General features: G+C 40.2%; 3 protein-coding genes across 6 annotated transcripts in view; all 3 read right to left on the reverse strand.

Moving 5' to 3' along the window:
* Nucleotides 1-52221: 52221 nt before the first annotated feature.
* On the reverse strand, nucleotides 52222-115505 carry DICER1 (dicer 1, ribonuclease III). 3 transcript variants are annotated; one of them, XM_027673908.1, is made up of 30 exons: nucleotides 115395-115505; nucleotides 97903-97968; nucleotides 96902-97002; nucleotides 92549-92701; nucleotides 90247-90439; nucleotides 89185-89347; nucleotides 88642-88772; nucleotides 87423-87557; nucleotides 86474-86634; nucleotides 84996-85164; nucleotides 82525-82997; nucleotides 78745-78877; nucleotides 77597-77839; nucleotides 77347-77501; nucleotides 75836-75968; nucleotides 75302-75377; nucleotides 74032-74171; nucleotides 71559-71738; nucleotides 70529-70742; nucleotides 70294-70447; nucleotides 68629-68811; nucleotides 68208-68313; nucleotides 67942-68117; nucleotides 66877-67660; nucleotides 65327-65482; nucleotides 62502-63384; nucleotides 60198-60466; nucleotides 57494-57656; nucleotides 57325-57400; nucleotides 52222-57032 (listed from the first exon to the last, which is right to left on the reverse strand). In XM_027673908.1, exons 5-30 carry the CDS (start codon nucleotides 90388-90390, stop codon nucleotides 56867-56869), a joined length of 5766 nt encoding a protein of 1921 aa, XP_027529709.1. In that variant the 5' UTR covers nucleotides 90391-90439; nucleotides 92549-92701; nucleotides 96902-97002; nucleotides 97903-97968; nucleotides 115395-115505; the 3' UTR covers nucleotides 52222-56866. The 3 variants fall into 3 exon arrangements, with proteins under 3 accessions (XP_027529709.1, XP_027529707.1, XP_027529708.1); XM_027673906.1 differs by lacking the exon at nucleotides 115395-115505 and adding an exon at nucleotides 115162-115320; XM_027673907.1 differs by lacking the exons at nucleotides 92549-92701; nucleotides 115395-115505 and adding an exon at nucleotides 115162-115320.
* Nucleotides 115506-129292: 13787 nt separating this feature from the next.
* CLMN (calmin) lies at nucleotides 129293-198752 on the reverse strand. The gene is made up of 13 exons (XM_027673909.1): nucleotides 198600-198752; nucleotides 148803-148864; nucleotides 146184-146279; nucleotides 144615-144698; nucleotides 141947-142039; nucleotides 140487-140674; nucleotides 138522-138715; nucleotides 137467-137549; nucleotides 134979-136292; nucleotides 133784-133962; nucleotides 132368-132428; nucleotides 131251-131312; nucleotides 129293-129750 (listed from the first exon to the last, which is right to left on the reverse strand). The coding sequence occupies exons 1-13, from the start codon at nucleotides 198679-198681 to the stop codon at nucleotides 129597-129599; spliced, it is 2652 nt and encodes an 883-aa protein (XP_027529710.1). The 5' UTR covers nucleotides 198682-198752; the 3' UTR covers nucleotides 129293-129596.
* Nucleotides 198753-243139: 44387 nt separating this feature from the next.
* Nucleotides 243140-288358, reverse strand: part of SYNE3 (spectrin repeat containing nuclear envelope family member 3) — a 59779-nt gene continuing 14560 nt past the window's right edge. For both annotated transcript variants that reach the window (XM_027673912.1, XM_027673910.1), the window contains exons 2-18: nucleotides 280584-280741; nucleotides 277439-277611; nucleotides 276701-277010; nucleotides 271483-271644; nucleotides 270364-270708; nucleotides 269074-269210; nucleotides 266986-267133; nucleotides 266043-266225; nucleotides 265644-265787; nucleotides 264510-264644; nucleotides 263364-263525; nucleotides 262467-262630; nucleotides 261393-261516; nucleotides 261069-261224; nucleotides 260242-260391; nucleotides 258950-258988; nucleotides 243140-246526 (exon numbers count right to left, since the gene is read on the reverse strand). In XM_027673912.1, coding sequence (XP_027529713.1) covers nucleotides 246329-246526; nucleotides 258950-258988; nucleotides 260242-260391; nucleotides 261069-261224; nucleotides 261393-261516; nucleotides 262467-262630; nucleotides 263364-263525; nucleotides 264510-264644; nucleotides 265644-265787; nucleotides 266043-266225; nucleotides 266986-267133; nucleotides 269074-269210; nucleotides 270364-270708; nucleotides 271483-271644; nucleotides 276701-277010; nucleotides 277439-277611; nucleotides 280584-280727 — 2874 coding nt within the window. In that variant the 5' untranslated portion in view covers nucleotides 280728-280741 and the 3' untranslated portion in view covers nucleotides 243140-246328. The remainder of the gene's footprint in view (nucleotides 246527-258949; nucleotides 258989-260241; nucleotides 260392-261068; nucleotides 261225-261392; nucleotides 261517-262466; nucleotides 262631-263363; nucleotides 263526-264509; nucleotides 264645-265643; nucleotides 265788-266042; nucleotides 266226-266985; nucleotides 267134-269073; nucleotides 269211-270363; nucleotides 270709-271482; nucleotides 271645-276700; nucleotides 277011-277438; nucleotides 277612-280583; nucleotides 280742-288358) is intronic.

Genomic DNA, 288358 nt, shown 5'->3' on the forward strand with positions numbered 1-288358 from the left:
CTACTTTAAACTAGCAGAAGTCACTCTGCCTTAGCAGGGGTCACTTGCAAAGTCAGCTGCCAAATCTGTTCTATTGCAACCTGTTGGAGAATGCAAACAACTCCAATTATTTACTGAGAACAGCCTGTCTCTGGCCTCAGAAGTTGATTTAACCCCAGAGCCAGTTAATTAAAAGTTAAAATCAGCTATAGTCTCAGGTACTGCTCAGATGCCCTTCACCAGGTACTGTGCCTCTGTTACCACATTTTACCCTTTTCTCTTGCCCTTTGCTCAGGGAACTCACAATGTGGTCCCCAAGGACAATGTTGGGGTAGTGGCCTGTCCAGGAGCTATGTCACAGACCACATACAAAATCCTGCTCTCCAGAAAAGCATTTGTCTGTGTAGCTCTGCACAGGGGTAGAGTTTGAGTGGGGACATCTCTGCCATGATCCAGAGCAGGGAGCTGGCCCCTTACCTGCCCTTGATCACCTGTGGGAAGAGCTGGATGTAGCCAGTGTCCTTTGGTAACCCAGCACAGGGACACATCTTAGACCACTTAGGGTTTTTTGTTAATTCTTTTATAAAGTGATCCCACCGGGTGTGAGGCCTCAACCTCATCATCTATGAAAAGGGAATGACAAACTGTGCGTATTTCATTATGTAATGTGAGATCCACAGGTGAAAAGAAACCTAGCTGGAGTCACTGCAGCAGCACACCTTTGGGAAAATCTGGAAATTTATTAATTATCATTCTATCAGTAGCTGTGATTACTATTTGCTCCATTTCTGACATCCTCAGAAATTCACAGTATTCATTTATTCATTCATTCATTCAAATTCCCACTTCCTTGTTTTATTTTGTGTATTAGTCTATAGGCTAGATGCCAGTTTAAAGAGTTCAGGACCAAAATGACCCAAAATTTGCTTTTATTTGAGAGCACGGATAAAACTTCTAAGAAAAGGAAGAAAGCTAGTGATGCAATTCACAGCAACTTGTGGAACCTCCCACACCTACAGATGTTAAATCCAGAACATTTATTTGATTACATCTTTGTTAATCACACTGGCTGGTTCGGTATTGCTTATTTTAAGCAGGTTTTGACTGAGAAGAGGAAGTCAGAAAATTATCTGTTCAGCAAACACGCTCTTTTATTTATTTATCATCTTTGTCTGAGATGGCCAGTCCAGCTTAGAACAATTGAAAATTAAAGTCAATGGAGAAAATGAAAGGTTTCATATGCATACCAGAAAGGAAACTTATTTTCAGAATGAGATCCGGACAGTTATCTCATGTGAACATGGCCTCATGAATTTGGCAGCTTTGTTGGCTTCCACCCTTCAGTAGAGTTTGAACTCTTCGGTGGATCAGTGGCTTAATTTCTGACTTGCTTTTCTCTGTAACGGTGAGGGAGAAACCTTAAAAATTTTGTAGGATTTTGCAAGCATCATTCATCAGACTTATAAAGGGTCGGAAATTACTGTATTGCTGTCGGTTTTTTCCAGTTAAGGTCTGTCCTTTGTCTAGTTTGCTTCAGATTATTTTTTTTATTTCCATTCTTTTTTTTCTGTGAACGGAGTGAGGAATTGCTTAGGGTCCCTGTGAATTCAAAGAGAAGGGCACTTTCACCCCAGAGACACACTCTTAGCTAGATTTCACAACAGCTGAAACCCTCAGGGCCAACACCTCTTAGTTGAATATGTCCATTCAAAACATCGGTCATGTCACTGGCTTTAGTCAGAAGATTTCAGATATGCACAGGTTTTAGCCGGCAAGTGGGCCCCCAGGGTTACTGCACACATTGCTCCCCCAGTGATGCTGGGTTTTTCTGCTGGTACAAATCTTTCAGATTTAATGAGAAGCAATTTTGGGACACTATGGCATGGGTTCAGACACACCTCACTTTTCCCACAAAATCCGGCAAAGAGAAAGGCCTCATGATGCTATCTTTCCACCTTTGCAGAAGCTTAGAAAAATTGGTATTTTTCCCTATGATAAATGGCAGCTTTCCTGCGAACACCCTAAAATTTTGGTTGGTATTGCCTCTCACAGGCATGCCAGTTGGGAAAACAAGGAAAGCCTCTCACAGCTCTTGTGTGATGTTAGGTCAGTGGGATACCACTGTCTCTCCTGCCAGCTCTGCTACACCACATCGGCTACTCACACCCTTGCAGGGCATCATGGATATAAGTCTTCACACCCCCAGCCACTGAGGGTCATCATTTTAATCAAGGGAGTGGAGAATCTTACGCGAAGATGCTTCCACTAAACTGGATATTCAACAGTGTCCTGGGAAAGAGCCTGACACCAAGCTACAGGCAGTGCTGGGGCATGGGGAGACCTCATCACTTTCTACAACTACCTGAAAGGAGGTTGTAGCCAGGTGGGAGTTGGTCTCTTCTCCCAGGCTGCTATCAGTAAGACAAGAGGTCATGGTCTTAAGCTGTGCCAGGGGAGGTTTAGGTTAGATATTAGGAAGAAATTCTTTACAGAGAGGGTAATCAGACGTTGGAATGGGCTGCCCAGGGAAGTGGTGGATTCTCCGTCCCTGGAGGTTTTTAAGATAAGACTGGATGTGGCACTTAGTGCCATGGTGTAGTAACCATGGCGGTAGTGGATCAAGGGTTGGACTTAATGATCTCAGAGGTCTTTTCCAACCCGGTTGATTCTATGATTCTATGAATACAGCCTGTTCTCCTCTTAAAGTATTTGAGGACAAAAACAAAGGAGGAAGTCCATCAGGGTGGAGGAAGCTCTGATTTTTATTTTCCATTATAGCTTTCATTTGTGACAGAGATTTGGACAAACTCAGTGCTTTCTGAGCAGCAACAGTCATAGTCAGAGAAAAGATATTGTGAAAACTCTGTAAAATTGAAAAATGCATTCTCTCATAACAAAGTATGAACTAAGGGCTTGCCAGGGTCTCAGTATAATTAACAGAATTTCGTGAAATAAAAGAAAAACAGTAAGAAAGGGAGTTTGATCAAGAAAAGAGATCTTCAGAAATCTGTATTTCTAAGTTATGCTAGACAGTTACAGAAGGTTTTGGAAGTCTTAAAGGCTTCTTTCACAAAAAGGGTTTGGATTGGCATTTCCTTCAAATAGCCTCCTCTCTCAACCAAATGAAGTTTTAAAGAGTGTCTTCAATTATGACAGTTATTGTTATGAAGGCCGGACGCGTTTCCTGTTAAAAATTGCAGGAAAGTAATTTATAGGTTTCAGTTTGGACTCAATGGCTGTATCTGCAAAATATCTTAAAAGTAGGTCAGAGCTGGCTGAGTTCAGTGACTGCCTGGAGCCAAGGCTGGTGCAAGGCTGGTAGCAGAGAGATGTTCTGACACAACCTGTGCCTCAAGCTCCATGCTTGGCACAGTGATATCCCACCTCTCACTCCAGGCTGACCACAAAGCCCAGGGTCCTTTCTCAAGGGCTCAAACATCTCCTGCTCCCAGGAATATCCATTTTGTAGACAACATGACTTAAAGATGCCTCCCTTCATCCTTGTTCAGTCCTGTTTTTTCTCTGGGAGGGAAAGCAGGAGCTTTCACATTAATTGTGGGACTCAAACTCAGAACATCCAACGCACTAGTCCTATTGAAGTGAACTAGAATTATTTACTTGTGCAGAGATTAAATCTCTTGAGAAGCTGTAGAAAAATAGAGTCATGGTCTTGAAAAATACTAGAAACATCCAGACTCCTTAAGCACAGCCCTTTTCAGTAATTAATTTGCTATAGATGTAGCTAGCTGATTTAAAGAGTCAGATTTACTCTAATTAAAGCATTTACTTCTATGTCTGCAGAAGGAAAATTTACTGCCTCAGGAAAACATAAATGTCAAAGGTGTGCTTGAATATACAGAGTACGGTAGATAGAAAGAAGACGATGTTTTCACAGGTCATGTGCTTAAAGGTCAGTAGGGTTAAAGAGTACTTTTTTTGTTGTTTTAAAGCTGTCATACATGAAGAAGGAGCTGTACAGCTGAAGGGAAAATGGCAAGAAGGAATGTGGTCTCAAGTCCATGGGAAGAACAGCAGCCACTCAAAAGGAGTGCACGCATACAAACAATAGCTGAATTTGCCCCAAGACCCATAAAGAAGACTTTTATATAATATTGCTGCAGTGCCAGAACTTCTGCTTTTCTGTTCTAATGACCATTGGCAGTTTTGGTTTTTTTAGACAACAGTAACCATGGGTACTCTTCTCTTCACAGACTCGCAATGTCTAACATCGCTATACTTGTATGAAAAATTGCTACATCCAAACCAATTTTTATTCAGGCAGAATTCCATCCTCCAGAAGACTAAGCCAGGAATGTTTCACCTGTACACGCACAAGTGCAATGGGAACATTGGGGAGGAATTATTGAAAGAAATTGAAACCAACTCTTGCTTCCAGAAGTTCCTGTTGGAACCAAGGGAGTAGTATCAGTGCCTAGCTGTAGGTATTGAGTGCCACCCTGGACCCCGAGGGTGCCTGGGACGTTAGCACAAGGCCAGCAGTAGTGACAGGGCTCCTGCAAGAAGTTCATGCCCTTATGGAGGGGTGGCTGAAAATCACCTACATTTCAGGACCTGAATGTCTCCCTAAGTAACTGTAAGAATGGGAGATTTTAAAGCAGAAATTAGTACAGGGCTTATGGAATTTGGGCTACCATAGACAGAAACATGAATGGGACAATGACTACCAGATTTTGTGTGTTCTGGAGACTAGATCCCACATTCCCACCAACAATGCTGGCAGGACTGAAATCCTGCTCTGTATTCCCTGTAACTTCAGGTTTTATCCTAAAACACTCTAGGCTGCTGCTGGATGTTGTCAGTTTTGAGGCTGCTCACTCAGCACCTCACAAGAGGTGCTGCAGGATGAGGCCATTAGCCTGTATTTACATTGCCTGGTAATGCCATCAAACATTCTACTTCTAGTCATTAGCAATCCATTCCTCCTGCCTTTCCTCTCCCTGAGGAAGTGCTCACAGAACACGTCTCATGGATTTCTGTTTTTTCATTATTGTTGTAGTCTCCCCGGTTTATCTTTCTCTTTCATTAAACAGCAAACCGCAGATACAGTTTCAGCCTAACAATCTGTTTGCAAGAAACTAACCATTCAGGAACAGGAGCACATCCTTCACACATTCTTCAAAAATTCACTTAACGTGATTCATTGCTTTATTCTTTGCTTGAAGCATGTTTCACTTACATTAATAATATTTTACCTTTCACTTATAAATTCAAACACAAAAGTAGTTGCAGTTCTCCAAATGATCATATACACAAAATATTACAACTCTATTGCTTTCCAAAGGTCACTTTCTCTTCTTTCCCTTAATTAGGATTCAAGATTTCCAACAACAGGCTGTTGCATCAGCTCTTTTATGTTTACTAATTCACATCTCTGCTTTTTCACTTTGTGAAGAGGGAAAAGGAAATGGTTTTAAGTAGTATAAGTACACTTTTTTTTTTCTAAACAAAATAAGAAAAGGAAGTTCAAAATATGGGAGAAACAGAAGCAATTGGTGGTCTGATTCAGTACAAATTTATACACTGAGGCCATTAGTTTTTGAAAAGTTTATCAGTCAGTCCCCATAAGGGCCACATTGGAGTGAAGTGGTATCAGCATCTGATGTGCTGTGTCCCATGTGCCTGGGTATGCAAGTCAGAGTCCCTTTTTAATAAAGTTCCAGCCATGAAATGGATCTTCTCACACCTAAAATGTCAATATCAATATCTTAACCTTTAAGTCAGTTTTTAATGTTCTTGCAGGAGCAGTCCTCATTTTGTGACTGATTAAAATAAAGGGTAGCATTTCATTATGAAAATATACCTGATTTGTTAGATAATACCTGAAAGGAAGTAATTTTCGTCAGGAGTGAAAAAGGTGTGTTAAATCAACCAATGTGTCTGAGAGGACAACAATAAACATAGAGAGCAGTGTTAGTTTCTGTAACGTGATTTTGCTATACCTGAGCATAAAAATCTCTCATAACAGGAACTATGTCCCACAACAAGAACATTCCCAGGGCGGCAGAGAGAAAGTTCTTGCAAAAAACGTCTGTTAAAAAAAAGATAAAATTCTAAAGTGGGGGAAAGAGCAAGCAGTCCACACACAATGTAATATCTTACCATTAAGAAATTTTCTTGATGAAATTTGTATTTTTCTGACTTCATGTGTATGTATGTTCCTGGAATTCCCTCTAACCTGGTTGTGCTACAAGGAATGGGAGCTTTTGCTTTGCCTATGTACCTGAACCTCAGGGTCTGTCTCTGTTGGAAATAGTCTGCATCCATGAGCCGATGACTCCATTCCTCCCATGTCTTAAACAGCCATTTGCAAGATACTTGAATTTTCCTGCTGCATCCCTGTGCTTCCCAGCTGGACCACAGACCCTGCTGTAACACCGCTGCCACATACAAGGACAATAGTGTCTAGAAAGTGGGACCTGGACCTTGTCAACAGTTCAAGGCACAGTAGCACTTTATATTCCAGCCTTGCAGATGCTGGTACCCACAAAAAACAAAGTTCTTGCAGATGAGGTGGCTGGGTAAAATTTCTTAAGCCAGATGCCGGTGCTTTGCTTGAGAATCATTAAGCACCTTCTTGGGCAGTGCAGTGGCATTTTGGCCCTGGCTGTCCCTTCCAGCCCCATGTCTTGAGGTTTAAGGCCCACTGTGGAGATGATTCAGTGAAGCTGTATCAAAACCATGGCATCTTGCAGCCAGAGTAAACCAGACCTGTCTTAAATTTAGCTTCATATACTAGCCAAAAACTCTGATGTGAGTCACAGCTCTGAGTCACCTCCTCATTAATTCCTAGATACAGGTTTTAGCTGCTTTAAACCTTCCAGACACTTTAACATCTCCTCTTTTGAAGTCCTTCCAGTTTCTCTAGATCTTTTTTGCTAATGGGGTGCCCAGCAGTGAATGTAATTTTGCTTCCCTATATATTTTCTAAATCCTAGCTCTTAAAGCATTAGGGGTTTATGTGTGCATATATATTCTATTATATATTATAGTATATCATATTATATATAATGTGAAGAATTTGCCTTCATATCAGTGATACCAATTTTATTGGGAGAGAAATATTAGCAGGATTTGATTTTGAGTGACCAGATGTTTTTTCTTTAAAGTTATTTCTTTCTTATTGGTGTCCCAGTGAATGACTAAAATGTAAAGTAAGTTAAGATTTAACAAAACACTGGGATGATTCATACAAGCATAAAATTATATTGGTACAATTTTTTCTGAAGTCTCTTCAGAATGGTTTGAGTTTACTGGACAGATTTCAGGTTGCTATCACAAAAGTGCAAAAACAGAATGAACCTTCTCAAGGCCCAGATATCAGGCATCTCAAAGCTGCCAATGTCATTTCTCCTATCAAAATCCACTTGCTGCCAAGTTTGGATGGAGAACGAACAACAGCAATGGTCACAGCACAAGCTGAGTTTTCAAATCTGTGCAAACACTTTACTCCAGGTCAGTGATATTAACAATAGACTTTCAACTGATTTCAGTGGGAATTTGCCCTTATATACACAGACGAGAAGTGTATATATCAGCAGATACCCCTTAACTGTGATAATTAACATGCTTTGACTCAGCAGAGGTTTGTGCCCTGGTAAGAAAGCTGTACCAAGATGTGTAATCTAGGTGGAAAGGCTTAAGCAGAGTTATTTCAGAGAGTTAAAGGAAAACAGAACAGTTATACATGAGACATGAACCTCTAATTCAATTCTGAAATCTACCACAGACTCCTTGGTGATACTGGGCAACCTGCTTAGCCTGTTCCCAAATTATCCATCAAAATGGAAGTCTTCCTCACATTTTCTTAAGAAGAGAGACATAGGACCCAGTGTTTGCCCACTGTGACTTTCTTGATTATGGTAATGACCATAATTGATTTCAGTGTCTTTGTTTCTGGAATAGTTTTTAGCACTGTTTGTTTTTGTTGGGGTTTTTTTGTTTGATTTGGGGTTTTGTTTTTGTTGGTTTGGTTTTTGGTTTTTTTTAAATATTTGTGCTTGCCTGGACACAAAACTTTCCAGGATTGAACTTTTTTCTACCAAGATGACAGCAAAGACCCCTTGTTTGTAGCTCACTTCCAGCTGAAAGGAAGGGGATCCACACCTCCTTAGGTGGGAAAAAAATAGGAGAAAAATGCCAGTGAAAACATTTTGGGTGTGGAGAAGCAGCTGGAAAGCAGACACTGCCCCTGTGCTCCATTCACAGACAGCCAGAACTGGCATCATGCCATGTCACCCAAGTGAGCATGCAGCTGGTAGCCTGGAGATGGTATCAGCTGTACTTTGGGGGTACCATGCAGTGAATGGTGAATTGAAACCATTCACCACTGCACAGACCTGCAGAAGTTTCCCTGTGATGCCCAATACACTCAAATAAAGAACAACTTGCTATAACCTTGGTATATGCACCTGGAAAAGGATTTTAAAAACTTAACAATGTGTTTTAAAATAGTAGTATTTCATTCTCCAATTAGCTGAAAAGAAAATTCTCTGCCATCCCACACTTTATGATATAGCCCACCTTAAAGACATATGCTAATTTTGCACTGGTATAAATGACAGCAGAAAGTAATTAAAAAAAAAAACAACCCAAAAAAACCCCACAAAAAAAAACCCCAAAAAACCCCCCACCTCACTGTACCAGGCTGAAAACAGACAAAACTCCATCCTTACATTAAACAACTATGACTGTGAGAGGATTCAAATAATCTCCCCAGCCCAATAACGTCCTGCATGGAGTGAGTTGTTTAGATTGAAAATCTTTGTCTCTCCTAGAGATAACAGTTGCTACTAATAACCTCTAGGAGATCAGTTGGTGCTGAGCTACCTACGTTTTTTGAATGTAGAATCTGAAAGATTTAAACAACCATATTTAAAAGTCCTGCTTCCCTTTGTAGGCTACACAGTTACATACTATTGCAACCCACTCTGAAACTACTAAGCTAAAGGCAAGAAATAGGAAAACATGAGTACTTTTGAATAGTGAGAATTTGCACAGGGAATCAAAGAGGTTTCAAGTTCACTTGGTGCAGATGTTTCTATAATTGAGACACACTAGAAAAATGCATTAATGCACAAATCAGTCTTGCCTACAGTTATCTGAACCATAAAAAAATGTCCATAGTCAGGATATACTTTCCTATTAAATCCTATAGGATATTTTAAAAAAATAACATAGGTCCTTTTTCTACTATTAAACTCTTCAGAATTTTTCCTTAGGGGAGTCCACTGGGAACACACATGAACCTAAAATCTGTTGACCAATTCACCCCATAACCTTTTTTTATGCACTTGCCCACAGATATTAAGGACCTGAATTTTAATGAGGCCAGCTAAGTGCAGCTGGTGACCTTAAAGATTTACTCACGTCCCATTTAAACCAGTAAGACTTCCTTTGAAACTGGCTCGAGATCCCTTTACTGTATGTGCCCAGCCAGTCTTCCAAACCGAGTGCAAATTCATGCACGAAAAGGCAGGAACTGCACCTACACATTTGCTGCTGATGCAAAATACACAACCTCACAGGTAGAGGGAGAACATGGAGCCTCATAGGATTTTGACTTCTTAAAACTGTAATGCTTGAAGCATTCAAAGGAAAGAAAATGTCTTGGACAGATGTGAGGCAACTTGCAAAGAATAATTTTTCTAATCCTCCACTTTAAGGGTCCCACACATGTAAAAACAACTGGTATGTTCTTCTCAGCAGTAAACTGTTAGCTCCCTATCCACAACCAGCAAAGACCAGCTGCACCCTGCTGTAACATCCTTCAAGTTGTCTTTTATGGAATTTTAAACCCCCAGGAGTCATTCCTACCTGTAGGTTGCTCCTCTGTTTGCTCCCTGAGAACCCTTCAGGCACACAGCCTCCTGCTGTTATGCTAAATTTAATAAGGATCTCCCATCCTCAAATCCAGAGGTCAATTAAGATTATCAGGTGTTGGTTCCCAAACACACCTATTTACCCTGCATCACTCCTCTAAACTAACAGCAAGCACCACTTTTTTTACTTTCCGTCAAGACTTACCATGATTGCCTTGATGGATCAAAATAATGATACAAACAAGAAGGAAATTGTGTTTCTCTTTATCTCAGCCCAGCAGGAGGCAGATGGATAAGTATGAATAACAAATTACCTTGCAGTGGATTCCACTAATCAGACCCAGGGCTGGGCTGGTTTAGTGTGAAACAGTTCTTAGCCTTTTGCAGTGCTAGTTCAGGCTTTGGGCAGAGGACCCTACACCCTAATTAAGAACCTGAAACAAATTGAAAACAGCTGTGAATAATTAGACAATTTAAGTGCTGTTAAGAAGGAATAATTTTTGTAGCCATCGTAATAAATCTTATGCTGTCCGAACCCATACGTTTTACGTGAACTTTTTTCTGCTGGTGGGTTAGTGCATTACTCATAAAAGAAACAGTATCCCTTTTGTTTTGATTGGGCCTGCTTAATAACAAAAGAGCATATCACTATAAGTGGAAGTGTGATGACAGAGAGAATAGCCCTTACTTTCCTTAATTTTCAATCGTTGTGGTTCAGATCCTACTGTCAGATTCCTGGCATGTGAGTTTGGTGGTAAAAAAAGAATTCTTGATTTCCACTGTAAATAATATCTGAGCTCAAGCTACTTAACATTTTTTAGATTTCTTTGGAAAAATAAATGTCAGGAAAATACTTTAAAATTTAACAACTGACCCTTTAGCTTTATGTAGCAGATAAGTTCTTGAAATATTAACTAAGACTTAGGGAAATCTATTTTTCTCTGAAACTTCCCACCTTTTTCTTTAATCTTCCCACTTGTCTGGAACTCAGTTAAAGTGTTTCACAGAAAGTAATTTACAGAAGGAGAGCTTTCACCCTGCACTGCCAAACTATTCAGGGCCTGATTCAGCAACACATAATTGGCTTTATTACAAATTAGTTCTTTGAACACCTAAATTTATATTTAATTTTATGTTATGTATGGCTTTTCTGAGGGCAGTGTATCTGCCCACACACTTAATGGTAACACCATTCTTAAGTCTTTGTAGGATCCAGCCTTGGCTTGGATAATGGTATTACTTGCAGACAGGATATGGAAGGAACTGGATTATTTAGAAGCATGCTTTGGCTTTATTGCTATCTTAAAATAGCATACATTCCTCTGTCATTTTGATGGACTTATATCACATAATTCCAATCTGGACACAAATTCTGAACACCTAGTTTTTTTGAGGATTCATGTGGTCTTGTTTTGTTTTTCTTCTATTTCCAGAGAAAAGAAAACAGAGCTCACTGTGCCAGCCATGTGTTCACAGTATTTTCAACCCATCCAGCAGAAATGCAGCTGCAAGGAAATACCTGATGCAAACTACTTGGTTCTGCACTCCGATGGCCTACATTTTACTAGAAAGAAAGGAAAGAAAGCACCATGCAAAGCCTCAGAAAATGAACCTTATGAAAGTGGTGCAAGTGGGAGTAAGAGCTGAAACCTATCTTTTCCCTGGCTCATACGGTGGCAGGTAGCTCAGCCCTTGCTGCACACCATCCTGCTGTAGGTCCTATGACACCTCTTGCTCTTCTGCATCTGCCTGCACATGAGATCTGTGGCAGTGGCTCCTGTACTTGAAGCTTTCCCCATCCTTCACACTATGTAGCCAAGGCCCTAGCAGGGCGGGGTGGGGGGGGGCATTTCTTCAATTCTTAATTACCCTTTGTGTGGCTTAGGCCCAAAGTACCAGTGATGTATGATCTCATCAGGATGTTGCCATGGGATGACTTCTTACCAAGATTTCAATGACGTCACTTCTGTTCTTACATTGCCATTTGGGTATTCTGCATGTGGAACCAGTGGGTATGAGGAGCTGAGATTTAAATTTCAGACGTTGTATCACCCTGAATTCATATAGGACTTATGAATCTGCTTTGTACTAAAATATATTTTCAGAAGTTGTTGTGAAAAAGCCAGGATGTCACAAAAGAAGGTCAACAGTTCTTTCCTATGCTTTCTGTGCAGAACCAGGGTAAACATTTCTATCACTGAAGTTATTTACAACATTCAAATTAATTTAAAAAAAAAAGAGAAATAATATTTTAGGTTCTAATCATAGTTTAAAAATAGTAGCACTATAAATATACATCCCTACTTTTCCACCCTTCACTTGCAAGTGCATGTACAAATTTCTTTTTTCAAGAACAAAGACTGAATATCTTCCCCAGAAAAGAGATGCACTGATGAGGATGGACTTCATAGATTGCCCAGGCATGAAGCAGGAGCAGAGGAAATGTCAGCAGAGACACATGTATGTATTCATAGGTGCTTCTCCTCTTTTGTCTCTGACTGCTGCCCTCTTTGGAGAACTAGTGACTAATGAAGACACCCAGAGGTTTTCTAATTTTGGCCTAGGATACAGCTAGAGTTTATAGTGGTCAAAAGAACAATTTGATGTTTCAGCAATACATCATTCGGCAACGCTGAGTTCAAGAAGCATTTGGACAATGCTCTCAGGCACAAAGTGTGATTCTTAGGATGTCCTGCGCAGAACCAGGAGTTGGACTCGATGATCCTGATGGGTTCCTTCCAACTTAGCATATTTTTTGGTTCTATGATAACTAGTTTAGGCACAAGTCATTGGTCACATCCATGCCTGGGGCTTGCTATTACCACCAGGGATGAGTTCTGGGTGGGTCAGGGCAAGTCTTTGGAGGCGAACAGCCAGATAGAGAGGGAAGCAGGTGGAAATTAAAACCAGCTCCTTCGGTTCTTGATGGAGTTGAGGTAAGGGACGTGCAGTTTTGGTCAACAAAGGAAAAGCCTGCGTTTCTGCCCACCAGCAGCCACCTCTGGCCCTCAGCTTCTTGTTCCATAAAATGGGGCTAATACTGCCTTACACTTGTACATGGCTGCAAGGCTTAATCGATGGAAGTTTATAAGGTGCTTTAGGAGCCTTGACTGCAAGTTGCTGCAGACTTGCTAACTACATTATTTCAAAATAAAATAAACACATTTTATACAATTGAAAGGAAAAAGGAAAAAAAATTCACCACCCTTCCTCCCCTCCAAGTTAACTTCTCAGGACTTCTCCAGTAAGAGTTATAATGCACTCCTTACTCAAGGTTTCATGAATAGACATAGCTGGTTGGCCAAGAGATTTTTTTACCCTGGTGTTTATAATTCCAATTGGTGTAAAATTTCCTGATGGTTAACACATCCCGTTACAGACACTTTTGAATGAATGACTCATTCGCAAATAATTGACTAGCTTTGTAATTTGGGAAGTAAAAATCACATTTATGAGTCCCCGGGGGAAGAGCCTATAATGTTGTGCATAAAAAGTAGATAAATCATAAAACCTGATTTTTTTTTTTCTTTTGTAAAAGCTTCCATTAGCCTTTGTGAGCACATTAAAGCAGTGCCCTCTAAATGTGTGCAGCTGCTTTAAATCACTGGTGCACTTTAAAATCAAGTCTTTTTATATCATGATGTTAAAATTACATGTTGGTTACTGTAATTCTGTCTTGTTTTTTGTGGGACATCCTTGGATCAGATCTGCTTCTGGGAAGACCTCTCCCTTTGCACTAAGTTTTCTAATCCCTGTAAGCAGAAGCCTAAGCGTTTTGCAGCCAGTGTAAATGGTGTTTATCAGGTAAACAAGGCAGACAAATAGAAAGGACCAGTCTCAGTGCCAGTGCAAATAGGACCCCATCCTCACTTGGCAAATGCATGCATTTTAGGCCAAGGTTTCAAATAAATGTGCAATGTGATTCTAATGGGATTTGACAAGGGTATTTGATGGCTGCAAGGCAAATCTATTATTATCTACAGAATATCTAGTTACAAATGTAACCCCCCAAAGGTGGCACTGAAACAACATAATATTTAAACTCCTGAATGAAATGGCTATGCCACTTGCCTTGCCTTTGCAGTCTGAAAGTCCCATATACCTTTATGCTAGCAAGGCCTTTTCCCACATTTTCAGAGTACTGTAAATTAGTTTAGTATGCTTGAAAGAACCTGTAATTGTAACTGCTCTTGTTGACACATCAGCTTGATGCCACACAGAGCACGAATAGGACCATATCCTTTGGTTTTGCAGCTACAGTGCATTTCAAGTGCTTGACAGGTCCAGCGCTAAGATGTTCTGAATTAGATTTGAATTACAACCGCTAAATGCCCTTGTCAAAGCTTGTTATGCCTGAAACTAGCCATATACATTTAACTGACTATTCCTATGGAAGATATACTGCTTAAACAAAGACATACTCCAAAGTTTCATACAGAATTGTCAAAATATAATTGAGTTAAAAAAACAACTAAAGCATAAGAAGAGCAATCTTTACTGCCTTTTCCCCCCTTTTCCTTCTTTGAAATAAATCCAAAGGACAATTTAGTGGAATCTTAGTATAAAATAAAAAGAGCATATGCAGTTCCCGCAGAGACATTGAAATTTATACAAATACCAGATTCATCCATACATTGATCCTAGTGTCAGAAAAAGCCATAGCAGAACTTTAGGATCTTACCCTGTGAAAAACATTTCGTATCACATTGCTGGCATTGGAGAGCATCTGGTGCTTCAGGAAGAAAACGAACTAAAGGTAGCACACAGATGAGAATAAGGACCAAGCCTTGAATTCTAGAGGATCCTAAATTCATGCTTCATCAAATATGAAGCACAGTATTTTATATATGTACACTTGTGTATGGAAGCACATACCTCAATGCCCATATGCAGTATACAATGCACACATGCAACGTTTATACAATTTAGTCGCACATAATAGAAAGTTCCTTCTAATCTGCAGATGCTTCCATGATCACATACTGATTGTACAAGGCCATAATCATACCTTCTTAGGCTAGAAAAGAGCAAATGAAGAGCTGAAAGCTGAAAGAAAAGAGCAAGGACCTCCTGCTGACTAGCTATCTGTCTCAAGCCCTTTTTGAGCACAAGAAGCAAGACAGATTTGCTTAACCTAAACCCAGAAAGCTCAGAGGCATGGAAGAGAAGTGGGCTATTGCATCTGTCGAATACAGGCCAAACATGGGCATACTTGTGTACGTGAGTTGTCATCATCAGCTTCTCTTCCAAATTCTCCTGCGCAAATGAAACAAAACATCTTGGGTAAAGATCTGTTGCTTCATCACAGATTTCCTGGTTGAATTTGAAGGTAACATAATTTTCATAATTCTGGAAGTTTTCTAGACTGAAGGTCAGGTCTACACTATGATGTGCTCCCAGGTTTGCATTTCCTGACCTAACTGGAGACAGCCCATGGTGCCCTTGCTTACTCCTTCTCCCTTTCTTACAATGAGTACTGTGAGCACAGGAGATTTCAGAGAGGCATTACCCACTTGGGAGCCAGTGCACAGCAGAGGCATATGTTCAGAAGGACTCCGTGTCCTCCCACCCACAGGAGATCTGGATGTAGACTCAACATCAGTCCTTCATTTCCAAAATAAGGGTAAAGGTCCTTCCTCTGTGTGTCTACAAGCTGCAAGCTTGTAGCTTCTATGGGGAAGAGACTATCCATCTCTGTGAAGTACATAAAACACCCAGCACAATGGCATGCCATTTCATCTGGGGCCTCTAGAAGGTACTGTAAGACAAACAGAGAATAATCCTGCCTTGCAATGGCTAAGGGCTAGACAAAGACCAGGGCAGCTGCAGCAGGGCTGTGGTCCCATCTCCGGTGGTGTGGCAGTGCAAATAGATTGGAAGCACATACCCAAGGTTTCCTCTGTCTGAAGCTGCCCTGGGCATTACCTCAAAACATGAATTCTCCAGCAGCAACAACGACTAAAAGATTTCTAACCCCATTCCAAGAGCAAAATGCGGCCTGAACTGGTCAAAACCTGCTGACAGCCTTAAACAGCATGAGAAACCTGTTTCTTGATGGCAGTTGGTTATTTTAAAACTGAGCTGAAAGATTAATGGTGAGATTTTAAAAAAATGTAGGCTCTCAATGACAGGAACTGACAATTTGCTCATGCAATTTCCCATCGCTCTGTGTGCAATAGGGAGAAATGGGTGGGCAAAATGACACACGGCCGTTCTGTGCCTACACTTTTTCTGGAAACCTTAGCCTTGAAAAGGCAATAAGCAAATAAGCAGAGCGTTTATATGAAAGGCAGAAAGACTTAGGCTGAGAGATACATTGATATTCTTTGTTAATTTTTTTATTCAATTAAAAGGCACATGCTGATTATTTTTAGCAGTGTCCCCTTGATACAATTCAGATGTAAATCACATTTCTGTAGTCAGCTGCTGCTGTTTAAGCAGAAATATTTTGACACTATAATTATAGGGTTGAAACTATGCTTTACATTAGTGTATAAAACACTCATTAAATTAAAATTCTTCCATGAAATCATGAAAATAAACAGTCTGTCTGAACTAGCATCAACAAATTCACAGGATGCTTCTGCGTTTTCTCAGGGCTGGCCTTCAAGTGACTGTGTTACAAGGCCCTTATTTAACTGTGAAGTGTTAAAGGTTCACATTCTTTTGAAGGTCCTATTCTGCTTATTTTTAAAATTATTACTTTAATTGTTTTTACAACTTGTAAGATTTTAAAGCTATTAAGCCTCAAAGTTGTGGGAAAAATTAAAATGGTGATTATTATAACTTGCATAAGTCTGTGAGATGGCAATGGTACTGCATTTTTTTTCAAGAGTGGATTAAATAAAAGGGGTCCATGGCACCATATGTGGCATGGCACACTGGTCTATTATGGCTGAAAAGCAGGATACACAATGCATACATAGCACCTTGTGGGATGGAAAAAACCCCAAAAACTCAGCGTGATAATGTGTTAGGGGATCCCTCTTGTCCTCTCTTTTGCTCCTCACTATCTTCTTGCCTTTTGTTCCTCTCCTATCCATCATGAACCTGATAGTTCTGCAGATGATAAGTCCAACTGTCTGTGCCTCAAAGCAGGCAGAAGTTTTTGGCAGGAGGTGCCAGAAGAAGAGCATCCCAGTGATCCACGTTGCAGGAATGGGAAAGAGGACACGTCTTAGCCCTACTAACACAGGGATTAATTTCTTAAATCTGTTTGCTTTTCTCCCCAAGGATGAGAAGCTGCTCCTCGTCAAACTTCCAGGTATCCCAAACAGAGGTCACTGTCCACAGAAAGAGGCCTGATGGTCACCTTAGAGGGACCCCCTGATGGGCAATGGCATTAGTCCTGGTTCCTCCACCACCCACCACGGGCTTGAGCCAATCTTGCTGGGTGGGACCGTAGTCAAGACTCCCAAGCCTCTCCCAGCATTCCCTGTGCACGTTAGAAAATCTGCATATGTTGGCACACTAATCCCTATAAGCCCTGATTGGGTTTTGTTTGTTTCCTGTTCATCTGTGCAGTATCACCGGTCTTTACAATGCACTGAGCAAGTTGTGGCTGTGCTGGGCTTGGGAGCGAATGGCACAGGATCTTCAAGATGCAGATGATGTAATCACAGTGGTCTGAAACATTTTTGCTACATCTATATTCCACTGAAATCCACAATTATGGTTGACTTTTCTTTGATTGAAGATATTCCAGAAAGATGGACTGCAATGGTAATTGCACCATTTTATCTTAAGATACGAATCTGAGACTGATCCCTCTGGTCTTATGAAATTACAGTCAACATGTTATTTTCTCCATTTGTGCATGAAACGTATATGCTACAGTGGTTGCTGCAATGTATATTTAGCCTTAACTTGTCAGAAACATCAGTTAAAAAATATTCAAATCCTTCAACCATTTTATTAATCAGGATTATGCACAAGAAAGTCTGTTTCATAGTGCAAGGTTTAGTACACATTGTATTCAATAGTAAATATATTTTTTTAAATGCTATAGTTGTTTTCTTTCAGCAGCCACATGGATTTTTTTTTTTGTCCAGTATTACTAGCATTATGGTTATCCCTCCTCTACCACAGGATGACATATTACACATTGCATAGGAATAACCTTCTTTTCAGAGCCCAGATGCTATAGTCCGGTGAGTTCAATTAAAGCAAGAAAAATGTTTTATCACTGGAAAACATTAGTATTTTATTCTAGCTTCATATTATCATGAAACCTGTGGGGTATGTTCAGTGCGGTTTTGAGAAATCCCACAAATAACTGAGCAGAAGTTACCCTTTTATTTTTGTTCCAGATCATTCCACAAAATACCTTTAGTTCTCAAATTAAATAACTGACAAACATAATTTTTCTACTTAATATGTTTATTGAGATTATTTGTTTTTAACTCTTGGTCACTAAATTTTCATGTCTAAACAGAATACCATGAGAATTCCTTCAGATTTTTAAGCAGTTCATAGAGAAAGTATAAAAGCCCAGAAGAAGAGAAACATTTCTTGGTTAATACAGGCTCCTTCAGAAGGAGAAAGAGTTTTTTAAAATCCAAATATTTTTTCTCTTGAAAAAAAAATCAGTGTAAAAATTATTTCTAGTAAGCTATTAAAAATATCCAACATCAAATTTCTTGAACATGTTACGTGTTACTGCCTCTGTTTGGATTACCACAAGATAGGTGTTAATGAACACTTCTATGTGGTTACAGTTACAGTATACTTTCTATATTCTACAGTGTCTGCTCAGCACTCATTTTTCCTGAACATATCACTGTTAGCAAAGTTGCTCTCTACAATAGTCAAGGAGAACAAATACAGCTGAAGTGAACTCAGAACTTGATTTAAGAAAAATATTTTTCTAGAAAATCTTTGCTGGGACTATCTCTTATTGAAGACATTACATACATAAAATTTAGTGACAAGTAAGTGATGACACATTCTTGTAAGTGTGAGTGTAAACTCTGAGGGCAGAGTGACTTAAAAACAGTACCTAGTGATGGCAACATAAACAGACATAGTAAACACTTGCCATGACCAATGCCCAAATAAATTACTCTGCAGTATATATGTTTATACAAATAGTCATTTTGGTGAATTTAAGGCACTTCAGATATTTACCTTACATTTCAGAGCTGTATGACTGCCCATTGATGTCAGAGAATATAACTGCCTGGTCCTACCTCTTCTTGGCACAGCTTTTGGAATATTTTGAGTAATCTAAGTGGAGGCCACAAACACAACTCTATAGTCTTCATTTCCCAATAGTGATTCTGCCTTCCCATTTCCCCTCTGTGACTGGATCAGCTCTAGGGATACTCAGGCAAGACAGACCTACTCATGGTTGAAGAAGACCAGTCACTGACCACAAGAACTAAATACCCACCCCCCCATGTTTCAAGAAAAGCAGTTTGACACCCATTCTGCATTCAGTTTCATCTACCTCCTATAGCTTCCTCTCCCTCAGAAACAATTCCATTTCTCCTACCCACTGGTAGGCTGGTCCATTGGTGGCCTCTCACTTAACCAATGATGATGGAGACATTTGAATTCCTCAGTGCCCAAGATCAACAGCTGACACAACCATGACTACAAACTTCATCTTCTTGCCCATTCCTACCTCACCTATGGAAATCCAGGATCTTCCAACTTCCTCAGCTTTCCCATGGCCAGGAGGCATCAACATAGTCCAAACCATAAGGAAATATTAGCGCTTCCCCTATTTTCTACATATCCTTCCACATTTCCTTATATTCTCCAGGAAGAAGTTTGCTCTTCTCTACCTTCTCACATACAGGAGTTGAAAGAGTAAAACAGGGACTAAGGCCCTGTCCTTCTTAACATCCTAAATGATGACACCTGCTGTGGAGAGGCTCAGCCACCTGGGTCACCACCATCAGCTGGCTCTGCCGGCAGCTAACTCAAGCAACATATAGCTAAAGCTGGCAGGATGAGGAGTTATGACCAATGAACTGTTCATTGTCTTGGTAAAGTGTATTTCTGTAGGGAATACAGTTTGGGGGTTTTTTTTAAGTTGAGGAAGTTGCACCCTAAGTCCTCCAGTGGTACAGCCTTCATCCCAGCTGGAAGGCCTTGGTAGGAGGGAGAAGTGGAGGTGGCAGACAGAAAATCTTCAGAAAATGGGAATGTATCACACACACACACACACTCTCCCCGCCATGGTGACAGACTGTTTGTTAACAGAGGACCAGATCACTGACTGTCGGTTTTACAAATGGCAGCAGACTTCAACTTAAAGCTCACATTTTTCCTGAAAACTGGAGAGGTGCCTCAGGCTCCTCTTCTTCAGAGACTCAGGAAATATTTGGAGGGCAAAGAGGGAGACCAGCCCCCTTTTTGTGCCCAGGACTTCTCCTGGATTTGCTCCAGGGTGACTTGAAGGCCAATTTCCATGCTAAACCTTGACCCAACAAAAGTGCAAGGGTTTCCTGCAACACCCAGTGGAGAGCGAAGCTTGAGACAGAGATACAGTGTTGTACTGCTCCTCTCTCTTGATAATCAACTGTGAGACAGAAATAAACAACTCAAATGTTGGCTAACACACTCTCAAGTGCCACTGTGTACCCAAGAGGTTTGGGAGGTGCTGGGCTCCACGCCTGCTAGCTGCTTGCAGGGAAGGTGCCAGACAGTCACTCCTAAGTGTGAGGGGTGAAGTCTCCCGGGTAGCACCCACAAAGGGACATCTGGCTGCCCTTCTGCCAGCAGGCCTTTGGCAACTGGGCACAATGGCCATCATCATCTCAATTGACTGTCCAATAATGAGGTTAGAGCATTCACATTCACTGACAAAAATTTAGGTAGAAACATTACTTAGCCTTCCTAGCAGCTAGAAGCCCTTCCCTCCACCACCTCCCCCTCCCTCCCTCCCTCCCTCACATCTCCCCAGGCACGCTTGCAGCCTCTGATCACTTTATTGATTCCAGGGGGACAACATTACTTGTTCTTTGCATAGATCTCTCTGCATTCCCTTACCTCTCTCTTTCTTCCCATCCCCAACTCCTGAATATGTTAGTCGTATTAAATAAGCAGCACATCAAATGGTTTTGAAGCTTCCTCTGGCAAAACCATAAGATCTGCACTGGTAAAATATATATATACTTCTGTCCCAGACTCCCAATCTGTTTCCTTTAAATCCAATAAAATTTATATCATAGGGCTTAAGGGCAGAGGGCTTCATACAATTGAAACTGATTCAGTAAATGCAAAACATAAAAATAAAGTATTGGTATTTGGTATTCCTATATTTCAATATTGCTTTGATATTCCACTATGAAACTTAAACTGGGTTGGGGTTTTATGCATTCTTTATCCCCCCTCTTTTGTTCCCCCACTTTTTCCTTTGAATTTCATCTCTTTAATCACTGGACCATGGATCAGAAATACTTGCAACTTGTTTGTGGATGGCCGGAGTCTAAAGCAACAGCTTGTTTAGAGAGTTATTTCACCATCTGTTCTTGCTTTTTGCATTAGATGGCTGGTTTTACATAGAGATTCATTTTATCGTGCTCTCGTTCTCTGTGTAGTGCATCATCTTGTTTCATTTACATACTCACACAATTGCTCACTTATCTTTCTTTTGTGCACAGTACCTACTTGTACAGTGATACACTGAGAATGCATGTACCTCAACAAGCAGTATTCTCCACTGACTTTCACCGATACCACATGTAACTCATTGGAGCCAGAGTAGGGATTTCTTAAAATTGTATAATAGATCCAAAGTTCTGATGGCTGAAAGGGGCTGTTAAGATCATCCAGTCTGACTTTTGATATAACAAAGGCAGTAAAACAACAAAGGCCAAGAAGCAATTCCTGAACCAAACCAAAACCCTTTGGTTGAGCTGGAAAATTTAACAGAGATATCCAGTTTGGGCAATCCACTACAGCCTCGGAGAAGTTGTTCCAGCAGTCAGAGGTAGCTGGCTTCTTTTTATGAAGAAAACATCATTGCCTTGTAAAGTTTCCCTTTGCAGCCACTGATTTGTATTTCCTTTGCACTGATAAAATCAAGACCTATCTGATATCCAAAATCATTTCTCCATAAGAGATTTTGGGTGTGCAGGTGGCCTCCAGAACAGAGGGCATGCACTCAGGCTACCCCTCTGAGCAGCAGTGAGCTGTTGGAGCTGTTCCTCTTTCATCTGCAACCATGCCCCAGTTTCTGTCTGACAAAGTAAATATGTTTAATTTCTTTCAATTTTTGCTACAAAGCAGGTTTTGAAGACCTGGTAAGCTCATACATTTGTGAACATTTCTCAGTCATAGTCCTCTAACAGACTGGCAAGAAATGGTGTCGTAAAGTACTCTCAATGCTGGGCTGAGGAAGCTTCTCCAGCATCAAAGTGAATCACTTGATTCCTGCCTGTATCACAGTAACTCATGAGCTCTGCTGTCTGAAAGCAAGGACAGATGACCATGTGCATAGGTCACATGCTTCTGATTACTTCAAAACCTTCACCTTGCTAGGAAGATGCAGATTAGACTTCACACAACACATAAAGTTGATCCCACCAAAGCAGAGAAAGTTGGAATTGCTAAGTTTTTGCATTTTCTGTTTACTGTGAGTCTAAAATACATTTAATTCACAAGACTGTGTAATTAATGTTTATTTTCCTATCATCACCTGCATTCAGTGATTCAGGCATCTCCCTAAGGCTTCCCCAAGCAATTTCAAACAGCCATTTTAAATACATATATACATACATTAGAAAAATCCTTTCTTTCCTCCAAAACCCAGGATTTTATACCAATATGATAATTTCTTGACATGTACTCCTTTCAATATTTAATGTGATATAGTGACACCATTTCCATATGTAAAACTACCATAAACTGAAAGGCTGACAACTCAAAGCCTGAAAAGTGAGGTGTTGAAGCCTTGCACTTCTGGGAGGATGAATGGAGCTGGAGCATGGAAGGGTCAACCAGGACTTATCCTGGCCCTGAACTAACCAAGGGATTAGGCGTTAAAATCTGAATGGTTTTAGCTTTAGAAAAACTAATTCTGATACAATTGTTTATTTATTACTTAGTAAAATTTTCCACCCAAAAAGTGGTATTTGTCAATGAGCTTTTTTCAGAACATCTAGACTTTATTTTCTCAAGAAAATCTTTGTAAGGGTAAGATTTGTACTGTTCACTGCTACAAGAGAAAAAATAATTGGGAAACTTTATCACTTTATTTTTCTGTTTTCTGACTAATTCTTATTTGAGGATAATCCCTTTATGCTCCTGGTTTATTTAATGTTATGAACTATTCTTGAAGTCACCAAGAATAGCACCTGGACTATGATTTTCTCTTATGAAGGTGAAAGGTTGTGTGTCACCTTTCTTGTCCTAGTTGGTGGCTGACGGGATTTTTCAGGGTGTTATGTGATATACAGTTAATCTCAGAAATTCATTTTTTCATGTATACACAGACATTTTACAGTGGGGGTCTGAAAGGGACAGACTGCCACTTTAAGTCATATCATGCCTGTTTCCTAGTGCAAATTGCTTAACACATCCACCTATTTTAAGACAGCAAGAAATCAGTTTGACAAGCATTCATTATTCTGAAATCACATATCAAAGAGAGTAATATTTGCAGAAGTACCACAACTTTTAAGGGAGAAGAACTTATATGAGGTATAACCTTACTGTGCAGTGGGTAAAAGAAGCATTAATAGGAAAACCCTAAGTGGAAACAGTTGACAAAATAAATTAAAGCACAGCTCTCCCCTGAAAAGTGACTAAAAATGGCATCCCAGGGTCCCATGTTTATTATGTGTTACCAACTCCAGATCAGATTTGCTCAGTGTACAAATAAGGGGTGAAATTCTATCTGGGCTGAATTCAACTGGAGCTTTGCAGATTACTTCAATGGGGCCAGGATTTCATTTTAAGAAAACTTTTTTTTCCCTTTTTGAGCAGTCTGTGGAGATTTGACTTGGAAGATCACAAGGCTGGTTGAAATGTGAAACAGAAAAATCCTAAGGAATTTCAAAATTGTTTCCATTTTGTATGGTTGAAAACAGGCCAGTTTTTCACTTCTGTGTTTTATAGCTGAAGATTTTGCATATGATGTTGTTAATCAATCTTCTTATCAAAGATATCACTGACATGTTTATTAACCATTCTTTTCTGCCAAAAACACAGAATTTGGAAAAATGAAAGATCTAAATGATCACACCAGCATTGATCTTGATATGCTTTGTCAATAAAAATATCAACAGGAAGAAGCCAAACCATGATGTGAAAAAGTCTATTTTTCTCTAATGATCTTTGTCTCGAGAAAGAGTCAGGTTTTCAAAGAGAAGGGAAGAGAACAGCTTTACGAAAATGGAGACTTGCTTTCCCCGGTGTTTTGTGTGCATGGACTGGGTTTACGGGTGCCTAGGGTAACTTCTCAATCTGCAGCCCATGAAGGCCAGTGGCTGCTTGCCCTGGGTGCTTTCATATGTTGGAGAAGCCTGTGGAGAAGGATAACCCTCCATGCTCCCATTCTCTCTGGCAGTGTTGGGGCTGGAGAGCAGGCTGGGTAAGGAAGTTTGTTCTGCCATTTCCCATGCTGTACTCTTTCTATGGTTAAAAAGAGACTCCAGACTCCAGAGCTGTCAATCTGGCACTTTTCACTAGCACTTGAAAAAATTTCAAAATCTATTAAAAAAAACTAGATCCCAAACCTGCTGTATGTGAACAGACAACAGCAAGGGCTTTGATTGTAGGTGAGGCTGGCTGGAGAGAGTCAGTGCTGTGCGGATATTACATTTTATTCTTGATAGTGCAGGACCTCGCTGTGCTTCTGTCATGTTTAAGCTGTCTGTTTCCATCAGGGAAAGGTCTTAGAAGCACAAAACACATGGGCAGCTTTTCAGCCCTGTTTCAAATTTCTGCAACACAATAAATCCGTTTGTTTTTATTTCTTCTTTCTGTAAACATTTCTCCATCTAACATAGTAACTGCTGTTTATACAATGCAGTAAAAGTGCAGGTCAGAGCACAATAAGATTATAGTCTTACTTCAATATGTCCAATCCGTAATAAAATAAAACCTTACAAAATATCCAGAGGAACAGTTTGGGGTTCTCTTCGTATTAATGTATGTCGTATGGGAGGGTTGTATTGGGGCATAATATTTTCCACAGCTGTCAGGACTTATTTAAAAAGCAATATCCTTTTTCTGGGATTTTATTTAGGTTCTGTTTATACCATGTGTAGGATTGTTAATCCCATGATGTATGACTCAGTGGTGTATGATTACTTGAAGGTAATATGTACAAAATGAGCTAAATATTTTGGGATAGATCCTTGGGATTGAACGCACTGGGCTCACAATGGGGGGGAGTGATAAGGAGGGAACAGAAAGGTAACTGCAAACTGCATTTTTGTCATGTGCTCAGCCCAAAGGCAAACAACATGGGTCCCGTTCCAATGCATTCCCCTGTGCTCCCTTCCACAGGGAGGCATGGGATAGAGGCTCAGATGCTTTGAAGGTCTTGAATAGTTTTTCACAATTCCTTGTGCTATACCTCTCTGTGAAGTAAGGGGCATTTATCCCTCTGCCCTGGCTCTGTTCCATTCACTGGGGCATGCCTGAAGAGGCAGAAATCCTAAAAGGCCAGCTACATCAGCTTTCATGGGTGATTGAACCATGAAGGCTGATACAGCATTCTGAGGGGTATTTGACAAGAAATATGAAACATATAATATGTCTTCAGACTTTAACAACATGAAACATGGGTTCATTTCGTGGATTCTGTGAATATACTGAGTTGTGTTTTCCATCAGCTGTGAGTCCTTCAACATGGAAAACAGAGGCATACCTAAATTCACAGAGCTAAACTTGTCCCAAGTGTAACTTCATTGGCCTTACATCAGGAATGTGTTTGGCCCAGTGACTCAACAGGTACTTATTTTTGCCATTTAGTCAGGTTCTTTCCAAGTGAATGGAAATGAAAGGACACATTAAAAGGCCGTAAAGTAACCTTCCTATTATGTTGTAATTTTCTCTTAGTTATTCAGTATGTTTGGTAACCAGCTTATTTGGTTAGAGAATTTGCAGATACACCAAATTCTGTGTTCTCAGACTCTGGGTGCTCCTGGAAATAGATGAAACATGAAGAGATAAGAGGCTTGTTAAGGTGCCAACAGGCCAGAGCCTTGTAAGTACTTGAGTGCCTAGAGAAGGAGACAGACTTCTAAGAGGATTGTTTTAAAGTGCCCCTATGCCTCACTCCCCCAAGTTATGTGAGGGTAACTAAGAAGGGAAGGAAGAACTCAAACACCTGAGTAAGATGCAAGGTCAGGAATATTTAACAGCTGAGATCCAGCCAAGTGTTTTTGCCATTTTAATGCATATTATGGTCAGGTTTTGAAGGGTATAAAGCAGGACAAGTCTTTCTTGAAGCACAGTTCCTGAAAAGGACCTTAGTTGCTCGGTGCATCAGCAGGGGACATCAATGCGAAACCTTGAAACCTCTGAGACCTTAGCCCATCCCAGCCCTGTGGTTACCTTGAGTGATGTTTTTGAACCCTGGGCACACCTCTGCTCTTACACAGTTCACAACTGCATGAAACCACTAGGAGTAACGTGCCTTGCTGTAAGTTGCTGTACAGTGGTGTACAGGCAGGTGAAGAACAAAGAGGCAACAGCAAAATAGGGATAGAGAAGATGGCCCCTGTGGCAGAAATGTCTTGCTTTACATGAGGCTTAGGCGACCACCCAGAGAGATGCCTTATGTGGGGCTGGAAGGCACAGTCCCCTGCAGTTTTGCTCATGGGCACTGCTGGGTTTGGTGCACAGATTGACACAGGGGGAGACAGAGAGAATCCAGATGGGAAACAGCTCATGAACATTGTGAAATACTGGAGGAGTGCCCTCATAGGATAGCATGGGACCAGGATACTCAGCTGTGTTACCTCAGCATGAAGAAGCTGGGAAGAATATGGCCTGTTTCAGAGAAACTAGGGGGCATTGAGACACTTTCATCTCTTAAAGCCAGATTCAGAACTATTTACGTTTCCCTAGATAGAGATATGAAACCTGACTAGAGGGGAAGGTTGGAAGACATTCAATGTAGCACACTGTAGTAGGCTGCATTTGTACACTCCCCAGACGAAAACTAATGTTCAAACTTTGCTCTTATCATGGAATCATATATTAATTTGGGTTATAAGGGACCTTTGAGATCCACAGGTTCCAACCCCCCTGCCGTGGGCAGGGACACCTTCCACTAGACCAGGTTGCTCAAAGCACCATCCAACCTGGCCTTGAACACTTCCAGGGATGGGGTATCCACAGCTTCTCTAGGCAACTTGTTCCAATGCCTCACCATCCTCCCAGTAAAGAACTTCTTCCTAATATCTGATTTAAATCTACCTTCTTTCAGTTTTCTGTTCAAGCTCAAAGAAGCCATATGGGTAGCTCTGCACCATAGTTGAGGGCAGGAGCTGAGGGGAAATTGTGGAGAGCCATGGGAAGAACTGGGGAGATAACTAGGACAGTGGGTAGGGTGGTGAAAGCACTCACCAGGCTGAACTTCAGTGATACAGTCAGTCATTTCGCTACAACATCACTGCACACCCTTACAGGCAGTGCTCCACTAGCAGTGCAAACAGCAACCTCGGTTACAGCTGAGCACTGACTGCTTTGATGGAAAACAGCTCTTAATGGGATGAATTGGAAAACTGCAATTTCCCTCAAAACTGTCAGTATGAGGTTTACGCAGCAGGGAAATGGCTCTTAAGGAGAGCAGCAGGGCTTTTCTCACACAGGATGTTGAACACCACAGGATAATATATGAGATGTTACTGAAGCACCTGTAGGTGAGAACCCACCCAGCCCACACTGTGTTGGCCACTGGCAATCCGGACGGCATCTGCTGGCTGCTGACACAGCCTCCTCTTCCTTCTTATTCTCAGATGTCACGCTGCATTAAAAAAAAAAAAAGAAGTGAAATGGGAAGCAAAATTACTTTCCCCGTGTCAAGGTGTTTGCCAGAAAATAACAGGGAGGCAATGTGGCTCCAGAGAGAGGGCAATAGGCAGTGGGATGCATCCTTCCTGTGCAGGAACAGCAATGAAGCCTCGCAAAATCAGGACAGTGACCTAAAAATAATACATGTGTTTGATTTATTCAAAAATGCAGGGCAACTGCTGCCTGCTCTCCTGTTCTTCAATCTGAATAGTGATTTTGCTTCCAATTCTTAAGTTTTCTGTGTCACCCTGAGATCTAAAAATTTGCATTGCTCCATTTGGAAGTTAAGGGGTATTGTTTGTTTAGGCTTTCTTTTTTTCCTCTCCCTACCAACAAAGTGGAGCATTATGCAACATACTGGATATCATGATATAGGGTAGTTTTTTGCATAGTGTCTCTGTTAATGTACAGTCACAGTCAGAAAAAAATTGAGAAATCTTATGCAGACCTCATAATCTGACATACTTATCCTTTTTATCATTTCTATGGGCCAAATCCTGAAGATATTTATTAGCTAAGGGTAAAATCCTTGATTATTCTTCAGTGCAGATAAAAGACTTTATCTCAGAGCAGGACCTTCTGCTGGATCACAGAATCATAGAATCATAAAATCAACCGGGTTGGAAAAGACCTCTGAGATCATCAAGTCCAACTCTTGATCCACTACCACCGTGGTTACTACACCATGGCACTAAGTGCCACATCCAGTCTTATCTTAAAAACCTCCAGGGACGGAGAATCCACCACTTCCCTGGGCAGCCCATTCCAGTGCCTGATTACTCTCTCTGTAAAGAATTTCTTCCTAATAGCTAACCTAAACCTCCCCTGGCACAGCTTAAGACCATGCCCTCTTGTCTTACTGATAGCAGCCTGGGAGAAGAGACCAACTCCCACCTGGCTACAACCTCCTGTCAGGTAGTTGTAGAGAGTGATGAGGTCTCCCCTGAGCCTCCTCTTCTCCAGACTAAACAACCCCAGCTCCCTCAGCCTCTCCTCATAGGACTTGTGCTCAAGTCCCTTCACCAGCCTGGTTGCTCTTCTCTGGACCTGCTCCAGCACCTCAATATCCTTCCTGAACTGAGTGGCCCAAAACTGGACACAGCACTCCAGGTGTGGCCTCACCTTATAGTGGTTGTAATCCCTCTGGTAGATGGGGTGCAACCAGGAGACCCTCCAGACAGATCTTCCTCTTGACTGTCCTCTACCTGACTGCCTGGGTCCAGGGCCTCATACCTGTCCTTTTAGGGTACCCGGGGAGGTGATGGGGGGCGGGAGGGGATTCTTTTACCTCTCCGATCAGGGACCTGTTTCCACTCCCCCCCATCTACTTGGTTTGCTCCAACTGCCTGATGGCAGGAGGGGCAGGGCTTCACTGTCTCCTGCTGGATTTCTTTTGGGGGCGAAAGGGTGCGACTCCACCAGCCAATTTCCCTTTCACTTTCCCTAATGCTTCTTAGCCTCTCTACCTCTTCCTTGAGCTCTGCCACTAAGCACAGCAAATCATTCACCTGCTCGCATCGTACAAAGACACCACTCACACTGTCAGGCCTTCCTTTTGGTTAAGAGAAAAGAAAATTACACAATGTTCTCCAGGCAAACATTGTCTTGCTCTGCCCATGCTCCAAGCAGGCCAGAAGCAATGGGGTTTTGTTAGCACAGTGTGGTATCTGTGCTAATCACCATTTCAAATAATTAATAGACCTACATTAACCATAATTTCTGGTCAAGACAGGCCATAGCAGAGAAAACTTGTGGTTGTTCAGAGGGAGGTTAAAGCCATTCAGAAAACGGGCAGAGCAGGCTCAGATGTAGACAAGCTCTACAAGTGGCTTGCAGATGCTGCTGGTTTAAGTAGGTGAAGGATGCAGGATTTTGTGCTGCAATTTAACATTTTTTACACACGAAAGAGGCTGAAGACCTTCTGAAGCTATAAAGGTGCCTGGTGAAATCCATAGAAATCAATGGAAGTTTTGTCTAACCTTTCTGTGGGTGCTATTTGATGATGAAGGTAAGGCCAGAGTAATATCTGGTGTTGCTAACTCTTGTGGTTAGCTCTTTGGAGTTCCCCCACCACCCAAACACATGCTTTCTACAAAGAAACCCAGCACTTCCTCATGTCCCACATTCCCCTTCCCACTATTCCATGGAGATGACTGACCTTTGAAGAGGAACTTGCCTGGAGAGCTGGCATTTGTACACTGACATTGTGACCGTGTTTTAGGCCCAGTGAGAAGATGTAGTTTCCAATTTTCTGTGTTGTGTAGCACAGAAAGCAAATTAAACTCCCATGTTTGTATTTTGGAGGCAAAGGGTTCCATGGTGTGTCTGGCATCCAAGGGCAGGGGCTTTCCTCTAATTCCCATTATTTGTGACAAGCTCTGGTTGCATGTAAATAACTCCTACACATCATAATGCTATTATCCAGTAGTGTCTTTTTCTTGCCTTTCAATATCATTGTCAAGTTTATTTACATGGTCCCTTGCTCTTCAGTTAACACCCTTCTAGACATACTATTTTCTTGCTCTATAATTATCTATCCATTGTAAAGCTGAATTGGCAGACACTATATTGTAATTCTAGCACTTTTAGCCTAATTGGGGATAACCACATCAAGAGAAGATAGTCAGTGACAAATGAGCATTTTTTTCCCTGAAAATTAATAGATAGCTGCTGCTTCAATCACTTTTTTGACAGCTTAACATTTTTATATCTTTTTGAATATATATTTCTACAAGGAGAAAGCTATTACCAAAATAGCACACAAGCATATCCTGTCCACAAATCTGTATTTTTTTATCATAGGAGATCTTTACAACTCAAGACAGTGTGGGCAACTTTCTGCATTAATTTCAGTAGGTGTGTCCAGCAAGACTGTAGCCTCTCCACCTGGTGAAGCAGGACCAAGAACTGCTAGATGGCCTGTGGGCCACTAAAGGCGACATGAAATATCTTAATGGACAAACCAGAGAAACCACAGACTTCTGGGCTCAGGAGAAACATATGATAGCAGCAGTGTAAAAATCTGGCCCTGCTGTCCCTGGGATTAAAGGGGTTTTTTTTACGCTTTCATCTCATTAATGACATATGGGCCTTAGAAGTCATACAAGTCTTGTGAAATATTAAATGTGCAATGCCTTGTGGTGACAAATATACAGTGCTGAACGGAGGGTAACAGGGGCCACGTCCCCTGCTAGATCTGTCCAGGCACACATGTGGCATCCCAGGGGAGAGGCTGTCACCATGCAGGCTGCCCACACCACACTGCCCCATTGGGCATTTGGCCTTCCTTTTCTGTGTCTTTCTTATTAATTCTTTTAGCCAAAGAGATCAGCTTTCGTGAGAAGCAGCTTATTTTGTAGTCTCTTTGTGGGGGTTGATGTGAGCACAGCACCCAGTGCTGGGAGATGCCAGTGCAAATGTTCACCCTGACCAACCCAGTACCCAAGCCACCTCAGATCCCCGTGGGCTGTCAGAAGAGACTTCAGATCCTCCAGAAACTTTTTGTGACACCACGAGGGCCACTGGGATGCAAGGAACATCCTGACCCTCAATAGTCTCCCTTCTCACCTCAGACCAGCTTCAAAACCCCTTTGGTCTGTGGGAACCCAAAGTGTTTTCAATGAGCCACTCTCCCATTTCACTCATGTTGGGCATGCACAAGAATAAAGGACTCAAATCTTTCATAGGCTTTTAGTCTAAGTGTTTCAACCATACCTCTCTTAAATATGTTGCTTGTTCCACCTCCAAATTTCTGCATAATCCATCCATCCAATACACCCTATACCAAATATTTTGCCTTGTCATCTCCTTGTAAATAGAGAGTGTCAAATACACAGTCAGCTCATTGGATACAGCTAGGGAAATAGTTTAGTCTTCCCAGTGGAGTAATTAAAGAAATCATCCCAACTAGCTGGTCAGCTCTAGTCACACACCTAATCAGCCCGGTTGGAAGCTGAAGGCTTGTGATACACACGCACCGGAAGGGGAAGGACATACAGGACATGTAGTCATATGTGGAGAATTCATGTTTTTGGCACCTGTGTTCTCAAGGATTCAATGGCAGGAATCAGTCTGAGAAAAGTGGTCCTAAATACTTGAAAGCTCTTAAAAGGCCTGTGATGGTACCTCCTGCTAACTGCTTCAGGGAAGGCAAACCCGTGAGTTCAGCTGTGATTGTGTACATTGTTTCCCCAGCTGATAAAATTGCTATCATACTTTGGGCAGTAACACTACAGCTGCAGTCACAAGCAAGGAGTCTTGCCTACCCAAACAAGAAGAAAGTTATCCATGAAGCTACTTTTTGGCAAGTATTTGCATAGTATTGTTCAAAAACTACTGTTCACCGTTGTATCCCACCACATGCCTGTTACAAACTCTGAGCAAAAAGGATCTGATAACCCAAAGATTGGAGATTCCTCTTTTCCTCATTTTCTTGAAGTTTCTTTTTGTCCTGCTTAGATTTGTGTTGCATGTCAAAAAAAACAAACTTTCCAAAACAAAATATTCTGTTGTGACAATACTCTAACTGAATAACAAGTCTGGAATTTAATTAAAATCTCTTATTTCAGTCCTTCTATGTACAAGCTAGCAATTCTTGAACTTTTTGTGAACTAAAAGTCTTTTTGAGGAGCCTGGCAGTTTGGCAGAGGAAAGAATGGAGATCAGTAAACTTGAGAAGTGTATTGGCATCATGGTTCTTGCTGCTTCTTCAATTCTTTAAGGGGAGACAAGAAAAGAAACTTGACTGACTGACAGACAACATTAATTTTTGCTGTGTCCTTGTGGCAATGCAGAAATCATTGCTTATCTTTTTTTTTTTTATTATTATTACTATTTAGTCCTAGGATTTTAATGGGCTTTCTTATTTTTCTTCTTCATCTCCACAGGGAAGAGTATTTTTTTCCATTTTATTTTCATTTGCCTCACAAAAGGAACTCTTCATATAAGAAAGAGGAAACTACAACAAAACTGTTCATCCTAATGTATTTCAAGCATGGTTCCATGTTTATAGGTGAGACTTAGCTGTGCTTCTTTTATGTGCTTTAATTAAGTCAAAATGCAAAATCCCACCATATCCAATAGAAACCTTTGGCATGGAATTGTGACTGGAGTCATCAAGGGAAACAAGGAATTTAGTGGAATGAGGTATTCAGTGCACTAATTAGTGTCCAACAGCTGCACTAGAAGTTGGAAAAATGTAATTTTGAGCCTGTGTCTGAAAGGACATGAAATGCTCTTTCCTTTGTGCTCAGCCACACATACCTGTCCCTTGCTGTGTTCACAGCAGGACTCGGAGAGGTGAGGTCAGTTGGATGAGGGAACTGATCTGGCTGACAACTAACCCTAAGGACAAGAAAAACCAATACAACCAATGCATCTCTGGAATGATGAGGAGAGGACAGCTGGCTGTAACACTACACCCAGGTAAATGGAAAATAACATGTAAAATATCTGATCTAGGATTATTTAATGCTGTGCATCAGAATATTGTGTTAGCATAGAATAAATTCACTACAGAGTTCTGTCTCAGCTCACTAGAAAATTTGTATGTTTAAATTCTCAAACTCAAACACAAACATGTTTCTTCGAAGAGTGAAGTCTGCTTGGAATTCATAAAAGGCGTTCTTGTATTATGGGCTTTAATATTTACTTTAACCTTCTGAAGAACTGGAAGAAAATGTTCATTTATCAAACAATTTGGTGCATTTCAGCAGGAGAGGGTGCTTCCATAGGGGTGTCTGTCTGCTGCTGTTAGGATGAGAAAGGCAGCAGGTCTCAAAGCCCAGGTAGTTTTGTCTGTTTATACCAGAGGTCTCAATTAGGTCAGAGTACCTTGTTTGCCAAAATAGGCTACAGTAAGACTTCCAAGCTGACATTACTTAAACACTGTAACAGAAAGAACAACTGTCTGACTTGTGAACTGAAATGAGGCTTTTGATAACTGCAGAACTACAATACATCCTATTCTTCAGTGACATTCAGATTGGCCACGACATAAAACATCAGCATCACTGATTAGATATCTGCCAGAGAAAGGCAAGCAAACCTCAGGAGAAGACATTTTTCAGTCAGTGGGGCTCATAACTCTCCCCATGGAAGCTGCTCCATTACAAACAGCACTGTTTCCTCTACTAAAGGTATAGTGGAAACATCTCATTTTTATTTAGCTGATCAGACAACCATCTTTGCAAACCGTAGTGTGGTATAAAACATTCAGGATGAGGTCTTTAAGAAGTTATACATTTTCTTGGACAGTTTTTAATTTTAGACCTCTGAGTCTTATTACTGTCCAGTCAAAGCTTGCTAGCACATTGAGAGTGCCAGTTTCTTTAGGGTTTGAAGTGACAGCTACATGAACTGTGACATTTTAAAAGCATGATGTCTGCTAGGCATGTCTCAAAAGTTGTATGTGTTTGTTAAGTCCATAAATCTGCATGCTCACTTGTTGCATTACACTTTTAAATTCCAACTTTTGCTTCTTTTTGCCAAAAAAAATGTATATGCCAGTGTTTAATATTTCACTGCAAATTTATTATAACTGGAAGAACTCATGTAGTGTAACACTCTCAGACAGAGGGGGTGTCTATACTGCAACCTGGAGGTGTGACTGAGACTTGAGCAGACAGCAGAGCAGCTTTCGTCTGGCTTGCTGGGTACTGATAACGATGCAGTCATGGCAGTAGAGGGCTGAAATAACCCATGGAGATCTGTGCACCTCTCCATCGTCTCCAAGCACTCTGAGGCTGCTAGTTTCAAGCTAGGTTGGAGAGCTGTCATGAACTGCAATCCCTTTGGGTTTCTACGTGCAGATAGACAAATGGAAAAGGATATGGACAATGGAATATATGGATATAGGCAAATGGAAAAAGATACTTTTCCATTAATATTCAAAATGTATTAAAAGATTTTTTTATAATAGCCAGTGGCTATTATGGCTGTCAGATGAATGAGTCTGGAATTTCAAAAAAAGGGCAGAAACCAAAATTCTTACCCACTTTTCCTTAGACCAAGGGTCTTCAAGGATAAGGATGAGTTCCTCTTGGAGATTAATAAATGGCTGAAATAAAAGGTATTAAAAAATCCTTGTGAATGTGAACAGAAAAAATGTCCCCCAAGGACTGTGAGAACCAAAACAAATGCAACTTCTGGCCAAGAAGTTCCCAAGCCACAGGCTGGTATAATATGGAAAATATGTATGGAAAATATGTACAGAAAATATCACAGTATAACACCTGGTTCTTTCCCTAAGCCTCCAAAAGCCACTGTCAAACAGTCAGGGCTGTGGGCAAGATACATTTCTGGTCTGATTCAATATAGTTTCATTCTTGTGAAAAATCTAGAAAAAACATTTTTCATTTCCCCACTAAAGAAAATACCCACAAGGAGTTGTCTGAAGGAGTTGTTCCTGGAGTTGTGCTCCTTGAGCAGGCTCAAAAACTGCTTAGAAAATAGAACTGGGTCTCATTCTGGTTTGTCCTCTGAAAGTATCAGCTCTGGGTTTCACAGCAGTCTAAAGAGCAAACATGATCCTGGGGTCAGGGGAACACAATCACAGTGCTCATTTTCCAGTGGGTAAATGCACAGTGTCCCTACATCGTGAATCCCTGATGCTGTTTTGGCTACTCAGTCTCTAGCAGGATGCATCAGAATTCAAAAGGCAAAGGCAATAAGAATATTGGAGAAAAGTCCATGGAGGGCAGTAAAAGTCAAGGATGTTTTGAACTTTCATACATGGAAGCAATCAGTGGAAAAAGTACTTTGACTGAAAAGAAATTACGAAAGTGTATTGGGGTGGCTAAGATGAGGAAATAGAGTAGAAATGTGCAAAATCACAAATGCTACAGAGAAAGTAGATAGCAAAAGCTTCAATTTCTTGCAAGGTAAAGGAGAAAAGGAAGTCAAACCTACAGCCTTGGGAACAGGGTGCAAAACAAAAATATGTGGTAGGGATGTAACCTCAAGCTCCAGGAGCCCACAAGATATGAAGCGCCACAATCAGATCATTTACCAGGAAGGACAACTTCACTTACTCCATTGCTCATGTCCTTTCCTCAGGCACCTACAGACCACTGCAAAGGTCCATCCTGGGCAGGATGGCCTTTCAATCTTCTCTGTTCTGACATTTCTATGTAGTTCACTCCCTAAACAGAATGGCTTCCTCCATATATATTTTTTCATTTCTAGTGAACAACTTTCCAGTGAGATGAAGTGACAATGAACCATTCAAATAATGGTGATCTACAAGAGTGACAGATCTGGGATCAAATAAGATATATTCTTTTTTACATTGTTTGAACAAGCAGTTATTTTCTGGAGCACAGTAGGAACCAGGGTGGGTGCTGCTCTATTAGCTCTAGAGTACATCTGCAATATTGTATATTTAATAGGAAACATGCTTCACAGAGTGGATCAGACCAGTACTCTACTGTCTTCTTCAGTAGCTATTCCCAGAGGCTTCACAGGAAGGTACAAGACATCCCATAACAGACCACTGGGAAATAATTTATTCATAAGAAAACCATTTCCTTAACTCATTTTGGTTAATGATGTCCTCCCTACTTTGAAGGCCGATACCTTTTCCACTTTGGACCTCTTATTATTCATATAAATTCCTAACCCTGCAGAGTGGTTGGCCTCAGTAATACTTCCTGGCAGAAAGTTCCACAGGTTAATTATGTGTTAATTATTTCCCATGTTCCCTTTAAAATACCTGCATCCAAGTCAAAGAAAATCCTCACCTCCTTTTCGTTTCAGTAGACTCAGGGGCTCTCAAGCCTTGGCAGTTGGGGGTGGCATTGACAAGGTGGTAAGGAATCCAGCTATACATGTAGTTTACATTAAATGGAGCTACTCCAGCTGCCCTCATTTTTGATAGAGATCTGAGCACTGTAGAGATTTAAGGTTCCCCACAGTGATCCATCACAACTCTAGACACAAACAGAGCTGCGTTCTGGGATGTGCAGCTCCCTGTGGAGCATTCTTCCACGCAAACAAAGAAGGCATTGTGTGCATGGTTTTGTGTGCGTGTGTGTAGTGGGTGGGGAAGGTGGTGAGTGGGGAGAGAGCCTCAGCACACAGACTGATACTTGCAGAAGTATTGAGTAAACTACTTCTATCCGACCCCAAAGTAAATTGCTAAACACTTGTTTGTGTCTGACATGAACACGATGAGCTGGTGCTTTGATCCATGTCCTCGCACAGGTTCAGCTTCACACCACACCTACTTCGACCCGCTGTCAGTCATTCCCAGCTCTCTCCCTCACCCACCCATTGTCACCCATTTCCAATGTGTCTTTTGTGGCCATAGGGCCATATACAGACACAATGGCTCAGTAAGTAACCTGAGCACCAGGTCAGGAGCTGGTCCTAGTGATGCTCCCATTGCTGGTGTGACAGGAGAGGCAGGTTAGGAACACACAGCTGGTGGTCTCACAGCAGTTTGCAACCAGAGGCAGGGGAGACTGGTGTCAGCCTGTGCTTCCCCCACCTCCAGCAGCCCTGCCTTCTCCCTCCTGTTGATGCCAGTGCTCCCAAAGTTATGGAGTAGGTCAGATGAGGAACCTGATCCAGCTTAAAGCTAATGTGACCTTAAAACAGTAAAATACCCAAAGACAGGCTGTGATGAAAATAGTTCCCTCGCCTCGATCACTGTGCAGGCTGCAAACACTGCTGCTGGGGTGGCAGGGGTGGGAATATGCTGTTGTGAGGGCAGCAAAGCAAGGTTGGATGTCAATCTACACAGTGGTTAGATTACAAAGACTGAAAAATCATAATTTTTCACCTCTTAGTCCTTACATTTGGGAAACTCTAAACATGCTTCTGACACAGCTAGCAGCCTTGGGTTTGCACAGCATGCTGTGCACAGATGCTGGTCTGTCAGTGAGGCCGAGCGCTCCCAATACAGGCTGTGTTGATCCCATGTGCCCTTCCCAGCACAGGGGCAGGATGTGAAGAGGAATGTGAGATCCAGCAGGAGGCCAGATAAGGGAACCTTGCAAAGAAAATGAAAACAAGCAGCACAAGGGGGTTTAGGGACATGAAATCAGAAGTGGACGAGGTGAGGGAGAAGCAGATTTGCTTTCCAGAGTACACAAACTTTATCACAAGAGCTCTGATACGTTGTGTGTTCACTGGGCCTCTCCCTCTGGGGACAGTAGCTGCTAGGACATGGTGGGAGGTGACATTTGATAGACTGGAGCCTCTCACCCAGGTCTGAGAGACCAGACAAACACAATGGCCCCACTAGACAGGATGGACATTTTTTTGCAGACCAGAACACCAAAGCTATTATAGCTGTGCTTAATGTCACCAGGGTTTCGGTCTTATCTTAATGGATAGGAAGGCCCTATTTTTAGAATCAGTCAAGAATCTAAGAAGATCAGCTCAAACAACAGTTTCCTTCAGCATTCAGATTACATTGCTCTGACTTCAAGGAAATAGAATAAACCCAGAGACCACAATTTCAAAATAGAAACACACAAACAGGGATATTTTAGGATATAATTTTCACAGGTCATGGAGTGCCCGATGGATGTGCCTGAATGTGTGCTAGCATCAGAACTGCTGGCTCCTGATCCAATAGCCATTTCCTTCCATATTTTCAGATGCAGAATATTTTTTCCATAGTGATACATTAAGGAGAACAGCACAGGGACAAGGACTGTTGGCTGTGCACCTACTGGAGCTTTCCTAGGTAAAGACGCAAGGACAAATTCACTCATTCAAGTTTTAAAGACAAAGTCTGAAAACCTGGCCTTTATTCTTTCCCTCTGTAAATGTTGGGTTTTCCTATCAAGCTAAAAATTATGGCAACTAAATACTTCGGGGAGAACAGTCATTAAGAACAGTATAAGCACTTCTGCTACACTTTGGCATTAGCAGTGACTGCACTGTTTTCTTTAGAAGCTTCTGAGTGGCAGGAAAGTGGATATAAAAAAGAAGAAATAGTTAGAAATTGTACAATATTCAAGCAGACTGTAATAATGTTAAATTCCATTTTAAAGCTCCTAAACTACTTTAAAAACAACAAAAAAGGGACTGATTTACAACCTGCTTCACAGCTGAAGGGTGGAGTCCAGTAGGATTATTTGCCTTTGGATATGCTAGTAAAATAACAAACCTATATTAATCCAGTCTTGAACATAACTGCCAACATTTTGAGTCTGTCCATCTGTTAACAGTATAGCAAAACAGTCAAAACAGACTTTATTTTTAAAAGGAATAAAAAGATGAAGGCACCACTAAGACAGAAGTCAGTTATTCATTATAATGCTTTTTGCAGCAGAGCTTCACTTCAGAAGCTGGAGAGCTGGTGGTTTTCTCTGCTTTGTCGTCAGATGGCTTGACATGCAAGTTACAGATAAGCAAGTCATGTACACATACATGTACTGTGTGTATATATATAGATATGTACTAAAGATTGAATTAGTAAACCTTTTTGCTTGGGGAAGAAGCATGAGGTATAGATACATGTTTCAGTGCACAAACAAAATCATATTTTGTTCTTGGTTCATGGGCACCCTGGTAGAATAAGGTCACCAGTTATGTACCCTTTTTTGACCAGCTTACCCCAATGTCATCAGCTAATGGGCATTAAGCAGGAAAGCAAGTACCTTCAAAGCTATTGAACTGAATAAGCATGTTTGAATTGAAATATTACATAGTGGGGCACAATCATGATTGGCCAGCAAAAGGGAGGAGAGTTACCTAATACCAGCAGCTCTCATGTTATTCTGCCCTGTAGGAAGAGATGAACTGCCAGAGCTATGTGACTGTGAGCAACGGAATGGCTCAGCAACGTCTCTCTGCAAAATTCAGCTGATCAGACCATGGTGCTAACAGGCTTGCTCAAAATTGCTAACAGATTGACGATTATTCACATCACACAGACTATTACAGGGGCTGAGTCGAGATGTCTCTTATGGAAACCATTACAGAGCAAACCATTGGGCCCTATCTTCTCTGTGTAAATGAACTGAGCTTGACTGACTCAGATGAGGTTCTCCTTTTAACACGAGCAAAGAATGTGACCTTCCTGCTTCAAACCCTCCAAATGTGCCAAAACTGTCACCTTTGAGGGCTGAGTGATCAAGGTTTGCTCTTTGCATCCAAAATGGTTCCTTCAGCAAGTCCTTCAAAATAGGTAAAACAAAATAAATTGAAATATTCTAACCCATAGTTAAAAGAAAATTAAATAATAAAAAAACAGACTTAACAAGAGAAAGGATTGTGCTTGATTCTTAGTGCCAAACTCTTCCTCAGTGAGAAGTTTAACTTTGGTCTATTTGGCACGTAGTTGCAGACAGAATGGTGGAGACTCAGCCTGCCCCAACACCAGTACCTGGCAGCTCACACAAGACACACAATAGGAGGAAAACACCTTTCTGTGACACACTGAGATCTGGAAGAACCACGTTGCTTATTGCCCTCACCATCGCTAGTAATTTGTGACTAAATTTTAGTCACCCAAAGATGACAGTAACAGCTTTTCACTGTGCAGATTACTCTGAAAATAAGTGAAGAAACCTTCCCTTCACAATGTAACTTCAAAGAAAAAAAGCAGAAGTCTAAGGGCATAAGCACATGTAATTATAAAATAAAACCATTTTTTATAACAAACTGCTGACCAACACATCTGTTCCAAAAGGACTTTTTGGACATTCCTCATTGTCCATAGGTACATTTTGGGTTGAAGATGACTGCTATGACTATGCTTTTGTTTTGCTTCATTGTACAGAGAAGAAGCCCTCCACCTCAACACCATTCTTCAGTTAGCTTTCTGCTGGTACATCCCCGTTAAATTCAGGATGACACTGACACCTCAGCTAGCTATCTCAGTCAGCTTCAAAATGACAGTTCTCATTTTAATGACAAAAGTTTATAATTACATGATAATTATCTGTGACTTGGGCTTCTGCACCCAGTCCTCATGTAAAGCAAAATGCACATGATTATACTGAAGCCAATGGGTCTGCTGGATCAATGGGCCTAGGCCAAAGGTATGAGGTTCAACAAGACCAATTGCCAAGTCCTGCATTCAGTCACAACAACCCCACGCAATGCTACAGGCTGGGGGCAGAGTGGCTGGAAAGCTGCCCAGTGAAAAAGGACCTGGGGATGCTGGTTGACAGGAGGTGAACATGAGCCGTGGCCCAGGTGGCCAAGGCATCCTGGCTTGTATCAGAAATAGTGTGGCCAGTGATTGTTCCCCTGTACTCAGCACAGGGGAAGGCCACACCTTGAGACCTCTGTTCAGTTTTGGGCCCCTCGCTACAAGAAAGACACTGAGATGCTGGAGCAAGTCCAGAGAAGGGCAACAAAGCCGCGAAGGGTCTAGAGAATAAGTCCTATGAAGAGTGTTTGAAGGGGTAGGGGTTGTCTAGTCTGGAGAAAAAGAGGCTCGGGGGAAATCTTATTGCTCTCTACAACTATCTGAAAGGAGGTTGTAGCCAGGTGGGTATCGATCTCTTCTCCCAGGCAACTAGTGACAGGACGAGAGGATATAGCCTCAAACTGCACCACGGGAGGTTCAGGTTGGACATCAGGAAGAATTCGTTCCCTGAAAGGGTTGCCAAGAATTGGCACAGGCTGCCCAGGGACATGGTGGAGTCACCATCCCTGGAAGTGTTTGAGAAATGACTGGACATGGCTCTTAGTGCTTATGGTCTAGTTGACAAGGTGGTGATTGGTCAAAGATTGAACTTCATGATCTTGGAGGTCTTTTCAAACTAAATGATTCTGTGATTCTGTGACTCTCACCATCAGCATCAAAGGACCAGGATTTCAATCCATACCCTAGTTTATTTCACATCTCTGTCTGAGCAAATTACTTAGCAAGCCATTTTACTATTTATTGCTTTTGGGAGAGTTACTTATTTCCCTCTGGCTCTGTTTTCTCCTCTGACAGGGATAACACTCAGAGCTTGATAAACTGTAATTAGCAAGTTTCAAACGCACTTCAAGATCTTGAGATAACAGCACACTACAGGTGCACAATGTGTTTATTTTTAACATTTCAGGCCAGTGGTCCCTGACCTAGGAGCTGCAAAGCTATAGCTTACAAAGTTCGGTTGCAAGTTCATTGGAAATACAAATGGCAAGTTAGTGCTCACAATTAGAAACTGTGACTTGAATCCAGAAGTGGTTTTGAGACTGAGGTCATGAACCTGGTAGTGAATCCAGAAGAAAGGTCCCTCCATTTTACTAGTTCCAGAACAGCTTAAAATAGCAGGCTTTGTCCTGATAAATATGTTTCCACTCAAGGCTGCAATGCAAAGTCTCACAGACCTGCTTTTCTGTTGAGCTCTCCCTCAAGAACAACAACAGAAAGTTCTGCCTACGCCAGTGATCTACTCAATTAGATTTTACTTCAATATGTGTTAAGAGATTGGAACAAGATTTTACACAAATGTTTACCCCCCCAGAAAGCCTTAGCAGACTCAAACCTATATTTCCCATGGGTATACATCATCTGAATAATAATAATAATAATAAAAAGTCTCTGGGACATACTGTGAATATCAGTTTGGCTACCAGCTTTATTACATGGAAAACTTCCCGGCAGGTGGTTGTAATCCTTCTAGAAAAGATCAGGGCTGGATCAGCAGCGCCTTGGGGAGTTAGGTGCCCATCTCTTATTGGATTTACACTGTGATAATCTAAGCACAAAACCATTGTTTCTTAGGTTACTTCATTAAAAAGCTGACATTTTGGTTCATGAAGCCATGTCTAATCTAAGCACTTAGCTTGCAGTCTGTTGATTTTCTGGGTTTTTCAATGGTAAAAGACCATTGTCTTCAGATTTTACAAAGCTTACTGGTTCTTCCTGGGCATTGGACTCTGTCCTAAAAGCATATTTAATTTTTCAGGAACATTATGTTCTAGAAAATGTTTTTCGTAGGGCAATAAAAAAAATAAACAAATTCCCCCCCCCAAAGGGTTTTGATTTGTCAAATATAATTTATGCCCACATAAGATTCATTCCTTAAAATAAATACTGAAACCTCAGAGAGAGCCCTTGTTTGGGTTTGCAAAGGGAAAAAGTGCCATGTAAATGGGAGTGGCGGTTCGCTGCAGCCCGAGCCCCACTGGTACCCTCAGAGAGCAGAGCAGCAGACCGGGGTTTTTACTGGCCTCTGTTGTGTCTGTTGAACTGTTGCTCCGTCTTTAGTGAAATCTCAAGCAACAGAAATCCTCTATTAAAACCACCTGCGCGGCTTTGTCAGCCGAGCTCCGTGCTGTCAAATGACTTAGCTTCTTAAGCCAATACAAGTCATTAAGAAGAAGGTGAATTAGAGATTTAGACGTTGCCGATAGTAACTATCTCTGATCAATTGATATCTTCCTCTGATAAAGCAGCGCTCCCCGGCCGACCCCCTTCTCTGCCTCATCCATGCAGACCCCGACCACTGGATCTAATTACGGGTGAGGAACACCAGGCCCTCGTCAGCGCTGAAAGGCCATCAGTAGGCCTATCCATTAATAACTCTCCTGTGCGCTGTACATTGTAATTGTCAGACTGCAATTTACAGTAATCCTCCAATGCAAAAACTTAAATAGCTGCAGCTGATTTGAAATTCATACAACCAGTTGAAAGAGAGAAAAACAAGATGCACGGGTTAAAAGGCCAAATTGTGCAAGTGTGTGCGCTGAGTGACAGACATTTTAGTACTAGCCTGGGACTATATTTTAAAAGGTCACTGAAAACTTTTGGCTTGGGCCCTCTGACAAACAATGAACTTTCCATATATTTATTTGCCATCTCTTTGTTTTTACAGCAAGCAGAATAAATGAGTTAAATGACGTTGTGCGGGTCTGCACATTGTCAGCACAGGTTATAAGTCATTATTAAACTCCATCAAATCAGACCAAACCCAGTCTAGGCAATGAGACTAAAAGTTATTTGCATTCCTTCTGTCATAAAAAATCATATCCCCTTACCCAAGACTTTCGTTTCTTTATTAAATGCAGCCACAAGAGTATTTCAGGTCTGGCAATGTGAGCTCAGGAAAATCTACTCTGTATAACTCAGTGTAACAGCTTAGAACCGATTCCACTAAAATGTCCCAGTTGAGTGTATCTGGGCACTCAATCAAGACACACATATTACTTTTAAATAAGATTAGCCTTTATATTTTGCTGCTTAAGTTAAAACTTTTCATGTCATTCTCTCATTTTATGTAAACTCCAACATAATTCTGTTTTAGAGAATACTTCAAACAAATTAAAATCCTCAACTTGAATGTGTCTAGAAAAACTTGCCTAATAGCATAGCAAGCTGTTTGGTGACACTAAAACACTTTTAAATAAGATGAATTTTCCCTGCGTTGCCCTGGCTTTGTAATTACTGCTGCTGAACAGAATACGCCTTTGGTTACAATGGCAAAAGCAGCGGCTTGTGCTCTGAAACTTATTTGACAAATAACTTACAAGTGACCTGCAACATCTGTTTAAAAAATCGTCCTTTCGTATCTGCCTCGAGTTCAGCATTAATTATGAAATGCAAACATATCATCTGGGGCCAAGGGCAGCTTTTACACATACAGGAGGCACGGTGTGGGGAGGGGGGAGGGCTGCAGGCGCCTTCCTTATGCCAGTCAAGGGGAAAGAAAATATTTAAGTAAGACTCCATCCCAGCTACCAGCCTGTAGTGTCGTGCTAGTGAGATCCAGTGACACACAATGATGGGCCTGATCCAGTGGTGCTGAGCTCCTGGGTGCTCAGAAAGGCATGAGCCATGGTGAGACAGGACTTGGAGAGGTGTGCAGTGATGACCAGGACCCTCAGCCGCCCTGGACATCAGCTGGAGCAGTGGGACCACAGCACCTCCAAGACCTGGCCACGAGCTTTGCTCATCTGGAAGGTGCTAGCAATGGCTACAGAAGCATGTAAGTCATGTCAACTCCTCTGGAGCTGCAAACACCTACTTGGCAAGCAAAGGACTCTACACTTCAAAGAACACCAACAAAAGGTTTTCATAAACCTAATGACAATCTGGTTTACACTCACAAAATCCTATCATGATGGAGAAGATGTTCTTCAGTCTCTAAGTTTAAAGCTCTCCTCAGCCTTACCTCTCAATAGTTTACTACTGTGCTGCTTGGTGTAATATCAGCTCAGGTAGAGATTTAGCTCACAGTACAAAAGCAGATGGAAGAGTGAAATATAGCACTTTTCTTCATAGACAGGAAAATTTTTTTTATAAGTCTTTTTTATGTGGAAGTCAGTAAAAAATAAAAATAAGAAATTCCGACCGTATGTAATCCTGAATTACATTATTTTGGATCTGATTTAAAAGCTATACAACAAGGTTTCATTCAAATAACATGTGCAGTACAGATATCCCTTCACATCAATAAATATAAATAGTGTAACTATTGAATATAAACTTTTAGAGAACTATTTCATTATTGCAATCAAAATAGGCTGCTTCTAAGCTACGTGGAAGCACTTGTAAAATACAGTTGAACAATACCAAAAATATTGATTTCTGCAGCTTTAAAAGACATTTGCTTGTAAGAGATCAAAGGGAGATCTAAAAGTTAACTTGTGCAGGTCTCTTTTCTCTCTGCTGCTTTTTTCATTTACCTTCTTATACATGAACTTAATCAGCAACCAAGCTCAGCCACCAAGTGATAATATTTCTGCAGTTAATTGTGGCATATTGGAGTCTAGTAAGGAATATTATTAAACTGTCCTATAATTCATATTTTGTGTGAAAAACTGGGACTTGAAAAACACCTGCCCAAACAATTCATAAACACACTGCACAGCAAATACCTATGGTAATTCACTGGATTTACAACCGTCATATTATATTAAACATACAGTATCAAAATTTATCACCTATTACACAGATTCCTGTTTTAATAATATCTTGTTCTTGTACAATTGCACCTTCTCTCCCAAAGGGTCCCAAAGCACTTTAAAATCATACATACAGGAATTGCTTCATTCACTGTGGAAATACAGCTGCCTCTGGGGTGGAGTGAGGGTTAGGGGAGGAGAGGAATTGTGCACAGCCATTATAAACACTGACAGTCGAGAGAGATGGTTGGGGACGGGGACCAGAGAAACTTATACCAAAGTCTCAGGAGCATCGTATAAAAGGCATAATCACAGTTGCAGGCGAGGGAGGTGCACAGGCAGCTGTGGCAGAACATAGCACAATTCGGAGCATTCCTGACCTAACCATCACTGGTGAGCAGTCCCGACCGCAGGGCCAGCCTGCAGCCTTCAGCTCCCACCCTCAGGCAGTGGGTCACAAAAAGGGATGAACCTCCCTGTGGGGCAGCCACTGAGGGAGTTGAGCTGAAGGCTTGAAGGCCCTCTCTGCAGTATCCCCACACTGCATTGCCCAGATTCCCCAAAGATAATCCCAGCTGTGTTTCCAAGAAAATGGGAGCTCACTGGCTAGATACCTCTATATCTGGGCAACTGGGTGAAATTGTACAAAAATAATGCAATATTAGAAAAAATCAGGCAGATGCATGTATTCTTTCTAGGCCATTGACCAAGTCAGAACTTGGCTGTCAAAGATTGCTTTTAACTACAGCACTGAAAAATGTTTGTGCTCCTCAGTTGACTCCAATTGCAGCTTCATCTGCTTCCTCATACTTGCCATAAGTGCCAAAGTAGTCTCTTGTGCCTTCATGTCAGCCTCAAATCTCTTCAGCCTCATCTCATCCAGGACCTTTTCAGAACCTCTTTGATCACGGCAAGCAATCAACTTCTTAACATTAGGTTGGATTTAGCTTTACAAGAAAATCAGTCAAAAGCTTAAAACTGTCCTCCAAAAATCACCACCAACAGGCTTACTCCTGCCTATTAGACTGCAGCCAGAGAACCAATCTAACCTGCTTCTCTTCAGTTTGAGGCATATCCTGGTGAAGTCTCAGGGCAGAGATGTTTTTTCAAAAAAGCCAGAAGATCATGCCAATGTGGTGATGAGGAAATGTAGCTCCAATGTGGGGTTGAGGAAGTGTAAGCAATTATGACAAGATGAAAAACAGGAGAGGATTTTAAGCTGAGTGATGTCAGAAGGCCACAACTACAGTCTTACCTCTAACAGCAAAACCAGTTTCCCACCTACAAAACACAACTCTACAATGTCTGCTGCCTGTGGTGTGGCTGGTTCAGAAACTGTACCTTTACTGTTGGCACAGTGAACAGACCACAGCTCTTCTCACCACAAACTCACTTTGGATGCAAGGCACAGCTTTCACTACTGCAGTTAAGACACTGAACCCTCACAGTCGAGTCACAAACTCTTCAGGATTTGTTTTAGACATCAGAGGACTAAGTTCAGGGACACTTGAAGCTTAAAGTTTGTTGGAAGTGGCAAAAATTGCTCAGTGATTTCTGCAGTACCCAGTGGCCAAGGTCAACCTCTGCTTATTGCAAGGTTCTGCTTCAGTTGGTCTCTTCTTCCCCATCCCTTCCTCAAGTCCCACTGCCACCCTAAAATTTGATGTCGGAATATGCAAACTCCGGTTCTGCCTGTTTCCACCACTGCCCAGTCCTCCCTCGCGCTGCTCACCCCTTTCTGGGGAGCTGATTTATGTGCTGGATTGCCCAGGTCTGTTCCCTTTCGTCTGTATATTTGAAGTGTCTCTGAATCTTGGCATTTCTTCCAAAATATTTCCAGTCTACAACTTTCTCTATTTGTTGATAGATTTCAGGTGTTTATGCAGGTCCCCCATCACTCCTTGCCTCAACCACTGCAGTTTCTTGGATTTCCTGACACACATCCACGCACCATATCCTATACAAAAAGCAGCTGCTTTATATCTAGCATAGACTATGTACTCACGTCTACTTTAGTTCCTACAGCCCATATGCCACAAGGCTCTGCTGCGTTTATTTAGCTGCTGCATTAAGTAACCCTTCACCTTAGCTAACCTGCCAATACACCAACATTACTTTGCAACAAACCTTCCACAGAGGTTGCTGTATGGTTATTTTACAGTAATTCAGCAGCTTGCAACTTTAAGTAAAATAAGGAGTTCCCTTGCAGTGTGCCTGCACAAGGATATGTGTTTGATTCAGTCCTGCAAGGTGGATGGGGAAGGTCTGACTTGCCCTTCTCCTCTGCCTTGCTGTACCTGCTGAGGAGAGTGGTATTCTTTGGGAATTCAGCCTTCCACGGCAGGCAGTGCTCAGTGCTCCACACAGGAACCCTTCTGGCTCACAGATTCTACAGAAAGGCCAACTTTTTAAAGCCCAGCAAAGGTCCAGAAAACAATGGTTCCTAAATCTTCCATAGTTCACTTTCCATCTCCACCACTGGCAATTTCAACACCATTGTTGAGGCAGCATCCCAGGAACTTTTGCCCTTGTTTTAAGCGAGGTTTTTGCTGGCACAGCCCCGCACAGCAGCCAGTTGGCCAGACAGGGAGTACAGCTGCCTATGCCATGCTTGTTTGTATAATGAGATCTCTTTTGCCTGGAGCACATCTACTATGTAAAGCTGGGAAAAAGGTGATGAGTGTTGCTGGCAGGAACATAATGCCCTGCTATTCTAGCTAGAATCACCCTGAAAGCAATAATTTCTTAACTTAAAATTGGTGCTGCAAAATGGTATTAATTGCTATAATTGTGTGAGAATAGGCTAGATCTTAAAACAGGCAGAGAAGCTGCGGATGTCCAGTCCCCGAAATTGTTGAAGGCCAGTCTGGATGGGGCTTTGAGCAACCTGTTCTAATGGAAGGTGTTCCTGACCATTGTGGGACAGGGTGGCAGTAGGTGATCTTTAAGATCCCTTTCATTCCAAGCCATTGTATGACTCAATAATCCTAACTATCAAGCTACTGAGGCTCTACTGGATTCAGGGATGGTTTCATTCAGACACCTGGGTCTTGTCTAAAGTCCGGTGACTGGAGAATGAAAACACAACAGCAAAAATTACTGATTTAAGTGGCTGCAGTATAAAAACATGGAATCAGGTGCCTATGCTCAGCAAGATCTGTGTTCACTGCCCCTTTTTTGCTAATGATGGTAGTTGTGAGACAGGCAATGCATACAACCATAGCGCTGCTCCTCTCTCTACATTGCTGTATAAATAAGAAACTAAGTAAAGTTAAAAACCTTACCCTAAAAATGATGCCAAAGTGCCATTCAACTACTTCAGTAAAAACTGCTTTTTTAAAGGAATATATAATTGAGGACTGATCTGGTGATCCTGTGTCCCCCTGTGGAACTCAGTGCTTCAGTTAGGTAAGTCCACAACTTAGCCCCAGTTTATTGCAAATGCCAGAACAGCTGCAGAGTTCATACTTCCCTGCTTCAGATCAAGTGGCAGTAGAGGGGATCGTCCTCACTTTGGCAAAAGATGAGAGTGACTCTGCAATAACTTGTGATTCCCTGGCCATCCTGTAGCCTGATGAAATCTCCTCTTCTCCTTGTTCCATCATCTCCCCTGGAAGAACATTTCCAGCTTCAGGCTACCATATGGGATCGCATGTGGGATCCATGTCATCAGCTGAGTGCCAGCCCCAGGCTGAGGAGGAATGGGTCTCTTCCTTGTTCAGCTCACCTCATTCTGAAAGGATGATCTAAGGGCAGGAAAATGAAATGGTGCCCTGCAGCTACTGATGTGACTCCACTGACAGCAAAGAAATGGTGGGAGTTAGCCCAGGTCCTGCTGTCTGCAGAATGCACACCTGAATCATCATAGAATCATGGAGTTATTTAGGTTGGAAAAGACCTCTAAGATAATTGAGTCCAACTATTAAACCAGCACCACCACATCCCCAAGTGCCACATCCACATGCCTTCTGAACATTTCCAGGGATGGTGATTCCACCACTTCCCTGAGCAGCCTGTTCCAATGCCTGACCGCTCTTTCAGTAAGGAAATTTTTGCTAAGATCCAATCTAAGCTTCCTCTTGCACAACTCAAGGCCATTTCCTCTAGTAGTCCTGTCGCTTGTTACTTGAGAAGAGACCGACCCCCCACCTGGCTACAACCTCTTCAGGAAGTTGTAGAGAGCAATGAGGTCCTCCCTTAGCCTCCTTTTCTCCAGGCTAAACACCCCTCAGCTGCTCCTCATAAGACTTGTGCTCCAGACCCTTTACCAGCCCTGTTGCCCTTCTCTGGACATGCTCCAGCACCTCAATGTCTGTCTTATAGTCAGCTGAAGTATCCAAGATGCCAATAAAAGCCCTGATGAAGACTGCCTGTGTTCCTCCCCTCTAAATTTTGCCCATGTGGCAAAAGAAAAGAATAAGCAGCTGGATATTCACTGCAGTAGGTGGGTTATCTCAGAAGTAGGCAGCTGGTCAATGTGCCACACTTTATTTAAGAGCCTGAAAGAAGCAGAACAGCAGAGGCTGCCTTTGCACATCACTGTTTCTCACTTTTTGCTTGACATCTGGAATTTACATCTATGTCTGAAGGACTTTTGTGTTAAGTTCAAATGCATACAACCTACAGAGCCCAAGTGGATGTCTTCCCAGTGACTTCAGAGAGCTGGACAGGAACTCAAAACTACAGGAAATTTTCAAGTTAACAGAAGAAAATTACTTCAATTCAAAAATAAGCATAAGACTTCCAATAAAATATATATAAAAAGTAATGTTGAAACAATAGTGTAAGTCAGGTAAGTGGAGATGGTTAAGCAGCAAAGTAAATGATACTGTTTCCGTAAAACTGGGAAGGTCCTTGGTTATTTTGCTTACCAAAATGAAATTACTGTTCACATTCTACATTAGGAAAGACCCAATCACAACTACGAGGAAAATAAAACCTGCTTACATGTCAGTACTGCCTGTGTCCACTGACATGGAGATTTCCTCTAAGGAATAGATCCTGCACCTGGACTCTGGCAGCAGCACTGAGGAAAGCCCAGACAAGCCCCAAACCTGCTCCTCTGTTTCTGGACCTGAAGTTATGATTAACTTTGTTACTTCCTCTTTTCAGGGCAAGCGTATTCAAAAACTTATTCTCTTCATTTTTCAAACTCCTTTTTCTGTATAGTTTTCCTTAAGAAGAATAGCAGCTAACCAAACCCATCTTCATTCTATTGAGGCAATTATGGAACACATTCTTGTAGTAAGGAGATGAGAAACCACTACCTGTAGACTCTTCCTCAGATAGACAGTTCCTATAGGGTGAACACTGAGGTTTGTCAGAAGGACTAAAGGCAGCTACCCTGAAAATTTGTATCTTGATGTTATAGCCTTACTAAAGTTAATTATTCCTCTTTGCAAAGTCAAGACTGATGTTTCCTTGGGGGTCAGGAAGAACTCAAGTCATTGCTACATTCCTAAATTAAAAAAAAAAGGATATTTTACACTATACAGTTTCAACACCATTACTATTAAGCTGTATTCAAAATCTACAGTAAGGAGGTGATGCTCCCACACTGGCAAAAAATGTGGTCACCCGCCTTTGAAGAAGAACCTTTACTGATTTGACACTTTGACTTTCTGGAGAACTCTGGCTGCTTCACAGTACTACCCAGCAAGGGATGGAGCACTTCCTTGCACTCAAGTTGAGATGGCCACCCCTTATCTCATTTTGCCACAGTGAACAGGATATGATGGCATCTTCAACTAATTTTCATTATTATTTTCAGACCTATTCGCCTGCAGAAAATTTGGGGAAAGAAAGTTTTCTGATCTGACTCACTTGATAGAACTGGGGGGATGGGGGCTGTGTTGTCATCCCCTGCTATGGCTTACTAGCCTATATGTTGGAGCCTGAAGGGCCTTACCCCTAAAGGACCCTCCTCTAAGTCCCAGAAAAAGGTATCACTGTGTCCACCAGCAGCTCAGCAGGCTTTTCTCTATAACCTAAGGCAAAATGTGTAGTAAGAGCTAACCACTGCACATGTCAAGCTACTGACTGCTACACTGTGAAGTTTTCAGAAAGGAAAACTCCCGATCTTTGTCTGGCAGGTCTGCCTTGTCTCCACAGATACATGACACTGGTGTGCCAGTCAGAACACTCTAAAAACACACTTTCAATATCCAGGGTAAGTGAAATATTAATGGAAAACAAACAAAAATAATTAAAATCGATGTCATTATTGCCGAGACTATTAGCTAATATGAACATGTTATTCTTAAAACATGTGCCGATTGTGCAAACCTGTGTTACTGAACCCTTGTGCTCTGGGGCCTCCCAGCTCCCACAGACATTTTGCAGGTATAATGGTCAACACAGAGATCAAATCGTACCACGTACACCATAATTTTTAACCTGAGTGTCCCTTAAGAGTCTTCATATAGCTATGAAGACAGTTCATCCATCAGGGAAAGGAGACAAGCAGACTTGTCTTTAAGCAAGGTCAAGAAATACTGTTTTCACAAATGTTTTCAAAATTTTTTTTTTATTTAGACTGAAAAGCAATTTTTTTGTAAACTCTAAAAGATTTATGGAGAGATTAAGAGGAATTAAAAATAAAAGCAAAACAACAATACAAGGTGAACAGACCATAACTTTATTGGAGATATACTCAGCTACAATTATTACAAAAAACTATTAAAGGTAATTGTGATCCATAAGGTGCAGATTGCAAACTTCTGCAGCATGATTACAGTATGAATGAATTACATTTTATGTCCCTTAAAGACAGCTGCAGCATGTGATGGTAAATATTTTATTGTCCATCAAATTATATTTGTTATTCATTCTACTTGATTTTAACCATCTTTTCAGTCAAACTATTTACAATAAAAATGCCTGCAATTTCCAATTATTGTTCACAAACATTTTTCTCTCCAACTTGCTGCTGCAGTAAATTCTGAGTGCATCTACAAAGCAATTAAAGTAGTCTGTGGTTGCCATTCAAATAAAAGAGGGAAAAAACCCAAGGACTTTATTGGATAAAATTTATTTTTAAGAAATGTAGTTAGCTTTGACAGAAATTAATTTTAACTGCTAGTGGAGTATACTACAATGACCTCTAGATACTTGCTAACATAATTCAGATTTACAGTTGATATTTAGATTACATTTCATGGTCATGAACTGTAGTGTTTTAAGTTTAAAACCTAATATAAAAGTAAAGAAATTAACTTGAAAATTTGAGCAATTGGAAAAGGATCAATGTCAGTAATTCAGTACCAAAAATCAAAATGCTTCTTGCTTCTCTCATGTAATAAATACAGAGATTTCCACGAGAATGTTTTCATGAAGAACCCATCCAAAACACATAAACCCAGAATATTGTCAGGCAGAGGCAAGTGCAGTATCACAGCAGACCATGATGCCATTTGTCCTTTGTGCTGCTGTGACTGGGATACAAAGATTTCACTTTCTATACAGATAAATGCATAGAGTCTGTAGCATATGTTATGTCATATGCAGTAACATAAAAACCCCCACATTTTCCAGTTGACGGTTCTATATTTGCTTACAAGGAGGAAAACCCAAACTCTGCAACATACATACAAGCACAAGATTTTCATGTGTGTAAAAGAATGCAGTTCCATTGATTAAACTGATACCACATCAATTTGCACCAGCTGAGGATCCAGTGCCTCACTGCTGGGCCACTATTATATTCCTCCCCAGCACCAAAACTAGTTCTTGTCCAAGTTCTGTACTTAGCAGTCACAACATACTATTGTGTAATGAGACTTAGAAATAGTAGGCTTTTTTTCTGTATGGACTTTAGCAGCATCAAGCTGAACAAACACTTCAGAAGTCGCTACTGGGCACTCAGTATTCAGACTGAGCACAGATTTAGTTGAGGTTGACCAAGTTACTAGGGGCTGTCTTTTCCCAAAAACTACATTATATGTGTAATATGTTGGTTTGTTCAGAGATAATTACTGGAGTGTCAGTCAGAGGTCATTCTAATTTTAATTACTTCACATAACAGTAAAATGATGCAGTAGAAAAATAATAGCTTTAAAATACAATCAAGAGTTGTTACACATCTTAGTTGTATTTTTCCACATACAGTAAAAATGCCACAGACGTTACAAAATGACCTATATAAGTTGTGCAAGTAAATGACACATTGCAGGCATTAAAACTATCTTTTTCAAATTCAGTAAATCAGAACAGCAGCAAGGCCAAACCACATTTTTCCTCTCTGTTAAGCATTTTTTCCTTGAAATGAGGTAAAGCATGGTACCAAGTGCAATGCTTATTTGTGCTACATGAACAGAACAGCGCAAAAAAAAGCCATAAAAATAAAAACGCAGCATAGTTAGGAGGACTGTTTAAAGTACAGTATAACAGGACTTAGATTAAAAAAACCAAGGTTCATGCCAATTAACCCCCACACTATGTATGATAAGCCTGTGTGGTTGCTTTTGAAGATGGGCTGCAACAGTCCACTTACACTTGTGCTTATAGCATGTCAAGTGACTTCTATCCCAACCTTCAAATGATCAGATTTAGGTCTTTAATAGCATACACTGTCCAGTATCAAATTCATATCAACTGCAGGGTAAAACACACAGATGCATAACATGGAAACTAATGTGGATTTTCTGTCTCAAAAGGATAAAAAATATTTCAATGAGGTCACACTGGAAAAAATTGTGGCATTTAAAACGCATTTAAAAACGCATCAGCAGCAGAAACTATAGTCAGCCACTACACATTTCAGATTTCCAATTCATAGGCTTTATCTAGTAACAAAGTGATCATTAAACTATTCTGAAACACAGAGTAAGTTCAGTTAATTTTCTTTGCATCCAAGCACTCTGTAAGCACTTTACTGCTAACAATTACCTGAAACCCCTGAGAATCTATAACCTTGTAACAATCAGTAAGAAACTTTGGGTGTTCAAAGACTAACATAAATTTTAATTTTTCATAATGCAATTAAAACTCCTTAAGACTTTCTAGATGGTCTGATTTAGTATTGGTGATTGATGTCTGGCCAGAAACACAGAATTGTTAACATCACTAATCATGTATTTTCTCTAAGAAACTTCAGTCCTACCAGAAAGAGAGAGCTATAGCTTAAATCAGTGACTTTTTTTCAAAAAAGTTTTTAAACAGCTAACACAAAGCAATTTGCGTTTGAAAATTTAGAATGCATGTTTTTATTGTTCCATATAATTTACACTTGCAGGTCTTTTATCCTTGTTATATTTTCATGACTGAAGTACCAAACAAATGCTAGAATTTTTTATAAGCTACTATTTTAATTATTGGTCTGACTACTATAACAAGCCGCTTTCAAATACAAGAATGGTCCTTGTCACAGAATGAAAAATTACTGAGATAGAAAATATACGAACTTTTGAAACCTGTATTTCAGAAAAGCTTAATGTCTGCCCCTTGTCACTAAGGCATTTATTTTATTTTTTTGTTAAGAAAGCAAGAGCTGACAGTTTTTGTTTTGTTTTAGTGTGCATTTGTGAGGAAAGGAATATGGTTTAAAAGCAGGAAATACAGTATTTATTTGTAATTTAATACATAAGACACAGCATCAAGTTCAAACTATTGTGCTGGAAAACGTTAAAACACCTTGCTCTGCTTTCTCAAACTTCAAGCATAATTAACAGGGCAAAATTGCAGCAAACCTCTACTGATACTGGTGGGAATAAGAGACCCACAGCTTTTTTAAAAGGTAAATTAAGAGGTATTATAGTTACAGTGCAAAAAATTAAAATTTCAAGCATAATATATAAACATAGCACCAAAACAGAAAAAAAACAATGCATGCAAAAACAAAAAGGAAAAGAAAAGAAAAAAAGAACTGAGGTATTTAAGTGAAGAGTGCCTACGAAAATCTAATTAAAGAAGTATAGGCAAAGCCTAAAAAATAAAAGTATGATTTCCCCCCCGTAGTCCCAGTAGACCAAAACACCAATGAGCTAGTTTCTCTAAATTAAGGACCTAAATCACAGATGTATCAAAAGTACGGCAGTTATATCTCAAACATCAACTTTCATGTTATTTAACAGCACAGCTTTGGTAGATGAAATACGCATGCAACTCTGAAAAGTACAGTAAGAAATTTACGTGGAAATATCTCTAAGTGTAAAGGTGCTCTGTTTGTTAAATACGTAACCAATTGACTATAAAATCTGCAGCATATCTTAGGTGTGATATGTCTAAGGTTATTTTGTTAGAGTGACAGTTTGCACTGTGCAATTATTTGTTGCTGTTTCCAGTATTGGAACTATCTAGCTTGCAGGTTTGTGTAAAACTGGAATTTTAGCCAAAGACCATATTTTGTTTATGGTATAAAAAAAACTGTAGACTAACCACCTCCTCAGAATTGTTAAAAATAACCTAATTACATATATATGAATATAATTTCTATTATAATCCTGTAATAAGTCACAGCTATAGTAATGAGTTGTACTGTAAATATAGAGCTGTATCATTGTAAAATGCATAACAAAATGAAGGGAATGTAAAACAGTTTGTTCCAAAAGAGATCAGAAAATAAAGATTATTAATGAGGGTTTATTTATTTTTAAGGCAAGAACCTTTTTTTATGCAAGACTGTGTGGCATAAGGAAACTGTAGTTTCACTCTATCAGTATGCCAGCCATTTCAATTAAAATCTGTCCCTAACAAATAAGTGCAATAATGATTGGGAATGCCATCTTAATGTAAAAAGATGACATGTAGAGGAAAAAAAAAAAAAAAGGAAAATAAAAAGGAGAATACTGGCACACTTAATCTTTCTTATACCCAATCATCCAGTACAGTTTATCAACTGCTTTATGACTGGCACTAGTGCACAGATTGAAGAATTTCAAGATTACTATATATAAATCTAGCAACTGCATTAGGCATAAGCTCCCTCGCCTTCTAACACTAAGCAAAGCTGTACTGACAATAAAAGTAAACCAAAAAGACCTGACAACAATTATTCTGAACACTTGCTAAATGTCATCATTAAAGCACTCTCGTGATTAAACAAAGCAGAAGTGAGGAAAGAAGACAAGATTGTGTTTGCGCAAAAAACTATAACTACAATTAGTTCCAAAATTTTATACATGTTAAATGTTTTGTTATCTATTCTGTTATCAAACTTTAAATTCTGTCTTCCAATTTGTTCCTCTCAACATCAACATTTTTTAAGTTTGCTTTAATTGTATGTGATTTTTTTCCCCCCATTTCATTTAGTTTTAAGAGGAGTCTCAGCTGTTTGGGACCTGAGGTTGATTTGCTTTGAGGCTTCGTAGTGCTCTTCTCGCAGCTGCAGATTTGGCAATCCTGTAGCTTCTGCCAACACCTTTAAACTTTCCCTTTCCTACAACTTCCACTGTAACTCTGACCTTTCCATCGTAAGTTCTTTCTGCAGGACTGCAAAAATATACACAAGAATTACTTACTGCCTAAGGCAAGTTAATGTGAAATAAGAGACCTACATTCTCTTTTCTACAGAAGTTAAAGCAGTAAAGTTAAACAGAAATCACTACATTTCTCAAAAAGCTATGCAAGGAAAAAAACCCAAACAGTGGACGCAATTATCATGTTAGATACTTAGTGCAAAAGAAATTACAAGTACTTAATTGACATTTAAAAATTATTAATAGCTTATGAAGCACAGCTTAGAAACATCTGTCAGAGTGTACCAAAGAAAGTATATTCTTACCTAAATTTGGCTGTCTCCGGCTCCATCTCCAGCAATTCTCGCACTGGGGAACGGGGCACATTAGCAGAAAATTTTTCTATTTGGAAAAAAAAGTGGAAAAAAATTAGCTCTGTTCTTTTCGTAGCAGATGGCACTTAGGAATTAATATTTTTTTGAAAGCTGGTAATACCTATTAATGGCCTCATCATTGGATAGTACACTTGCCAAACCATTTCCAAAGACATTCCACTATCCATATAAATGGCACCAGCAAGGGACTCAAATATATCCCCCATGGCCTTTGGTACTTCAATGTCTTCCTCTTTTTCTTCATCTTCTTCTGATCTTCTGAGCTGTTTGCAATTAAAAAAAGACAAGGGTGGGAAGGGAGAGAGAAGGAGAGGGGAAAAGAGAGAAATGATTGTTTTACTTACAGTAAAACAAACATCTTCAGAAATGTATATCCTGTGCTGCTTCCTTTGTTTTTGACTGACAACTTTCCACTATGAAATTGTTTTTTTTATTCCCCAATGAAACCAAGGTGCTAGATATATCATTTTTCAAACGTGAAAAAAAAAATCCCAAACAGCATTGTGTACAGAGGACTTGGAGAATAATTCTGTACGATTTCACCATGGGTCTGCTTTTTCCAATAAGAAACAGACTCGGCTCCATCAGTTAATATTAGAAATCTACTCCTAACAAAGGAGGAGTTCACACATCATACATCTCCAAAAAAAAGACTTTTTAAATCTGTAAGTCCAATCTCTGGATGAAAGCTTCATGTACCTTTCCTTACCTTATTTACCCCTAAAGACAAGCATGAAACAGGCACCAGTAAAATAAGCCATTAATAACTGAAAACCAGCAACACCAGACTGAGCTAACAGGCACACTTAGTTATTTAATGTAGCAGACAGGGTTTTCTTCTATGCTACCAATTTAAGACAGCAGTCAATTCTCATTAGCAAAACTAAACATTCAGCGTATGTCTTAAAGGTCCTGAGCTAATCTAATCCTTTACTAAAATACCTCAAAAACATGTAATATACATTCACCTAACTACAAACAAAGTTACGCTCCTCTGCCTAAAGAGAAGTAAGTTTCTGTCAGTCCTCTCCCCCAGCAGCTACCCTCTCACTCCACTTGGTCACTATTTGGGGTTTAAAATCTGATTTAGTCCTCTTAAAAGAGACCATAATGCTTCATAAACATGTTCCACCCAGTATTTCTACCTAAAATAAATCAAGCAAGTAGTCAGACCTGATGCATACAACAGTGCAAACGGGAATTTTGATGGTAAAAAATAAATTCAACTGTTTTGAATAGTGTATTTTATACCAAGAGCAAACTGTAACACTTCTGAATTATACTGAAATAACAGAAGGAGAGAGAAACTAAGAGCTATAAGGCAAGGGACAACAGATGTTTCAGGAGTGAGATCTGAAAATAAGAAAAGCAGATGATGTGGAGACACACATGGAAACCACTCTAGCTGGCATGAACTGTAGAAACAAAGACTCTTGCATTAACTCATGAAATAAGAGTTTCAGTAATTCAGTGCCAGACCAAGATAGGGAGCAGGCATAGGGAGAATGAAACAAGGATTTTATTTGAAACAGCTACCACACAATTTGGTTGCAACTTTGGTGCAAGCTTCTAGGAAATCTTTTTGCACACAAGCAAAAACTAAGCAAAAACAAAGCTAAAAATAAGTTTTTAGCCTTTTCACTCATACTGTGTAGAAAACAAGACAAGTAACAATTCGATCCTCTAATGTAAAGTAATTTATATTATCCAAATTTCAGTGACAAATTTCTTAGTCAATGCTTAATGAATCTTTCCCATAAAACATGGTTTTCACTCCGCAACAGAGTGCAACGGCTAGAAACACACACATGTGACTGAAGTATTTTAATTCCCAAGCTTTTAAATTGTCTATCAGAAACAAAATTACTAAAAGCAAAGTACTGACGTATTGCTGGAGTAAATGCTAACTTAGTTCTGGAGTATTCTCAGACAAGAGCCTTTTTTAAGAGATTGGTTAGAGTTGCAGAAGACAAACTATTATGGATAACACTTCTGAAGAAAAGATAAAGTCCATCTCTTCCAGATCCTGATTAGAATTTGATCCACCAGGCCTTCGCTCTTGTATTTTCTAAGCAGCTTATATAAATTAATTAGTTTTAGTAGATTCTCCAGAAAATAGAGGTTCATTATCATCAGTTTTCCTGCACAGCACAAGATATGACCTTCGTTTGCAGGTCTTCAGTGAAACTATTTTTCAAGTGGCTTACTCAAAAGATGCATATAATGTTTCCCTGTCTAGCAGATACGAAGCCTTTAGGATCACGTCAAACATACTTGCGTACAGTGCAGTAACACTTGCTCCAGTAGAAACCATCAGAAGAAAATAGCAGAAATCTCTTGTCAATGCACTACATTTAATAATCCCAGCACCGTGCCAAGGTAGTATTTTTCATGGTGGTGCATGGATATCCTACCTCAAGTCAGCATTATGTAACTTAGCAACCCTTCATCACAATTTTATGTTATAGTAGTGCTTCCAATCAGTTCGGGAAGGAAGCAAGCTAAGTGTGCATGTGTGTCGCATGTTGTTCTAACAAAACAAAAACAAAACAATGACTAAAATCAAGTGTCACAGAAAAGCCTAGAGGCAAACTGCTTTCAAATTAATTAATTTCTGAAAGTTCTAATTGATTTTCTACTTTCTGAAAAGACTATTTTACTTTCCATATTGCATCCTTTATTACTGGGAGCCTGCTTCTTGGCTGCTGTGTTCATAAAACATTACAAAAATGTGCATCACGCTAAGAAATCCAGTGACATGCTTCAAATCAGATACTGAACACATTTCTTCTACTTCCACTAACCTCAGAATCCATTCCTTGCATTTCATTCTTTTCCATTTGAAACTGCACAAAGTCATCAATAACATGAAACAGTTCAGGAGAGACAGCTTTGAAGTACTTGTGGTAGTCATACTTTACAGCTAATGATGCAAAAATGGTATTATTGACTAGAGCAGATCGTAGGTCAGTAAGAACTCCTGGAGAGTGTTGCCGTGGGTCTTCATAAAGGTGCTTGGTTATGAGGTAGTCCAAAATTGCATCTCCCAGGAATTCTAAGCGCTGGTAACAATCTTAAAGCATTGGAAATAAAAGAATGTACAACACCACAATTAAGTTTAACACACACATTCTTTCCAGGCCTTTCTGGATAAGAGGTTTGGTACACTGCCATGTAAATTCCACAAACTAACGAATGCTCAGAGAAGATAATCTATTTTTTAAAACAGGTACCTTTGCATTTAAAGAGATTGCTAATGAATCACTAAAAAAACAAACCAGGAAAAAACATAAATTATATCAATAATAAAGCTAATTTTGAACAATTGTTAATTTTTGCCAGGCTAACAAAACACTTGTGCTTATAATCAATTAATGCTTTTACTCAAGATCATCACACTGTGCTGAGAAAGAGTAAAATTAAGAGGTTCCACCAGCAGGCTGATCTGAAAACTACTAACAATTAAAACCAAAAAAATTAATACAAAATGCAATGAATTAAAAAGCAGGGGGAACATAAAATCTGAGATTTTTCATCTAATTTGCCACACACTAGAAACCTTCAACAAAGATTCCTGTTTCAAATAGTTCTTTTAAACTGGACATTAAAATTGCCAAGCCTTTGCTTTTTTGAAAATTGACAGTGGCCATGGGAACAGAGAGCTATCAACATCTATTTTTAGAATATAAACAAAAGCAAAAACCCTCTTGAATGCAAATAGGCATAGGTAGGTAGAGAAGGAAGGAAGACACAACTACTGCAGAAGTTAACATGAGAGTGGAATGGCTAGTTCTAAGCAGCTAAGCTGCTTTTTTATTCGCTGAACATAAGAAAGAGACTGTCACATCTTAAGCTACTCCTTAAGAAAAAAAGTTACAGGTAACAGCAATTCACACTTGTCTTACTTGGTAGATAAGAAATGAAATCAAAAGTTTCTGCTACTAACAACATAATTTTAAGAAGTCACTATGTCTCAACGTTTCTGTTAGCCTATGTGTATATACGTACATATATCTATATATAAATAATCATCTACCTTCTATCTGAAAGGTTTTGTGAAATATTTGTAAAAAGTAAATATATATGTGGGTAACATTACCTAGAATGAAAAACCAAAGGAACATTTCAGTGTTCTGTCAGAACTGTTTATCAATGTAGTAACATTTCAAAATGACTTATTTCTTTAATTAAAGCAGAGGTTTTTCACTCCTTGGAATAAGAGACCAATTCACTATGAAGAAAAATTTCAGACTGCTGACTGCAGAGGACTTTGCCAATCACTACAAATAGGGTTGGAATCTTGCTGTGTTTTGCTTTTGATTGCATATTATTGTAGGAAAATATGCAAAGTTTTAGAATGGACAAATATTACATTAATTAGTATAAGCAAAGGCCATTAAAGATTACACAAATACAAATTTCTACTGATGTAAAATCTTTCATGAGATCATGTACAGAAATATTATGTAGTTAATCTGAAATTATTATTTAGTCAGATTTAGCCAATTACTTCAAACTTTGACTTTAAATATTTACTCAATAAAATGCCTACATTTAAATTAAGCCTTCAAATTCACAACTTCAAAGGGAAGTCTCCATATTCTGCAATCCTATAGATCATGCAGCTACTAAAAACTGTATAGTCTACAATTAATCTTTGGAAGTACAAAGTATAATATTCTTGGAATACAATTGTGGAACAGATTTGCTAAATATGACTGCTATTTCCTGAAGTACGTGACAACTTTGCAGAGTTCTACAAGAACTTGTTTCTGTTAAATGAGGATTTAAAGTCACTCATACAGCTAGTGATACAGCATTGGTGATAAATGCTGCTCTTTCTTGGAACTTGGTGAGGCTTCAGTAAATACATTCTGTCTGCATCAAGTCAAAATATGAATAATGATTGGGATACAGACTCAGCAAGTATCCCCCTCTAAATACTGGGCAAAATACTATTTTCTAAGATTTTGTATTCAGAGACTATTGGCTTCTTAATGTAACATGTGATGTCTAAAAATAGAATATATATGGGAGCACAACATATACTACTTCTCTTGCATTTACAATATGGAGAAAAACTATATAGGTTCTTCAAGATAACTTACCAGTAATGGTATTATAATGGTAGGAGGCATGAGTAAATGCCTGAAGAAGGTAAGCCTTGTTCTTAAAACTGTAATTTATTTTCTTCTCAAAGTTTTCAAAACCAGAAATAAGGTGATTAAGGGTTTTTTCAGCATCTGGGTGATCAAACATACACCTCGGTGGAATCTTCAAACAGCCATACTCCAGGTCTTTACACAGAGAAGGCTCTGAATTAGCTACAGAAGCAGAAACAGAGTTTGGTGAAATATTTTTCTGCTCACTGTTACAGTTCTCTCTCGTAGCACATAAAGTGCCTTCCCAATCAGTCTTTTTAATTACAGGGAGCACCTTCAGCCCCAATGAACACAGGAAAAGCTGAGCAGCTCTTTCACCACAGCTGGTCAGATAGCAGCCCAGCAGGGCTTCCACACAGTCTGCAATGCTCTTGTCAGCAATACACTGCTCCGTATGCAAGTCATATGAGATTGACTGTTTTCCTGCATCAACACCACAGTTTTCTTCTGAGGGATTCCAGAAGCCCACTACAAAATCATCCTCTTCAACAGCCTTGCTAGGATCCAGATAGCACATAGCATCCCAAGAGCTATAGTCAAAATCATCAAAATCTGATGAACACTGAACATTACCCAGGGATGACTTTTTGGGTGCTTTCCATTCATAGTTTGAATCAGTGGTTGAAAAGTGTGAGAGCGAAATTTTCTTCACAAAAGCCCCTGATCCCATTAACATATTATCAATGAATTTTATATGCTCCTGATCATACTCCAGAAAATCATCTTCGAAGTCTGTTTCTTCCTTGGGCGACCTCCACATTAGGTCTTCATTCTCTTCATCATCATTATAATCATCAAGTTTACCATTAGCCAACATGTTTTCCTTTGTCTATGAAAGAACACAAAATATACATGAAGAGGGAAAGGAGATAGTTTTATTCCAGAAAGATCAAAAGACTAGGATTTGAGAAGCGTCTGCTAAAAATAAGGCTGATTTTTATGTTCCTAATTCCATTGTCTGATCAGATGCACAATACAACATTTAATTAACACTAGTTATATAATACTTAAAGTAAGATTATTTTAGCCAGTCTCAACAGGAGTGAGTGCTGATTTTTTCTTGTTACATACCACCTGTCATATCTGTCACTGAAATAAAAATAACTCTCTGAATGAGACAAGTATATATGGACACTCCAAAATAGGTTTCGGTGTCTGTTTTTGCAAAGATTTAACAAATTATAAAATTAAAATTTTATTATAATTTCATTAGCAATTTTCTTAAAATAAAATTCTAATTAGCGGGACAGCTACATGAATTATCCTAACATTCTCTGTATATTTGTTCTTGAATATAAAAAAAAATAAAATTCTAAGTGATGAGAATGAACAGTGGGTAAAGAAGCCAGGAAGCAATTCTGATCCTTGACTTTTTTATCATTAGCATTTAAAAAAGAAATCAACGGTGAACCCCAGAAGAAAGAACTTTTTCTTAAATAATACACGTAAGTGCTTTTTTCATACTTTTTTGGAATCAGCCATTTGATAAAAAGAACAAAGATCCTTTCCGTTAATAAAGCTTGATAACACTAAAACTACTAACATTTGACTAAGATGTTTTAGTAATAATTGATCGCAATGATATGAGATCTCTAGTTCCACTTACAGACCATCATCTCATGGATGGAGAACAAAATTTACATTCAAGAAAGCAAAATACCTACTTGGCACAAACCCTTCCACTATGTGGTTGCATCACTGTCTGCATTTTGGTCTGAAATTGTGTGTTTTATTTACAAATAAACAGTGACTATTACAAGGTAGAGGCCACTGAAAAGTTGCGGAGAACTGAAACCTTTTAAAAACCAACAATTAGCTCCAGTCCCAAATGTACTATCTCATTTGCCAGAAAGATAAAGCAGGAAATGAAATCTTGGCACAATACAGAACCACAATAATCAGGTTGTTTTATTCTGCAATAAACATTTATTTGCACGGTACATCCACCTAACAGTCCTCTCATGTGCCCTCTGGTGGTACTACAATCCGAGTGTGGTCTTCAGAAAAAGAAAGAAGTCCCTCCACCTCCTTCCCCTGAATCCCAAACCAGTCTCAAACACTTCAAGATCATGTTACTGACTGCTGTGATCACTGGTATTTCTTAACATCCACTTCTACTCTAACCATGCAATGCATTTAGTCAGAAAATAATGTGAACCTTTTCTCATTAAGACTCATCATTCTGAAGCTTTTGGTGATAAGACAGGGGGGTCTAAGCCAGCACGGTATATCAGATGAGAAGCAGCTCTCAGTCATACCCATGGTGTAGCTACCAGCAATCAATACTGAACATTTTCTCAAGCCAGTTCTACTCTTCGTTCTGCCTCAGCACTATGAAAAACACTAACTCCTTTTCATATAAAGGTGAACTCATTATTTATTAAAAAGCAGACAGAGTTCTGCCTAAACATATAGCAAAAGCAGTGATGATAACACTTTATCATTTAAAATTTGCAACAGACTTTGGAAAAACTCCTGAGAGCAGGCTAACTATAAGCAGGAAAGTTTTTCTTCTCTGTTTCTCTGTTAATATCTACACTCATTATTGGATGACGTGCAATAAAATTTCCTTACTTCAGGTTCAGAATTCGTTTTCCTCTCATTTTCTCTAACTGGCAGAGAAGTTTTAGAAAGAAAAAAAAGATAAGCATTTACCTTTTTTTGGCTGAAAACACAGCAAAGTATCTGGGGGGGTGGGTGGGAGAAGGAAGGGGTGAGAGGATACAGACATGTGAACAATTACTCCTCAACACAGTTAAATGAAGTCTTACCATTTCATCTTTCTCCCACTTATCAGTGTTGCTCTTGTCCTGGTTTACTATGTAACCAGGAGGAAGCCAATTGACCGGGGGATCAAAAATCGACACCACCATGCGACTGGGCAGTCCCTTCTTTTTTCCAAGGCGATATAAGTTACAGTTGCTGACCTTTAAGAAAAACATTCTCATAAACCTCTGGACATATATTTACATAAAAATACATTAAAATGCAAAAGGAGCAAAACAATGTTATGTGTCAAGCCAGATCTTGTACCATTATACATTTTCTCTAGTTCTCAAAAGGGAGTTCAGCTTTCCTAATATAGTATAGCCAACTCAAAACAAGATATACATCTTGCTTTTCATATTTCTTTGAGGCCAAGCATATCAGGTGTGACAACTTCAGTTAAAGAAATCTAACAGATTATATTCTAATTGCAAAACAAACTTACTGCTCTTCTGAAATAACAGTAAATAGAACCTGTACAAGTGTCATTAATTACCAGTGTAGTAATCAACATTCAGACTAGACCTGGAATGAAAAATTATTATTTATGGGTACACTGACCTAAACCTTGGCAGTAGAAAGTGTTAAAACTGTTCTGTACAACAAATCTTATTAAGTCATAATCCAGATGTTATTTTAATAGCCTCTAAAATGATTTTAGATATTTTAAAGGGAAGGGAAAAATGCATTCTCACAGACACAAACATGCTTCCTTTCCCTTTTTAACTATCAACTTCCGATCTTTTTTTCTCCTTTCAAACACATTTTCCATGTTTTAGAATCTTGAAATTTGAATGTGAATAATGAATCACTTCTTTTATTTGAACAGTGCAACTTATTTCACTTCCACAGAGATGCATTTTATTAGAGGTACACAATCAAAGCCTTACTATTTAATTCAAGTTATCACATTATGTGGGGGGAAAAAACAAAATGAACAAAAGCTTTCACATGATTGCTTATTCCAGTAGCAGTAGAACTGAAGACTCTGCTCCCTACCATTTACATTTACCCTAAAATACTTTCAAAAGTTTTGATGCAACAGTTTTGCAAGATTTTTTTGTTGTTTCCTTTTTAAGTGTGTCTGTAAGATCATGCTAAAAATTTTCCAGGAAAGGAACTTATTGAGGAAACAAAGGAAAGGCCAAGTACAGCTATAACCTAAGGCTCTGTGTTGTAACTCAATGCTTCATTCAAGCATTCCTGTTAAGAGTTTCTACTCAATACAGCGCTAATGTTCAGTGCACCAAATGTCCTCACTAACCCAGAACTTTTAGTTCTATTCAATCCTGCCCTTTCTTAGGTTCATAATCACCTGATTTAGACTTCAGACTGAACTGCAGAAAACAGTTTCAATCAAGCACAGTTACAACAACACTAAGCCCCCAGTAAGTCCTGTATTTTTATTCCTAATATGCATGCTACTTGATGTACAATCAGCAAAGCTGTGGAATTAAATCAACCTGTTCCCATTCAATCTTCTGGCAAAAATTTCATATATATGGCTTGTTACAGTATGCCTTTGGTATAATAACACTGGATTGTTACTACTCACTTTTTTGCTTCTCATATATGACAGCCGTCCCTCGTGAGCATCAGGGTAAGTGCAAAACAAGTATGTAGTGATGGCATGCTTTAAAAATGAATCACCAAGCATTTCTAGTCGCTCCAGGTTAAATCCATCACTAGCATTTGAAAGAGTCAAAGCTTGAAGAATGAGACCAGGATTAGGACCGAGAGTTTTTGAGGAGTACCCAGTGGAAGGGCTCTTTTCAGAATCTGCTCTGTCTTTTGAAAGATTATTAGCTTTTGAAGTACTGGTGGTCACTGCCATTTTGGGGCATCCATCTGAGGTAGATCTGTTAGCATTTCCATCAAGGTATTTATTACTCAGTAGAGTACATTCATTGCTGGGCTTGGGCTGGTTCTCACTGTTGTATAAATTCTGAATGGGATATGAGGTAGTTGGTTGTACAGGTATTTCCTGCCTGCAGTAATTCAGCTGATTTCCTTGGCAAAAGTCTCTGTTAACTAAATCACAATTGCCATTGGCAAGATTTTTATTATAAGAAACACCATTAATTGCTGCAAGTTCTGCCGAGACATCAATTTGGAGTTTACTGGGTGACTCATTGAGCAATGTTCTGTAACTCACAGACATTTGGTCATGGTTTTCTGCAGAAGAGGTTCTATTAGCACCTTGATGTGCAGCATTTTCAGGGACTACAATTGTGCTGTGCTTACAGTAATTTTCATTCTCTACTACTGAGGAGTTAGGAAGAGAGATGAAGGATTTGCTGTCAATAGATTTTTTCCATCCGAAGTCCAAGTTAGGATATCTGTAAAAATATATGCGGGGTTTGTTAACAAAAAAAATGTTATCACAAGACAAGAAGACTCTACATGCACATACATGTTTAAAAACAGTAACAGCCTTCTGAAAAGAATTGTGATTGCAGCATGTAACTTCACTATTCAAAATCAATATTTTTCAACTATGTTTTACTGAGAAGTGACAGGAGTTAAGCAAAGGGTATCAGTTTTATAAATCACACAATAATAGTTAAGTTTCCACCTTGTTTTCCAATGAATTCAGATATCATATCGAAAAAATACATGCCTGAAATCTGCAGGAAGTGATTTAACCCCTACACCAGCATCAGTGGCTGTTTGAGCTCTTAGTTCCTCTGCTGTCAAAAGGCAGTGCAGGCGGTAAAGTATGCTGGGGAGGCAAACTGCTTTTCTCCACAATGATGCTGGAATAGGATGTATAGCACAAAGCTCAGGAACCAGTATCTGGGGAGAGGGGAAAAAAAAGAATTTTCTTTGTAAAGTTGTCAGATCACTATTAAATGAGTCCTTTAATATTAGATACTTCTATTTTACCTGCTTGTTCTGCAAACTTTCCCACTTTGCCTTCCTCTTCTCAGCACTGCTTAGTGGAAGTGCTTTTCCCTTCTGATTCAAATGGCGAGGAGTCAAAAGATTAAGTCTAAAAACCATGTGAAAATACTGTGATGTAAGTACATAATTAATGAACAGAACTTACTAGCCTAAACTTTCTAAAGTGATGACTTTTCTTAGTATTCAACTTCAATGAGCTGTGAAGTGACAGCACAGTTATATCTGGGAAAAATGGACTTGAGTTATAATTGTTGTTACATAAGTTAGGTAGGTCTCAAGAAAAAGAAAATCGGTAATTATTTTGGAGGACACAAGCCCTCAGTTTTATCTTGTAATTTAAGGGATTAAAAAAAAGCATTTTACTGTCAGACTACAAACATCAGACAAATATGACTGTTGTTACCTCGAAGATGTGTGGTCCACATCCAGCAGTGGCTGGTTGAGATTGGTTAGGTCAAGATTATACTTTGTTTTATAATATTCAGCAAAAGTTTCATATTCAGGGGAAGGGAATTTACTGAGTGGAGTAAGATCAGTGTATACATCAGCTACATAGAATCGATGAGGCTGATCAAAATTTCGATACCTAAAAAAAAAAATAAAATATTTTGGCATTACGGTAAAGCTTTTGCTAAGTTCCTCGTGTTCTAATGTGGTCAGGAGTTATAGTTAAGTAGTTCACTTGAGATTTTTGGTTGGTGGCTTTCTTTTTTGTTGTAGAAATCATTTGTTTAGCTAACTCAAATATTAAATGAGATGTGCTCTATGATAAGGACAAATAAAGTCAGTCTATAATCTGCAAAATTCCCTCTACAGATAAACATTTAAATTAAATAGAGGATCTATGTCTTCAACACGCAATAGAAAAATCAAGCTCTCGACAACCGTAATGCTACAATTTCTTAATTCCAAACACCTACCAATTAAACTTGATAATCTGGCTTTTTATTATCCAGTCTCCTATGTGGTATTTTACATCAGTACAAACAGAGTTCCTCTGCATACAAAGATTGTACTGCCTCACATCTAAACTGTAATTTTTAACCAAGTCACCCTCCAAAAAAAGTTAAAATACAAAACTTCAAATATGTAGCAAGGTAAGTTCACAAGCCCTTCAAGGACAATGCAGTTCTTGTAATACAGAAGACTGAAATTAGAGCTAGAATGCTGCAACACCTTTACTGTAGCTACTGATGCTCATTGGAAACTATGGTCATAAACATGCACAGGAAAATAATGATGAAAAATCATGAAATCAATATTCAATAATTAGATTTGCATAGTAGGTGATTTCATACTTTGACCTGGTGCATCTATCATTTTAAGTTTCTATGCAAATATCTAAATAGATATCTCCAAATAAAATTTATGCACTATTAATGAACCTTTTCAGCTTCTTGGGGGGGGGATTAAAAAAAAAAAAAAAAAGCCTGACACAGGTGAGGTCAAAACAAAGTACTTACATTTATCTTCTACATATATTTAACAAGTCCTGTTGTTTACAATATACTAGGTACAACACAAGCCAGTCAGTCCACAGGGAGTAATTAAGCCTCCACAGAGCCTACCAATTCTAGAGAACCTTTGCATATCCAGTATGTAAAATGAATACCACTCAATATAAAGATTCTATTAACTGGTCTTTACACTCGTAATTTTCCCATCTACCAGCAGCATACCTTCCTTTAGCAGGTCTTAGGTGTGAATAAGCAGTAACCAGAGAACGGGACTCCCACTCAATCTTCCAAACTAAAATTGGTTTCAGTAGGCCAGCTCTCGATGAAGATGCAATGTTTTATCAGAATACTACGTAAGTTTTGTGGTGAGCTCTACTATTTCTAATAAAAAGGTAATGAGTTTTGGGAGACCTAAACACTTAAATCCTACTATATAAGATTAACTACTCATTAAAAAAAAACAACTTTAAGTTGTTTGAGACGCAGCCAGATACCTTCAAATTAATAGCATACAGTTCACAAAAAGCAATTCTGCCGCAGATACTAACATTCCCTTATTACAAGTGTTTGTATAAATACAATAAGTACATACCTAAATATAGAGTACTCACCGTGGAATGATAACTGCATCCTGGTAATCTTCTAACTTGAAAATAAAAGGCATTTCTTTTGTATACTGTGTACTGGGAATGCCTGTACGTGCCTCAGATTTCTCAATGTCTTCCATAAACTTAAAGTCAATGTCCAAAGTGCTGGAGTCATCAACTTAAAAAGGAAAATGCGCAACTCAGTTTTCCAGGCTGAACTTTTCTGAGAAGTTATAAATTACAAAATTTTTGTTCTTACCAACATTTAGAGGTAGAACACAATAGGCTGAATCAGCTTCTGTGGGTTTGAACTCTAGTGCAGGTTTCTCAAGACGAAGAATATGTGAAAAAATGTACTGGTGGAGCCTTGTTATCAGCTCAAGCATTTGCAGAGACAGGGTAAAACCAGATTTCTTAAGCTCAATAGATATTGTAACCTCTCCAGAGCGAGTATACACAGGAAAGTGAGGAATCTAAAGAAACAAAACCGAAAGAAATCACAAAAGACAATTCAGAGCAGGATTCCTCTACAGAGTACTGGCTGTTTAGTTCAGACGCTGAGGTAATGCTTGCCTGACCCCACAGCAAACTGGATCAAATTGGATCAGAATTTTGAACTGTGATGACCTTCAATTACAAATGAGATTCTGAAAGCTTAAAGAATGACTGATTTGGTTCTTTAAATAGTTCTCCTTGTGCTTTACAGCTCTTCTCTTTATAAAAGATAGGTAGAAAAGCAAGTATTTTCTGTTATGAAGGAAGAAATGTTTTCTTATGTGGACAACAAAAAATACAATTTGAAAAAATCTTCTTCAACTGAGTCTCTCCAACAGAAAACGTCTACTAAAAATTTTCCGAAGCAAGAGGTGTCAATTTCAATTAACATGGCTGACTTTTTCTGCTGCTGCTGCAGACCAGGAATGCTGAGGAGTTGTTACCATAGCTTTTGTATAGATAAGGTAGTGCGGTGTAGGTCATGTCTGTAGCCGAAATGTCAACTCCTGTCATACCTCATACAAAGAAGGAGGGACATTTTGGATTTGCAAGTGCAAAATCCTAAAAAATAAATTTGTAAACCAAAAGTTTGGCCAAAATAGAACAGACAGTTCTATCCATAAATACAAAAAGTGGAGACTTGAGTGGATGGATACTGTTGTTTATTTTCTTGAGGCTGCCAGATACAAACAGTACTCATGGTCATTTCCAACTCTTCAGTCTTGGGGGGGGAGCAAGTGGAAAGCAACAGGTTGTAAGGTATGTAGAATAAGGAAAGGAAATAGTTTCCTTACTTGAGGTATAGGTTTGGCTGTCAATATGCCAAAACATCTTGTTGTATCCTCAGGAGGATATAGCTTTCGTCTCCTGAAGTTGAGCTCATCAGGTAGAGGAGTTGTTAACACCATTCCTATTACATACAGGTAACAGGGCTGATCAGGTTTGGGATAACTATCCCTCAAACACTCTGGAATCTAAAAATCAAAAAAAGAAAAAACATTAAGACAATAAAAATCGGTGAAGTTCACCTAAATACTATTCTTTGAACAAGGTGTCACATGTTTATTTGGAAAGGCATTGCTAAAAATAAGGAATTAAAAAAAAATAATCTGGGCTTCAGTAGTGTTTTTCTCTTAAGCAAAAGTGTTTGGTCAGCAGCCTGGTATGGCAGCCACGAAATCTGTCGAAATACTTGCATCAAGGGAACATGATGCTCCCAGATCTCCCTATAAGCCAAGAGGCAACTTCTACTACATCCCTGATCTTACTTTGTTATCCACCCTGTCTTAAAAATGCCAGTTTAACTGTAGAACACAGGCAGCATTTAAATACATAAATACCATAAATACAACTGAAGTGTTGATGCCAATGTCTGTATTTAACCAGTAACTCTGTGTCCAAGCTTTTTGGACCTTAACAGTGGGAGGGGGGGGGAAGCAAAAGGAAAATGTGCACACACAGAAAAAACCAAAATCTACATCCCAGTAATTCAATTTTCACATAAAGCTTCATTGCAGCTTCATTAACACAGATTCTTCTTCCAGCAGAACTGAAAAGTATCAAAAATGTTTTTCATACGCTTGGGACAAACAAACAAAATTCAAGGGACTGCCCCTTTGCCCAGGCACATTATATGAGTTCTCATAACAATTCTAGTTTGCAGATGTGAACACTCATAACAGCCACAAGCACTTTTAACTCTGTTGTTTGTATTTGTCACAGACATTAAGAAACCATGCTTTATGTTCGGTAGGAGTTCATTACTTTGCAGGTCTCAAAACTGATCCTCCTGTTTGTCTAAAACTAAACTGCAATACATGTAGTCCTGGATTTTAAAGTTACACTGCAGTAAAACTATGGCCTTTACTTAATGGAAAATTACTCATAAGTTTAATAACTACATTAAGCCCAAGAGGATCTTGGAGACCTTAAGCATTTGCCAAAGCTTCTTTTCCAGATGTGAAAAGCTGGGACAAAAGCAAGGAAAAATATTCTTAGATTCCCTATTAAAAAAAAAAACAAAACTGAGAAAGAATGATGCATCACTATACAAATCAACTCCTCTGAACGAGAGAGAATAATCTTGCATTTTGAGTCACCCCTAATCACTAGTGAGGCAAGAGGACAGAGAAAAGTACTTGTAATAGCCTACCAAGAAACACTGTGCAAAGATGCAAAGTGTTTGTGGAGTCTTGCAAGAAAGGTTTTCTCATCTGTCATTCCCTCTGTGATGCCATGGTATCCTTCCCAAAACTTTCCTAGTAACTGATTACTGGAACTACTAATAAAATTGGGGCATGTGGGAGATGGCAAGAATGGAATTACTGAAGGGCTATCACCACAACTGAGGCTGCACATGAAGGTACAACACAGCACTACAGCCCACTAATGTGGGTGTCCATGTTGACATTCCTCCATATGACAAAGACTATCAGTTTCTCCGTGAAATGCAGATTATCAGATTCTGAATAAGGTACCTGTCCTATTCGAAGGACCTTAGACAGAACCTGTAACAATTGCAGGGGAAGAAGGAAGGTTCCAGAGTAGTTGCAAAATACTCTGACACAGCTTGTTTCCTCTATTTTCCCTTACTTTTAAAGTATTTGAAATTCCCATACACATACCATCTAAGAAATCCAACTCTACAAACTGATGTGGTTGAAGCCTGTTACAACAGAACTGTGGATAAGTTACTTAATGCAGCACTGTAGTATACCCTTTAGCATATTAAGTATAATATTTAGAACTATTTTAAAAATGAAAAAATAGTAAAAGTATAGTTATTAGGTATACTAAGATTTAAACCAGAAGCTATGAAATTCTATGTTCAATCGGTAAACTTCCCAAATTAAACCAGGTATCTAAAAAAAACCCCACATTTTTCTGTGTTTAGCCCCGTGCATCTCTTTGTCTAGAAAGCCAGTAATTCCTCCTTTGCTCTAGTGCATTTACCAGAGAAGGTAAATATTTTACAGATTATTAATGCAGGACAATTTTCCTCACAGTTATTTTCATACCAGGTTAATACAGTCAACCAGCCCTACAGAAAGTGTATGCTCCTTGAACTCACACGCATGCTTCCAAAACATGCGGTACCATAAATTCAGGTAACAGTGCAATTTTACACAGAATTTAAACTACAAAATAGTTTCAATATAAATGCAAGACGTTGTAAAAAATACTTATACAATTAAGAGTTAGCAATTCTGCCTCATCAGTACATAAGGCATTTGATCAGAAGTGTGGACAGCAGTGAGTGATACTAACAGCTTTAGGATAGCACTGTCTTCGTTTTGTAGAGCCTGGCCTTCCTGGAACACTGGTTTCTTCTTCATCGTGTAAATCAAGTTCCTCCTCATATTTAACCGTTTCTTTACCAACTGGCATCAAATGATCATCCAGTTCACCTAATTATTACAAAAGAGTGTGAAGAAATAGCATTATGAACAATCAAATCTTGGTTCCTTCACATCCTACACATCAGATGAGATTCCTCATGAAAACACCTCACATAAGTTTTTAAAATACACAGACTCCTGCAAGGCTCCAAAAGCAGAACTTTGGGGAAAGAGTGATAAAGACTGAATTTTGGGACAAAAAACTCATTTACAGCAAAACTCACTGAAATTAAAAAACTGAATTCTATAATGAAAATATCAAAAACCAATGAATTCTTTTTGGCCATAAAAGGCAATCCTTGACTGAAATACTAATTTAAAAATCACTCACGTGGAGTTATGCCAAGAAAGAGGGAACAATTATATTTCTCCGTCATTCTAAAAAGTGAATTACTACTGTTGAATATGCTCTCTCAACACTGGGTTGAGCCATTAGGGTGTTATTCTTGGATACATTTATCGGTATGAATTCAGTGATCAAAGGGTTTAATTCAGAAATAAAATACAAATACCAGACCTACAAATTTTTTTACTTAAAAGATACATAAATACTCCTGTACTTCATAAAAAAAACTCATAACATGGAATTCTCTTCAAAATGTTACACAACGAAAAACATGCTCCATTATACTTAACTAGAGACAAGAGAGCTGAAGTAGTCCCTCAATGTACTTTTTTCGGAACATGACTTATGATACAGTAAACAATAAATTTAGGGTTGTGTATTATATCTTTTAATTTGTCACAATTCACTTTAAAAGGCAAGTTATCTTTTGGTTGCAGGATATAGTTTCTGACCTATAATCAATATCTTCTAGAGAACAAGACTCTTTTCCCTTTTAATAATATATTAAATTTGCCATATTCAATGGCAAAATCTGTGTCTCTTGTTCTAATCTTGTTTTTGCTGTTTAAGACAAAATAGGTTATATAACAAGATTTCCCTGGAAAATTTAACTTTAGCTTATAAGATCTAAGCTAAATTGTTAAGTACATGATCATACTACAAAACAAGGCAAGTGAAAGAAAGCTACAATACATGTCTACAGCAGAAATGCATATATATATCATCTACACCATATGTAATTTCTCAACTATAAAATATACTTTACCAAAGAGGTTGCTTTTTCAGTTCTTACCAATTTTGTGCAGTTTTTCACAGCAAATAAGAGCTACAACTCTCTCAGCCAGTCTTGCACAACTCATTGGAGGACCCTATAAACATTTAAATACTTCATCAAAACTTTGGTTGATTAGCACACTACTTACCATACTTGTTTCATTAGTTTCACACAAGCATATTGGGTAAGCAAAGTTTTTTTAAAAATTGCACTGATGACAGTTTTATGAAGATATTCAGGATTACATTGTTTTTCCACAAAAACCAAAATTACAAGAACTCAACATACTATTGATCAAAAACAATACATGACAAATGTGTGAAACAACAAGGCCCTGGAAGAATATCTAAATATTTTTGCCTTTGGCATAAACAGTAACTGATGGAAAATGGATTATAACAGAAATAAACAGTGACCTAAATACAGTTACAGAGCACAATACAGAAAAAATTTTCATTAACAACTATGATACTAATTCTAGAAACAGCACAGACCAGTTCTTAGACCAATATATTTGCTTATTTCCATGCTTTTTCTTCCCCAAATACCTACAACAATTGAAGCTCGAAGAGGTGAGTTGATTGGCAGGTAGAGAGTAGAGTAAAACGTATGGTCAGGTAGTTCCCGGGTTTTACACTTGGGAGCTAGGTGTGTAAATGGATCACTTGGTAATCTAGCGCAGTACCTAAGTTGACAAAACATTTTACAGATCATCAAAACCTGCAAATTGAAGTCTAAACACATTTCAGTGGAACCTTGCCTTACTGGTGTGGGCGCTACAGAAGGTGATTTCAGGCCATACTGGCCACTGCAAAGGTACACTGCTGACAAATACTCAACTAACTACTGAGCAGAAGACCTCCAAGTCCTTTAATATATACCAGGTCTCCATAGCAAGGTCATTCTAGGGTTGTAATGATGCACAAGTCTATCTCATCTCAGGTCCCAGGTTTTGCATTGTCTCCTGATTTTTCTATTGCCTTATTCCTCCTATTTGTCATGGTTTTCCCTCTGAATGGTAGCCTTTCCTCCCTTGTACTCACTTCCCTCTCTCCCAACTTAGTATTAAATGCAAACACGCTGATGTTAAACCATGCTGAACCTCTGAACAGTAGAGGAGTAATGCCACATATAACCAGCTACCAGACAGCCTATGAACCACCTACTATCTACCATTCACCCTTCAAATCTGACTGCTTTTGACAGGCTGTATTTACCAGGCAGTCAATCAAAATGGACTGCATCTCAAGAATTTAGCTACTGAGGCACTTTGGCAATTGCATTAGAAGCTTTACTTAAGTAAATGACATTCAGGGCTTCTCAGAGTCAACCACTTCATCACACTGGAGATAAGAAGTCTGGTTGGTCAAAAACTGCCTCCAGCAAAGCTTGGTTGGTTTCTTTACATGCCTAGAAACTGCTGTGATGAGGACTTGGTCCATATTATTGCATATGACTACAGTTATATTGACCAGTCCATAGCTCCCTGGATCTTCTTACTTGACCTTTTTTTGAAGTATTAATAATATCTACGTCTTCCTGTCACTAAGAACCTCCTCTAATTGTCTTGGTCTTAAAAACTTGACACTTGACCAGCTTCCCTGGAAGCATACCAACCTGTCTTGTGGACTTTTATTATGTTCAGCTTTATTACTGTGATTTGGTTTTTAAAGATGACAACAGACTGCTAAGACAAATGTGAATATTAGAATTAGAAGATTTAACTACAGTTTCAACAGTTCTTTTATTTATTTATTTTCAAAACTAGCTTGACAAGCAAAAAAACCAATCTTACTACCCATTTTGAAACTATGTTTTCAGGGAAGCTTTTATCAGGAATCATTATCACTACAGTTATTATCAGTGCTAGAACCTCTGGTAGGATAAAGATAAAAATAGCAAATAACACCTTCAAATTGCTGTGACCACTTTCTTTGAGAGAGCATATCAAGATGCCTAAGAGGAAAAGTGTAAAATGCCTCAGCCTACGCTTCCATGTTGTGAGACAGACAAAGAAACTTTTTATTCAAAGACATGAAGTAAAAATTAAATATGCCTCTTACCTATTTATGTGTCCAATAGCAGTGTTAATAGTAACTCTTGGACTGTTTTCATCTGGCCTCAATACGTAGGGTGGAAATACATCATCATCATCAACAATGGGTTCAGTTTCAGTTTCATTGGTATCAACAGATTTTGAGCATTTGTTTCTGAGGATCTTAACATTTCAAGAACAGAACATGAGAAATTTTTCCCTTAAAAAATTACTATGAAACATTTAACCAGACCAGGCCCATTCATCTGCCCTCATACCTTCTCAATTGCTTTATATGTCTTAAGATCTTCTTCAAAACTTTTGATTTTGTCTGTATCTGCTAACATAATGTAATTGGAAATTGGTGCTCTGGCTCTTCCTTTTGACTGCACATAGGAGCGGTACTCTGTGGGCAAATCAAAACGCACTACCAAGTTGCATTTTGGTATGTCAACACCCTCTTCTACAATACTAGTAGCAATAAGTAGGTTGGTTTCATGTGCTCGAAATTTTCTAAGAACCTGCAAAAGTAATGAAGATAGATTTGAGAAATTAGTCCAAGATCTGTTTCCATCATGAGATTCAACAAAAGGCAATAAGAAAAAGGTGGGTTGGTCAGACACTCTGAAAATATTTCTAAATATGCAAATGCAAAACTATTACAAAAATCTTTTCAGAAATACAACAAGACTATTTATCAGAACCAGGAATCAAATCTGATATGTGGAATCATATGAGTCTAAGAAGCTAATATAGCCACTAGCAATGGAGAGGATCCCCTCCTATTTATTTACAATTTTTCCGTTGTGGTATAAAAGGAAAAAAAAAAAGCTGCTTTCAGGACAGCATCTTTTCCCAAACATTCTGAGGCTGAAGCATCTTTGGGGATAGAGCATATTCTAGAGCTGACACTTCTGATATTTATACTATATATGAAATAATACTAAGGAGGACATAGCAGCTGGGATGAGCTTTAATGATTTAAAGATCGTGTGGTTTATTAATATTTATATCATTTAATCATTTACCAAATTCACTTTTATAAAAGATAAATATTAAAACCAGCTTAACTATTGCAATATGTCACCAACTTTTATTTTCTTTATAGTATTACTATATTACCATTACACAAATGTGGAAAAATTAGATCTGACTAGACATAAACATGATTTTACATGAAGTTTTAATTTCCATTTGTGTAACATGACATACCAACATTTCTAAACATGTTACTTTTTTTATGAACAACATCTGTATCTCCAATACGTGTGCATATTTGTTAAACCAAAGATATTCCCCGAACTTCCAATGACTTTGCCCCAGACTCCGCCTGTTGGCTTTTTTTGTTTTTTAAAGACACACACACAAAAAAAAAATAAGGTTCTGAAGGTATTGCTAATTTAATTTTTTTTTTTCTTGAAGTTACCTCTTCCTGTTTTCTAAATTCTACTTCCATCTGCTTGTTACGAGGCTGGTTCTTGCCAATGCCATGTCCAGTTATAAAATTGCTACTGATGTAAGCCAGTTCTGGATCTTGCTTGCCAGCTTCTTTTATCAACCTAAAAATATTACACGTGTTTTTAGAAGTCACACAACCCAGAAAATGGAAGAAAATCTTTAGTATTTAAGACCTATATTAAAAGAAAAAGTGGAAGCATGACAATTAAGCCACGCTAACACAAACTTACTGCAGTCTTCTCAAAAAGCCCTGTAAGGTTAACACAAGACAGACTGCATACCTATACAGCATGAGTGGCCCTGCATCACACATTTCAGACCTATCACAGCAAAACCAGACATTTTTAAACCAATCTATTACTCTAAGGCTCCCTGTTGCTAAAGCACCCTACTTACAATTGCTTTTGTTTATCTCTTTTTCTGTTAACTGTGCTTGATTTTAGAAGCAGACCTGTAACTGCTTCCTCAAAAAAGTATGTTTTCTCAGTATAAGATATTAAATTTTAGGTTAAAACATAATATTGCAATTCTACTTAATATATCCTGTTCAAGTACACTGGTGACAAAATATTGACCTGTTTTTCTAAAGAGCAATGCTCAGCCTACCCAGTGAAAAATTCACTAATTGTGAAAATAACCCAAACAGAGGACTTAATCCAATACTTTAAAAGGAATACTGAACAGGAATGTGAGGAGCATCCATGCTGTCAATTTATTTCCTTTCAGTTTATTCTTTAGGTTACAGAAGCAGGAAAGACTGCCTTCTGCAGTGTTCTGATTTCAAAGACAAGGTAGAAGATTGCTCGTACAAATAATACGCTAAATCTAGAATGAAACATTTATGGATTTAAAACCAAATTACCATGTGCAATCAAACTAAGTACACTGTAGCAACATTAGTTAATCAGTTTTCAGGATGGACAGAATCTGTGACTTCTCAACTGTAACAGGCTTTTGAGCAGCAGACCCAAATAAAAATATAAAAAAAATTAGATCCCTTTTATGTCTCACTATAGCCATCCCAGTACTACTTTGCTCAACAGCACATGCATCGTGCCCATTGTCAGGTGCTCCTCACAGCCAAAGAACAGCCTGCCTCTGTACACCTCCAACAGCAATTCCAACCTTTCCCAGATAAAACCCTAGCAGTTCTGTCTCATAAATAAGTAGATGGGTGCTGTGCCAGTCCCCAGCTACATGCCTACCATCTGCCCAGCAAGCTGCTGCCAAATCAGATGGAAAATGGCAAAGTTCTCCCTGCTGTTTCTACTCTTGAAAAACTACTGAAGTCTTGCTCCCTTTCCTGGTCCCTATTTCTAACAAAATCTATGGGAACATAAAACACCTTGAAGACTTCCTTCCTTTGCAATCTGTTAAAACTGGAATGGAAAGGGAATACAGGCAAGAAGATGGAAAAGTGGCAAATAGCTTGCCATCCTTCTGGAAATAGACTATAAGGATCATCCTGTGCTAAAATGCAAATGTGATTTGTTAGTTCAAGGCTAAATAGAGTTACATTTCTCTATGCAGTCTCTAGGCTCTTGAGACAGACATACTAAGAAAGTACGGTTTAATAACTGGCCAGAAATCCTGGGTTCTTAATATTTCTTTTTTCATATAGTATTTCTGTCAGGTCATACAGATTGATTACCTGCTAAGCATCTCAAACATTCTTACTTAATTTCATTTGTTATAGAAATGGACAATTAAAAACATCTGAATAAACATTTCACTGTGCACATCTTTGGCAAGTTCCTGAGAAACATTCAAGACTTCAACCTTGAGATTAAGTAAGTATTTGTGGTAGGTAACAGGAACTGTTCTTCAAACAGATACAAGAACTTCTGCTTTCCAACCTCTCCCTAAGGGAGTTGAGAGGTACTGCAATGCATATGCAAGGAAACTGGGTTTTAGAAAATGTCTTCTCTTCTGAAAAGGAGCTTATAGGCACCAGAATTCAACTGTATACACCAAATTAAACAATAAGTGAGCCGCTCCATTAGTTGAGTGTAATAATAATCAAAGACCCAGAAAGTACAAACACATGCCATGAATCTTGTCTTTCCTCAGTCATCATGGACTTAATAAAATGGTATTCTAATCTCTAAATACTACCATAATAAATACATTTTAAGAAAAGTTCTATTTCTAACTTGGTTCCATTGAACAATCCATATTGGATTACTGGAAGCTGAAGTAGTTGTGATACACTAATTCAAACACTCATGACTGTCTCATTCTTTCTCCTGTATATTAAGTATCATCAGCAGAGGCCCTGAACTAAATCCACTCTGCTCAAATGAGCCTATAATGAGGTTCTCCACTGAAGGCTTCTAGTCTTAATTCCAACAGCTCAGGTCTGATGGTCAACCATGTATTCTGAGATCATGTATTACATGAGGTAAAGGAGCATTTTGAGAGTCTGGTAGCTAGCTTTGGGAAGGGGACAAAAAGTTACATACAGTTTTATATTTTGCAGCCAATAACCTCAACCCAAGGTGAGGTTAAAAATGCCAGAATTTGATTACCTATTTCATCTAGACACCATATTCTGTCAGGTTCAACAGCAGTTATGATATTGTATAGTGTATAAATCACTGTCTACAAGAACGTACAGTGGAAAAACAGTATGATTTAAAGCATATTCATAACTTAACAGAGAAGAATAACGTTTCCCCAGTTCTGTTCATTCCCTGCAGGGCAATGAAATACTCATTTCAGTTCAGCAAAAATGTTATCAGATTCTGTTAATGTTATTTCTTCAGGAGTTATTAACAGAATATGTTCATTTCACTGAACAGCTTAGTTTGCCTCATATTTGCAGATGTATGTGAACATATTTGAAAATGCAAAAAAAGGCAAAGAGAAAAGATGAAGTTGAGAAAAAGCACATAGGCAAGTTGGCACATGAAAGAGTATGTTATTCAAACTACTGACTTGGGCAAAAATGTATCAACACAGGGGTCAGATTCAGAGGTATCCAGAATGCAATGAACACCTTGCACAGGATATTTATTACACTATCTGAGAAACCTACTGAAAAACAAAATCAGGACAGATAAATAAATCATGTAATTCATAGTTTGTGGCAAACAGCATTTAACAATTAAGTGTTATATATAACTAACATGAAGCACATTCAGGAATACGAACCGATAAGGAACTAGAGTATTGCAAATTGGCAAATACTCGCAGGTTTTTATTTTTCTTGGTGGAGACTGCAAGAAAGCACTTAGTATTTGATTGAATAGGCATTTTACAAACACCAACTCTGAAAGCAGTACTGGTAAATCTTGAGAGATATTTGTGCAAGGGTGAATTTGGTTTTCTGTAGACTTGGATCATATAATAGTGTGATTTAGTAGGGTAACAGTAAAACTTCCAGAAGTATTGCACTCAGTAAGCTAGAGAAGTTTCCAACATCCATTGCAAATATAAATTTAAAGACTGATTAAGACAGAACAGTATATGCCTATTTTACAGGTTCAGTACAGTATTTCACATTTTGCCTTCTAAAGGAAAGAAATTACGAACTCAGGTTTGAAACAAGCCCTTGAGTACAATTTTCAAAGACACATGCTCTTCCCATCCACTCCACCTGCTTTACATAGATCCAGAATGATCTCCAACTTTATAAACAGAGTTCTGAAAACACAAGATAATCCCCTACATATTCATGATATTATCCTGGCAGCTGAGTCTGCAATTTTTCTTCAGAAAATTTTTTTTTTAAAATAAAAAGCTTTACCTATTTAGAACAACCGCTGTGTATCTTCTTTCCACAAAAATAATTCCACATAAAATATTAGTAAAGGGAGATGGGAAATTAGTCTCTGGCTTCTCTTTCTCCTCAATTTCTTCATCCTCATCATCATCTTCAGAATCACTCCAAGATACATAATTATCCTGGTTCCTATTGTTATACCATTCAACACTTTCAAACTGCTGCCGTTCATATGGTTTGTATTTGCGCAAGATTTCAAGCAGCTTTATTACTTTTGGGGTCACAAATTTCAGGTCAAGTGAGGCAGGCGAGAAGTGCTCTTCACAGAGTGCATGTATTTTCCTTAGGAAAGTGTCTGTAAACAATAAAAATTTCCTGTGCAGCTCCTCTTGTTCATGTTTGATATACTTCTGCAGCTCTCTCACCATCATCCCAGCTACCTTATCTGCACACCAGGGTCCCAGAACAACCAACACAGCTCGACAGTCTGACAATATCTACAACAAATGAATTCAAATATCAGTTCAAAGAGTACATTCATGAACTATTCATTTAAGACTAGGGGCGTTTTTCTCTTACAGCATAATCTTTGTAAGAATTATGACAATTGTTTTGTTATAAAAATATGCAGAAGTCTGCTTTTGTTATTTACATGACCTTGGGAACTTTGGTGTTTCTAATGGAGCAAGTTCCCCCTTCCTCTTAAATTACCATCAATCAACTTCAAACTCTGCACATTTCTGAATCTGAAGAAAACCCCAAGCTTAGTCAATATTTTGCAATTTTGTGGAACTGTAATTTGAAATTTACCCTAGGATAATTATACTAATAAGAAGAATACTTCTTGAGGCAGCTAGATAAACAAAGCAGAAATTCTTATCCTTTATATATAACATAGAACTTATAAAATAAACACTTTACTGGGCATTTTTACTTTACTTATTACTGATAGCTGGCAGGGTTTCAAAAGTACATAACCAGAAAGTTGTACAGTGGCCTTAGGGTAGCCTTAGCAAGTCTACTCTTTCAAAGGAAAAACAAAACACAGTGGTTTGTGTGAGAGCGGAATAGGAAAAAGAGATAACTATACCCTATTCAGAGAAAACAGCATAGGCACTTGAGTACTACCATCTTAGCTGACGGTCTTTTAAAACAACTCATTTGGATGTCCTATATTACAACAGAAGAACTAAAATTCAGCTGTAACAGTCAGGATAATAGTTGCTGCTTTAATTTTCCTTTCTTCCTCCCTTCAGTGAGGAAGCAAAGAACTAGCTATCATCTTTACATTATCCTCTGTGAAGTCTGTTAGCTGTAGGACTTAAAGGCAAAATTATCTAAACTAATTGCAACTACATATAGAGGCTGGATAGTCTCCAGTGCCAAGACAAAAAGCACCTCAGGCTGAAACTCATTTGTTTTTCCTAATATGGATGCCCCCATCTTCTAGGAGAGCTTCTGGATCAGAAAACAAGCACAGAGGGTTACAAGCTTTAGAAATCTATCAGCTCTCCTGGACTCTGCAAGTCATGGAGACTGCTCTCAGCCAGCATTCCTTATATATTTTAGCCTAGTACATTTTAAGTTTAGCACAAAAGTAATCAGGACTTGCATTTCCCATGCAGCTGTGCTAGGCTGCCTTACGTACCATCTTTCTCTCTGGCTTAAATAGTATTTTACGGACCAGCATCAAAGTCCTCAGTGTCCAAGAATGCTAAAGGAAACTGCAATACTTTGGGCTGAAGAAAAAAATACATTCTCCACCTTTCTCATGGACTATTATGGGAATGTGACTCACTAGTGACTTCTTGTTCAAAGACTTATACACCTACATAGTTGTAACTTGGGAGGCAATTCCAAACCACAAAGCCCAAGTGGGGGAAAAAAACCATGTGTGGACCCCAGGCATGACAGGTCCCTGCTCAATACACCACACCTTCTGGATTATACTCTGCCATCTGGCATGACACAGAAAAAGTCAGGGGCAAGCTTGAGATTCAAATTCCATCCCAGAGGTGTGGCACTAGTCCAGTGTTGTTCTAAGATAAACTGCAGACACTGTACATCTATGGCTGGAATTTTTGCCTGAATTCTTCCTATCAACTCTTAATACAACTGGGTGCAGTCCAAATACTTCCTTAGGCATTATTTCCTCTTCTATACTCAATTATTCAAAGGTCAAAGGAGATTGTGAAGATGTCAAATTCTTGACTTCAGAGATGAGGACCCACAACATCAGGGTGCAGAATTGTTTCAGTGCATTAAGCAAATCTGAATCTCAAATCAGATGAAGTTCTAATCAATGGCTAACATTCAAGCCCCACTCACTTATGAAAAGACCTGCACTGTTGACGAATCCAACAATCAGAAGTCTTTTGGCTCAGACAGTCTAGGATGTCTGGGTTAGGAGGGTTCAGTAATGTAACATACATGGCAAAGAAAACAGCTGTAAGATTCCTATTCCCCAGGTTTCTCACATAGCTTGATATCCTTACCTGCTTAGAAATTAAGGTAGAATCTCTTTCTTTTGAATGTACAGATATGTTGCAGTCATTTAGAAAAGCAAGTGCTTCATCCAATTCCTTTAATAATCTTCCATACAACCCACTTTTGTCAGTATATGGTCCACAGTCTACAACAATCTCACATGGCTGAGAAGCATATCTTAATGAAGGCAAAGAACAAGTTAAATAAACATAGCTTCTGAAAGTCACAGCTTTTTCACTCTCTTAAGGTTATACATCAAATACAACCTCAACATGACATGTATTCAAGAGCATTTCTTTCCCCACCATGAATTACTAATGATTAGTAGTTATACAGCTAAATACTTTAGTAGAAAAAAACCCTCCACCACCCCAAATATTGAACTACTTCATTCTAAAATACTGTTCGTCCTAATACACTCCTAAAAAGGAGGTTAATATTGCCATCCTCATTTCAAATATTGCAAAATTCAAGGCAAAATAAACTGAATTTCCTTGACCACCATCTTAATTTGTTTTTCCAAAGTGTACTGTCTTCATATGCAAAACAAAACCAATCCACATACTGTAAATTTATGTCTATATATCTATGTTTACATAAGTAAAATATTCTTGAATAGCAGTGAAATGTCCTTAAAAGCTAATGGTTCACATAAGTTCAGAAAAATGCATTTAAAACATTTACACACGCACATCTGTTCCAGAACATGAAATAACCACTTTAAAAACTTTGTCTGAAACTCATCAATGCAGTACAGCTGGTGCAAGAAAACAAGATACACAGAAATCACTTCACCCTAATTTTCCCCTACAAAAAGTCATTACACTAACACCACCTTTATTTTAAACAACATTCACAGGATTCTAGATTCTGTAACTCACTTCCTCTGCTACTTAAGTATTTACCACTTCCTCTCATCTCTCTCTGTCTTTCATCAGCCTTTAAAATCCAGGCTACTCATTGGGGGGGGGGGGGGGGGGGGGGAAGAAAAAAAAAAGGAAAAAAAGGCAACTTCTCCACATTAAGAACATATTGTACTGTGGGTGTTGCAACATTTTTCTAAAAAGAAACATTATGGCATACACTGGACATGAACCAGTTACACTCGAAACATAAGGGTGCACTTTGCAAGTTCAGAAATGTTTAATGGAATGTGAATTTTTAAGGGTGGTGGTGTGTTGGGGTTTTTTTGGTTGCTTTGGGTTGGTTTTTTTTTCCTTGAGGTTCTTTTCAGTTGTTTTGATGTCTTTTTTGACCTTTTTTCTGGTTTTGGTTTTTTAACAACTACAGAAAATCTCTGAATATCAAGGCCAATCAGCCTTTGTACTCAAAAAGCCATTGAACATTCCACCTCTGCCCTAAATAGAAGCAGCAGCATCACATACACACAAACTTTTCTAAAATTTAAAAGAGTAAATATTGCTATTGGTTTATTCCAAAATGAATATGCAAGTATCAATTTAACAGCTGTAATTATAGAACACACCTATCTAAGACCACCAAATCAGTTGCAGTTTCAGCATTGCTCTTTAAAATTTTCTCCAGTTTCTGGATCTTCTCCTCTAACTCAGCAGGATCACATTTCCCATTTAAAATGGAAGCTGTTAATCCCAAAATTCGTGGACATGATGGATAATCCTCACAGATCTGTGAAGTAAAATCAAATTAAATTCTTTAGGACAGTTATCCTGAAAACCTACTATCAAGGTAGCAAACTGTAAACTTAAGATGCTTAGGCTAGAAATTTTTATTTCAATAGCAGGTGTTGCAAAAGGAACCAAACACTGAATTAATATTTTCACTTCTACTGACTGGAAGTTAAACTAAAAATTGAATAACATTTAACAGCCATCATATTTAAAGGTAAATATTCACAATGTAGAAAAAATATAAACCGTTAGCATTATACAAAATATTTTTGTGACACAATATATATCATACTTTCACACCATATAAAAAGGCACATGCACTTGAAGAGAGATTTGAAAATACATTTATTATGTCTTACACTTATAAGCCAAATACCACGTGGAGCCAAAAATTTTCTGGAAAGAGTCCTAGAAACATCTCTAGAAATCAGTATTTTAAAAATAATAAAAACTGATTAGTACATACCATTCTCAAACTCAAATATCTTATCAATGAATTTTAAAAATTCCCCTAATTCCATAAATTTAACTTCTCTGCCAATGTCAGATTTTTCTTTAATGGCCGCTATAAAATACAGTAAATACATTATTTTTCTATCTTTTAATACCACTGAAGTCTTAATTCATTGCAGTAATTTCACAGTACCAGAACATGCTAACATACGGTTCCACTAATATTTTTCCTTGGTAGAAACAGTTGCCTTAAATGGTTCCCAATTCCCCAGCCCTCCCACCGACTTCTCCTTCTCAAGCAAGTATTAAAACATTCAAGCAATGGAAGCCCACCTTCATAATTTCACGGTATGGATGATCCTGGATTGCAAGATGGCACTCATCAAACACCAGAAGATTAATATTTGACAGGGATAAATACTCATTTCTCAGAACAGTCAAAGCAACATGACATGTCATAACCAGAACCTAGATTGAAAGGAAAAAAACATGTGTCAGTACGAGAAAAGTATCTTAGACGAAGGTGAAGGAGGAAAGCCTTCGGCAGGTCTTGTTAGACAACATTAGCAAATATCAACCCCTGCTCATCTACCTACACCAGGTAAGGACAAAAGAGAATGAAACATTCTCTATAGGAGAGATTAATCTGTCTGAAGGGGTTTGTATATATAGATAAAGATTATATATATATTCACATGCCTAGAAAAAAACCAATACAACAGACAATATCAACATCAGCAGCCAGACTACACAGAACAAATATCATTAAATTCATAAGTTAGTGTCCCTTATGTGTCCCATCATCATGTCTCTGGTAAGAATGATAGTTCTTCATAAGTCTCCAACCATTTGCAGCTGTAACAAAACCAGGATGTTATCACAATTCTTCTAAAAGAAAAACTTATTTCTTGTACACTGACACAGATAAAAATCTTGATAAAATTATGCACTAGTTTTACACTAACTTTGAACTCCACTTTCTCCTGTCAGAGTTACTCAGACATATTTCATACACCACTATTAACTGCCAGAGAGAAAAATCCAGAAATTAGAAATATTTGCATTCCTGCAAGATATGTAGGTCACCTTAAAAAAAAAAAAAGAAAAAAAGAACCGCCAAGGAAATTGTTACATTAAAGCTAATGAATTTCCATCTATAAAGACAAGTATACAGAAATAGTGCACTTAAAAAAGCAGTAACAAAATGTCAATGTTCTGCGTCCCCAGAAAACATTCAATTTTATCATATATTTAACCTAATATTTAACAAAATTTTAATGGCATTTAAGGTATAACATGCATACTCCAAATATCTTCTTTAATCATCATCATGAACTACAAGTCCAGGAGACTGAAAACAAAAGACTAAAAGGACAGCTTTTTAAAAGCAACCTCATAACACCTACATGTTTTGTCTCATAATTAATACAAAAATAATACCAATATGCTGCATTTCTTTTAGAAAAAACTGAACATATAATTGGAAGAAATCAATTCTGACCCAGCCTAACCCACTGTACATTTAGCTTATAGTTTATACTTAATACATTACCTGATGCTTAGAGAATTCCTGACTCCACTTCTCTTTTGTCCATGATTCAGTTATCTCTAAACTTGAATACTCTCCCACTTTAAGGTCTGAATGTGTCCTGACAGCTGACACTTGTTGAGCAACTTGATTTGCTTAAGAAAAAAAAATAAATCTCATTCACATAAAGGTCTTTCCATACATTGGTTTTCAAGATGTGTGTCATATTACCTAGCACCATGTTTTATAGCGGGATCTTTAGCTTAGACTAATGTTAAACCAGGTCTACATGGCAACTGCCTTTATGCAAAACCACATCAAGGAAACAGATAGGTAACTAAATTGCACTTCAGATTCAATGTCTTAATTTTAAAATAGCAAACAAAACATGTAATATACATTAAAAGTTTATATCAAAGAGATTATAAACAAAAGATTAAAGGTATCACATCCTGGCTGTTGAAAGAATTTATGCAAAATTTTCTCCCAGCTTTGCTATCAAACAACATCTGTTCCAGAATATTCCATGGAAATACTAGCAGTGTGTTTAGGAACTTTTTGTCTTACCAGAGTTGACCAAGAACACAGTTCTTTTTCCATTTTTGTTGAAATCTCCCCTGATCTGATAGGACAGCTCTTTAGTGAGTAGTACTGCAATAAAAGTCTTCCCTGAGCCAGTGTTTAAGCAGACTATTGTATTATGATCCAAAGCTGCTTCAAGCAGTTCAACCTAGGTTTAAAAAATAATAATGTCCTTACTTGCAGCAATGCAGTGAAAAAGCTGACAAAAAATAACACAAGTGATAAATAAACTATAGACAAGTCAATAGTATCTCGATCTTGAGATCTTTACACTGCCACAGAATTAACATTTCTCTTTCATAACAATGTACTGTTACAATCTTTAAAAAATATTAACACACTATATATAGTCCAGTTTCTAAATCTAAAATCCTTCAGTGCCACAATTTGTTCTCAGGTAGCTTTCTAACTATATCTTTTTAATAGATGATTCTGCTACTAGATACATTGTGTGAAGAAGCTACAGCTTTTCAATCTAATTGCATATACCAATACAGCCAAATAAGTAAGTACACTAGCTCAAGGTGATTGAAGCTCCTCAGTAATACTAACAAAATGCCGGCTTTTGGGCACCCCTGCAGTGAAACTCTAGAACTCAGAAACAGTTTATCTTAAAGTGAAAAACAAGGTAACCTGAAGAGGTTTCTGACTTTACAGAGTTGCTTTGACCTGTCTGTAAACCAAAAATCAAAATTTACTACATAGAAGACATAAGATAGGGGGAAGGAGACATGATGTGTGCATACAGTTGAGAGTCACAGTTTACTCTATTTGTCCATAACGGCGTTCTGCAGAGAGCAGGAGAATACTCAGCTTAAATGTTGTTCTGCTCATTAAAGAAAACTGAGAAGAGGGAATGGGAATATAACAAATGTAGAGTGAAGTCAAACTAAAGAATTAACTCCCAACACATGGAGTTGAGAGAGACATGCTTAGGCAGTGTGCAACACTGCACAGTTTCCACCTGCTCTGGCTCTTTTTCCATTAAATTAATGGATTTAATTGTACTTTTTTCTAATATTACTCTATTAGTACTATCACTAGTACCTGATATTTTCTTGGCGTGTAAATGTTATCATGAATTGCTTCTTGTTGCCATGGTAGTCCAAAAAATGGACCCATTGGGGAGGAAGCAGGGGTCATGAGCTGCAGTCCCGCCATGCTGAGGGATTGCAAAGCAGGGCTTTTCATTCATTCATCCAGTGTTTCTTTCATTGCATTTTTGTTCCAGCACAGCCTACTATGAGAAGAAAAAGAAGCAGCATTAGATACAGTTGCAACCCCAAAAAAGAATAGAAAATTTATTTTAAGAAAAAGACATTACTTGATTTTACTAACCGAAGTTGTTCTTCTCATATGATTTTCAGCAGAAAACACTGATTTTAAGTTTACAGGCACTCTTCCACTTGAAGATGTGTGTTTAACAAAGTACCACAGAAATTCAAAAGTAGCTGTACTTTACAGGGCAAAGTTCATTCCAGGCATTTGGATTTACACACATACATTTTAATATAAAGTTCCATTTATGTTCTCACAATCTCATTTAAAATATCTTGAAGAAAAAATTTTGAAAAGTAAAGCTGTCTTAGCTTTACTTCAGGAAAGAAAAACATTGATTTTTTACAGCATAGGCATAAGTATCAGATTTTCCATTTTTCTTTCCAATCAAAAAGTCCCTGTGACCAGTTAAAGCCTTTACATGCACGCAAACACTAATTTTATTCTAACTGGCAGGAAAAGAACAGAAACTACACAAGAACTTCAGTATTTCAAATCAACACATTCTGATAAGGTTATCTTTTTAAGGAACTGGCAGAAGCATTATAAATAATTGCTGATGACTCCGATAAGGACTAATGGAGACCTGGATCCATATCAGGTTAACCACCAATTTCCTGAAAGATACTCTAATTGATAAACAAACAAAGCATTCAGAACTTCATGGCAATTATGCACTGGAAAACACTTTCCTACTAAGGCTATGAAGTCGTCATCACCAGAGGGGCTTAAAAACATTTGCTACTTGTTAGGAATGATCAAGGTAAAAAGCAAGAGATAGTTTTGTCTCGTTTCTTTCCAAAGTGTCATAGAAAGCCCAGAAGGACACTGTGGTTAAGCTGAATTAACATTATACATCAAGTTTCATTATAAAGAATTATTTATCTTTTGAAAACAAACATTCAGTAGCAAAAGCTACTTACTGAAAAAGGTAAATGTAACTTCTTAGGGGTTTTTTTTCAGTTGCTTTGGAATCAATCTCCAAACTCATGCAAACCTTTTCATTTACTTTTTCAGTCCTGTAACCTAAGCTACCATTTCAGTCTGAATATTTCATATTACCTAAACAGATAAAATCAATCAATATGATATTGCTTTATTTAGCTGCAAACAGAAAACAACACAGCCTACGCACATCATAAAATAAGTAATATGTCATTTATTCATTTCAGTTGTAATACAAAAAAAAGACTCCTGCAGATTTTCAGATTGTTTCTATACATTTCAAAAAATGCATACATGCGCACACAGGTTCTGTTCTAACAATTCACCGAGTAACTTTATAGAGTGTTCTAATCTGGCACAACTAAAGATGTTCCGGTTCATTCCCTCTTTGGAACTAGTGGTTTCATGGCTGTTCCTCCACTGGGACTCCAAAGTTCTGGGTCATGGGAGACAACAGGCAGGACAGATACATTATCACAGAAGAGTTTATTTGTTATATGGTTTCATGTAGCAATCTGATCATCCCTGACATTCTGATCTACTGAGCATTCTCACACCAAGTGTACTTGATGTTAATCAATGTGTGACTGATCAGTTTAAATCAGTCACGTGGCAAGGACAGTAGCATGACACACAATCTTCCTCAGCCACTAGTAGAAAGCACTGAGAAATTCTGGGCACTGCTAACCTTTAGTGAAGCTTTTGTATGAATTGACAGGTTAGGTGCATGAGAGCAGGGAAGAAGGGAGAAAATGTAGGGAAAGGTGTGTCATCTCCAACACCTCCTTCTCCAAGCTTATAGACAAAGCTCTCCTTTAATATATCCAGCTTCTCTTTTCATATTCCAATGAGTTTAGCACTAGTTGATAACACATTCAAAAAAATCCTTAGAATCACAGAATGGTTTGGGTTGGAAGGGAACTTTAAGATCATCTAGTACCAACCCCTCTCTTGTGCTTACCATGATTACAATATTTCATTGAAATGGTCTCAAGCATGCTTCTCTACTTACATACAGCAACTTGTGAAAAAAACCCTAATGTTTGATTTGTTTAAAAAGAGGCCTCATCAGTGATCATAATAATTTCTAGAAGGGACCAGAGGAAAAAAAAAAAAACCAACAAACCTTTTCCATAGTAAAAGCTGAAGCTGTTTCCTCAATCATTCTTCTATGTAAGCCCAGTCACTTCAGTTTTATAAATCACTTTAGATGAGCAGCACCTCTTCTTTGTTTACTGTTCCACCTATGTTGTGTTTCTTTTTCAAATGGTAACTACAACTTTGAGAACATATAAAACAGCTCTATAACATCACCAGGAGGGAATTAAGAGAAGAAAACCAACCTTATTTTGAAAGGCTGCTAATAAAAAACAACATAGGATCCAATATGACAAATAATTCTATCTCCTTTGCTACACATTTCATAACAGTGATACCAGGTTAGCTACCCTGCTGCAAGAAGCAAGGGAATTTAGACTTACCTACAGTTTCAGCTTGATCTGGAAAAGCTGTGAAACAACATATACTCTAAACTACAATTTTGGTTTCTGTGTACCTTCATGAAAGACCTGCCCCAAAGTACAGTCATGTCACTGAGATCAAAAAGCATTCTCAAAAAAACTTTTGAAGTGCAAAGGAAGAAGTATATGCACATTTTTAACTTGAAAAGTACACACAACCAAAGCAGCATTGCGTGCCACTGTAACCATAGCAGAGTTGAGCTCGCATGAGGCTGAACACACTTGAAATATCATATAGTGGGAGGGAATTTGAGCTAATTCAGGTAAAGAGAAAAAGTTATCCTCCCTAAACCATCACTGTTACTTTCTGCTGTAATAAAGTTTCCTGCTCCTGGCCTTCATTTCTATGATTTGTATTGGAAGTATATAAGATCTGACAAGATCAATGTCAACATTATTATGGGAGTAAGCCAATAATTGTATCATTCTAAGTTTCTATTTCAATAGCAAGGAAAAATATCAAGTTCTTCAATAAAAGAAAAATACTACAGGACCATCTACAAATAAAAAGCAAAAAAACACATCTACTTGAAGAACAGATTTTAAATTGAAAACATCTGAGATGTAAGTACATGTGTTCCGAATCTGTGGACAGAAACCGACTGAACATGAGCTAACTGAAACTAGCTAACAGTGAGGCAGAAAAAAAAACCAAACTAGTCCTGCTCAGCCAGCTTTGAGTAATAAATATACTTGCTATGATGTTCCATCTTTGTCCACTACATTATTTTGAAAATTAATAGAATAAGAAACTGTAAGAACTTGCTGAAGCTGAATTTGGAGGGAGAAACACCTGAAACAAATCTTGCTTCCTGGGGCTTTAGACTAGTTATAGGAGCTTTAGACAGTTACAGAAGCTTGATAAGGCAGCAGAGTGCCCCAGCTTATCTGTTCTACTAAAATAACAGTGAAAAGTCCAGCTTTACGACCATCAATCTTGACAGTTTTAAGAGCAGAATTAACAACCTGATGTCCTTACTTTAATGCACATTTATGTGAACAGATAGTGAACTGCAAAGCTAGAACTAACCCCTTTAAAGAACTTTATTTCAGGAGGGTTCAAGGTTGGGAATGAACAGTCAATAACATGTAACAGCAGTTTCTTCCAGCCTTCAATAATTCTAGAACTGTATGTGTAGGTTTTTCAGCCACGTGACTGTATCCAAGTTGAAGCCATCCTTGGTGCACAAAAAATTCAAGGTTTGCTGCACTAAGGAATACAAGCCACACCAGCCAGGGCTCTCACTTGGAATAAGACATCCTGGATCTAGTTCTGCTCAGAGGACAGTTTAAAACATTTATGGAATGACACTGAAGTAGACAGAGAAGAGACCAGAGTCGCAGGGATGCATCTTTCAAGTTTTTACCACCATTTGCATGCATAGTTTGTGTTATATTCATACCAAGTTAAGAACTTCCTACTGCCATATGCAACGTATTTAATTTGCTTTCTACACTGATTCATTAATTTGTGCCCAATATAATTCTCATGACACAGAAATTATTTCCAATGCTTTAGGTTTTCATCTTTTCCAGGAATGTCTAAATTATTCTCTAAAAACACTCTCAGCATCAGCCAAAAAAGCCTCAAGAGGTAAAAATAATTCACTTATTCTAAAGGAAATAAACCCACAACTATAAAAAAAATTAATAGAATCATATTCTCTTATATGAACATCTAAAAAGTCTGAAAGCAGTTTCTTAAGAGCAATTTCTACATTCAAGTGCTACGTGAAACATTAACTTGCTGAATTTTCTAACAAATGGAATTCTTACTTGGGTAAGGGAGAACCAAGTAGAAAGAAAAATGCAAAATATTACAAATATAAAATACATAGTACAAAATTAATGTAAATGTTCGATTACAAAATGTAAATAATGTCACTGAGTGTGTTCCACATCAACTTACACTGTAAGAAGTCAGTGGCAAGAATTGTTTTTGCCCAGGTGAGGGTGAACATGCAGATTTCTACGCTGTCTGGTTTTTAAACCTCCTTTTAAAAGTACGCTTTTTAAAAGGATTTGACTTTTGCTGTGATATTCCAAAAACATTACAAAAGTATATTTTTTGAACATTACACCTGTCATTTCAGTTCTCTTATGAGAACTTAGAAATCCCAAACCAAAATCCCCCAGTTTTATTTGGAAAAAAAAAGCCCAAAACTCAAACATCAAATAACTGTCAAATAATATTATTCAATAAGATGAACCAGAAATTTCTTACATTATGCTGTCCTTAACACAGAAAACAGCTGTAGAAAACACTCCTTATCTCTTATCCTTCAAAGATCTTTATCATGTGCATCATCTGACAGCAATTTTTATACTTGGTCTTAGAATATTCTTAAATGAAAAAAAAAAAGTATTTCAGATTTATTCCCTATCAAGAAGGACAAACAAAGCTCAAATGTAAGCATTCTTATAAGGACCATCTTCCCTGGTTTCACTACCTCAATCATCAATATTCATTGTGAAAGTTTATTTTGAACTAGAAGAATTTTATTTGTTCTATTTTTCTGGTACAGAACTGTCTAACAACACAAGCAGAACACTGGCCTCTAATAGCCTACCCAAGGCATACCAAAGCAGTAAAGTCTGCTTTCTGATGTTCAGGAAAGTTTCATTAAAGTGCTTATTAATAAAGATTACACTGAGGCTCTACATTTGGATGAGCTGCTTCTGAAGCATTTCTACAAGCAATACAACAGTTAACAGCTGGAATTCCTGGCACGCTCCTCCTAAACGCCTGTTTACAGGAGAGAAACGGAATATAACATGACACTTTGCAGACTCAGAAAACTGCACAACCCCTTAAGTCCTTCATCTAGTGTTCAGTCACCAGTATGACCAAACCTGGATTTGATGCAAAAGCCCAATAAACACTTTCTGTTGCAATTAGTCTGGCTCTACCAACAAGACACTGTTCACACAACAGTTGTGCTGCTACACTGGAACAGTCTCTATGGCAAAAGAATTACAAGAATTACAGCACTATTTATCAGCATAACACACACGGGCTGGAGGGCATTTACCAGTAAAGCAGTGCAAAGGGAAAACAAAAATCAGGGCCGTAGTGACACCAGTGCATGAGGCATTGAGAATAAACATTTTCCTTTAAAGAATACAGACATGCAGCCAGATTCTGGAACAAACTTTCATTTTTTAAAACACTGCGTACAAAGCCCTGTGCAACAATCCTAACTATGCAGTTGCCTAATCAGTGGTGTTGAACCAGTGCAGACTCCTCTTCTTTTGCCTCCTTAACACAGAGGACAAAACATAAAACATGAACTAAAACATGAGTAAAGTACCTAAAACATGAGGCAAAGTGAGGAATAGCTAGAACAAGAAACTAGATACATTTCTGTCTACCCTACATTTTCAAACCACAGGTCCATTTTTCTGCTGTGTAGCTTTAATTGGAAAGCCTCTTTTCATATTTTTGACAAATTCATAATTCTAACTGAAGCATACTTTTGAAACTAAGACATTAACAATTTGTCATTTCCTTTCCTCACCATCTCCCTTCTATCTCCTACTGAGAACAACATATAAATCCAATTATAACTCTAACCTTTTGTATCACCCCTCTTCTCACCCTTTTTTTTTTTTTAAGTGATTGTATTCACCAACACAACCATGTTGGAATATAAAATCCATAAGAAATACTTAAACACCCAGACATCTTTTTAAAAAACTGAACAGATTTCTAATCATATTCAGCTTCAGAAGAAATATCACAGCATGTGTTTCATGACAAACACCTTTATCTATGCTACTGGATAAAATAAAGTAGCTACTTTCATTATTCTTTCCAAGGAAATTCACAGTAAATTTCTGTAACCTCACACAGAAGTTACGTTACTCTATGGTTCTGAAGTAGCTTTAAACATAAAAGAGAACAGAGTGCAGTGATACATCAAAACCTGCTTCTTCCACACTACAAAGCACAGTCTTACCGTTTTAATTTCCGCAGTCTCTGTGTTTATGCTTCCTGAACTGCATTTTGACATCATGATATCAGCTTGTAGATTAATCACATAATTTGCAAGCTTCGGCTCTTAAAAACAACAACAACAAAGAACTATGAACTATAAAAATTATTTGAAAAGGGAACTACAACAGCAGGGTTAATTGTGGTAATTCAGTTGTTTACAAACATTTAAATGTATTGAGCCTACACTACAACTGGCTGACAGAAATGAACTATTTAAGTTCACCTTGAACATGAATTGTTTTAGTTTACTATTAAAAACTAAAATTTAAAAAAGGGTGATATAGAAGATAATTTTTGGTAGCTTAAATGTGCATGTACTTCCCCAATCCTATTTACAGGTTACTACTATTAATAACAGGTTCATGTGAGAAATACAGTAGTAGAGTCTTCAATATAATTTTACTATAGTCTGTAAAATTGTACTGCTTTTTCCATGCACATGCACTTTGATTTCACTTGAGCTAAACATTAAAAAAATTAAATCAGAATTCAAACTTCTTTAAATTATTTCAATTTGTAGCTGCAAGTAGTACAGCCAACTCAGGAAAAAGTAACAACCATTTCTTCCTATTACATTAGCATGTGTTTATTTAGTAAAAGTAAAAATCTTGTGCATTTAAGATAGTGATTTAGACATAAAACTCTGAAAGACAGTCATTCATGACAATGAATTTCTAGATACATTAGTCAAATATATTTTTACATGTAATATAAAAATATAACTTAAAGCAAAAATACCATATATATGCAGATCCAAAGTGTTCTTAAAAATCTAAAATAAAAAACTTATGCAATATATACACCTAAAAGTATGAGTTTCCCTAGACCTGAAGAGAAAATTTTTAAATCAATACTGAAAACTTTAATGCAAAATGGACCTTGATGAAAATTTCTACTCCAATCAGTTCCACAAAGTTAACAAGGAGGACACTCCCAAGATTACTTCAATATGTTCATTTTTACCTCAAATGCTGATGCTGAGCTTTTCCAGAGTCTCCAAGGCTGTAATTTCGTTTCACCCTAGGTAACCTAAAAGGCAATATAAAGAGAGCATTTTAACATGAACCGCCATAAAAATCAATTGTGCCATGTGGTAGTCTGCTTTCTTGCATTTTAATATTTAGCTCTGTAGCAAGAGCACATGGTCCTTCAAAATCTAATTATCATATGTCCTTTTCTGGCTAGGGATACAGACAGTGTCTGAAAGATCAGCCTTAAGTGCTCAGGAGATATTTGCATGCTTTGTTTTATCTGCTAAAGTAATTGCTAGCTGAGGCCAAACAGATTTACAGCTTTCCTCCCCTGTGCTCCCCCTACATATTTCACCCAACACAGTAAAGAAATCTACAAGAAAATTATCATTCAACACATTTAAAAGAAAATTCTGAATAAAGTATGTTTTTCCAGAAAACAAAATACACAGTTATTGTTTTATTTTACAACAAGAATACAAAAGGAGTGCAGCACAGAAAATCTGATGAATACTGCATTCATGTATAAAATAGACCTACAAAAATTTTATTCCCAGGGCTACATTTTAAATTCTTGTTTGCAGCATACATAAATATATCCTTTTTTCATGACAAAATACAGCAAATTGCTGCTAGGATGCAGTAAGTAGAACTTAGATTTATTATAACATGTTCCTGTTACGCCTAGGTTATTCATTTATTCACTGCCTCTAAACATGAACGAAAATATGTATTCCATTCAACCAGAAAATAACCTAATAACAGAAAACTGTCACATCCACGGTAAAAATACAGAAATATACTCCACACTATGTATATTTGCAAGAAAAGCTAAAAGGAACAATATAGCATTTGGCTACCCCGACATAAAGCAAACACGAACAGCAAAAAAGGTTCAACCCTTGCCAGTAAAGCCAATGCCATGTGTGGCTTCACAGAGCAAATTTACTTTACTGCCTAATCGCAGATGGCAAACACAAAGCACCCAGATCAGTAGGTAAGATCTGGAAAACCAAAACGTATGTAATTCTCCACCAACCCAAACCGCTTCCTTTGGCACATCAAAGCCGAGAGCCAGAAGACCGCGGCTTTAATCAATCGATCGGCAGGCAGGAATTACAGTGGGCCCTTTGAATGCCAACCTAAAACCAGACAGGCCGCATTCCTGAGATGCAGTCAAGGTCTAGTACAAAACAGCGAGCGTGTATCGCATTAGCATCTAAATGGCCTTGGTGCACCCGCTCAGACAAAGCCTGGTGCGGTGTGGCCGATCCTTCCCGCTGCCGGCCGCGGGCACCTGCCGCCAGGATGGCCCTGGGGACAGCGGCACAGCCCGGGGCTGCCCAGCACTGAACATCCCACACGCTGGAGCCCCAGCCGGCAAGGCTGTTTTTACCACATTAAAAAAAAAAATTTATATAAAAAATTTTGCTCTGTAGTGTCCGGGCATCTTGTTAAAAACAAGCAAAAGGGACAAAAAGGAAAAATGAATTACATAATTACATTTTAGAAACTTAATATTTAGCAATGTCAATGTATTCTATCAAACAGCAATGTTACCCTTCTTTTTTTAATGTTACATTTTCTTTTAAGAGCTCAACATTCACATATTTTTTCAACGAGTAGAACGTGAGAGTTCCAAGATAACAAGCTACTTGGATAGTCTAACTCCAGGACATACCACAAACACAACAAATACTCAAAGAAAAAAGCACCAACATGAAAAAAAAAATCGGTTCCTATAAAGACATCAAGAGAAACATCCAGGAAGTGACACAGCAGGTACTTCTGCAAATCTCCAGCACTCTAAAAATCTGCAAGCAAACCACGAGTTACTTCTGCAAACCTCAGCCAAGAGCTTCAAGTATCTTGGCTATTTGCTACTGAAACACTTGCTAATGCAAAAACCAAGTATCCGAATATACCAGAGGATACAGACAAATCAACGGGTTTTATTTTTATTTCATGGGTTTGGAATTCAGCACTTGAAAATAATCACATTCATATGATGTCCAACTTGCTATCAAAAAAGGATGACTAAAATTTAGAGTAAAAGACCTGCTGTCCCGCTATAAGCAACTGATTGAATCTGAAACACAGAGCATCAAAGTTCTTGCGCTTGAATATCCAATTCTCTCCATCAATTAAATCATTACTTAAACTGTTAACAACTTGAAAATGAAGTTATCTTGCAAGAAGTTCTATGCAATTGGGCTCTTAAGCTCTCAATAGAGCTATGATAAAGTGAATAATCTCCATACAAATACAAATGAATTCCAGCATGAACCCAAGTCCTGCATTATCCAAAGGGGGTAAGGTAAAAACTGCCATTATGACTGGGAGGAAAAAGTCCTTGTGGGCTGGCATCCTATCTCTCTATAATTACAGCTGGACGCAGATGCTGGAGGCAGGGAAGACTATAAAACAGGACTTATCCTTCTCTTCCATGTGTTATTCCAGCAACTTCACATTTCAATCGTTTTTCTTTGGTTTATTGTGATCCAAACAATTAAGTTAGTCAGAAACAACAGTACAAACTTCTTTCTGCCTCAGATTAACTCCAAAACAAAATACCCTCAGCATCCAAGGAACTAAGCCTTCTCCATACAAGCCAGGTAAAAAAAATTACACTCAAGGCACACACTTCTCTAAATGAAAAAAAAAACAAAAACAAAAACAACTGAGTTATACAAGCACTCTGAAACACATTTATTAGATTTAAACTTATTAGAATTAAATTATGCCACATATTTAATTCGAGTTTTTTCAAGCCACTGCATAGAAAAATCACAGGTAAATTTATAGATTCTAATCTATAGGTACTATCATACCAGTATCACAAGTAGGGATAAGTGATCATATCCATGCATTTCTTTATCATTTGGTACTTTACCTGGGTACCAAATTATTTACTTGTGATGATTTACTTTATTTAAAGGTTATATTCAAGCCTTTTAGGCACCTATGTCTTTCGACGGGAAGGCAATTAAGCAGACATTAGGGCAGGGATTTCTCTCTTCCCCAATTTGGGGGCAAGCTGTGAGGCAAGTACAGTTCCAAAGCACTAATTATTCTTGCTTAGGATAAGTAAAAGCAGCAGCTGTCCCCTGAATATAACCCCATGTGGAGACTTCAATCCCATTATTTGCATAAACATAAACCCTTTCTCTCCATGTGGCCAAAAGTCGAGCTCCCCATATTCAACAGCTCTGTTATCTCTATGCCACAACATCCAAAATTACTAAGTGTTCTACACTACAAGAGGCTTTCTCTGAAGTCAGTAATTGTATGATGCAACACCAACAGATATTTGGATTTTAAATAAAGCTCTAAAACATCCACCAACTCTAAAATGAGAGTTCGAATCTCCTGTAGTTGGTCATAATATCAAGTTAAGTATCACCCAAGAACCAGTGTACAAATTCCAGCCTTAGATCACTCCAAAAAAGTGTTCCTTATTAACTGTGCAAACTAACTCTTCCTAGTGCAACCTTAAAATGCACAAGTATTATATATTAGTTAGCACATTATTTATTCCACATTTTAAGCTTTGTAGTTTTTAATGTCTTCCTAAAAAGGAAATACTTCTCAGCAATTACACTACTAGTCTTCACATGTTCTTACTCTGCAAAAAACTTGTGGAATTTTCTTTTATGTGAAGCTGGGATGAAGTCAATATTAAGTTCATAAAAATATGTAGCATAAAGAAACTATTTTTGCTCACAAATTCAGAAGACATTCAAAGCTCCACCAATACTACAGAATCCAATCTCCAGAGAGAGAACACCAGAAGGGAGAAAAAAACCCCACAACAAACAAAAACCATACTTGATTCTTTAATTTTACTGAAGGAAAAAATGTGAATAATTTCTAAGACATTTCCAAAAGGCCCCCGCTTCTGTTTTTTTAATTTTTTTTCTTTTGGAATATGTAAGAATGTCTAAAGGTGAAGATGCTGCCCAGTAAAGTGGTCGACATCAGCCCTAGAGATATTTAACAGATGTGTAGATGTGGCATTTAAGAGACATGGTTTAGTATGGTCTTGGCAGTATTACATTGATGGTTGGATCTTACGGTTCTTTTCCAATCTAAATGCTGTGAAATTTTGTAGTTCTATGAAAATGCTCTGTGGCATACAAACAGTGTTTTGAGGACTTAGAGAAGATGAGCAGAATTTCCCATGATGGCAAGAATGTGCATGATTGTAAAATGATCTGAATTAATTGCAAAATGGAAAAGATACTGTTATTTCCCTCCAGGTAAATACATGCATTTAGAATACAACATGAGCGTTCCTTTACATTTTTTCAGTTAAACAAACTGCAGCAGATCGTATCAATTAACAATTTTAATTTTTTTTAATGCATCAATCTTAATTTTCCAGTATTGTCCAATAAAGCCAAGATTTGTATACTATCTGGGGTTCCAAAGTGGTGAGAAGTCATAAATATTACATTTTATCAGTATAAAGCTTGAAGCCTCACACAGCATTTTCTTGTCACATGTTATCTGTAGCACTGTTGACCTTCCAGAACAATTGACGTGATACTGACACTGAATCAGATATACTCAAGAATTTACTTGGCAAAAAGGTAGTGACGGGAGAGCTGAAGTCCTGATCTAAGATAAAGTGGTAAAAAATAACAGTATGAGATGAGACATACTTGTTTTATGTATTGTCAGTCCTGAAGTAGAGGTAGAAAAAACTGGAATGGTTTGTAAAGATTTGAGGACTTCCTCTTGTGCTGAGTAACTTAAAAGTTTTCATTGATGATAAAAACCTTTATTTTTAACAGATGTCTTAAATGGAAGTCTTAGGTTTAGGAGTAAATATGGAGTCATGACTGAATAAAAAAAATAAAAATACTGAAGATCCACAAAACCCAACTGGAACAGCTTCTTCTCCCCAGTATGTGGGGTTATAGGTGTCTAAATATTGACTAAGAAGCTTTATATTTTCAAGCTTTTTTTCCCCTCCTTTGAAAGCCTTTCCCATTCTGATCAACTAGGAAAGGTAGAACAAGGTTGAACAGATAAACCCCTGAACATGTCAGTTGTGAAGTAATTGGTTCAAAAGGGTCCTGTCGCTCCAACACTGCTGCAACTGAGCACCGCTAACCCCTGCAGTGCACAGACCCAAATCAGAAAACAGACCCGTTCCTGATTCATCCAACTCAAACTTCCACAGAAGCAGAGCAAATGCAAGATAAAAAAGGAAAAATTGAGATAAAATAGGTATCCTTGATAGAGTTCTCTCAATGTATATTAATAGGTATCTGTCTATAATGCCAAGTCTACATTACAGTGTTCAGCCCTTTCAGTCCAGTGCAGCATTAGTCCTATTTTCCACATTAGCTCTGCACATTACATTTATTGTGATGGATACTCTTACTATGTGGCTAAAAAACAGTATCCAAGTTGTTCTTCCTTGTGGAACAATAAAACAGCTTGTTTCAGTTTTTGAAGCTTTTCTTGCTACTATGACTTTAAAAAAAACAGGGGGGTAGAGGGGGAGGTAATTTTTTTACCCTTTATTTCTTAGAATGGAGTGAAAGCTATTCCTGCATATATGCAAAAGTATTCCCAGCTATGCAAATGGAAGGATTGTTCCAGACAAAAAAGTTGTGGTTTACTGAATACAGCATTTACTGAATACTCATTTAATGATTATAGAGACAGATTAGAAGGAAAGATAATGAAATTATTGTTAAACAATTACACTTTTTTGTATTATTATCTAAAATTACTCAGGCCTAAGTAATAACTTTCAGGCATTAAATCCCTGAAAGTGGTACAGTTGATGGCTTCGGACACTAGTTTAGGTTCTGGAAGCAATGTAACTAAGTTAATACAGTACCGGACCTGCCAATTATCTCTTCTGTCAAGCACAACTCAGAATTAATATATTCCTATGGTTGTTTCAATTCCAGACCCTGTCTGTATAGCTGGCACAATACTGCATTGAAAAAGACATATGTATCTACGGGACTCTTGTCCAGTCATCAGTCAAAGAGTTACTTCCTTCTGTAATACTAAAATACAGTCCCGTAATTCAATCACTTGTGAACTGCATTTTCAGGGCAGAACACAAACATACAACTTTGAGTAGAAACTTTTTTCTAAAAATAACAGAGTAGATTTTGCTTTATCTGCAATTACCAGCTCCACAAGCACTGGTTATCAAAAAATAGAAAATATGAAGTCAAAGAAAAAATCCTTTTCGTACCATGTTAGTTGTAGTTTGCACAGAAGTTGCCTAACCATCGATCATTATGCCTGGTATCATTTAATAACCAGAAGTATAGCAGTAGACGTTTTACAGGTTGCTTGACTGCAGGAACATTCACTAGCCAACACCAAACAACCATCAGCAAAAACCCTGAGGCATTTTCTTATTTCATTAGTTCTCAGTTTTCAGAAAAAAATGAGGCCAAATTCTGTGAGGCTGACCCGACAGCTGCATCAGCAGAGCCTGACATAGCTCCCCTTTCTGTTGGTGTCCTAAGGTTCTACTCCGGATACACTAAGACCTACCAAAAAAAAAAATAGTGACAGCCTGGCAGGTAACATTCCAACAGAGATGACAGCAGAATGAGACAAGCGGTGGAACATATCTCCACCATTTTGCATCTGGGAAAGTTCAGATTCACACATAATCTTTTGCAGTTCTCACTGTATCGTTCCTCCAGTCTGGGCAGCTCTGTAAACACTTCAGTTCTTTCACTTAACAATGAGTACTGGACTAGGAGTACTTTCTCGGTCTGATTTATCCTCACAGTACCCTGCAGATGACCAATTCCAGGTCAGACTGACTATGTTTCTCCAGAGGTTGATCAAATCCAGACTCTCTGAAGACATCCATGAAGCAGCACAGCACAGAAGTGGAGATCAGGGCCGCTGTAAGGAATACCCAGACAGATATGTTGAATCAGAAGCAGCACTGCCAGCATTTAAGTGACAAAGAACTCGATCTAGTTGTGAAGGAAAGGAGCAAGTTTCTAGAAGCAAACCAGAAAATACATTAATGCGATCTTGGAAAAGCAGAGATACTTCAGATTAAAAAAAAACAAGCCACCTTACTAAAATTTTGTCTTTAGATACCAAATAATTTTGCTTAAGAACAGGGTAATAATCAAGCATTTTAAAATAAATTATTTCACTATTAACATCCCAATACAGCAAATCCAACCAAATCAGAGGCATTAACATCCCAAATTTAATCTTGATTTATATTGGGTAGGCTTACATATTAAGTTGTTGCATAACTACCCTTTCTATCAGTTAGGAACTTATCTTGCTTTTGTAGTTGTCTTTAGAAAACTACATATTGATATCATTTAGGTTGATTCACAACCATCAAATACAGGCATCTGATTAATAAGGAGAACAGCATCACAGCCATTAACATTCAAGTAATCATAGCATTTAGCTTACTAATTGGTATATTCAATTACGTAGAACAATTTTCCCCCTGCATACTACGGTGTATTTGGAAAGAATTTACACCTTAATTCATGCAAACATATCTTACATTTTTCATAATAATAAATAAAAAACTTTAAATTATGCAGAATAAATATTTAAATACAACTGGCTTTCAATTTCATTGACTAATCACTTGCTTCCATCAGCTAATGAGCTGCTTATTTGAGTAGGCATACACAGATGCACTAAGATGCCCAAAGAGGCAGATAATTGATTAGTATGACTTTCACAATTACTTAAGCAGATTACATTCCTAACTTTCAATGGAGATTTCCCTCTTCTTTCTCAGAACTGCGCTCTCAACACTGAACAACAGGAAATCTCTCACTTCTCTTCAATTAATTACTTTAAAATGGCCATTTTCATAATATCATAATTTACAATTCAAGCTACCTCAGCATCTTCCAAATACATACAAAAAATGCTGAAAAAGCATCCATAGGCTGTAAGTCTAGGCCTTTAAGACTTGCAACAGAAAAACAGTTTTGAAATGAAATTTTAAAGGTATATAATTTTTACAAGTTTGACCTTGCTGCACAGATAAGAAGTTAGACAAACTGAGACTAATCAACTAAAGCAATGAAGCTATTTCAAAAAGTACAAGTGTGTTAAACTCTTATGAACAAGCTGTCACTGAGAAGAGTGACCTTATTACTCCTCTTCTAGTAGGATTAAACACATGGCATATGCAGAAGTTTAACATACCATCATTTCATTAGATTGGTATTTCATTTTAGCTTTCTCAAATATGCTTATAAAAATCTGTAGTTGGTTATACAGTCAAAGTAATCACAGAAGAAACACATCTCTGATGCAGACAAAACATAGGAAAGTCACTTTACATTTTATCACTTCCCTTTCATTCTCACTCAGCAGCAAGACAAAATGCTGTATGATAAAGGTTCCCAGGCCTTACTTTAACATGCATTTAATATGGCAAGGTTAAACACCCAAGAGCATCACTCTTCAATCGACACACTGTCTCCTCAACTGTTTCCAGGTAATTTGTGACCACAGCTAGAGTCAGACCATAACAACAAAATGGTAGAAATCACACAGAATAAACTGTTTCTTAGATGAATTAATCTTGCTAATTCACTTTACCATAAAACTTTAGAAATTAAGCTAAACAACAAATACCACAGCCTGAGGGGACACAGTTAAGGGTTTTTTTTCTAGGACGAAATGCCATCTAAAATGTATGTCAAGTTACAGCCCAAGATCCAGCCTATGCTCCTCACAGGCCTAACAGGTAAAAGACTTTACTGTTTTAAGTAGCACCTCCATGATCATGTACCCCCTAATTAGAATGCAAACTTTTAAAGAATATATTTTATATTAAGGTTTGCTGGCTTTATCTTTTCAATTAACCCTCTAGACAGTCACATAATATCAACTGAAAATATTTCTGCATTAAGTATTGGCTACTACTTCATATAAAAATTACACATACAGTCAACCAATATTCTTAGAAGTATGCCTGTAAACTTGACCTTGTAAATATTGTTTATCCTATAAATCCAACAGGAAACAAGAGTTGAGTTTAGCCCATACTTGAAGCGCTCAACTCGTAACATTGCCAAGCACACTGTTTACATTTTGGATATTCTTGACTAAAGATCTAATATAGCCAGTTAAGATATATCACCATTCAATTATATACGATATCAAAAATATATCTAAGATGTATCACCATTTAATTACATGTTTTAACAAAAACAGCGGTCAATTTTCACCACAAAATTGAGTTTAGCCAATGGAAAAAAAAATTCCAAAACCACGGTCTGGAAAATTTGTATAGCCTAAGCCCACATCTAGTTCTACTCTGAAGGCAAACTTATGGGGTGGGGAGAAACATCTCACTCAAGCTGTGGAGAAAAAAAATCAGAAAGTTTTCCTGATTTACAAAGGTAACTTGGCTCTCTCAACTAGTCCAACTTGTTACTTTTTAACTTCCGACATAATTATATAATGACTTCTGCTCTGGATAGTCTGGGATCCTTATGTTTTTATTTCAAAGGAAGGATTACAAATCTCTACCAGGTTGATGGAGAACAAACTCGGGAGTTATTTTGTTTTGATTTGGGTTTTGTTTGGGGGAATGGTGGTTGGTTTTAGGGTTTTGTTTGTTTGTTTTTTTAAAATCAATGATTTCCCCTGCCCTCACTAAAATTAGCTTTTAAAGCTAATCAAATTTTACCCAAGAACTTGAACATATAATTACAAAAAAACCTCATCCCATCACTGTCATAAAAATAGAAAACTGGATAAGGGAAACATTCATTTTTTATGCTATTAGGTATTGATTTGTATCTGATTTTACTACTGTCTTGGAACATATAATAAACTACATTTGAGGAAAAATGGAAAATAAGTCCTAGAATTTTAAGCAGTTTCTTGTACAGATCCCTAATTACGGAGTCACAACTCCAAATTACCACTAGCTAAAAATGAGAGATTTTAAACTAGGCATAACTTCAGATCTGAATTTCCCAAGCTAACACCTACAGTCCAAGTGTTCCATCTTGACTACTACACGACTGTTGTTACCTTTGCTAAGCAGCAGCTTATACCTCAGAATAGTACTCGCTAAAGAAGTGTCATTAAATCCAATTGTATTTTTATTCCACTTTCATAACATAATGTAAGGTTTTTTCCCCCACTTTGGTTCATATCCTAGATTTTTCACAGCTGACTTTCATACACAAAACAACAAGATTACTGTAATAACACACCTGTTTATAACAGAAGCTATTAACAATAAGTGAGAAAGTAGACAGATGAAAAAAACATGAAACAATTATTTCAATTAATAGGTGAGAAAAGTCAGTATTTATAAAGAAACACAAGTGGAAAGTGGTATTTTGGATTAGTTTTCATGAGACTACAGATTCAATCTGATGGCAACCTAGTGCTAGATGAAGCAGCCCCACTGTCACTGCTCCTTCTCTAACAGCTTTGACAATTGCCTGACTCTTTGGGAGAAAACTCATTCAGCGTGCTACAACCAAGTGATTTTTTTTTCCCTTGACCTAGGCAAGTTTTCTGCTGGTACAGCAAGCTGAATTAAGTAGTTGATGGGAATCAGAGGAGTATTAGAGCTGGCATGAGGAGAAAGTTGTCATCCATTTTGACAGCCACTTGACTGCCTACATTACAGAAAACAAGGAAATTGGATTCAACAGGTTTTTGACTGTCATTTAAAATCACACACCAGCTTCTCTTCTCTACTGCCAACTGTTGCTGAATGGTGTTACACTAATGATAATAAACCTAAAACTTTCAAATCCAAAACTTCTGGCTGTGTAGTCCGTAACTATTTGAATGGTGCAAAAGGAAACACGCAGAGACAGCAGACAGCGGTAACAGGATGAACCAATAAAAGGTTTTAACAACTATTAATAGCTGGCAGTCAATGTACACATTAGAAGCATTACTGGCATACAACTCCAAATGCTTGCCAGAAATCAGTACCTGCTTCATCATTATGCCAGTCACTACATTTCCCTAAAATCATCCAATAATTCCTTGCAGACCCTCATACAGTAGGATGGTCAATAGACAGTTTTAATAAATCATCAATTTTGTCACTAAAAACTCATCTTCTATTCAGTTTAGGCAATACAGTCTTGAGAAGACCATTTTCCAGACAATTTAGTATTAGTCAAGGCAGGTTTAACTTCTCCACTTTGACGTAGCAAAGTATTAACTATGCAAAGATTACTATAGGGAAAATTGCTCATCTCCTGGAAGCTGATTGTATGTCTTTCAAAGACCCAGGGAGCTCATAAATGGTTTTGGCATTCTTCCAGTCCTTTTTTCAATTAAATACTTGAAGGCAAAAATGCATTGCCTTCCTAAAACCTACACACTTCCTCCTCCAGAGCTTCATCACCTGTCACTGCTCAAACTCATTCCTATCAAATCCCTCTGTTGATGGTGTAGCCACACTTCTTTAGTGGAAGATTTCACTAACTCATAGTCTTTGTGATTAAACAGGAGACAAATCAACTGATCTATTCAGCATATAAACCTATGGACTTGAACACCTGGGCATACATTTATTTTTTATTTATAATCTTTGAAAGTACACAGACAGCTTCTTATTGCCCTGTCACAGCTTGCTATCTTTCTTTAGTGTCAATGAACCCATGAGGCTGACACTGACAGAGTTCAATATTCTCTAGAAATAATGAAGAAAGGGAAAACTTTCCCCACACACTTTTTTTACAAGTAGCAGAAAATTGTAAGGCAGTGCATGAGACCTTGCTGACAGTAACTGTAGAAATAATGAAAGAGATAGAAAGATAATCCCATGGCTCTCAGTAACATGCTTCTGTCACTTCCCCCTTACAGTCTCTGCCATTCATGCTGACTCTGTTCATTACACTGGTAGAAAATATTCATATTCCAATTTTCTTCTTATTTTGCTTCACGGAAACAGGGAAGACTACGTAGCAAGAAGAATAAATGACAAATACACATACATCTTCCTGGGGACTCAAAGAACATACAGCAGAAACAGAGGTTCAAATGTGGGTTTGTTTGGGGCTTTTTTTGTTTTGTTTTAAGAAGTAGAGTAGTTTTTCATGCTCATTATCCATCTCCAAGAGTAATTTGGTTTCTACAGTCTTGGAGGTCATTGAGACAGCACTATGTCAGACAGCAAGAGCCATGAATTATGATCTTCAGTAACTGGGGGGAGGGGCATGTGATTTTTTCCCCCCCAAAAAATAATTTTTCACAGACCTCACATCACTTCTTAATGACTTTACATAGCAAGTTGCCAATATAGACATTTAACTTTAGTGGAAAGATAGCAAAAGTTTGTGGGTCACTAAAAAAAATTGACTGACCAAAGCTTTAGGATGTATTGTAAGCATTTTCTTTCATGTTATGTCCTCTTCCAAAAACAAAAGCCTACTAGCCATCAACTACAAAGGTATAGCAAGGCAGACAGGTTTGCCTGCTCAGAATACAAAGCTTCAGTGAGGAATTAGAAGTCTTACTTGAGATTGATACCAGACACTAATATCCAGATTAAAGAAAATCAAATATAATCAATGAACATTATGAATTCATAAAACCCCAATTCATAAATCAGCTTAAACATATTTAAATGTTTTAATGTACAGAGGCAAATTATATATAAACATCTAAAAACTGTCTTTTATTTATGCACTTGAAAGTTCAACTCAAAGGGGGTGAAAACAAAGATACCTGAATTAACTTGCCAAAACTCAGTCAGTAAGGTAAATTAGGTCTTCTGAATCCTGGGGAACATCCTAAAACCCCAGATAACCTCTAAAAGTTTTTACTATCAGCTACAAGGCAACTTCACCTTCAGATAGGTAGGCCTTGTTCTTTTCTTCTTGAACAAGAAAATATAGAGCAAAAAACATAATAAAAGGCCAGTAACAGTTGAAAGAAGCTGTAAGAAACCTGATCTAGATAAGAAACAAAGACTCTCTAAACGAAAGAGCAACATGAATTGCAAAGGTAGCCAGCCCAGACATGCTTGCATAGCCAAGTCATGTCAATGGAGTCAAACTTCAAAAATTAACTTCAAAAAGCAAGATGTATTTGCCTCACTTCCTAAGGAAAGGAGATTTATGCACTCAGTAAGTGGGCAGGTCAAAAACTCTAATTCAGTTTTCAAAAATAGAAGATAAAAAAAAATTCAAAATTCTGATTTTCAAGGAGACCAATCATTATTACCACTACCCAGCTACTTATCAGCACCTCAGCTGAGGAAAAGGCTGCTACATGGCTTGACAATTTATCAAGAATCAGATTCAAAAGGAGGAGACAGACACTGGCAATCAGTTTTTAATAATTCACAATATGGGGGGTTTTGGGGTCACTTTTTTTTGTGTGTGCGCCTGTGTACAAATGAAAAACCACCAACATATTGGTAAGCAATTTAAAACATCCAAAAAAATCCCAAGGCCAGTTAAAACAGCCTCAAACTCATTTCCAACAACCATTCCTTCAAGTCAGCAGTCACCCTGCTGCATCGCAGATCTCTCACATTTATTCAATGAATCCCAAGGAATTGATCCTTTATGAAGAATTACAGATTTAAAGCACAGGCAGAAGCAGATCATGCCTGCTTACATCACAGAAGTACAGAGCCACTGACATAAAGAGAACAAAAGCACAGCAAACCAAGTTATTCTACTATCACGTATTATCAAAGATCAAGAGAGAACACTTTTGGTTCTTTCCCTTGATAAGAAGGGACTCAAAAGTAACACCCACATCAACCAAAACACATATCAGATTCACAAGTAAGTTGCACTTCAAGGAAAGGTCAGGACAAGCGGTACTAAAGTCTCTTGGATCCAGGAGTGTTTATGAAAGGAGAAGTTGCTCTTCCTTCTTTTTCCCACCAGAGAAGGGCATTTCAACACCTGCAGCTGTGCAACAAGGAAAGCAAATTCCCTGATACTAGTTTCAGTTCTCTGCTTCTTGACCTCATAAATTTGAAGGTGACAAAGGTCATAGAAAACTGATTTAACTAGTGCAGTCTGCAAGATAGAGCAGAAATAACAAGGGAATTTGAGAGAGACTGCTCAACACACAAACTTGTAAAACTGTGATGTTACTAAGTAAGGTGTGCAAGACCTACCAAAACCAAGACTTCATCTAATATAACATCATGGCATACATTAAAGTGGGCACTGTTATCTAGATTATGCCTTCTAGAATGCTTACTTTAATTACATTCCTAAATCCACCACATCCCCAAATGATCAACACAGTTTGAACACCAAACCTTGCAATTCCAATAAAGACTGCAGTAACTTCAGCTAAAAAGTTAACTTTTAGTTTTTACTATGTATCAGGTTTCTTTTCTTCAGGTTTATCATGATACATATGAAAGTCACAAGAGGATAAAAGATGATAAAAAGATATCTGGAAGATGTAAAGAAAAATCATGCTTTCTGATCTACATCAACTATTCTTAGCCTTCAGTATACAGTGTTCTAAAAGCATACTGCACACAATTATATAGACACTCCTGCTCTACACAATACTATAATTACACTTCTAGTTTGTTTAAAGGCATCCACTTCCTAAAAAAATAAATAAATGAATAAAATCAAAGTTCTGTTATGTCTGAAGACATTACTGCTGAACATATGAAGGTGATGGGATACAGAGGGTCAGGGGTTACACAGCTAGGCATTAGGACACTCCTGAGGACACAGGAGCCAACAATGTAGCAGGCTCAGGGTATCCCCTAGTTTGTGTTACATGAGAGGAAAAAAAAGGTCCCAGAAAATTACAGAGTAACAGAACAACCCATCTCAGAATGTTCTGATGTTCTACCTGCTGCCTGATAGACTTAACCTATGCCCTGAAATAAAAATCCTGTCTGTAGTCTTAGCACTTACTATAATGCTCATCACCCCTAAAGCCTAGAATCCTTTACAAAATCTTCCTGAACTCTTGCTTTCACTTATATACTACAGCTTATCTAAAGAGAAATCAGAGTATTTCAGCTCTATTATCCATTTTACTAAATGAATCCTTGCTCTTCCAGGAAGAATACACGTGTTTGCATTTGGTTTTGCCAGTAATTTGCATTCAGTACAGATCAATGCACATTTAGTCAGTTCATACTGAAAGCAAACATGGGTCAAGTACTGATACCTGGATTCTGATCAGCTGTGCTAAAGCAAATCCATTCACTTTGCTGAAAAACTGGCCAAGTACGTATTTTCAAAGTGGGAAATGAGAAACATCTATGCATTGCACAAAGAAAATGACAATATATTGGGTTTTTGAACTGCAGAGTTTGCTTTTTTCCTTCTTGTAGGCTATGGATAACCAAGGTATTTCTAAAAAAAAATAAATATATAACTTCTAGAAAAACATTGGTGTAATATATCAGACAAAACAGTTCAGTTAGCTTCTCTCTACCAGTAACCAGTGGCAGACATGTATGAAGCAGTATAATCACAGGGCAAGCAGGAGTACCATGGACCAGCCACCTTGCTGTTTGCCGAGACTGAAAAGATACTCCTGTTTTTATAGTCTCTGATGATTTTCAGTATAAATTAATTGATTCCACTTTCTTGTAAACTTTTGGCATTCCCAATAGGCTGCTGCACCACGTCTTTTAGTTACGCACAGTGTAAAGGAGTGTGGCATTTGTTTCCAATCTCTAGAACAAGAAATCTTTCAAAAACAGGGCAAACAAACAAACAACACTTCCCTATGCTACTTTCTTCATGACTCTCTGTTTCATGTCTGTTATCCCTTCACCGGTATGTCCTTCACCGGGTGAAAAGCTTCAGTCAATTTTCCATCTACCTTTCCCTAAGTCTAATACAACCCTTTTAAAGTAGAAGAGAGATGAAAATACCCAAGCTGCATTCAGTATTACATATATGGACCCAGAACAGATTTATACAATGGCGTATTGATGCCATTTCATTCTCAATTAATTCTTAATTCCAGTATTCATCACGCTGTGATTGCCAAGTACTGAGCTGCCACTTTCACAGAACTGTATCACTAAGATGCTTTAAAGAACTGCAGTAGCTAATTCAGGGTCAACACTTCTGAATAAATATTTACGTAATTTTTAATTCTACAGATTAATCGATAAAGTAACAATCCAGTTACTAAACACTACACCTTCCAGCTGAAAACTTCTAGTAGCACCTTCAAAGGTCATAGACCATAACGTATCTTATAGAGACAGACAATGGGAAAGACTCTCTTAAGAGAAGAATTTAGAATAATTATGGCATAATAGAAATCACCTTCAGTTTGTGTCTGTATGAACTTGCTAAAACAAGCACCACCCAGCCTACTGAACACACACGTGCCATCAGCATTTCAGCAGAGCATCCAAAGCGGCTTTTTTGAAGAAAACACGTAAAACGGTGCAAACCGAGTGTCTGCAAAGTTAACTGTTTTGGTTATCACGCTTAGGGAAACAAAACGGAAAACAATCTCCCAAACTATGCACTTTCACCGAGTCCACCACATGACTTGAAGACCAGAACCTTAACACCAAAATACTCAGAACTCAGAATACTGATCACTGTAAGTGCCAACATTCCTCGGACTATTTATTAGCTAGTAACTGAGATTCACTAGTCACTATGAGATTCACTTTTCTGGAACACTAATTTCTCCTTAAATATAACACACAAAAAATATCCTTTTTTTTCTTAACAGGTAACAGTATCACAACTCTTTTTCTACTCATTCAGGCTACCTTACCTAACACAGCAACAAACTCCTGTGCAGTAATATATACCTTTTTAACCTTTGTTTTTTTCAACGCACGATCACACAGCACAACGTCTGCCTTCGTTTACACTGGAAAAGAATGGAAAGGAAGCAACGTGCGGAGCTAGAGGAGTTTCTCACATCGCCTTTAACACCAGCGCTGCAGATTGGAAACTCCTTTACAACCCCCACCACTCTCCTCGGGCCCACGAGGACACGGCGGGAGGGCCGCGGAGTCCCCGGGGGGCGCTGAGCACAGACAAAGCCGAGCGGGGCCGGGGCGCGGCCCGGCCGGGCGAGCCCCGCCGCCGCCGGGGGAGCTGCCCGGGCCGACCCCGGACCCGGGGCCAGTGCTGGGGCCGCCGGGGCGGAGGCGGGGCAGCGCTACCCGGGCCCCGCGGGAGGGAGGGAGGGAAGCACCGCCGCCATCCCACCGCGCCGGGGCCGCGGGAGCTGCAGGCGCGACACACCCGCGCTCGGCCGCCATGCAGCTCCCCGGGGCGCCATCTCCTACCTGCTCGGACGGGACCCAGCCCGGCGCTTCCCCCCACTACAGGCCGCGTCTCATTGTGCTCCTGCCGCCGCCGCCGCCATTTCCCTGCCGCCACCGCCGCCGCCTCAGTCCCCGCAGCTGTCAGGTCCCTCCATTCACCTGGGCCCGGGACGGCCGCCCCCTCCCTCCCTTCCCCCCGCGCTACGGCCGGCGCTACGCAAACGGAGCGCCGCCCCCGCCCCTCCCGCCCGTACCAACGGGGGCCGCCCAGCGCCCGCGGCGCAACCCCGCTCCGAGAATGCCGCCCTGCGCAGCCCGCACTCTCCGCATTCCCCACGCGATGAGAAAACCCCGGCGATTGGCTGCCGGGGCCGGGTAAAAGGTGAAAGGTTCGCGAGGCGGCCAATGGGACAGCGGGACACAGCGGCGGCCCGCGGAGCCGCCGGGCCGTCCGGGCGCTCACGTGCGTGCGTGCGTGCGCGCGCGCTCCCCTCCCCCGCCGCAGGACTGCGAGGCGCTAGGCCCCGCCGCGCACGCGCGCGGGCGGGTTCGTGCACCGAGGCGGGAGGCGGTGCCCGCCATCTTTATGGGGGTGAGGGACCCGCTGAGGCTGGGCCGGTCATGGAGAGGCGCATCTGAGGGAATGGCGTTGTTCTGTCGCGTGAGAAGCCGTAGGGAAAAAGGCCACCCCCTTTTGGCTGTGTATGGACAGAGCAGTGCTGAACTCTCTCATGACTGTGTAACAAAATGCCACTGCTTCATGCACGCAGGTGGCCAATTCCATCAGCAGTGACCTTCCTGCCAAAGGCAAAGCACTGCTTTTCCACCCGGGAGCTGTTAGCCCAGCCGTGCTGGGCCCATGCAGTGGAAGAATAAATTATGGTGGGGAGGGGTTGGGTTTATGTGGGCTCCCAAAGCAGCATCTCCTATTGTCATTGCTTGAGGCAGATTGTTGACTGGCTGCACCACTGGTCTCACTCCAGTTTCTTGGCAGTGCTCCCTTGCTTGAGTAGATGTTATTAACTACTACTATATTTTTTTTAAAGTGTCCTAAGATGTCTGGGATTAAACAGGTGATGTAGAGTAAGGCTTTTCCGCCACCAAAACCCTTCAGCCACAGGTGAAGAACCAGTTACACTTGTGTTAAGCCAAGTGGACAAGAGACTCCTGTCCTGTGATCACATACACTTGCATAAGGACTGGTTGGAGATCGTCCTTGTTGCCTAGTAAAGAAGATGACCACAAATGCAATGCAAAGCTATGTCTTGCCAGCCACTGCCCTTGTAAATTGTGCTGAAGGCAGTGTGTATCCAATGGAAGATCTGTGGTGGGAGGTTCAGCCTCCCTCATCCCATCTGCTCTCTACTAGGGACTCGCCATCTTCCTTAGTATAACTGTGCCTACAAAATCAGTATGAGAAGATAAAGCTAATTGAAGCATCTAAGGTTAATTTAAAACAACCTTAGTAAAATTTTTTCAGATTAAAAGTGATATAGAGACCAGACATATTATCAAATTAAGTATTTTCTTGGGTCAACCCCTGTTGCTGTTTAGAGCACATCTTCTATAATGCCCCTGTTGTTAGATGTTACAGTATTAGGTATTTTTTTAGCATTGAACAGGCATCCTTCTGTTTTTTTATGGATGGAAGAATAATTATATCCCATGACAAAAGCTGAGGAAGAGGGGCAGCTGTTCAGTCTTATCCAGTGGGAACATCAGAACATATGGGTCTATTTTTCCAATTTTAGCTGAAGTACTGAAGGAAATTGGCATTCTTTATTATTTCAACATAAAATAGAGCAGAAAGAAACCCTCCTTAATGCAGGCCATGGTTAAATAGTGAATTTTATCCAATTCAAGTAGGTTCAAAGAAAAAGCAAGCAGAATACTTAGAAAACAAAACAGACGAATGCCAGGAGAATTCTGGAAGTTATTTTCATATAAAAAAGGGTGTCTTTCTCCACAGCTACTTCCTCTTTGAGCCTGCCTGCTGACAGGAGTTTTTGATTTAAAAGCACAGTTAGGATAAAATTTGTGCTATTCTTTACAATTCTATCCCCACTAACCTCTCTTCATTCTAAGAAACAGATATATATATATTTATGTATAATGACAGCTAACCTTCAGAGTTTCAGCCTAAATTAAGAATTTACTTTTATGTTGATTTCACAAATTCCTTACAAAGATTTTTAATGTGGGATGAAGTCATCAATGTAATATGCAACTCTAAAAAATTCCACATACTTCAAACTGGTTGGCATTCAGATCTTGGTTAAAAAACACACAACCAACCATAAAAACAAAGCAAACAGGCTGTGGGATGAAAAGAATACAATAGCCCATCTATTAAAATCCAGAAAAGAATGAGTAACAATGTACCAAGTTACAACCTTCCCCATATCTTTAGGACTAGAAATACTGGTCTTTGCTCTGTGGAGTAACTCTTAAAAGACAAGAAAATAGAGACATTTATCTCCCCCTTTTTAAAAAATCATCAGAACGGCTGGGGGATGGTGTTTCTGTTTCTTCCTGTTGAGTAACAGTAAAAAAAAATTCTGTTAGAGAAGAGGAAAATTGACATTAAAAAAATCACTATGTCACAAATAATTGTCTTTGTTCATGCTACAGAACTCTGTAATCACACCAGTGAAAACGGGGCTTTTTGGCTCCATTCGTCTCATCAGGTTCTAAAATGGACTCTGAAGAGATTCCTTCCTGCAAGACAATGGTGACCTCTGTTGTTCCCTCCCGTTGGTACCAACCATGATGCTGTTTTGGCCTTGTGTCACGCACTATTTCAATAGTCTACTTTGAAACAAGCGGGCAGTTACTGAGAAAATCTGGGCTGAAGTGTTGCATTCAAGTTTCTGTCCAGGAAAGGATGTGTCTATTCTGCACTCTGCTTAAGAAAATTTTCCCTGCGGCTTTCCTCTCAAGCAGCCCCTAGTCTGGCTACCAGGTTTTCCAGTTCATAGCTGTGAATCACTGCAGGAAGGAGCAGTTGCAAACATTGTAAGCCATAGTGCTAGTAATAACACCTGCAATGTATTATGAGAAAAAGCTGCAGGTATTATTATAGAGAAGGAAGTTGGAAGAAATAATAACCTATTTTGAACAGATTCCATTTCTAAAACTGGAGCTGAGATTTTAAAAAGGTGATAGGTGGCACAAATCTTTTTCTTGCCCTAAGATGCTTTTAAAAATTTTTTTTGGTGTACTTTCACACTTCAGTGACTCAGACTTCATAACTCCAAGGATATTTTCCCAGTGCAAGAGAAACTTCAATAGTTTTAACTGCTTTATTTCTTTTTTAACCTCTTTAAATTGCTGATGTGAGGACATGAGCTGACATAGTTTGGAAACTGACCCTTCTCTCTCCAGAAAATTCTTTCCAGGCAAACTTTCCTACTTTTTCCTTGGATTTCTCCAGACTGATGATCTCCTCCATCATCTTCTACCTGTGCTATGGTCTCTAGAGTGTCTCTATCAGAGTGACACATCAGTAAAGAAACCCCTCAAATTCAGATGATTAGTAAAGAAGAAGAAGGATGGAGAAAAATAAATGTTGTGTTAGGAAACAAATCCATTTGTGACTTCCTATAGCTACCAGTGGATGAAAAAAAAATGGGGAACAAAATTCAGGTCAGCCACAAGACTTGTAATTGTGTTGGCTGTTCTGGAATGTCTCACAGAGAAAGAATATTTTTAAACCAAAACTGGCTTCTAGCTACTCTAGAAATATTTTTTGTCTGCTTTTGATGCCATCAAACCTACAATGGGTTTGGATGCCTTAATTTTCCTATGAATTAAGAAATACATCAAAACAAGAAAAAAAGAAAAGAGTCACAAAAGACTTTGGTGTGACTAAAACGTCTCCTGAACACGGGCAGCAAGAAAGAGAAGTTTTGACCAGGTTTCCTGGTGATGTCAGCCCTTGAAGAGCTGAGCACTGCACTGTTTCCTTTTAGGTTTGTACCAGTAGGGAAACAGAAGAGCAAGTGGGAAAGGCGAGGGATCACTAAGGGCAGTGACTGGGATGAGAGGAGGAACCTGCACTCGGATTCCCTACTGAGCATGGGCTTGTTGATACAGAGGTGGGAAATCAACAAAGACATCTTCTCCACTACAACTACCTTCATGGGAGGTGACAGATCCTTCCATCTTTGCTTCTGCACCACCACACCAAAGTGCAATCACACAGTTGACAAAGAAACAGAGAGGAAGACTAACGTCTCCAATTTCTTGAGACAGAGGCATTTCCAAAAGAGGGCCAGTGGAAATTCTCCTTCTTGTTGCCATGTGAGAAGAGGCTGAGAGTGCCAGCACTCTTCATCTGGGACAAGACTGGGGGGAGCGTGAGTGTCTTAGCATTGTGCATAAAACACAAGGAAGATGAGGGAGCCAAGCTCTTCTCAAAGAGAAGAGCCTGGTTGCCCAGGCAGGTTGTGGAGTCTCTATCCTTGGACATGTTCACACACCAAGGGCACATAATCCTGGGAGCCTGCTTGAGCAGGGCAGTTGGACCAGAGGACCTCCACATATCCCTCACAACCTCAGCTGTTCTGTGTTGGTTTGGTTTGACTCCTAAAGTCTCTGAGCTCAACCCTGATGCTGACTGACAAGGATTCTAGGGCAAAGGATGATCCCAAACTCCTCCCTTAGGATCCATCACCAAACAGCATCTCCCCAGTCCAGAATATCATAATAGAGACACAGTCAGAAGAGACAAAACATTATTTTTTTCTGGACATCAACTGCAAGGTGTGGAGGGAAGCCCAGATGTCACAGGGGTTCAGATGGTAACAGGAAATTGGCACCTGCAACAACACAGTCGGGGAGCACTTGATAAAACCACCAAGGCAGAAATTGGCATGACTTGCTTCCCCTTTCCTTCAGAAACACAGTTGACAAAGAATTGTGTGTGGCCCAGAAGAGAGAGATATTGCTTGTGGACCACTACCCTTTAGGTGCAACCATGCAACTAGTTCTTTATCCACCGAACAGTCCACCCATTGGATCCATCTCCAATTTAGAGAGAAAAATGTTGTGGGGAACTGTGTGAACTTTACAGAAGTCCAGATAAATGAAATCTGTAAGCCTTCCTTTGCCCACTGATGCAGTCACTCCATCATAGAAGGCCACTAGGCTGGTCAGGCAGGATTTGCTCTTGGTGAAGCTGTGCTGGCTGTCCCAGATCACCTCCCTGTCCTCCATGTGCTTCAGCATAACTTCTAGGAGGATTTGTTCCTGATCTTCCCAGGCACAGAAGTGAGGCTCAGAGGTCGTTAGCTCCTAGGGCCCTCCTTCCTACCCTTTTTGAAAATGGGTACAATGTTTCCCTTTTCCCAGTCACCTAGGACTTTACCTGATGGGTTTTTTTACTGAAAGAGGGGAGGAATTTCACAAGCGGCTGCAATGACAAACTACAAAAGATCTGTCATATGACACTTAACATAAGTTCCTAATGTCCTTGAGAAATACCCTTTTTAATGCTCCTCTTTGCCTGGGAACCCAGAAATACCACTTTGCAATGTATAAATCTGTATTGATGCTGATTCTTGCTAACATGCAGAAAATACATATCAGCAAAGTGATAAATCAGTTCCCCAGAGTACAAATCAGCCATAAAAAAGTAACCTAAAAATAATCAATTCAAAGTATTTACAGCAGATGGAGCTATACATTTTGCTTTGATCATATGTTACATGATATTCCAAGATAAAGTGTACAGTTTGACAAGGACTGTGGCAAGGCAGGGGTACCGTCTCACCAAGGAATGGAGTTAGTCACAGAAGGCATTTCATAAACTGCTGCAATTAGCTCTCCTGGAAATAATCCTTGTAACATCAGTAGAAATAGCAACTCAAGAAAAGGTTATCACTGTATATTGGTATCTTAATAGAAATCACAGCTCAAGTCTAAGGGTTTGCTGTATCTGCTCACCAATTTGAAGTTCTCCTGACCCTGCTGGCTTTTGTTTACCAGCCAGGTAAAATGAGCACTGAAAAGAGGACAAAGTTTTCTTTATACACTACTAACTGGAATCTATGTGTGATGTCCACAGATTATCTTTTGGAAGTCTGGGCTCCTGCATAACCAAAGTGCTTACTCGCTGTATGTATACATGCATAGAGTTCCTTGTCTGAAATGAAGCCTGTTCTTGGCTTTATTGCTGCCAAGATCCAGATGGATGTGTTTCCCATGCTGCATTTGCATCATCTTTAAGCTACAAAAATTTTGATTACACACCAAGGATAAGGGAGTTTTTTTTGCAGTTTCTAACAGAATTACTTTTATCCCAGAGTAGTTAAGAGAAATCTGGTACAATTCCTGTCCTATTATGTTTGAATTTGAACTACAGTTTGGATCTTATACTGTTGTAAAAGCTTACTCTGCTTCCACATTCTGAGATGACCCATCTTGCCTATTTGAACTTCACACTCTCCACTCCCCAGTCCACTTGCAAATTCCTAACCAAAGTGTCACTTGCAAAAAAAATTAATCCAATTAAAAAAAAATCACAACATTGTTATTCTCCACTTAATTGTCATTCATGACACCAAAAAAGCTACTAGTTTCAAACTGTATTTACAGATTTTAAAGTTATGGTGATGAAAAGGTGGTTGATGCCCCATACCTGGAAACATTCAGATCGGACTGGAAAGGGTTCTGAGCAACCTGATCTGGTGGAAGGTGCCCATTGCAGAGGATTGGACTAGATGACATTTAAAGGTCCCTTCCAACCCAAACCATTCTATGATTCTGGAAGTCTGCACTGCTAACAGGACTGCACCCTAATATTCCAAATTCTCAACAGCATAATGAATATCCTCTTACTGCCTATGCTTAGGTGTGGGGGAGGATGGTCCTATAGGCAGGTACCAGCTAATCCAGGAGTGGTTAGAAACACTTTGAAAGCACGTGGGATGATTTGATTTTGTAGCAGGATAGAGGAATATTTATAATTCCTAATGCATGAAACTTTTAGAGAAGAAGTATTCCAACTCCTTTCTCCATATACCATTTCCTTTCTCTATGTTTATCCAGTTTAGATATATTTCTCAGGAGACACATCATGGGGCTGAATCCAACGGTATTGCAACTCTGTTGTACTTTATTTTCCTTTTCATAGTAAATATGAATGGATACTGCAACTGGTAATTTACTAATCCACAAGTCTAAACATGGACATAGAAACAGTCCAGATAAACTGAATTGTAAGAACAGTAACTAATTAAGCACAACTGTTTTTGTAATGTTTCCCATGGCTTGCCTTCCTAATGCCAATTTCTATGCATTAATAAATTAATAGGGGACCCCTGGTGGTCTAGTGGTTAGGATGCGGCGCTCTCACCGCCGTGGCCCGGGTTCGATTCCCGGTCAGGGATACTCCCCCAGGCAGATGGAGCTCGTCAGCCCTGTAAGGCCATCCATCTATGAGAAGATCACTCTAAACAAACCTACATCCTGAGGACCTCACTGCCATTGTCCAAGCTCGCTTGGCCCCGGCAGATGAACCTTAGGATTAAAGGGTGGGCTCAGTTCAGCGCAGGCTGTGTCTCACCTAAAAAAAATCCACTGCGCAGGCTTGAAAGGTAAAAGACCTTTCCCAAAATCTTCGTTCGCGAAGACTGGCCATACATACAATAAATTAATAATTCTTCACCTTTATAAAAATTTAAAATCCATCTGTTTATTGACCAGAATAAAAGTTTAGATTCTTCCTCTAAAACAAAAAGTCACTTTCTGGGTAGTTGGGAAACAACATACTTTATGAATTTGCAATGTTTACTCTGCTAAAAAGTGAATATAATTTCTGGGCATGAAAATGTATAGATAGATAAAATATATAATAATAACAATGAATAAATTAAACAATTAGAACTAAATGGTCATCTCTCCTAAACTATGTTGTAAGGTATTTTGTTGTGAGAAAAAGGACAAACCCACAGATAACAGATTATATACAGGAAGCCTGTCCATTTATTTCAAAATTGGAGATTTTGTAAAATAAATTGGAACTATTCACTAGTAAATACTATTCTTATTAAAGCATAGCAGTTTCTAAAAACATTTGCTTTTCTAGTGTACCAGCTATACATAAGAATATAGTTCTTTCTCACAAAAAATAGCTTTGAGCAACTAGTGCAAACATCCAATACAAACCTGACTGAAAGTGTTAAGAAATGTATTTGAAAGTACATGAAAATGCATCTCCTTCAGTATACCACTCAAATCCTCCCAGCATTTGTTCTCATTTAAAAAAAAAAGATCATTCCTCACCACTTGCCAAAGAGGAACATGTATTTTAAATATTACATTCCTTACTTACAAATTATTTATTTAGGATGAAGTCCCTCATTAACTCTTTAGCAAACTAGCACTTTACATTTTAAACTGGAGAACTTTAACAAGAAAGGGTAAAACAGTTTATTCAGCTTTTTACAAAGCAGTATACAATAGCACAAAGTGGTATGCCTACTAAAATGTTTTGTTCAAGACAAAAGCAGAAGTTGAATTTTTTATTACAATAAAAATTCTTATTTGACTTGTGTAACTTATTTGGCATTAAAACATGACTGCATTGCTTCTCTCAAAAACTGAGCAGCATATGCTTTGAAAGTCACTTGATTTACATCAAACCAGTCATTTTGAAGTAAACAATGGTGATTTTCTGTTACAGTCTTAATCACGGCTGTGGACCAGGACCCCCCTGTACAAATTGGTCCTTGGACACACAGCAAATCTATTCTGTGAATCAAAGAGATTCCAGGAAGGCCCAGTGAAAGTAATGAAACCATTGGGGGAATAAAATATTACCTGGCCTGAACATAGCAGTGAAGGCAAGTATATAGTCTTTCTTGGAATGATAGATTTTAGTATTTCTCACAAAGATAAAATTATTTTTATTGGTCCTTCTAACCTTTTCATGAAGAAAAAAATGTATTAATCGCTCATGGGCCAATTTTTTGTTCTAGAGACATAAACGTATATATTCCTCCCCTATGGGGAGAAAATAACTGGGTCTCATTTTCCAGTAGCAGCAGTAGCAGCTGCCTGGAAAGGAGTCATCGAAAGTACCACTGAGGTGGAAGGAAGTTTACCATGTGTTACATTTAGTGGAGGAAAGAAATACTTTCATGTTCCACAATTTCAGTTAAGATAACCCTGAAATGACTATGGCATTTGAAAAAATAAGGTTTAATTTTTCACCCTTCATGGGCTCTGAAGTTGTGTAAAGCGATGGACAGCTATGCCGCTCAGAACATGACTTTTCCATATCATTTAATGTGCATGCACCTCCCATCCTCCTGCACGAACAGCTTCACAATCTTGAGGTGGTGTGAGTGGGAACAAGCCATACTGTATGTCCTGTTTATACACAAACCTGGAATGTGAATGATCCTAAGTTGGGCAACTGCAAATTATTGTTATCAGTGGTGTGCCGAGGGAAAGAACTGGAAGTAATTTACCTGACAAAAAAATTCTGCACAATGCAGCAATACAAAGAAGTTAAGGGTTTTTACCTCCATTCAGATCTGCTACCTATGGAAACAGCTCAATGGAAACAGCAGGCAACCTGTTGTCAGGGTGTGAGCTTTCAGCTGTAGCAGTTTGGAAACTTCCATGGCCATATCCCAGCCTGAAACCTCATCCTCATCTTCCAGTTATTTGTTCCCTGCTGCTGTTCTAACTTCCTCTCTTTAAAGGGTTGATCCTGCAGAATTTAGACAAACAAATGCTCTCTGTACAAGGGGAGGTAACTGAAGTGAGTGGTATGGTTGGTGTATGTTGGATTTTTGAGGGGATCCAGTGCTAAGGGCATTGCATAGGCTTCAGAGACTTCCTGGCCTATGTGGTTAATGTTGATTTAAGTGCCCTCGGGGCCAGGTCCTGTAGTGTGTGCTTAGCACACAGATGTGTTGCATTGACTTCCACAGAAGTAGAGGAGGTGAACACATCACTGGATGCATTCACATTTGTGCTTGGCAAGAAGCTAGCATAAGTGATAATGCACAGTTATTATCATGTTAGATGGCTGAATGAGATACCACATGCACTGGCCAGATTAATCTCCTACAGCTCTGATTTTGCGAGGATTGTTGCAGAGAACCCTAAAAGAAACCCAATGGGTATTGCATGGTACCCGCATAAACTCAATGGAGCATTATTGAATAAAGAAGTTACAGCCATACTGAGCTGGAGTAAACTGAGAGTGTCCAGAAGACGTAGAGGATTTAAGTGTGTTTAGACACCAAATATCAACATGTAGAAATTTCAGCCTCTGGAAGTTTTAATGGAAGAAAGTAGCTTAATCACTCAGTATATTTCGCAACTGTAGCTGAAAGTTTAACATCACAAAATAACATATTGCTATGCAGCTTTAAGAGTCGCACAATTATATTCAATCATTTTCCCTGCTTTTCAAGTCTGCTGTTCATTAAAAACTCTTCTCCTGCTTGCAGTTTCCAGTTTTCAAATGGATGACACAACCAATGCATAGCTTAACGTTCATTCTCATGAGTCATAATTAATAAATAATCGTATCACATACACAGAATTTTACAGGTACTCTTAAAATGGTTTTACAGTTCTATTAAATATATAGATAAAATAATCACTGCTATATAAAAAAAATCATTTTCAAACAGCTGAACTCTCAAGCTCTGCATAAAATTCTGTAGACACATTCATTACAATCTAGAAACTCAATAAAAATACATTTTAGAGCTCAATCCCTCAAAAATATTCATGGCATTGAAAATTGATTGTCATTTTTTACTGTAATCTGTGCTTCCCCTACCATTGTACTGAAAATTTCCTACAATTTGGCAAAGGCTATATCCAGGTCAGTTTGTAGTTTATGTGACTGTTTAACTCATTTCCTCAGATCTTAGTCAATCTGCCTCATAAATGTTTTGTGGGGTTCTGTCTTTAATGGCATATCTTTCCTTGCACTTTCTATAAAATCACAATGAAACACTTTGCAGTTAAGTTACATGACTACAATGACATTGAACCATCCTTTTATAGTTGTCGCTCGGCCTTTAATGGTGCTTCTGTGAACACCAAACATCCTTTATCCAGTGATCCTCAAACACTTCCTGTCACTTACACTTCACAATAATCTGCTACCCACATTTGCTCAAAACCAGTGGGTTTTAGAAAGAGTCTTAACAGATCAGTACCCTTGTCCATCTGAATTCTGCTGCTAAATTGAACTACCAAATGTGGTCAGTTTAAGGTTGGCATTTTTTAAAAACCCAGTCAAAAATTCAGGAAAAACTTCCTTATTCTGACAGTGCACATATCTGCTGGAAAATGGGTAGACAACAGACTGCCCACCAGCCTTTAAACCCCCACTATCTCAAGCCACTCCTCTAGGCAGCAAGTTAAAATAGGCTTTGCCATATGGAATGTTTCACAATCAGGCTTTTAGACAGTAGCTCAGAACAGGCCACAAAGCCCAACAACAAGCAATGTTTTCAGAACAGGGCACTTGCATTGAGGGATTGGATCTTGGACCGTGGAAGAAGAGATGCAGGCTCACAAGTCAATTTAAGTGGGGGGAAACTGCTTCTTATGCAGATGTCACTCTTTGCAGTTCCAGGTAAAGGCAAAACTCCTGAAGAGTTCAGACTTTTCTTTCATGCACAGTTGACAATACCAGTATCATCACTCTTAACTCTTCACCTTTGATCTTCTCACCCATGGAATGGCTGGGTAAGGTACACTGCCTCTGTTATAGCAAACCTATGACCAAACAAACCCCAAAATGGAAAGCAACATAACACCAAGTGTCATGGACTAATTTAGGGGTTTTTTTCATCTATTTTGGATGGAAGAAGCAATCTTTGTCTCTCAATGGGATAGGATGGAAAGTGTGTATCAGCTGAAACACTAGGTGAGATGACCAAGACAACTGCTGGATGCTGTTTGACATTTAAACTGCTCATTTCAATGTTCAGTCACTGTTCATCAGTGGGAGGTAACAAATGAAATGTGTAATGAAATTGCCAGCATCAGTGCATTCCCACCTTTCCATTCTTCATGGATGGATAAGACATCCAAAGAGCTCCTCATCCTGATTAATATTCTTAGAAGGAAGAAGACAGAAGAGAGCATGCTTTACTTGATCGAACTTTGATAGCTATAAAGTTGTATGAAGAGACTGTAATCCAACTCCAGGTAACCTCTGCTCAAGATCTATAAATATGGAAGGATCAGTGAGTAAAGATACAAAGAATCAGAAAAGGTTGTCATAAACCAAAGGAGCCTGTGAAGAGTGAAACATAATGAAGAGCTGTCAACAATTTCACTCCAAACTAATGTACACTGCTACTTGTTGCAATTAAACAGATGCCATACCCCAGCCTAGTATTCCTTGGTTTTAAGGATAAGGATATGTTTCTTGTATTAAGTTTTATTCTTTCAGAGGGAAAAGCACTAACCTTTCAATATTCTATTTTAGCCTACTTCCAGAAAGCATTTTCAAAAAATCTAATAAAGGTTTTCTTTTGGAAGAAAGTATCACTGTCTTCAACAACAAGCACAAACAAGTTCGTGGATCACAAAATCAGATGACTCAAAATGTTGAGCATTTTCATCAGCAAGATAAAGAATCTATTTTTTTACTTATGTTGATTTACATTGAATTAAGTTGGGACACTTGGATCTGTTCCTCACCAAGCACAGTAGATCTTATTTTTAGGTTCATGGGGTGAATCCAGATCTAGTCAACAGTGAAAGGACAGAATAAGAAAGATTTCTGCTTTCTGTTCAAATGTTTAGAATTTTATCTTCAATATTTAAGATCTCCTGTTGAGCCATATTGCTGTTGAATTCTACCTGCAGCTCAGAAGAAAAATCCCAGGGGAACAAAAAGCTTATGAAGAAGAATGAAGTGTGATGAATGGTTAGGATTACCTCAGCAGATAACATGACTACAAACACGTTTTAAATACCTGCAAATAAATTGCTATATATTCTGATGTGTCCTGATCCCATGTACTATTATTTCATCTGAAAACTTAGCCAGGGTAGGGCTACACCTTATGCTACAACAATATATGTAAAACATATAGCCATGGGATTTAATTTTCATTCAGTCTAAAATTATGAAACCCCTCATTTTATGAAGCACTTTGAAGTCAACCTTCTGAATTTTCAGGTGGAAGCAGCAATGTGATGTAGTTTCATAAAGCATACCATGGAACTAAAAATGTGTCAATGAAAAGTAGTGACTTCACAAAAAGTCACATAGAGAAAAGTTACTGGTATGAAATTGAATTTGAAGACTTCTCTTTTGTTCTCCAAAGCATGGGTTACACCTTGTCTGGCAAAAATCCTAAATCAAATATCCTAAAGTGATCACTGATGTGGACAAAAATTACAAGAGGCAGAAGTGGCTCAACTGTGCCTATAGAAAAGCCACAGGAGTCTCTTAGTTGCACTAGAAAGTCAGTGCTGGCTGTCAGCATTTCTCTGTATTTAGCTTCATATCTGTCATTTCCTTCTCTATTGATTTGGACACTTAAAGGCTATTTCTAATCCTTTTACCATACACTTGTGCCTTAAGAGTAGCCTCAGCAAATTAGGTGACCTATTATTTTTTGTATCTTCAAAAAAGAGACATTTTCCCATGATCTGGTGAGTAAAAGCAGCAGCAAAAATGAAGCAGAAGCAGACTCAGAAGCACTGAGGTACTTTTAAAACACTTTAGTTTCTGGGCTAAGATTTCCCATATGACCACTCCTGTGAAGCAATGAGCATGTATGTGCTTCACACTTCTCCACACCCAATTTACTCCTTCAAAACAAACCTAACAAAAGGTGCAGGACAAAAGTAAATTTAAATCCTAAAAAAATCAAACTCTCCTACCCCAATTAACCCTCAACCTGATTTTGCTGCTCCACTGGATTTGCTACTGGAACTGTAATTCCTGATGTGTATTTCACCACCTGTAGCTCTGCTCTGTCTCCAGCTCTTTCAAATAATTCAATGGCAAACGTGAAGAAGCATTTCTAGCCTTGCCCTTGCAGGTGGCCAGATCAAGAGGCAAGTCAACACCACCCCTCTTCCACAGCTGTCAGGCCCTACATAAGAAAATGAAGCCAGAAGAATAATTTTTGAAGACTAGAGCTCTGAATTGTTCATATTTCTACTGATAATTATCTGGTTTTATTTAGCATCTTATAAAGCAAGGCACAAATGTACAAAATTGCGTCTACTAAATCAGGTCATTTTTATATACATTTACACAGTTATCATAATATAAAACGTGCTTTGACACTGTCATAGCACAACAGTAGAGGAATTGAAGACAACCTGATAATAAATGCAAATACCAGGTCCTGGATTTCTGTTTGTGCTTCACCTGAAGGAACATATTCATATGCAGATACACAAAGCAATCCAGCCACCATCCTTTATTTTTCCACACCTCACACAGATCAAACTTTGTTGCTAAGAAGCTGTGGAAGGAGTAAAAGGCAGTAGATCAGCACCCAGAAGAAAATGATGAAGTAAAATAGCTCTGGCTGCTCAAAAATTGTAATCTCATGAATTGGTGGTGAGATCTCACTCGCTTCTGAGTCCTTTTTCTTCCTGTAAACAGGAGATAATTCAATAAGAGACAAGCAAAAGAAGAAAACCTTCATTGTTAATGTTTACTGTGAAGATCAGAGGGCAGACTAACAGACAGCAGTTTAAAGAACCAATTCAATTTAGTCAGCTGGAGTCCCAGCTAGACTAGGAGGGGCATAACAGGCTAAAGCAGTGTGTTCCTTCCAGAGCCAATGTACCTATCAATTAATCCTCTGAAAACTCTGGACAAATTCTCAGGTAGTATAAGGAGATTCCCACCAGTCAAAAAGATGCCCTTTTATTTTCAGAACAGTAAACATAGCTCTGGGCAGCACAAATCAAACTTTCATAATTTTGCTTATACACTGGATCTGACTTAATATGCTTCCCCCAAATCATCTACTTTCAGAGCTACTCATGTCAGACACCTGAATATTAAACAGAAAAAGCCCAAAACTTCCAGAAACCAACTAGCAGTTGGGGTTTTCCAGGACAACTCCAAAATTTGAAATTTCCGAATTTCCAGCTGTGGTTCATAAGGGCAAAGTCCAATGGACTCTGCTGGCACCACTGAGCTCTCACAAAGACAAGGAAGGGTCTTATTTAAAAAGGCACGAGATGGTACACTCGTTTTATAATTTTACAATACTATAAGAATAACCCTCTGGTTCTAATCTACGTTTGAAGAAAAATGTGTTTTGGCCTGTTTTAATGGGTCCTTTTTTCTGGCTTGAGGCATCCTACTTGCTCAGATATTATACTGGATATATACCTGAGTATTACCCAAAATTTGCTCAATATCAGCAATCCATAAACAGCTATAACTGTAACAGCTATTCATGTGTTTTTTTTAACAGAAGCATAAGTGAGACCAGGACAGTGGATCTTGATAATATTTTGTGTGTTTTCTGCATTTAAATATAACAATCATTTTAACTAGACGTTCTGAGAGGTACCACTCAGTATCAGCTAAGAGGGAAAACCTGAAGCGATCCTTTGTTTTTTATAGATGTTTAGACCCGAATACCAAAGGGATACACACTCTGTGTTCAGGACCCATCACCCTAGTCTAGACTAAACACACACACACACACTCTAATAGAGGGGCCTGACCTCCACTGAAGTTATTGATTTTCCCTAGCATTGACCACACTAAATATTGTCTTGACAGTCTTCCAAACATGGAAAGAGTCATCACTGCCAGAGGGCCTAACATTTGAAGTTCTCCCACTTCTTTCTTGGCCTGACATATCCACTAAGTGGGGAGAACACTCAGACTCTAGCTTAGACATCTGAATCTTTCAACTCAAGTCAAGAAAAAGCATTTTAGTCAAGGGACAGATTGAGCAATAATGAACTTTCGTATCTTATGCTTATAGGAAATATGGACTCCGAGCCATTACAGAAGACATCCAGTCAGTTTCTACCATTATAATTAATTTCCAATTCCTTTTGTAGCACTGCTAGTAGTACCTAGATTTATGGATTCCTTGCAAAAGTCTTTGAATAAGAACCACTCACCTGATGATTAATGTATTTTCACCCATATCTGTCATCTTCTGCTCATTTACACCATAGGTTTCCTTAAACAAACAAGAAATAGATTATATAACAAAAAATAAAATTCAGCATCTCACAAAGGTGGTAATTGTGTGTGTATTTTATGCAGAGTATATCTAATTGTTTGCTCAATTAAAATGAAAGTGTGCTTATAAATGTATTCCCTGTCAGCACATCCAGCACTGCAGCACTGTACACATACACAGAAAAAGAAAAAAGTTGTGAAATATGAAGATTTTTTTGCTTTCAACTGCTTTCACTCAGTTGAATAAAGTTCCCCTCATTCATATGTATTTATAATAGCTCTGACAGCGTTGCAAAACTAAAGCATCTGTGTGAAACCTCAGTTTCATTGAACATTGGTGGCAGCATTTCTTTGAAACTCCAAGATGGTCAGAATTTTATTTTTGTGCTGAAAAAAGCCATATTCCTATCTCTGCTCAGTGTGCCCAGAGTGCTGATAATGTCCCTTCCTTCTGATTTAAAAAGTAAAAATCCAGACCTCAGCTGTATAGTGTGCTCTCAAGAAGCCAGTATGAATCACATCTGTCATTAGGGACGCAGTTTCATGTTACAACAAATTCTTTTAGGGTTAGCTGCTGCTACTGAGAGAATATAACACTGCTACTGTGAAGGAAAGGGAAAGAGCCCAGTTTTTCAGAAACAGTGCTCTTCAGGAGACACACAGCATTTTTGCAAGGTTGGGACCAGGGCACCAACACACATACAGAGAATGCAAAAACTGAAAGAAACTGGGGCAGCAAGTAAAGGAAGCTTCAAAGAAGCAAAATGTTGCAGCTATACAGTTATGATGAAGCAAGATTCAAAGTTACAATAGATTTAATTGTAGTATGAGGGACTCCTTTGGGGATTTGTTCAAGGGTCAGGGAAGTTCAGTTCCATGTATTTAGGAGATATTGAAACTATGCCTGGTTTTGGCACTAAAATTATTAGAAGCCACAAGACTTGCATACTGTCACAGAGCTTTATAGAGAGAGTAGACCTTTTTACAGTGTGTGAACTTTTGGAGTTTAGGAGAAACAGAGAAATAGCAACAAATAAATTTCCACACACTTACCTCCTCAGAAGGATTAGGAGACCTTTTTCGGAGATAAATGTTGGCATCATTGTCACTGGTTCTGAAATGTATGTAAAAGCAAGTTTTTTAAATTCATAAAGGAAAGTTAAAGAGAACCACTGCAATTGCACATGCCAGTTTTAAGCTGTGCAAAACCACAAATACGCATTGTTGCATGTCGTAGAATATGGGCTGGAATTTATCAGTAACATTATAAAAATAGCTTTGGGAAAATCTGACTAACTTTCAAAATTCATATGCTCAAAAAGGAATCTTTTCTGAAAAATGCCATCTGACAGCATTTTCCCACCTTTGACATCACTAACATTTCAGTGAGAGTATACCCAGGTTTTATGGCATCAACATAAATGAAAAATGGACAGACCTTGAAGGGAACAAAAAGCTTGAAGGGAAAATGGGTTTTTATAAGTAAACTTCCAAATTCGTTAGAGTGCTACAGTGATAAGGATCAACAAATTGCAGTTCATGTCCCACTCCAATAAATGACCTAAGAATAAATTGGAACATAAGAAGGAACAGAAGTGAATGGAGTAAAATTAGCTGAGTGTCTCCATACTGGCTCTGGCTGGGCTGCAGTTAAATTACCCCACAGCAGCCCCTATAGTGCTGTGCTTTGTACTTGTAGCTAGAAGGGTGTTGGTAAAACACGCATTTTGGCTGCGGCTGAGCAGCGCTGGAACAGCACCGTGGCCTTCTGTCCAACCCCCACCCTACAGGTCAGTGGTCTGAGGCTGGGCAAGAGGTTAGGAGGGGACACAGCCAGGACAGCTGACCCAAACTGACCAAAGGACACTCATACTTGTTATTATATCTGTCTTCTGAAGCAACCACTACACCCTGCTTCCCAGGAAGTGGCTGGACATCACCTAGTGATGGGAAGTAGAGAAAAAATAATTCTTATTTTTTGGGGTCTTCTCCTAATTTTCTTCCACACATGGCCTTTGCTTTTTTATCATTAAAATGCCTTTATCTCAACCCACGAGTTCTTCATCTTATTTTCTCTCCACAACCTCATTTACTTAATCATAATCAGAAGAAAACACTCAAAAAATATCTATTGGAATGAATCAGTGTCATGCTTCCATACAGTGTCACAATGCATATGGATTATTTCATCTACCTTACAAAATACTCTTTCTGTTGGAAAAGCAGTTATAACACTGCCATGTTCAAAATGCACTGGGGTTCCAACTGGGCTCTGTGTAGCAAAGTGTACAGCACAGTCAAATCAAGTTCCATTGGCACTGAATCACCCAATATGTTTAAGAGAAGCACAGGAAGAAGCCGAGTTCCAATACACTGTTCCTAAAAGAAGACTACAAGAAATATCCAATGGACAGGGCACATTTCCAAAGACAAGTCAGGTGTATTTAAGAGAAAGTTAATGTGAAATACCTGGTAAATTCCTGGCATTCAGCAATTTCTTGCAGGTTATCTTGTGATAGAGTAGTAGTGGCAACTTCTGAGATCTGCAAATCTTCTTCAATCATATTTTCCCCTTCCTCCTCCCTATTACTACTTTCTTCTGATGTCTTTATAGCTATTGGTAAATCCTCTAGAGGTTCTACTATGGCCTGTTGAAGTTAAGAAACATTTTGCATTAGGCAAAAAGATTGATTCTCCACCCTTCCAAATACCTTAGTGGGGTAACCCATTCAGATGCTATATTGCAGGTAGTGTGAGACTGAAAGTCTCACTGAAGAGAATAAAAAAAAAATTAATTTCTTGAAAATCTTTTTGGATACATCGAGCTATAAAGTATCACAATCATCATACTGACAATTGTCAGTTCTTTCTATTAAGAAGCTATGACATGACATGGGTCTTCGAAGCAATCCACTACACTTTTTAAAATCTATCCCAAATTAGTCTTTCAAGCTAACAGCAAAGTGACTTCATTACTATAATAAGTGTCAGGACAAAAACATGTTGAAGCAACTTGTCCAAGCAACATATAGAACAGCATTAAATGGACACTCATTCCTGAAAAACACTGTCAAAAATTACTGCACTGGAAAACGTGTAAGGCACTTCAAAATTGGTGTCTGCAAGAAGAGATGCAGGAGCAAACTGTCTAAACCAAATACCCCAAAAATCTCCCCCTCTTTCTCCTCCTGCAGTGTAGACAAGCCTTCATTTTGACAAGCCTACTCAAATTGGTTTTTTAAGCTTTTGTAGGCAAACTTATTTGGATTCAGATAAAAATTGTCATTGCCTTTATCCTTTCTTTATAAGCAATACTACTTTCTGTTCATCTCATTACAAATTATTAAAAATACCCTCTCTGGTAATCTGTTATGCCTAGGGATTACAAAGAACCCTCAAACTATTTTAAAACATAATAAAAATTCACATTTTTGCTGTACTGTTAATAGTAGGGCTTATTTTCTCTCTTAATGTCAGATCTTCTCAGGGATCTGCAATTCCATTCATTCCAGTAGGGGGCTGTGGCAAACAGTGTTATGGGACAGGAAACAAAGTATATTTTAAATATTTCTCCCAAACACTGCAAAATGAAAGCAAATGAAAACCTCTGAGGTCAGATACTAATCCCCCACAAAGAAATGCTGGTAATAAGAAAATAAAATACCTCAAGATGTTGTGGAATAGTGGAATCTTGATCGTTGGTGGCCTTATTGCCATCTTCTTCAATTTCTAACTCTTCTACTAGTAATGGCACTTCTTTTTCATCGGAAGAATTCATGTGACTGTTAATATTTGTAGTTTCCTCCTCACTGTTCTCAGTATCTGTTTCTAATGGAGGGGTGCTTAGCTTATTGTCTAAGTCTGGCTCTGGAGCATCTTCCTTGTAGTTCTGTTCTGGTAAGCTCTTGTCAGGTAAAACATCTGTTACTGTTTCAGAAGAAGCTTTGTCATTTCCAGTGTCATAACCTTCGATACAAGGCTCCAGGTAAGCGTTCAGAACTGCTGATATAGGGACATTATAATGTGGATAATAAAAGAGATCATGGGGTATTACAGATACTTTGGAAGAACTGGGTAACACTTGAGCTGTAGACTCAACTTCATCACAGCTGTCCAGGTCATCTGGAGTCTTAGGTACATCTGAGAGAGAGTCATCAGATGTTTCATGCTGTGTAGACAGTTCTTGGCTTTCGAGATTAGAACTATTCAGTGAACAAGGGCTTGATTCTATTGTCTCGAAGGCAGGTGATTCCTTTGTATGTTCATCTTCTGGATGTTTCTGTATTTCCTCATTTAGAAGATGAAGAACATACTTATGTGTATCTTCTTGTTTTGAGGTATCTTCTGGTAAAAGAATTGAAGATTGGGGTTTGCTCTCTTCTACTTTATTAATAGAATCATCTGTAAGTATACCTGAAGTCCAGGATAATGGACTCAAAGAAGAAGTATTGGCTGAAAGGCTCTTAGTTTCGTTGTCATATTCAGTAGGGGTTTCTTTAGTTAATTCTTCAGAGTATTCTTCAAAAGAGTCGACAGAATTTTTCTGATCTGTCAGAACAGTTGGAGAAAGGTCATTGCTCTGTTTCAGTTGATCATCAGAGATGCCCCCTTCACCTGACATGAATTTATCACTTAGAACCTCCCAAGAGGAACTGGATTCAAAACTGACAGATCCTGTGATTTTCAGTGAGGTAGGCCTCTGAGGCTCTTCTTCAGATGTTTCCTGTAAGTCACCTAACACTTGACTCAATTTCCCATTACAATTTTCAGCAGCGGTTTCTGAGGGGATTCTCTCAGGGATGTCATGAATATGGACCTTTGGAGGAGCAGGATGACTCCTCTCGTGATTAACAGTATACAAGTTTTCTTCACTTTCACTTAAAATCAAGATTTTGCCTTCCTTTTCTGACGGTGTGTCTTTGATGTGGACATATGTGGACTCAATTGGAAGCTCCTTGTCAGGATCTGTAAAGTCTTCCTATAAGTGATGATACACCATTAAATAATAAATCCTACCGCAAATACCATTTTACATTTCCCAAACACTATAGAAAGAATAACTACCTAGCCCATCACCCCATTACCTTGTAAATGGCCAATTAATGACTCATTTATTTTGAAAGTAGGAAAACTAATTTGGCAAGTCAAGTGCCTTGAACAAAGCTCAATGTCAAGAAGCCACTTGTACAGGAAGATCAGAATGCAGACAAGCCTAATCCTCAGTTGTTAATGTATTCATCTCTCCCTGCTGCACCTGTGGAGACAACTGATGGCTTTTTGACATAATCCCAAACCCCAGGAATAACATAAATCTAACAACTCCAATAAATCCACAGTGAAACGTATTGATATATTAGATTATTTCATTCCAACAGATTGTATTAAAAGAAAGGCAGGTTTTTTCTATGTCCATTAAAATGCCAACAAGTCTTAATGTCAGCAGATGTTACTGCTTATCTAATTTAATAATAATAACAATTAGATTATTATAATAATTTTAATTCCAACGACTTTAGTAATGCCCACCAATTTTATCAGATACAAAATATATCCCAACTGGAACCCTCAGTTGAGAAATGAGAGGAAATGCCTGTTTCTGCAAAAGATCTTTGGCAATCCCTGGCACTGTCAATCCCCACTTAATCCTCAACTCTTTATTTATTTAAAGTCCTAGTTGTTTAAGCTGCAGTTTATTTCATGCTTACAGTGAGTGCTTTTGACTGTTGTATTGATAAGATTCAGCCTCTGGTATCTTGTGTCTCATACCTGCTAAATTCAGATTGATCATGGCCCTCAAACTTGAGAAGACAGAATTCAAAATTAAATTCAAAGTCCAATGAATCATCATAGGTGAACAGATAAATTTCATCCTTATTTAAGACAAATACAGTAAAGTGGTAGAGTCCTGTGAAACCACTTCTAACCTCTGAAAGTTACAATTGGATGTAAATGTTTAAAAGCACAATTCTACCTAAAGCATTTTAGCACTCGCCAACGAAAGCCTATTTCACTGGATTTAACAAAAATGTGAAAAATTAAATCCGAGTTTGTTATTTTAAATAGCTTAGAAAGAAACGTATAAAATAAATATCTGACTTTATTAAGTACACCAAAGCAAATTAAAGAAATGTGATATAGGAGAAAACACATACCCCTTCCAGCTCTGGGAAGTGCTCCAGAAATTGTGCCACGTATGTGACGATTGACTGTTCATCAGGTGATTCCACCATGATATCTGTGGAGACAGAAAAAAGGGCCTTGAGCACACATGGCTTTAAAACATTTGCAGAGGAACAGATCGTCAGACATTTATCCTGCCTTTGTAGAGAGAATTAACAGCTAACGAACACTTTTATTTTTCTGACAGATAAGATAAATGCTCTCCACTGTTGATGGCACTAAACAGAGTTCTCAACATCTTGTTCACATTAGTTTTTTCCTATTTCCAAACACATACCAAATCCCAGTCGGGGTCCCTTTTCATCCACCTTTGTACTGTCATTTATGTTGTTGTCACTAGACAGTTGAGTGTTGTTGAGTGACAATACAGAGGCTTATTTGTGGCAGGATGGCCCAGTCTTCTGACATGTGACCCATGAAAGTGCAATTGGGTTTTGAGTCATAACATCAAGGCCTAACACCTGTCTAGTAGAGTTCAGTAAAAAGCTCTACAAGAAATCCACTTATATACATATATTTATATAAACACATATGTTTGTATTTAAATATATAAATATGTGTGTGTGTATATGCATTGTAAAGTGAAAACTGGGAGATGCAAATGCATTTGAACAGGTATCTATCCATTTTCCTGGTACGGCAGCCTTGCACACTTCATCATGAAGTGACATTTAGTCTCTGTTTGCTGAGGTGTTACAAAACAGTGCTAATGACACCCCTCAGCACAACAATTAATGCCCCCTAGTAATGCAGATGTCACATAGCATCTAAACATGAACCAGGGCCAGTGTACATAGCTAAAACCATGGTAAGATCTCTGCCCCCAAGGAGCTTACAAATATGACTGACAGCATACAGCTACAAGCCACTGACCAATTCATTTCTATTTTTCTAATCAGTAAGCACAACACACTGATCACATCAACAGCCTAATCACTGGGAGGTTTTCAGTAGGTATCACAATGCAATATTCATGAATTCATTATAGCTTGAATGTTACCCAACAGAGCTGATGTAGGCGTTTTACCTTCTGGTTCGAGGAGCCGAGGAACACCCAGCTTATTCTGCGCTATGCTGAAAGCATCCTCCAGGTTTTCTCGTGCTGATTTCTCCAGTGCTTGCTTCATGTCTACCAAAGTGCAATCTATGGCTTTTATGATGGCTAAGAAAGCAAGGCCACTCCTCCAACTGCTAGTAAAGTCCTGAACTGCAACACCGTACCTAAACAGAATGACATACAGTTTACGGGGGTGGTTGTGTTACAAAATCCAAAGTAAAGGCATCACAATTTTCGAAGACTCCTAAAAGTTAAAACAGAAGGTTGCTGAGTTGTACTTGTCACATTTGAGATATTTTTGGATTTTAAAATGCATAAACACATCCAGAAAACACACAGATTCACAAACTGGATTGGTGTGGCTAACAGCTGACATGAACCTGCTTGTAGGAAGTAGTTAGTAAAAACAAAGCCCTCAAGAATTCAGCAACCACAATTAACATTCACAAAACCAAATGTCTCTGTGATTCCCGTTTCTGTTGCTCTCCAGCATTTTAATGCCATAGCTTGGGAAAACTGCCAAGATTTAAATATTTAAACAAATAAGCATAAATTCCTGTGTACTTGGCCTTCTATAGCAGAAAATTTGCCAAATGCAAATGATGTCAGCATATCCAGAAACCACAAGTTTATGTCCAAAGTTTTGGAGGGAAAAATAGCCATCAAACTTGCAATGAAATACAGCCCCAGAATAGAAAATTCTGCACAGATCATGGGATAACAGCATTATAATGATGCTATTATGTTTTTATCAGTGCAGTTGCAAGAACAATTTTCTCCTATTAGAGGTTTTCGATTTGTACTCTTTGACTGGGCTGAAAAGTCTATGGCCTTTACCTCTCAGGTCCTCACTTTCCTTGTATGACCTCCCTATTAATGATGATATCAGCATTATTTTGGGACTAAAACCGTGCCTCCTCTATGGTCTGCGCTGGCAGCAGTGAACTATGGATCTCAATGGAACTTCATCTGCTCAACAAGCACCCTTAGCTTCACTGGAGATAACCAAGGGATGATGTGGTCCACAGGACCAAGCATTTAAGATCAAAATTTCTGTCTTCAACACTAGACACAGAAATTTGTGTTCATACGCAGATTTGGACATACAAATCAACAGATAAAAATGCCAAATATTCATATAATCAACCTGTATAAGTAACTTTGACCCATGCCCTCTTTAAAACTTTCTGCCAGTCATTGCTTCAGATAACAACATATATAAAATACAGTCCAAGCATTTGCATGTGCACAAGATATCTTACACTACTGTTTTTTAACCTGACAGTAACTCTGCCAGGATAAAGCATTACTAGACAAAATGCTTTGGCAAAACAACCACTTTTTTATGAAAGAGGAGATAGATGTGTTGTGCAATGGAAATGGACTCAAATTTTACAAGTTTGAGAGAAGTGACTTAAGTTTCACCACCTTCCCCCTTGAATTCTGAGGAATGAGGAGGTCTGGCAGGGTCTCTCTCCTTCATGGCACTCTGCAGCACACAGAGAAGCTTCCTCAGGGCTGCTGCTTAATTTAAAAGGCTGTTGATAAAGTCTTTCAATACATTTATTTTTTCAGTTCACCCCTTGGTTATACCTAGCCTTTAATTAACAAAAGGTATCGAACAGACTGCACGAAAGCCAGGGGTATGGGGAGGTGGGAATGCTCCTGTTTTAAACAGCATCAAGCAGGTTATTGCAAGTTAACATTTAACACTCAAACCGTGAAGCCAGCAGCGGGCTTCAAGGTCAGACGGCTGCTGTAGACACATGGCCATACTCAAACACCCCCTACAGAGACCCTGACCTCACAAACTTCGAAAGCAGAAGAAGCCACAGCACACAGTAACAGACCCACAGGGCAGGACAGAGAAAAGAGACTCAGTTTCAAAAGGGCAGGTGGCAAGACACGGTTTTCTACAAGAGTTTGCTTGCTTACTTTCTGGTTTTCCTCTGGACCCAGATTAGAAGGGCCCTGATGGCTTTCCGTTGATCCTTCACTGTAATAGACATGTTTCTCTCCACGCTGGGAGTGCTGGGGGATGTGTCTGACTCTGGACCACTGGGCCCAGAGGACAGGCTGGAGGAGGAGGAGTTCCTGTTGAGGTTGCCTGTCAGCTCCTTAATCTGTAATAAAAGGTAAAACACATAGTGCTCTGCTTTATCATGGGCTGCATGGTGTCCTTGTTTACATGCAAACTTTAAAGAGATCAGTGCCGTAACTGAATTTTAAGAGGTAATTAGAATCCTGTCCATTTTAACTCTTGGCTTGTATTGCACAGGCGTGACAGTCAGCAGCAGCCCAGCTGGCAGCCCCAGGCAACAGAAAGGGCAGGGTACTGTTCAGGCTGAACTGCGGAAATTCCTATTAAACAAAAAGCAAAGAAACATGTCCTTGAAAGAAAAGTTAGTTTAACTGAAATTGTTCTCTTCACAGGAGTTGCTTGCGTGAAATATTTTTAGTCAAAAAGTAGTGACCTGCCGCAGCACTCCTGTCCTTGGTCAGCACTGACATTTGAGCCCAAATTATCCACTCTGCTGCTTTTGGGTTCCCTGTGCCCTCTGCTGCCAGGGTGACAGATCCTGGTCGCAGCATCTCCGCCTGCGAGTCTGCCCGGCTGAACCGGTTCTGTGCAGCACTGGTCAGCCCGAGGAGCTCAGACAGGGAGAGAAGCCTCTGTGCAAACTCAAGATCATTTTTTTAACCTTACAGCCATTTTTTAAGTGAGATCAAGAGAATGAGAGGGCCTCACAGTCTTACAAGAGTTGCAGAACCCTCCCTCCATCTCTTTCTCTGTCCATTAGAATTTGGTATTGTCTAGAAGGTAATTTTCAAACTATGTGTAGATTAGGGCACAGTTTTAATCTAAGTCTGGGGCTAAATCAATTTTCAGGCTCAAATCAGTTTTTTCACTTCCAGGCCCTTCAAGATCTTTCATTCATCAGTTGTGAATTTTTGCCATGTTGAGTAAGTCTCCAGAGATCCGTGATTCTAAACGGAATTTCCCACCACATTGGACCAAATCCAGAAAAGGTTATTGAAAATAAACTGTGACCTGGAACCAAACCCAGGACATTGGTTCAGATCCAGGGAATCTGGAACAGAACCCTGAGAAGGCAAGGAGAGAAAGCAAAGTAGTAATCTGAAGCTCTAATTCAGGTCCAAGTCAAATGAGGGTTTAAATTGTTTCCAATTTACACCAAAATAGGTCCAATGAAGTAAAATGAAAGCAGCTGCAGGTATAAAATTAGTGTATATTAGGAGGGCAAAGCTCAGCTTTACTATGATTAATTATGTTCTTTAGGACTAAAAATCAATTTAAAAATCAGTATTCAGCTGGAATAGATTGATACCATGAAGACTGTTCACTTATGAGTAAAGTATTCAAATTTTATTACCTGAAAAAACAAGATTATATTCCATATTAGTCCAAGAACCAGAGAGGAATTTCCATCTGCTATTTCTGCTGCATCAATGCTAACAAGCTTTACCTGTAAAAGAGAAAATAAATCCAGAGCCAAATTCAAAAAAGCAAAGTATATGCAAAAAATGCACTGAGACTACTGGATATGTCCACAGCACTTCTGCCGCTGACTGGCTGGCCAGAAAGCAATACTGAAATCTTGTGTTAAGGATAATTTTCCCTGATGACAGGCACCCTGCTTCTGGAACTCCTATCTGAATGCTCCAGCATAGTCTGCAGTACAAAAGTGAACCCAGTTCTGCATTCTTGGGACCACAAATGCGTTTCCTCCATATAAAAATGGAAGAAGACAGGGCCCACTCCAGTGGATCCCATTCATCTTTCTGACTTCTCATACAAAAATTTAAAATCCTAGTAAGATCTGCTTACTTCTTTTTTGCTATACATCTTGTTCCTCCTTGCTTATCCCACCTTACACAGCTTGTCAAAGAGTTCCGATTACATCAGTGAGCAAAGGATAGGGTTGCCTAATCCAAGCAAACTCTAGACTTTCCCACAGAGGTTTTTTCCAGCTGATAACACCAGGATGTTATTCTCTTAGACAACACAGACTTGTTTTGGCAAAGGTCACAGGGGAGGGAGGAAACAAGGAAGCTGTCAGTACTGCACAAGGCACCCAGACTGAGTTAAAACCCAGCATACAGCCCATTTATCTCAGAGAAATCCCGGACATGGTGAATCACTCAGCAGTGCTTTGCCCTGCTGCCCCAGCTCCACAGAAGCGTATGCTGATGGGTTCCACTGTGGTTTAATATCTAACCCTGAAGCTCCTGGCAGCCAAGGCATTTTGCCAACACTTTCATCACCACCCTTCACTAACTGGTTTGGTTAAGGTGAAAAAAGGAAAGCAAAATAACTTTCTACCTAGTGGTTTGCACAACATTTTCAATCTTAGCAAGAAGACACCTCTAGCTGTCATATTTCAAGGCTCAGATTTCTTGCTAGCTGCAAAGTATTTGGCATGGGAAAACCTTTAAGACTTGGTGCATTTGAATAGCACTTTCTCCACAATGGGGAGCAAGTGGCTTTTATCATTAGACTGCTCAGTGTGAGCTCTGTCCTCTTACTGCTGCTTAAGCTTGTCACTCAGCTCCACAGAAATACCCAGCTGGTAATACCAGCTGCTGGTATTACCCAGCAGCAATATTAAGATATTGGCTGCTTACTTTTAAGGGAACAAGAAATCCATAGAAAAGGAGGTTCAGCACTACTAATTAAAAGGCCACCTGTACTCTAGGCTCCTCTTGCCTGGTCTTGCTCACTGAGGTTCTAGGTTATCCCCTGAGGTCCTGACAACTAGACATGCTTCAGCTGCAGCTCTGCAATGTCCTGGTACCAACAGAGAGAAAAAAAAAAATCTCATCTGCCAGTGGGTCTTAGCTGGATTTGGGTAGAAAGCATCAACAGGGAAACTGTTAAGAAATATTTTTTCAAAGTTCTATAGCAGGACATGTAGATGCACACATTTAGGGCCAGATCAGCCTCCACTGATGGATTTTCCATAGGGAGACTGGAACACCTGGAAGTTACTGGACTATTTCTTGACCTTTCACGTACCCTCCCGAGGAAAAAGGCAAAGGATATTAAACCTCCCACATCTCAGAGGTCATAAGAGATGCACTAAGACCTCACATCATGCTCATTCCTGCACTAGGGTTTTCAGCAACTCTCCTGCAGGATCTCTGGAGCAAGAGTTAAGCTCAGTGCAGGGAAGCAGCAAAGTGGCATCAGTTTTGTTTGGGCATTCCATGCAAGGCACGGTTCTACTCCTATAGACACACTCCATTCCCCCTCACCCATTAAGATAAACCTTACTGCAGTCCTTTATAGGAAATAGCTCATTTTCTCTTTCTGGAAGATCTAGGTATACCATGTATATGAGTTGTGACATGGCTGGGATTTCTCTTGGCCCCATTACTTCTCAACATTTTTCAAGAGCAGAGAGTTTACAATACACAGGCCATTTCAGCAAGGCTTTGGAATAAACCCATATTGGGAGAAATAAAAAAAAAGGAATTAATAATTTCAAGCTACGGGGCCTGATCACTCGTAGTCACTTGCAACTTTAGGAATTTATATCCCCATAAGGCTTTGATTCCTGGAATTATGTATCTATGTCATGTTCCTGATTTCATTTTCTCTTGCCTTTGACTCATTATCAGCTGCTGCAGCAGTCAGTTTACCAGAAAAATACATGATTTGTAATACTCAAAGTATTTCCCACAAAAGAAAGTCACCTACCTTCAGCGTAACTGAAGTAATGCCACTAAGACCCAGCTCATAAAAATTACTTGCATTTCTTTTTATTTTCTTTTAATATTGCGCTCCTGATCCTTTAATCCCATTGAACTTTTACATATAAAATGAACAAATAATCCTTGTTTTAGACTCCATAGGTGTTCTTGTTGTGCATTTTTATGTGGCTTTTCAGCCTTGCTGCTGAAAGGTAAGTCACAGCCTCTTTAAGCGGTACATTCCTCTTACAAACATGAAGCATATCTGACTAACTACAGTTGCAACAATTGCAACTTGCAGCATACATCAGGAGAAAAATATTAAGACCAGCCTTTGGAAATACTCACATTACTGTCCTCCAAGAACTTAAGTGCTTTGGCTATGTTGTTCAAACGAAAAATGCGATGGGTTGAAGATTTGTATTCATGCATCTAGATAAAAGAAGAGCCACAGTTTTTAAAATGGTGGAATTATTCAGCAGGTCATACAAAACTTAAAAACCTACAAGCACTGAGGCAAATTAAAGCTAGGGAAATCTACCTGTGTAAAATTATTGCCATCTTTTGTGAGCAGTAAAATGCTTCAACTACATGATTGTAGCAAAACAGGGTTAGCAACCAGCTTTCCTGCTCTCCAGATGTTATCACTCTCTTGGACCTGCCACATTGATTATTTATGTAATCATTCCCCAGCCATGTTCAGTCACAGGATCAGATTTGCCTGAAAATCCATAATAATAGATTTTTTTGGTCTTGAATTAAATAAATGATCCTAATTAGGAAGCATGAGCAATTTTCATAGCAGGCATAGGCAGGTGGGATGAAAAACCCCTCACTTTGGCAGAAATGAAACAGATTTTGCATGCCTGTTGCCCTTTGGCACACTGTTTTTATCACATGCATACAGAAACACCTAACAATAAGTTTGGCCAGCTGATCTTGCCCCCTTCCCTGACCTCCTCCCTGACCTCCTGGGGCATAGCCTACAGTTTACCATGATGTATCTCCCCCTTCAATTGCTTTCCAGCCTGGTTCTCAATGCAATCAGTGTGAAGACACAGACACTGCTGCTTCTGCTGCAGCTTCGCAAAACTCCAAGAATATTAAAAAATAGGTGGTTCTGAATGTGTGACTGCCGTTCCTGCTGCAAAAAGCAGGTGGTCAGTCACTACAGAGCATCACCAGGTCATCACAAGTGCATCTGCAGAGGTGAGATGGCTGCAGAACGGGCCCCTCCTCTTGTCCAAGTGAGATACCCACACAGAGGAGAGTTCTTGCTGACAAGATTGATGGAGAAAGAAAACATTGAAGTCAACTGTAACTGGGCTTTTATATTTGCACTGGGTGTTCCATTTCTGGTATGTGGAACTTTACATAGCTCTTACAAAAAAAGGAGGAGAGAAAAAAGTTCTGATTAGTGAACCTTTGCCCTGCTGATTCAGACCATATTAGTAAGACTAATGAAAACTTAGTCAGGATACCAGAACTAAACTCACACCTACAGCAAGCATCAGCAGACATACTGAGTGTCATAATGATCTCAGACAAAATAGAAACCGAACTTATGGATTGAAAAAAAATACAGCAAATATGTGTTTTCTTGATAATGTGACTTGGGTGATCTCCAAATGGAATATGTAAGCATTAATGTATTAAAGCCTTATATACCCTGAGGGGTAGGAACATTAACACTGATTGCACACCATTTACACCTCATTGTTATGTATTTCCTTGAAATCTTACAGCTCAGAACACCAGCCTGTAACATAAGGAAATTACAACAAAGCCACTGAAATTCTTATTACTATACCCAAGAAGTGGCACCAAATGCACCCTTACTCCTTGCATATCCATATATTGTTGCTCATAACATACCAAGCTCCATTCCTATGGAGGTTTCTCCCTCTCTTTACATACCAACTTTTGTCCTGACAGGACTTCCAGGAGTGCCATCAAGATTTTGCCATCTTGTATATCAATAAACAAGTCTTTCACTTTCAAAGGGGGCTTGCACTGTGAAGAAAAGAAACCAAATAGCTTTTAAAGCAGTACTGTTTGATAAGTCACCATGATTTCAGAGAGTCAGAAGGAGAATTTTACAAAACAGAGATACTAGAAGTAAATCATAGCCTGCAGGAAGAAAGCGCTGACTATTCTTCACATCTGTGGCAATTTTGTCCTAGGAATGCTGGAGCTAAAACTGAGACACAGAATTGTAATTGAGATCAGACAAAGACTAATTCCAGATTTCCCATAACACAATCTAACACTAAATACTCTGCTAAGAAGTGACCACCCAAGGGTTGGGTGCTGATCCCTCAGACTAAGACAAGTCCACCAGAAGCAAATACCACTTTATACAGAAATAAGCCTGTGATCCAGCCAGCCACAATGGTCCTGTCTCCTCTGAAAGGGTTCTGGTGTGCCATTCTGCTTCCCTGTATTTTCTAAGTACTTGAAATAGCAACTTCTTGTATTGTGTCTCTTCTCAGCAAACTCCTCCAAAGGGAACCGCGTCCTCACCTCACTGAGGTGTTGGATGATTTGCGCTCTGTGAGGCACACAGCCAAATCAGCTCAGGCCTTAGGGGTAGTCTTAGCTGCAGCAATTACACTCTCTTCAGGTGTCACTCACTCATGTATCCCTAAAGAGCCCAATCTTTTTATCTTTGGATGGGCAACGCACTACTGTTCCATTAAGCACTACTCTTGGCAAACTGGGACCACACATTTTCATTACTGGTCCCTAATCTAGCCAAGAGTACTAAACAATGCTCCATGAAAGAAAGCAAGATATCATTCATTTCAAAATTAAATAACCTATCTGAAAGCCTCAAACCCAAACCTTTTCTATTCTTTCAGTACTTAAGGCAAGAACAAAGAGAACTCAGAAGTGCAAATTATTTCCAATTATCGCATGACCAGCAGAGCCAGATCCTCTCAAAAGATGACCCAAGTGGGATGGTCTGCTCCAAAAGGAGACACACCACACCATAAGTTTCCTGAAGAAGTATAAGAAGACTTCATTGCTGCCTCTGAAAACCACCTTTCTCAGTGAGTGTCCTCAGGGAATCACCTGTAATTAGAGACAGCTTTGATGAAGCTCTCATTATTTACATGGGTATGTTTATTATGCCACTTCCAGGAAAAACATTAATATAGCAGAAGACTTTTGCCCTTTCTCCAGAAAGGCATTTTGCTTTGTTGAGTCAGAGAGGAAAAAAATTTGTATGCACTCCAGAGAAAGCTGACCTGCCCACAGAGGTTTTAAGTCTTCATATGCTTGGCACAGCAGAATTAACAGCACCCTACAGCCTTTTTCATTATATAATTCCTTCTGTAAATCAAAGACCTCCTCTACAGTCACATATTTGACAACCCTTTCTGACAACTTCCAAAACTGCAGTTAGTTTAAAGCCCTAGAGCCTGATTCATGAAGGCATCACGTAACGCTGTCTTCGTTCTGAGAGGCCTTTGGGAGCAATTGCTAGTCAAAACATTTCTAGCTAGCCTTATTCTGATTTTCCAGTGAGTTTTAAGAGGATCCCTTTATGCCTTCAGCAACAGTCACTGCAGAATAGTGGACTTAAGCAACTATTTACGTGATACCTTTCTTCTAAAATCCCTTTACTGTGTCTGAAATGCAATCACTTCCCAAGAACTACAGAGGCTAAACTTATAGTCAGTTTGTGGCCCAAACTTAGACCTAGTCCGTTCTTTTTGAAATTTAGCCACAGATCCTAAAGCATTGTGAAGCTCAAACACCAGTCCAACTTAGGACTTGTCTAGATCAGGAGATGGTCTCGTTTCTTGATCCTGCACTAAGCATTGATACTGTCTCAGTAATATTGAGATTTTTTTTTTCTCTCTTTTCAACCAAAACAGCAGGAAAAAGGTTCTCAGCATGGCAGACTACTCAGGAGAGCTAGTACTTATCTGCTATCAATAAGAACAGTAAATTAGGTTTAATAGCCGTATTATATTGTGATTAAGAAACAACTACAGCTTAAAGATATGAAGGGATGTCCAAAACTTAGTTCACTGATGTAAGTGGACATGTGAAGATCCCATCATACTGCCCCTCACAACATAACTGTAAGGAATTAATGTTTTCCATCTTCAGTTCTGGGATGAAGACGGGTTCTGAAGAACATCTGTCGTTGGCCATAATGCCTCAGATGTTCAAACTTGCAGTCCAGGGAAGAACACAGACATCATCACCAGAGCAGCCTCAACCACATTTGATTTTATGTGGGTGCATTCTATGGGAAAATTATACCCTCAGGGTAACAATCATTAACATTAAAGACTTTAATGCACCTAAGATGAACTGAAGCTACCCAAGCATTGATTGTGCCTGAAAACAAATTTTAATTTAGCCAGAAACAGGCTTTAGCTTTCCCTCATCCTCCTCCAAATGTCTCCACATGCACAAAAGTCAACTTTGTTTCCAAATTTTACCTCCTTTAAAAGGAGTTAACTGCAGTCTGTCTACGGCTGTATCCTTGTATCCCAATATCAATACTGTCAGTCTTACCTTTCCCAAGTGCAGGTTTATCCATCTGGTAAAGGTCCTCTTCTGTACATTTTCCCGTTCAACTAGAAATATCAGAAAAAAACCAGTACTTAAGTTTCCAGACAAGGGAAAGCTGGTAGGAAATTTCAGAAACTGATACACAAAACAGAATTCATGAAAGCCCTGTGAATAAAACAAATATATTCCAAACCAGAAGACATAAGTTTGAGCTACAGCATTTTATTCAATTTCTTTGCCCAGACACGAGCTATACACTTCTAGATGCATTTTTAAAGGCACGAGGAAGGAATCTCTCTTAGTTTTGCAGTCTTCAATCCTCAGCTTCTGAGAGGTGAACATTTATTTATGTGCTGTGCACAGCTCTCCAGTGATGTCACCCTCTGAGCAGGCAGCTTGACTTTTCTGTGTGAATTTATAGGATTATTGCTCCGACACCCTTGCAAATTGGGCTGGAGCAGATTCCAATATACTTACTTGCATGCACAAGGAAACAGGACCAACACAACAATTTTGTCTTCATTCTTATGAATGGAAAAGCCTCATCAAATCTCATCTTCCCAGTCTCCTAACCAGTACATTTAAAATCAAAATTCCAAATCCCTAGATTGAAGAATCATTTCATTTATATTGCAATAAGAGGAGTTGTGCTTGTTTCTTGCCAGAAGTGCTGTATGCTAGGTGCTGTACAAACAGCTCTCAGGCCAGCTGAAGAGTTTTTAATCACATCTGCCATTTCCTGAATCCATTTCCATAGTGAACTACAGCAAAAGTGCAAGGGGAATCATATTACTGACCAGCTTTCATTTACCTTCTAATATAAAAAAGTAAACCATATATTTAATATAAATGAAGTAGACTGTGAAAGTAATATTTCATTTTAAAGACAATTATTCTCTAGAGGTTCTCAAATTTCACTTGAATTAAGGAAATCTGGCAATTTATGAACAAAAACCATTAAAACTAGTTATATGCTGTATTTCAATTTACTCATAGAGTATATCAAATATATTTTAAAACCATTTTGTGTTTCTTCAGCTCTACAAAAACAGCTAACCCATCTACTGGGAAATCACATTCTGTAAAAGTCTGGTTTGTTTTTATTGGTCAGACCGATTATAGGCCAAGCAGTAGATTCCGTAAATCAAATTTTAATATTGTTCTTTTTGATCATTTTAACTGAAGGGTCAGCAGCCTCTAATCATATGTATAATTGTTTTCCTTATTTTGATGCATTGGAATAGAGCTTTCAGCATGAAGCACATTTGTCACTTTTAAGTCCTCTTATTCCATAAAACCTGATTTTATAAGATTGGTTAAAAAAAGTCATTACCCCTTAAGTGCTTTAGAAAACATGGAAAATGCCAAACTAATTATTGCTGTTGGCTTTTCTTTTAAAATGTGCACAGACTTGAAACAGCTCTCTACAAAAGAAACTGTAAATTATATTAGGATTCCAGAGTATCTGTAAAACACCCACAGCATTTACCACCTACAAATCCCAAAGTACAACAAACTGAGAGATGTGTCACATATTTCTTGAGCTTCCCTTCCTTCAGCACCCTGACCCCAGAACTGGTTTTCCATGCACTCCCACAGCCAAGGCTGAACAGAAGTGCTATCCAGGGTGTAACTTCCACAGTCGATCTGCTAAAATTAACCTTTGAGGGTGGGCAAAGGTTAATGTTAAGCCAGAACTTCTCCCAGATAAACTCCTTTCTCTTCAAACACAAGTGTTGGTGCAAAGGGGAAGGCAGAACAGACACAGGAGCTAGCAGCAGGCAATGGGGCCACCTCTTGAAGTTGTCTGAAATGCTCAGGAATGCTTGGATGGACATCAGTGCCAGGCTTTGGGAAGGAAAGGAGACCTTATCAAAAGGGCTGGATATACAGATTTCCAATGTCAACCAAAATCAAAGAGGAAACACAGAGGGTACACAGAAGCTTTCTGGTATCATCAGAGGCTTGGTTTCTTGTCCTATTTTTCACCAGTCACTTTGACAACCTTCATTTTCACAGTAAATAAGGATGCAAAAGAGAGCTGTGTTTATTTACAGATCATCCATAAACCTGAGCATACATTGGCTCCTAATTTGGCTGCAGAAATTCTGCCATGATGCAAATTAGGAGCTGCACATATGCCTTAAAGGATGGGCGAGCCAAGCTGGTATTACTGCTTCGAGAAGATCACACACCAGAAAAAAAAAAAAGGCACATTCAGGAAAGCACTTGCATACATGGACAGATTTCTGAGATTAATCACTGAACATTTCTATGGCAAACAGCCTCTTTCCAGGAAGAGCGATGACTCCAGAATGGGCACTATTTAATTCTGTAACAGTCTAAAGCAACAGTAACTGGACGGGAAGAGGAAAAGGGAGGAAATGTGTTTATAAAACCCCTAAGGTAGACAAACCTCTAATGCAGTCCATATGCTCGATGGCAGAGCTAATGGGAAAAGTTCAGCACAGGTATTTACTGATGTGTGCCTTTAACTACTATTCTCTCCAGCTTTGTGGACCTCCCAGTTTCAGTACAGCCTCTCTTCTCCACAACCTTTTCATTTCAGATGATTGTAGAGACTCTATAAACTTTATACAGTTTCTATAAATTAAATCAAATCTTTTTTTCTCCTTCACACCTACTATTATATAAAAGTGAAGAAAATCATTCAAGTCTTAAGTTCCTATGCTTGTATATATAGTTTACTGAAACTGCACTGTGTTTACTGGGCAGCTAGAGAGCAATAACACCATTATAAAATAATTACACCCACATATAGCTGACCTGCACACAAGTACCATACTGGAAAAGAAGAATTCCTTCTGTGAGGGTTGGATTGAAAGATCTAATGCTGGAAGGTAGTAAAAGTTAGGAATTGCCATTTTGATTCAGCTCATACCTTGACATAAGAGAAAAATTACACAGGGAAATTTTGACCACCACACAGAAGCTGGGTTTTACATACTCTTCCAATAAGCTCAAGTGTAACTTCTTTTCACAGAAGGGTTGAAGACATTGCAGAGGCACAGTATTTATATCAAAGTGCACATGTAAGTCACTGACAGGCATTAGCCGCAATAATTTAGAGGGGAAAAAAGCCCTAGAGAAGGAAAAGGTGTGCTGTTAGGACGATGAACCTATTCTATAACCCACACAGTTCTTTGCCCCACACTGTGTCCTAGAGGACAGGAATTTGGCAGAATTTGGCCGAGTATCTGTACCTTAGTAAGTCTGCAAGTACATATTCACAAAGATACACTGCTTTGTCAAGTCTTATGGCAAAGGCAACTAATTTGTCAAAGACTAAAACTAAGCTATTTTAAAAACCACTTGGGTAAAATTCAAGGTTAAGCTGCTAATGCACAAGGGAGTTCAGCTGCTTTCCTGTGTGGCACTATTTTCTTCCCGATCAGTCTAGAAATTCCTCAGGCATTTACTAATGCCATTTCTTCCTCTCTCAAATCTCCTCAAAGGTCATTACTGTTGCGTCACCTACAGGAAGCCAATCCCTAACAGCCTCTACATTCAACAGCAAATTTGAGATAGCAAATATTGATTTGCTTCTAAATACTATTTATTCTGTTGTTGTAGAACCAGTTATGAATAATCCTCTGAGGCACACCACGGCGGGGCTGGGCACATCAAGGAACTACGAAACATGGAAGTTGATTTGAGTGGAACACTTGTCAGGGTGTAATTACATAGCTTCAGAAAACTGCTTGATTTGCATGTATGGATATTACTCCCAAAGCAAAGCAGAACAACACTTAAATTTGCTTCCAAACCTATTAGCATTTCATCTAGGATATCATCATCAGATGACGTTAAAACCTTCACAACAGGCCAAGCTGGCTTTTAGATCCACTTGCAACTTACCTTCTGGACATCTTGCTAAGTACCAGTTTTATAATATGCACAAAAGCCAGCTTCCTTGTTTCTACCACAATTTACAACCTCTATAGATACAATATATCTGTTATTCACAAGAAGCAAGTTTTCAAGATGGAAATGATGGTGTTGGCCACCTAACCATGACAGAGGATGCTTTAACTGCCCTTGGCTTGAGAGGCCCATATTCACTTCATAAGTAACCAGTGGCCGCCATAGAACCAGCTCATAATGTGCATGGCTCTGGAGGCATCCCAGCATTTGCCAAAGTCTTTGATCTGAAGGAAATGGTATTTCTTATTACACAACAAAAATATATGGGAAAATGTATGATAATTAAATACTACAGCCTAACTCCAAAGTGGAATATGGTTCAGACACCCTAAGTCTTGGGAAATGCAAATTCCTCTCCTTCTGCCTTCCTCACCCCCAAACCCTCATTCACACAGTTAAGCAATCAATCAGTTTCTCTACTTTTGAACTCCAGGCCAATAAATAGAACAAGAACTGGATTTTAAACTTGGCTTCATAGTGTTCCTTCACTGTGACTCAGCCTAGGTATTTCTGATTACTAGGCAACATACTATCAAATCTGAATACTCTTTTCTCTGCAAACAATGCCCATGAAGGAAGCCACGCTGATTTTACCTAAAACTGCTTATTTGCGATGAAGAGAGATGCAAGTAACTGCTTGCAGGCAAATAGAGGCCATGCCATTAGTTACAGTAAGTGGTCAGGCATTAGATACAGGAAGTTGATGCCAGATACCAGATACTGTATTTGATGACCTTAAGGAAGCACAGATCCTTGTCCGGGAGACCTTCTACAGTTCAAACACAACACATGGGACAAAGTTCAAACGCAAACACCAAAGACAGGGCACATGCAAGCAACACATCTGACATGAGAAGGCTGATTAAAGGTGTGCTGTAACAAAAACAAAAGGGGGGTGAGCAAGGGAGATTGGGTGGGGGTAGCAACTGACAGCAAAATAACTGGAGAGTAGAAGATTAAATGTGTAAATTAGGGCAGGGAAAAGTGCAATTAAATTTTCCACTTTTGTTTCATCGCAACACAGAGTTACATTAAACACGTTGAATCCTCAGAGACTTAGTCTATATTATATGAAATGAAAATTATCTCACAACATAAGACAACATATAGGAAAACACATTCCTCTCATGTATATGGTGCAGTTCAGCTACACTGCTCTCTGAGTACTCAGTACTTGTATGTAAAAATCTCCATATTTGTAGGAGTGTGAATTTTAAAGGCATAATCAAAGAATAAGGAATAATTTTATCCAAATTGCCCACAAATTTCATTTTACAAGCTTCTGGATTCCTGTGAATTCTATATTTTCCTTGTGCTTAAGAAACCCCCAAACAGCTTAGAAGATTAATATAAATTTTCTGCTTGATCTATACAGGGGTTGAAGGCTTTGTTGTGTACCATATGCCAATTGGATGTAATTTGGAGCACATGAAATATTAAATCTTAAAAACTCTGGTTTTCTAAAGGAAACATTAACTACACTATATAACATGAGTGTGCTCTCAAGTTACCTTCTATGAAACAGGGCCTCTAAGCCTTCCAGATGAAGTTGTTAAGTTAATTGTTTGTTGAAACTGACCCATTTATTAGGGTCCTTATTAAATTTCTACAGCAGGTGTTGAAAGCTTGAGGCTTTTTCATTCCATAGAAGTTGCAGAGTCTGAGTCTTACTGGTTTAAAATTCTTTAAAACTCAGGTTGGTCCTGCAGAACACAAACATTGTAAGATCCCAGGCACTACATTTTCATTAGCTGCAGCTAAAGAGGTTTCTTTCGGAGTTCAATGTCTGGTTATAGCAAAATATTTACTGCTGCAATTGGTTTATTAGGATTACATGCACCAGACAAATATTACAGGATGAATATGAGATTTCTAAAAATCTCTTAGTGCTTCAATCCTCACAATGTCTGAGACAGATGTTCCTCTTACCAAAGCATTAGAAAGATGAATTTACTTGTAAATTCTACTAGGCTCTGGAAGAGAAATCCTACATAAAATATTACTATTAGAGCTGATCAAAATAGCTTCCAATGAGAGGGATTTATATTTCCCCCTTGAAAACTAATTTGGTAGTGGCAGATGGTAAAGATTCCCCTCCATGTACCCTTCAATCACAAAGCAAACATCTTTGTTCTCATGACTCTTTATACACATGGAAAATGTTATTGAACAGATTAAAAAAATTTCTCATTTACATACCAGGAATGTTATGAAACAAAAATCTGACAAGGTCAAAAAAGAGAAATACAATTCTGTTCTGAACACTCTGAATGAAACAAACATCAGTATTTACTGAGAAGATTGCTGGACCCAAATAAAGTATCAATTAGGTTAAATTCAATGGGTTTAGAATTGATCTAACAAGTGACTTAAGTGTTGATCCAGCAAGAGGTTTTCAGGCTGTGCAGAGCACCTCTTCTGGTTTATTACACACTGTGCAGGGATCATAATATCTCCTTCTGCACAAGAAAAGAAACAGGATTTGCCGTTACCAGCAATGGTCATTGGGAGAAACGCAACAACAACCAACATCTTGGTTCAAGAGTTGCTCTTCGCCCAGAGTTCATGGTATTCCAGTGCTGTTTGCTGCACTAGTCTGGTTTCTCCAAACAGTTCACCTCCGGGACTGCTTATGTTTCTTGGAGGTATTGAGGTCCCCAGCTCTGCAGCAGGCAAAATGTCCAACCCTTGTCATTGCTCGAGTGTTGAACTCTGCTTCAAAGCACAATGCTTAAGTTCAGTTTCAACCTCCTGCACCTTTCCTACTTACTTGAGTACATCAGGTCTGATTCTCTTCGCTTGCTCAAAAATAAAATCAGGAGTGCCCTTTTGACGCTAACAAAATTATAGTAGCTGCACTCAGCCAGGTACCAGTTAGCCCCATCTTCATATCAGTTAGAGAAACGGCTCTTGAATCACATTCACATTGACATGGTTTTACTAGCACTAGCACAGCCCTTTCCCTCCCACATGGAGAAGAATGCCCCATACCCATAACAGCATTTGCACCAGTATCTATATGTCGCATCTAACATGAGATCTCCATCCTCAGCCTTTGGCATCTAAAAAGAAAAATACAACATCTTCCAGAAACCATCCTACATCAACCAAGTAAGGGCTCGTCACAGAGCCCAGTCCATTTCATCTCCACTGCTCTGCATTTACTTCTAATTGTTGTGGCAAACCTAAAAAGCCTAAACTGTAATTCTTCGAGTTTTTTGACTTCCAGAGAGGAAAAAAAAAATCCTTTTTGTTGAGACATCAAAATCTGAAATGCACTAAGATATTCTGCTATACATCAGATCTGACAACAGTGCTAAAGCCTGAATAATTTGAGATGAGCAAAGAAGCCAAACAAAACCCACACTATGTGTCAGGGTTATTTGGTTATTTCTTGACATTTAGAGTCAGATGAGAACTAGCATGTGTCCAGAGTCCCATTGTGTCCTATATTTGTCAGTTAATGTTAATAGTGCTTAACTGTACTTTTATGCATTTAAAACCATTGTAACTGAATTTGTGAGCAGAATGCAGAAAATGAAGATGCAAGGGGCTTTAACACAAAATTTGAGCTCTCACTATTAGCAAGCAGGACCTTTAAAGCACCACAGGGTGGGACAGAAGAGCTGAGAAGACAACTGCCAGAGGTGGATAATCCTCTTTGTAATTTGCCTTTACCTGTGGCAAACTTAGAAGACAGAATTTTCTTCTTCTAAAATCAAGTATCGAAAGTCAGTCACAAATGTGCCACAGAACTAGCTTGCAGAAGGCCTGAAATCACAAATAATTGCTTCTTGGAGTGCCCGTGGCTTCCGGATTTTTCTTTTTTACTTCTCCCACTGTCCCCAAAGAACTCGAGATTACCCAGCCAGTACATCATCCAAACCAAGAAGTGCTTACAAAGCCTTCTGAACAGGACACCACAGCACTAGAAGAGGTTCAGAAGTAGAACTTAATTATACATGTGCGGTACTGCAAAAACAGTAGTAAAAGCCAGAATGAGTAACTCACTGCAGAGACCACCAAAACCTACTGGTATGCTCAAGAAAGGGAGTGGCCTCAGGTGGGTCTCCCTAGTGAGAAATATGAAGAATCCAGAATCACACTTTCTGCCTCTCTCCCACCTATCCATCCCTTTATTGTCTCTTATCAAAGCCAATAAGCAGCACAGAAGAAATAGAGTGAGGAGCATGGTAATCAGGTGAATATTAGAAACATGCAGAAATACATACAACTCTAAGAGCAAAAGATTGAAGAGTTTTATGGAGATTAATATTAACTAGAGAAAAATCCTGTGGCTTTGGAGGAATAAGCAGATGCTTTGTTCATTGTGGGCCAGACATGTGATCTGAAGTAGAGGGTACAAGACTGTTCTTAGAGGGATGGAGAGGAAAACAAAACCAAAAACACAACATAAGAGATAGGAGCTACACTGTGTAAGGTGCTGTATTGCAGAGCAAGGCAACCACCATTTAAAAATGGATGAAGGCAGAGTGTAAGCTGCCAAAGTTAGATTAAAATGGATAAAAAGCTGAACTACAGCAGAGCTCCTTTTGGGGCGCATTTTATAAAATCCAGGAACCCAGCAGTGACCAGGATACACCCCTGTGGAGTTGCCATTTGTCTTAAATGACCTGCTGGGAGGCATTCTAGGAGGCTTCAAGGGAGTTACACCTGCTTTTCTAAGAGAGGGAACCTGCCACAGAAGGTGCGGGCAGACCAAGGATGGCAAACGTCTGAGTGTTCAGCAAAGTCAATCATGTAGCCTCCCCCATAAGACCCCAGGTGACCCTAACTCTGCCCCCTCTAGCCCAAACACAGGCTCCATGAGCAGCACAGCAGAAAGCCTGGCTCCCTCTGCACACTGGTGAGCACTGGTTTGTTAGCACAGGGAACCGTGAGCTGGAAGTACTGGGCATTATTCTAGGTGATACTATCCAGCTGCCAAAAGTTAGCAGATGAATTATTTTTCTGAAGTCAGTAGCAGTCTTTCTTTTACTCCAGAAGGCTTTAAAAACAGGTTATAATGTGCAAAGATCATTCGGAAATAGCATTGGCACAGCTTACCAATTAATCAAAACTAGAAGGTGTCAGACAAAATCTTGGGACTGGGCTTGGATTAAGGCCTGCGGTAACACTCATGATCCCAGTTCTTCCTGAGTCTCCCAGAATGTGGCAATGCAGCCCTCAAGTGACTGATGCTCTTGATGAGCTCCACATTTTTAGCTGCTCGCCTGAAGGCAGATTTCAACAAATCTGCCAGGATGAAAACCCAAGGAAAAAAAATGTGTATATAGGCTCTCTTGTTCTGAGGATCCAACAGTAAAATAGCACCATTTTATGGTATTAAACCAATGTCATGAAAAACCACAGTACAGTGACCTGTAGACATTTCACACATCTTCAACACTGACACTGACATGCCTCCTCACTTCGTCACTGAATAGTTCACCTATAGCCTCCAGGACTAAAGCCAACTCTCTACTTCTCTATTTTTTGCAATTCTTTTCCAAATTTCAAATGAGAACATGGAGGGAACCATGAAAATTCACCGTTTGTACTTCATGGCCAACATGGAACATCCACTCAGAAGGAAAGGCAAACAAAAAAGAATTTGGATTTAAGTGCCAAGCAAATATTTGTGTTATTTCCAGAAACAAAATTACTCATAGCAAGAAAATCTGCTTTCAAGCAAAAACCCTGTTATTACATAACTATACTCTGTGTTTGCACTGCACCTTTAACCCAATTAGCTCTGTGATCCTCCTTATCAGACTTTCTTGTCCTTGGGGACAAGACATAGCATTGTCTCCTGTTACAAAGGAGAAAATGGGAGCACTGAGAACTTCAGGGACCAATTATCATGCAAGCAACAAGCCCTTCCTTTAATACACTCCATGGTGCTCATATGGCATTACATCTTTCATAAAGGCAAGTTTAAATTAAAAAAAAAAAAAAAGCTTGTGGAAAGAACAAGTATTTTGTTGCTTTGAACTGTGCTCAACATGCATAACGATCCCTCCTGAGATGGGCTTAAGAGATACACTTCAAACTTACTTGTTTGTTATATTAGCTTGTACTAGGAAGAAGTTAATCTGACATTCCAGAGGAAGGTGGACCTTCCAATATATGTCATAGTGCCTAGCACAAGAGGAATAAAGGCACTTTGGCAAGAGAGGGAGGGCCAGCACAAGGGAGGGTGTCAAACAGCTCTTTGGCAGCAGAGCTGGCCCTTGACCCAAGAGCACTTACATATCCAAACATTATCACATTAGCTCACTAATGCTCTCCACGTTACTCTTGCACTGCTTTGCATCTCCCACCCCACGCCCTAACAACAGGATTCTGGTTAATGCGTGTTCCTCACGTTTTTATCCATTTGCCACATCAAATCATGAATGTTGTGCAATGGGAATAATGCAGAGCATGAGGGCTGACAGCATTCCAGTTGCCGTAGGAGTCAGAAGAGCTCTAATCAGTCAGCAGCTACTGTTCTGCCTCTTTTTCCTCTCTCTGACAGGCATACCTGACAATTTCAGCCAAGAGGACTGCTGGTATGTGCTGGATATGGTTAATAGGTGATACAACAGAAAAAAATCACTACTCATCCTCCATTTTTTTTAATCCATAGGATGTGAGATAGATGAATGAGCAACAGAAGAGGACAGTGAGGACACTGCTGCTGTTGGGACTACACACTCCAGTTCCTTATGGCAACTGAGCTGGACAATCCAGTAAAATAGGAGAAGACACCAAAAGCACCAGGAAGGCTGTGCTGCACACAGACTGATGTCTGCAACTCCTTGTCAACACTACTGAGATCAGGTGAGCTAGTGCAAGCACGGACACTGCATACAGGGTGACAGGGAATGACCAGATGTTTTGCTCACTCGGGCCATGTCTATGCTCAGATCAAGAGACTTCAAAGCTGTTTTAGTACTGTTTGTATATAACTTGTATAAGATTCTTTTATAAAAAGTCCAGGTATCTCACATATCTGTGCTGGAGCCAGGTCAGAGCCATTCCAACTTCATGTGGCACTTTCAGCTGAGAAGCCTTCACAGGTGGTCAAGGCCCTGTGCAGCAATTGCCTTGCTCACGCCATCCAGCAACTGCTTAGTTTTGAGAGCCTGGTTTTAAGTTGAGAAGCTTAACTCTTGTGAGGAGTTTCTACTCTTTACAGCTGTATGAATTGACCCAGGGCAGCCAAAACATTTCAAAAATATGAGACATGACTCATGGATTTCAAGAACCTGAGTCCACATATCCCCAATGTGTGTCATTCTGGGATCACGGAAAGACATTATTAAGTATTCCAAGGACCCTGGCAGGCTTGAAGTGTGCATGGCAATGAGCTTCATCAAAGCACTTGCAGCAAAGTCAGACCAGAGAACTGAGTAATCATGACTAAAACATGCTCATACAGTCAGTTCCCCTCAGGATTAGAAACACAATGAAATCTTCATAGAGGAAAAAAAAATCAAGAACGCAACTACCTGATTGCAGCCTCTTGCATGGCAACAGGGAAACAACAAGTCTTTAAGCAGAAGATGCTACTTTGAAACTGAGGTATCATTAAAAAAAATAAAAGGACTCTCGATGCCAAACAGCACGTAGACTCTGCTACAACAGATTGCTAGGAAGGTCATGGATACCAGAGTATGACCTCTCTTATAAAATCCTAAGTAAAGCATGGCAAGGAGAAGGCTGAAAGCCCTAAATATCTGCAGGAATTCTGTTCAGACCTTCGGCAAATTTCCACGATCTCTGTGCTTGTCATCTGTAACAGTGGAATCATTCACACTTTGAAGGCATCTTGAAATTGAACCCACAAACACTGACTGCAGAGTCAGGTCCCAATGTTTAGAAAATACGGAATTCATAAGATGATTTTTGTGATGCATCTGTCCAACAATATCACGACTGCTGATCAATAACATCATTTACACAACCGAGGAAGGAATGGCAATAGGACTTGATACAACAGTGTACCTCTCTTGTGCTAATTTTGTTTGCATATGTATGAAGTTTGACCCCAGTGCAGTAAAGTTGTAAAGACAGCAACACCTTTTGCCTACTAACCCTGTGATACTGGAAACAACAGAGAAGAAAAAGTTACAACTCAACTTCATCAGCAGACCATTCCTCCCTTGCTCACCAACACAACAATCATAAGCAAGTCACTTGAAAAGTCAGGACGGGAATTTTGTTTTAGCGTAACTTCATTTGGAAGAAGAAAGTGAAATTTTTCATGATTATATTTTAGTTTATTTTTCCATTAATAATTACGACTGCAATTTAGCTGTAAGAATGGCTTTGAAAATATACCTTCTCCATTTCAATTTATTTCTACAGCTGCACAATTACATTGTTTAACTTTTCTTTCTTAAGTGGATTTTCTTTGGCTTTGGTTCCCATTTAATAAAGTGACTAGTTTACTGAAAACAGCCTCTGCAGTTTCAGTGGATTAGTGCAGTAAAGCCTAACTTGATTGAAAAATAACTTTGCTCCATGTTGCTTTACTGCCAGTGTGCTCACACAGACGACAGCTGTGTCTGGCCGACAGACCAGTTATTTCATGTTTTGTTTGTTTTCAAATGGTCAGCAACAGCAACACGAATAACATGCACCCTCTTCATTTTCACGTTCTGTGGCGTGTGCAGAGTAGGTGGGAATCATCTAAGTGGAGACGTTGTCAGGAGAGGGCTCAGCTGCTCTGCTGAAGATCAGTAGTTGATAAAAGCAAAGAGAGCAAGTATGGACCAAAGACAGTAATATAATTACTTACAATTCTATGCCAGATGAAACACGTGGGTGGCAATTAAGTACAAAAAGCTTGTCAGAAATCCCTAAGCACATAATTTAATCAGGATTTGACGCTATGACACCACAACATGCTGCACACCTCTTTAAGGTCTGCAGAGCCTTCATCCCTCACTTAGCTCCCATCCTGCAGCACTCTGGACACAGCTGTGTCCCCCAGAGACTCTTCCACAGAGACAGCACCCACAGCTCAAGATAGGCATCAGGATTTAGCTTTTATTTGTCTGCTGAAACAAACAGATTTAATCCATACATCATTTTATTATGGTGTAAATAATAGTTGCTCTGTTCTTTCAACAGTGAAAAGGTTTAATTTTAGAGCTGTTTTTTTGTAGAATGGTTACATTAAACCCCACACATGTAAGCAAACAAGGATTCTTTGACATTAAGAGATGAGAAGCAAGGCCATGGACCTTTCAAACTCCCAAGACAAACCTTATCTGCCTTTGGCCAGAAAATTAAAAATGGAGATAACTGTTGACTTTTACAAATACCAGTATTGGCTTATATATCTCTGATGGAAAAAAAATAACTGATTGATTTACTTCATGTCCACTGAACATAGGATTTTAAAGCTTAATTATATAAATCCTTCCACTTATATGCTTTCAGACCACTCTCTCCATTAAAAAAAAATTAAAAAGACACAATCAGGTATAGAAGTGCAATTATATAGCAAAGGACATATTTTTGTCACAAACAACATGCACGCAAGTAAGGACTTTGAGTTTCTGAGTAAGTAAATTAAAATTTACAAAATAATGACAAAAAGTACATAGACAAGTTCATAGTATTTGCAGTTCCAACAGAAATCTCGCTGGTATAAAGAACATAAACTTTGCTCACTAAGTGAGAGACAACAGTCTTCTACAGAACTGGATTGTTAAGGAAGATGTGAAGGGGTTAAGAGATGAAACCATCTGGTTTCAGGAGGAATTGCCAGTCAAAGGAAAAACTTTCTGCTGGTATACCCTGACACTTTTCCTCTGGATTTGTAGAAACTTAGTAAATTGATCCGTGCAATTTTATAAAGGGGCAAATATAAGAAATTATCACTATACTGATTTTACGAAAATTTACAGTTGACTGATTTGTCTGATGTCACACAAGGAGCCAAGTGACATCTTGAGCCTTGCTCTTTAAGTCACACTTTTCATGGTATGCAAGGATATGCTTAGAAAGCACTGATTTGATTTGAGTTGCCATGAAAATGATGGATCTTTAAACTGCAGCTTGTGTGGGCCCTTTTCTTAATGAAATCCACTGAGATACTGGACTCCACAGCTAAAATAGGTTTTACCATACAGGTTTGAAGCAAATCTGGAGCAGAATGTACTTGCTATAAAAAGTAAGGGAAAAAAAGTCTTCAAACTTACATTTGTCCCAAGAGTCACATAAAATTTCATGTGTCAGAGTTGTCTTCCAGAGAAAGGAATGTTTCCCTGGAAACATGTTTCTAAATACAGTTGCTCCACTCATATCTTGCACTAACAGTTTGTTCTTCAAGAACAGAGACAGGCTAATCAATGCCGAGTTGATATCCCTGAAACTTGCCCGCTCTAGTCAAATCCCACAATTTCTCAGGATCCCCCTATTTTTAATAACTGACAACATAACAAAAACATAACCTGTGGTCCAAGTTACTTCCAAAATGGATGCAAATCCTCATCTCATACTTCAGCAGTAGCCCCAATGCATCTTTAACCTCTGGCATAAAAACAGAGATGCCCTACTGCTAAATACTCTTCACATCTGAGACAGCTGGTGCTCAGTCAGGTACCACAGGCATTCCAGGAAAGAGACTGTATCCTGACTTTGTACCATGCCTGGCACACAGGAGCACCAATCACTTATAAAAGAAGGATCCAGAGCTGTCCCACTTAAGCTATGACTAATTACACATTTACCTCCTGGTAACCAGCGAGGAAATCTGTGAAGTCACCCTGGTGTGTGGTTTCAGGAGATGGGTTCCATCCTTACCCAGGCACTAATGTAAGCATTAGTCTTAGTTTCCTCATGGACAAAGCATAAATGCTGGTGAATACTTCACTTTTAGAGCACAAGAAGGAGCTGCATATTTCCAGCATCCCTTCTTGTTACCCTGAACTTCTTGCCAATATCCACCTACAACTAGGAGGCAGCGCTGGTCCTGGCATGTCTCCTAATAAGATCTCCAAGTTTGCAGTGGGTTTGGCAGAGTGTAATTGCTGTCTTGTGCCTCTGCATAGGAAGAGCCATCTCTGAAAAAAGTGGATGGGTGCGACCAGCCTTTGCCCTATCATCTTTATGCTTCACCAGAACAGAAGTGCTGGAACACATCATGCTTATCACTTGTGACTACTTACCTGGCAGATGGATTTTTTTAGAGACAAACAATTATTTTATCTTTTGATACAAGAGTGGTGGCAAGAGAAAGATTATTTATCTGAATAAAGGAAGACTTAAGATTTGACAGAATATTTTTTTCTCCATGTGTGAGTTCTCTCATGAGTGGCACTGAAGGACTAATTAGTTGTCTCTCCCAGCAAAAGAACTAAGGAACATCAAATGAAAACTTCAGGGTGCAGGCTTAAAAACAAAATTAAGGGGGCTGCCTCTTCACACACAACATATTTGCACCATGGAAGTCCTCACAGCCAGACACTGAGGATTCAACACATTTAGTGAGAGCTTTAGGGGAGACACAGTCACAGACAAGAAATTCACCTGGGTTTATTCACCAACAAACTCCCTTCTGGCTCTGGAAGTCCCTGGTTTGCAAATGGTTGCAAGACTAGACAAGAACATAGTGAAAACTTCTTGCCCAAGAGGGTACCCCTCTTTGGCCACTGTCAGACAGAGACACTTGGCTGAGCAGACCTTTGGTGTGACTACATGGCCCCCAGTACATTCTCCTATCAGATATTGCAGTGGACAAGTCTCAGCTGTGGGACAAGTCAGAGAGAACCTGGGCTGAAGGCAGTCTGACATATTCCTAGGCTGAAGGAAAAGACCACTTTGGATAAAAGGCCCTGGGAGATAGAGAAAAAGTGAGAAGCCTTTGTAGTTTCATGCTCATATAGCAATGGGAAGGTGAGAGGTTTGGGTTTGGTTTTCTTTTCCACTATTACCCACTCTGTCCAATCTACAGTAGGACTTCCCCCACTGCACATAAGTAGATGATTGTTATCATACTTGACATCAATTGACAGTCTTCTTTAAGTCATCTTGGATGGTCTCACCCTTAGATTGACTGAAACATTAAAAAAAAAGCAGGGAGAGGGAAGGATCTGAGTAAGACAACCCTTTTTGGCTACCTGCTCCAAGAGCCTTTCACTCACTTTTACTGTCAAAAAGTTATATGCCTTGTTGTTAAAGTTAACTGCTTTAACAAATTACTTTATTAATTTCAAATGTACAACCCTATTTATAAAACAGTTGGCCTTGTTAAACCAGCTGTCTGTTAATAAAACAGCCCTGAAAACTTTGTGCAGTGTATGTCTTTCAGGGTGTAGCTATCCCAGAGCCCATGGGTGGGAGAGAACTATTGGCATCCAAAGTTGGACACACACAGAAAAACCCCTACAGTAAGCATAAGAACCAAAGTAAATAAATAGGTCTGCTGTCACACCCTGAAGGTTGCCACCACCCAGTGCTTGCCAAGGAAAGCACATTCTAGATATGGGGCCCTTCCTGACTGCCACAATTACTCCCAGAAACAGGTCTAATCCATCAGACTCCGGATCTCTATGGGAAATCAAAAGCCAGAAATAAAGTCAGGAAAGTGATAAAAAAATTATTCTCAGACAGGTCACCACAGTGAATATTTTTAGACCAGAAACAGTCTGCTCGATGTGGGCTAGAAGCAAAGAGCAGTTACTTTCTCTTACCCTCATACTGAGCACTATTTCATTGATGCCAGCATCCTCTGGAGATTTATTTCTCCATCCCCTTGCAGATCTGTTTAGCTTAGCCTGACCCCTAATTGCATCCCAGAGATCAGAAAATGCCACTTCTGCCTGCTTTGCCTGGGGCAGTCCCTGCTTTCCTTTGGGCTGACTAGGCTGTATGAAAATGTCTCTTCTTTCCCTCCCTTCATCAGGAGAGCTTCTTGTAGTGAAGTGTAGGTTTGCTGAGCAGCTAAGGTTATGGAAAATGCTGCTATTGAAGATTTTCCTAACAATGTAAATGCTTGACAGACAAGGTCATCATTGTATTTACTTGCTTTAAAAAGTAAACATTACAATATCAACAGAGTGTTTTTAAAGAAACCTGCAGCTCCCAGGAGTGCCAGCACCTACTGTCCAATGCCTTTGGCCCGTAAGAGCATCCTGGGACTTCTAGAATAAGGTCTGGGCAGAGAAGTTATCAGTCAAAGATAAGAAGAAAGAATTTCAAGAAAGAATTTCACTCTGATAAATTCTGCACATGTGGTGCTATATGAGAATGCTTTTTCAATTGAAAGCATCTCACTGCTGCCTCTATTCTTTTCTGAGGGGAGAAAATAAAAAAAGGTATTTCTTAACTGGTATTTTTTGAGGAATTGCACCTGGAGCAAGAGAATGCCACAGTTATCAAAAAGGACTTTGTGTTCTTACTGAGGAAGCAGTTCAGTCCCCAAGCGCTGCAACTACCCATCTAATGACCTACACACAAGGTGCATATCCAAGCACTTTTCCCACAAAGCCACCTGTGCTGCACTCCCAAGGACACATCCCCTTCAGCCTATCTGCCATCACTTGCAGTTCTGGACAGGAACTTCTCACACTGGAGTCCTTAAACCTCAGATGATCTGCACTGGTCTTGAGACACTCATCAGCAGTTTCTTATGGCTTGGAGATTTTGTATTCACTTCAGATACGGAGGTGAGAAGGTAGAATTGTTTTGCACTGAGGAATGCTGTTAGCAATCCACATATTTTGGAGAACACATTTCTTTAACAAGTTTATAGTTTCTCAAGTTGTAACATGGTTCAATGAGATGTTGATGGCCAGTATGACACACCTGAATTTTCACCTTCAGTTTGGAAGCCCCAACTCATACTTTTCCTTCAAGTGCCCTTTTGGTTCTTGCTTCAAATTGTACAAAAACATCTCTGAAAACAAGCTGTTGTTGTTGTCTGTACTGAAGAGGTTCACGAGTGTTACCAGGTGTTTGAGCTAGCTCTGCAAACCATTATGCTCATTCCTGATGAATGCTCTTTCCAGTGAAACCCTGTGCTCTAAATGGGAGTTGGCAGTATGAGTAGTACCAAGCAGATCAGTCACTGGAAATGGATAACTTTTGTCCTCTACACTGTTGCTTTTAGAAAGTAGAAGTTTCTTCCTCATTATGAAGTTACAGACCCAACGAGGCTTATTCAAACCCACACGTCCTCTGAGTGCCCGTTCGCAAATGCCCTTGTGCTCCACATTGCTACTGTCAGCGTCCCAAATCACCGTCCCAGATTTGGACCCTCCTGCCAATTCTTCTCAAAACTGCAGAGGCACTCACTGCTAACCCAGTTCTGTCGAAATGATCCCCATTTGCTAAATCACCTGTGCAGCCACAGTGGCTGTGCCACGGCAGGAGGTCCTAGGGACACAGCAGCAATGCCATGGCCAGAGCACCATCCTGCCCAGAGCTGGGCACCCCTGACCCTGCAGGCAACCAGGTCTGTTCTGCGGGACTTCTGCCAGCCTAGGACACATGGGGAACTGCCCTCCCTCCCTCCTTTGCCCCAACTTGCAATGAGGAGTTTTACTTGATACTTTGCGTGCCACTGTCTAAAATACACACACTGGATAAGATGCTACTTTTTCTGTCTTTGTTAATCTCTTCGAGCTCCTTTAATTGCAGCCTGGAAGCTTTTTCCAGACTAGTGGCTGGCATTATTTTATCCTTTCCCTGAAGAGTTCAGCTGCCTTTGCTATTTACAGGCATTTCTCTAGGGCTGAATCTCAATTTTTGCTGGGATAGGGAGTCACATGTTCCACAGTTTATCGCACCATCCATCCCCCTTCTGCTTCTTGAGTTAAGTCAGAAAAGGAAAAACAATGTGTATACTTCTCTCACCTCAAAAAGTACATTCTATCCCTTTAAAAATTGATGCAACATGTACTTTGAACAGCAGGAATAAATACTGCAGATTCATCATCTTATTATCTGCTCCACCATTCTACCACTAGACAGTAATATTAAGTGAGGCTTCTTAATGATTTTTTTTTCCTATAGTCCTCTCTGCACTCAGGTTCTGTTCTTTTTATCACAGGCAAGCCAGCACTTTTTGCCAAGAGGCCCCTTTTTCCAGGTAGTTTCTGCTGGATGTATAGTCCTTCTAGTTATTGTTACTTTGCTTTTGCTTTCTATTCTTTATTTGCTAAATTGATGATTTGACTCTATTACATATATATCAAGTACCAGAAAATATAATGTTTCAGAAAAGATCAGAAAAGGTTGGTTTCAGAAAGACCTGGGCTAATCCCAAGACCAGCTTGTGCAAGGATAGCTTGTGTCTCACTAAATGCACACAGACTCTTGTTGGGGCTCTCCAAATTCCTTCCCTCTTTAACCCGAGTTTCTTCCTCAAAGTTGAATGCTAATTGCTCCATCTTGCTTTTAATCAGTTCTTGTAGTTCCTCATAGACATGCTACTTCTCTGGCTCTTTCTCCAGGTTTGATAATTTGACTTTCAGTAGGAATGCACCTTTACCCCATTGTGTCAGAAATTCATCTCCTTCTATTCAAGGGCAAAGAAAAAATGTAGATGCAAATGACATGCACTTTATATTTTTTTTCTGCATGCGTATGAAAAGCAGATAGAAAAGCAAGCACAGCAGACCAATATCGTAAATAATTCAGGGACATGAAAGGGTCCTCTACAGAAGCATCATTATGTTTTAAACTGCTTTCAGTTGAAATATTTTCAACAATTAGGAAACAGCTATGCAGGCCGCTTCCTTTCAAAAGCATCACTCTCATCAGTAAGTACAGTATTCTTCAGCTGACTAAACGCTTTTTGCTAAAGTTTCCAAAAGGACCACTGACTCCTGTTGTATAATTTGGGTAGACTCCTTGGTAAGATTAATCAGCAGCTCAGAGCTTGTGGGAAGTGTGAAGTGTGATGCATCAAAAAGAACCGTGCAACTGCAGTGCGATGGAAAGTAATGCTTTCCATGCCAAAAAGATTCTGGGTGAAAGAAAAGAAGAGAAAAAAGAAAGGATTTATGCATATTATTAAGTATATATCAGTCTCTAGATTTTACCTTTGCACTGGTATCAGCATCTAGATATTTTTATAGTTCCAGTGATGACTATACAATTCAAGTCACTGAAGCCTTAAGTTTCTCTAAGTTTTGGTTAAAGTTGCTGCTGATTGTTTTTTTAAAATGCAAAGTGTACTGAGTTTTACTGACTCATGATCCATTAAAAGATCTGTTGATTTTTTAACTAGTTTATTCTCTCTATCCAACAGAAGGAACTTTTTTATTACAAAATCCAAAATCTAATCCCGTTACTTGCAAAATATCCTTAAACTATGAATAGGATATAAGCCCTGCAGCCACATTTACAGAGAGACACCTTCGACTCCTCTTTCTGGCACAGAAGCAGGAAAAGAATAAGGTAAGGAGGTGCCACAGGAAGACTGGTGGTGTTCATGGGAAAGGACAGATATCCTGGTGCACCTCTGGAACCCAAAGCATTATTTGAAGATTTCAGGTCATCTCCATGTTATGAGCCCAAGCAATATACCCGTTGTTTAACAAACTATTGAAATTACTCACTGGATATTTCTTTAGTAAGCTGCAAATTATTTTGCTTGTTTGTTGTTTTTTTTTTAATAGGATTACTTCCATCATCTTTTATTCCTTTACCAGCTTAGTTTTTATGTTGCACTCTGAAAGAGCTGAAGTATTTGCTCAGTGCTTTCAGAAAAATGCACTCCTACCCTTACAAAAAATGTCATTTTTTAAAGATTTATTGATGTTTCATGACACATGACAAGAAATGCAATTAGATACTGTGATTTTCTCCATATGCATTCAATTTCTCTATTCCCCACAGTAATTTGGGTCCCAAATGTAGGTTATATAATTTTTCCAGAAAAATCATTCAAAAAGATACTCTTAATGCTGGGTTCAGGCTGTTTTCCCTATCTAAGAGTTTGCCTCCTAAAATCTCTGCAAAGCAAAGTCAATTTTTAATTCATTTTCATTATCTTCAGAGATAAACATGGTAACTTGATAGCAGAAGCAGCAAAGAACAACGCTATAGTTCAACAGTACAGTAAATCCATCCTAAAGCTTTTGGAACCAAATTTTTTTTTAAAACCCACATCATACAAAATGCCGAACTAATATAAACTTAACCTAGCAGCTTATTATGTAAAAAAAGTTGGAAGTTAACTTTGTATCACCACGTTTCAGACCACATCAGGTATTATCCAGTCTCCGGCAGCCAGCAGGTAAATGTCAAGCTGTCAAACTTCATTGCACATTCTGGTGACTGCAGCAGAGAAGTAAATGTGAGTCCATGTGTGATCTCAATTACCTCTGAGTTCCTTTATCATACAGTAATAACATATAATCAATATTAACATCTATAGATTAGGTAATGTTAAAATAACTCCTGGTTTTAATGAGCTGGGGTATTAGGAAACACTTCCCCCCTGGGTTAGGTTGTCATCCATTAGCCTGTGTATCACGTCCTGGCATCCACTAAAAGGAGGGAAAAATTTAATGACAGGTCTTTCAGCCAGTTGCAATCCAACCCAGGAAAGCCTCAGACTTCCTTTTACACTCACTGAGGGCTCCTGAACGCCCAGCAAGAAGACCACATTCTGCCTGCCTCATTTTGCCCACAGTTCCTTGCCCATGAGGGTCCGGAAGCCAACTAAAGCCCTTATACCTGTAAATTTTTGCCCAGGGAGGTGATGGATTCTCTGTCCCTGGTGGTTTATAAGATGAGACTGGATGTGGCACTTAGTGCCATGGTCTAGTAAGCATGACGGTGTTGGATCAAGGGTTGGACTTGATGATCTCAGAGCTCTTTTCCAACTCAGCTGATTCTATGATTCTATGAAATATAGTGGCTGTGGAGCTCCTGGGCCAGAGCTTATTCACAAGGGAAGAGATACCCTAACAGAAGGTAGTGAGAAACAGTCTTTAAAAGGAAAGGAGTTTTATATACTACTTTTAGTGTGAATAACATACTTGAATAGGTTTATAACTGTCATATCACTTGTTATAACCTAGTCTTGGAAACACAGGTTGCAACCAGTACAGTAAACTACCTCACTAACTTAGAAATGTTCATGCAGATGGATTCTAATCTTCATCCGGGGAAGCAATCAAAAGCAGAAACACAAAAACAGAGAAATAATTGCCTACAGCAGGCTTCATCAGCCACCTAACATGTATCTCATGACACAGTTGCAAGTCTGCAATATCCACCAGGTAGAGGAGACCCAACAGAATGACGATTTGCTTTCTTTTTTTGCCCTTTAATGCTACATGACTAAACACGAAATGTAGTACCATGTCTGTTTTTCTCTAGCTTTGTCACCGAGTCACAGTTTACATACCTGATGAGGGCACACAGACAGCTCTTGCGCAAAGATTTGCTTAATGTTCTCCATCAGTTCACAGACTGATTGGCCTGCACAAAGTGGGAGATAGGGAAGAGCTGTCTAAATCCTTCTGTGATTCTATGGGAAACCAGATGCAGGATTTGATGCCAGATAAAGTTAACCTGGTGGACAAAAGGGTTTATTTTAACTTGGTCACTCGATCCAATTCACTGCACAGTCACACAAACACTTGTGCCAGTAAGAGCCAAGGGGGAAAAGGGTGTGTTATAGCTCTGCCTGTCTTGGCAGCAGCGCTGGCTTATTTCTATTTAAACTGTATGTTAAAGTATGTCTTAATAGCCTTTGAGCCATTTTATTTAGTCTCTTGAGTCACACATACATCACACAGATTTTTGCTGCTGTCCAGACTGGAGACACTTCATAAACAAAGCATGAGTCCTCACACAGGAGGGAAAATTATGGTATGTCTAACCAAATACTCAGTGATCCAGTGACTGCATAAAATGGTTGTGTTTTCAGAAATAGTCATAGTTTGGTAGTTAAAGCAGAGGATTGCTGAGATATGCCACCAACATGAGAGAAGCAAACAAATGAATCTGTCTCCATGCCCCAGCCTCACCACCTTTCATAAGCACTTTGTAAGGTCTCAGGATGAGAGCTGACATTTTTATTGTGTGTCTGTGAAAAATAACTGACAAAACCTTATGATTTTTGAGATTCTTAAAAGCATTTAAAAATATAACATAGAGCTGTGATAAAAACCAGGTATGTGTCATGTATGTTAACAGGATGGCTGTCCATTCTCTCCATGTATTTGCAGGGCCTGTACTACAGGAGAAGTCCTTATCTTAGGAGTTTGTTAATTTTCTCTCTACCTCATCCTTACCTTTACCTATCCAGTGATAAGCCACAGAAAAAAAGGATATGTACTGTTGATTAGAACATTTAAATTACACATTTAGTTAGCTGCTCATGCCAATCCTACTCCAAATGATGAAAATGGAAGAATTTGTGTTGCACAAGTGGCTGAAGATGTAAGGATCAAGAACCACCTTTCTCCTTGCCTGTTTTGCATTTATCATTCCTACCTCTCTGTTTTGCTGGTGCTGATTTCCCCATTCAGTCTTTGATCTTGGCTGTAATCTTGGCATGCAGTTATCTCTTCCTCTTCCCTTCACTGTTCGTTCTTTCCGTCTCACAGCAGATAAAGTGGCACAGCTCTACAGAGGTAGTTCCCTTCCTCACCAGACAACAAGTTAGAAAACCAGAGCAATCATAAACCATTTCTGATGCTGTTCTGCGATAGCTGTGGTTAGAGGAGCATTACACATACCCAATCACTCCAGCTATAACATTTCAGGTCAGCACAAAATGAACACAATGTCCCTCAGGCATCTCTGAGTTATGCTGCCCAAAGGCAGTAGCTGATGCACCATCTCAGGAGGCCTGATAGCAGCATTCAGTCCTCGCTCATGCATTAAATATCAGAATCACAAGGGGCTGCTACCTTTTAAATCCAGCTCACCATAAAAGGATTCTCTCTGTTGGTTATTTCATAGCTGAAGGAATGAATAATTAAAAGGCAGTAGGTATCTTGCACAAGAACTAAATCTTTAGTAAGGAGCAGAACAATGTTTAATAGATCCATTTTCATGGATTTTCATATATAAGAAAGAGCTTAGGCAGTCAAAGCTCCCTTGGACATACGCAGAGCAGGCTAGCAGTGGAGGTCTGACGTGCAGAGCACACACCCACCAATCCAGAGACACTCTGGCTCTCAGCTGGGGAACGTGTTCATGGCACAGGCACGTCCCTGCCTTCCACAGGGCTCGCACAAATGTCCTGTTTTCCCCATGGTGGTGGCGCGTTACAGGCAGATGAAGATTCCCTCTTTTTCAGTTTAACTTTACAAGCTGCTCCAGGATGAAATGTGCCATGTGATAAAACAGGAGCTGGGCTCAGGGTGTGGGATTTGACTGGTATTAGCTGCAAGATGCCGTATCAGTAGAAATGAAACAATAAACTCATCTTGTTCCAGTGACTTAACACTACACAAACAGAAGCTGGTTAAATATAGAACTTGCCTGAAAAATCAGTTTCCATAGGTGAAGCCTACTCTCCCTGCTCTCAGTGAAGCTGCAAAGCTGGCTGCAATCTGCCATCCCTGGCAGCCTCTCCAAGGTGGCTGGGTGCTGCCAGCTCTGCTGGTGTGCACTGGGATGGACTGGGCACATACCGCATGATCCAAGCCTACCCAGGCAGGACAAGAGGTGCAACAAGTGCTTCTCCAGTCCAGAAAGCCCAGCGGTGGAGGCTGGCTCTGCTGCCCACAGACTCGTGCAAGGTCTGTAGTAGAGCTGACAGCTGCACTTTCCTCCCTAACACCCTGAAGTGCCAGCTTTGAAGTGCCAGTGGCACAGTCAGAAGTCATCTTACCCTCATCAGTGGAGGAAAAGTACTTATGGATATACCTCAGGCTAAGAGGTGGATCTATCATTTGAGGTAAGGATGTAAAAAACAAGAAAAATAAGAGAACAGCTTTTGAAGACAAAGTCCCATTGAATGAATACTCAGCTTACTAAACGGAACTAAAACACCTGAAGGCTGATCATGGGAGAGTCCTCTGTTTGCCTCCACTTAGGAGCAAGTCCTCGCCATTACAGGATGAAGTGTTTCAGCATCAGTCACAACCAATATTCTCCAAGGAGCAACCACACTGCAGCTGGCATTTGCTGGCTGTGGAAGGGCAGCCCGAAGGGCAGTGGGCACAGGGCAGAGCTGTAGGCCTTGGCCTCTGGAAAGAAATTCCTGAGCACTTGCAACACTGCATGTCTTCTGACCAGGGCAGGCAGTTCTGTAACACTAAGAATAGGTGGCATAAAAATCACTTGTATTTCTTCTTCCAGTTCTTTTTAAAAGTTAGGCTATTTTAGACAAAGAAAAACCATTATTTTAAGGATTGGTGAATACCCAATAACATTTTTCCTGCCTTAGCATATTAATATTTTTTCAGGTCTCCTATGGAACCACAAACAGGCAGATCTCAAGAAAAACAGAGCGAAAACACCAACAAATGCAAGTCCTCAGACAAATGCAAGCACTCAGGAATTTCTTGTCCTTCCACAGCCAGCAAATGTCAACTGCAGTGTACTCATTTCTCAGAGAATATATATCTGTGACTAACACTGAAACACAGAAGGCAGTGAGCTTCTCAATGTAGCCTAGAAGAGGGTTTCACTTATTCCCAGTCAGGGTCCACTGTTGGGTTGTTTTTAGCTTTCATATCTACTGGCATTTTTTGGCATCCACAGTAATATCCAAGTCCATATCAGCTGGACTACAAGTCACACAGTCACTTCCCATCCTCTACCAATGCGACAGGTTGATCGGGCTAAGGCGCAGACCATTTCGCTTTGTGGAGTTCTTTCTGAACTCCACAAGCTTCATCTTGGCCTAGTCACCAGGTTTATCCCTGGGGATTTAGGTTCTCTCATTTGCCATGCCAGTTGCTACCCCTAATTTAGTGCCATTCACACATTTGGCGAAGGCACACTCTGTGTCTTAACCAGCCTGCTGATCAAAATGTCGAGCAACGTGCACTCCAGCACCAAGCCTTGAGTACTCTGCTCACTACTTGACACCAGCTGGATGTCAGCCCTTTGATCTCCTGGACTCCAGCCAAAGGTGGTCCCATCAGTTTTCAATCCACCTAACAATCTGTTCCACCAGATTGTGACTGCTGTATCAGAAAGGCCATTTCCCACTGGCAGAATCTGGCAGTTTTGAATCTTTCCTACACTGGCAAGGGTGAAAATATGCAGATGGAATGAGAAGCCATGATATCTCTGAATTAAATTTTTAAAGTCCAAAACCACCTGAGACCTGGCATTGCAATGGTCAGTGTTGAACTGTATCATGAATTTACCAGCATGAGAACAGCCGTCTGTGTGGCCTTTAGCTTACTGAAAAAAGATGATGATGCTCACAGATGAAATAGAGATCCAACACAAATGCAAGTGCATTTTAGGCACAACTTGCAAGAATTGATTAATTTCCCATGTCAGAGACTGTGATTTAAGCATTCTTCCAAAATCAAAGAACATCTCCTCAGTGAGGCCCCCTTAACAGTTAACAAGATCACGCTTTCAAGAAGGCCACAGAACTTATAGGAAGAGATATCATAGCTTTCAGAGAAGCCATTAAAAAGAAAGACTATCATGTGATCCAAAACTGAAATAAAAAATGGTAGCAAAACCACATTGACTGACTCTAGTGCAAACTGGGTGTTCAGATGAAGAGATTACCATTTTGGGTATATGTACACAAATTAGCAATTAGGAGTAATTGCTTTCAGCTGCATTTTGGTGTTAAAAAAATATTAATAACTTGTAATTAACACTAATTTAAGGACAGATGAAAGCCCATGTTGCTGCTGATAATAGACACGCCTGACAGAAAACAGCTACCTCATATGCAGTGGTGGTGGTTGTCAGCTAGAATATTTCAATGTGTTCCCAAACCAAAATTTTAACAGCTTTAATCTCTCTGTCTTCTCAGGCACTTCCTGCCCACTAATCTCTCCCTTTAACCATGGTCAGATCTTCAACAAACCTACCATAGAGGAAGAAATTCATTGTGCTTCCTACTCCTCTGCACATGCTGCCAGGTATCAACGCTGCTCCTTGATACCCACCCAGAGCCTCACATCATGACACAGGACCTGCCGTGCCCATGTGAGCTGCCCAACTGAACTCCAAGAGGAAGCCTATGAACCACACTGCCCTGCCATACATGCTCTTCTACAGCTACATGAGAAGAGATAAACATAGCCAAGATCTAAGATTAAAATGAGTTTGCTGGAAGATTTCCTCGCCATTTCATGTAATCTGCCCTGACAGCGCTTCCTGCCTGAAAATAAAATCTGTCCAGCCCCAGGCAGTCCTGGTTGTGTTCCTCTGCACATCACTGTGTGAGGCAAGCTGGTGCACAGGCAGCACGATGGGCAGGGCAGCTGCTCAGCTGGCTATGCCCAGCTGAACCTCCAGTTGTGCTACAAGGGCAAGCCAGTGAAGTGTCAGGGTGATGCTGGGCAAGAAGCTATTTGGCCATTACAGAGGTGTGGCTCTGTGGCTCTCCTGAGGTCAGTGACGAGGTACATGGGACAAGGCACCATGCTTGGTCAGCACTTCAGCCAATGGCCAGCTCATGAGTGCCCTTTCCACAAGTTACAACTCAAGAATATCACTTTGAAGTGGTCTTTTCAAAAGTTTACCTCATCCACTACTTCACTCTGTAAAAGCACATGCCTGTTACAGGCTTTAAATGCATCAGGCTTGTAGACTTGTTCTAAACAATTATCTGGCTACCCACATTGTAAAACCCTCATGCAAGGTGGTTTAGTATGCACTTTCTGGACAGAATGCTGGATCAGACCTAAATGTTCATTTGACCCAGAATCTCACCTGGGTTAAACAGAAATGGACTTGGTCTCATCAACAGTAGCCAATTGCACAGATTTGTCAATACACAGGACAAAGGCCAACAGGGACAGTTTCTCAGCTGAGCTCCAGATTATAAAACACCAGGCAAGTCAAAAAAGCCTAAACCCCAAGAGAGTGATGCATCTGCCCTACATGGCCAAGGCATGCCCATTTCTATTAACTTTATTCCCTCCTATTGACTGACTACTGTTGAATTCCTTGTTTTTTTCCCCCCAGTCTAACCAGCATTTATATTTGGTCAAATAGGCAGCCTTCAGCAAGAGCCTTCAGCAATGCTCCCTGGACCCATGGGAGCATTTCTCAAGTTCTCCAGCCCCGCTTCCCTGAGCAGGTGCTGAGGTTCCCCACTGGGGCTGGAGCTGTGACTGAGGTTCATTACCCAGTTTCCTGCACCATTCCAGCACATGTCTGGGTTCACCAAACATCATCTTCATTAGTGGAGCTGAGCAGATTTAGGTCCTGCAGTATAACTGCTTGTGTAAAGGTCATGCGGATTCCTTAAAAAAAAAAAAAAGACCCTAATAATTAGTATTATTCTGAAGATCTAGCTAGGTATTCACACTCTTCTGACAGTGGAGAAGCTGAGAGATCTTATTTGATCTCTATTTCCTCTAACTCCTATTTCTATATGCTGAGGTTCAGGAATCTTTTATCAGTAACAGGCTAATCCCTTATGATCACTCTGAGGGGCTCAAACAGACTCAGAATAGAATTCAGTCCCTTTTGTCACCAAAACTTCACAGCAAATAGAGGTTTCACTGTAAACAGGATTGGCAATACATGGTTCAGACATTTTGATGCTTTTTGGAGCAGAGGAAACCCCAATTCTGACTGTGAGTTTCAGTTTAGCCATGGGTAAAACATGTAAACTTTCTACACTCCCTCTATTCTACTGATTTTGCAATCAACACCCCCTTACCTGTTACAGACCATTAAGAAAGCGCCCTTTTTGTGCTTCCATGGCATTTGGAGAAATGCTGCAAAGCTGTGACCCTCCTCAGACTCCACTGTCTGTTGTCCATGAGCAGGAGAAGGCAGAGTGTCCTTTGCCACAGCTGAGCAGGGGTGCAGGAAAACCGGAATTTCCCTTTAGGGATCAGCTGCAGGGAATTACCTAGTTGCTTAGAAACATGAGATTAACTAAAGCTCAGTTTTCCCCTTCTTTCACACATGCACTTAAGGAAAGGCCATAAATCGGCTTGGTGGGAGACTCAGGATGGCTGGTGGGTGGAGTGCAACACAGGGTCACCACACAGGGTCACTGTGTGAGGCAGGTGGCAGGCACTGGGGAAGGAACGTTTTCTGGTCCCCTTCCTGGGCTTGTGTACGACATTTGGTTTGCACTGAAAAGTTTGTCCTTGCTGAATTTCAGCCGCCTGGACAACAGTCAGTCGTGGAGCTCCACAGCCAAATTGCCCGTGTCAGGATTTTGGCTTTGACAACAAACGGTTGAGGGAATGCAGCTAGGGTAAAGGAAATAAGCATCCGATAACAAGGAGCAGATGATATTTAAAGCAAATGATATTTTAAGCATAAACAAAAGTTATATTAATTCCTGTGCCTCTTAGTAATGTTTTCTATGTAAGCTGCCAAAGCATCAGTGATTGGCAGCAATAAACAGCCTATTTGCATCTTTCATACCTCAAGGAATTGGACAGAAAGGGTGATTAGAAACGCAGAGACCAAACTACTGCTTTGCTTACCCACCATAATGTAACACAGAAGAAGGAAAAAACAATACAGATAAAGCAGACGTGGACTTAATCTCGTACAGTTTACAGTCAAACCAGTTTAACATGAAAAGGCTCCATTGCTAATGCAAACAAGAGATCAGAGCCTGAAACGTGTGCTCAAGAGCTTTAATGAAGTCTCTGCAAGAAGAACGCTCTCCAAACCTGACATAACAGGTCAAAGGGCAGATGAACTGGTATCTGCCTATAATGTATTAGAATTTGGAAAGAGATACTGTGCCTAATTTAGACTCTTTCACATTCATTCCCATTCACAGACATCGCTTCTCAGAATGGAATGGAAGGGATATGCTGTGCACTACGTACCTAACAACATTGTGGACAGGAGCCAGCAGCGTGGTTATCATTATGCTGGATAGTTACGACAAGCTGAGGGTTAATTATTAGCAGAGCTTAAAATCAAAGAGAGTTTGATCCAGACTGCATTATATACAGTATACACACACACACAAAGCTACTACCCTGAAGCACTTCCAGTGTCTTTACAGACAAGCTCAGCATAGTTTAGACATGTCCAAGGTGGCGCACCATGCCAAGGTAGCAGTGACAGGGAGACTGTAGCCAGGCAGCTCTTGGAAGAGTTAGCACCTGTGTAAAAGGGTGTTGTGGGGGCTTTCCACTGGATGGTTTTTTTGCAATACCACTTCAATGGTTGTTTATAAATAGTTAACATGATTAGAACAAAGTTGTGTTTTGAGTATTACTGAAGTTCTGCACACAAAAATTCTCTCTTTGACCTTGAAAATATTTTTTTCAGGGGGGAAGGACTAGAGTTGCCTTCTGCTCCACACTTGCATCCTTTGCAATGAAAAACAATGTGCTCTGCAACAACAGACTTACAAATATCAGAGCTCTGATTTTGTTAGAGGTTATTTAATTATATTTAATAAATTCAGGCTGGTGGGATGGGGAAGAAGAGGCCAAGGGAACAAAGCAACAACCAAAAACTGAAATAATCTGACAAACTTTTGTTTCTCAGATTAACAGAAACTCAAATTTGGTAGACTTATTCATTCTTTTCCACAGCAAAATGCTCTTTGGGCCTATATGATACATGATGGCTCTCTGGCAGACAGGTCAGAGCACTCTGCCTTGCTCCAGAGATGAACATCTCCGACATACCCAAGGTTTTTCACTTAAGTTTTCCCATTAATTCAGCATTAACCTGATTGACTCAATTATAACAAACACAGTTTTATCCGTGCATAAGCACTTGATACTCAGTCTGCATTCAGAAAGAAAACAAGGAACGTAGGTAAGCAGATCAGGCTGAGTTCAGAATGTGCATTGACAGGGGTGAATCGCCTCTCACTGGTGACATTATGGTCTTCACCCAGGATGGTGCCGATGTTCCAACCTGGAGGTTTCTAAGGCAGACACAATGAGCACCACATGTAACTAACAGATGGATCACGCTCACCAGAGGAGAAAAAGGAGTTTACTCCACCAAAATGAAACAAAAATGACGAGCCAAGCTGCCTAAACAAGGCAGCGTTTGTGCAGGATGGGGGGGCTCAGCTGACAACACTGCTCTTTTATGTGCTCTCATACCGTGTTCGGAGCATAAACATGGGCTGACGTGACCAAGGGCTCCCCGTGAGCGAGCGGAGCAACTTTCCTCTGGCAGAGAAGGATTAGTGTTTGCTGACTCTGTCAAAAGGAAATCAGGGCGACCTCTGCCTCCCCCCTGCTGGTCCGGCCACCCCAGTAGCTGCAGGGCTTACACTGTAGTCTGCAGTGTTTACATTGCTGGCCCCAAATCTTCTTCTGTGTCTGCAGAGTTACAGCAGAGGCTGAAATTGAGCCTAATTCTCTCACGGCAAATAAGAGTCCTTTCCCAGTCTGGCATTTGCATTTCACATTCTCATGTACTGCAAAAAAACATCAAAACCACGGGAGAGGAAACCTACATGACCAGCTGAGAAGGTCCAACTTCCAGACAGTGAGGGCTTAAGAGAAATGCCACCCATTAAGCCAAAATTACAAAGAGAATCCTGGGGGTCTTATGAGACAGGGCAGCTAGGTTCAGGGATCATATCCAGCCCCTGCCAAGTGCCACGACTCAGTGTTTGTCATTAGGAGTCACAGCTGTGAGAAATGCACAGTTTTAATGAGGGCTAAGTCAACAGGAGGGACCTTTCAGGCGTGTAATACCAGCAGCTACGGTGACTGCAGATCGGAGTAGACTTCATCAAGGAAACATTTGCTAAAATAGTTTTGAAGTTAGCAGTCCAAACAATCTCCCCACTCTTTACACCAAAGCTCTCCCAAACACGGTGCTTTCATTAGTACATCAAATCTTGCTCTAGGAAATTAAAGTACATTTCCACTTTTCTCTGCTCTAGCCATCATGAGAACAGAAAAAGTGAATTAAATCCCAACACTGTTCTTGGGAACATCTGATCCTGGGACAACGTTGACAGCCTGGCAAGGACTTGGGAAACACTCAGGCATCTTCCAGCCTTCACTCATGTCCCCTCCCTGAAGTACTCTTCAAGGACTTTCCATGCATAAATAAACTAAGGTAGGATGAACTTCAAATAGGCCTCGCCCTACACAGTCAAATAAATTAGGGAAAATGTATATATGATTTGTAATATTTGCATTTCAAGCAGTGAAATTTCTTGTTTTGATACATTATACATGCTGGGATTACTACCAGCCTGCAAACTGGATAGGTGCATTTCATGCATTGCTTTTTACCATGATGGGTGACTTTGTTGAGGGACCAGGTAGAGCTCAGAAAACTCAGGTTATGGCATTACAGCTAAACAATGTTCTCCTGCTTACAGCTGTAGTTTAATCCATCCATTTGTTACCTCTCAAAGCCAAATTTCACATTTTGCACCTGCAATCAGGCTGGGCCTTGGCAATGCTGTTCAGTTACTTGTCATTCTCAGTCAGTCACTGCTGTAATCTTACTCATTTGTAGTCATGCTATTGAAGCAATGATGTACTTTCAAGAGATTACTCTTTATAAATAAAAGAACCTAATTTTTTCTCAGTGATCACAAATTAGACAACAAAAGCAACATAAACAAGGCAATAAATAAACTAGGTTTATACAAATAATAATTGAATTTGTTTGTTTCATAGTTTGCAGTCTGGAAACAATTGAATTTGTTTGTTTCATAGTTTGCAGTCTGGAAACATGACCACTTGCACTAGGCTACCGTCATTGATTTCTCTTACTCAGATAAGCGTGCCACCAAAAAAGTCTGAGGGGAGGAAGGAGCTTTTATAAGGCCAACAAACAGGAGCTGGAAAAACAACAAAGCAACTTATCAGCCAGCCTAATAAAAGAAATTACCTCTCCCTACAAACCTTGCCTTTGCCATGGCAGCAAATTCACTACCCAAATATTTCTCATCCTTACAATTTAATTTTATATTTACTAGACATCCAAGAGTAGCCTCAGTTTATAATTGACTTTTGTAACTAAACAAGATTTTCCGTGCAGAAGAGCAAAAAAAAGCACAGGAACACTGGTACTGGAAACACAGCTGCTTTAATCCGGCCAGCACAAGCTTTGGATCTGTGAGTTCCTCCACCCCCACATGCTGCAATCCCAGCACCCATGGAGAATCCCTAGCAGAAAAACGATGGGCCTTGGGACCAAATCACCTCCCAGCTGACACTGCCCAGAATTACCATCACTAGTGTAGGTGGGTCTGTATCCCAAATAACCGATCTGAGAGACATGCTGGCTCCCTCGCAAGCATGTAGAATTCCTTGGGGACTCCTGAGAGGAGGCAGCAGCAAGCCCCTGAAGTGGCTGAAAGCCATTTTCGATTCCACATTCACGGCCATAGCTCTGAATTAGGAGAGCATTTTCTATGAGGCTGGAGGAATAATTGCATCCCATGGATCAGGAGACAAACAGGTAATGTATAGCCACAGGGCAGTGCAGGGATTTTCCCTAGAGCATCCACGATGTCTGGAGAGGCCTAATAAACTACTTACAGGAACCATTATGAGTATATAACCATTAAGGTATATAGCCATTAAGGTATATAACCTTGCTTTGTCAGCTGCAGAGTAAACACACCCACACACATGTGGTCCCTTTTCAGCATCCTTGTTATTAAGAGCAGCTCAGGCATCCCCAGCGAGCTTCTTGTTGAGACAGAAAAGCAGGGAAATACTCCTGAAATTCACTCCAACCTATTTTTGTTTAGAGTAGCCACACAACTCCTCCTCGCTGCCTCAAGGGGATATCAAAAGCAAAAGCCAGAATTACAGACAAATGAGCCTCAGCCCCACTGCTCTGGCAGGACAGGGCTCTGTGCTCAGCCTTTCCAGATAAACCACTCCGCTGCCCGCCTCTCCCAGAACAGCCTCCAACACCAGCGGCTGTGAATGAGCATAGCTTCACAGGTATTGATCCTGATACAAAAAGCACACGGTTGGCCCGACTGTCTGATCTCAGGGTCCTCTCCTCTGCCGCCCTCACTGCTTTCTGTGCATCCACCTCCACTGCCAGGACTTGGGTCGACTTCAAGCATGTAGTAACAGACCCACACCACTAACACCTTGTCTCAAGTAAAACAGCAGCAGAGGAAAAAAGTATCCTTAGTTCAGTTTACATTTAACTATGAACAGCTGAGACAGAGCCACCTTCATTCTGCAGAGGAACACTTACACCAGCATCCAGAGTGGTTTAGTTAATCGACTTTCAGGAAAGTTAATTTACAAGTAACTTTTGAGGCTACGTTATTCCTTAGCTACACCATACCCAAGTGGCAGGTTCATGGCTCCATGGTACTGTAAATAAATACTAAATCTGTGTTTTAATGGTGTCAGGCAGGCAGCAGCTGTTGCTGCTGAATGCCCAGCAGATTGGTCTTGCTATCAGAGCTCTCAGAAGGCAAGGCACTGAATAGCCTAAAGATATTATTGTCTGCAACAAGGATTTTCTTTCATAAACACCACCTGAAAAAAACAAACAAACAGACGAAGAAGTTGTATGTTGGGAATAGATGACAAAAAGGCTTTCCTGTGCCCCTGCTCTGGGCACCAGGCTGTCAGATTTCATGTGAGGGGAAAATAAGACATTACATGATCTGAAAGAGCATATAAGAGAAAGGAAAGGCAGGATACAGAATTAAATGTATAATTCATGGCTTGTGAAAGCCTTGCGGCAAGACCTTTCGGACTTGCTAATTTCTTTGCTGCGAAGTAGGCCAGAAGTCATAACAAAGACTCCTACACCTAGGCAAATGAACCCATAGAGCTGTTACAACGTCCACCCAGGGGCTTCCACATCACCCCTCTCGCAAGATGTGCTGCTGGCTCACCTGACAACATGCCAACCAAGGACAAGTGCATGGGTGATCCAAGGATCTAGATCTAATTCTGGTTTGCAGTTCTGTGTATTCAGGGTTTTGGACTGCAGGCAGATATAATTTATATAAACTGACTGCAGCAATACTGTAGCCCCTGGAGGACCCTCACTGTGTGCTCAGAGCCTTAGCATGCAACTCTGTGCATGTGAGACAGGCAGATGAGCAGCTCCTCCACTGCAGTAGCCAGATTTAGCCACACTGAGCTCAGTGGCAAAAAATTCAGTGGGTGCAAGATCAAATCCCAGTTGCAGGCAAAGAAATTCATATGACAAGTAGGGAGGATGAAGGCAAGCCTAACAGCTTATAATTACTGAGGGTTGCACATGTGCATGATTGGTGGATCTAAGCCGTGAACAAAGCATCAAAATCTCTTAGCTTCCTTTGTTGTAACTACCTCCTCCTCCATGTCCCCAGTGAACAGCTTTGGATTTTCTCATCCCAGGAGGCAAAATCATAGGATTTTATCTTCCAGCATGTTCAAGTCTCTGCTATTCACATTCATTTCAGCAAACGCTATTCCAGCCCATTCTCTGGTAATATCCTGCCGACCACCACCAGCCCCTGCTCTTTTAACTTCGCAAAACCTCACCAGAATTTAGCCTCAAGGACCCAAGAAAGGCTTTGCTATTGCTCTTTCCAATTTGTTACTGAATCCAGTTAGAGTCATTCACTGTGTCTGAAGATAGATGGACCTGTCTCCAAAGCATGGGGATCAGGCACCTTCCTGCTCCACCAGCTTGTCCAGCTCCAGCCCCTTCAGAGCAGTTGTCTTCTTGCTATCCTATTTTTACTATCTTCACCTGGCTACGAGAAGTCTATCCCCTCAACTGATACTGAATCCTGTTCACAACACATCAGAAAAAATATCTTTTAAAGCCCTTTCCTTCCCCTTTGGTATTATTTACTGATGTATAAAAATTACCATAAAAACTCTTTAATAAAATGCAGATCAATATCTTCCATAAAGCAGCTCATCCCCATGAGGTTTCAACAGTAAAACTACTGAAAGTGCAGGAAAACAGAGTCTGTCCTTTAATTGTACGGTGCTTGGTCATACTACATCGAGGAACTTACTGAAGCAGATTAAATTTTACTGCTAATATACTTATTTAGTTACTTAAATATGTTTCTCGGGGTCTAGAATATGAAAAAGTAGAAGGATTTGAGAGAGATGAAGAAAAAGTAAGATGGTTAAAGATCCCTGGGTTTGATGGGTTTCATCTGGAAACCATCAGTACCAGCTTGTATGACTGAAGCTATCAAACATATGACAGTGGAATACAGTTTCAGCGCATATAAAACATCTTTTTTGTGATACTTCAAATTACACTATGGTGAAAAGACATACTGCTTTGCAACACCTTCTATATAAGAATCTTAAATATTATTCTGTAAATATGAAAGGAGCCACAATTAAGGCAGGAAAATTTAAAGAGCAGTTCAAATGTCAGTGGAGAAGTACAGTGAAGCTGGGGATCCCCACACTTAGATCAGACCCATAATGCCAATGCCTAGTTCTGAAGGTGAATAACCTCTAAGTTACTTTGAAAGTTGATATCTCAAACCAAGCTGCAACACATTCAACGGGCAACACTCACCTACACCATTTTAAATCTGCCCATAACATTTTAACTCTTAATGTTACCATCCTTTACACACTCCCCGATTTAGGTTTGGACATCTACAAGGGGCATACAAGGAATTCACAGTTTCCCCAAGACCAGCGGTTCACAACCCAAATAAGCAAATGAATGTCAAAGTATGGAGAAGTGGGAATATCAGAAAAATGTCACTTAATCTTGTGAGTTCCACCTTTAATAAATTTTGATAGCTCCCACATTGGATGTAAGGTAAATAAGTATCAGCAATAAGTACTGTTTGGTGTAGGTTTATTTTGTTCTGTGGCCTACCCATTTGGTCCAAGAGAGAAGGCAGCAAAAGCAGAATGGGTCCATTGCAATCACAACACAAAGGGCAGTCTTTCACTTCATACAAAGAATACTAGCACAGATGGTGAATCCACATTTTTCAGGAAAATCCATGTGCTTCCACATTAATGAGACATGGGTTAGAAGAACACAGTATTATACACTTTCGTCATTATGTCAGAAGTGATTTGTTGTTCAAGCTTTAGGTGTCCAGATGGTACCAAAAATACTCCAAACTTTCTATAAGCACAAAGCTTTCACTATAATTAAAAAATGATTTCAGAAAATATCCTGGGTTTTCTGAGTATTCCTAGTTCATGTTTAACTGCTGAACACGCCCCATTTCGTTTGCAGTACTTTAACAAGAAGGATGCACACACACCAGAAAGTCTCAAAAGGCAGAGCTGGGGAGTGATAGCACAGGAGAGGGGAGCTGGGCAGAGTCACCACATTCACAAAAAGCAGAGAAGAAGGAACCAGGAACCAGGAAGCCAGGGTGCTTCCCTGGTAGATAGACTGGCAAGGTCTTCAGAAAAGATCAGGTCTCTGGACATGCACAGTGGCACCAAAGCAAAATCACAGAACTCCATGTTCATACAATTAAAATTAGCACCAACCAAGAGCAATGACGACTTCTGACTCAGACCAGGTTTAACCTACTTCCCCCATGATGGGTTTATCCATATTGGAGCAAAAGCAATTGGGCTTTATTAATAAGTTCCATTATTAAGACACTTTATTTTCTGATAGGAGCCTCAAAAATCTTCATAAAAGCTCGCAGTGAAATAATTGCTTTCTTTTCACTTCATTCTAGCAGACTCACACAGGTTTGACTGTATTTTTTCTCTATGAAGTAAATTGTATAGCCTCTCTTAAAAGGCTCACATTTAAAAAAGAAGCCTAGAAAGTACCAGGATAAATTTGACGTGTTTTTCCCTATGTTTCAAAGCCATGGAAGGGTTTTTCTGGAAGAAGATGACACCTTTTCTACTCAAGAAGACTGAAAATCTGCTGCAGAAAAAAGGTGGGTAGAAAAATAAGAAAGGAATAAACTCCTGGGAGAGTATGTGGGTGGCAGGATTCAGTCTTTAATTTGACAGGTTTATGTCAGCACCTCTCCACAAACATATCTATAAGGGATCTAATTGTTTTCCTCATTGTATTGTACTGCTTTCTAATGATATGCACTGTTTTTAGGTTAGCTTCCTGCCAGTCTCTTTGTCTGATGTCCAAAAAACAAACAGGTTAACAAAACAAGAAAAGCTGATGTCTTTCTTCATCCATGCACTTGGTCTTCTATGTGTCTCAAACAAATTCACCTTGAAATTAAAAATGATGTTGTCAACCATGAAGTAGGCAACGTGGTCCAAAGAGAGATTTACAGACTGGTAACTAGGGAGCAGGCAGAGGAGGTGGCTGCTCAGCCGATGGATATAAATAGTAAAATCCTAGTCAACAGGATATTATTGTTCTTTGGGGTTCCCAAAGAAGCCTTAAGCGATGGATCAGCTCCTACGCACATGCTGATCGCAAGCCAGCGCCCGTGTGCAGTGTGGAGGACCTGCCCAGGGAAGACTCGAGGCTATTTCAGGAGTTACCAGGCCTCAACATTTCCCATGCTCTGGTAGGAGGAAAGATTGAGAAAGTGATGGGAAAATGCTCAGCAAAGCACCTGTCATTTATTCATTCCTTTTAGTATTAGTAACTCATGTCTAAGAATCATGGGACTAAATGGTAATGCTTTTCCTCTGCTCATGCCATGAAGCCAAGCCTAGATGATCACCAGACAAATACCAAAGAGCTTGAGAAACTGGGAATAGAGAACAAAGAAGAAACAAAATCTTCCAGGAGCAGGTCAGAATGGCTTATTTATCAAGCTATAACTCCACAAGACACCAGCTTCAACTGGCTTGAAGTCAAAGCCGCTTACGCTTTCAGATATTGCAGAGCTTCCATTACAAACCACATTTCAAGGTTAGGCAATTAATTGCCTCATTCCTCTATGACCTTTGCACTAAGAAAAACAAGAATCTGATTGCTGTCCTATTTCTAAATTTGTTTAACTCTATGACTTCCTCTCTTGCAGAACATATTACTATAATAATCCAGGGCACGCAGACATCTTTAGGTAGATATTTCTCTACATTCACACAAGATAAATGTCTCATCCATGCCGTAAGCAAGCTATCCCTCAGTCTTCCTCTCTACCCCACCAAGCTTTTTCAGACTCATGCATAAGGCAGACAGGGTTTCAGGACAGTAGATATAGCACTGGTCTCGTAAAATAACATTTGGATGATTCTGAGACCTGAACTGAAGAGCATGAATTGACAGCAAGTTCATGCTGGGATAAAATTTAATCTGATTCATTTATGCATGCAAGTGGAAAGCTTTTATTAGCATACATTCCTCAAAGAAAACAAATTATAGTTCCTGGAGATGTTCATCATTAATTACCCTCTTCCAGCATCTAGCAGCAAGTTTTCTTCCTTCCCCAGCTTCACTTTATCTTCTTTCTAGCAACACATACTCAAAACAAAGCAAACAAAACTCCTGGAACAAACTCAGAGAACTGAAAGCATAGTAAGAAGAGGCAGAGCACGCACAGCTAATTTGGATCTTGACTGAGGTAATTCCAAAACACTTGAAGGAAAAAAAGAAGTTCTACCTGAAGATGATAACTAGCAACTCATAAAGATGATCAACATGAGACGTAAAAAATACATCTTCACAAACAGGGAAAAGTGGAAGAAAGCAGCTTTATTTCACTCTACAAACATTTTGTTCTTGCATTCTAAGTGAAGCCTAAATTAAATCTGATTGCAGATTCCCACTAACTGGTGTGTACTGGAGAGAACCCCAACAAGTGCGTGCAAACCCAGAAGGAAACCATCTGCAACCAAACATGGGAGCAACACATGTAGGGATGAAAAATGGGTCTGTAGCTTCATGGTAATTATCAAGTTGTAAAGGTTTACTGCAGAGAAGGCAGTATCCATGTATATTATAGTTTACATGAATTATTAGAGGATATTGTTAACTTTTGCTGTCACATAGTGAAGGAGAGAAGAAGAAGGTGTGAAGAGAGGAATTTGGTCAGGTAGTTACAATGGTCACCCTGAAAAGAGAATACCAAGGTTCAAGGCCTGCTTCACCAAAACTTTCCATGTTCACACATGAAGGAGCATGTTATTAGGCTGTCTGGATGACTTTTGAAATAAATCCTCTGGCTTTCATGTGTCTTTGATCCTCAAGTCTAACATAAGGGTGTCATCTAGAGAAATACATCAAAACCAAGAGACACTCAAACACTAAAAGAATAGAAATAAATCCCTGCATTAAGAACACATTTCAATTTTAGTCAAGACAAATGCAAAGCAGTGGGGAAGAAAACCTATGGGCATCCATATTATGTGAGTACCAGAACTCAAGTTTGGACCCTCTCTGTAAAATCACAGTTACTAAATTCTACTTCCACATCCATAACAGCCCCTTCATTCCTCTGCAAGGATGCTGCGTGCAAGAACACACATGTGTAGCAGGACCAGAAAGCCAAGAAGAAGTGGGCAGCCCACGCCAATCCTTTTGTCACGTGGACATCACATTAGCACATTACGCCGTATTTTCCATGCAGCTCCTGTGTTTAGGCTCCAAAACTGATCATTAGTATGATAAATTAAATGAATGGAAACTTTGGCTCAAAGAGCCCAAACTGCTGCAGCTCTGAAGTCAGTCACTCTTCCTAAGCTTTGGTTCATTAGTGAAACGAGAATACAAGAGGTCAAGTGAACATTGAGTTTGCAATTAAGTGCCTAAATGACAAAACTGTTTACTGGCTTGAGTGACGCAACATGGGGGTCTCATTCAGAGCTTTCTGTAGGCATTCAGAGCACTTCTGCAACTGGCTTTCGTAATCAGTCTCAGCATAAAAGCAAAGGACTCAATATGCATGAAAAAAAACGAGATCCTGCATGAAAAAAAAATTGCTCCAGAGCCATCCGTGGGATAGGCAATGAAATAATGCCTAGACCTTCCCCAAAACTAAAGGCTGTCACATACTTGAAAGGTACTAAGATCAGACCAGTTGAAACAAAATCTGAATGTAACTTGCTGCATGAATTAGTTTCCAAACAGTTTTGTGACAGATGGGTTTCAGCTTTCCAAACCTCCCCAGCTACATCGAGATCTCTCAGCACCTGAGGACGGCCCCTCTCAGTTATGCCTGGGACTGGACAGGAAAAATGCACCGTCCTCCTGCAGAAATGGGCTACTGTCGCCAGGGTCACAACTGCTTCCTCACTTCAGAGGGGTCACACTGGTGCAACCTCCAAATTCTTAAATTAAAATAAACTCATGATGAGTGATACTGTCAGCTGCAGCTTAGACAAAGCATTTTATAGTGTCCTTAACTGTACTAGAAACCAAAACATGGTGCTTCCTCTTCATATACACAGTTGTTGAAGACAATTAAAACTCCTATCTCCTTTGATCCTTCTGATAAACACATAATGTTTTAAAGTTTTGAAAGGCCAACATTGAATACATCAAAAAGACTGTCTACCTTCACAAGAAGAAATGCAGATTAGGCAGTAAAAATTCATACTCTAGCCAAATGAACTTCTGGAAGAAGACTGAACACAAGTTCTTTTGACCAACATTAGGTCCTTTAACGACTTTTTTCTTCGTAACAGGCAGAAACAGAAAGTCTTGCAAGAGTCCCTAAAACTTCAAATCACTCCTTGTCCTGTGTTCACAGAGATCTTTAAAAAAAAAAAAAAAAAGGATAGAAAAAATGACAGCAACAGGAACTAAATGTTGTTCAGTGGCATTAATCATCAGGAAGTCCCCTACTGAGCCCAGAACCTGAGAACAAGGAGAGAGACCAAATGCTTCCCAGCTACTCTGAAAGTTGCTCTACAGTTACTCTTGGAATCACTCAGGTTTTGTACCAGAAACAGGCCTACAGAGTACCTTGTAAAAAGAGGGAGTCAATGGGAATTTTATATCTAAAAGGTCATCTTCTCTTTTGGACAGGATTTTTCTCACTCATCAAGTTCAAGTATGACATGAAGGTACTGGCCACAGTCCCTCCCTAGGCTTCTGAGGACCATGCTTTTCCCCATGTGCCTACTTCTGTTTGCCTTGTTACTCTCCCTGGGCAAAAAGCCCAGACAGATTTATATTTCTTTCCTTATATCCAAGACAGTAAGTCTGAAGTGGACAATTCATACTACATTATTTATAAATACCTTATCTTTATTAAGTTATAACTGTAGTTCATGTTTATTGTGAACATCAGTAAGAGTCAGAAAACTTTAGTCACGTGTCCAGAAGCAGTCATATGAAGGATCAGTTTTTAACAGTTATCTTTGTTGGCATTGCTTTCATTTGTCAAAGAGCCAGGTCTCTCTTGCCCTTCCCATTTTTCACTGAGCCAAGAAAAGCATAATCAGCCTTTAGTTATGAACTACATTGACGGCATATACCAAACACCTATTGATATACATTAGGGGGTTCATTGCAAAGACTGAAACAAAATGGCAAAGGACTTCTATCTGACCATTAGTGCACAACAGAAAGACAGCTCATGCACGTAAACGCTCCCTCTGCTTTGGCTGCAATTCAGAGCTTCAGCTGGCGTCCTGTGAAATGGACAGTTCAGGCTGTGATATGGCTCTCACAACATATGAACAACACAGGGCCAACTGACCACTGAAGGGTTTAGTGCACTGTTATGTGCGTTTCTTGAAGAAAACATATGGAAAAAAAGGCTGGATGAATAAAAATGTAGCTGGTGACAGTAGCTGATCTAGCTGGGATATTTCATGGGTATGGTAGAGCATCTCTGACCTTAGCAGGGCTCTGAATGTACTCAGACACACGGAGCATCTAAACAGATGCATTTCCTGGTAATGGACACTGCACAAGAGCAGAGACTTCTTTGGCCAGCTTGGGACATTACAAAATGCATTTATCCCCAGTCTTAACAATGATAGGATGAAGATCCAAGGGGATACATGCACTAAATACAGCAAGGACTGGAATATAAATGTTTGTATTTAAAATTAACCCTGTGACACATATTTAATGAGCATTTATTTTGTAAACAACTGGAATTATACTACCAATTATACTACCAAAAGAGAAAAAAACATAATGAAGCAAATCAACACCAGCCTAGACAGGTCTCATTTCTGACTACCAACAGTAGAAGATGCCAACATTAAAAGTATAAAAACAAGGTAACTCATTTTTCACAGATACACTGGTTCTGAATTATATTGACCTATTTCTGGAGTAACTTTCAAGATACTACAACATAAAATATGTTCTAATTTATGTCTGAAATTAGTTCGTAGAAAGTAATTAACAGAATCCTTCAAAGTATTACACTACTTCAATGTCTTGAATCATGCCATTGAATTAAGTAATGGACACAGAGATTAGAATTATCTTTTAAATGTTTTTGATAACATCTACTCAGATTCAGTGGGATTTCTGGTTTTATAAAGAAATCCTCTGCCTGCAGCTTACAGGTGCACAGGCATTCACTCTGGAGACATCCAGACTACTGCTATTATGAGCATCCTTAGAAGATGCCAATTTGAACTTGTGTTCATGGCTATGAAGCCTCGAACTACAGCTAAAACACAGCTCAGCTGTTTGCACAGAAATATGCAGCAATTATAATGAAGTAAAATCCATCCTGCAATCCTCCACCTACAGTCCCTGTATTTAACTGGTTGGGGAGATATAAAAATAGAATAGCAGGTACAGAGACGTAGAAAATGACACTTACTTCTTAAAAGGTGCTGTGATGCCCTTCACCACCCCAGCAATGACAAAAATCCCGCTGTTTATCTGATAATTTCTATTCCTGAATACATTTTTGAAATCTTTTTGACTTCTGCATGACAAGACAGATATTTGGTTCTTTCCCTTTAGACATTTGCCCTTAAGAATCATTCTGAAACAACTGAAAGTTTAAACAGCTTAGGACATAAATGTTTAAATGGACACTGACAAGCCAAAATGCCCAAGGTTGCTTCTTCTAGTCCAACAGAAGTTTCTCTTTAAAATTGAAAATCAAGTCATCCCTCTGTAATATTTTCAAAATAGATGCTACATACACTTCAGGAGGCAAGTGGCATAACCTTGAAATTGTCTTTAGGAGAAAGAAAATTGCTTGAATTTCTGTCCAAGTCAAGTGGACAAAAGAAAAAACAAGCAGGAGAATTATGAAAAGTACGTTATATTTTTAAATCTTCACTAGTTTTAACACAGCGTTTTGAAGACTGTAATTTCTAAACCACAACTTCAGGCAAGTGATATGGTCTGAGGTGTCACCAGCTCTCGTAATACTGAGGCTGGTCAATGCCTTAACAATAGCTCACCCAGGAAAGACAGAGAAGGTGATGTTGGCAAGTGACAGCACATCAACCCATGCCTTGAGTCAGGTCCATGCAGTTGCCAAACACAGTCTCTCTTAAGACAAAGTGTTAATACACAAGTGTATGAGTTCATTTGACTGTGGAGCTACCAGGCATGATTTGAATTCGGTGTCATTTCATCCACTCAGGGGGACAGGGAGCCCAGACTTCTAATTTGTTAGAGAAATTAGGGTTTGACCTTGTTAAAATTGCATGCTGAAACATGCAATCTGCACTTTGTCTTACCTTTCACTGCTCCTTTATTTCTGTTCCTACTGTTCCTACATCGGAAGCAGGTAAGTCTTCCTTACATTGTTGACAAATACTGTCAGGTATGAGGCTGCCCTTACAAAGACCATCTCCAGCAGAAAAAGTATGTTTCCAGCATTAACTCTGGAATCTTTATTTTTGGGGGGGTTCACACTTATAATTCTCAGGCCTATTTAACTGCACTTTTATATACAATAGGATCACTTTCTGGTTGTACAGGGCTTTACCTAATGTTCTCCAGGCAATTTCATCCTTCCAAATGTCATCTAAATCTACAAAGAACTCCACTAAATAAGCACGCCTACAGGTAGAATGAAATCCTGCTGAATATGGTGACAAGTTTTAGAAGAGTTAAAGTAACAAACAGTTACAGCATGTTACTTTTGTCAGAATGGATACATTAAAAAAGTTTCCTTCTATTTGTAAAACTTCCATGTATTTTAAAAGCATGTCAAGCTACAGCAAACAAGTTGAATGCTGCTGTATCTTGTAATTAAAAGAAAATTATTACTCTCTGTAGTTAAGTGCAAAAGTCATAAGAATTATACTTCATACACAAATGAAAAAGAAAAATACAGACAGAAACATTTTCAAGACTGACTATAGCACCTGCCTTTGGTAGTCCATCAGAGATGCCTAAGCCCCCCAGAGCAAAGACAGGAGGTTACTCTCACTGCCAGAGTTAACTTGAATGAGTTAAGCATTTGTATTACCTCTTAGGACACAGGCTTCATTCAGAACCTGTTACCTCAAAGGAAGCTGAGATTCATATTGATGTCAACTACAGTTACTGCTGGCCAAAGATTATAAAGTCTAGATCATAGGGATCCAAACTGGAAGTCAAGCAAAATCAGAGTGCCAGTAGTTTATGACTAAGTGATCCACCCATAAACTATGGTTTCCCATAAACCTACAAACCACGACAAGGATGGGGAACCAATGGGGCTGGTATTGTTCAGGTTATTTCTTCAAGTCTGTCACCAATTTTTCCCCATTATTTCTGACAACACCACAATACACTCCTGTGTAACCCTCCAAATATGTTGGAAGGGCAGGCACCCCTCAGCAGAGCAAGGCTGAGACTCAGAAAAGTATTTAAATCTACAGAAATCAAGGAATAAACATCTAGGAGTTTCTGTGGTTTCTGGATCAAACCCTGAGTGAGTAGTGAAATGACAAGTAGCAGGACCTTGTCTAGTCTTCTGATAGCAGAATGGTAGAGTTCTACCATCTCAGCCCATCTACTCTATTATAAATATACAAAATGAACATTCAAACCATAATCATTTTTAAATGGTGGTAACAACACTTGTTTGCCAGAGGTGAACAAAACTTCTGACTGCACAATTATTCATCTCCACATATTTCACTCCAAGGAATGTAAGGAAAGATATGTACTACTCAACATACATTCAGACTATTGCAAAGCACACAACCAAAATATAATCTAAAAGAGATTAATTCCTGCTGAGGATGTTGCCTCTTTCTAGTGACTGCAATTTGCCACATAAGGAAGTATATTTTTGATGATCCTAAATCAAGCTTCCAATGGGGAAGATTTTAAAATATTCTTGTGTTGTAACAAAATGTTCCCACTGGTGTTGTAATGAAAGAAAGAGAGAGAGAAAAAAACCCATCTCCTGGCAGGAAATTAATTATTGAGCATTCCACTGCTTGATGATGCGCTCCTACATTCTGCGCAGGCTTTCCATTTTTCTCTCTCAGTATGTGGAGAAATTCACTATGGAGAATGCACAAACAGAACAAAGAGCACAAGAGGATCAGTTTATTGAATGCATTTAGAAACTGAACAGACCTGGAGAGAGGAACTTGGTTTGTGCATCACCATACCTGGCATTTGTTCCCTCTTTACATTCCTCTCCTCTCTTCTCCATTAGATTGTTGCTTCTGCTTCTGTTCTCTGAAATCACCTCTGTCGAGAACGGATGCGCCTGGCTTTTAGCATCAGTTACCTGCAACTGTTTTGAACTGTCACTTCCTTTATTTAAAAAATAAAATGGAAAATCTCATATCTTGATGGAAAGGGAAAATAGAAGCCCACCATTATGCACCTATGTCCAAATAGCGAGATGTAATTCCATTTTTAAAATCATCTTTCCTCCCCCCCCATGTCCAGCCCATTTAGTAAATTTCATCCCCTGCTGCCAGTTTTAGTCTCACTGTGAAAAAACTGAAAAACCTACGCAGGCCATAATTTCACCCATTAGTTACATGACAAAACATACAGTCCCTGAGGCTACTTTTGCACCCAGCACATGCACCTAGAACAACTTCTCAATTTGGTGGGATCATGCCACTGCAAAAGCATCTCCAGAAGGGCAGACACTTCCCAGTAACCAGCACCTTGGATCCTTCCTGAATGTGGAACTACCAAACTAGAGAAGGAAGATGCAACAGACTGAAACAGCATATGTCATCTTCAAATAGTATTATACATCAGCAGTGCTCTATAGCTTAGCTAAGGCATAATGAAGAACTGTTCAAAAGAAATGACCAATTTTTGCTTTTAAAAAAGGAGGTAGAAAGGTTATGGAAAACTACTACAGCAGATGGCTGTATGATTCCTGCAGAAACTTTAACACCAGCTAGGCTGCTCAGGACCCTTTCTCATGGTCATCACCATTTGGGCTTTTCCATCCTGCTGGGTAGGATGGCTTAGACTGTACTGCCTCTATCTGCCTTGCAGACCTCACATTTGTCTGGCTCTGTGCATCAGCAGCAGAAGTCTCCATAGCTACACACATATTCAGTGTTTTCATGTGTTGTTCATAATTGCAAATATTTAGCTGCTGCCTCCCATCCTCTTCTTACTCCTCCTGGGTCTATATCAATATAATGGGTTCCCCAGAGACCAGGAAGCACCTCACATATGCAGAATGTCCCACTGAATGGGAGCATTCTGGAATAAGACAAACCATCCACTCCATAGCACCTACTCTAAACATAGCTGGTCATGCAAGAGAGTGCTGCAGGAGCTGGAGATGCAGCAGCAAAGGACCCTCACTGCATGAGGTCCTTCGTGTGGTCCTGGGAAGCAGGGCCCTGCAGGAGCTCTGACGGTGCTGACGGAAACTCTGCATTGCGTTCACCCAGTTTTTCATCCCAGACTCTTGACTTTTTAGCACATCCAGGCTGTTATTGATTCTGCAACTGATAGGGAGTGATACTAGCAGTGATTCGGATTGCATTGTTTTGAGAGGAGGGAATGAATTTTTAATTATAAAGCAGGAGCAAGTTAAATTACTACATACAAACATGGAGCATATGCTGCCATTTTACAAGAAACTGTTCTGAAGAGAAGCACCATGCTCTGCCACCAAGCTCCCAAGCGACAAAAATCACACTCTCACGAGTATCAGACTCACCATCTGTAAAATGTTTTTCATCTCCAGAAGATAATGTGAGAACTATGTGTTACAAATTATACATTTTGTGACAGATATTAGCACTTGCTTTGGAGCAGCACCTTAGAACAAGTGCTTTTTCTCCCCTGTAAGAGCTCACATGAGGCATAAAACTTCTTAAAACCCTATTTAGCAGTGCAACTCATATATCTCTCAGAATTTCTCTTGTATGGTAAGAAGGGAACAGGAGGGTTTTTTCATGAACATAATGTCATTCAAAGGAATTTGCTCTGTAGGATGACATTCTCCTACAGGACTACAGGAATTTTTGATAAGGCTGTGTACATCTGTATAAATGAGTTTTAAGTTCCAGAAAGCGAAATTACTTTTAACTCCTTCTTCTACACATGACTGAGAGGCAAAGCCAAAAACCTATTACTCTTTTTAAAACCAGATTACTTTTGTATTCCTTTTCAGAAAATGTCCATGAATTAATGATTAAATCTGCTACAGTTTTGTGCAATAAGAGATCAGCCATGCTAACACAGAGAATAGAAAGAGACTGAGCCAAGAGTCAGAAATGTAGAATTACACTGTAATGAGAGACTGTCAAAATCCAAGGGGAGATCAACCTGGAATCAACAGCTCTTGCTGTACTCAAAATCTGAATTTCAGAGGTTAGGATGATGCAGGTCAAAATGCTGTGGAGTGACCCCATCAGCAGCTAATGGTATTAATACAACATCAGAGCTTAAAGAATGGCTAATTTGACTCTCTTCTGATAAATTATACATCTTCTATAATCAATCCAAACCAAAACTAATTTCCAGCAACTGCACTTCTCTGACAGTAGACAGTGCCTTGATATAATTATGCATAGACAAGAAGAGATAATGATCTCTGATTTAAGTCTATTATTTTTATGGAACATAAAGACACATTGCAGTAATTTGTGAGATATAGATTAAGATTGGTATGTTACATTAAACAAATTGTTCTCCCATAAACCACTGCTGCTTTTTCCTCTTCCATCGATTCTTGCTGTTCTTGACAATCACGACGAGTTACCTAGTGAGGGGCAAACATAACTTTGGAGGAACTACTACTACGCTGACACCGATCTACCTTCAGACTTGGGTATTTGCATCCCTTCCGCCTGCAAAGCCTGTGGCAGAATAGAAGAGCATCTCGTAGATGATTTATCCAAAAGCTCTGGCCATGTTTATTCAACAGCAGCTTTTCAGAAGATACATTAAATAGAGTCCTCTGATAGCCATCTGCTTCCGCTCAAATCGCGCTGGTCCAGACCCGGAGCCGTGCCCTGACCGCGGCCGAGTGACCCCGGATCTCCAGGTCGGGGCGGCGGGAGGGCGCCTCTGCCCGGCCCCGCAGGGACCCCGCACCGAGGCTCCCGTTACCCACAGTGGCACCGTGAGCCCCGCACCGCCCGGCCGGACAGGTCCCCCCGGCCGGGAGCGACCCGAGCCGAGCTGGAGCCCGCAGCCCCCTCCCCGACGGCGCTCGGGGGCGGCTGTGGGTGGCAGCGCCGCCCGAGGGGAACACGGGCTGAGCCGCCTCCGCCGCCGCAGCATCCCCAGTGCCCGCGGAGCCCCCGCGCCCCGTCCCTGCCCCGGGCCCGGCGCCGCTCGCCCCAGCGCCGGGACTCCCCGCGGCCGGACGGGCCGGCGCCGCACTCGGGGGAAACTTTGGCCCCGCCGACCTCCTCCTCCGGCCCCGCGCCCGCGCCGCCCCCGCTCCGCGGAGCCGGGGGAGCCCGAGCAGGGCGGCCCGGGGGGCGGGCGGGGGAGGCAAGAGCGGCGCGGGCAGCAGCTGGGGCAGGTGAGCGGGGCGGCGCGGGGGCAGAGGGAGGGGTTTCTGCGGGGGTGTTGGTTTACCTTGGAGGTTCTGCACTCGGATGTCGCTGATGTGCCCGATGAGCTCCTCGCGCTGGAACCAGTCCCACTCCTGCCCGGCCATGGGGACGCGGGGCCGGGGGCGAAGGGGGCGGCGAGAGCCGCCGCCACCGCAACCGCCGCCTCCACCGGCACCGACGGCGGGCGCGGAGCGGAGCGGGCGGGGGGGCGGCCCCTCTCCGCGCCGGCTGCGCCCCGCCCCGCGTCCCTCCCTCCGCTCCCGCCGCACCTCCCTCCCTCCCTCCGCCCGCCCGGCCGGCCGGGAGCGCCGGAGCGCTGGCGCGGGGCGGAGCGGGGCGGGGGTCCGGCAGTGCCCCCCGCGGGCATCGCCCCGCCCGCCGCCCCTTCCTTCCCGCAACAGCGGAGGCCGCGCCCGTACATCGCCTCCGCGCCGCCCCCCCACCGGCCGCCCCCTCGGTCGGGAACCCCGCACACAGAGCGGCTGGTGCGCGGTCCCGGGGGGCTGCGAACAACGCCGAGCGCGTGTCCTGCCGTGCCTGCTGACTGGAGAAGGGTCGTCCCTAGAATAATTGTCATGTAGCCACGGCAGCGATGGAAGAACGAAAGTATGCGCAGCAAAGGGGTTTTCCTCGTGGGGATTAAATCAGTGCCATTATACATTAAAAACATTTATACCTGCATACTGATTTAGCTTGCTCGTGCTAGTCCGTCTGGGCTGTCAAATTTCCTTTGAGGTGAATTTTCACATTGGATGTCTTCATTTACACCTTTTTTCATCAAACTTGGACAGTAATTGTTACCAAGGCTCTGCAGTGTCACTAAGAGCTGTTCTCTACAAACCTGGTGAACAGCATGAACATTTCCTTTGCATACGAGGCGTTTCATTACAATATACCACTATTTGTACTTACGTGCCTGTTTTCAAACCATGGCGACTGTATAATGTAAACAACAAACTTTGACAGGATCTAGTTAGACCAGTATAGCATCAAGAGTTAGACTAGCAGAACACACAAGCCGAGATCTACAAAGTTAAATATAAACAAACTGGGATCTAGAAATTGTGGCTCTTTCAAGTTGGAAGTGTTTATGTGATCCCAAGCAAACACTTATTCCACACAACCAGTTGTTTCACCCAGCTCAGGAATGCACTGCTCTTCCCACAGTCTGCTCTGGTGATTTCTCTATTACTACTCAAAATCAGATGGAGAGGGTAAGAAGGCAAAGTCATCCCTTTAACATCTAATAGGGATTCGTCACCACTATAACATGCAGCAGTCAGCTATCCTAAAATGCGATCTCCAAGAGTGGAGCAGTTTTCAGCTGGAAAGTTTTGCATAGGTGTAAGGACAAATGGATGCCATGACAAAGAGTTTATAAACCTGACTGCAAGGAGCAGAAAAAACAGCTTATGAAAAAGAAAAAACATCTCAACTCAGATCTGCAGAAATCACATCAATGCTTTGACTTCATTTTGCACTGGGAGGACCTGTTTGTTCCAGGAGCTGTCTGAGTGGGCTGAATGCATCAGTACCACATTTAGAGGTGGAGCTGGAAACTGAGCCAGTGTGGCTGTGGGAAAAACAGGCAAATGACTTCACAGCATCAGTGAAATAGTCTGCAAGAGGTGGCTGGAGGTTCCCAATCCTCACTGCAGCTCGAAGCAGGACTACTGGTAGTGCCACATGGGGGACAGCTGAGGCTTTGTCCCATTGTGTGTGGGCACCCTCCAGGAGCTGGAGTGTCATGAGCTCTCTAGTGAGCCTGTCCCAGTCTGCACTGGCCTGCTAGTGAGACCTCCCAGTGGCCATTTGCTCTGGTCAACATGCCATCTGGAGAAAGCAGTATGACATGAGAGGAAGGTAAATGAATGAGGAATAACAAACCAGTCTGCAATCTTCAGCAGCAGACTCCACCACTTCTCTGGGTGCCCTGTTCCAATGCTTGACCATCCTTTCAGTAAAGACTTTTTTCCTAATATCCAATCTAAACCTCCCCTGGAACAGTTTGAGAGTATTTCCTCTTGTCCTATCACTTGTTGCTTGTGAAAAGAGAATGACCCCCACCTGGCTACAACTTCCTTTCAAGTAGTTGTAGAGAGCGATAAGGTCTCCCCTTAGCTGCCTTTTCTCCAGGCTAAATACCCCCAGCTCCCTCAGCCACTCCTCATATGATTTGTGCTCCAGACCCTTCACCAGCTCCGTTGCCCTCCTCTGGATACACTCCAACACCTCAATGTCTTTCTTACAGTGAAGGCCACAAAACTGAACAGGATTCCAGGTGCAGCCACAGCAGTACCAAGTACAGGAAGATGGTCACTGCCCTGGTCCTGTTGACCACACCATTTCTGCTGCAACTCCTCACTGCCAGCCCCACCTGGGGTGTGATGTTGCAGCTGTGAATCATTGTTCTTGCGTATTTTCCTGGAATTAATTACTGCCTTCACCCTCCTTGCTATCCTCACGCAAGAGCTGCCCAGCTCCACTGTCATGGTGGCTGAGGGTGCAGCCCATGCCACTGACATATCCAAGCCTGCCAGGTGGCTGCATTTGACCTGCACAGCCTGGGTCTCAGAGTCAGGCTGGGTTTAAGATGTAAATGATTAACAGTGTGGGCACACGGAATTTATAACTTCCGCTTAGAGAGAGGAGAAGGGCATTAAACCTTTCTTACCTGGGAAAGCACCTGCTCTGTGCTGCCTTGCCCAAGTTGGTGTGGTCCAGCAGCAGCACAGGCTGGGGCTGCCTGCTCTTCCTGCACCAATGGAGGCAAGACTGTCAGCACAGCAGCCACCCCTTCTCCTGTCAGAGGGTCAGGCCGGACCTCAGCAGGGGGTTCAGGTCCATCTGCCAGGTCCGACCACTCTAGTTTCTAGCCCCACACATCACCATAAGCTGCAATGACCTCATCTTAATATACTGGGCTGCAAGCTGCTGTGAATGAAAGCCCTGGTCCAGTTTCACTTAGCAGGTGTGCATCTCTGTCCAGGGAGGCAGCAGCCACATCACCTGCGTTTGTCAATCCGAGGCTTTCAGGTGTCTCTTTAGCACCTTCACCAAACCAACTTTGTGGTTAGCAGAAGGCCTCATAGGTAGAACCTCCTCCTAGATAATTGTAAAAAACATTGCCATATATGCAGAACCAAGTGTTCCAAAATGGAAATGTAAGCCTCTAAAATTGTAAGGACATTAAAAAATTGTGAGATCCAAAAGGGCATCCTTTATAAACATTTTTCTTTAATATTTTACATTCTTCCATGCAAGCTGGGGTCTATGAATCAGCTCAGCAAGAAAGTATGAAATCTGAGATTCTCACATAAAGCCAGAATGTTACTTGTCATAAAATCTGTAAATGCTTTTGGGAAATTATCTGTGAAAATGCTATATGCCTTCTAAGAAGTAACTGATTGTATACAGTGACGAGTAAAGAACTCTTAAACAAAGAGTGATTTCAGATTTTATTAACAAAGTCCACTTGCCTTTTGATGTTTAAGGACCATTCTATAACTGAAAAAGCAGGTTACATTTAATTAAGTCCCTTGGCTCAGACTTGTTACTTAGGGCAACACTGTAAACACTTGGCAGAGACTCTGAACTATAATAACAAGTTTATTAAAAGTAGAGTTTGGTCACATATGAGAAGGCAGGGAGTCTGATAGGAAGTTCATGGGGAACCTACCACTGTTCTGCATAACCTTCATCTTTTTTTTTTAGTGTATGCAGAATAAAGATGTTAAAAATCTTTTCGTTTCCCACCCTTTGCATATCTTACCTGTGAGTGATTTAATGAGTTGAATTCTCAGTTTGAGAATAAAATCTCTACTTGTAGATTGTGTGATAGTACGAACAAAACAGCCAAATCCTACAGCTCAGCTTTGTGACTGTCCAGATGGAGGGTGTCTAGTGGCTCCTGCTAAAATGGCAAGGGAAGGTATCTGACACAAAGGGCACTATTTCTGAAATTAAGGAAGATATTTATGCCATTGTAGCTAAATTGCTTTGCCTTTATAAACAGGGTTCCCCATATGAACACTCATTCCAGGAATGGGGGTTTTTTGGGCTTTGTTTAAACCAGTTCCAGACCAACGGTAACCAGAAAAAGATGTTGTCTATCTTGCAATGGGTACACTTGTGTGAAAATATTGTCTATATTTAACCCAAATCTCAGAGAAGTATAACTCCCTATCCCAAGCCATCCATGGCTCCTTTGGCCAAAGAGCTACAAAAACAGGTTCCCACTGATCCTTCCTAGATCTCTCTCTGCCTACATTCCCAAAACATCCTTGTTGAATGCCACAGGTCTGCAAGGTGCTTCTCTGCCCACGACAAATAGTGTTTTGGGAAAGGTCATGGGCATTTGGGTCCTGCCTGCACTACTGGCGTAGTCCTCAAGTCTTTGCATGATCTTAGGGCTTGTTAAAGATGCTACAGAGAAGCTGAGAATCTCAATAATTTTTAAATCCTTTTAGTCTTTCTGAAGTCTTCCAAAAAGAGGATGGAAAAATCTTCCCCTATAGCTGAATGAGAAAGAGGGAGGAAAGTTAAAGCCTGTAACACAGGAAAGTAATCCACATTCTTATTTAACTCTCATGTTTTACAGATACATTACAACCTGACCTGAGTGGTGACTCACTTTCAAGGCAATACTCATGCCACTATAGGTCTCATCAACACTTTATTTTCCTTGCTTAGCCCATATCTGAAACACCAAGAAGTGCCAGCCATGAGAAAAGACTCATTAGCTCTCCCAGATGAGTAGGTAAGTGAAGATTTCATTTCTATTACCCTGTCTGACAGCAGCCATCCCTTAGTCTGGCTCCTCTGCCCACACACATGTAAACAACGGGAGGGGTACCATGTAAAATAGACTTTCAAAGCAAAACACCGGAAAAATCAGGAGAAAAAAAGACAGTCTAATTCAACTAAATAAACAGGAGACACTCAGAAAAAGGTGCAAAAGGAATGAGAGATATTGTAATAAGAGGAGGAAGTAAGGCCATGTACAAAAAAACCCAAATAAGCAATGAAGTGTAAGTGCTTTATGACTTCTTTAAAGGCAAGAGAGAGTACTCTAAAATGTGTGTTCTACTTCTCCAGCCAAAGTTCGATAACAAGCAATGAATTAATTTATAAAATTTATAAAGTTTATATAATCAATAAAATGAACACCAGCTTAGAAGCAGGAGTGCCATGCCCTCTTGGTCCCTTTCAGCTGCTGAGAGAGGAAGAGGGGTGGTGACTCTTGGCCCTGCCTCAGTATACCACTGAGCATAAGTACAAACTCTGGATGTTGATCAGCCTCCCTTCCATTACTCTGTTGTGTCTCCTGCTTCCTTGACCCCCAGAAGTCCACCATGTAGGCCACATTGATGAACCACACTGATTCACTGATTCACATTCCAGGTGATGACAATAAATAGACTACGGAACTTGCTGGAAGGTCTCTATGTGCTGTGTATAAGTTTCATCACACAGTCCACCAATAATGCCAGGAGTTACAGTGACTTCTAACTTGGAAACTGAATTTGTTTTATTTGCTTGCTACTAAGGTAAAGTTTGTTTGAACCAACTTAATAGCAAAACGCACTTGCTATTTTCAAGACTTGGCCTTTTGGGGTGATGGTGTGACATCACAGGTACAGCTTCCACGTGCAAGAGCTGTGGAGATGAGGTCCTTCTGGTGGGAACAGGGTTGTGTGGATCACTCTCAGTCCTTTCTCTGTTGTTTTTTCATTCGCTTTATTTGACAGAGGCAATGGGAAAGGTCCTTCCCTGGCCTTCAGGCTGGTTGTCTTACATTCAGTTTGGTTTTGTGCTGTTCTTTCACTTAGATGGAAGTTGGAAGAAAAGGAGAGTAGTTATGTAAAACTCATTTGAATATTATGTACTTGTGGAGCTGATTTGTTTCTGTTGCCATGAGCATTTCATTCAAAATCTCCTCCCTTACTAGGGCAGAACCCTTCCTTGATTCAGAGAGGACTTGACGTAGCAAAAGCTCCATGCAGTTTTTGGAAACTTGTTTGTTATTTTTCCCCTTTATTCCCCTTCTATTTTTCCTCTGTTTCTGATGGATGCAGGATGCAGTTTTCTCATCCATGTGACAGGATTGTGTAATTCTGCCCCTTTGAGCCTGACTTGCTCTCAATCATCTGTGACCAACTGAATTCAGGACCTTCAGATCCCCTTCTGTATGCTCCAGCACACTATGAAGATTTGTTGCCCCAGTAGATACTGAACAAAGGTTACAATATTTACCAGTAAAGGAATCACTTTTCCATCACTAGATGTTGTATAGTACCCTAAGGGCTGGGCAAAAGACCCAAGAAGTAAGGCTTTCACCTTGAGAGCATCCGAGTATCTCCTAGGAGTTTCCATCTCTTCACGACCTGCTCCCATAATGTGAGCTTCATGGTTTCATCCTATCTGATCCCCATGCAAAGGTAGAGATGCCAGCCTGGTGCAAGCAGAGCCTTAAACAATAACCCAAGAAACAGAGGGGCCTATGCTGTGTCAGGGCTTACTGTGTGGAAGGAGAGAGGGACAGCAGAGCAGTGACTTGGTGTGGTGGGTATCTCTGCAGACCATGATGTCTGACAGGAGGGTCCACAGGGCTGTGTAAGCTGGTGAAGTTGTGCAGGAAGAAGCAATCCAGCTGAAACTTGCTCAGGGCCAGCCCTCTCTGTGGCACCATGTTCATCTTCAAGTGACCCTGGCTAGACAAACTGCCTTCTTCTGCCTGAATTATCTTGATTAGAGAAACTTTCATTGTATACCCTAGAGATACAAGTCAAGGCCTTTGCAATAATATTCACTGGCAAAGACTATTTCTGAACATAACTACAAATATTTAATATGGGGTGAATTATAAATCAGCCTGCTCCAACACCAACCAGAAGTGAATGCTTAAAGTAGAAAATGGAGATTGCCTGGTCTGTTTTTTACCCCATGAATATTATGATTGGAAGCAGGGCAATAGGTAATTATTAGTGTTCAAGCACTGCAGTTGCAGATGCTATAAAAATAATGCTAACATTGCTGGCTTTTATACATAGATTTCCATCTGCAGATTTCAAATCTCTTGTATATTGCAATCTTCTGTAATTTCCTGGTATAACCTGCCCAAAACAAAAACTACAAGCCCTGAAATATTATTTGATATTTTAGAATACAACCAGTATATCTTTGCAATGAAATGTTTGTGGAAGAATGAATTATATGTGATCTATTCTGCGTACTTCATCATAGTAACAAAATGAATGAGTTTTTTAGAAGCCAGCAGGCAAGAAGGCTCCTTTTGAACTGCCTGACCTCTTTCACAGCACTGGAGATGTCAAATATTCTTCAAATGCAACAGTCAGCTAAACTGCCTGCCGATGCAGCACCCTACAGGAGTAATTAAACCTTTCTCCTATTTGTTTGTTTCTATTTGAAGAAGGGGTTTCAATTTTACATCCAACATGAAGTCAGCTTGACTGTGAAAGAGATGTGGGAAGAGATTCCTTCCCTGGCCTTCCCAAACAATATTAGCTTTGGAAGTAAAGTAGCAGAAATATAGAAATGCTTCAAATGGAGGGCCTGTTCCCTGTAGCTGATAAATAAACTGAATAATTTTTTGAGATAAGAAGTGGATGACTCTGATGCATAACCTGCCAGGCAGAGGCTTTTGCAGTATGAGATGCACTAATGGTTCCAAGCCCTTTCAGAGCAGGCATTTTCAAACCTTACTTGTATTTCCCTGAATATTTAATGTCACAGTTCTGCCAGAAGCCTCTGAAAATAGGGAGAATTAAAACCCGTCGGTCGTTCCATAGCAGCAGGAAGTCGATGATTTAGAAAGTTTCTCTGTACTAGATTTCAAAGTGTGACCTTGAGGAGCTCTAGAAATGTCAGACATGTCCTTATGGTGTCTGTAGAGGCAGTTTAGAAGTCATGGTTAGTGGTACTTCACCTGAGCATAGTTAACTGCAAGCATCTGTCAGGGTTTATCAACCTCTAACCAATATGTCATTAAAGACTAATCACTTTAAAAGTCACGTTAGAGAACACAGAGTGGAGTTTTTGCTTAACCAAGTTTTGATGTCCCCCTGCTTTGCTGGGGTCAGCAGGGCCCTCAGGGTTAGTTTGGAGAGCAGCACTCCAGTGAGGACATGTTTCTAGTGAGAGGTGGCTGCCTACTTCCTTCTTATCTGTTCTTGTCCCCTTTTCTACATACATTTTCCAAATCAAGGTCTGGCTTTCAAACACATTCTTTAAACAGAAACGTCTGGAGATAAAACAAAAAGTGGTCTCTGGCGGGTGTGGGTCACCAAAAAGATCTTTCTGTGCATGGTGTGTAGGTATTTGTGTGTGCATGAGCATAGAAATGCAGGCTGAAGTGATAACTTGCCAGTGGTTCATCAAAGGGATTTCATCAGTTGCCTCTCCCCGCATCCAACCTCCCCCTGCATCATCCAGTCACACCTGTATCACAGAGATGAGTTGAGGAGCTAAAAATTGGATGGATTTGTATGTATTTATTCATTGTTTTCCCATGTCTAAGTACTTCTTTGTAAAAATGAACAACAGTTAAAGAGGAAGGCAAGAGTATGAGCAATCATCACTTGGCAAATATTATTAGGTCAGCTTTGATGGAAATATCTATACTTTGCTTCTGAGGGAGGTTCAGGAATGCATCCATTTATGTTGTAACTCCCTTGACTTGAACTGGCAGGTGATCATAGATATCATAGTACAAATTTCAACTGGTGTAATTTGAAAAGAAAGCTCGGAGCTGGAAAACACTCTAATTCTTCTCTTAGAAGAACTGCTAAAAACCCCATTTGGTGCAATCTCCTACCTCTCAAAACCAACACAGTAGTAAGTGATAGGTTTGAATGGAAGTCCCAACAGCAATTACTGTTTCCAATACTGAGAACTGTTGAGGTAAAAATGTGACAAATCTCCTAACTTTGTTAAGATCTGATAAGGCTGCCAAATTGCCCAAAACTTCAACAATCAAGGATTTTCTTTGGTATAGCTCATGTATTTTTATACAAGTCAATGGCTTATCCCATTTGATCCAAATTAACTTTTATGGGAGCTTTTTGAGATTCCAGGAGGAGGTGAAAGTGTGACCACGTCATCATGCTGGAGAGTTCTGCCTTTTGTATTCAGTGATTTTTACCAGCAGTTAAAAATCGTGTTGCATTTTATTGCACAATTGGTTTAAAAATATATATTTGTCCAGGAGCTCTTTCTTATGATCATTGGTGAGAAACACCACTGAAGTGTTTCATGAAGAGGTAAAGTGTTGAGGGCTCTGCATGCATACAGTTAATTTTCCTCTTAAGAAGAAAACACCAGGCCCCAAGGCTTTTTTAAATGCACTGGGGAAAAGAAAGACAAAAACCAATGGCCAGAAGCTGAAGCCAAGATGAATCCAAATGAGGAGATTTTAATAGTGAGTCAGTCATCCAGAGAAATGATGATTTGCCAACTCTTAATGTCTTCAGAGAGAGAGCATGCCTTTCTAGAAGATGTGCCATACCCATAGTACAGTGTATTCAAAAGTGGGTTAATTGAGTGAAGTATAATGACTTGTAAAATAAAAGCCATATCAGAGGATCTGTTTAATGGTCCTTTGCCTTTAGTTTTGTGAGGTTTATCTTAAAAGGGTATTGCTTTTCTTTTCATTTTTCCAGCTCTTACACAGACTAGCTCAAAGAGTTTTAATTCCATTCCTTACAGATGTCTACCTAGGAAAATGAGCCATTGAGCAAAGCAAAAGTCATAAGAGCAACTGTGAAGTGATAACAGTATGCAGTTAGTGCTCAGCCAGTGGGAACTAATTCACTCATTCACAAAGCTACAAAGCTGCCGTCAGATGGGATTTTTTGTTGCTATCAAACAGATTGTGATTAGATCCACTGACAAAGGTGAATGGTTTGATAATTATAATTTAATCCTCTTCTATCAATTCAGCAAGACAGTCACTAAATCATGCAGTCCATTTTTTTGTGTCGTTATCTGAATTTATAGTCAAAACCATTACCACAATATTTGAAAATACATGTTGCTAAATATTTTTTGTAGCACAGTTCATACCTCTCTGTGTATCTAATCTGTATGGCCTCTCTGCCACAGGTTTGTATAAAATAATCTGTGTATGTACCTATAAATACACATATATAAGGATTTAATGAATATGGGAGTAAACAGAAGTGTTGTTGTTGGAGCATGACCATGTGAACATCTGATTTGTTCAGCGCTATTTCAGCCAATCATGCACACCCATGCACAAGAAGCCACTGCCCGTGCTCCTTTCATGCAACTTCACGAAGACTTGTAACATTGACATGGCATCATGGAGAGGATCAGGGAGTCAGTGGGTACCCTGCTACTGAGTGATACTTGTCAAGGGCTCATCTTCCCATTTAGGTGTGTTCTGAGAGTTAAAACACAAATAGTGACACACCTGAAGGATGTTATCATCATCATCATTCACTCAATTCAGAGCACCTGAATTTGGAAAATCTAGACATTCGTCTTTGGCTGTGGCATAGGGCATACATGATCATGTGTAAGACACTTAATTTCTCTGAATTCAGGACTGAATTTACAGGACTGGATGCTCTTCATTTACTGTGCCCTACTTCTACCAGTTCTTATAAGTTGCTACACTCATATGTCTTCCTGTGGAGGAAGTTTCAGGAAAGCCATGTGGTTTCATTATTGCCTGTATAAACAGAAAGCAATACCTGTATTCTGGTTGGTAAAAGTGAAGTAACAGTGATCAGAGTTTTTATTTGTTCATATTTTGGAGTAGGGTATCAGATATGCCTGTGTTCAATTCTTTTTTATATGTTCTTTTTGAGCAACTCCATTGGTACTGCACATGCTTAACCCCTCTACCCTCACCAGGAATGGTTCCTAAGTTCTTAACCAAAGGCCGTCAGTAACCTCTCCAGATTATGGAAAGGGTTACACATCCAGTATTAGAAATGCTCAGGCTTCTTGTCACTGCTCCTGCAAAAGATACTTGCTTAAAAGCCCCATTTCCGGCTAGGAAGAAAATTTGGGGGAGGGATGAAGTATGTTTTTGCTTCAGCAGTAGTAGAAGAAAACTAATAAAATATGCTTCAGCTGTATCCTAGAGGTGAAAGTACAAAAAGGGAGGGGGGGGGTAAAACAAACAAACAAAGTAATGCTTATTGTTTTGAGAAATCTCATAATCTCTGAGCTGACTTCAATGCTTTTTGAGCAGCTGCAGGCACAGGGTTGCTCTGCCTTTTCTGCACAGCTGAACAGATGATATATCAATTTTAAATCAGTTCCCAGCTGATAGGGAAAGGATTGCAATCTGCTTAATAGTGCCTTTGCTGCAGACAGGTAGATGACATTCCTGAAGGAAAAATATTGGGAGCACAGCTATTTTCCGAGATGGAAGGAGACAGGCCTGCAGCCATCGGTTACATTTGGGAGCACCACGTTGTGTGTGTGGATTCCACCCCGGAGCAGTGGCCTTGGAGTGCACAGCCACAATCAGTGTCAGCTCTCACCTCATGCATTTTATGTGCTGTAAAAGCCACAGCTTTATTCCCACCCTGGTCCTCAACTTCTCACAGCTCCTCTTTCTCAGAATGATGGAGTAGCAGCACACAATGCACAATATAACACCTCTCTCCCTGTTTCTTCCCACAGACCAGCCATTGAGCACTGGTCAGGAGCCATTAGCACCCAGTTCGAACACAATGTAAATTGTATGAGAACTTATTGTTTTTATAAAGATTGCATGCAATTTGTTGCCAGGCAGCCTCCACAAATATTTAAAGCCTGCCTCTTTGTCCACACAGTTTTTTCTTAAAAAAACCCCAACAAAACAAAAATAACAAGAGCTTTTACTTTGTGCCATAAAGGCTGAGACATAATTAACCTCTTCCTGCACAGGAACCAGACACTGGGATGATGGAATTATTGACATGTGCATGTGCTCCATGGGGATGATGCTGGAGAGGACTTGACTTGGAGGCTGGCTATGTATAAATATATATATTATTATTATACATTTTACCAGTATGAATAAATCTTCCCAATTCCCCCTTCTCTTGAGAGGTAACATTTTTCTGGCTAACCCTGATGTAATTACCTGATTTCTAATGACCACCTCCTCATCACAAATATCTCCAGGGTCCAGGACCACCTAGGAAGAACAGCCACATTTGATCATGTTTTCCTCTCTCCTTCCATCCCTTCTCCTGTCGTTCATATCTAAACACATGCTCAGCTGCTCTGCTGAATCATCAGACAGGAACAATGTCCATTCTGTCAAAATGTTATAGGAGTGCCAGCTCTAGATTTCTCTGCAGAAACTTGCAAGTAGACAACATATTTATAAATACTTGATATTATTTTTACTCCTATCACACTTCAGTTTCACCAGTATGAGTTATCAGACAGTTCCCACTGTCTATGGGAACAGTGTCCAGACACAAAGCTGTCTAGTCACACAAGAATTATCATCAGTATCACACAGGACAGACCTCATGAAAAAACAGACCAAGTATGAATATAAGCAATGGCTCAAATCCGAGCTGCACTTTTTTGTAGGAACGAGCCTTCATACAGCACATACCTTTGTGTGTGCAACTGCAATACTCAGAAAGAGACAATTCCCAGCCAAATGAAACCTGTATCAGTGACTCCAGGGTGTGATTGCAAGATGTCTGTGATCTCTGAGGAGTGAGGATTATGAAGGTGACGAGCATGGCCACAAGAACTTCATCGAAAGTTTGCCATTCATTCAAGCCACACATACCTATAACATAAGAGAAAGACTGTTTCCAGGACATTTTCTGACCAGCTCTTTCTCATATTTTATTTCTTATGTTCAGGTGTTATTCTGATTTTTGAAACCAAACTTTCACACTTAGAGCAGAATCACATAAACGCGATCTGAGTTCCCCGAGCTTGTAGTTTTTAATGATACATCTCATATAAGTTTTAAATCAGTTCCTCCAAAATGATTTTAGAATTGCCTGAAATGCCATTTAGTGTGGCCTGACCTATTTTTTGCTAGACTAACTTTAAAACTGGTTGCAAAGTATCCCCATTTTAGCAATGACCTTATTATTTGTAATCAGGTCTTGATCCTATAATATCTATTAATTATAATAATTTTCCTCAAAATGCTATTCATCCACACATTCATAAGGACATAATATCCTGCACCTTGCCTAACTGAGGCAGAACTGAAAGATCTTATCATGGCTTCTTATGGTGGCTTTCTATAAAAATGCAAATACCTACAGCTAATGGGTCGCAATGGGATTATCAGGTTGGTAACATTAATTATATGCATAACTGTTTTCTGCATCAAGACGTTAGTGCGTAAAAGCACAAACAATTTTTTAAGATTTTTTCTTACTTTTAACTGTATTTACCAACTGTGATTTACTATTTTTCCTTCTGTGAAAGCAAGAACCATAGATCATTAGACAGGTTTTTCTTTTGTTGCCAGTTTGCTTCACCTGTGGTTCTCATGCATTGCCAATGAGACATGCAGTACACACAAAGGAAAAGAATCATTTAAACTCACAAGAAGCAGCTGAAAGAAACCAATTAAGAGATGTTTAGAATCATAGAATAGTTTGGATTGGAAGCGAACTTTAAAGGTCACCTAGTCGAAACTCCCTGCAATGAGCAGGGACATTTTCAACTAGATCAGGTTGCTCAGAGTCTAGTCCAATCTGACCTTGAAGGTTTCCAGGAATAGGGCATCCACCCACCTCTCTGGGCAACCTGTGCCAGTGTTTCACCACCCACACTATAAAAAATTTCTTTCTTATGTCTAATCTAAACTTACCCTCTTTCAGTTTAAAACCATTACCCCTTGTTCTATTGCAACAGACCCTACTAAAAAATTTATCCTCATCTTTCTTCTAAGCCCCCTTTAAGCATAGAAAGGCTGCTATAAGGTCTGCCTGAAGCCTTCTCCTCTCCAGGCTGAACAACCCCAACTTTTTCAGTCCTTCTTCACAGGAAAAGTGCTCCATCCCTCATTGTGGCCCTCCTCTGGACCCACTCCAACAGGTCCATGTCCTTCTTATATTGGGTGCCCCAGACCTGGATGAAATACTCCAGGTGAGGTCTCACAAGAGCAGAGTAGAGAGGCAGAATTCCCTCCTTTGACCTGCTGACCACACTGCTTTTGATGCAACCCAGGATACAGTTGGCTTTCTGGCCTGCAAGCACACATTGTTGATGCAAGTCCAGCACCCCCAAGTCCTTCTTGGCAGGGCTGCTCTCGATTTGTTCATCCCTCAGCCTGCATTGGTACCAGGGATCCCTGAGGGGCACAACTTGTCACCCATCTCTATCTGGACATTGAGCTGTTGACCATTACCCTCTGGATGTGATCGTCCAACCAATTCCTCACCCACTGAACAGTCCATCTAATAAATGCATCTCTCTAAAACTTAGAGAGAAGGATGTTGTGGGGGACTATGTATCACAGGCTTTACAGAAGTCCATGTAGATGACATCCATAGCTCTTCCCTTGTTCACTGATGTAGTCACTCCATCGGAGAAGACCATGAAGCTGGTCAGGCAGGACTTGCCCTTGGTAAAGCCATGGTGGCAGTCTCGAACCACCTCCCTGTCCTCCATGTGCCTTAGCACTGTTTCTAGGAGGATTTGCTCCATGATCTTCCAGGTACAGAGCTCACAGATCTGTAGTTCCCAGGCTCATTCTTTCTACCCCTTTTAAAAATGGGTGCAGGGTTTCCCTTTTTCCAGTCATGCAGGACTTCACCTGACCGCCATGACTTTTCAAATATCATGGAGAGTGCCTTGGCAACCATATCAGCCAATTCCCTCAGGATTCTGGGATACATCTTGTCAGGTCTTATAGACTTAGGTATGTTCAGGTTCCTCAGGTGGTCATGGATCTTGTCTTCTCTTACAGTGGTAGGGCATTGTTCCCTCAATCCCCGTCCTTCAGTGCACCCCTTAAGAGGAGTGGAAAGAGAGATTTCCAGTGAAGGCTGAGGAAAAAACATTGTTGAGTACCTCAGCCTTTTCCTCATTCATTGTTACTAGATTGCCAGTGCAAAAAAACATTCATGGCAGCTTTTCTTCACTATGGAAAATGGGAACACAGAACTGGTCAGATGGGGTCAGCCAGGAGGGGCATCTTGTCCAATGTCCTGTCCTGGAACAATGAGTAGCACTGGGTGAATTAGAAGATGCAAGAACCTCTTGCCAAGCAGACATGAATGAGTCTGCCCTGTCTCAGAAGCCTTCCTCGTTTCTTGAACAGAGATTGGCATAAAAGCTGACATGTTATTTGAACATTGCTTCTGATTTTTTTTTTTTTTTGTTAATGCTAACTAATGCAATTCCGGGTGCAGTGCTACCTATGCCTTTTCAGAAAAGATGTTCTCTTCTGATATTACATGATGGGAAAAAACAGTGCTCCATCAACAGCCTTGATCTGTAGTTAGCTTTGTTATATCCACCCTATAACCCTTTGGCTGTCAGCCTGGCCGCTTTTCTGGGAGAGTGGTCTTCATGCTGACTAAAGATCACTTGTTTTCTCTTTCCCTCCTCTATTGCTCCCTTCCCTGCTCTACACTTGCACACACACTTTCCCTGGCTAGGAATGGCCAGGCCAAGCTGATAGGAGCCCTATGGGGACTAGAGGACATGCTGTCATGAGGAGAACCATCACACATCCACTAACTCAGAGGGCAGGTCTCACTGGGCTCTGTGCTGTTTGCAGGCATCACGATCCAAGGCTCGTTTTAGACAAGAGATGGGACTGCCTCCCTGTAAAGGTCTCTTCTGGTCCTAAAACCTGCAACTCCTTAAGAAAGGGCTTGTACTCCAGTCGGGGGATTGAAGATGAATGCCTGTGTGTGTGATGGTTAATGTGCCGTCTGACCGTCACGGGAAACATGAACCGCAGGCAAGAAGCACATTTAAGCCCTGATGGTCGATACAGAAAATCTCCTTTAATGCTCGTGTGTGCGCACCCTCCCTGGTTCGGGAGCCGGACGGGGGGCGGCTCCGCGGACCCTCCACAGCCCCCTCAGGCTCCGCTCCACGGGCAGCGCCGAGGCCTGGGCACCGCTGCCCTCTCCTGGCGCCTGTCCGCATCTCGGGATGCTTCGGGTGGTCTGTGCACACTCTAGGATGGAGCACCCGGGAGCGGGTGGAAGTGTGAAAGCCACACCACCAGGGCGCACGAGGAACGGCGCAGAATAAACTGAGGTTTCCCAGTCAGAACCCAACTCACCGGTTTACGAATAACTACAGGTGGGTGTTAAAGACAAAGGCTGTGGCAATACTCAGAAAGACGGTTTTAGTGCTTCCCTGCCTTAGAGGACTAGTGCCACCTGTGCTCCCCTCCCCACCTTCTTGCCCTCCCCAGCAGGACACGCCAGGGCAACCCACTGTCCTGCACCGAGGAAGGCAGTGAATAGGAGAGCGTTTCATTAGTCAGAGCCCCTAATTTGAGGATTGTGTAAAGCATTTTCTCTTCCTGTAGTTAACCCAAAACCTCCAACACATGCACTACCAGTCTCAGTGGAAAACAAATCACATGTTGAGTGTTGCAATGCTCCACTGAGATTTCGGGGAGAATTTGTCAGCCCAGGATCATAGAGACATACAGGGCCTTTTTCTTATCTCAACTTTGAGCAGTCATTTGTGACTGAGTCAAGAGAGCATAAAGCTCTGCCGCCCATGTCTTCCAGGCACTCAGCACAGGTGCCTTTGCCTGTACAAGGTACACCGAACTCAGATCAGGGGGCTGCAGATTGGTCCCCTGTGCTCATCCTCTGAAGGGCAGGACTTTGATTTTTACCACATCTCTCCCTTTTCTCATCAGTGTCCATTCCTGGGGAACTTCTGAGGGTACAGGAATGCTGCACACCCGCAAAACTGTTGATGACTTCTTTCTGGCCAAGCCCACCTTCAAAGTTCCTGCCCGGCCTGGGGCAGCTTTTCCTTGCAATACAGGGAATAAAACAAAAAGAGAGACAAAAGTCCCTCACGCCTGGCTCTGGCCAGGGGTGGAACCACAAGAACAGAAGTACCCTGTGCATTTGAGAAAGATCAGAGGAGAAGGCAAGAAAAGTCACAAATATGGTACATGGCTCTTAAGAGCACCTCACACCCCTAACCTGTTGAGTGGTAAAAGAAATGTTCTCCGTTCCCTCTGGTTTTATTTTCCTTCTCAGGGAACTTCACATAGCTGAAGGAGGAAAAGAAAAATAACCTTCTTAGATATTATTTCAGTACTTTAATTTCTGTTTCAAAGAATCCAATTTATTAAGCAGCAGTACCTGAGATTATACTCACCAAACAAACTCTCAAAGGAAGCCTCACCATCTAGGTGTATTTTTCATTACACAATAAACTCTGAACTCTACCAAAGGTGTTTTCTCATAATGTTAAACTCAGTGCCTGACAATTATTGTCCAGCTCCATTTGGTGCCAGAAGTGCATTCAGTGAAGAAGTAATAAATCCTTTCATGCTGTTTAATAAAACGAGAAAATGTGTTGCTCACACTTGGATACTAGACTTTATTACACAAACACAGCTAAAAAAATAAATGGAGTATTTCCTGTTTAGAAGTGCCTACAAGTCACATGATGTTGATTTTCTCCAGGTGTCGCAATTCTAAATGAAATTTTCACTTAAGTTATTCTTAAAGAAGTGAGTTATTTCAAAATGCAATAATCAACATGTTGTTAAAGGTGCAAAAACCATTGTAAAAAACCCCCAAACATTCAATGTGCTGTAATGAAATTAGATGTGGAACACTGTGGTTGCCAAATTATACAAGATATTTGTGAGACACTTTGCCATCCACTTGAGTGCTTTTTTGACTTTCCACTGAGAGAAAAAAAAAGCAAGGAAAAATCCTATGAGGTCTGAGAAACTCTTTCAACTCTTTGGTTGCTTTTGTCTCTTTGTAGGAAGCTGGGGTTATTCTCTACTCTGGTGGCCTGACCTTGGTTAGAGGTGCCACTGCCATTGTAAAATAAATGCCTGATATAAATAGATGTCTTCATCAAGGTGCTCAGCACTGAGTGGAAACAGGTCCTTAAGCAGGATCGTCTATTTCTTCATTTTCACTAATTTAAATGAAAAAGAAGTCAGCCACATATTGTCTTTTAATGGATGAATCCTACAGTTCTGGATGTGTTCCATACCGCTTGTACTTGCACAGCCCATGTGAATCTCATCCAGCGATGCTTTGAAGAACGTGATGAATATCTGTCATACATGCTTCATTCCTCCTCTCGCTTGCTTTCCATTTACAGGCTTGTGTGGGTGAGTCTTTCCCCTTTGGGGATTCAAGTGGGGGGGCATTTAGAGGTGCCCAATAGTCTGTATTTCTGTGGGAGACAGCAAGATCTAAGACTCATCCTAAAGCTCAGCACTTCTTGCTCCAAATGTTAGGAGTCCTTTTTAATCTTGCTGTCTCCCACAATTTCTGAACAATGACCAGAGCGGAGACTTTTGCCCAGAGCAGTTCTATCCACACTGTAAATTCTCTGCAGACCTGAGAAGGAGGGATCTCACCCCAAAACTTCAGAGACATCTAGACACCTTCTGAGCCCCAACCATCTGTTATCTCCATCCATGATAAATTTTTGATATACCATTATATGAACTTAACATTGCTTCTTTTGTATTTAATAGCTGAAATTGTATCTCTCTTCTGTTAACCTCTTGTCTAGATCTTTTCCAGTTTAAAATGGTTTACACCACTGGGGTTAATAACTCCTGTTGATGTTTCTCACAGAAAAAAGCAGATCTCTATCATTGGGTAGCTCACATCTTCTCTGCAGACTAACTGCAGCCTTTATAGTCTTAAGAGGCACTGACACTGCACTTCTGTGAATCTTCAAAGAATATCATCCCCTTAGATATCCTCCAAAAATCTCTTCTACCTGAAAGAATGACTCTGAGAGCCACAATTTCACACACAATGGTACAGATCAGAAGTGACTGCAAAGACTTTCCAAATGATGCAACTTTGTAACAGGCTTCAGAGCACATGAGGTTTCCCTACCAGCTTGACCAGCTGGTGACTCTGAGCCACCAGAAGAGGCAGGATCACCCCATCCCCTCACACCTCCATTTTGCGGGCCAGTGCCTGCCACCAGATGAGTCAGGGAACACACCCATCTGAAAATGATTGGGTTTTTTGGGGGATTGGTTTTTCTCTGGATCAGTTTGCTGATGCAGTTGGCCAAACAACATGGTTGGTTGCTGTGCTGGGGAAGCATGTCAGGGAAAAGAGGTGGGACATGCCTTTTTAATAACAGCGCAGTCATCAGATGGCTGGAAGGGCTTGTGAAACCATCTAGCGTGGTGTGCATCTCCCTGGGTCCTTTCCTCCCAGAAGCCTCAGTTCAACATTGCATTTAAATGACTGAATTTCAAGCTCATGAGTAGTTCCCAAGGCATTTCATATTTAATTTCAACTTAATTATATTTTTAAATTCAATGATAAGCATTGATTTACTTGCATGTGCAGAGTTAGGCATGTACTCATGTTCTTCTCAGGAGGAATATCACAATTACGTGTATAGAAAGTAATTGATTTTTCATAATGGGTGATTCCAGTTATGAATTTATTTGCCTCATTAGTTGAGAACTGATTTATTTACTCTTTCTCTTTACTGACAGCAGCAAGTTTCCTTCCACCTGGGTGTAACTCCAGGACTCAGAACTTTCCATTTAACTCCCTCCACAGATTTAGTCAAACACTCCGTTACCAGAGTTGATCTTACAAGAGGGTTTTTGTTGTTTAAAAATTTCCAAACACAGCAGGCTCAAATGTAGGCTTTTAAATCTGCATTTGAGCTCCTCCATGTGCTTTGGGGGCTGTGAGCTTCCCTCATCATTTCCAATGAGAGATAAAAAAGAAAACCTCTGAATCTTTCCCTGTGAGTGTAGGGACCAGAAGGGCCATTTCACAGCATTTCTTCCTCCTTGTTGGGCAGTGGGGTCATGGCAGAATGCAAAGAACATCCCCATACCCTTGTGGGGTCAGATGAGCACAAGTGAGATGGGGAACAGTGATAATAATAGAAAAAGAAAGGTGAAAATAGTTGGGATTTGAAACGGATTTCAAAGACACTCCAGGAATACTAACTATTGAGTATTAGGCAATTAAGCGAAACCTTCTGCTGGTCTAAAATATATTAAAAAAAATAGGTCTGTCTGAGTTGAAGTGTGATGCCATGCTGCTTACATTATATATGAATAGTAATTGGAAACAGGACATCTGCAGAAATTAACCATTAACTGTTGAGCACTAAAATCTTTAATTGAGTTTGTAAGCCCTTAATGGCACAGGTAACCTTAAACATAGCTCAGTGCACACACTACCTGGTTAACACTGGTTAATAACTCTAACAGCTGATAATATTTCACACCCATGAGAGCACCAGATTAGCAAGAGACTTGGTGGAATGAGCTCAGCTCACCACTCTTTTGGACCACAGACATAACAGCTTAACCTTTCTGAACTTAACCTTTCTGCTGTTACTGGTATTTTTGGGTTTTCTTCCTTCCAGACCTGCACGTGATGAGAGCACCCCTGCACGTAAGGCTTGGTGAACTGCAGACACCGCCGTGTCCTTGGAGCACTTCACGGCGAAACAACTGATGGAAGCAATGGATAAATCCACATCAGGTGGGCTGGAAGAAGGGGCTATAACTTTAAGTCTCCTTGGCAGGGAGAGACACTGTAAATTACCCAAGAAGGGCAAAATCTACCCCAAAGTATCTGTGGGAGCTGAAGAGATCAAAGCTGTGAGGAACAGCCCACTACATGCTTGGCTGAAGATTCATGTGTGTGTCTGAATACCACCAACCACGTGTCCAGCAAACCCTGGGACTCTGCAGCCCAGGCAGCCCAGCTCAGAAAGGACAATTTCAAAAGTGTAGGTGACGAACAGGTGGAAGGACAGTTGTTGAAAAAGCACATACTTCTTTGTCAGCAATGAAAAGTAAAACTTGACAAGTGGATTCGTGGATTTAACTTAGCACTGTCAACTTTAGGTTTCCTAATAGAGAGGCGTGTAAACAAAAATACTTTGCTACTGCCAACTTCTAGCACATTTCTAATCAAATTAATTCTGTTCCAGAATAAGTATACATTTTATTTAAAAACAACAAAAACCCAAAACCTCTAGATGTAGATTCAATTTTTGAAGAGACTCAGAAATCTCAACTGCAGACTTGTGTTATTCATAGCACAAGTATGTGCCACATCTCCTCCAAGGCTGGAATTTATCTGGAGAAAACAAGGTGATATTTGCACCTCGGGTTGTCCTGAGGGCATCCCTGCAGAACCCAGGCAGAACTGTCACACGCTGCCCTCACCCCCTGTTGGTAAAACCAGGAGCAGTGATGAGAAACGTCTGTGGCAGACCTGCCTCTGCAGCAAGGCATGCTGCACTGCCGCCATCCAGGAGGATGTGCTGCTGAGAGGCCAGCCCGGACCTGTCCTGTCAGTGCAGGCTTTCTGTTGGCCGGGCAGGGGTGCAGGCAGCAGCACAGCCCGAGAGAGCAGGTCCTTGCCTTGCGACAGGCAACTGCTCTTTTATGGTCATGACCTGCAGCGTGTGACTGAAGCCAGGAAATGAAAATCACCTTCTTTCTCCATTTTCTCATTTGCCTTAATAAAAAACCTTGCTTGTTCCTACGAACCATTCTTTTTTAAGATTTTCATTAACAGTACTTAACATGACAATGACTTTGATGATAATTGCCCATTTTTCTGTCTGCTTTTGTGGTACACGAAAATTCACAATAAGCAGGCTCAGACTGAACCCTTTGAGTGAGCGGACATCTCTGAAACCACTTTTGCCTATGCATTTATGATAGAAATTTTCTAGCATTTTTTGTAACTACCAAAAAGTTTTGCTGACCAAGACAAATAAAACAAAAACCACAGCTCTGCGCAATGTGGGGTTTGCATTTAAAATAAATCTCTCTCCAATGCAGAGTTTTAGTCCCTCTGAGGCCGCTGTTTTGTCACCTTTTACAGCCTTGTCTCCTAGGCACCCTCAGAGTTTACTGCAGCTGACATGGCTTCCTGTGGACTTTCGCCTACACGCTGCCCTTAGGTACCTGCAGGAGTTGATCACTTTGCAGCCATTACTCTTTTCCTATTTTCCCATGTGTTTTTACGGCAACTTGTGGTGATTTTCTAGACTAGCTGGGGTATCTGGGGCTTCTTTGTGCCTTTGTTAGATGTTTTGTTTTTCTTTCTTTTTCCCCAATGGCAGTTATTTTATTACATCCCAGACTGCGTCTCCAGGCCTTGTGCTCTGAGATTCTTGTTTGGTTTTCTCATGGAGCAGCCCTTTTCCCTTACCATTTCCCTGATGCCTTGTATTGCATTTTTATTACAGCAGAGGCTGTGTCTACAGGTCCTTCAGGCTATTTGTTCTGAGACTTTTATTGGATTCTCAATAAATATGTTTGCCATTGGGGGTCCTTAGCTGGTTTCCTTACCTATTTTTATTGAAGCTGTGCTTCCAGACAAAATGTTAACCAGCTATTTCAACAGCAATCTGGTTTCTCTTCTGAGCCCTCGCACAGTTTCTTACATGTTTGCATTGGCTGAACTACATCTCCTCTTTTTTTTCTTTTTTCTTTTTTTTTCTTTTTTAATGTTCCCTCATGTTTAGGACCTTTTGTTGATGCAGTCTGGGTGCTTTTCTGCAGCTGTCTCCATTTTACATGGCAGCACAACTATAACTTTGTGGCAGGCAGCAGGTGGAATGAAAACTGTTCTCAGCAAAATCGAGAAATCCTCGGCTTTGGGTAAACAAAGACAAGCAGGTCACATTCCTGCAAAAAGCTGCTCTTTGCTAAATTGACCCTATGGTTTTTGCTTGGGCAAGCCCTGCTCCACTGGGGTATGTCAGGGTGCATCATCTTCATTAAGAGGGATGGATTTGGTGTCTCAGGCTGGTGGGTTTGTTGTCCTGGAGAAGGTCCTATGGGGAAACAGTGACATACCCTTGCAGACACATCACTAAGGTACTGATGCTGGAGGCTCCCAGCTGGCCCTCTCATGAGGATTTTGATCCAAATTTTGACAGAAATTCCCATCCAAGACTTGGATTAGTCCCATTTCCATGGTTATTTGTGGTATTGATATATGCAAGTTAGGGAACAATGACATTCTCTGGAGAGGCTCATGTAGAAAGAATGATGTGAGAGTTTAGCTACACAGGACAGGAACAGCACTTTTTCCTCCCCAAAGGCAACAATTGTACCCCTGTACTAGTCCTTTGGGGAATGAGGTTGTGGTACAACCAGTGTTCACATCACAGAAACCACTGCCAGGGCTGGTGGCTTACCCTGCACTCCATCAGCATGCTGAGGCCAGACAGCCAAATACTGATGGGTAATACTGCAGAGAAAAAAGTCTGTCACCAGCCTAAACTTTATTTTTAAAGTAGGTTTTCAGTATTTCACCGGTTTTCTATTTTTAACTTGGGTGAAAAGGCTTATGTGAACACCATGTATGTGTGTGGTTTTGTGTCTCTAACTGCCCTTCTCATAGTAACTTTTGAACTCACGGACTGGTTTCAACCAGATTTGACCAGGAAGAAGAAATCACAAAGATTGCTCCTGTAATTTCTATACAAAATAAGCATCTGGGTAGAGGAGAGACACCAGAGAATCCACACAGGAAAGAGCTATTCTAAATACTTTAGCTGCAGGAAAAGTTTAGATCACAGTTAATGCTTTATTAGACATAAAAATCCACCCATCATTTAAGTTGTCTTTCCCAGATGAAGAACATATCCTGTGTGTAGTAAAAAGTAATTCTGATTGAGCTTCTTCCAGTGCTATGGGCATTTGTAAAGTCTTCTCTCACAAACACATGCTGCAGCTTTAACTTAATACAGTTTAAAAAAAACCCAACAACACGATGTAAATTCACTCAAAATCAGGATCTGCTCCTTATAATAAAGATAGACATGGATATTTGCCTAAAGCTAGTTATAAGGCTGTTCTATGGCAATTTTTAATCAGTAGGCTCAAAAATATCAATAGATTTTTTCCATTTAATGTGACACATATTAATAACCTTATTTTTGAAGGGACTATTTGTATTTCGGGACCAGAAGATTTGTCTCAGAACAGTGAGACATTGATGGAAGAGAAATGAAGACAGTCCACATCAAATGAATCCAATGTCTTACCTGGAAGACCATTTTTCCTTGAGCATGAAGCTGTTTTCCAGGCATAGAGAAAGGTGGAAGTGTCTAATGCTACACTATAATTTACCTCAGAAAGGGAAAACTAGAACACAGTGAGACTGATATCCTTGACATGCCTGGAGTCTACAGGTGATCTGACTGAACCATTCCCAGGTCAGCAGTGAGACTGGAAGGATCCTGGAGGTCAAATCCACCCAGATGAAGCTACTGGGACATTACCAGTAGGAAAGAAGCTTGTTAAAAAATAGTAATTTATATGCCTATTTTGCCAACAAGAAAAGAAATTTGTACTGATTAACAGAAATGTAAGCAGAAGCTGTAAATGCTTAATTTTTATCCACTGTATTCAGATCAACTAGAACTCTGGATGAGCTGTTGGAGACTGCTTGACCCAATAAATTAATGGCTCTTCAACATTTTGCCAGAAACTCTGTTTCTGCAGAAGCCATGGGCTTGATTCCTTTAAGTGAGTCAGAAACCAGGTTTGTTTTGCCCATGTCTGGGGGAGATGCAGTCTGCAGTGCAGCACAGGGGGAGGAGCATTTGGCATCCAGGTGCCATACCAGGCATCTCTTTTCCTAGAGCATGAACTGCCCACCTTTCTGGGGCAACATCGGCTCAAGAGGGATGCTGGGCTCAGGAAAAGCTCTTCCACCCCTAAAACTGGATTTTTTGTGAAGGACCCATCACACCAGCTTGTCATCCTGAGGCCCTTGCACTGCCAGGTAACTCTCTGCAGAGCAGCCCATGGCTTCTCTTTGTTCCTCTGTAAGTGAGGACAGTGACACCATCCTTGAAGGGGATTTTCTCTCAAGTATTCATGATTATTTCTAGCAATGTAATGAGCTAGGCATGGGTCACTCCAGTGACACTGCAAAAGAACTTTCTGGCCCCATCTGCAATGAGAAGCTAAGAGCATCCCTAATCATGCCAAAGCCAAAGTATTTGCTGCTGAAGTGGACTGTTAGTCCACATCAAGCTTAACTTTTCTAATCTGTTGAGCAACAGCCTGGATTTGAACTAAAACATGCTCAGATGTTGCCTTTTTTCCACATGCCAAAAGGATGGGTGGGAGGTGAGGCTGGAGCTGGGAAGAGCCACAAACTTCAGCCTGATGATGACACCGGACTTCTTAGGCCAACAAAAGCCTGAAACATCTCATGTGAGTCCATGCTAAACAGAGCAAGTCCAGCTTGCTTTGTGTCAGAATTTGGGGAAACCATGAAATGACAATGATAACGTGCCTTTCTCTGGGAGCACGGAGCTCGTGGGACAGTCATTAATGATCCTGATGTGAACGTGAGACACTCAGTATTTCAGGACGCTGGAGAGGCTACTGTAAATCTCAGTTCCTAGCAAGAAACATCTTTAAAAAAACCCACAACATTTTCCTGCATTTCTTGGACTCTTTTATTGCAAACACTTTTTTCTTTTCTTTTGTTGCAAACCTGCAATTGTCTGATAGAAAATGCACCACACATGGATAGCTGGTGTTCCATCCTCCCTCGGACTGAAATGCCTGAACACTTTAGAGCAACAATAAACACCTGAGCAGCATTATGACTGAATAAAATTTGGGACACAGTAACAATAGCAATTTTAATTTTTTCTTAAATGAAAGCAAGTAGCTGTACTCTTAAGGGCACAACTCCAATGTATGAGTTATTTTGAGCAAACAAAAGGCTCACTCTCTTAGCCAAAAATATTGGATATTTCTTTCACTCTTAACAAACTTTTATTATTGTATCACTTAATGTATCATGAAGCAAAGCCCTCAAACACAGGTTTTGACATCAGAGGCCAACAATATTTGCCCGAATTTGGGACTCTGAAATGCATTTATAGTACTACTTTTTGCAGCGAAATTTCCTATTGTGTGGTCATCTATGTGGACAACCTTTTAGGATGGTCTGTGGCCTGGTTGCAGCTGATGCCAACCAGTGTAGTTGGGCTAGATGGAGGGCTGGTCACAACTGTCCCCTGAAGGCATTGGGATGCTGCTGCTTTCAGGTTGCTTCTAGCATTTGGGGTTTATTATTTATCAGGAATTATTGTTGTCTGACTTTAGCCTAAAGTTATTCCCTATCAGAGACCAAGGTGTCATGCTGTACAAGTTGTATAGCAGTACAGCTGGCCAGGACAACTTGAGCTATGATGCATTTTTAAATCAGTTTCTAGCTTTTTGAAGTGCTTGTCCCAAATGTTCATTTTCTTTTTGCTGCCGATTTCTTCCAAAAGGACACTTCAGGTAGTGTGAATTAGCATAGCTCTGGAGAGACTTATTCTCAACAACTATTGTTTTGTGCCTTCATGGCTTCCATGAAATCAATAGCAAACCTCAAACATATTTTACTAAGAGAAGGAGCAAGCCTAACACATCCCTCACTGGGGAACAGGAAAGCAATTCTCAAAGAACTCTAATTTTTGCTTACTGAAGTAAATTTGACATGAACTACTGAATAAGCAGAGTCCCATGACTAAAGACATCCTGAAATGTGATAAGGGAGACAGAAGAGAACTTACTGCTTTTCAAAAGAGCACACTGGAACTACACAAGCAGAAAATGTATTACTTGATAATGGATACGCTTTTTGGCAGGAATATCTCACGAGTCTACAAGGTCATTTATGTTCTGCAATAGTTGCTTTATAATGAAGCAGGAGGAAAAAAGAGTATGCTTCAGGAAGGCAACAGATCGCTCTTTACTGGCAGATTTCAGATTCTTTTATCCTCTTGTGAGTGCCTAAAATCCTCACATTTCTTCTATGTTAAGATTCTTCTCCTCATCCCTTCCACCTTTTCTCTTACAGGAAAATGCACATAGAACTTTTATCTGCTTTTGTCTGAGCAGAGCAACTTGATTTCATTTTTTGTACTACTGACAGCTGTGCGTGACACTGTAGTTTTGGAGTGCATGGAAAATGAGGACTCCATCCCACAGATTATCTGTGACACTCTCAAGAATTAAAGTAAACACTGTTTTGCTTTGCTATTTCAAACAAAAGAAGAAATAGCAGCTGGTTTTGGCTGGTTGAAACAGAAGAGGTTTTGCACAATGTGATGGAATTTAAACACAAATGTTTCAGGCTGTGATATAAAAGGGGCAGAGGAAATGGAGCCTGCCACCTTCCCTTGGGAGGCATGTACAGCCTCGTGAGTTCATGCACACACATGTGCCCCAAAACATCTTTCCATAGCAACAGTGCAAATTAGAGATATAAACTAGGAACTTGATTGCATCCAAGGTCAGCACATGGGCTCTCTGAGGAGGGTCCTACCAGCCAAGTCCTCCAAACAAAAAACATGAAAAAATAGATCATCTCTTTTTGTGTTGATCATAGCCCATTCCCGGCTGTTCTCATTTGGCACCTTTTTACTGAGTGAATGCCCAGCACTGTGGGAATACATCTCTCTGTGAGAGTTCTGAGCTCCCAGGCAGGTGGCCCTAGTCCATAGACCTCAGGGACTTCTCAGCTTGTGAAACTGCCCAGCTTTTCTTGCTGCTGCCTGTGCACTCAGGCTCCTCAAGGGTAAGAAATTAATACAAACAGGTTTAAAAACAGAAGTGATCCTTTTTCTGCCTGCTGCTGGCACTCCTAACTGCGCTTGCCAGAGCAGAGAGTGAGCAGCACCATACAGATGCATGGGTGTGGTTTTTGTTAGATACTTTTTAGGTGCCAGTAGAAATGTTCTGGCTTTCTTCTCTTCCAATATCAATAGATTTGCACAAATGTGAGAGCCTGCTTGTGCCCTAAGACAGCTAGTGTTCATTTTTATGGAACCTAAGTTTTTCCCCAAGAATAGGCAAAACCACCAAGGACAATGTGACATCCAGATAGTGATAGCTACCTTGGTTTACCAGCTTGATCCAACACAGCTCTCCAGGACATTGGCTTCTGTTTTCAGAGGCTGGAACAAAAGTGGCACCAAAGAAAACGCTTATATTTCTCCTCCTGCTTAACACAAGTCTTCTTTTCTCAGCCCTGTTTTCTATCATAAGAAATTAGACCCTTTTTGCTGTCTTGGAGGAATGGCCCAGCAATGCACATATTGTCCATTCCCACTTGCATGACCCATCTGCCAGCTCACAGGGTCATATACTCTGCCACATCAGGTGTGTAGGGGACAGTGCTGCCAAATACACTAAGAAATATTGTGGCACAGTGTTGGTTCTTTCTAATTGCTCCATTTAGCTCTTCCCACAGCAAAACCAAGGTAATTAAAATGTCATAAAAATACTCAGACAGGGACTGGTTTTTGTCAAGGACAAATAAGAACCATTTGTCACTCTCTGAAAGGGCATGGCATACAGGAGTGGGAACAGCTGTTCTTAAAATTTGGCCCCATGAAGACAGTTGTGGCCAAGCTTGCTCATTCTGGGATGAAACCTCGCATTTTGGGACTGCTCTAAAGCTAAAAGAGATACTCAGATTCACCAGCTGCCCGTCCAGCACAGTGGGCATGCAGGTTAAATACTTTCAGACAGAAATTTAACCTTACTCTCCATCAGACCTTTCCCTCCAGCTTTCCTGAAGCTTTGCCAGGTGCTCTGGGGAGGACTGCACTGCTGGCAGGCAGCTGTGCTGCCCCTCACCAGACTGTCCAAGGGACCTGGAGACAGCCCAGGAGGCAGGGACACAGCCTGTTGTGTGCCTTGTGGCAAGGGGCATGGCCAGCAGCTGATTTCTGTTGGTCTCTGCCTTCAGTACAACACTGGAGACAGTTTTGGAAGGAAAATGGGTATAACTGCTGGTTATAAGGATCCCTTGGGTATGGGTTAGTTCTGCCAAACATCTGATGGAGACCAGCCTAACAGGTTCCCTGCCAGCCTGCCTGCCAGCGGGGCCAGGGCCAGCTGCTGTGCAGCCTCTGGCTCCTCTGCAGGGGATTGGGCATTCCCCTATGCCAGGAGCACTTTTTCCCCCACTAGCTGCCGAAAGAAAGCTGGAGAGCCAAACACAGCAAGACAGCGACAACATGAAAGAAGATCAGTTTGGAATTTCTTACCATGAGCAACGTGATTCCTGATTGAAAGCGTTATTAAAAGTTATCTCTAGACATGATTACTAGCAGCAGGCATTTGGCTTTTCTGCTGAGTGCTGAGGAAACAAGCTGAGTCTGGGACAGCAGATCCCTGGCATGGCTGTGCCCCTCCAGGCTGATGGCTATGTCCAGGCTAAATCCTGATGGCCTGAGATGCTGCTTCCTCAGCCCTTGCAAAACCCAGTGCTGCTTCAGGCCATGGAGCTGGGGCACAAATTTGGTCAGACCCATAGGCAGGTCTGATCATGGAGTCCTGTTTTTCCCCTTTTGCACATCAGCTCCCCAGCGTCTCACCACACCTTGGCTGCATGGAGTGGATGGGATGTGGCACCAGCAACCCCTGGCAGTGCCATGCAGCTCCCATGCCCGGTGGGGCACCTGGTTGTGCCTGAGACTGCCTTCACTCTACCCCTGAGCACTGTCTCTCTTGGATCTCTTGCAAGTCAGGTACCCACAGCCGGTCATAGAAAACATTGAATCTCCCCCACTTCCTCTCCACTTTTGTGAGCTAGATTGCTAAAGTGAGAAATCACTATTGCATTGTGAAATCAAGGAAAGCCAAGGGGAGTTCTAGCAGTGATTTCCTGGGGAGAACAGGATTTGCCCCTGGTTCCCCCTGTGACCAGAGGACACCCACGATACAGACGGAGGCAGAATGGAAATCCCAACCCCATCCAGTGCCTCCACAGAAGGTGTGTTGTGGCATCAGGCTGTTACCTCTGTGCCACCCTCCCGCTGGGCCAGCCCTGTGCTCAGTGTTGTGTATAGCCCCGTCCTTCCTGCCCCGTCCCACTCCTCTCCCACTCCCAGTTCTTCTCCCTGCCACGTTTTTCCTCTTACCCCTGGCACAGTATTTCCATCTGCAGCTCAGCCTGCTTTCGCCTTCCCTTTCTTAGAAAGCTACCACTTCATTTGTCATTTACCCTTTTTGTTTTCCATACATAAATTACATTATTCTTTGCTTTTAACCTTGCTAATGCATCTTTCCTTTATTTTAATTTCCTTGGTTTGGCCTTGGACAGGTTGGGTTTTGAATGATTTTTGGTTTTCTTTGAATTTGATTTTAGTTTTCTGGGACCAAATTGCCACTCTGTGTAAATTAAGTGATAATACCAAAGCAGTCAGTCACGTTTCTCACCATCTTCCCCTTTTTTGAAGAGTAGCAAGCATAGCTGAGACAGGGAGGAGCTTACAATGGTTTTACTTACTAATCTCTTGCCTAGTGTCTGTATTCACCAAGACAAGCCTGACACTACAAATGTTGCTGATCATGGGTATCCTTATATATATATACACACATATATATGTATGTAGGCATGCAAAAAAAGGTCTGTTGCATAGATATAGTTGCACCAGTAAAAGCATATTTCTGTCTTAGTTCTCCAATGTAAAACTAAATTGTTAAAAATATACAGTTTTGCTGGTGTTTACCAAGTCTTGTCACTGAATGTTTTGCCAGTATTGTATAAAAAAAAATACACTCAGCATCGTGGGCATGCTGCAAAGTGTTTTATCTGCTATAGATGTGAAAGTGTGAGCAAAAAAGAAATACAATCGTCAATTACTTCATCCCTAGTGAGCTGTGATGGTAATGCTGAAAGTAATAATGTAGCAGTATTAGGAGTATTTGGCTCACTCAGCCCCCAGGCAAGCACACTTGGCTTGCTTTGCACAACTGAGGAGCTGTGAATCCTTCTCCAGAGGCTGGAAGCCAGGCTGCTAATGCTCAGCTGTACCTGCTCTTCCCCAGCCCTTTCTCAGCTCATACACCAGAGTGCCCACGTGGGTTAAGTGAGGTGAGTGTGTTCACAATCCCTTGAAGAGGAGGGAGAAGAAAGTGTTTGCGTGTGTCTTCTTCACTGCTGCACTGGCTCAGAGAAAGATATGTCAGGGCATGATGCATTAGGAGAAAAAAGCTGATGCTGGCTCTTGCAAGTGCCAGGGGCTGCTAGTGGAGGGCTTGGTGCAGCTCCTTTTATAGATTTCAGACTGGTGGCGAGGTAAACTGCTCCTTTGAAGTCTTGCTCCTTCCCTTGCCTTCTCTCCAATCCTCTCTGCTCCAACATAGCCCCTTAATTACTGTGTGGAGGTGAACATTTTCCTTCTTCAGCCGTAGCTCTTGATAAGATGTCTACAGAAAACAATTTTTAGAAGTTTGCACCATTTCCATCTTCTGCATTGTATCACTTTATGAAGAAACACAGAACCTAGTGCAGAATGAAAACCCTTCAGTGGGTACCAAAATGACCCACAGAGTAAACACGAACCCTGCCAGCTGCCGTGGACTGAATTAATTCCTGCTGCAGCTTCAGTGACATCCTTGGAATTACTCAGGGTGGAAATCTAATGCTTACGGCCACATAACCAATTGGCTGTTTGAGAGGATGTGTTACTAATTACAACTACTGGATGTTAACAGCACTACAGAAACATTGAGACTGCTCTATATATAAAAATATTTTTGTAACAGCTAAAATCATAATTGAACATACTAATTTCAATTTAAAAGCAGAAGCCAAGGGTCTGTAAGTTTGCTGTGAGGCCTCTTGTGGTCTAATGCAAACGAGGTATGGGCTGTTGGCACTTGGAAAATAACAGATGAAGAAGAAACGTAACTGCTAGTCCTGACCTGTCAGAGCAGCTCCTTTGTGCACCATGGCCAACTTCCCCTTACACTTCCAAGTTATCTACAGCAAATTTTCTTCCAAACTAAACAAAATCAGAGGCTTTTAGGAACTTAGAAATGTCTGCTTAATTTCAGTGTCGATAAGCTCCTGCTCCGACTCATTTTTAATGTATCAAAATTAAATGTTTTAAGCATATTTATCTAGTTGCTATGGCTTTGCCTGGTGTGTCAGACACTTTATCCATCAAATATGACAATTGAATAATATTTTTACTTTTAGATATGGATCACAGATCCTTCTCATCATACTATTCCCTTCCCCCACTTTCCCGAGTTTTGAACTCACTGGAAAATCTGTTCCATAATACGGTGGGTAAATGAATTACAGTCACAGATGGCCTCTGGAGATTTCATACATGCTGCAATTCATTTGTTCAGGAATGGGGGGGTGGGGGGAAAGAGGGACCCTTGTCTTGTGAGGGTATTATCAGAGACAGCAGATCAGACACTGTAATGCTGCCTTGCACTCTGATTCGACCCATTTCCTAAGCTTTTATGACTCGGCATTTACTATTCCTGGATTTGAAATTTTTTTAAGAGGAACGTCAAAATCCTCAATGAAAATGATTGAATGCAAGGAACTATGGCCATTAGAAGTTACAATTTATTTTTACAGTCCTGAGTGAAACTGTTGTGTGCCATTGTAGGGAGATGCTCAAGAACAGCAATGTAAAGCTCCAGCAGTAGTGTTTCACCTGTAATTAGCAAAAAGAACTTAATACACAGATGACTGTTGAGAATTAGTCAAACCTTGCAGTGGGCCTTGAGATCTTTGGGAGGAAAATGCTAGAAAAATAAGAAACATTATGTAGAAAGTGGTATATGATTTTACTGCTTGGGTGTCTTGTTCAGCATAAGTTATAAAGTCTATTTGCAGGCAAGCATCAGGATCAAGCCCCAAGACTCACTTTTGCCTCTGAATTTGGGCCAGTGATTATGGGAGAAAGGGATGGAATGGTTGATGCATCAGCCATTAGGGAAAAATTCACCCTGCAATAAATGCAGAGAATTCACCTGAAGAATAGATCAGATAAACTCATTTCTGTTTGTGCAATGATATAAAAAATATTACTAGGTGGTCAAATGTAGCATGGTGATTTAACTATCTGCATTCACACACCATCACTCTATTGCAGGGTCAAGCTTCAACAGACTGAAAGAGGGAACATTCATATTGTCTTTATATTTACTCTGCTCTCATGAGACCACAGCTGGAATGCTGTGTCCAGCTCTGGGACCTCAACATAAGAAGGACACGGACCTGCTGGAGTGAGTCCAGAGGAGGGGCAGAAAGTTGATCAAGAGGACTGGAGCATGTCTCCTATGAAGACAGGCTGAGAGTGTTGGGGTTGTTCAGCCTGGAGAAGAGAAAGCTCTGAGGAGACCTTAGGGCACCTTCCAGTACTTAAAAGGGCCTTATAAAAAAGAGGGAGAGGGACTTTTTACATGGGTAGATAGTAATAGAATAAAGGGTAATGGTTTTAAACGGAATGAGAGTAGATTAGATATTAGGAAGAGATTCTTTACTGTGAGGGTGGTGAGGCACTGGAACAAGTTGCCCAGAGAAGTTGTGGATGTCCCATTCCTGGAAGTGTTCAAAGACAGGTTGGATGGGGCTTTGAGCAACCTGGTCTAATGGAAGGTGCCCCTGCCCATGGCAGGGGGGTTGGAACAAGGTGATCTTTAAAAGCCCCTTCCAACCCAAACCATTCTATGATTCTATGAGTGTTTAGCCCTTTCTGAGTGACATTTCACCCATTTTGTCTGCAATTAGGCTTCACAGCCTAAGTAGCCCACTGGGTGCCGTAATGAAGGTATTTGTCCGAACACCAGATAAACCAGCCAACACCGCAATTCGAGTGGAGCAGGATCACCCAAGATAGTCTGTGCCAGGGTGTGCTTTGGATTGGAAAGAAACTGCTCAAAACCTTTGTCCAGCATGTCCACAGGTCACCTGAGGGGAGACTGCATGTCCCAAGGAGGCTCCTGACCTCCTCCTCACCTCTGCCCTGTGGATGGAGGTCACTGTGTGGAGCTGGGTCACCTACATCCCTCTGGGGCAGGGGCAGCACCTGCTGCCAGAGATGCTGAGTGCCCACAGGAATGCTTTCAGTCATCCCTCTCAGTGGGAGTTTAGGGAATCATGAGGTTAAAATGTCGGCTGAATCCTCCCAGAGCTGTCGTCCCCCTCCCTGTAAAGGAGATGTAATTAAACAGACTTGTTGCCCTGTGGTTTAATGGATGGCTCTGGCTGCAGTGCTTGGGGACCCTCTGACAGGGCGCTGCGAAAGGGCAAAGGGGGACTAATAGCTGCTGTGTTTTCCAGCAGCCCCAGCCAGAGATAGCTCTCTATATAGCTGACAAGAAGTCAACGTCTGCTCCCTGTCTCTGTTTGCACTTCATCGAGTTATCTCCTCGCAAGCAAAGAAATCCCAGCTGATTGAACAGCACATTCATCATCTGGATTTCCCCTGTATCTTTTCCTGTATCAATGGTGCCATAAAAAGCCCACCAGAAAAGTCAATGGAAATCTGCTCTATCTTCCATTAAAAGCTTTTGCAGAGATCTGAAGTAAAGGGAAAAAAAAAAAAACAAAACCCAAAACTTCTTTTTTTCCTCCTTGAAACGTTGATCAAGGAACATTAAACAAAAGATTAGTTTTGCTCTTACTTGTTTGTAAAACAAAAAGCATGAAATATTTAGCAGTATCGTAATGAAAAACAGATGGGAATAATGCCGGCTTTCAAGGCCTCTGGTAACCACCTCCTTTTCATGCCGCGGCAGCAGCAGGATGAGGCAGGCAGCCCATTAGGACAATTTATGAACTGGACTTCCACAGAGGGAGTTCTAGCAAGAGGTCCACAGCTCATACAGAGCAACTCTGATAGCATCTGTTAGGGTTATTCATTGAAGAGGATTATATTACAATCCCTCTTAATACTAGGAGTGCTACAGTAAAACCGGATGAGCCTTCAGTTTCATTTGCTTCAGCAATATGTGTTTATCAGAGCATTTTTCTGAATTTGGAAACCTAGGTTGCATTCATGGTGTGTCACAGAATGAAATTTAGAAAGCTTGAAATATTAACCTAGAAAAAACCTCAGTCCCTGCTTTTAATTCCTCATGGCTGTAACGCTCAGCTTCTTTGTGCAGCATCAACACAGCATCAGCCTTTTTCCACAGAAAGCCACTCCCCATTAACTCTCCAGGGCTGAGATTGATTTTATTTAAATAGTTCTCACTCGCTAACTTTGCTCCATCCTTTATTTAAGACTTTGCTAATGATGTATTTTTCCCCTTTAATTTACCTAAGCATATAATGAACACTCACATCCGAAATGACCTCATTATACCGGCAAGGACTTTTGTGCAGATACGATTTAGTGCACAGGCATAAGGCAGAGGAGAATTCTCTAAATGGAGAGGTTTTAAACATTCTAAAAAATCCCTGTTGACTACAAGCCAGATTCTTACTGCTGTAAATTGACTTAGTTCCAACAGCTTCAATGAAGCTGCACTGATTTACTCCACTTGAGGGTCTTACTCTATTATTCTTATTTATTGAACTTGCCACCTTTTGCTGCTACAACCTAAACTTCCATCCTCTAGCAGCAGGGTTGCTATCTAAAACAGGTGTTTCTCCAATAATATATGACTTAAGAGATTTATAACTGCCTGGAGTATTTCATTGTCCTCTAAAAGTGTTTATAATAATTCTTGTTGACTGTCCCAACTCCCACCAATCAGCTGTAGAGTTGTTTGCACGCTAATCCTGGTCAACAAAATATTCATTCCTCATACAAACATGAGCTGTTTTATCTGTTTGTAGGCACTTTTCCTCCCCACTGGATGAAGGTCTTTCCTGGTCTCTGTACAGTGTCCAGGACAAAATGAAGCCCAAACTTTTTTGCTAGTTTCAGAAGAACCAAATGTACACAAAGCAGCCTACTTTCTGGCTCTACAAAAAATAAACTGCAAGATGAAAAAATGCATTGCAAAGGAAAAATAAAAACCTGTAAGAACAGAAATTTCCTCTGTGCATCAGTCGTAGCCCTAATGGGAATGCAACTGTCCCACCATGACAGTCTGCTGTTCCTACAGCCCTGGGCTTGTTTTACCCCATTATCTTCTGGGAGGGATTTGGGTTGCTGCTCTGACCTTGACACAGCTATGATCAGCTGAAGTGTCTGCATTTGTACTTTTGGGGGCTAAGCAGGACACAGCTCATAGGAAAGCACAAGATCACATGGTCCAAATACTGGAGAGAAGTCAAAGACCTGGATAAAGCTCAGTGTGTTCATAAAAACAACAGGGAACTCAGCCCACGGGTTCACCAAAAAATTGTAGAGGTTTTATACTTGTCCAGAAATAACTGCCTGTGGAGCACTTTGATGTCAGGGATCCTGGCAGTCTCTGTCTCATAAAGATTCAGGAAAAAACCCAACAATTACCTGGATGCTAATGAGAGTTGTGCATCTGTACGTACATGCTGCAGTGATTACTCTTAAGAGAAATCAGCAGTGGTTATGCTGATACACTGCTTGCTTGCTACATGTGATTGGTGTTAACTTCAAAACTGAGGGTCTCAAAAAACCTCCTGTTTGTCTTAACAGGTTTGAAATTAGCAGGTTTGGAATTGAGGGGAACCCCACAGAGAGTGTCACAGACCAATGTCATAAGAAATCATACTGAAACATAATATGATTTAGCAAATTCACATTTTCTTTGAGTTCACTAGAATTCTATTTAAATGACTGAAGGAAAAGCTGACATTTTCTATTAAATCTCAAAGGACTAGAGTGAAGCAGGTACATTGAGTACAACCATCTTCCAGTTTTACCTGAGCTCAAGTGCAGGCAGCAGAAAATTTTATCCTTGCTTCACTTATTCTGGCTGTTTCTAGGTCAGTCCAAATATTCTGATGGTAAGAAATAAGTACAGCAAAAATGCGCAACCACCCCCCAGAATAATTTCAAAGTCCTTAAAAAGAAATGCACACGTGTTTATTTACTGCATTATAACTGCAACATCGAATACAACTATATTTTCATTTCAGAAAAGGACACATGCAATAAAATACTCTGATTTTATAATCTGATTCAACATAGTTCATTGGTAACAGAGGAGCATCACAGAACAGTCACAAGGCTAGGGCTTGGGGTAATGAATTTCCAGTCTCTTTATCCTACTTGCAAACAGCAAAGTCACATCATATTTTATTTGTCATTGAGGGATAAACTTTTGGAATAGTGTGGCCAGATCACAGAAGGTTCCAGCTGCCCCTTAACTCCCGGACGAGTCTTGAAGAATCAGATTTTTTACTTGAGAAAATATTATGCTTTGACAAGGATGAGGAATAGACAGTATTTTCCAGGCAGAGAGCAGAAATCCTTCCATGTTATACCACAGCTGAGGTACAAAGCAAGGGCCTCTGCTTCACAGGTGCAAAGAAGCCAAGGCTGTGAGTTACTTTAACTATGGCTCTGAAGAAGGAAATCAGGCCATTTTCTGCAATCTTTCACCACAGCTTTCTATTATATTCATCTGCACATGGGGCTTCAATCAATTTAATCTGGCACTTCAGCTATGGAGTAAATCCAGAATAAATAGGAGGAGTGCACAGCTCAGAAAAAAACACAAAAGGTTGTCCTGAAACACTCAAAACATCGCCTCTTAACTAGTTAAAAGGCCCTGTTCTTCACTGGAAAAGGTCCTTTTTCTATCACAGCTATTCACACATCATAGGCTCTTATTTTTTATGTTTCCCATGAAATTCCATGGCACTAATTTTGAAATAAGGTTCTAAACAGTGTGAAAAAACTATCAAATCAGGGCCCAAAATAGTACAATTTTTAATGTAAATTCTCCTGACTTTCAGTCAAGACTTTTTAGGAAGTGTCACATAACGCTGTCCAGCCTTCAAAACAATGACCTGATTTCTTTCCATACATCTCACGTGGCATAACACTAAGGATGACTTAGCTCTAACAATTTACATAAAAAATAAAGTCAGTCTTTTTATGCAGCTGCATTTTTATAGAACTTCATAGAGTCAGTATACAGAAGCTTACAGCTTTTTGAGCTAATTCTAGCAAATAGGAAGATATACATGAAAAAAAGAGTTCCAACAGTACACGGAAATCTGTAGAGTAAAATATATATCTATATATCCTTTCCCAACACAAACAATAGGCAGTTTAGAAAAATATGATTGTTACAGTCTTTCTGAATCAGAAAAGAAAGGATTTAAAAAATAAGTTCAGCTTTTCACAAAGCCATATTTTTAATAAGAAAATAGACTGGTCCACATTTCCCTGAATAAGCCAGAAAGGTTAAAGAAAGGTCCAAGCAAGACAAGGAGTCTGACTTGGACTTGATATCAGCTGTGATAACATGCACATGTACAGAGGCAGCTGCTTGGCTCCAGTATTGTTTATCTTAGAAATGAGCCTAATTTATCACAATTGTATTTAAAAATCATAAATAACATGACAAAAGTGGAGCTGGTCCCTGCAAGGCAAATAATTATATTCATACAAGCAAAAAGTGACATCAATCCAGTTATTTTCTTGTGACAGTTAAAAGGTATTTTGTACCCAACTGTTACATTAAACAGCACATATATAAACACAGATTATTATTGCAGACTCTGTTATCAGCTACTATACATAAACAAGAAGAGATGTTCATGCTGTAATTGCCTCTAAGGTTTTTGTTCTACTTGAATATTAACATTTACAAGAAGCTGAGGTGGAGACCTGAATTCAAGCCAGGATTTCAACATGCGAAATGACAGGGTTCACAGGAAGGTTTCTGATCCTCCCCATCACTGACATTTGGAAGTGGATAGGAGCTCTGAAGAATTTAAAAACCATTCATAACATGAGTTTCTCTTGTGAACAGCCTTTGGTTTTCCCTCTGCCCAGAGGTGGGTGATCTAACATGGGACATACTGGTGCAATTTAGATCCACATCAATAAACTTCCTGTTAGGGAGGATTCAAATTTTAATTTCAGGCCACTTCTAAAAGAAGGTGGCAAAACATACCTCATTTGTATTTGCTGATTTTTAAATTAAAAGCAGAGAACAATTTGATTACAGAAACTTCAGGCTGTTCTTAATAACTTTTTAATATTTCAGTTAGAACTTCTTATTAGTTCTGTTAAATGTGAGATCAAATCCCTTAATTTTGCTGTAATTTTTGTGAAACATATGAGATATTTACTCACCCTATATGGGAGTCTTAGCACATTTCTTTAAACTTTTTTCTAGCTTGAAACTAAACAAAAGCACGAAAACTGATGGAAGCAAGATTGATGGAGTGCTGGTGAAGAGATCCAAAACTGTTTATAATCCAGCCTTCTGAATTAAATTGGGCCTGAGACAGCCAGCTGCTCTAAAGAGTGAGGAGAGGCCCTCTGTAGGAACACTGTGCATTGGTTATATTGCTAGTAAACAACAATGCAGCTTCTGAGTCTCCCACCACTTTTCAATGTCAGTGGAGAGTTGTGTCTTACAAAAGGCAATGGCAGAAAAATGCAACACCTGCGTTATTGCTTGTGTAATTGCTTCACAGTGGTCCAGTACAGTCAAGTAAACAAATGAGAAGAAGGTATGTTGCTGGAAGGGAAGCTCTGATGCTGGACAGATGGAGTGTGCCTTCCTGGAATCACCTGATAAGCTTACTTAACACAAATTAAAAGTTAAAAAAAAATGGAAGGAGTTACACTGACCAAAGAGAAAACATCTGCTGAGGCAAATATTACTATCAGGGTCTTGGAGCAAGACAAAGGTGTGTCTTTCACCTCCCAGTCAAGCCCATGTACAAAATGGAGGCTGACACTTGAGGACAGACACACAGCACATGCAACATCCAAATACCTTCAGGAACAGCCAGTGCTCAAGGAGTGCCTCCCAGGTTAAATTCTTACAGGGTGTGATCTGGAAAGGTGATCGGAAAATCATCTTGGGTGCATTTTGCCCTAGAGACTGAAACCCAAACTCAGAGCTTATTAAAGCTCATTAAAACATATACCTCTAAACTCTTTCAGCTTCCCTTTAAGACACAGTTTCTCTTAAAAGCTGCACTTGAAAGTTACATTGAAGTGGAATGTCACCTTTCTTTAGGTGGAACAATAATTACGCTCCCCATTACATATATATATACACATATACATACATACATACATATACTTCATAGCAATGGAAAGTACCGTACAGAGGCATTCGTTCATACCTGTAGTGAAACAAAGTCTGTGGTGTTCAATGCTTATCAGACTTGACAAAAGAAATAATTTGATTTTGAAGGTGGGATTCACCTCAGGAGAAATAACAGCTCCTACCCCTGAATTCTAGTGGAAGGTCTCCCAGCAAAGCACTGGTGAGGGTGGGTGGCACTGCATCCATCAGTTCCCAGCCCCTCGAAATTCACCTCTGCCTTTTAACATATAGCTTTTGATGGAGGAAAAAGGAGCTAAAATAAATGGTTTGCTATAGGGTTTGATAAATGAGTTGTGAAATCAGTTTGTTAAAAGCGCCCATTTTAGTTTTCTTTTTTTTTTTTCTTTTTTTTCCCCAGCTCAAAAAAAGGGTCCTGGCTTATTTAGGGTGTATGGCAACAACATTCAAACACTCCTGGCAGCTAAGGGCCCAGACTCTGGAGCACTCAGCCTGGCCCAGCAGCACATGTGAGCACGTACACAGGCAGTGACAATGTGAGGGTAATAGAGCTGAAACTGAAGCGCTGGCCCTCTGCACTGATTGAGGGGCAATTTTCTGCACTCAGTAATTGGATTACACATCAAAACCTGCTTAGAGAGGAGAAAAGGGCCTGGGAAGGCTATGAACAATGCTAATAGCAAGGCTTTCTTTATTAATTGTTTTTTAAGCAACACCCTCACACTCCTGTCTGCAGATGTGAATATTAAGGGCAGTTCCTGAGCCAAAACAGAAGGCAGGTGAAGGCAGGACATGGCCAGGAGACTTGGAAGAGATGGCTGGCCAGGACCAGAGTCTCCTCAGATAGTGATGAAGGTTGTTTTGACACAGGGGGCAGCAGAAACAGGCAGAGCATCTGCAGGACAAATTGCAATGGGGGAAAATTTTATTGAAATTAAATTCATTGAAACCAGACCAGATTTTTGCTCTAGGTATTGAAGAAGAACTGCCACTGGAAGCACTTAAGAGAAATGATCTAAAATCATAAGAGGAATGATCTAGGGAGTGGAAGAACTGTAATAGAAAAAAACCCATAAAAGACTTGTATAATTTACTTTGGGAAGAAGACAAACCCAAACCTCCTCTGCTCTCATAAAAGAAGGAAAGACAAAGTATGGCCTGGAGAGGGTAGTGCTGGTCTTTCTGCTTCCTTAGATTCAACACAAAGGGGTCAAAGAAGGAAAATCAAACCATGCCCACCCCCCAAACAAAAGTTTTTGATTCAAAACCAATTCAGGGTTTACCTTTTCCACACAACTCATAGGAAGAAAGTGGAGCTTACTGTTATAAACAGCTCTGAAGCCAGAAAACCACTAGCATTCAGCAAGGCACTGAACAGGTTCACCCAAGAAATTCAGAAGACTAAAGACAACACCTGACATTTACCTGCAAAGGAACAGAAAAACTCCCACTCCAGCTCTACAATGAATTTCTATCTCCTAAGGATTGAACAGAGATCATCATGACTTGTTTTTTATCTACAATAGCATTTCCTGTATCTTTTCCTGGACCATCAGGGCCCACTACCTACCATTAATCTGTCACGGAGGGGTTTAATTTAGCAGTTTATTCTGTATTTAACGAAAAGAAAAAGCTACTTCCAGGGCTCAAATCTCAGCTAGAGTGAATCACCCTGAGGGGAGCCTCCTTCCACAGTCAAGGACATGAAACTGAATAGTGCTGACGGCCACTGTCAAAATTTTGTCTGGCAAAGCAGGATGGCAAGCCCTTGTTCCTGTGTCATTAGTCCTGGGCTGCTCTCATTATGCCAAATGTACAAGTTCCTCTCTTGCATAAAGATATCAGGCTGCCTTCTGAAGACCTAATGTCTCCTGCTGCTTCCACTGGGATGCTGTACCTTAACCTGAGCAGTATCATCTTACCCATGCTTTACTAGGAGGAGGGTGGTTAGCTCACAGTACAATGAGGTAAAATCTGGCAGTTGCTGAAGCAGGTTAGAGAACAGAGGTGCCAGTTAGGCTACTGTATGAATTGGTATATACCTGATATATATTCCTTTGTTTCCAGATCTAGTGATAACTCTCTTATAGACACATATTCATATTTTAAATTGGATAGACAAGAGATAATAAAAAATCAGCTGTATGACAGATTATTCCATCCTGCTTTGTTGTTTGGTTTTGGGGTTTTTTTTAAATGCTACATTGAAGCATCTTTGGTTTGTTTTGTTTTACCATGGAACAAATGCAACATGAACCCACAATTCTTAAACAGACATGTACAAGTCAGAATGCCTTGTGTCTAAAACATGCCACACAGTTACCCAACATCTACAACTTAACTGTTTATATTCCAGTATAACCAATAGATATCTTCCTTTAAATATGGCAAAAGTAATGAGAGTGGTCTCTGAATGAATCGTGTCGTCTGTAACAGAAATATTATCTTTGGTATTTTAATAAACGGGTTTCTGAGAGTTGCCAAACATTGACAGATCGACTAATGCAATAAACTTGTAATGGCTCAGAGCAGGTCAATGATCTGAGAATTGCTAAGAATATCCTCGACAGCCCCCAGCAACTCTGGAAGAAGCTGATATAGTTGGTTGGGTACACAAGTTTTCAGCTGCAGACTAGCAAATGATACTGTCCAATGGATAGTAAAGTTTCCAAAAGCAGTTCTTATAGCCAGCTGGGTACACAACCTATGACTTGAAAGACAGATATGATGCCTGGCAAAGATATATTTACTGGGGGTGTTACACCAGAATTTCTTGAAAGGCAAAACTATTTCTTCAGTTTCCTATGGTGGACAATTTAATTTCAGTCTGTAATCTTCAGTTATTTCAAAAAGCTTTGTTTGCTCTGGGAACCTCTGTCACACAGCAGTTTTCATTTTTTTTTTGAACAAAAGAGGAAATGTTCTCTCTTGTCGACACAAGTTAAAAGAATTCTTGTCCATGAACTTACTCTTCAAATCTCTTTAGTGCTAATGAGATGTGTATGCACACACATCAAAGTAAAACATTCCCTATTTAATATTGAAGAGGAGATCAGATGGAGCAAACTCCTGAGGTCCTAGAGCAGCTAAAGAGAACATACTATTTCTTCTGACGTGCAGAGATTACCATCTATCTATCTAATGATGTATATTTTTGGAGACATTTCTTCTCTCTGAGGTCTTCAACTATTCCAACAAAAGGGATTAAGGAGAAGCATAAAGCCATTCTGAAAGCACTTAAAATTATGCAGTGATCATTAGATGGTTTTATTAGTTAGGCTAGTAGGTTTATTTGCAGACTCCAATGTTTGAGTTTTGTAAGTATCTCAGTCACTACAAATAAGAAATCATGATTGCTCTGGAGATTCAGTGCTAGCAGAGGAACACAACATTTATAATGTGTGTGCTTAGAACTGAACATGTTTTTCATACAGAGATTTCTGAAGAGGGTATATATAAATAATATTTAAAACCACTTAAATTGCTAGCTGGAATTAGAAAAAGGGCTGTTAATAGACATGTAGCACAATAGCAATTTTCTACCTCAATGTATTGCTGTCATGGAAAATTCTGTTGAAAGCATCTGGCTTGAAAATCAATTACAATGTACAAATTAGGCTGGCTTTCTTGCCAAAGGTTGTGTTTGAAGTGTGCCTTTGGGGCTGTGCAGAATTCTTACGGTAATGCGTGGGCAATGGAGGGCAGGATTTTGCCTTCAACACTGAAGGTTCATTAATATGGTCAATCAAGTACCGGGTCCAACAGTGCAGGCAAAAGAGCTGGGAGAGATGTGTAAGGGGTCTGCTCTGTGAACAGACTGGGTATCTTCATGAAGAACAGGCTACGTGGCCTGAACCAGGTGCATAAACAATTTACAACCTCAAATATATTCGATATATTTTAGAGTATTTTAGTACCCTTTAACAGTGGTTGGATCTGGATTAGGGTAAAGGAGTGCAAGTCCTCAGTTTGGACGCTTATTTATTTTGTGCATCCCAGGTTTTGGCAAGGGATGTCTTAAGGCAGTGGCCCCAGTCTGAACCTGAGCTATAATACACCTCAGTTACGACTGGATGTCAGAGATGTATGAGCTGGGGATTTTATAGGCTCAAAAGTGAGAGTATAACTACCAAATCATCTGTGAGCAAAGATAAAGAACCGTGCTCAAGATTTTCAGGACTGATTTTGAAACAGTATGATTTAGATTGTGTTTTGAGGAATCTGAGATTTGTACAGTTTCCTGGAAGCTGGACTGGGCAGTTTGTTTTCATTATTCCAATTACTGACTTGATTAATATTTACATACACTTCCAGGAATCAGTATCACAAACTTTTCAGAAAAAAAATCAGAAGAGAATAAAAAAGAAAATAAATTTTGCATTTACATTTCAAGCGTTTTTTGGGGGTTTTTTACTTCTTTCTTAGAAAAATCTCACACCTGCCTTGGACAGGTAAGGTCAATGACATTACGGAAGAATTAAATTGTTTTCAGTGACATGAACATTAAAGTCCTGTGCTTTGGATAGTTTTCATGGCAAAGAAGTAGAAATATTCATCACTTATGTGAGATATTTAGATTACTTAATTTAATGAGAATGGATCGACTGAGATTTAAAGCAAAAATTTCCAAGATTACAGACAGGGGACCTACAGAATAAATTGATTGCAATCCCAGCAGCAAAAGTGTGTTTCTAATTTACTTTTGTTTTTTGGTTTTTTTTTAACCTGTCACAACATTGAAACATCAAGGTGGTGATGCAGTTGTTCTCTTACGATCCTCTGTGTGGAAATTTTTCCCCCCAGTTGCACACTCCTGTGGTGTCAAATGCATTTGTGAACCCATACAAATCACCCAGATCAGAAAGGCTGGGCAGAAAGAAACCTGATGCGAGATTTTGTGCTTTCATAGAAAAAACTTTTCTATCTCCCTACTGATTTCCACTTGCAGCTTTATTACTCCTCATTATTTTTACTTTCTCACTGGTATTTTGCTTTCATCACCTGGAACAGCTCAGCAAGACCCAGAGAAGTGCAATGTAGCCACGTCACAAAAAAGTGTGTGCACACCTACACGTATCCACAACCACACAGAGCTGGTTTTGTTACTGCCCCTCTTCCCCTACACTTCTTTTCTGCTGGAGGATTTAATTTGAAATGGAGATGTGTATCATGATTAGCCTCTTGCTGGGCAGCCACAAGGGTTTCTTCCTTCAGGGCTGACAGCAGTTTTTAGAGGAATGGTTCATGGCACTTGCACAGATAATCAGAGGAGAGGAAGAGGTATGTCTTCTGCCACCAGAAAGAACAGTTGCAAAGAAAGAATTAATTTGCCCCATTCTCTGACAAATTACAGCTCTTCTACACCTGGCTCCATCATGAAAGAAATCATAGGCCCTCCTTTACTTCCCGATGTGAATGTCTTATTGCTCAGCAGACATCCACTCTCCTCATCTTTCTGCTTCCAGCCCCCCTCTGCCTGCTCTGAGAGCTCTTCTGATATCTCCTGACAGTCAGGTTTTAATCCACATCAGTTCAGCTCCTCCTCATTCTGTTCTTGTGCTCTGACTGATTACCTTCTCCATCTCCTTTAACTTCCACTCTCCTTTACATTTTTAGCAGAATTTTGGCATTTTAATCCAACATTAGTAAACCCAGTGTAGTCAGAGGCATTATTAGGAACAGTGACAGGGTCCTGGTGGTGGAAGAGTCTCCTCAGAACACTGGTAATGTCCCTGTTACTTGCCCCATTTTAAATCCTACCGAAGAAAAGCTGTTTAATATGCAACAGTATCAATACCGTAGCAGGCAGAGGGAACCAAAAAAGATTCTGAGATTTTTCCTCCACAGAGCCTTTATTTTTGTCCTCTGTGTTAATTGTGACTCCTTTTCTTAGGCTTTATAAATTGTTGCACACCTCTCTTCTCTATGTTTAGCAGCTCCTCTTTCACATTGCCTGTTCTCCCTCATTCTGTGCCTATAATGAGCTCCTTGCTGCTCCAGCTCCCTATTTTACCCAAGTTTGCTTCTTTAGTAAAACTTTAATGGTTTTGTTAAATAAGTGACTTCCTCCTTCAGTCTCTCAGCTACTACATAATTTAGCTGCACAACAGCTTTTATATTATTTTGGAACTTGCTTGGAAAACAACACAGAATACCCCATACCGATACTCAGAAGACAAGTTCTTCCTGTAACATAGCAAGGAGGCTGTTAAATTTTTTTTTTCCATGATTACTACTGTGGTTAAAAACATGAGACAATAAGGGTTAGTTCTCAAAAATGGCACACATTTTTAGAAATTACTTTTTCTTTCAGGAATCAACTAGTTAAAACACCACTAAGAATGGCTTCATCATAATAAAGTAAGAACTGCTTTTACATCAAAAGGCATTTTAAAAGGTACATTCAAAAATTTGATAAATCAGGCATAAGGTTATGTAAATAAATGACAAGTTGTCATAATTTTAGAGTTTAGACCATATGGAAATTTATACTTGACTCTCTTTGATACAATCAGTTTACTTCATTTCAATAAACCATTCATATAAAAGCATCCTAGGAAAGAATCGTGTTTCCAGGGTGGTATTACTAAAGTACTTCTGACTTTTGCTTTGCTAACATTGAGCCAGGCTGCATCCCACTGTTCAGGCTTTATGATCCGTTATTAAATGCCTCTTTATAAAGTAAAAAACTTCAACAAACCAAATCACAAAACCCCACAAACAACAGAAAAAAACCCATTGCTTTTTATATGCAAGATAGCTGATACGAGGTTTTGTTCAGTGCTCACAAATTTGTTCAGAAAATGATGACCTGATTTTAAAAGTTCCCCTGCTAAAGAGATGCTAAAAAAATATATTCTTTTTTCTCAGCTTTCTTCCTACTGTATTCTACCTCTCCTGATTCAGGTGGGCTGGAGAACACAGTAATTGGAAAAGAAAAAAAATTAAAACAAGAGGAGGTCCACCCCCACTCCAACTGAAGTCAGTAGCGATATTTCCATTAGCTTCTGAACTCCCTGTATCCAGATACTGAAAAAGCAGCTCAAGATTTCAAATAGAATAGTCCAAATCTTTCTTGGGCTGAATGTCATCCACTGAATTCAAACCTGATTCTACTGTGCCTGCTCTCCAGTTTGCGCTGTGATGCATGCACATGTTCCCATACTTGCTCTGACTTCAGTTGTAAATAACAAGAATCCAATTTTAAAAATTGCCCATAAAACCCCACAACAAAACCATCCTTCAGTATTGCTTGCTGAAAGATGGCAGAAACAGAAACATCGCAGGAATATCCTTAAAACAGTGGATGAATGGATGATGGGTGTTAGTTTGACCACAGATATGCATTTATACATATATGTACATACATACACATACACAGTCTCTATATACATATTATAAATATAATAAAATATTGTAAAAATATTAATTTTGCTCAAATACCTTATTAAATTGGACTAATCTTATGTTGCACCTATGTGACCTATCCAGCTGATATGACGGCCTTGTTAGAAGCCCTAAAATCTACGATAGTTGCAATTGTTAAAAACAAAGAGTCTGTATTTCTGTCAGTCACCTCGTGTCACGCCAAGAAGTTAGGTTGGGGGTGGGCCCTCGTATCTCAGCATCAGCTTGAAGGACCGAGCAAAGTTGTTGGCCAGTGTGCAGCTGTGGGTCTCTTCTGCCAGTGGCAGGAGGAAGGCCAGGAGCAGGAGGAGCAAGAGGAGGAGTTGCAATGGTAGTGCTGCCCAGCACACTCGATGCAGGTATGAGCACACACCTCCAGAGCGCTTCTGAAAGACACAAACCAAAGAGAACTCAGAAAAATTAAGTACTGGGGACACCCATTTCAATTACATCAAACTGTCGTGTAGAGGGTTAGAACAACCCTTGTCCTTGCCCTAGGATCCAGCCTGGGTGCTTGGCACGCTGAAGCTGGCTGAGGCTGGTAGTTAAATTATGCTTTTCAGGAGAATATTCACTATCTTCAGGAACTTACTGTGGCAAACCATTGTCTTCTAGAAGGAAAACATTGCTGACCTTCTAGAAGAAAACAATTGCTTCCAAGTCCATTTTCCAATTACAAAGTGGTGGTTACAAATGCTCATGCCTAAGCTGACGACTGGTTCCTTCCCAGCCAGCATGCAGCACAGAAGTTCTGCTTTAATTATTCTCCAGTCTGTAAAATGAGAATGTTGATGCCTGGAAGAGAGGAGCCAGCCTTCTGCTCTCTGTCAGCAGGAAGGAGCTTCTTTGGCAGCTCATCCAGCTCATAATCATCTCCCCAGCTGCAACATGCTCTGGATCCTGGCTTTGGAATCTACAGGGCTGGAGGTCAGAAAAAAGGCCCTGTAGTGCAGCCTGACTCAGTACCTCTTATACCTTACTAGGCCTATCTTAAAATTTTATATGATGCAAAATAGTGAGAGAAACACAACGCTGACAGTGAAGAAGACAATAAAGTCACATCTATTGATGTGCACTCATGGGAGGGCCACACAAAGAAGTCCCATTACACTTCCTTTATGCTGGTGCAAATCTAGAGTAGCTCAATTAATTTCATGAATCTAATGTGGATTAGCATGACCAGGAGATAACAAATTTGGGGCTACAGAATTCAGAAAAATTTAATTAAGAAGGGAGATTTCCACTAGCAAGATTCCTGGGTAACTCCTGACAACAAGCTACACTACATGAGTTTCCCCCCCCCCAAAAAAAAGGGAATCCTGAAGATGAGAGCTCAATAACCCATTCATTTCATCAAACAAGGCATTAAACTCTGAACATAAATGCAGCCTTTAATGCAGCCACAACATTAGGTACCAGCCTTCATCACAAATATCAGCACAAAAATTCCACTGAAGTGAGACCCACATTTTCCACAAAAGGGAGTGAATTTGTTGTGTTCAAGACACAGGCAATGTCAGTGCTGCAGCAAAATTAGGGCTTCTGGCCCCTATGGGACTCTTAGCAGGCAATGCCTTTGTCCCACTACAGCACCACCATGGATAGTCCATGGGAAACAACAGCAGAGAAGATAAGGAGGAGATTGATGATAGAAAAAAGTAATTATGCCTTTTGCTATTTTTAACGATCTCTTCCACTGCTTTCTAAATTACTCAGTCCCTTCTAGTGCTATATAAATGCTTATAGAATTAATTATGAAGGCAAATATATAGCTGCAGTTACACATCATGAGACAGTTGTGCTGCAAAATCCTTCTGTTGTAGTTGGTTTGCTTCCATTATACCAAATGGCAGATGACATTTAATTATTGTGTCAGGCAGATGCAGAGGCAGCAGAGCAACACCTGCTTGCTCTACCATTTCGGGCCCACAATATCTGGGTTGTAATTTGCTCATTGAGGCCAATGAAAACTGAGATCCCCAACACTGGAACTGTCAGTGGGTAAAGTGTACATGCCAGGATGTAAGTGGGACTGACTTTGAGCACCACTGGGCAAGCTCCCTGGGTACAGCGATCATTTACCCACAAAATCAAAGCTTCACCAACCTGTCTAGCAGGAGTCCTCTGTTACTACTTTGACCTGTTCTTGAAGTATCAGGCATAAGTAGCTGTATTAATGAGACTTTCCCTTCTCTACTCCTGGAGTCCAGACCTGATATCCTTTATCTCCCTTGGGTTTCATTAGCCTATGGGCTGAAAGATCCTGCAGGGATTCTTTGTTTACAGTCAACACTAAATCTGTTACACATGAGGGCAGCAGCCACAACTCTTGGTTCCACCAGTCTGGGCTTGTCTCTGTAATGCCACGAAACAGCCACTCCTTGGTGCAGTCAGTGTAAACCAACGGACTGTCATCGACAGCTCTGTTTTCATTGACCATTTCTCATTCTTAATTCTTCACTGCATCCATAATATACAGCCATATGACAAATAGAGTTATCATAGCACACCATCTATAAGAAAAAAGACTCTTTCCAAGCTCTAGAAGCTATGAGCAAGTTTTTTTGTACAAATTATCACGTGTAGTTCTGTCAGTGGAAGATTAGATTCGAGTTACCTCTACCTTAGGACAATTCAAACCATGCTCTCTGTTATACCACTAAAGCACAGTAAGTCTTAATACTGATGTTGTTAAAGGGTAGGATCCTGTGACTGACTGTTCAATGGTTCATTATGACTGGAAGTCTCAAAAATGTTTGCACAAAGTGGGAATTAGAAGTCCATCACCCACTGATACAGTTGTGAGGACTACCAGCCTTCCTAGCAGCACCTACAACTTTTGTTTTACTGCTGTCAATCCTTTAGCATTGGTTTTGAAAGCTACTTTAATCTGAAACTATTATTTAATTGCCAGACCAGCTGCAACACCTCTCTTCCCAATTATCTCTTTGTGCCTATGAACTGGTGGGAAATGTGGACTGATCCAGTTGTGCCTTGTCTCTGTTCCTGCCACAGCCCAGGGAGCAGATACCTTACGGTTACTCAGGTCTGTCGCTGGTTTCTTGTGGTGACCGCACTGCCAGTTAGCCACTAACATTTTTTCTACCCCAATTCTTTTACCAGTATAGCATTTGATTCAGAGCATGTCACTTACTCTGCCTGGATTTCTATAGCAAAGACTACTAATGCAATTCTAAGAAATGGGATGAGATTGAAATGCTATTTAAGTGCCTTGCTTTTAGATATACTGGATGGACCTGTAAAATAGTATTGCTTTTCACAGCTCATCCTCCAGAAAGAATTAATGTGAAATAGCTTTATTAACAAGCTATTGTTTGCTCTCCTTGGAGCTTTCAGCAGGGGAAGATACTCATGCTAACCATAGCAGATCCTCGCATGAGAAAAACCTGTGGAGGGACATTTACCTTGGGGCAGAATTTCAGAGAAGGAGAAATATTTTGTCTTTATCTGCTGCTTTTCTCCCACCTGCTTGCTGAGTTTATAGGCATTTGTGTTTGATGAACTTTTGTCTTTTTTGCCCAGCTTCTCTGTTTTGTTTGATCACACAGGAAGGTCAGAATCCTATATTTCTGACTCCATTTGTTGTCATGGGAATGACTCAGTTATCATAAACACGGTATTATAATGTCTCTGCAGGACTGAAAATGAGGCACACAGGAGCAGTGAGGGTTTGGTGCTTTCAGCAAATTTGCAATAATAAACCCTTAATATATAAGGGCCCCAACCTACACACACTGAAATGCATAGGAGATTTATCATTAACTTTAGTGTCTGCAGCAGGATTATGCACAGAGACAACTAAATATACTCAGGATTGGGAACTACTTGTCCATGGAGTTCAGCAGACATCTTACAAATGGATTCATTACTTATATGCCCAGGTTGTTGTGACATGAAACCTACATTAGTTCTTGCTTTGCGCTTGCTGGAACAATTGGTGATATTTTTTTGTTGTGGTATTACAACAGGTGTTAAAGGATAAAAATTTTGAAGGAGACGCAGTGACTTTTAACAGGAAAGAGAATACAGCTGGAAAAAGCAGGGCAGATTTGGGGCACTGACTCCCCCTCTGTGAAAAAAGCAGCCATTCAATTTTACTTAGTTAAGGTATTTTTTTAGGTCAGTGACATGAAAAAGAGATGCTTTCAGGCTATGGTGACCTGACACTATGGCACCAACAGGAAATTCAGTAAACCAAGGTTCAAACCTCTGCTCTCCTGGGCTCAAAGTGATCAGGGGCCTGGAATCAGGGCCAGACTCCCAATCCTTTAGCACATCATTCTGCATTAGAAAAGGCCAGTTTAACACAGTTCCACCTTTGCAAGAGACAGTTTGAATATTTAATTTGCATAGATCAAGGGTCAGAACAGCAACCCTTGCTACACCATGGAATTTCCCTTCCCGAATCAGTTCAGCTACTGGCATCAGTACAGTTACTACCCAGCACCCGCAGTGCTTGCAGTGCATATGTCAGACCTAGGCTCCACAAAATATTCTGAAATCAAATCTTCCTCTGAGAAAAACTGGCAAAGCTCCAGTGAAGTCAACAGAACTTTAATTTCCACCATCTTAGAATAACAGCTGGAATACCTAGGTACTGAGCCAAAGTGTCAGAGACATTTTTGAAACACACATGGAAAAGGAATAGGTTGGCATTTAAAAAGAAAATATACTTTTAAAGTTCACCATCAAGAATAAATGTCCTCCCCCTTCTCCCTCAAAATACCAGGACAAGCAAGGACTGTCAAGGGGTGGAGGGCTGTGTTTTGTGTAATGCTAAATGCATGCTTGTTACCAAATGAACTGCACTGGCTGTGAACATTCACATTTGTACTTGATTCATGTTGGGGCATTTGAATGACAAGCATCGGTTTAGATCTAGGGAGTCCTCAGAACTTAAATCTGTTTGCAGTTAATAACTCCTCACCAAATGCACCGTGAAAAATCACTTGGATGGGAAACAGCAGAAAAGCACTTTAGAACTTGCTCCATAATATGCCTGTGTAAGTTGCTGAAGTGTTTTACTAAAAATCAGTGCTCTCCCAAGTTTGCTATTGACCATGTTCCAGGGTATAAGAAAACACACAGTTAATCTAGCTATTTGAGGGAGCAGAGTAATATAGCATCTTACACCAAGCTCATTAGTGGGGTTTTGCTGCTGCTTGTATGTCACCAGTGTGCCTGACAAAAATCATACCTGCACCACTGACTCAGTGATCCAGCAGAGAAAAAATATTTAGTCTGGTTTTATTCCTCTGACCTCAGAGCATTTCCTGAAAAATGCACTGCTGCCTGAAAACTCCTGCTCTCCCCAGGGATAGAGACCAAGGCCCTAGTGTCCTACAGACACTATACAGAGACACCAACAGCCATTCCGCTTCGTGCCAGCGCTGTATCCCAGCCCAAATATCCTCTATTCTACAGCCATAGGCAGAAATGCATAGGTACTAGGGCAAGGATAAATAGTTTCTCCTTAATATTCTCAGCCTCCAGCTACTTTCAGCTCAGGCAGTTTCCTGATGCAGCTTGTACATCTATTTAACACTCAGGGAATCTTTCTTCCAGATACTTGTCCAGTTTCCCCTTGAACCTACACAAACCTACACAGGCCCTGTGCTTCTGCCACTTGAGATCCCACTGGATACTTATTCAGTTGTCACTCACAGAGGCCGATTATTGCCAACAAGAAGAGATCAGTTCCAGGGAGATCACAGGCTGCTCTCAAACCAAAGCAAATTGGGTTTTTACCTCAGTGTGAGATAGTTTGGAGCTGGGCTCCTCATCAGTTCTCAACTCAGAGTCATGAGTGTCCCTCTAAGATAAACAACATATTGCAAATCCCAGCTGGTCTTTTCAAGGGGGAAATAATTTGGGGGAGTTGGATACTACTGTCACCACAGAACTGAGCATCCAACACGCTCTTGGGCAAAGCACAATCCCATAAACCACAGCAGGAACTAAGAGATGGATACTGTTGATCAGAGGTTCTACGGCCTCTGCAAAATGACAGTGAGCCACTGCACTCAGAACTGAATTTTCCTAAAAGCAAACACTGCCCAGGTTAGGCCACCAGCAGTGAGGAATAAGAAGGGAATAATAAGTGGGGCCTCACTGAGTCCTGTGCTTATCATTCTCCATCTCATAAAGAGCTACCAGAATGAATGTGCTGAAGGGAGGTTAACTGCGGTCATACAAGCAATTTGAGCTCTGACATTTTCTATCTTCAGATTGCTTGACTTCGCAACCTTAACATTCTTTTCGATTCTGAAGAGCTAAGCGTATGTACGTAAATAAGTAAGTATATAAGCAAATTAAGGACTTTGTTTTCTTTCTCAGGAGGGATTCTGGGGTCCTTCAACACGTCTGGATGATAAGCTAGAAGCTTTGATGAAGGCTTCATTTAAAAAACAGAAAACAAGGAAGAGCCAGAAGTTTGTATCTGAGGTTTCAGCAGTCATATACAGGAGATATTTCAAAATTTCTGCTGCAAAGTCACTTAGACCTAATTACTGTGCCATATGCTACTGTGACACAAGCAGGTTTATAAAGGTTAGCTTCTGTGTGCATATATAACACGACACATTTTTAGGAGAAGCATGTCGTAGGACAAGTAGTTTAAGTAGCACTGATTTCTATAATTCTCCAGACCTAAGCAAGGAGAAAAGGTCCCTCCTTTGGTCCTATCTTCAGCACATAAACAGTTGTTGAGGTTTAACTCCAGCTGGCAACTAAATACCACAGAGCCACTTACTCTGCCCCCCTTCCCTCACCCAGAGAAAAGAGGAGGAGAATTGAAAAAAAAGGTAAAACCTGTGGGTTGGGATAAGAACAGTTTAATAATCTAAATAAAATAATAATAAAACCTATAATAATAATATAATTTTAATGAAAAGAGAGACAACAGAGAAAAATAAAACCCAAGAAAGAATAAAACCCAAAAGTGATTCACAACACAGTTGTTTCCCACCCACTGCCTTATGCCCCGCCCATCCCCCAGCAGTGATTGACTCCCCCCAGCCACCTCCTCCATTTTAAAAACTGAGAATGATACTCTATGGCATGGAATATCCCTTTGCAATATCCCCATTTGAAAAAGGTTCACAACAGGGTAAGAGGGTTTTAAACCAGTTGTACTCATTTTGGCTGGGAGAGAGTTAAAAGGGCAGCTTGTATGGGGCTACGTACTGGATTTGTGCTGAGAACAGTATTGGTAGCACACTCATGTTTTAGTTCTCACTGGGCAGTGAGTACACAGAGCCAAGGCTTTTTCTGCCTCTCACCTCACCCCACCAGCGAGGGGGCTAGGGGTGCACAAGGAGTTGGGAGGGGACACAGCCTAGACAGCTGACCCCAACTGACTCAAGGGATATTCCATACAATAGGACCTTGTGCTCAGCAGTAAAAAGGGAGGGAGTTTTATTAGGTCTGCCCTTGCCCTGGCTGGGTATCAGTTTGCTGGTGATGAGCCACTGGGATTTTTTTGAATCACTTGTTTACTTTGTTTCCTTTTTTTACTTATTAAGCCACCTTTATCTCAACCCAAGAATTTTCTCACTTTTACCTTTCCAAATCTCCCCCATCTCACGACAGAGGCTGAAGTGAGGGGCTGAGCTGCTCATTGAATTTAATTGAATTCAATTAAAAACACAGGAATACTCCACCAGTTTTTAATATACTCATAAGCAATACAATTTGTCCCAACAAATATACCACACAGAATCACAGAATATGCTGAGTTGGAAGGGACCCCCATAAGGATCATCGAGTCCAACCCTTAGCCCTGCAGAGGACCTTCCCCAAGAGTCACACATGTGCCTGAGAGTATCCTCCAAATGCTTCCTGAACTCTGTCAGGCTTGGTGCTGTGACCACTTCCCTGGGGAGCCTGTTCCAGTGCCCAGCCACCCTCTGGGGGAAGAACCTATTTCTAATATCCAACCTAAACCTTCCCTGACACGACTTCAGGCCATTCCCTTGGGTCCTGTCACTGGTCACCACAGAGGAGAGTTCAGTGTCTGCCCCTCCTTTTCCCTCTCACAAGGAAGTTGTAACTGCAATGAGGTGTCCCCTCAGTCTCCTCTTCTCCAGACCGAACGGACCAAGTGACCTCAGCTGCTTCTCACACAGCTCAAGGCCCTTCACCATCTTTGTTGCCCTCCTTTGGATGCTCTCCAATAGCTTAATATCTTTCTTATATTGTGGTACCCAAAACTGCCCCAATATTCAAGGTGAGGCCGCCCCAGTGCAGAGCAGAGCGGGACAATCCCCTCCCTCGACCGGCTGGTGATGCTTTGCCTGATGACCCCCAGGACACGGTTGGCCCTTCTGGCTGCCAGGGCGCTGTTGACTCACATTCAACTTGCCACCAACCAGGACCCCCACGGCACTGCTGTATGTTTTAAGAGCAAGGCTGTACTACTTTTAGGAGAGCTAGTTTGTCATGTCAACAATGTATGTTTCCAGCTGCTTTACCATTGACTTCTCTCAAGTCAAGATCAAACTTTTCTTAAATTTCAGCAGTCATTATACATAATTTGAATGTTGTTTGCATTTTATTTAAATAATTCAAAAAAATGATGGCTTACTTTTCAAAAACTAATACAATTTGAGGTAACAATTTAAAGAGTTTTTCTTACCATGCTTTTTATAGTAGTGTTAAAAACATTTTTCAGATAGATACTGAAAATTGGTTGCATTCTGCTATTGCTCAACAAATCTCTCTCTCTCGTTACCTTTCAGTTAGGAGGTAAAATTATATCTGCTGAGAAAATCATTCTGAGCTATCTTCTTGGTGAAAATCTGCAAATATTTCACAACATGTCAGGCTACGAAAGGACACATCTCTGAAAAGAAAGTAAGAACCAGGTGTCCTGGGAAGCAAGATGTCTTCACCACTGTGCACCAGCACTACTGTAGAGAGAGGGCATCAGCAAGGCACAAATGTGGCAGGACCAGACAAACAACAAACATTTGGGAATACTGTAATGTAAATTGGTAAAAAACTGAAACCTACAGAAATAAGAGCAGACAGGCAGGGAGTCTCACAGGTGCAGTAACATGAAGGGAAGCCTGTGAGCCTGCTGGAAAAGGAGGGGATGCTGCTGCCTGGCTCAGCATGCTTAGCAGTGGGTCAGAGTCAGGAAGAGGCAGTCAGGATTTTCAGGGATTTTTTTTTTTAACTAAGTTTCCTTTAGAACAAACATCACTGTTGAGAGAAAATAATTCTATCTGCTAATTTTTAGCACTAAGATGCCCTTTGTTCTGTGTTTAGGTCATGATATAATTCCTAAAAATGGTAAGCACAGGCTTATAGGCTCAGAGATGAAAAAAAAAAGAGAGATATTATCTGTACCTATAAAAGAGGTCTTGAAAACTGAGGCAAAGATACCTTTTAATAAGTCTTTTTTCATTTTAATGAGAACGTAATTGTACAGAAGATTTCAAGTAGCTAACACCTAGCAGGACTTCAGGAAAAAAAATGGGCCACACACTTGCACTACAGAGGCACTACTAACACAGGCACTAACTCACAATGCTGTGCTTTTCTGTTGTGGAACTCCTGTCATATCTGCACTTGGGCAGAGCAGAGCACATTACTGTTTTCTTCCTGGCAAACTGTGGCAGCTCTTGCTTCACACAGTTTCCTGAATGACTGCATTAATTTGATTGACTCCAGATCAATGGTGTCTCTAAACAAGATTAAATTACATGTTCCTTCTGTCTGTATGTTATAGGAGATTACTCTTAGCAGAATCTCAAAGGAAGCAATTAGCTGACCGCTGATGTAATGAATTCTAATTATTTTGTTTGTACAAACAATAAAGCCAGATCGTTTGTTTAGCAAGGAAGGGTAATTACTCTGAGCACTCAGGAAAATAAATCAAACAGTGCTACCTAGACCTGTAAATAATGAGGCTTTGACTTCCTATTTATGCTAAAAATGCTCATGGAATATTTTCAGGTAGCTGGGAGCCAACCTTTGAAAGTAACATTTATCATAGTTATTATTGAGCATTTGCTTGATTATGTTCCTGAGTGTGCTAGGTACCCTGCAGAAATATCCATCTACATTGCCCTGTCACTGGCACCTGCTAAAAACTCACTGCAGCCAGTGCAATTTCCTGCAAATGTTTTTTGTTAATCAACAAGAAGTTGCTCACATCGCAGTCATTAGCCTGTACTGCTCCTAAGGGCACCAGTGCCTGGGGGCATGTCCTCAGCAATGGATCAGGAAAGCACATTACCATACATGGAGCAGGCTCTATTCTGCCCAACATTTGGCCATGTAGGCTAGAAATGGAATAAAATTGGAAGGCAATTGAATGAGACTGGTTGCAGCTGGGTCTTCTGCTTCTCCAGACTGATCTGCTGCTGCTGCAAAATATTCACAGCTCAAACAGGAGAGATGAGCAGGGTCACTGGGGACCTCGTGTTGCAAAAAGCAGAGATCAGTCCAAAACCACCTGAAATTCTGACACTTCTACTGATTTTGTGTGGCTCAAAAGCATGAGGGAGCTGACATATTAGAGACAACCTGATCTTACTGCATGCAAACTCCTCGGATGTTGCAAGCACCGTGATGCAGCCCCCAACCACGTGCTATTCCTGCAGATAGTAACTCTGAGATCAGCTGCTCTCTCAGGGTAGTTGGTTTCCTTCACCACGGCTCTGAAAGGATATTCATCCATACAAAAATATTTTGCCTAAACTTGCTTTCATTTCTAGCAACGTTTTAGGTGTTAAATCTTAATTTAAAGTGAACTGCAAAGCCATGAATTCTGCAGTTGGCTTGCTTTTCCTCTTCTCTTAGCCCAAACAGTGATGCACCCAAAAGGAATGAACATTATTTTCTGGCTTTCCTAAATAGTGCTCAAAAACCCTATGGCAACACAGGCTCACATCCTGATAAAACCCTTAGCCTGAATGAAAAAGAAAAAAAAATAGACATCTCTGCTTAGAGCACTTGGATTCCCATTGTAGTCATACTATTTAAACACTGAATGAAATCTCTGAAGTCAGCAAAATCTCCCTGAAGTGAGCAGGGTCTAAGTTACCGCAACATCTGTACAGGTTGAAGGGAAGCTGCAAATCAGTTGTTGGTGAATGGGAGCCATTTCCCTCAAGCTTATGAGGTATTTCAGTTCTTCATTCCTTCTCACCCTGAGCTGTTTCTCTTTGTTTGTGTTCAGTAGCTATTAAAAACTTACAGAATGTGTTTTTTGTGCTCTTGCTGTAGGACCAATTGACAAACATTTGCTGCCTGACATTATGTTATTCCAGTATCCTTGAAAATTAACTGAAGACTTCAGTCTAATATGGACAATTTAAGGATGAATAAACATACCATGTACCCCCAGGTAGGTGAGGCAGATGAATTAAAAAATGGCATCTAACTGTAGTGGAGATGTGCTTACACCTAAAGCTTTTTGTTTGTTTTTCACTATAACCAACTTGACTCAACCAAATCACATGAAACCAGAGAATTCCTTGGTCAGTCTTCTGGAATATCCCTTTAGGCCTCTTCTAGGGAAAAGCAGCACTACTCAATGTTTGGCTGCTTCTACACCAAGTATTAAACTGTCATATTGTTTTTCCAGCTTGAAAAATTCTGGTGACCTTACTGAGTGAAACAATTAATGCTGAGCCAGACAGGCAAGAACAGAAACTCTTTGGGGGTTTTTGGGAAGGCTGAACTGAGGCCAAAACTATTCAGGAAACATGTGAAAATTACCTTAAAACTGGTCAGTATTTTGCTGGGGAAAAATACTGGAGATGCTACTCCACATTTGAGTATCAGAGGAATATCTCATCTGAATGAGAAAAATCTTGCCTTCTGGCCATCACTAGAAGAAGTGCACTGTCTTTCACTCTTTAAATATTGGTCTCCTCTGAAGAGATGTTGCAACAGGAGAAACTGAGGGTTTGATTTAGCTTAAAATGACTATGTGAGTATGTTCCTGTGACACATTATTCATTCAATCTACTTCATGTTGGGTAAATAAAGCCTTATTCTATTCCTTCTGAAAAGAAATGGAAAGTGAGATGACAGTACAAAGTAGAACCTAACAGTATCTGTAAACAAAGCAAATCATGACAGAGAGAAAAGACTCGGTTCAACACTAAGTTCAACTGAAAAACTTGCTGACTTTTTGAAAATGGGATCAGAAGTGCTGCTTGGTTTAATAAGAAACTGGCAGCATTTTGTTTTCTTTAAGTTTCTCCTTATCATCTCCTGTACTGCTTCTGTTTCTTATGTCATCACTTTGAAAAGAAAATCCTTCACAAGAGGAATTCTGCTGCTTAGAATAAGGATTTAGTCCAATAACATTAGACAAATCTCTTGCCTTTCTCTGGTTTTCTGCATTAGAAAGAAGGTGGGCTGAATGATCGAAAGCATTATTTTTCACAAGTGTCCAAAGAATTAGGAGTCCCATTTTGAAAATTATTTTAGGCACTTATCCCTTAAATGCTTCAGAGAGATATTCAGGTTCTTCCTTAGACTCTTTTGGAAAATGAATTAAGTTCATATAGCCTGTAGATATATAAGAATTGAGTTCCCCTCCTCTTCCAGGAGATGGATATTTAGCTTCTAGAGAAACAGTAAGCAAAGCTTAAGAGTAAAAACTCTGTAATATCTTTCCTCTTAAAATCTGGAGAAAATCAATAACTTCTTTAAGAGTGGCTCTTAATAAGCAAATTAATCTCAGGACTCTTTAGAAAACTTTAAAATAATTTTCTGCAAAATGTCTGATTGAACATTTTTTAGCCAGTGATAGGAAACTGTCATACCTTTCTGAATCTGTCTGGTTCTTCCCGAGATCCAGGAATCTGTTTAAAAGAAAAAAAAAAAAAAGAAAAGAAAAAAAAAGAAGCATAAACTTAAGATCCCAGTGGAGCCTATAAATGAGTATTCACCTCATAGGGGATGTTTCTTTCAAATTTGTGGTCACCTGGATAGAGTGAACCAGCAGGAGATTTTTTTTAATGAGCTTTTTAACACACCTTAGGCAGAAAGATGACACGTTTTTAGGTTCTTGACTATTTGAATCCGATGAGCGGCTCTCCCAGCAATTGCTTTGACTTTACTGACACCTATTGACCATATTTATGCTTACAGAAGGTTTTGGTTAACAAAGTGTAAGTCATTACAATCAACGGCAAACAATTCTCAGAAATATACTCTTTATTGATAGAGGTCATGCTTACCTTCCATGCACTTCAAAGGATTTGTGTTCTAAATAAGCTTTGGATTCGAAGACAAGGTTTCCCAAGGCAGAAATTTTTCAAATGCCTCAAATTTTAGGTGTTTGAGTTCAGATACCTTACAAAGCACTTGCATACAGAAAGTATGCAAACCTGTAAAATCTAATCCTCTGATTAGCTTGAAGTTGAGCACAAAATGTGAGTAGTTTAGCTAGAAAAGTGTTAATTAATAATTATATATGTTTATGCTAAGAACATGGGAATATCTTCAGCATGCCCTGGAATATCTTATATATGGGTATGAATTCTGCCATCCTTAGCATGTCTTATGTACAAGAACTTGGTAACTTCTTTAATAATTTGGTTCTTGCACTAATAAACTTCCTCTTTATTTCATTCCAAATCATTAGCCCATAAAGACAGTTTCAAAAAGGACTAGGTCCTTCTGTGCACAGTTACTTTGAGTCAGTGACTATTCTGATCACTCTGTCTCACAGCAGGAGACACAAACAACGAACAGCAAATATATTCTTACTGAAGGAACTGTCAAAACAAAAAATCAATAGAGAATGTTGTGTGGAGAAAGGGTAAAAAAATAGAAATTCATGTGCCTAGAACTAGGCATATATCCAGACTATTCCCACACACAAACATCTCTTAGTCCCAAACTTCATCCTTCTTTGACAACAGCCAGTTGTCATTCTGTTCTGAATCTTCAATTTTGAGAAATATTTTGAGCGTTGCTTAGAAAGGGAAAAAGATAGCACACAACTCCTTTAATTAATTAACATGTGTAACGTTGAATTAAGACTAGCAATGTGAAGCAACATAAAAGAGCAATGGCAGAGGTCACCAATGAATTGTAAGTTGTCACCTACCGGCAAACTCATGGACTCTTTCAGTTGAGATTTGTAGAGCATCCATCGGTAACGCAGGTCCTCCAGATCTTCAGAATTTCCAACGACAGAATGAAGATGAAGAAGATCCTCAAATTGACGCTGACCATCAGGCACACGAGATCGCAGCTCCTGCAGGCAAACAGAAGGTCAGCAGCAACTCAGAATTATATAGAAGGCCCCAATTTTTAAACTAGCATTCCAAAAACCAGTGGTATTAAATCAAACTACTGGGTACTCTGGAATAGCACATTTATTTTTGTTATTGCTTTTTTGGTCTGAAATGATACCAAAGGTTAATCTGCAGGACTCCTGCAACCTTGGATATTTCTGTTTGTTATATTTCTTACAGCTTTCATTGCCATTGCATCTGGCCATAGTCAGAGTGAGGCCAAATACCAGACACTGATTTTAATCAGCTTCTTTCAATGAACACCTTTACCATCCCACACTGGAAATGTCCAGCCCAACAGGGAGATGCCAGGTGTTCCCTTCCCTTCTACCACTCTGGCTCTGGCAGACCTTTCTTAGTAGAATGGATGAAATTTGTCTTAAATTTCTGAGCTTCATCTATTCTAGAGTCTTCTAAAGCAGAGAGTAGAGTGTTTGAATTTTTTGTCTGTTTGTTCTTTGGGGATTTTTTAGGGGTTTGGGGTAGGGGTGGGTTGTTGCTTAGTTGGTGAGGTGGTTTGGGGTTTTTTTGGTTGTTGTTGTTGTTGTTTGGGTTTGGTTGTTGGGTTTTTTTTAATTCTGAAAGAACTTTCACCTATTGCAATTTTTGTCTCCCTCTTCACTCCCTGAACACTAACCTCAAGTTTGCTCTCGTGTGCCTTAATTTCCTCTGTAGAAGATGGAGTCCCAGCAAGAATTTTGGTCAGTTCAGTGTTTTCTCCTCGTAGCCACTCTTCAAAGTCGTGTAGGAGCTTCAAGTGGCTGCCTGTGTTTTGCCTTTCTCCCATCTTCTCCTAGGTTACAGAACAACAGCAACAAAAAACCCTTTACTGTTATGTCAGATGTTTCCTCTGAAGGTCTGATTGCAAGATCTTAACCTCCAACTTTTTAACCCATAATATCAGATCAAGGCAATAAAATTGTTCTTGTGAAGCTGATATGAAGGCAGATACCCATCTCACCTGCTTATGGTCAGGATCTACATTTAAAAGCCGGAAGGCAGGTCTAGACATCCATCTGCTGTCCACAAGTGCTCTTTTCTTCTTATCAGCCACTGGTCTATCTAACTGCCACTTTTTAAGAAGACTTGAAAACACAAAACCAGAGACATCAGTGCAGTGGGACATCTAATGATAAGACATTCATATTTTGACTGGGGGCTATGGAGAACAGCTCTGGTGAAACAGCACTGTTATTATTATACTGCTATTACTATTACTAGCACTATTACTATTACAGTTATTCACAATATCCTTTTAGCAAAATAAGAGCAAGACAAGAGTGTCTCAAAGCAGCACCAGTACCCTGGTTCTAACATTTCCAAATGTTTTGTTTTCTTTTATTCAGGGGAATAAAAATATTACCTTGACAATATACCTTCCTTTCTATTAACAGGGGGCAGTACAATCAAGCCTTCCTCAACTTAGTAATTTCATTTTTATGCCTATTTTGACACTATATACAAATATAATCGTGCATGCAACGTGGTATTAAATTTTAATACAGACCAGCAAATATGAGCAGTAGTTTGACACTGCACAGTGGAGGCAAAATAAATTAAGTCTTCATTTCCCAGCTAAGAGAGGATTTTAGCTCTGCTTATACTTCTGCAAGTTTGCAAAAGGCACAAGTCCCATTGCAGATATACCCTCCTGGAAGGTATCTCCAGATAAGAAAGCAAGGAGAAGAGGAAGGTGAGACAGAACAGCAGAAATCACTCAGTCTATGCCCGGTTTCCTCCAACACGGACCGGCAATACAAGGGTAATCCAGGTCCTAAGAGGACACTGTCTACTCCAAGCATGAGGTAAAGGCAGATTCAAAGACTCTGGCTCATGGATTCTCTAAAATAGTTTTCTTGAAAGTAACGATTTTCAGTTTACAAAGTATTAAATAAAATCTCATCCTGCTTCTGGCATTGTAACATGGCTGTTCACTTTCACAGCACAAAGCATAAAGCATCAGTTGTGTCTGATCATATAGCAGTAAAGAGCATCCCATCAAAGAGAGATGAGGTAGATCTACATGAACACTTACCCAGTTGCCATCTCCTTAAGTGATTTCCATGACTCCTTCAGCTGATCCAGCTCTGCCTGGACATGGGCAGTTTCCTCTGGAGAAGAATTCTCCATGACCAGCTGGCCATGAGCTTCCACAAGGTGCAGCTGGATCTCCTTATCTGGAAACTCAGCTAGCCATCTCTGAAACGCACAGCCTTACAATTACTTCTAGGTATCCTGGGTAAAGCAGAGGCTATGTCAGACTGAAGGCCATGTTCAGTCCAGGACTATGCTGGTTCTGTTGGCACTAGCTAGAACATACCTAGCGGGAAAAAAAATATGCTGTGGATTCTTGCAAAGAGCCAATGCATGTCAAAGAGCTGATGGCAAAACTTCAAGGGTGCAAGTTGTCAACGCACCTCCTTCTGTCACCTTCCCATGAGATCTTCTGGTTTCCCATAGGAAGACAAAAGCTGCCAGCTGAAGTAACCTAGCAGAGTAACTCTAGCACGCAAAATACTGCTATTCAGGGAAAAGCTGGCAGCTTTGGAACAGCTCAGTTCAACAAAGTCTAAGGCTGGCTAAAATGGCAGTAATGTTCAATGTATCAATGACTACATACAGGCAAAGGCAGGTATTTTCCAGGAAGATCACCCTGACAGGTAGAGCTCTTTTTAAAACCACCTATTCTTTGATAATACTTTATCCATCTCAACAGTTTTAGCCATTTTTCATTGTTCTTGTCTTTTACCTAGCTCCATGCCCCACAACAGAGGGCAAAGCAGGAAGGCAGCAGCAACGAATAGTTATCACAGGAGGAACAAACCATCATTACTCTCCCAAACCAGAAAATCCTCACTAGAAACCCCCACTCTTAATATCTGAATGCTGCAAAGTGAATAATTAACATCTTAAACTAAGACATCTTTCTCACCTCAAGGTCTTCTACCTTGCCCTCGATGTTCTGCTCTCCATCAGCATCCTGGTAGGAATCAATCTTCTCCGTGGTTACTGTGATCCACTGCTGGAGGTCTGACAGTTTGTCATTATATGCCCAGTGCTTCTGAACGTGGTCCTCACTCTGCTGTATCATCATCTACAAATTATAAAAATATGTCAGCAACTAAAGACAGACAAAAAGAAGTGTCTTTACTGGGTCTAACACTATGATGGGCACAGAATCTCATGGGCAAAGAGGAAAAAAACAGCTGGTAACAAGCGACAAAAAACTGTCCTTTGGCACCAGTGGTGCTGAAAACACCTTTAGAGCTCCCGCAGGCCTGAATTCAACCACACGGGGGGGCATTAAGAACTACAATAGCTCCCTTCCTTCTCAGCTGAAACAGAATAAAGACTATATGCATGTTTGGATTTTTTGTACCCCAGTCAATATCAAATACATCTTACACTCCCTGAATCAGAAATGACTGTACAGACTTTTCTGGCAAAAGTCCAATTCAGTGATAAATGGGATTATTCAGATTGAAACTAGAATTCCACAGTGCATATTTGGGTAGCATTTTAAAATATGTAATTTTATAGTGAACTGCATAACTAAGGTAACTTAATAAGCTCTTCTTCTGAGACTGCTTCGGAAGGTCAGTTTATAGCTATGTTTACAAGCTACCGATTTCCTCAGCACAAAAGAAGTATTTATGCAATTGCAGCACTTTTCTCTCATCAACTTTTAGATCGTGAAGCTATAAAAAAATCAAACACTTTGGTACAAAACCCCTATCCAGGAATCTGTGAAGTACAAGCACCACCATGATAATATAACTATGAGGTCTTTTGGTCAGAAGTCTCAGGCCTGCTCCAGAAATAATTTATATAGACATAAAATCTGTGATAAAATCTGTGTGGATGGTATCCTATCCCAAATAGGCAAATCACATGACAGATAATCAGAGAATCCTGGAAGAATTATTGAAGTCATAGGAATTCAGTGCCTTCTTCCCCTGCAATGAAAGTATCTGTCAGTCAAAGCATTTAATGTCATATGCTCAAAGATTTTAAAAATATTTTTAAATAGTGGCAACTGACAACTCCTCAGGCAACTAAGAACTCTTCTTTATGTTACCTCCAGTGATCTTTTCAGGGCCTGAGAGTCAGACGAAAGTTGGTTCATTTCATGCCTGTGTGTGGTATTTGACTGAACAAGCTTCTCTACCTCTTCCATTTGAATGGCAAGTTCTGCCAAGTCATCTTGGATCATCTGCAAAGGAAAAGACAGATTTGATATGGGTAGTGTGCTAGGTATGGCATGGACCTCCACAAAACATACACTAAAGGTAGCTCTATTTGGCAGTGTGAGGACAAAAAACCCCAGCAGCAAGCACTAAGAAATCACAAAGAAAATTAGTTGTTTTGATGTCTAGGAGTAACTGTTTCTGAAAAAAAATGGTTGGACGCCTTACATGTTACTAGGAGATAACAAAGAAGGTAAGTTGCTGAGAAGCTGCCAAAGGATACACAGTATAACCAGCTAAGTACTACAAAGAGCCGTGGTGATAACACCCCTGTGTTCACCAAGAACGAAGAGGCACGATATTGCTGGATCACCACAACTCACCATGGCAGAGTCACATCCCCTCTCTCTTTCCCTCCTGCTCTTCTCTGCTCTCTCCCAGGCATGTAATTCCACTGCATGCCTTGAACAGGCTCTGCATTTTGGACCCTGAACCAGTTCAAAACATGGCCAAAACCAAAAGGAAAATTTTGATTTTTTTTTTCTTTTTTTTTGATTATTGTTTTTCTTATCTTGGCCAGATGAATCAGTCCATGGAGTAAATCCAGCATCTGTCAAAGCTGTGACAAGGTAAAGAGTGGAAAGGGGGTTGATGCAAAAGGAGGTGGAACAATGGGAACTCTTTTGGAGGAAGTTAGATTGGTTCAGGTTATCTTGTGCAGTTTCACTCCAAGGGGGAAGTATCAGAATACATTTTCTTTAGCAATAAAACTAGCCCAAGAAGGTGTGCTACTAACAACTTCCAGCTGCTTGTTCCTTCCCTCAAGTTCAGTTTGCCAGTGCTTCATTTACCTTGCTTTAATTTCATTTACTCCATGATATAAACTGGACCAAATGAAATTATCTAACTCACAATCAATTGAAGCGACAGGTACTGAATTCCTAATGCTAATAAAATATGACAATAAAAACAAACAAGACCACAATTAGTTGAGGATCACACAGACGAGCAATACTGTAATGTACCTGGAGTCTCTGGAGCTGTGTCTTTTTACCCAAGAGGTCAGGTCGTGGTTCCTTCTCTAGATCTAATTTGGCTTTGATGGCAGATAATTTCTTCTGCAAGAGTGCAAAACCAGCATCAAAGTTCTTGTGTTGCAATATCAAATTCTAGATGGAGAAAGAAGAAAAAAGATCCAGCATTCAACATATATCCCTTGGCATTGTCTTTTGTCAATGTCTACCTCATGTTCAGAATAAACACCAAGCTGCACTACACAACAGACCACAAATTTCTTTGAATATTTGATCAACCTAGAAAAAGGGATTGGGCTGGCTAGTACTAAATTTATATCTGTAAAACTGGCTTAGTAAAGAATTGACCATTGTCACAGGCAAAGACAGTATATGGGTTTTGTAGTTCACCTGGAGTTTGTTCTTGCTTTGCAGCAGACTTTTGTGTAGAATTTCTCTCTCCTTTGAAGCTTCAGCTACTTCTTGAAGGAAAGACTCTGCTTTTTCCTCACCAAGGACATTGTTTAGCAAATCCTTCTTCAGCTGTAATGTCATGAACTTCTCTTTGAACTGGGAGCTTTCAGCTAGAGCAGCCTAAAGGAGAAAAATCCTTCCAGTGAAATCTTACAAAACAAATAAAAACCGTATAATCATATTATTCTCACACAAGTCACACAACCAAAGCAGTATGACAAAGTCAAGTAAAAACAGCATGCTGGGCCAACAAGGGGTAACAGAAGGTACCTGGACAGTGCCCAGTTAAAGGAAAAGTCTTCCTGATAATGTTAGAGGCACCAGGGCTGCATCCATTTTGTGAACAGAAATAGAGGAAAGCTGTACTATGGAAAGAGTTGTCTGTGCAGAGGAGAGGCCTAAACAACCAACAGAAAGGACAGCTTGAATGCTCATCCTGAGGATAAATTCCATCCCTGTTCCCAGACACATTTAGTCTGAAGATCACAGGGATGACAAAATAACAAACACACCTTGCTGGGCACATGCAGAAATCGTGCATTATAATCCCATGACTATATCACTACGCAATTCTTAACAGAGTCTACAGACTTCCCACCTGGGGAGATTTGGCCTAATGCTAAACAATATTATCATCATTGTCAAAGATATCTAAAACTTTAATGCAGCCTACTCAGCTGACAACTCCAGATAAACAAATGGAGGGCAGAAAGTAAGACAATGTGCTACAGCCAGAACTAAGTAAAGACCTCCATCTGTACTGTGGGTTTTCCTGCCATACTGGAAAGACCCTTCCAGCTGCAGCTGACTGGCAGCTCTATGCAGGCTTGGTCAAACACAAACCCAGTATCATTTCTGAACTTAGTAACAGGTTTGCTACCTCAATGTGAGCCAGTGCTGGCTCTGGAGTCTCCAGGAGCATCTGGACCGATGGCTTCCACTGTTCAAAATTTTGCAGGGGATTTTGGAAGAGTCTTCTCAGGTGGGTTTCTGTATCAGTGCTCATTTTAGAAGTCTTGCCTTTTACACTGCAAAGATAAAGTGACAACCAAGGAAAGGATTATGAAGAAATCCAAGTCCAAACATCCTATTCACCAAGGCACAAATTAACACAATACTCATGTGTAAACCATATCCAACACAAAAGCCTCAGTCTTTTTTACTGAGTCTAGTGTTGCACACCAACAGCTGCTCTGTCAGTCAAAGACATCTGACAAAACTTTATTTAGATGCTGTAAGACACATTTGTCTCTTGTGCAACTGTGTATCAGGAATTACTTTGCCTTTCTAGTAGCCAGCAGTCTACCCTTGTTTAGGATCTTTCTTGGCTGCTATCACCAGGGTGATGTAACAAATCACATTATCAGGGCAGTCTAAGTTACTGAGGGAAGAAACAACCTAAGAGTGTCTAGAATGTAACTGCAGTTGCCTGTATTGTTTCACATACTATAGAGTCTTTTTTTCCTTTAAAAAAATTATATTAAGAAGTCTTTGATCACCCTATGTTACCCACAAAAATGTGGAAAATACATTTTTATTTCAGAAACATTTTTTAAATTTTGCAGAACCACTTGAACTATCCACCTATTAATACGTATAGGTGATTCTGATTAAAGCTTTGTATTTATGAATATGTACCCAAACACATGCACAGCTATATTAAGTGTATATATATATTGAAAAAAATTAAAATCAGCAAGCATTCAATAAATATCCAGGCTTCTCTTATAAAGGCTTATCCAAAACACAGCTGAGTAACAAGGCCCAGCAATGACACACCCCATGCAGCTGCCTCCTGTTTTTCTCAGCTTTCCTGACCTCTCAGTCTGCAGAATCCTGTCTGATATGGCAAAACACAGCCCAAAATCTATATTCATACAGGAACAGTACCCTGCAAATTCACAAGACAGGCAGGTGAGAGCAGTGTCAATCAGAATCAATATTACCTTTCTATAAAAACAGAAACAACAATCCTACCTGTGTCACTGGGACATGACGGAGCTAAACAAAGGCAAGACTGCAGAGGCCAAAAGCTACGCAAATAGAAAGTCCCGACTTTACACGTCCTCTGCCATTTGCTCTGCTGCCCCTGCCAGGCTCAGTGTGAAGCTGCCAGACTTCCCAAAGAAGCTTTGGAGAGAAGCTGGCAAAAGAGCAGCTGCCATTTTCTACGAAGAGACAAGTTCCCTGCCTTCTCTGCTCCTCTTTGGTAGTTTTTAAACTGAAATCGTTTCCCATAATGACCTATAACCCTTTCAGCAGGACAGCATACTGTGCACTGGACAGAGGAAAATAAGCTTGGATACAGGAAAAGAACTAACCTTTTTTTTCCCCTTAAAAAAAAAGATCCTTTCTTCTAGTTTGCAAACTTGCTGCAGCTTCTTTACTTCCTGATTCCAGGCAGCCTGGAAACGGAAACACTGAAGTCTGGGGAGAGGCTAAACTTTCAGAGTTTCCAACCCAAGGCAAGTTGAAAACAAGAACGTGCACATAGGCTGCCAGGAGAAGGAGAATAAACTCTGCCAAATAATTCCTAAGGCTGATGAGTCACCACAACAAACTCAACTAGGGAGGGCCATAATTCTTCTGAACCGTTTACTACCACATCTCCTGTCCTGATTTTCTAGTTGCTGTCATGAAAGACAAGCAAAATACATGAATTATTATTCTAAAATGCTAATAAGATCAAATTAGCTGCCAACAATCTAATTTCCTTCAAACCATACACAACTTCAATGATGCAAGATCACTGCTTGAAAATGACCAGCAGCCTACAGCTCCCAGCAAATGGCTGAAATTACAGCTTTACTGAAACATGGAGGCGGATGTAATTAACAAAAGCTTTTCATTTCTACCCATCATGTAAAACTGGATGGCATATCACTTTTTTCTTAGGCCCCTGTCAATCCCTTCAGTGTCTGAGAGAAGACTCCCCCCCCCCCCCCGCCATAATCAGACTTCCCAGTACCTTTGATACTGCTGTATTGCAGAGACAACACTCTCAGCGTGTGGCTGCACATCTTGGGAAAACCGTAGCAGTTCCTTAAGCTGAGCCTTCAGCCTCTCAACCTTCGACTCTTCTGCAGCCAGAGCTGCTCTTGTAGCCTTAGTCATAAAAACAATGAACAAATTACACCTAAAGTAGTGTCTGACACATGAAATGAAGAAGTAAGGCTGTCTCTCAGGGTATGCACAAGTCCCCTTTCAGTGGGTTTTTTCCTAGTTGTAAGGAATGTGTGGACTTCGCTAAGACAGAAAACATTATCAGCAACAGTTTTGTTCCAGCAGGGTCTCTCCTCTCCTCACACTGTCCAGCCACTGCATCTGATCTCCAGGGTTCACTGTTCAAACAGAGTGAATCACAAACAGGCCCAGTTTCAGTTTGCTGATTGTAGTACATAACATGAGATGCATTTTTGGAGCAGTCTTAGCAGCGTCTGTTCGCATCAATAGATCCTTCTCAAAGACTCACATATGCAGAATGTTAATTCTAGGGTGACTCAGGGAAACAAAACAACTAAAACTCATGCAAACGTAGCCGGATTGAACCAGTCTAAATTTTGTGGATTCTTTTTGCATATACTTTTCCCAGCTAGTCCTGCTGAGTTCTAGACATACAAACAGCAATGAAAGGCATTTTCAGAACAGATAATAAATGCAAAACCAGCTCTCGAGAAGAAATGAGTGGTAAAGATTCTTATCTACTTTGTGTGTGATGAATTTTTTTGCACTCATTTTTTGCGACATTGATTTTGGTGTAAATACTGGATTGTTTCAATCTTGGGACTTCTTAGTCATGATGATGTGTCTGCCAGTAAAGGAATACAGATACCCATCTTATACAGATGAAGGATATAATGTAGAAATGGTCTTATCAAATACCTCAGAAATGTGTTTATTCATGTCTGTGTATGTTTGTATGTATTTATATATACAGTGAGGCATTAATTTCCTTCTTTTTAAGTGGAGCAAATTGTGTTGTTTGCTCTGTATTGTGTTCTTTTTGCATATGGTCCCTTTGAACTCTAGACACAAACTCCAACACGTCCTTCCACCCTCCTCCCTCTGTGCAGCCTGAGATGAAGGCTGGGGCAGTTGATTCCACTGTTGCTAGTCACATTTTCCTCAGTCTGTTTCATGCACACTCATACTCCTTCCTTATCACTTTTAACGAATGGGACAGGCACCTGTTGGATATGACTATAAATGTTCAGTCTATGGCTGCACTTGATCCTCCATACAAAAGGTAACAACTTACATTGCATTTTCTCCACAGAGTTACAAGCTCATCTTCAGTCTTTTCCCCTTCCCCAGGGTTCAGGTCATTTTCTAGTCTCTGTAGATCTTTTCTCAGCTCCTGGATGTCTGCTTCTAATTGTCTGGCTTGGTACTTATAGGCACTTTCTGACTGTTGGATCTTGAGCAATCTCTCCTCCTCCTCACTACTTAGCAGTTTCAACTTCTCCAAGGCTTTCCTTAGCTTTTCAAGTTCATCCTTCAATCTCACAGCTCCAAGTGGAGAGGTATTCTCAATCACTTCTGCACACTGATTTTCAAGGTGCTTCCATTTCTTTCCACCACTCCTAATGTTTTTTGCAATTTCCTGCAAAAATAAGTTAAATAAAGATTATCTGCAGGAATGGGAAGTTGGGGAAAAAGCTGAAAGCAGTAAGAAAAAAAGACCACCTCTCCTGGCTATATGTATTTTGTTCTTCACTTCTTATTTCAAAATATATCTTTTTGCAAGTGACCAGAAGCCAAGATTGATAATTTGAGTAATTTCTGAGTAATACTAACTGCCATGATTCTGAAAATATCGTCTTGATTTTCATAAATGCTTGTCACCTGAGGTCCCTAACAAAGAAAACGGGAGCTGCAGACACTAGAGAATATTAATAGTTAGATCTCAGAGATTTTTAAGCTAAACAGTTGAAACAGTGGCACTAAAAAAATGGATATTCTCAAAACTGATATTTTCATCACCAGCTCTAAACTCTCAAAGTCTATGAACCTTTAGGGTCTATTTGGATCATGTTTACCAAATACCATTTATTTAAACAAGTTTAAAGGACAATATTTTCAAAGAATCATGTAACCGTAGGAGATCAGGCTTTAAGAAAAACAAAACAGACCAGTTTGTGACTCATGCTACAGTCGGGAGAACCATACGTACTACGAGTTTTAGGACCTGATACAACTCTTCTGCCCGAGTTTTAGGACCTGATACAACTCTTCTGCCCTAGCCCATGTTAAAATCACCATCTTATCTAGTTTGTGTAATTCTTTTCTCAAGTATACCCTTGTGTGGTTTGAGCAACACATACAGGCATGAAAAACACAGTCCTAACTCCTTTTTAGAGTTATATTGTTCAAGGACCTTCAGTGCCTTTAACTTGTCCTCTGCTGAAGACTTGGTTGCTTCTCCAATGCAGCAGTTTAATCTTTCTGTCACACCATTCAGCCACGATTGAAATTGGTTGACATTGGCACTGTACTGTTCATGTTCCTTGGTTATCGTTTCAAGCAGTTTCACTCGGTTCTGTAACAAGAGACGTCAGAAGTGGTGAGGACAGCGCTTATCTGGCTCTTTTTCATTTACTTTGTAACCCAGAACTTATAAACAAAGAGTCCCTTTCCCTGAGCCCCCATAACACTTGGCCTCCACAGGAATTCAAAATTCCTCTTGAGAAACAGACTACAAAAATACATACAGGTTTGTCCCTATTTGTATTGTGCTGCAGGTTCTCAATGTCTAGTCTCTGAGAAGACACTGCAAGGTCCTCTCAGGTGAATTTTTGGCCTCCTACCCAAAACATCTTATTCTCTCATTAGAAAAGAAAAGACATAGAAGTTTGTTTCTGGTTTTTACTTTGAGACACAAGCAGTTATATACCCCTTGCTGGTTAAAAATAGAGATGGGCACACAACAAATTGACTTTCCTTATCTTTCAAAATGAAAATAAGAGAGATTGCATTAGGGGCATGCAAATTGTTTTAAAGTGTTCATTATTTAAACAGGCTGCACAGAAAACGACCATCATCTTCAGTTGTGTAGTCCAGGCACATTCACACTTACTCAGCAGGTCACAAACTACTCTGTGGTGGCAAAGACGCTGGAAGCAAATTCAAGCCTATGGAAAGCAGGCTTCATTTTCCAAGTTACTGTGTGTGCACCCTATAACCGACAATCCCTGAATTTACAGGGGCCTACACGTCACAAATTGCTCCCTGCTGATGCAGTCTGGCACTCCTCACAACAAGACAGAGTCACGTTTGCTCAGACTAGACTTGCTTGCTAGCTGAAGTTCAAGCCTTTTTGATTTTGACATAAATCACAAGGAATCCGGCTCTGCCATTTCATTAGTATAATATTCAACTTAAATATTATTTTCTGGAAAATCAGACTGATTTTTTCTTGCCCTTCACCAGCTGGCATAGAGAGCAGCTGAGCTACACTATGGGTACATTAGAAAAAAAAAACCTTTCCTTGCATAATCCATTAGTGCCTGCAGCACCCTTGAAAGGCTTTGCTACCACAGACAATGGGACGAGTTTCATTTTGTGTAATATAGGACACATCACCTGCCTCTGAGCAGAGCTTCCTCACAGTTGCCCACAGAGAGGAGTAGGGTGACAGCTGCAATTGTGGGCAGAGCTGCTAAGTCCCCTCTGCATTTCCCTTGTGTCTGTGATGCTCGGGACATGTCCCCACACCTGTCAACCTGCCTGAGGTGGCAGTGAGCCACTCTGTCAGCCTATTCTCCAGCCAGGCCAACAGGAGAATGGCATAAGAATCAGTCACCATAGGATCTCCCATGTGCTGGGGGTTGTGGTCACTCTGGGACTTTGCTGTTCACCTTTGCGACAGGTTAAGCCCATGGTTAAGCCCAGGTTAAGTACAAAGCCACCACTCTACATGTGGCACAACACTGGTGTGTTTTCTACACTGCCACTGCAGTCTCTGGTGACTTGTGCAAATGATGAGTGACTCCCCTAAAGTTAGTTGACTCGCTGTGGCACAAAAGAGTGATAGCTAAGGGACAACTGCTTCCCACAGAGGATGACATGCTGCACCACCCATCATGGGTTTGGATGAGACCAAAAGGCAGAATTATGGCTGCAGTTTTCTGTGACCAAGATGTATCCAGCAGAACACCTAAATTGTTAAATCCCCTTGCCCTGATTCTGACATCTGCAGAGGTTAAACAATTCACTCCTGGACCTCAAGTTAGGACTTAAGAAGGCAACCTTGTAGCAGCATAAATGGGCCACACACCCATGTGAACCAAGTCAGGGCAAGCTTATTGATTCCAGGCAATTAGGCTAATTTGTTGCACTGAGAGGAGCTCGAAAGGGTGTAAATCAGAATAACAAAGTGGAGATATTAAGCTCAAAAATCTTATGCTAATATATAGGCGGGTTAAAAGGAAGTCGAAGTGACCCACCCTTGGCCAAGGCTGTTCAGCCAAAACAAAGGAGTGCACAATTTGGGTGTGCTGCTGGTCTATCAGGTCAAGGAATAGGTGCCATGGATCTGGACAGACTGTGCAAGTTGTCAGACAAAAGGCTTACAAAGAGCTGGCTGAGTTGGCCCCCCAAGAGGTTAGGCAGGAAAACTTTCCAGTGATGGAAAATATGGTATCACTTGCTCCTATTAGGTTAACTGTTCAGGGAGCAGGACAGTGTGAAACTCAACGTCCACATGCATTTGGTTAATGTGAGGAGACATTATGAAGGACATGGCCCTGGAAAGAGTGAGAGCACTGACAGGAAAAGAATGGGTTTGCCATGGGCTGCAGAGAAAGAAATGTGTCCGAGCAGCATATACCCAGCCTGGGCACTCAAGGAAGGTGGATAAAGGCCTAGGAAAACCTCTACCCTAAGATCCCCTTACAGTCAGCAAAAGCAAGTGAGTCTCCTCTGGAAGGCAATCTAGACCACATAAGGAAGTTCCTGCTTTAAACCTGCTGTGGTTTCTCAAGTAGAGTACAGAAAGCTCCTGTAGCCCTTCCTGGTGCTTTTAGTCTTAGCTCTAGGGTGCCTAAGCAAACCCATTATAACTATCTAGGTTTCAGTTAACAGAGACAACATGGACTGAAATTAATTTGCTGTGCTCAGAAATTTTATATATATTTCCCTAAATATCAGCATACTGTATATCAACTTTTCTTACCTTCTTCAGACACTATTTACACTAAAACACACAATCATCTACCTCTGCATATGGTAAATTACTGGGCAAGGGAAAGCACATAGGAAACGGCTTCCACATCTAAAAATATTCCTGTCAATGCAATTAAAAGAAAATTATGTGCTTTTAAAATTTGGGAATGTTAAGAACACATGTTAGCACTAAGAAAATAAAAAAAAAAAAAAACAAACCAAAAAGCCACCATTTGCTCATACCAGAGAAGCAATATCACAGGCAAACCATTTAAGAAACACTGACCAAGAGCCTGCCTTCTGATAGAGCTGGACAACTGCACAGGATCTAAAAATGCTCTTCAAACACAAGTGTCATATACAAACACCAGAGAGCCTCCTCTGGGAGGCAGCTCAGGCATTCAGCTGGCATCTGCAAGGCACATTTAGCCTCGCCTCTCATCATGAGAGGGGCGGGAGCAATCTCCTTACAACTCTGTGTCTCTTTCATTCACTCTTCCCGCCTGTTGGAAGAGGTGTCAGGGTTTCTCTAACTAGTGTTATACTTTCCAACACAATTCCCAAGGTACCTGTATCCTTGGCATTAGATAATGAACTCTGCATTTACTTTGGTTGCAAAATCCAAGGCTTCCCACTCCCTTTTGTGATCCATATCTCCTGAAAGAGGGATTTCTTAACTGGATTCTCTCACTCCATCCTTCTATGAAATGTGCTATTTATAACCACTGCCAAAGAAAAGCTTTTTCTGGTGTCTCAGTTGACTGGAAACATAAAGACATATTTTGTCTAACTACTATGAGCTACTTCCTGATCTCATTTACACCAGCATGTATCCAAGTCAGTTAGAGAAATCACACTATGTAAAACCAGTCTCAGACAGGTCAAATTCTGGCTTTGAGTATTCAAATTACTGGATTGAAAGAACAGCCTTATTAAAATAACTAATGACTGTCTCCCGCTTCAAAACCAAAGACAAATCTTAGTTAGGAGGGAGTGATGAGAATTTTAAATGGCAATCTAGATTGACAACACCTAAATTCCCACAAACCTTCTTATTTGTAAAACCAGTTGCCTTGTAATCAAGATTGACCTTCAAAAATAAATAATCAACGTAGAGGCTCAAATCTGTTGGTGGCTTCTCTGTGGAAGCTGCAGTTACAGAACTTCAAAATATACTCTAGATTTTGGAGAGACATTAGCAGTAGTTGTATATTTATGGCTAAAAAATACCTGAATTTCATGCTCAAAAAAGGTGCCAGCTCAGAATTTTTTTGTTGCTTAGAGGTTTGGGGTATTTTTCATTAAAAGTATTCATAGAGCAAGCAGGGAAATGGCATGAGCATCCCAGTGTTGTTCTTCTAGTGTGATCTGAAGTTAACTTTGCATGACAGCACCCAGGGAGGGAAAGCATACATCGCTGTCAGGCTCCAGTTCTAGACTCAGGTGTAGATGTAGGAATAAATAGAAGGCAGAATTATAACAGAGGCAGATAGCAGAACCAATGTAATGAAAATTATTTGTATTTGCAACAGACTATGAAACTCCTGGAAGCCACTGTGAGACAAAAAACAGGTTTTAATTTCTGTGTTTGGGATAGATGTGTCTATACATATATTTAAAATATACCTTTGAGCCTTTCTATTGATTTGTTAGTAAGAAGCTGAATTCTTCTACCCACCCACAGATGTCTGCCCCTCAGCCATACCACATGGTCTAGTCCTGTCTTTATCTGAGTTTTAAAAGTGAAAAGCATGAGCTTTTTCTGAAATCTTCACTCAGGAATAAGGTCAAAGGAAATCACTGGTACTGAAAAATGAAGTAGGATGTCTTACACTAGCCTATCTAACGACTGTTGAAACTGGAAGATTAGCATCAGGCAAGAACTAGTATCTGTGTGCATGAAAATCCTTCACATACTGGAAATGGTGAGCTGAGCAAAGTGTTGGGCCACAGCTGACTCTCACTTCCACGTTTCCCAGTTCTGCAGGCAGGGAGTGCAGCTCTGGATCTGGGCTAATGTTACTTCCTCCAACAAGGGTGCATGGTTGTAATATTCCCTGGTTCCAGGAATGGGTACTTTGCATCTGATTATACAAGAATCACTAATGTGCTGAAAGATGAGGAACAATTCAAACTTTATATAGAGATGGTCTAAAGCAATATTCACTAGGACACAGCAAGCAGTTTGCAGTTACTTTTCAACAACATACTATATAGCACTGTGTAAGAGCATCCTAATTATCAGCTCATCTTGGAACTTGACAACTGTTGCAAATAGCCCACTGACTGAAGGAACAGGGGTCCTCAGCTTTGTTTCCTTTTGCAGTCCTACCAAACACCATCACTCAAGGAGCAGATAGCAAACAATACTGTATGGTGAAACGTATGAATACTGGTGCGATTTGAGCACCTCCCACTCCTTATAAGTGTACCTGAGCTTCTTGTCTGATTCCTTCATATTCCACTCGCATTTTCTTCTGAGCATCCTCATCAACACTGGGGTCACCTATCCTGCTGAACAAGGAAGCAGCTTCCTCCAGCAGCCTTTCCAGCAGGACTGACTGATTTAAGACATCATTCAGCAGAACCTGAGCATGGCTCAGCTGCCACTGCTTCTCCTTCAAGCCAAGCTGCAACTCAATGTCAGGCTCCAAGGTCACCCTCATGTTGTGAATCCATGAGTAAAACTCATCTTGGGCTTTCAGGTACTCACTCCAGTGCAGCCAGACCCACTCAATACGGCTGTTGGGAGAGCAGGAGAGATGCGTTAGACGAAATGAAGATGGGAGCAGTGGAGACCAACAAGCTCAAAAGGCCTTCAAACAACAGACAAGGTTCTCAGCAATTTTAAGCTGCTCTGATTTCACAGGGTCCAGATTCACTTCTCAGGCCTTCCCTCCTTTGGGGAGGAAATATTTTGTGCAAGGTCCCTGTGCCTGACCAAACTCATCATGCCAGACAATGAGGTGGCTGGGCCAGGCTGTGAAGGCAGAGCCCTGAGGTCCCACTGACCCTCTCTCCCCACACAGTCCCCAAAATGTTCATGGGACTGGGATTATTAGCAGGGATTTCTATCTACAATCCAGGCAGCAGAGAGAGGCAGGAAGTGTTTTAAGAAAGCACAGGGTAAGACAACTGCCTCAGCACACCAAAGAGTACGTTTGTCTTACCTGTGACAATGAGTAATGTATATGGCTGTCTCTTCCCACAAGGCTTTAATGTTTTTCAGTTTAGATAGTACCTCGTGCTTCTTATCCTCACTGATGTTGCGAAGAGCAGCATCAGCCTTCACAAGAATCAAGTCCATTTTCAAGCTGCCTTCTGGTTCCAGTGCACGTATTTTCTATGAGAAAAACAAATGATAACAAAGTATGAAAAGAAAGCAAGTGTAATTGATGAAATGTAAACTTTAGTTTTACCCAGGAATCATGAACTCATTGAATCATTAGGTTGGAAAAGACCCTTAAGATCATTAAGTCCAATCGTTAACCTAACACTATGGTGGGATGGAAATGTTTCCATACAACACTGACAATTAATCCTTCTCACCTCACTCCCTGCTGCAAAGCTTCTCCTGAAGGAAAAATATGAACTTTTCTTCAGACTTGTTTATTCTTAAACATTCTAAAGAACTGAATTTAAAGCCACACAGCAGTTGAAAAACATTTAAGTTAGCTAGAAAAAACAGATAATCTGTGGCTGTGTTTCCACTGCTGTTATAAATTATAGCAATATGTTCACATGCCAGCTGTTCTCCCCCACCTGCCAAAGCACGTAGAGCCAATCTCCACAGGGTACACTGCAACGGCTCAATTTTAAGGTCTACTATAAGAAATCATAAAGCATATTAAAAAGGCTTCCTAGTGCAAATAAAAGTTGGCTTAGAAAACAAGCCAGGAGAAATTAACTAGTGGAATTTTGTGCCTGCTACCAAGTTTTGCTTTGACCCTTAATTGCTAAGTTACAGACTGGTGAAAATGTGCATCTTGCACAAATAGAAATGCCAGGAACTGAAAGTTGAGTCATCTAATTTTAAGTAAACTCTCTTCCTCTATCCAGAAGTGGAAAAACAGAACAAGTTCTGTACAATATTACAGATTAATTATGCTCCAATTTGGATGTCAGCTTTCAACATCACTTTATCAAACTTCCGATACCATCAGATTAGCTTTTCTTGCTGTTCTTCCATAAACTCCCGGCAAACTGCAGGCTTTTGAGTTTGAAGAAAAAGGCTTCTATAATAAAAACACCGAGAGGTTCAGAATCAGCAATTACTTCTGGAAAAATTAGACCTAAGGGATTTGTTAAAAAAATAACATGTCAGTTATTGCAAAGGTGAGACCAAATAAAAGACCTTCAGATTTCCAGTCTCACATTCTGGGAAAAGACTGTTCTTTTGGCATGTACACAGCACACCTGTGTGTGATGTACAAACAGGTGTTTGGACAAATTATCTACTATGAAAAGTGTGATTAATAGAATCCAGGAAAGAATGGCAAAGGGTAAGTCAAAGAAAGAAAATACAAGCCATAGCCATCATCCAGCAGGAAAAATTTAAGAGTAAAGCTGTTTTCTGAGCCTGACATTTTTCAAGCAACAGAAAGCAAACAACAGCCAGAGAGAAAGCAGTGGTTGTACAGTCATTTTTCTTTTTCAAATCTGTTTTTTACGTGATTGCTATCATTGGCTGGCATTTTCATTAACAAATTAACGGAAAATAAACCACAGGAAGGAAGTATGAAAAAAACTGACAAGCCAGACGCAAAAAAGGAATTGAAAATTGATCACTGGATTTGAAAACAGCCAATAGTGAAGCAGCAAGCACATCACGAGGACACACGAGCTGGAGAGGGAAGCCAAGCTCAGGAAGGAGGCAAAACGAGGGAGAAGGAGGTGGTTAAAGTAAACACAGGAAGAGAGAACAGACACTTGTTAATCTTTAGAATGATGAATTTCCCAAGTCTGAATTGAAAAAATCTCCTAACATGACTTTTTGCGTGTTATAGAGCTCCTCTAAAGCCCACAGAAGTCAACGGGCTTTGGTCCCAGCCAAATCAAATCACCACAAATCTCTAGACCTTACTTCTTATCTCTGCCATGAATGCACCCCCTTTTCCAAACTACCACTCTTCTACTCAAGTTCCTGTGTTTCTTGCCTGTTTTTTGAGACTACACATTATAGATTCCCAGACAAAAGGAAAGGGTAAAAACAACCTAAGGGCAGAAAAATAAAACTATAGACCAAGAGGAAATGCTTCAGATATTCATGACTGACATGCAAGACTAGCTACCATCTACCTCTCCAAGAACAGTCTCCATATTATGCCAGAGGCAAGATCCATCCTCCAGTAAACCACAGTTAAGTAAAAAGGCTGAAGGCATCACTGTACCATCATGTAAAGTACCTTGTCCTCCATGTATGCCTGCAATTTCTTTTGAATTGTTAAACTTTAGAAGAGGCAGGCCAAATATGAGTAGACACACACAAAAAAAGGCTTTTGGGTAAATAACAACAGGAAAGATTTTGCCGTTTAAAGAACAGACTAGTTGGAATTAAAGGTAATAAAGGTATAAAAATAGTTTCAGTGTTAATCACAGAAATATCACCACTCCCTTTAATCATGAATAGTAGAGATGGGACAAACAGGAGTGTTTCCTTCTCTGAGATTACAAGACCTAGATAACATCTAATGAAACTGAAGTTAATGAATGTGAAATCACAGTAAGAGAGCAGGCACAATCTGCAACAGGATCTCTGCGAGAAGAGTTACGCAAGAGATTAAGTAAAACCAGGAAAAAATGAAAACATTTATCTTTTCATTAGAGAGAAGACAAAGGGGACCAGTAAACCATTTTATTATCAGGGTTTATGGAAAAGAACAAAGGGATTACTCTAGAACAGCCATTACCAGGACACTACAATATTTCCCTCTCAGTCCCGGAGTCCTGGAGGAGACGGAACACCAACGTGCTCTGATTCTCTTATATGATATGCTGGTATTCTGCAAATTACTATGGTAATTGCAAGCAGTAACGAAACTGTTGCAGGTTTGAGCATGCTCACTGTAAACATTTTAACCTGCCAAACCCACTGCTAGTCTTGGAAGCCTATGATATCAAATTGCAATCCTCTTTTTCTACGTCTGTAAACATTTTGCAGATGGAAAAAATTAGAAAGAATACTGATGTGAAACCATCCATGCAGGACCAAAAAGGAGGGGTAGCTGACAATTTCTTAATGTACAACTCCAGAGCTCACAGTAATAACTGGTCTAACAATGCCACCTCTGAATGGCTACATCACTCTCCCCTTACCTCAGTTTCTCTCAGTCTGGCTTCTAGGGCAGATCGAGGTCCTTTGGTGTTGTCATTGATCCTCAGTCTCTCTTGGATGGCCTTCATCCAAGCTTCTGCATTCTCCACGCTACTGTCAAATTCATCCTGTAGCTGCTGAGTCATCGCATTTGAAGAAGCTGAAAGGATAAGAACAGGGAGGTAAGTAGGTTTTGGTTAAGAGCTAAACAGGAATGCAAGGCAATCTAAAGGAGCAAGGGAGAAAAGCTAATGATGTTGTGGCTTTCCTTTTTAACAATAATGCCAAAAATTGCAGCAGTATTGCTGTTCAGTTGAGCACAGAGAACACATTCACACTGCAGCTTTCCCAAATGAAAATATACCAGGAAACAAAAAGAAGGTGGGGAACTGTGGGAGGCTCCATCACAGTAAACAGATTTAATTCAAAGCTTTCAAATGAGATTAATTTAGTGTTTGTGGTGTATTCCAGACTGGCTACACCAATCACAAACACTTTCTGTTTCTTCACAGAGCCTAGTTAGTATAAAATTCTCCCTCTGCCTTTCCTGACTCAGGTACTGAGGACCTGACACCAGACTAATAAAGCACTTCAGCACATGCTTAACTGAGAGGTGTATAAACCCTTTAAGGCTGTTGGGATCAGAATCAGGTACTTAGGCCCTCAGTTAACTTCTTCTGCTGCGACCAAGCAGAGGTTACCTGAATGCACATGCAGTGAGTGGGGTACACAGACAATGAGAATTGGCCAGCAATTGCCAAGCAATTGCGAAGACAAACCATTCACAAGCCATCGCAGGGGAATATCAACGCTGGTGGATGTCTTCTTTTGCCATCTCTTTTGCTCCATATCAAGGCTGCAAGCTTTTAATTTTCCCCTCCCTCTCTCAGTGAGAAGGTATGATGGTTGGTTGCTCTGTTGATGTCTCTGTTTAGAGCACAAGCCCAGACGGCCTCCTTTGTGCCTGAATAATAGAGCAGAGCCATCCTAGGCTCACCCCTAAGCACTGCCAGACTAAACTTGACTAATAAGGATGAACCAAAACAAAGCTCCCTGTAGGTCAGCTCTGCTGAAGTGAACAGAAAGATAGTCACTGACATTCAATGGGTTTGGATCACATCCTACAACTAGTGCCAGACAAGCAGTCAGTGTAAAATAAAATATTCTTCCCCTTTGTTATTTGTCACTGAAAGATTTTAGCAGCACAAATTTTGAGACTTAATTACTGAACCCAAGGTCGTTGCACCGAATTCAGTTCCACAGCAGCCCTTCAGTTTCCATGAAATGATTCATGTGGAAGAAAGTGTTCAGTGAGAGACTCAGAGCACAGCTCTTGGTGAAGCTGGACCAGTGGTGTTTTGTAACCCCTGTAGGTCTCAGAAGCTTAGTCTTTATAAGGGAGAGCCATCCTTCTGTTCAGAAGCAGAAAGTTTCCCACCATCCTGCTGATGTTCCTTTTCATGAGGTAAAAGTATTCATGCACTGTTAGATGTCATCCCCTGCAGCACCCAGTGCATTTTCTTCCACATCAGACCAGAGGAAACAAGATGTCACTATTCACAACAGTCTGAATTGTTGCTTCCCAGCCTTCAGCAGGCTTTATACCCATCAGGTTCCAGAAGAGAGTGAAAGAACTGCACCTACAGCTACTGCACTACCCACAGGGACAATTGGAACAGAGGATGGTGTCAGACCTCCATGCACAGACCAGCGGAGCTGCATTTGCATGGAAGAGGCAATTCCTCCCTAAGTGGGAGGACAGAGCAGAATCTAAGGCTGTAACTCTCAGAACTTGAGGGCAATTTTAAAAAGTGTGACCTCACCTTGAAAAGATTTAATAAATAGAACAGGATGTACTGGCTTTAGTGAGGATGGTGTGGTATGGGGCATTTACTCCCTCTCTCAAATATAAAAAACAAGACAGGATATATAATTAAAGCTAAAATCATTGACTTACATCACAAGAGTCCTAAGGATGAAGCCAGCTAATGGAGTAATGTTATTCTCAGTGGATTGCCAGATAGCTGTGTCCTTCTCCAACTATGACTGGTCCAGAACTGACATTTCTGAATTACAATAATCCAACTCTCAGAAGAGAGCACACATCTCGTTGTAGCTGACAGATCAACTCATTTTCACATTAACTTTTCACATTATATCTGGCAGTTGTAGAGGGACTGTCCCCTAAAATTTTCCTTGTTACATACATACATTTTCTAGGCAAACAGTTTCTGAATGCGCAAGTATAAGCTGTGGTGATTCCAGTTATGCTCTTATGAAACAAAAAGTCAAAGTACACTAGCTGGATAGACACTGATGAGGAGTGGCATTCATTTCCCACGAGAGGTTTCTATTCCTGGCAACATCCATATCATATATTTCAAATTTGCTTCAGGACTCTAGTCATGGAGTAGCCAATACAGAACATTATGTTGTCCTGGTCCTATTTCTTAAAAAAAAGCAGAGGGTTAAGAAGCGGTGGAAAACCTACTATCATCTAACAGGAAGAAAACCCCATTCATACTCTGCCCTCACGCTACTCTCCTTTGAGCATAGGGAATTTCTGTCCAAAACCCACAGTTACAAAGATCCCCATCCCACACACAGTCATTCCACATAAGGAGTTACACAGGAAGCCACTAAAAATATTATTTCAATGTTAAGATCCCCAGCTTGCAAAGGAAGAGAAACACTTTGTTACTCCAACTGCCTGCATAACATCGACTGACTTTGACCAAGTAATTCCTACATCTATTACCATAAAGATGATTAAACTCAGTATGTAGCACAACTCAGTGCCCAGCCAGATTTCATGGTAGCTATGACCTGCTATACCTCACATGAATTTGGGCTACCCCTTGAGACCTACTGTCCTCCCTCCACACAGGGCAGCCAGACACTATCAGCTCCAGCATCAATCTTTTGTTCTGGAACGCTTCCCAGGCACTAACGGTATGCTTGATACCTGCAAGGTAAAATTTTGTTTTCTGACTTATTGTCTGCCTGGGAAGAAGAACAGCTGTTGACTGTGAAATATGGCAATATCTGTAATTTCTTTGCAAATGCTTCTAAAGCTGAGATAAATGATTAGTCAATAGAAGTTAATGAATCAACAGTATTCACCCCATTTCTGTTGCATCATTGACTGAGCAATACTTCTGGACTCTGATCAGCACAAAAAGGACAAAGAAGACAGAGCAGATCCTGGAACAGACCTGAGCTGTTCAGCTGTGCAAAGCCAGTATTAACACACCAATCTGCAACAGCAGCAGACCATTAGGGCCCCCTGTCCCAGGCTCAGTCTCTGGGACCCACAGTGCCAGGGAAAGCCTCCCCTCAATCACTGGTGTGATCCTCTGAGCAATTTGTACAAAATTGTTTTTGTCACAGTTATTGTCAAATGCATGTAGCTGCTCAAAACAGCTTTTCATTTTAATGCCACTTGAATCAGTGTATTAATTCATACTGTGGAAGGCGCATTTACAGTGCAGAAAACACTTAGTATCTCTATAGATATGTTACTAAATGAGGTTAATAACTATGCATAAGAAATTCTGACATAGATAATGGGATGCTGAGCAAAACTGAGTTTTATTTCTCCTAATGCAGTCACACAGTTATTTGGTAGGAGGAACGAAGAAGAATATTTCAGGGTGCTGAAGAAAACTGACCAAGGACAGCTCCTGCAGCATGTCCAGAGGCTATAAAAAGCACATTTCAGGAACAGGAGAATATAAGACACAGATTAGCTCCAGAAGCCTTTAGCTGAATCTCTCCCATAACACTAGTGTTCCTACCTTTTCTGAATCATCATCCCTAAAACACCACTTGGCAGTGTCTGGGTAGGCACACACGTTTCAGTGCCATGGAGGGATGATGCCTTAGCCCTAGGCCAGTTGCTCTGCCAAACTGACTGCACACCCATGGTAAAACCAGGGCTTGTACTGTTTTGTCTGTGGCTTGGTTACACCCATGGGATATCTGTACCTTTGGAAGAGGGTAAGATGAAACCTGGGACAACACACACTTGTCTCCTCCTCTCTTGTCCAGGCACAAAACCATTTAGCAAAGAGGGAAGTCAGAGAACTGCAGCCTTCCACCTTTTCCCAAAATCCTGGAGGAGAAGAGGCATGTGCATGTGCACATGGGAGGCACATGCACTCTACCCTCAGCTTCCCCACAGGCTGAATACTCCAACATGAATGAATGCGATTCAAAGCAACAGCAAGCTGGGGTTTGCTTTTAAAATGTGCCCCATTTGTGTTGGGCTGGGCTGAAAAGATGTGGAGGCAGCCTTGTTTCAGCTGTGGTCTTGGAGCCATCTGCTAAAAGAGTACATAAATTATTTGGCTGACTGCTCTGCATTATAGTTCTTGAACCCACTGCATGGGAGCAGCACCACTGAGAGATGCGGACATGCCTGGGTTTCCATGGCAGACCCTAACACAGAGGCAGGCAGAGGTCATCCTTCACATGACCCACACAGCACTCACAGGGCCAAATTTCTCTCCGTTCTTCCCTAAGTACAGCCACTGCAGCAGTCTTGCTAGTGCATCTAATAACTCTGCTGGCATATTGCAAGATTTACTCATTTAATAATTGTAATACATGACTGAGAGCTTTTAAAGTTCTTTTTTAAGTGCAGTGTCTTTTTAATAGGATTTTCCTATTATTTTGTAACATTTCCTAACATACCATTTTTTTTCTACCAGGTCATGCCATTTTGTTTTATTTTTTCAAATTTAAATCTCTTAAACATTTCTTACAACCACTCCCATTTTACACATTCTTGAAACCCTACATTTTCAGAACACAGGCTTTTAAATGGTTTCAATATGTCTTGGATTCCTATACTTGACTAGCTTCCAGAATCCAGTTCTTACAAAAATAAAAGTACAAAAATGCTCCAGGAAATTCAAACCGCTCATCATTAGGGACACTATTTTCCAATTATTGAAATAGTTCAAACTTTTCATAACTCTTTTCATTTGGTTCTGGGACTGGATGTGAAAAAGAAAAAGATTTAAAAAACACTGAAGTGTATCAAATTTTAGACAAATGCATGAGTGTGCAAGCAATTCTGGCTCTGGAAATTGTATCTGGGTTAATTTAGTAACTTTTCAGCTTCCCTAGATACTGTAAAGGTTGCTCTGAGAAGACAGAGCTGAGAGCCCTGACCTGTCTGCTTCAGACTGGAGCAGAGAGTCAGTCATTGTCACAGACCACAGAGGCACAGAGCACTGACCCTTGTCTTTCCGAATATTCTTGGTCTACTCCAGGAGGAGCTACTTTGAATTTTGAATCCAGCTAATGCCTCACCAGCCTTACTGAAAGCCTCCAGGGTAGCAGCACCCATGCAGAGCCACGTTAAAGTGCCTGAGTAGGTGCAGAAGCCCTCAAGATTTCAAATAAAAGGTATAGTTTTTTTCCAGCGTAATCTTTCAGAGGCTCAAAACATTAATCCTATCACCTTGGCCATCTTCCAACACAGCCCTCTCCAGTGTTATTGGCAGTGAATGTTTATGATAGTCAACAATTGTTTGTCCTAATTAACGAGCCAGAGTATGAATAGGGGGTTTTGGAATAAACACATGCATATCCTAGTTACAAGCATCCTCTTCAACCAAGGAATGCTAACATCCTGAGTACATACAGCGCTCATGTATGTCATAACCACTTCCTCTCCCTCACAAAACAATCCATAGGAAGCCTGTGGCTAATGCAAGACATTCTGCCACAACATGATCACACCTGACAGTTTTCTTTTTGTTACCAAAACCTGAAAAGCAGAGACGTGTTGTGCAGGCAAACTCTCAAAAAATGCCTGATTTTTTTTCAGCCATTTTTTTTAAAGATTAATTTCAGACTTTGGTGAGAGCCAGTACAAATGGGATTTTTTTTTGTTTCAAGACTGCTGTGGAAACTACATGATGCCCAGGTCTAAAAAGCCATTTCCTTAAAAAAGAGACTGAAATTTTAAAATAGTTTTCTACCTGCATGGAATCACCATGTACAAGTAAGGCAGAGTTGGGTCCTGGGGCTATCTTCCCTTTTAGGGAACAAGAATAATTAGATTTGATCACAGCGTTTTTTTTTTTTTTCAGTCTTCAAATCACTTAGAAGTAAAAAAGAATACTTGAGGACTCTTAATTACAAATCTCTCCTCACTCCATACACTCCACACACACTTGTGCATTTCCAGGTCACTCTAGGAGACAGCTGGTCTACCACGATTCCATTAGGTAAGTAAAATGCAGGTTTTAGCACTTGTCTAGAATTTTGTTTTATCACCAAGGAGACAGAGTATCTGTATTAGATAGCTGCCTGGTTTAGATTTTGATTTTCTATCCCCACATTATTGAGGTACTAAACAAGCTTTGGAGCATTTATTCACTCAGACCCCTGGGAAGTAAGACTATTCCATCCCCTTTATAGATAACAACTTGGGTTCAAAGGCACTTCGTTTCTTGCCTTTAAGCAATAAGGAAATACTTGAAAGGACAAGAACAAAGTTAAAGATTCAGTTAATAAACATTCCAGAGAATGATTGTCAACCTTTTCTAATCTATACCCCTTCAAGTGTCTCTGCTGAGATGCAGATATGTGTTTAGTGACTTTAAACTTAATGACAAGAGACTTCATTTTCCTAGTTACCATTCACAGACTCTTTAGTCTGGGAAGTCACAGGTTAAACACTTTTGCTCTACAACTTCAGAAATTCTTCAGATCCAGGGAATTCGATAGGGAAATTACCCCTGAAAGGTATCAGTGGGTCTACCCACAATCTACATCTTGAGCAGCTGGGGACAAGTTCACACCTAGGCTAGGTTTCAGCTTTGCTCAGCTCCCTATGAGTTTTACCATCAGTCAGCCAACAAAAAAAAAACCACAAGCCAACAGGATTAGTTTCACGGTCTCTGGAGACTGGAATTTATGTATTTAATTATCTCCTACTTGTCCTCCACAGAGTGTATGATCTCTCAGTACTGAGTGCCACTCACAGCACTGATATACTGACTAATAAACCTCTGTGTATCTGGCTCTTGTCTAGAGATCAGTGAACAGTTCAAAATGAATAATATATCTGATAAATCATTCCTCTTTTGCTGGTCATATTATTGTGTAGAGACAATCTCATTTTCTCAAAGATATGGTTATTTGTAACTATTTGCCAAATATATTTTGCAAATTAGTTTTGCTCTGCAGACTATTCCCAAGTAATTCTTCCTGGCAATTCTTAATACCCCACCTGCGTTGCTCAGCTTTGGTTTGGCATCATAACCCCATTGGGAAACTGTTCCCTGGCTAGCTGGCAGCAGCTCTCCTTGTTTTTGTGCAGTTTGTCACACAGTAGCTCCAGAGGGCAATTGTCAAAATCAGAACTCCAGTGTGTTAAGCCACATAATAATAATGGCCAGTCTTCGCAAACGAAGATTTGGGGAAAGGTCTTTTACCTTTCCAGCCTGCGCAATGGATTTTTTAGGTGAGACACAGCCTGCACTGAACTGAGCCCACCCTTTAATCCTAAAGTTCATCTGCTGGGGCCAAGCAAGCTTGGACAATGGCAGTGAGGTCCTCGGGACGTAGGTTTGTTTAGAGTGACCTTCTCATAGATGGATGGCCTCACAGGCCTAACGGGCTCCATCTGCCCGGGGGGACTGGGATTCGAACCTGGGTCGCAGCGGTGAGAGTCCCGCATGCTAACCACTAGGCCACCAGGGGTCCCCTAAGCCACATACAGAGTGTGCCTTCACAGCACCCCTCAGTGAGCAGAGGT

Source organism: Neopelma chrysocephalum, unplaced genomic scaffold (genome assembly GCF_003984885.1).
Source record: "Neopelma chrysocephalum unplaced genomic scaffold, ASM398488v2 Primary Assembly neopelma1_24, whole genome shotgun sequence".
NCBI lineage: Eukaryota > Metazoa > Chordata > Aves > Passeriformes > Pipridae > Neopelma > Neopelma chrysocephalum.

Bases quoted from the DNA above. Each gene is read 5' to 3' on its own strand.
- DICER1 (XM_027673908.1), bottom strand. From the start codon at position 90,390: ATGAAAAGCCCTGCTTTGCAATCCCTCAGCATGGCGGGACTGCAGCTC. The intron at 75,378-75,835 runs GTAGGTATTTGG...AAATGTTTATAG, and splicing joins CTCTTCGAGCTTCAATTGTT to GGTCCTCCAATGAGTTGTGC. The intron at 57,657-60,197 runs GTTAGTGGAAGT...AATTGCAAACAG, and splicing joins TGCAAGGAATGGATTCTGAG to CTCAGAAGATCAGAAGAAGA.
- CLMN (XM_027673909.1), bottom strand. From the start codon at position 198,681: ATGGCCGGGCAGGAGTGGGACTGGTTCCAGCGCGAGGAGCTCATCGGG. The intron at 136,293-137,466 runs GTATGTGTTTTC...CATCACTTATAG, and splicing joins ACTTCCCAGAGCTGGAAGGG to GAAGACTTTACAGATCCTGA. The intron at 133,963-134,978 runs GTATTTTATTTT...TAACTTCAACAG, and splicing joins CTATTCCACAACATCTTGAG to GCCATAGTAGAACCTCTAGA.